Source organism: Dipodomys merriami, unplaced genomic scaffold, assembly GCF_024711535.1.
Source record: "Dipodomys merriami isolate MVZ:Mamm:240054 unplaced genomic scaffold, mDipMer1.0.p SCAF_16, whole genome shotgun sequence".
In the NCBI taxonomy this organism is placed as follows: domain Eukaryota; kingdom Metazoa; phylum Chordata; class Mammalia; order Rodentia; family Heteromyidae; genus Dipodomys; species Dipodomys merriami.
Genome location: NW_027202937.1, coordinates 6,616,135 through 6,859,927, shown reverse-complemented (window position 1 = coordinate 6,859,927; position 243,793 = coordinate 6,616,135). Strand labels below are relative to the sequence as shown.

At 42.8% G+C, this 243,793-nt stretch overlaps 2 protein-coding genes and 1 long non-coding RNA gene across 6 annotated transcripts; 1 reads left to right on the top strand and 2 right to left on the bottom strand.

Annotated features, from left to right (window-relative positions):
- Positions 1-8,379: 8,379 nt before the first annotated feature.
- Positions 8,380-21,238, bottom strand: Glo1 (glyoxalase I). 2 transcript variants are annotated; one of them, XM_070023844.1, is made up of 7 exons: positions 21,083-21,141; positions 20,589-20,896; positions 15,908-15,990; positions 13,515-13,655; positions 11,831-11,898; positions 10,932-11,021; positions 8,380-10,078 (listed from the first exon to the last, which is right to left on the bottom strand). In XM_070023844.1, exons 3-7 carry the CDS (start codon positions 15,967-15,969, stop codon positions 9,990-9,992), a joined length of 450 nt encoding a protein of 149 aa, XP_069879945.1. In that variant the 5' UTR covers positions 15,970-15,990; positions 20,589-20,896; positions 21,083-21,141; the 3' UTR covers positions 8,380-9,989. The 2 variants fall into 2 exon arrangements, with proteins under 2 accessions (XP_069879945.1, XP_069879943.1); XM_070023842.1 differs by lacking the exon at positions 20,589-20,896 and having other exon boundaries at positions 21,083-21,238.
- Positions 21,239-26,091: 4,853 nt separating this feature from the next.
- Dnah8 (dynein axonemal heavy chain 8) lies at positions 26,092-231,600 on the top strand. Of its 2 annotated transcripts, none has more exons than XM_070023840.1 (93): positions 26,092-26,144; positions 27,906-28,423; positions 28,750-28,884; positions 32,570-32,654; positions 36,694-36,845; positions 40,093-40,282; positions 41,584-41,747; positions 43,480-43,656; positions 45,177-45,290; positions 50,448-50,555; positions 52,119-52,220; positions 53,754-53,900; positions 55,584-55,781; positions 57,725-57,801; positions 59,028-59,127; positions 60,446-60,565; positions 62,340-62,475; positions 66,687-66,874; positions 70,281-70,361; positions 70,785-70,901; positions 72,809-72,928; positions 74,421-74,559; positions 76,317-76,429; positions 79,661-79,767; positions 81,694-81,769; positions 82,393-82,582; positions 85,100-85,296; positions 85,831-85,957; positions 86,883-87,118; positions 88,946-89,050; positions 89,154-89,267; positions 91,242-91,304; positions 91,803-91,903; positions 93,328-93,465; positions 93,895-94,135; positions 96,198-96,397; positions 98,323-98,476; positions 100,134-100,297; positions 101,889-101,991; positions 102,502-102,606; positions 103,200-103,361; positions 104,412-104,636; positions 107,489-107,661; positions 109,060-109,238; positions 112,499-112,686; positions 115,032-115,118; positions 115,215-115,322; positions 116,209-116,343; positions 117,340-117,501; positions 119,051-119,297; positions 119,417-119,658; positions 119,747-119,887; positions 121,861-122,098; positions 124,653-124,795; positions 125,225-125,359; positions 126,924-127,046; positions 127,890-128,103; positions 130,212-130,321; positions 131,539-131,702; positions 132,766-132,958; positions 134,856-134,978; positions 136,721-136,851; positions 138,294-138,447; positions 139,411-139,575; positions 140,243-140,469; positions 142,601-142,719; positions 144,318-144,421; positions 145,289-145,465; positions 146,743-146,910; positions 148,043-148,258; positions 151,034-151,171; positions 152,789-152,916; positions 154,007-154,178; positions 155,782-155,937; positions 157,283-157,438; positions 160,405-160,587; positions 163,721-163,826; positions 166,842-167,094; positions 167,210-167,400; positions 171,020-171,141; positions 173,357-173,475; positions 174,979-175,181; positions 180,318-180,391; positions 182,473-182,625; positions 183,440-183,595; positions 190,662-190,778; positions 193,069-193,170; positions 197,939-198,099; positions 211,946-212,102; positions 215,796-215,948; positions 216,044-216,233; positions 228,379-228,500; positions 231,217-231,600. In XM_070023840.1, exons 2-93 carry the CDS (start codon positions 27,950-27,952, stop codon positions 231,502-231,504), a joined length of 14,211 nt encoding a protein of 4,736 aa, XP_069879941.1. In that variant the 5' UTR covers positions 26,092-26,144; positions 27,906-27,949; the 3' UTR covers positions 231,505-231,600. The 2 variants fall into 2 exon arrangements, with proteins under 2 accessions (XP_069879941.1, XP_069879942.1); XM_070023841.1 differs by lacking the exon at positions 26,092-26,144 and adding an exon at positions 26,279-26,378.
- Positions 225,950-228,812, bottom strand: LOC138828100 (uncharacterized). Of its 2 annotated transcripts, none has more exons than XR_011372211.1 (4): positions 228,296-228,812; positions 227,529-227,635; positions 226,669-226,792; positions 225,950-226,071 (listed from the first exon to the last, which is right to left on the bottom strand). It is a non-coding gene; the product is annotated as an uncharacterized lncRNA (long non-coding RNA). The 2 variants fall into 2 exon arrangements; XR_011372210.1 differs by having other exon boundaries at positions 227,529-227,609.
- Positions 231,601-243,793: the final 12,193 nt, after the last annotated feature.

The following is a 243,793-nucleotide window of genomic DNA, read 5'->3' as shown; positions in this document are numbered from 1 at the left end:
TCCAGGGTGGCTTCAAACCTCCATCCTCAGATCTTGGCCTCCTAAGTAGCTAGGATTACAGGCAGCGTGAGCCACCATTTCATCTTTTCATCTGCTTAAATAGTTTTTATCACCTGGATGATAGTTAAACCTGTGAAAGTAGGTGATAACATCAAAGAAGGAAGAGATCATACCAAAAGAAAAGGCTAGCGGTAAGGACAAAATGTTGAAGTAATTATTTACATTCCTGGCACAGTTTACAAAATGTTTCACAGTCAGTTTCCCCTTGAAGGTAGCATTGACCCTATGAGGAAATGAGTACAGCTGGGTTGGTTCATACTGGAGAGAGAGAGTCAGCATTTCTCACTTTTATTTAAAGAGAAAAGGAAATGAAGATGAACGGAATAATCAGAAAAGTAGGATTAAGACAAGATGAAGCCAGGTACCCGTGGCTCATGCCTGTAATCCTAGCTACTTGGCAGTCTGAGATCTAAGGACAGTGGTTCCAAGCAGAAAGGTCTGTGAGACTCTTATCTCCAATAAACTACTTAGAAAAAAGCTGGAAGTGGTGCTGTGGCTCAAGTGGTATAGAACATTAGTTCTGAGCACAAAGAGGCTCAAGGACCATGCCCAGGCCTTGAGTTCAAGCCCCAGGACTGGCAAAAAAAAAAAAAAAAAAAAACTAGATGATTGATTACAGTTTCATGGTAGCAAAGGGAAGGCCATCTATGTGCTCCTTTCATTTAAAAACAATGAGCAGAGTGTGATCTGTATTTACTCTGCAGGGAGAGTTACCAACAAGATGGCCCAGGGAGGGCGTCCTTGGTCTTTGTGAGAACATACAAGGAATCCCTCTTGTCACTATTTCCTTGTTTGTGGTAGTTTCCTTAGAAACCAGAACTTCGGTTTATAATTCAAGCCTGATAAGTACAGTAAGGTACACATATCATACAGTTTGTTGGTTTTTTCACATAATGTACCCAGGTCAAGAAACAGGTCATTAGCATCTCCAAAATGTCCTATGCTTCCTCCCCAGTTACTGTCTTTCTCTCCTCCCCCAATGGGAGGACTTCTAATACAATTGGTGAATTGAAAGTGCCTGTGGTAAAGTGGCTAGATACATTTAGTTACGGCCAGAAAACCCACCAGTTGATGATGTCCCACAGGACAGACTGTAAGACAATAAAGACTGCGAATGAATGACACCACTGTCCACAAGAACTCAGTAGTGGCTCCATATCGGGTAGTTGGCGATTGTGCTAGAGAACTAAGCTGCCCTATCAGTAATGAGAATGAAAGGTCCCACAATAATAGAGGTCGTGCACTTAACCTTCAGAAACAGAGTGGTTGCAATTATCCCAATGAGCAGTAAGGTCAGGTGGCAATCAGCAAGGGAAGTGTCTCCTACGGAGAGAGAGCCATGGAGAAGGTTAATAGAATATGGTCTCTCCAAGGGAAAGTTGAGCGGCAGCCAACACAGGTATTGCTCAAATTATACCAAGAAAGAAAGAAGACAGACAGAAAGAAAGACAGAAAGACAGAAAGACAGAAAGAAAGAAAGAAAGAAAGAAAGAAAGAAAGAAAGAAAGAAAGAAAGAAAGAAAGAAAGAAAGAAAGAAAGAAAGGAAGAAAGAAAGAAAGGAAGGAAGGAAGGAAGGAAGGAAGGAAGAAAGGAAGAAAAAAAGAAAGAAAGAAAGAAAGGAAGAAGGAAAGAAAGAAAGGAAGGAAGGAAGAAGGAAGAATGGAAAGGCTGAAGGCCATTCAATATAAAAAGAATCACATTTTTTTTTCTCAATTTCCTGAAGTTGTATTCAGCCTCAGAACCCACTGGCTGAATGGCAGGCTGGGTTTTGGGTTGCCAAGGAGAATGAGCTGCTACACCACAGCAAGCATGTCAGTAAGGATTCTCCTGCACGTCCCCAGAGGGACGGAGTCATTTACTAGGGCAGCCATACTTGGTTCCAGGGAGCCACAAGGGCCTTTGGCACTTTCCCAACTTCCGGCTCTGCTCATCCACAGGTCCATGGAGAATGTTGATACTGTGGTTCTCAAAGTGGGTCCATGACTGATAGTGTCTGAGAACCTGGTAGAAATTGTAGAACCTATCCTAGATCTGCCAGACCTCAGTGGAGCCCAGACACCTATGCTCTGACAAACTCTCCAGGTGAACCAATGGATGATCAATGGTGAGAGACACAGACACAGATGTGAGCACTTGAAAATGGTCTGTCAGATGCTATCACTTACCACAAACAGCCCCCAGTAGGGTGGCTCATATTGCTTTTCAACCTTCTTGAGTCAGGGTGAGCTTTTGATTGTTATTGTTCTGTTTCATGCAGTTTGTCTGCATAGATTGGAACTTTTCTCAGGGTAGTATTCATCTATTTTCAGCCTCCTTGTTCTGCAAGGACATTTAACATGATTGTGTGTACACCCTCCATAAAGTCTTTTATATCCTATTATCTAAAGGCATTTAAAAGTGGTAACAGGCCTTCCTTCCTGTGTCTCCTTATAACTCACAACCTACCTCATTTCAGGCACCAAAGACACAGGGGTGCTATGAAAGAAAAGGGGCTGTTGACTTGCAATGAGCCCTTTAACCACAAAAAGCTCAAGTGGTTGATGTGCTACTAACAGGTGGAAGGCCCTGGTTCAAGTTTCAGCTCTTTGAATGAATGAGTGGATAGGTTCTGGACCAGTAAACATGAGATAAAGCCTGAAATTCTTGATTTTTTTCAACAGTTGCACTAATGCTGGTGCTGTTGGTACAGGGTCCAGCCTTGGACTAGTAATGCCATTGAAATACTGGTAAGATACACTGCTACAGTGGGTTATGAATTCAGAAGCTTTCACTTGCTATGCTGGTGTTTTACCACTTGAGCCACACTTCCAGCAGTTTTTCAGCAGTTATTTTTTAGGATAGGTTCTCATTTCCTATCTTGGCTGAAATCACATGTCAGCACTGTGTAACGCTTCTCTCCATGGTGACAAGGACTTTTCTGCCCAGGCTGTTTTGGCACTATAATCTTGCCAATCTCAGTCTCCCATGTGGGTGGAATTACAAGTGTGAGCCACATAATCCAGCCCCCTTCTGATCTTTAATGTTACCGTCTTGAAGTCTGGATATCATACAAAAACATGTGTTAAGATACTTCATTTTACAAAGCTTGTGTGCATCTGATCATCAAGATATTTATCAAAATGAACTCTAGGGAATGAAGACAAGTTTTTTTTCTTTTTCCTTTTCTTTCTTCTTCATCTTCTTTTTTTGCTATTTTCATTTTCTTTTCTTTTTGTTCTGTTTGTTCATTTATATCTTTGGGAATGTAAGGGCAGGCACAGAAATGGAGGGACAAAGGGTGAACAAATGCAGCAATGGTACTCACTGGACACTATGTTGAAAATGAACAATACAACTTGTGGGTGGGGATGGGAGGGAAAAACTGGGAGAGAGCAAGGGAAGGGGTGACATTGCCCAAAAATATGTACTCATTACCTGACTTATGTAACAGTAATACCTCTGTATATTAACAATTTAAAATTTTTAAGTACCTAATTTTACTCGAGGTGAAAAAAAGCAAACATGAACAAATCCTTACTCATTTTAGAGAATTTAGAAAACATAGAAAAATATACGGAACAAAATCATTACTAATGCCAGTAGTCAGGAATAATCAGTTTGGTTTGTTTCCTTCAGAGCATTTCTGACTGTGTATAGATTTTTTTTCTTTCTTTCTTCAACAAAATTGAAAACATAATTGAAGGGAAATGGAGTTAAGTCAGATTCCTCACTGTAACTTCTGGAAGGGCCTGAAGCCCAGGACTGTGATGAACATATCCACGTAACCTTGAGTCACATACTTGTGTACTACCTTCGGACCTTGAGGCCGTATCAAGCCAGATGTCACTTTTGTCTAATGGGAGTAGAATCAGGCAACCCTGCCGGGCTGTTGCGTTGTTGCTGGTGCTGCAGCTGCATCCGAGGGCAGAGAGCTCATGAATAAAACATAATCGCCATTCCTATTGTGCCTTGCCTTTTCTTTGGTCTGCCCAAATCCCGTTTCACACTAGCTGGAGCAGAGAAGAACCTGCAGCATTACCATGATGTACCTGAGTTTGCATCCTGCTTTCCCACTTACTTAGGCTCTCATGAGCATTTTCCTAGTTTTTTTTGAAAGCACAAAATGCATAGAGCTTTGAATTGTGCTTAAATGATGTTAGAATAGAAAACATTCCATTGTTGTATTACAAGAGTCAATTCCCCATTTGGGGTTTCTGTTTCTAAGCTTTTATTATTATAAAAAATAACACAAGCATCAAATTGTATGCAGTTTAGAAATTTAAATCTCAGATTATTTTCTAGGAAACAAAAATTCCCATATCACAGTAGTACCAATAAAAGAACCTCGTAGTTTTGTCGTTAAACTCTTGAAACCTATTGCAACATTAATGTATGGAGAGTTCAGATTCAGATGAAATTTCTATTTTATTACAACCATAGCAACCCTATGTATTGGTGTTAAAAAAAAAGATCTGTAATCTTTACTAATATTGCTAGGACTGAAGCCTATGCATTTACAGTAAATTTTTTATTTTATTTTATTTTATTATTTTTGGGTCCGGTCATGGGGCCTGAACTCTGAGCCTGGGTGCTGTCCCTCAGCTCTTCAGCTCAAGGCTAGCGCTCTACCACATGGGCCACAGCGCCACTTCTGTTTTTTTTTTTTTTTTTTTTTTTGCTTATGTGGTGCTGAGGAATCGAACCCAGGGCCTCATGCATGCAAGGCAAGCGCTCTACCACTGAGCCAACTTCCCAGCCCAAACAGTCAACATTTTTTTTTAACCAGTTTTTACTCGACCAATTATTCTATCAACTGAATTCACTATTTCCTCAATAAAGAACTGGTACTCTAGCCGGGCCTCAGTGGCTCACGCCTGTAATCCTAGCTACTCAGGAGGCTGAGATCTGAGGATCATGGTTCAAAGCAAGCCCAGGCAGGAAAGTCCATGAGACTCTTTTTTTTTTTTTTTTTTTTTTGCCAGTCATGGGGCCTGAACTCTGTCCCTCAGCTGTCCCTCAGCTCTTCAGCTCAAGGCTATTGCTAAGGCTCTACCACTGGAGCCACAGCGCCACTTCCGGCTTTTTCTGTTTATGTGGTGCTGAGGAATCGAACCCAGGGCCTCATGCTTGCAAGGCATGCACTCTACCAACCACTGAGCTACCTTCCCAGCCCCTCCATGAGACTCTTATCTCCAATAAACCACTCAGAAAACTGGAATTGGTGCTGTGGCTCAAATGGTAGAGCACTAGCCTTGAGCTGAAATGCTGAGGGACAGCGCCCAGGCTGAGTTCAAGCCCTACGACAGACAAAAAAAAAAAAAAAACTGGTACTCTGGCAGGCCAAGCAAATTATAACTAATTGTCACTCTCTGGAACATTGGTGCATTTCTGCTTCCCGGAAAAGTTACTTCTCAATTATGTCCATTACAAACATGTTCAAATCCGGTTACCTTGTAATTATAAGTATATAACTTAATACAGTATTGTGTAAAACAGAAAAGAGTTTATGTAAAAATGGAATGCTTTGAAGATCTCTTAATAGCCCTCATAAATGAGTGTTGAATTGGTCAAAGGTGTATGTAAATAAGCACAAATCTGTATTCTACTTATGTTGCTTTGTAAATGCTGTAAGTTCACATCTACTTTAAAGAAACTAGCAGTGGTACTCAGACAGCAATGGCTCTCAACAAGGCAGTGCTGACCCCTAGGGGTTTGTTGAGAAATTCGTGGGACGTATTTTCAGTTGGGTTCACCTGGCACTGAGTGGATGGGAAGCAGGCCCTGTCGTGGACTGCAACCATTGCAAATCCCACTGAGCAATCAGGTAAGTGCAACACCTGTTTTTCTCTTAAATAGAAACGCAACTCCCCAATACATGTGCACTTCAGAGTGACCTCCTCTGAAAAGGGGGTGGGCAGAGAACTTTCCATTAGAGGATAATGCTATGTTCATAGTATGTACTCCTCATATGCTATGTATTTTACCTCTGTGGTCTCTAATAAACCCATGACCTCAGTGTCTTCACCATCATCATCATCATCATCATCATCATCATCATCATCATCATCATCATCATCATCACCACCACCACCACCACCACCCCAACCACATGCACTCAGAAAATCCCAATTGAGAAATATTCTACAAACTAACCAGTACTCTTTAAAACGGCCAGGGTCATCTAAAGCAAAGAAAGTCTGAAAAACTATTCCAGTCTAGCAAAGTCTGAGACATGATAAGAATTCTGCTGAAGAACTCTGAAAAAGGTTTTCAGACCTTAAGTGAGGGCTGTTTTTTTTTTTTTTTTTACTTTCACTGCACATTGTTAAGGCTATAAGTGACACTTGAGATGATGTTATCTTTGATCAAAAGTATTGTTGAGGGGCTGGGAAGGTGGCTCAGTGGTAGAGCGATTGCCTCACATGCGTGAGGCCCTGGGTTCAATTCCTCAGCACCACATAAGCAAAAAGAAAAAAGCCGGAAGTGGCGCTATGGCTCAAGTGGTAGAGCGCTAGCCTTAAGCTGAAGAGCTGAGGGAGGGTGCCCAGGCCCAGAGTTCAGGCCCCAGGACCGGACCCAAAAAAAAAAAATATTGTTGAGGGGCTGGGAAGGTGGCTCAGTGGTAGAGTGCTTGCCTGGCACGCATGAGGCCCTGGGTTCAATTCCTCAGTACCCCATAAGCAGAAAAAGCCAGTAGCTCAAGTAGTAGAGCACTAGCCTTGAGCTGAAGAGCTGAGGGACAGTGCCCAGGCCCAGAGTTCAGGCCCCACAATCGACAAATAAAAAATTTAAAAAATATATTAATATAGTTGGCCCAAAGAGAAAACAAAACACTAGGCTGGGAACTCTAGAAGAACCTGGAGCTCTTGGCATCTTAGAACCACCTTACCTTCCCATACTAAATCCTGAAGTACTTGCTATGTCAGATGGTGGATTTTTTTTTCCCTTATTGCCAGAAGCAGACATTTTTACTGATATGACACTCCCCACAGGCAGCCATATTGCTGAGGGCTATTTATACCCGGAGTGGACTGCAGTTTGTATTGAGCCAATTCTTAACTGATAAGACTTCGGGGAAGCAAGTGGGTCATGAGGGTGGCACACTCCTGAATGAAATTAGAGATTTTACAAGAGACATGAAAGATGATTTCTTTTTGCTACATGAGGAAGTATGGTAAGAAGACACCTGTCTACAAGTCACGAAGAGGACCTTCACTGGGTCTGCTGATGCCTTCATCTTGGATATCTCAGACTCCCAAACCGAATTCATGGTGTTTGTTACAGAAGCCTGAACTACAGCAACATTACCCAGTCCTGTAGGGAAGCCACAGCTCTTGTTCAAACCACCCACATTATCTCAGCTGTGTAGGGCTGATGGGATTGACATCCTAGTGACCATAAGCTAGATTTCTGCTGCCTCATCATGAAAAATTAGGGAGCATCTTGTGCTCTAGCTCATCCCTTCTCATAAGTACTTCCTAGGCAAGTTTATTTAGAAGTGATTGCTCTAATCCTTAGCAAGATCTAAAAAATCACCATGCTTTTGGGCTGGGAAGGTGGCTCAGTGTAGAGTGCTTGCCTTGCATGCCTGAGGCCCTGGGTTCGATTCCTCAGCACCTTACATAAGCAAAAAAGAAAAAAGCCGGAAGTGGCGCTGTGGCTTAAGTGGTAGAGCGCTAGCCTTGAGCTGAAGAGCTGAGAGACAGCGCCCAGGCCCAGAGTTCAGGCCCCACAACCAGACCCAAAAAAAATTACCACGTTTTTGTTTTTGCCAGTCCTGGGGCTTGAACTCAGGGCCTGGGCAATGTCCTTCAGCCTCTCTGTGCTCAAGGCTAGTGTTCTACCTTTGAGCCACAGTGCTACTTCCAGCCTTTTCTGTTTATGTGCTACTGGGGAATTGAACCCACAGCTTCCTGCAAGCTAGGCAAGCACTCTACCACTAAGCCATATTCCCAGTCCTGAACCATATAATTTTTCAATGCATATAGATACGGATTTAAGGAACAAGGCCCATCTTAGCAAGTGGAAAGAAAGTTTGAATTATTGAACTTAAAAGCTGAATAGACCCCTTATTTGTTCATTCTAGTACTTGGAATGGGAAATTGGTCTTCCTAAAGTGCTGTAACCAAATTTTGGTATTTGGTCTTCTCTTATACCACAATCCTTTATTCCTTATCTCATTTCCTTTCCCATACATCCTTACCCAAAGAAATAGCTGGCTTCCCGCCTATACAGAATTACAACTATCTCTGGTTCAGAGTGAAATGCAAGTCCTTTCAGATTATTTCCCTAATAAGGGTCACCTTTAGTTAATAGATTGATGGACAAAAGTTTACAAATTAAAGTAATACTTAAAATTTTATTTCAGCTTATATGTACAATGTTTAAATTGCTGACATAAACCTGTTTAATCCAAAAAAGAAATGTGAAAAATGTGAAGTACTTCTACCAAAGAAAGAACAAGTTGGTATAGCCTATCCAAAAGTCTTCCACTAGTCTCTTCAGAAGATCTAACTGTAGTTCAAGCACAGGTTGGATGTCTTTATCCTTCAGGCTGTAAAAGATTTTCAGATTTAAATTTTTTATTTATTTTTTATTTTTTTGGTTGGTTGTGGGGCTTGAACTCTGGGCCTGAGCGCTGTCCCTGCGCTCTTCAGCTCAAGGCAAGCGCTCTACCACTAGTGCCACAATGCTACATCCGATTTTCTAGTGGTTTATTGGAGATAAGAGTCTCACAGACTTTCCTGCCCGGGCTGGCTTTGAACAGCAATCCTCAGATCTCAGCCTCCTGAGTAGCTAGGATTACAGGCGTGAGCCACCGGCGCCCAGCTTCAGATTTAAATTTCTGAAACTCATTGAACACTGCAGGGAAGACTGCTAAGCCTACTTCTACTATCTCATTTGTTGTTGGATATAATTGATCATAAATGGCTACTAGCATCAAGAAGACCTTCTGGAAGGAAGACTCTTCAAGAGCATCTCAAAGATCATAAGGATCATAAAGATGGGAACAGCCAGGTTTCCTGGAGGCACTCTTATTCTATCAACCTCTATACCATTTCGATCAAAATGATATTCAGGCCTAAGAGCCAAGAGCACAGTGCACAAACTCATGGAAGATTTTTACAAGAGACTAATACAAGAGGCATTATAAGGTATAAGAGTGAGGCATAATCTGAATTATTAAAATGATGAGAACTTGAGTGCTCAATTTATTCACATTATTCTATACATCCTGCTTTCTTTCTCATGGGATGATTAGTTAGTAATAAAGAGCATGTTACAGCCTGGTCCAGTAGCTGGGTATCCAGTAAAAACTGTGTCCTCCTTCCTCCCCACTCTCAGGTAAATGAGGTTAGTCCTTGAACTCTGAAATTCTTTTATAAAAGAAATGATACTCATTGTTCTATTAGAATCCTTGTCAGTATGATTCTGAATTGCTCTCAGGAATTCCTTCTCTTTTGTAAAACAAACACTTTGTATTGTTTGAAGTACATATGAAGTTTCATTTTTGTTCAGTGTTCTTTTTTTTGCATTGTGAAAAGTATTTCTGAGGAATGGAAACCCCAGAAGATAATGACCAAAAAAAAAAAAAAGTTAAGTAAAAAAAAAAAGATCCAAAGGCATACTGAAGAAAGCTAACTTGGGAGCCAGAAGGCAGCAAATGCAGCCTCTGAAGAGACTTGTTCTAATTATTACCTAAAAAGTAAAGTTATACAACTACATTCAAGGTCATTGATAAAGTACTACTTTAAAACTAGAAATAACTACACAGTTATGAAGGGCAGCGGAATTGCTGAAACAGGAAAGAAAAATGGACTTAAATAATTTGAATGAGGACACCATCCATCCATCGGTCCTAGATGCTCCAAGTATCTGAGTATCTCCAATTCACTGTTTACTTTCTCTTTCAGTCTTCACTGCACCTCACAGAAGTGTTCTCACACAACTACACAATAGTTGCTATACTGTTAGGATTCAAAATTTCAATCCAGTAGCCATCAGGATCTTGAATAAATGCCAGACCTTTCATTTTACCTGTAAAGTGAAAATGTTCGTTACTGACAAGTGAGCTCATAAGATGAAACATTTTTCTTAACTTGATTCTTAATTGGCACTTTCAGGAACCACATTATTTTATGTATGGTTTTACTGTTTCAAGTTCCATGTTGTCAGTGTTGCTTAAATGCACATTTTTCATAATGCCCCAAATGTTATCTTCCACACAAAAATGAAAAGCAGCTCTTCTAATGTCAACTGTGGGATGGCCTGCAACTGTCAGAGACCAATTATTTGCCTCATTTCCCTGTTACCATTTCTACCAAGTCAGGAGTCACTGGAATTTTTTTTTTTTTGGGTCCGGTTGTGGGGCCTGAACTCTGGGCCTGGGCCTGGGCGCTGTCCCTCAGCTCTTCAGCTCAAGGCTAGCGCTCTACCACTTGAGCCACAGTACCACTTCTGGCTTCTTTTTGCTTATGTGGTGCTGAGGAATCGAACCCAGGGCCTCATGCATGCAATGCAAGCACTCTACCACGGAGCCACCTTCCCAGCCCCTGGAAGTGTTTCAAAGAAAAAAACAAAGACTGGGAGGTTCTCAAGGGAGTGAACAGAATAGGTTACCTACACAGCCAAGTTACCCTCATGGTGGGTCTAGAAAATGGGAGGAGCCTAGATTTTGATGACTCCCTGGATCCTGGGTCCACTCTCTGGTGAAACTGCCTTCAGTGCTGTTCTCTGAGATGCCCAGGTATTCTACTTTTCCTAAGCTGGTTGAAGTAGAGTTCTGTCACTTACAACCCAAAGGGTTTTATTTCAACAGGACATTCTATACAGGTGCTTATAACATTATTTAATTAGGGAAAGGCATAACTACAGTAAGTAATAGTCTCACCATCATCAGGTTTCTTCACAAATTTGACTCCTAGCTCTTCAAATCTTTTACAAGCACCATGAACATCAGGAACAGCAATTCCAATGTGACCTTAGGTGACATACCCCCGAAACACACATACACACACAGAGAATAAAAAAGGTAATCACAACAGTGCCACAAGTGGCTTCCAAAATAATTTCAAAACAAAAGGCAATTGAAAACACACTGAGTCAGGTAGGTTCCAAATCTATATTAAAGAATGAATACAGTTATAACTAGCTGAGTATAATGGAATAAATAGTTGGTCTGAATTATAAGTTATTTAAAATAAACCAATACAGGCTCATATAGTTCAATCTGTTAAGAATAATCTATACCAATGTAGGACTTTAACCAGATCAAGGAGACAGTAAGAGAAGTTATTGTTAACTCATACTGAATAGGTTTACTGGTAGCAGTGACAATATATCAGCTTTTGCCTTGTGGACTTGAGTGATTTTTACATTAAGGCAGAAGTGTACACTACCAGAAAATTAAGATTGCTATTAGCAATAGATTTCTTTGGTTTTGTTTTGTTGTTTTAATTAAAAAGTGTTATGGAAGGAGCTGGGGAACTTAAGTGGTAGAGCAATTAAGTTCAAGCCCCACCACTGCAGAGTGAGACAGATTGACAATGTCTACTGAAAGTATAATACTAAGGCTTTAAAGTAAAATCATCATGAAAGAATAAACGCTATATTTAGGCCAAGACTCAAAAATTACATACTCCTAAATAAGATTATTTATGGAAAATAAAGATCACTATATCTCAATAAATTATTCTTAGTAATCATTACTGCTTTAGGTTTATTATAATACTAACATGTACACCATGTAACATCAATCCATACATATTCCATACAAATAGTAAAACATACCAAATCCCCGAGGGTCTGAATTGCCATTGTGGTAACTTTGGGTCTCATCATCTTCCGTGCCCCAATTGCTGCAAAAGAAGGGAAACTAGAACTCATACCTCTGTCCTGCAGAACAGATACCCAAAAAAGAAATCTCCATCTTAAAATCTTCTCCTGTGTACCATTTACAGAGCTGATCTAAACCTGCTGCTACACTATAAATTGTCAACTGTACACAGGACAAGAGGGAAAAGTATGGTTTTAACCAGATCAAGGATAGAGTAAAAATAGGCACTGGGATAAGCAGCAATACCAGCAACATCCTTTACTGTGCTAAATACATCATATTGGATTAAACTATAAAGTTGAACATTTCCATTTTATAGAAGAGATGTGTACAGAAAGATATAATTTGTCAGGGTCAGCCAATGTCTAGGACTGTTTCATTCTAAGATTTTGTTCTGAGTCAAGACACATTTTGCAACAAATGGTCTTTTAGTAATTAGTAAGGAGTACAAAGAAACAATGTAAAGATACTAAAACTGTAAACATAACAAAAAGGGAAAAAGGGAATTTTTACTTCCATTCTCTTAACTGTTGAAATTATAAAAATACTTTAATTATAACAAAATGGTTTGACTTCTTGTTTTCCCTTTCTCTTTTTCTTTCCAGTACTGGGGAATGAACCCAGGGCCTTGCACATGTTAGGCAAATGTTCTACCACTGAGCTACATCTCCAGCCTTCCCTAAACTGATTTAATAACTTTTTAAGAACTTATTTTATACACACACACACACACACACACACACACACACACACACACACACAAATACATATATATGTATGTATATACATTTATAACTTTTAGATTAAAAATGCAACAAAATAATTAAAGGACAAAAATTTGAATGATGTAAGATTTTAGAAATAGTATCTGCACATTAATTAATTACAGTTTTGATAAATACCTCATCACTACTTAAGGTTTTTATATTCTCTACCTAAAAGACAAATGTCTTACTGGCCCAAAGACCCGATTATTTTTCTGGGCGCTGTCTCTCAGATCTTTAGCTCAAGACAAACGCTCTACCACTTGAGCCACAGTGCCACTTGCAGTTTTCTAGTAGTTTATTGGAGATAAGATTCTCACAGACTTTCCTGCCTGGGCTGGCTTTGAACTTCAATCCTCAGATCTCAGCCTCTTGAGTAGCAAGGATTATAGGTGTGAGCCACCAGCGCCTGGCAGACCCAAAAATTTATATAAAAAGTTTGAAGTCAGTCTAGGCTAAACAGTGAGTTCAGGAATAGCTTAGGCTACATACTAAGCCTGGTCTCAAAAATCTATAAAAACATTCAAACTGTGACAAATTGAATTAAACTAGCAATCAGAAAAAGTGAATGAAGGGGCTGGGAAGGTGGCTCAGTGGTAGAGCGCTTGCCTTGCATGCCTGAGGCCCTGGGTTCGATTCCTCAACACCACATAAGCAAAAAGAAAAAAGCCAGAATTGGCGCTGTGGCTCAAGTGGTAGAGTGCTAGCCTTGAGCTGAAGAGCTGAGGGACAGCGCTCAAGCCCAGAGTTCAGGCCCCACGACTGGACCCCCCCCCCAAAAAAAAAAAAAAAAAGTGAATGAAGGAAGGAAGGAAGAAAGAAGGAGAAAGAGAGACTCTTAAAGATCTGAATATAGAAAATGATAAAAACTCACTGTGTCAACTCAAGTGTGGCTTTTCTGGAGAATGTCCATGCGATTCTTTCATTTTTCTCTTTGGGGATGTCATTTTTATCCTCATAAGCCAAGAAATAGAGTGAAAATTTCATAGAAGGAAAATCAAGTTTTTGGAGTAGGCTGAAATGAAAAACAAATGGGTAAATTCGTTAAGAGGAAAGACCAATTCATGTTAAAATCAATGTAACTTCAATTGAGTGAGACAAGGAAGAGGAAAATCAGTGGAAGAAAAAAAATCTTTTAAAAACAAAAGTGAGCCGGGCACCAGTGGCTCACGCTTGTAATCCTAGCTACTCAGGAGGCTGAGATCTGAGGATCGCGGTTCAAAGCCAGCCCGGGCAGGAAAGCCAGTGAGACTCCTATCTTCAATAAACCACTAGAAAACCGGAAGTGGGCGCTGTAGCTCAAGTGGTAGAGCACTCGCCTTGAGCTGAAGTGCTGAGGGACAGCGCCCAGGCCCAGAGTTCAGGCCCCATGACTGACAAAAAAAAAAGTGAAACATAAAAATAAAAGAAGCCAGGTGCCAGTGGTTCACACCTGTAACCCTGGCTTCCCAGGAAGCTGAGATCTGAAGACTGTGGTTCTACAGAAGCCTGGGAAAACAAATTGGTGAAATTCTCATCTGTAACCAGCAGAGAGCCGGAAGTGGAGGTGTACCTCAAGTGGTAGAGCCAGTCCCAGTTCTGGCACCAGGAAATAAAATACCTTTGTAATTCACTGATTCTTCTTACTTAATGGTATTTAGCTAGAATTACAGTATTTGTTTCTAAGTAGAAAAATGGTATCCTTTTAAAAGATTTTTATCAGCATAAATTATTTGCGTAAGGGGGTTTTCACTGTGACATGTCCATACTTGAATACAATGTACCCCACCCACCTTACTCCCCTCTGTCCCATATATCCCCTCTTACCCTCTTAAAACAATTTCAATAGGTTTCACCATTCTATTTTCACACACAAATATAAAGTTTACCTTTTTATTTTTTTGACCTTGTTTCTAATCAACAAGAACAAATGGTTGTGGTATTGCTAAGGGAACATTTCTCAAGGTTGACTCAAAATCTTTCAATTAATTATCCCTGCTATGCAATACGCTTCAGCCCACTGAGACCCTGGTACTGACTTACTATTGACTATAGTACCTCTGGCACCTACTAAATAAAGGCATAGACCTTACTGACGCATCTACTGTGACTTGCATTGAATAAATCCTCCACACTATTGCCAGGCTGCACCTATCTGTGAGTTCTTTAAAAATACAGTCAGGGACTGGGGACTTGAGGTGGTATAGTGCCTGCCTAGCAAATGTGAAGCCCTGAGTTAGGTAAAACCACAGTACTACCAAAAATACAAAAAAAGGTCAGCACTGGAGTCAGTGGGGCATGGATTCAAATTCCAGCTCTGATCTGTGCCAGCTGTGGGGTCTGGGCTCAGTAGCATCATCATGTTAAGGTTTGGAGGTTTTCTTATTTGCAAAATGGGAATCAGCCCCCCAATGACCTGCCGTGACTGAATGAAGTGACATGGAAAGTACACCACAAACAGGAAGTGTCCAGTAAGTTTCTTTTCTACCCTCTAAACATATAAATATACTTATTATTATAAAATTAATGTTATTATATATTGATTCTTTCTTCAAATATTTAAAAAAACCCATGCTGGTTTATGCTAAATAAATACATTATGCTAAATTCTGGACAGAATCACAAGAAACTATTAACAGCAGTAATCTAGAGAGAAGGGCTAGGAGAAGGAAACTATTGTTCTTCGTTTTCTATTGTTCCGACCTGATCAGATTTTCTTAATAGACAAACACTACTTGAGGTGTTCTCTTAAAGTCAATGGAGGTTATGTAGGCAGTCAATTAAATATCATTTAATTTTGTTCTTCATATTACCAAAAACAATTAAAAACTTCATGTTATTTGGGGAAACAAATCAAGAAAAGTAAAACTGCCAGTTATATCTGACAACAGGTAAGAGTGAAGATAAACAAACATATTAATCTTCCGTGGTTACCAGCTCAGTGGCCATTACCAGGCCAAGAATGAAAGTGCTGCCTACGAAGGGAACAGGCCCTTTGAGTAAACGCATTCATTTTCTGAGCAATAGGCCCTTATATTTATGTTTTCTGAAGTAAACATAAAGCCACAAACTGTCAGAACATTTAAAGAGATCTGAACAAATAAAGGACTTAGATGGAATTTGGTTGCTCATGGGCTTAGCTTGAATAGAGAAGGGAACTTAACCTGTCTACGCAGGCCCCCTTACAGAACCCTGGCAGAAAGAATATCTGTTACTTTTAAATGGGCCTAAAAACCTTCCCCGTATTCGCACTACGGAATAAACATCAAAGGCTAATACTTTACTTACGTCATTCCAAGAACTCTAGTATAAAAATCCAGTGACTTCTTAGGATCCTTAATTCGTAGCATGGTCTGCTGTAATAGAAAATCCTAAAAAGAAACAGTTACATTAAAAACATCTTTAAAAACATCTTTAACCTTCACTTGTGCTTCTTATAATAAGATACAAACAGACCACCATTGTTAACATTTGTGTGTGTGTTCCAGTCTTGAGGCTTGAACTCAGGTCCTGGACCCTGTTCTTGAGCACTCTGAGCCACAGCTCCACTTCCAGTTTTCTGGTGGCTAAGTGGAGTCTTCTCACAGACTTGCCACCTGGCTAGTTCTTACAACTTTCTTTTTTTTTTTTTGGTGGGGGGGGGGATCGGTCATGGGGCCTGAACTCTGGGCCTGGGGGCTGTCACTCAGCTCTTCAGCTCAAGGCTAGCGCTCTACCACTTGAGCCACAGCGCCACTTCTGCCTTTTTTTTTTTCTGGCTTATGTGGTGCTAAGGAAGCAAACCCAGGGCCTCAGGCATGCAAGGCAAGCACTCTACCATTGTGCCACCTTCCCAGCCCATAATTCTTACAAGTTTCTAACCATATGTAAGGCAGTTGGGCTTTGAGGCTCTAAGTTTCCAGAAGGCTTGAGGTACTTTTCTCAGTCTTGGAGCTGTCTTAAAGGTGTCCCTTTGGGCAAACAGGTGAGGAAAGGAAAAGTAGCTCCTGATATCCAGGTGCTAGCCTGGCACACACAGCTAGGCCTTAGTTCATCCATACTGAACAGAAAACCCCTACAGTCACTGTGATTGCTATGAAGGAAAACCTTTTTTTTTGGTCAGTCCTGGGGCTTGAACTCAGGGCATGGGCACTGTCCCTGGCCTTTTGCTCAAGGCTAGCACTCTACCACTTGAGCCACAGCACCTCTTCTGGCCTTTTCTATTTATGTGGTACCCAGTGCTTCATGCGTGCTAGACAAGCACTCTACCACTAAGGCACATTCCCGGCCCAACCCAATTTTTTTTTTGGGGGGGGGGGGGTCCGGTCGTGGGGCCTGAACTCTGGCTCTGGGTGCTGTCCCTCAGCTCTTCAGCTCAAGGCTAGCTCTCTACCACTTGAGCCACAGCACCACTTCCGGCTTTTTTCTTTTTGTTTATGTGGTGCTGAGGAATCGAACTCAGGGCCTCAGGCATGCAAGGCAAGCGCTCTACCACTGAGCCACCTTCCCAGCCCCCCAATTTTTTTTTTAATTTTAAAAGAAAATTATAAATAGTAGCAACACTGTTTGTCACGCTTGTCCAAGTACAGATTAAAACAAAATACTGAAAATGTGACAAAAACAGCAAGCAACTCTTCCTCTCTGGTAATGTGAGTGACCGGAGGCTTGCTTGTCAACCTCCATGTTTGCTTGGGGAGGCCAAGGCCTGGAAATCTTACTGTGCTCTGTCAGCAGACCACAGGCCATTTCCAAGGCAGCACTTGGCAGCCTCATGGGGGAAGCTGTTCTTGGTGCTCCGCCAATGCACTGCAGTCTCTGAGAAATTACAGGGAAAGACTAAATGCTAAGATGTCCCATATTATTTGAGCAAACACTAATTTATACTGCTCTGAGGGACTTTTACAGATAGAATTAAGGTTATTAATCAGTCAGCTTTAAAATACAGAGATTAGAGTGAGTTCAATGTAATCACACAAGGACCTTAAAAGCAGAAGAGAAAGGCAGGAAAGCCAGAAAGAACACAGAAGAAAGGTATGGCAAATAACGGAAGCAGGAAAAGCAGTCTCCCAGTACTAGTTATGAGGTATGGGAGCACAAGATACAAGGAGATGAGACAGATCTCCCTGCAACCATGAGCCAGCCAGGAAACCACAGAAAGGAAATGCCCAGTGGCTCACCCCAGTAATCCCAGCTACTCAGGAGTCTGAGATCTGAGGACTGCGGTTCCAAGCCAGCCTAAGCAGGAAAGTTTGTGAGAGTCTTTATTTCCAATAAACTACCAAAGAAAAGAGGAAAAAGCCTGAAGTGGAGCCCAGGCTCAAGTGGTAGAATGCAAGCCGTGAGCAAAAGAAGCTTAGGGGGGGCTGGGAAGGCGGCTCAGTGGTAGAGTGCTTGCCTTGCATGCATGAGGCCCTGCGTTCAATTCCTCAGCACCACATAAGCAAAAAGAAAAAAGACGGAAGTGGCGCTGTGGCTCAAGTGGTAGAGCGCTAGCCTTGAGCTGAAGAGCTGTGGGACAGCGTCCAGGACCAGAGTTCAGGCCCCATGACCGGACCCAAAAAAAAAAAGAAGCTTAGGAACAAGGGCCCAGGCCCAGTTCAAGCCCTAGGACTGGCACAAGGAAGGAAAAGAAAGGAAAGGAAAAGGAAGGGAAGAAAGAAGGGGGGGGGAAACTAAGAGGAATTGCATTCACACAACCAGATTTTGGAAGCAAACTGGTTTATTTGGGTTTTTTTCTTTTTCTTTTTTGTGCCAGTCCTGGGGCTTGAACGCTGAGACTGGGTGCTGTCCTGGAGCTTTTTTGCTCAATGTTTGTGCTCTACCACTTGGCTCCCACTTTCAGCTTTTTGGTGGTTAATTGGAGATAAGAGTCTCACAGGCTTTTCTGTCCAGTTTGGCTTTGAACTGAGATCTTAGTGTCTTGAGTAGCTAGGATTACAGGTATGAGCCACTGGCATCCCAGCTTAACATAAGTCCTGGTTTTAAACTTGGATTTTAAACCAATGGGACGCATGTCAGTCTTATAACCTAGTGGACGGTGAGCTTATGTACCCCTAACCAATCTACATCCCATAGTATTGGTCTTTTCTTCAGTCATGAGGCCTTTCATCTCTCAAGCACAGAGAGGAAAACATACAGATGTGAGAGAAATTATTTTTGAGACAATAGTGGTTCATATGCTGGATCTAAATCTGTGATCCTGAGTAAGTCATTACTTTTGTTGAGCCTCAACAAATATTACCTTGAAATACTACTTGAAGTTCTGTCACTCACATAGGTTAGAGAATGTAATATATCTCATGTCATTTTATTTATTCTTATAGCAGATCTCTGAGCTGTCTTTACTTTCACTGTACAAACTCGAGAGTCCTGCCAAGGTTACTGTAACCAATGAATGGAGGATACAAATGGAGGTCATCTGACTATAAATTCCATACATGCAATGTTTGAAAAATCTCTTTTTCCTGTTCTCCAAAGTGCTTTATAATGCCAATAGCTAATTAGTCCACCTCACATTAGAGCTGGTGTATCGGGTAGCCCATTTTGTTTATCTTAGTATTACCCAAAGTGTCAGTCATGTTTCTTTTTTTTTTAGTTTAATATATCGGTCATGGGGCTTTAACTCTGGGCTTGGGTACTGTCCTTGAGCTCTTCAGCTCAAGGGGAGCACTCTACCGCTTGAGCCACAGCGCCACTTCCGGTTTTCTGGTGATTTATCAGAGATAAGAGTCTCATGGACTTTCCTGTCTGAATTGGCATTGAACTGTGATCCTCAGATCTCAGCCTCCTGAGTAGCTAGGATTACAGGCATGAGCCACCAGGGCCCGGCTAGCCATGTTCTTTATAAATGTAGATAATCAGCAATCAAGCTGAATTTAGTTCATTGAGGATCCTTTTTTCTCTTCATGGCAAATTCCAAAATTACTGTTTTGAATCAGTATCCTAGAAGCAGACAAGGTGGAAGCCAGGTTCACCCTCTCTGGGTGAGTCAACACCTGTGTCTAAATCTCCTTATATGCCTATTAGAGTTGTGAGGATTAAATTAAGTAATTGACTTACAATGCCACACCTGGCCTGGCACACTGACTATACACCAGCTATTATACATTCCATTTTATGGCCCTACTCAGAACTTTTAGGACCCAACACTACTGATCTCAGAATATAACTCTTAATCAAATAAAGTTTAGATAAGTGTATCTATTTGTATTTCTAAGTATCTTCCTACAATTGTGTGTGTGTATGTGTGTGAGTGTGTATGCGCACTAGGGATTGAACCTAAGGTCTCTTGCATGTTTCAGTGTGTTCTCTACCACTGAACCACAGTTCCAAGAATCTTTTTTGTTTGAAACAGTCCAGGATATAAAACCCAGTTATCTGGGAAATTAACTCACACTACACAGTCCTGAAATCATTTTGTTTGTTTGAAATAGTCCAATACATAAAATCCTCAGTTATCTGTGAAACTAACATACTAAATGACTTAAATATACAATATGTAGGATGATTAAAGGATATCTAAGTTAACCAGAGGAATAATTCACATACATGTATAATCTAAAGACATAAATCTCCCTTTAATTTTGCAATGATTAACGTTTTTCCTAAGTACACATTAGGTGCTAGTCAAAATTGGAAGTTTCTGACTCTGCTCTGAAGACAAATCCCCTCTTGCCTTCCTCACGGGTCTGAGTAACTTAAGACCAACAGTGGATCTTCAAAGAATTTACAAAAGATGCAGTTAAGGTGAATCACAAGTAATTACAACAGATGTAATCCGCTGACACTGCTGACTCCACAGGTACAAGTCCCGAGGCGTCGGCGGGGCCTGGCCTTGGCACTGCAGTGAGGCACCGCACCTGAGCGAGTTACGGGCTTCAGTGCCGTCCCGGGAAGTAGTGAAAGCCTCACGGGCAACAGGTCCTTCCTCTGACTGGCTCGCAATCGTAAAACCCGAGGGTGAGCGGAGGAATTCCTACGATTCCCCTACCGTTCGAAGCCCGAAGATCTGTCTCTCCTTCAGGTCGGAGGGGTTGCCGTGGGCAAACAACAAAAAAAAGCCAAGCCAAAGGGGTTGAGCGCGGGGCGATCGCAGCGGTTGGGAGGGGTGAAGCCGGGGGCACAGCGACAAGAGCTTCGGGCCTGTGCCCAGGAGGTCTGGGCGGCTCGTGGCGTCCGACCCGGGAGCAGGGACAGCACGGCCCAGGAACCTGACCCGGGCTGGCCAGGCTTCCAGCCACGTCCCCAAATAGACAGGACCAGGAGAGCCGCAAGCAGATCCCACGTCCCCGAGCCAACCTAAAGACAAGAACCCGTGCATCCTCACAGGCCGCCCCCTTCCCCGGACTGGACCACATCCACCCTCTTCCCGGCCCGCTCCCGTCCGCCCGAGGCCGGCCGACCTGCAGCAAGAGGCCGCACCGAGTTAGAATTCCGCCCAGGACCGCGTCCTCTGAAGGCGGGAGTAGGGGATCGAGGGCCCACCTTGGTGCTGGGGTCCGCGTCGGAGCAGCAACTGAGAGCGGCCTCATCAGTGAGGCCCCCGGACGCGGGCTGTGATTCTGCCATGACTCAACTGCACAGTCAGGAACGGCTGCACCAAGGAGCAGAGACACCGCCGACAACCCTCCCAGCCTTAAACCCGCCTGCCCTCACGTCGGCCAACGCGACGGCGCCGCGGGGGCGGGCGGCAGCCACGTATAGCCAATCGCTGGGGGGAAAGGTATAGGCTCTCTGCTGATTGGATGCCTGGCCTCGGGTTCCCATGGTTGAAGACTACAACTCCCAGGATGCTTTGCGTAAAAATGAAGTAAGCGCTTTAAAAGAGAAAAAAAAAGTCTGCAGGCGGGAAAGTGAGTTTTTTGTGTGACTCATGACCTAGTTCTGTTGCCATTTAATTATTAAAGCTCAAGGGCTGGAGATGTGGCTCACTGGTACAGTACTTGCTTTATACCATAAAAAAAAATGAGAAGGGAAAAACTTTAAAACATATAGAATAAGCAGGACATAGTGGCAGAGATTGTCCGGAGCATGGACCAGGACAAAACGAGACCTTATCTCAACAAGTTGTAGAAAAATACGTGTAATACGAATGTTATTTTTGGAAAGTTTAGAAATACGAAAAACAAGGTCGTGTGTTGTGTATGGAACACTTATCTAATAATGACATCAGAAAATGCCCCAAAACAAACAATTCCTAACAGGAACATTTCTCCTGAGGAGCAGCCCAGGAAGCTGCCTCAGACTTCCAAATCAATGGAAAAAACAAACAAAAACACAACAAACAGCACAAAAAATGACAAAAGAGAAAAGGATCAGTTTATAAAAGAAGGAATACATTTTTGAGTATACAGAGAATCCTGTTTGATACCCTTGAGATGGAAAGAAGTTAAAAAGTATCTGTGAGGATCAAGGGTTGATGTGCATGAAGAGCAACTGAAATTCATATGCAATATTTGAAGGATTGACTCCCATTCTATTACCCCAGGTATGCCTGTATGTGCTTTGACACAGGCAGGAAAATCCAACCTGAACCTGGCTGTAAACATTCCATTCTGGACCTAGCCTGTAAGCTGAGGCCAAGCTGTGAGGCTAAGAAAGCGTTAAAGAGGTTGGAAGACAGAACTGGATCATGTGAGGGTCAACTGTCTAGACAAGACAGATGCAGAGCGGTTTGAACATTAAAAAGGCCTAAGACCTTAGAAAAGGAAATACCCTATTCTCGGCCTGCATCTACAGTCACCCTCTCCCCCACCCGTGCCCCTCCTTACACTAAACCCAAGTAACCTCTGTTTCCTTACTCAAACCCATAGAAGCCCCATTCTGGGCCCACCTCCTTGCACAAACCTCCTTTTCCGTGGGAAGGTTTGTTGCCCCTTGCTGCTGTACCTCAATAAACAGCCCTAGCCTGTTGACAAGGAAGTCTGGCTTTTTCCTTTTCCTTTCTCCTCCATTTTTCTTTCTTTCTTTTTTTTTTTTGGGGGGGGGGGTCCAGTCGTGGGGCCTGAACTCTGGGCCTGGGTGCTGTCCCTCAGCTCTTCAGCTCAAGGCTAGCACAATACCACTTGAGCCACAGCGCCACTTCTGCTTTTGTTCTTTTTGCTTATGTGGTGCTGAGGAATCGAACCCAGGGCCTCAGGCATGCAAGGCAAGCACTTTACCACTGAGCCACCTTCCCAGCCCCTCTCCTCCATTTTTCTAACATTATTGAGTCCTAGGAGTCCTGGGATTATAGGTGTGCATTTACTACACCATATAAAACATTATTATTTTGCTTAGTGAGTTGAGTTCCATTTTATGAGTTGCCTAGGTTCCTATTGTCAGATATTTGGGATTTCTGTATTGGTAGATTTGGGTTCCCCCCCCCCCAAGTACTAGGGTTTGAACTACATTTCTTGTAATTTCCAAGCAGTTGCTCTACAACTTGAGCTATAACCTCCCCTCCCAAAAGTTATAATAATATGAATAACTAAATATAAATGTGGGGGTATAAATAATCTTGGGGGTAAAAGTCTGAAGGAAATGGGCTGTGTATAGTTACTCAATATTTATTTAATATTTATTCCATGTTGAATAAATGGCTGGCTACTTAAATTCTTATCTGTAGTAAGATCATGTGGCTATGTTAGGACAATTACAAAATAACTAAAATTGACTATCTGAACAGTCCCCACAAATTTAGACAATTTACAGTCTGTTGTTTTGGCATTTTTATTTGTCAATGAAGGATTGGCCCCTACCCTATTACTCCAGGTATGCATGAATGTACTTGACGAAGCAGGAAAATCTGACTTGAGCCTGACTATAAACATTCCATTGTGGGCCTAGCCTGTAAGGCTCTGAGGCTGAGCTGGGAAGCCAGGAAAGGGTTTAAGAGGTTGGAAGACAGGGGCTGGGAAGGTGGCTCAGTGGTAGAGCGCTTGCCTTGCATGCTCAAGGCCCTGGGTTCGATTCCTCAGCACCACATAAGAAAAAAGAAAAAAGCCGGAAGTGGCACTGTGGCTCAAGTGGTAGAGTGCTAGCCTTGAGCTGAAGAGCTGAGGGACAGCGCCCAGGCCCAGAGTTCAGGCCCCACGACTGGACCCAAAAAAAAAAGAAAGAGGTTGGAAGACAGAACTGGATACTGCAAAGGTCAAACTGTGTAAGCAAGACAGATGTAGAGTTGTTTGAACATTAACAAAGCTAGAGACCTTGGATAAGGAAATACTCTATTCTTTGTCCAAATCTATAGTCATCCTCATACTAAATTCAAGTAACCCTTGTCCCCTTGCTTGGACTCTGTAAAACCTGACTCAAACCTCCCTTAGCTCAGCCTCCAAGCCCAGGGTAAGGCTGAGTTCCTCGCTGTTGTGTCTCAATAAATAGTCCTAGTCTGTTGAGAATGGAATCCGGCTTTTTCCTTTTCCTTTCTCTTCCGTTTTCCTAACAGTCAATAATATCTCTTCCTCTGTTGATGAAACTTGGAACAGACCACATCATGGAGTTACAGTTTTGGGGAACAGTACGGAAACTTAGAAGAGATTTCATTGTCTCCATTTCATTTTCTTTTTTTTTTTTTTTCTAATTGTGAAAATACTTACAGAGGGGTTACAATTACATGGGCAAGATAATGAGTACATTTCTTTTTTTTTTTTTTTTTTGGGTCCGGTTGTGGGCCTGAACTCTGGGCCTGGGCACTGTCACTCAGCTCTTCAGCTCAAGGCTAGCACACTACCACTTGAACCACAGCGCCACTTCCGGCTTTTTTCCTTTTGCTTATGTGGTGCTGAGGAATCGAACCCAGGGCCTCAAGCATGCAAGGCAAGCGCTCTACCACTGAGCCACCTTCCCAGCCCCAATGAGTACATTTCTTATCAAGCATTGTAGCCTCCTCCTTTGTTTCCCCTTCTCCATTTCATTTTCCAAATGAAGACACACACATAGGACAGCAGCATTGTACATTCAAGGTTATTCAGCTAGTTAGTTGATTTATTTCATTGGGGAGTACAATCTACACTGAACCTCGGGTTCCTGATTATCAATCCAGTATTTTTTCCAGTACATAGTACATTAGTACTAAGCTACTACTGCTAATATTGATTAAGCCATTTCTATGTGCTACTATGCTGTATTTTTTTAAATCTCATTATATTTTCATAGACATTTATGGTTTTATATATGTGTAACATGGTGTTTCTTTTCCATTAAGCTCCAGAAAACTCTGTGGAAGGTGTAGCTTCCTTATATATTAGACATTTTCAAGGGACTCCCACGTGAGAGTATCCCATGGACCTAGTTTTTTGCCAGAGTAAATGAAACTATTACATAGATCATGGTACTAAAAATTCAATATGGTGGGGCTGGGAAGGTGGCTCAGTGGTAGAGTGCTTGCCTTGCATGCATGAGGCCCTGGGTTCGATTCCTCAGCACCACATAAGCAGAGAAAGCTGGAAGTAGTGCTGTGGCTCAAGTGGTAGAGCACTAGCCTTGAGCTGAAGAGCTGAGGGACAGTGCCCAGGCCCAGAGTTCAGGCACCATGACTGGCAAAACAACAACAACAACAACAAATTCAATATGGCAACACACGCCTTTAGAACCAAAAGCTCTGTTTCTGTTTAGCATTATTTCTTTAGAATATATTTTCAAAAGAAGAATTTGTCAGTTGATGCATATGAGTATATTTAAGACACTTCAAGGGTTATGATATTCTGGAATTTGTTTCTTACTATATCAGAATATACAGAGGTACCTCTGCCTAGGTAAGATGACAAAGGATCAGATCTCCACAGATTTATAAATGCCAAAAGTGGACAAGGAGACCCAGTGAATAGAAGTGTGACATTTATTGCTCATAGCCCAACAAATGGCAAGAATATGGCATGCAAGACAAGTTTCCTTGCTTCCAACCCCCAGAGGACAGAATCATTGGTCAGAGACAGGTATTGATTGTGAGAAGGTTAAGGAATCCAGGGCTAAGTGGTCAGTGTTCTTTTGTAATGAGCAATGAACAAGGGGGTTCCTTTCACCTGGAAAGTGATGTCAAGTCAGGGAATTAGTTATAGGAAAAGCATCAATAAACCGGAAAGGGGAGGAGGTAGATCTTGAGGAGCTCCTTTTCTTCACCCATTTCTGTCTCACTAGTCGTAAGTTTCTGAGCACAGAGACTCAACAGAGAACTCAAATGCAACACTCCGGCAACAGAAAGGTCATAGGAAACACTGTCCGGTATTGACACAGCTCTATGCCAATACCCTCAGAGCATATCCTGCAATCCCCCCAAGGCCTTCAAACTTGGAGAATGAGTTCTCAAGGTTTGGGGGACATCATGTCATATGCGTCAGAGAGCACATCCATGTGTCACAAGCAGGAACCCCACGCCCTGCAATTTCCATGTGTAGATGGACGCCCTCCGTGCCCAGGCCTGTCCCCCCACGCGCAGATGACCCACGCGCCTGGGCCCGCGCCCCATCCCACCCCCACTGCCCTCTGAGTGCGGCGCCCCGCGGAGCCGCGAGGTAACCCCAGAGGAGAGAACCCGTTTCAGACTTCCAACGGCCGTGGTGGTGGGGTGAGTGAGTGATCGGTCCGAGGTCAGCTTCAGCCAGCCCGGCGCCCTCCTCCTCTAGCATCCCACCTGGAAGAGGAAATTCTGCCCTCCCCCTCCCCCCCGCCTCTTTGTCTAAACCAGTGACCCAGCTCCAGGATGGAAAAACCCAACGAAGTCACTGCCCCCCTCCTCAATCCCAGGCTCTTCCTTGGACCCCACACCCTACTCCTTTAAAAAAAAAAACAACAATCAAAAGTAAGAGGCTAGGGATATAGCTCAGTGGCGGAGTGCTTAGCTAGTTAGCAGGTACCAGGTATTGGAAGCTCAGCCCAGGCACCAAATGGCAGTAATTGAGAGTCCTAGATACGTAATTTTATTGTAAATTTAAACTATAAGAATTATCCATACTTTTTTTTAGTTTTCTTCATCACAGTAGTGATTAGCATCTGCTTATTAGTTGTCAATGTCCACAGATTCTTTAGATTGATCGAATAGGGTCTGATCCTATTCTCAGCCTGAAATACATAAAATTAAGCATTCAATTACTAGAACCCACATGGAACTCTTTACATAGAATACTCTGTGAGGCATACTTTCCTAAAGTTTCAGATGCTTTTTTCCCCCACCTTAAAATTGAGAATGTGAGGTAAGAAGATATACAGAATGGAAAACATGTTGTGTGTTCCATGTAAGCATGTTTACCTGCATGGAGGCTTTAGATTTTGTTGACTAGACTGCTAAATGAGCAAAGCAGCTCACAATGAACTCACTCTCAGCATTAAACTTGACCAGTGATAAACCTAACCAGTTCTTCACTGAGACATTGAAAAAAAAAATCACCTTGGAACTCAAGCTGAAAAAGTAGAATTGAACTTGTACCCAGTTAACTTAAGAGTTTCTACTTGTATATAAACTACACTTATTATTGATATATTTTAAGTGACTCTGAATACTTATTTGGAGTCTTTGGAAGAATGAATACAATATGAAATAGTTCTATACTACTTTTCCAGCTACATTTTTCTTTCTTCTGTTGTATTCATGGCTTGACCTCAGGGCTTTGGACTGTTGTTTGGCTTTTTTGCTCAAGACTGGCCCTCTAACACTTGAACCAAGCCTCTACTTCCAGCTTTTTTGTCTGCTGGTTAATTGGAGAAAGGAGTCTCAGCATCCTGAATAGCTAGGATTAGAAACTTAAGCCTCCTGAGCTAGGCTTCTCCAAGTCACCAATTTCTCTTTCCTTTTTCTTGCTTCCTCTCCCCAAACTACCTCTTTTTTTTACCACTTCCGGCTTTTTTCTTTTTGCTTATGTGGTGCTGAGGAATCGAACCCAGGGCCTCAGGCTTTCAAAGCAAGCACTCTACCACTGAGCCACCTTCCCAGCCCACCCCAAACTACCTCTTAAGTGTAGTTGGATCCAGGGCTTTGTGTTTTTTATTCGGACAATCTTGTTGGTGCTCATAATTCATGTAGACCAAGGTCAGCAAATGAAGAGCCTCCCTCTTTTGTCACCCCAGTACACTTTCTCTCTTTCTTCCTTCTCTCTCTTCTTTCTTTCTTTCTTTCTTTCTTTCTTTCTTTCTTTCTTTCTTTCTTTCTTTCTTTCTTTCTTTCTTTCCTCTCTTTCTTAAAGAAACAAGCTAATCTCCTCTCTAGGCCTGTAAGGAAAAAAAAAGGATGACTTTTGTTACCTGTTTAGTTTTGAGAAGAGGACTAAAACTCCTCATGGTCAATAGAGTCAATATATTGCATAATATAGAAGAAAACATTTTGTAATCCCAGGTTTTGACCTTTGAGATAGTCGGCAGGACTAAAGGGCTGAAGGTATGAACCCTGACGACGCTTCTGGAGAAAACGCTCCGCCCTCGGAGGAAGCGGCAGCCCCGCCCCCTCCGGCAAGCGACGCCACGCCCACCACCGAGGAGGAAGCCCCGCCCACATCCGGAGACGAGGCCCCGATCACCACCGGAGAGTTGACCCCGCCCACTACCGGAGACGAGGCCCGTTCCATCACCGGGGAGGCCTTCTCGGAAGCAGAGGTCACCGAAGGGGTCACGCCGGAGGGCTCCGCCCCGCTTTCCGCAGAGGCTTCTTCGGTGGCTGATTACCGGACTCTCATCCCGTCGGAGGATGAGGAGGATGAGGCCTCTCAGACTAGAATCCGGCCTCGGCTGGCCCCGCGCCCGGTGCAGTCCACGCTCGGGGACGCGCTGGCGTCCCAGGCCTCCAGGCGTCAGTCCAAGTTCCGCCGCAGCATGAGCGGCATCCCTAACCTCCAGGAGACCCTGAAGGAGAGGCAGGTGTGCATCCCCGAGGGGCCGGCTTGTGTTGGGTGCCAGGGCCCCGGCGCAGCCCCTGAACTTTTTGTGCTCGAGGCTGGGGCTCTACCACCTGAGCCACAGCGCCACTTCCGGCTTTTGGGTGGTTCATTGGAGATGAGTCTCAGGGACTTTCCTACCCTGGCTGACTTCAAACTGCGATCCTCAAATCTCAGCCTCTTGAGTAGCTAGGATGACAGGAATGAGTCACTAGCAGACTGGCAAAAAATACGTACATTTTTCAGTGACGTTATTTGGCAGCGTGGTCCTTCTTAATCACGATTTGCATGCATGGTTTCATTCTTTAGGCACGGTTTAGAGATGCAAGGGAAAACCGAAGGATGAAGATCGAGTCAGCATTTAAGTATATCTTTGAAGTTGTAGCGGAAAAGCTTGGCCTGGACATAGTAACAGTTGAAGAATTAATTTTGGATTGCCTTTCCGTAAGTTGAAGTCCTATTATTGTTGTTATTAGTAGTAGTAGTAATATTTGGTGCTAGGACTGAACATAGCTACAACCCCCACAGCCCCTTCCATATTTTTTTTTTTTTTTTGTCGGTCATGGGGCTTGAACTCTGGGCCTGGGCGCTGTCCCTCAGCTCCTCAGCTCTTCAGCTCAAGGCGAGCGCTCTACCACTTGAGCCACAGCACCACTTCCGGTTTTCTGGTGGTTTATTGGAGATAGGAGTCTCACGGTCTCTCCTGCCCGGGCTGGCTTTGAACCGCGATCCTCAGATCTCAGCCTCCTGAGTAGCTAGGATTACAGGCATGAGCCACCAGCGCCCGGCCCCCTTCCATATTTTTTTAACTCGTCTCTGAGAAACTTACTGCATGTTTTGAAAAACAGGTAAGAAAGAGAAGGCTGGAATCTCATGGAGTAGAAAAGCAGCTTTATAGCCAGCTGAGTGACATTTCTGGTCAAGCCTGTAGAGGGAAAATTAGCTACTAGATTGGGCAAAATTCTAACTCGCAGGTGATTTGAGAAGTCAGAGGGACTGTCAAGCAGAGGGAGATTAAGAATTTGTTTACAAAGCCAGGCTCTGGTGGCTCACGCCTGTAATCCTAGCTACTCAGGAGGCTGAGATCTGAGGATCGCAGTTCAAAGCCAGCCCTGGCAGGAGAGACCGTGAGACTCCTATCTCCAATAAACCACCAGAAAACCGGAAGTGGCGATGTGGCTCAAGTGGTAGAGCACTCGCCTTGAGCTGAAGAGCTGAGGGACAGCGCCCAGGCCCAGAGTTCAAGCCCCACGACCGACCAAAAAGAAGAATTTGTTTACAAGTAAGGTTTTATAAACTATATCCAGGAAACGTGACAGCAGGAACATAAGGTCAGTCTCAGTGACTCTCCTATGTACAAATATGAGATGATCACTAGTCAAATTACCACATGTCTGTGTGGCTGGGGCAGTTCTGGGTCATGCCTGTTTTCCAGGCACAGTTTTCATACTGTGCCTCCTTCCACCCCTAAAAGCAAGCCAGTTTGGGATGACAAATTTATGTGGTCACCCTCATGATTGTAATAGATGGCAAATGTGTATTAAAGCTTTCTTCCTGATAGTTCTGGGTCTCAGTTTTCAGCAGAACTCTCACTAGTGCTTGAGTTGGGAGGTGGAGTTGTGTTGAGATTGTTGCCACTGTTGGGAGAGTGATACCCCTGATTTTACAGTGAACTTGGGCAGAAGTCTTTTGTTCGAGGAACCAGGATTAAAATAGCTTCTCCCTAATGGGAGGAAGGGAATGAGAGGGAAAGAGGGAACTGTTAACACTAAGCATCAGGAAAGAAATGAACATATCACCCAACTTGGAAGAAATAGTTGTAGTGACAAAGCTTATAGAAATAGAATTCACAGACTTTATAGACCAAGATAATGACAGTTTGCCTCATGAAGGTTAAAATGTATGACTTTAAGTATCACTATCCTACAATACTGTGAAATTTGTGAAATTTATGTACTCTCAATCTCAATAAAAAATTATTAAAAAAAAAAAAAAGCATCTCCCTTGCTGGATGCAGTGTTGCCTCGGGTTGCATGAGTTCTGCCGTGCACTTCTAGAATCTTTGCAAAAATTGCTTTCTGGTGACCCCTGCAGTATGAGTGACATTGTTCCCTTTTCCTGCTCCTTTAGAGTGTGATTGTAACCATGAGATGGGAGGGTGGTTGACATGGGGCAAAGACATCAAGAGCTTTATTTTAATGACCAAGCATGAGATCATGTGGAGATGTGGGAAATGTGTTCAGGTATAGCAAGCAAACGCACCAGCACTGTGGTCAGGGCTGGCTTCATGGGCTTATGCTACTATCCAGAAATTCATATGAGTGTATTGCTAGGAATTGAACCCAGGGACTGCTCTGTAGCTGAATTGCATCTTTACCAATCTGACAGCCAGACATTTCTGTTGTCTTTGTGTGTGTGTGAGTGCACATGTACACATGTTTATAGCTGTACGTTTAAGATTTGTATATGCCTCTCCCCGTTTTGGTGCCAGAACTGGTGCTTTTCACTGTCTCGACTTTTTGGAGAGGGGCTATTGCTCTATCACTTAAGCCACAGCTCTGCTTCTGTCATTTTGAGTCTCACAGAGTTTCCTGCTTGGGGCTGGCTTTGAACCTGGGACCTCAGATCTCAGCCTCATGAGTAGCTAGGATTATTGGCTTGAGCCACACTTGCCCAGCTTTGCTTTGCTTTCCCTTTTCCTTTCCTTTCCTTTCCTATCCTATCCTATCTTATCCTCTCATATCCTATCATATTCATGTCTCAGACTTCAACAAAGTCTTACACTTCAAAGCAAGGAAATGCTAATGAAACTTGTGTCCTTTAAGTTGTAAGTATATGAGACAGTCATCCCTGTGGGAGATGGAAGAGTAGTGAGTGAAAGGACAGAGTTAGGCACATCCTGGGCTCTGCTTTATGTCCTTGGATGTTGTTTCTCAAGTGTGGTCGCAGAGCCAGCAGCAGCAGTACCACCTGGAACTTGTTACAGAAGCAAATTCTTAGACCCAACTTGTTGGCTCTTTAAAAACCCATTGTGTGATTGTATAATGTATACAAAGATTCTTGCCCTAAGAGAAGTGGCATGAGCACTCCTGGGGTACTTCCCCCAAGCGGAGAGAAGCTCACTGCGCAAGAGAGATTCCTGTTTGGAGCCAGTTGGGCTAGAAGAGGGTTGTTCACTTGGGATGTGGGGGGACTTTTGCTTACCCGAGCTGTTAAGTTTTCTGCTCACTAAGATTTTACACTGACTCCTCAGTAATTGAATATAAACTTCATGCTCATAAATATGAAAGAAACTCATTATAATAATCAGTTTTTATATTAGTTGGGCTACAAAGTGGGTCAAATTACAATTGCTGAAAGCATCATTGCTTAAGTAATCAAACAAAACTCTTAATTGGAAGATTAGTTTTCTGATCTCCCAGTTAGGTTTTAAGAACAGTTTCTTTTAATAATGATTCCTTCCATTTATCTCCAGTTGCATTCACCTTTCTATTCCTGTGACATTTTGTGAGGCAAGGTCCAAGGTCAAAGGAAGTGGGTGCAGTAATGTAGGTTCGAATATAGAATTCATTACTTGAGCTTCATGGGTCGTTATAGTCACAGTTACTCAAGGGGCTGGGCAGGAGAATGAGGTCAACTTGGGCATCACAGAAGATCTCTCCCTCTTTCTCTCTCTCTTTCTCTGTCTCTCTGCCTTTTTTCCTCCACTTCCTTTTTTTTTTTTTTTTTGAGACTTTTTCTGTGTGTAGTAACAGCCTGGTTTTGAACTCATGATTTTCCAGCCTCAAGGTCCTCTTCCTCGAGCTGTGCACCATCCCACCTAGCTGAGAAACCTTGTCTCTTCAAATACAGAACTACAGCAAAATAAAACAAAAGCCCACATACAACAAAAACAACAACAAACCATAAAGACAAACAATCTTGCTCTTCATGGAAGTGTTGGGAGTTAAATTGTTGTAGACTCTAACCTGGCCTCAGAGAGCCTGTGTCTGTGTAACTTCAATAAAGTCTTCATTACAAAAGGAGGATGATTAAGTAACATGTGTGAAGATGCCTCACTGGGGGGGGGTTGGTTCCTTTTATTGTCATTCCCTAGTTACTGATCACCATTTTCTCTTTTATTTCATAGCTGGATCCATTTGTCCACTTTTTTGAGAAAGATGGCTGTAAGACTTTGAAAATTTTGTATCAGGAAGGAGATGTTCCTAGTCTTGGTAAGGATGCTTTTGTAAGGTCACTAGGAAATAATGAATTTTAAACTGGAACAGTTTTTTTTTTCCTCTTATACATAGTCAGTTTCCTATTTTACATTAAATACATTTTACCAGAAGCTCATGTGGGGGAAAAAAAGTAGTGTCTTAAGAATAGCACATTTTTAAAGCCCAAATATGTTACTTCAGACATTGCTTTAATGATGGAAGGAGAAACGTGCTTACAGAAATCATTGACCTCTGCTGGAGAAGACACATTTCCATTAAACTTAATTGCAGTTCTCTGGGACAGGTGGAGCTATTTGGTCCATATGTTTTCCAATGAGTAGAATTAGCCCTGAGGCCACTCCAGAGCACGGCAGCTGCCCCTTGTGGCCCTGGCTCAGCATCTTATGACTGGTCCAGCTGTCACTTGCAATATCTGGTTCTCCCAGCTGTTCTTACTATGCCTAAAATAATTAGCCAGGCAACCAGGCTGTGAAACCTTTGTTTCAGTGACTAGGTAACATGCACCAGCCTTTTGGTCTTAGACCATGCCATCTTCTGAGTCCTGTGGATTTACCTTCAGTGTGTCCCTCCGCCTAATTCACTTTCTTCCTCTGCTGCCTTAGGCAAGGATCATGTCTCACGTCTGTCCCACTATTCTCAATAAAAAAATTGTGACATCTCTATTGTTACCATATTCCCTCTCTGACATTTTTTCTTTTTTTTTTGACATTAAAAAAAACATATGTGCTCATCCTGGGGCTCGAACTCAGGGCCTGGGTACTGTTCCTGAGCTTCTTTTGCTCAAGGCTTAACACTCTACCACTTGAGCCACAGCTCTACTTCTGGCTTTTTCTGAGTAGTTTGTTAGAGATAAGAGTCTCATGGACTTCCTGCCAGGGCTGGCTTTGAACCATAATCCTCAATACTCAGATCTCAGTCTCTTGAGTGAACCACCAGCACCTGGCCCTCTCTGACATTTAAATGACTGATTCCTGCCAAGTAAATCTTTGATTGTCCCCCCTTTTTCTAGATTGGCTCCAAATCCCCCATTATCCAAAGGCTGCCACCATCAGGATGCACAGTACTTGTCTTGCATGATCTTCTCTTTTCTAGATGTGAATCTGTGCTCCCCTTTATGCCCACCCTTCACTATTCATGGCAGAGTCACATTTCTGTCTCTGTGCACTCTCTAGAGTGATTGCCTGTCTTCTCCCTGGTCCTTGTGCTTTTTTTTTTCTTTTGTCGGTCATCAGGCTTGAACTTGGCTTGGGTGCTGTCCCTCAGCTCTTCAGCTCAAGGTGAGCACTCTACCACTTGAGCCACAGCATCACTTCCAGTTTTCTAGTGGTTTTATTGGAGTGTCATGGACTTTCCTGCCCTGGCTGGCTTTGAACTGTGATCCTCAGCTCTCAGCCTCCTGAGTAGCTAGGATTATAGGCGTGAGTCACCAGAGCCCAGCTCTCATGCATTTTTCTCCTCAGAGCCCTCTCAATGTGCCAGTCTAGACACTGCTCTCTAGACTCTTGTTCCATTGAAGGGTTGCATTGGAAATGCAGCACTCAGCATGTTCTGCTTTCCTCCTAATTGTTTAATGTATACACAGTCAGCCCACTGTATCTATGGATTCTTCATCAGGGGTTCACTCCACCAACTAAGACTGGAAAGTATTGGGAAAAATCACATGTGTACTAAACACTTAGAGATTTTTCTCCTTGTCAGTATCTCCTAAATGATATACTCTGGCAGTTATTTACCTTGTGCCTGTCTGGTGCTTGAACTAGGCCTGGGTGTTGTTCCTGTGCTTCTTTTAGCTCAAGGCTAGTGGTCTACCACTCAAACCACAGCTCCAGTTCTGGAGATAGAGTCTTATGGAGTTTCCTGCCACGGTTAGCTTTATTTCTAGTCCTCAGATCTTAGCCTCCTGAGTAGCTAGGATCACAGGCATGAGCCACCTGTGCTGAGCAATACAATTATAGTTTATATAAAGGACTTGGCCATGCATGGACTTTGGAGTCCCTGGGGACCCTGGAACCAACTTCCCTCATGTATCCAGAGTTATTTCTGCAACAAGATATGTAAACTCAAAATTAGTGACTGAGTCTACCCTGGATTTTCTATTTCTCATAACTCTTATCCTGGGGGAATTATTGTGTAAGCTCATATTTTTACAACTGGTTAAAAATCACAAGGCTAGCTGGAAATTATAGAAAAATATGGAAATATCTATAATTAGGAGAAAAATAGCCATGTGCAATTCCATTTTGTTGGGAAAAGTATTAGTTCTTTGATAAATACCCCTCATAACTGCTTTGGTATTGACACATATTTTATGAAAAAAAATAGGATCCAACTCTATTGTGTTATTCCACAGTGGCTTTTAAAGTTTGACAATATTGTCTTCTCCATGCTAATAAAAACTTGTTCTACAATTAAAATTTTAACAGCTGTGTTGTATTTCATTAGGGTGATAGAACTATAATTTTCAGAACAGATCTCCTATGATGATTTAGGTTGTTTATAGCTCCCTGAAACAATGACTGTTATTATCACTGAAGTCAACTCCCTGCGGATTAAGGAAGAAATCCGAGGAAGAATGTTCAGAGCCCAATTTGCCTAAACAAAGGGGAAATTGTGTTTGAGCCTGTAAAAATAATACACGTGATCAGTTTGTTAAATATTTCTCTGTGTCTTTGTCATATGCATATGCTAACATATAAATGCACATCATTTTTTAAGTGGATCACAGTAACACATTTAATTTAATTTATTTTTTGTGAGTCCTGAAGCTTGAACTTAGGGCCTGGGCACTGAACTTGAGTTACTTTTGCTCAAGGCTAGCACTCTACCACTTGAGCCACAGCACCATTTCTCACTTTTTCTGTTTATGTGGTATTGAGGAATAGAATCCAGGGCATCATGCATGCTAAGCAAATACTCTACCACTAAGCCACATTCCCAGACCACACATTTTATTCTTGACTTGCTTTTTTTTCGTATACCCTAGACATTTTTCCTATGGCATTACATATTTCCTTCATTTAAAAAATTCTACTTGGGGGCTGGGAAGGTGGCTCAGTGGTAGAGCGCTTGCCTTGCATGCCTGAGGCCCTGGGTTCGATTCCTCAGCACCACATGAGCAAAAAGAAAAAATCCGGAAGTGGTACTGTGGCTCAAGTGGTAGAACGATAGCCTTGAGCTGAAGAGCTGAAGGCCAGCACCCAGGCCTAGAGTTCAGGCCCCATGACCGGACCCAAAACAAAAACAAAAACAAAAAATTCTACTTGGAAAAAAAATTATATTTGGCTGGACACTGTTGCTCATGGCTATAATCCTAGCTACCTAGGAGGTTGAAATCGGGATTGTAGTTCAAAGACAGCTGGGTCAGGAAGGTCTGTGCGACACTTTTGTCTCCAGTTAACCACCAAAAAACTGCAAGTGGAACTGTGGTTCAAGTGGTAGAGCACTAGTCTTGAGCAAAAAAAGCTCAGGGACAGAACCAAGGGCCTGAGCCACACACACAAAAAATTCGATATAGTATCCATTGTGCCGTTGGTGGTCATGTCTTCCTCCTTTATCAGGAGGAACTATGTCATGTGGCTGCTCCAGGGGGTAAAGAGGTAGGAAAAGCTGTTTTCTCTCTAGGGATGAGCCCATTGCCAATGGGACAAAAATAGGGGTTTTAGCAAGGAAAATTAGGGAGGATGTAAGTATAGGTGCCATCTCCATGGGTAAGTATTTGGGTTTTTCTATTGTTAATAGGCCATGAATCAGGATTCTTTGGTTGTAAGCAACAGAAACAGACCGGCTGTGTAAGCAAAAGCAACTTTGGGGGAGGAGCGGATCACAAAACTCAACAGTTACGCAGCAGGATTAAAAAAGTATCAGAAGCTACAATTTCAGAATTGCAATCATGCATTTCTTTTGATAGACAAAAGGTTATTTCATGATAATATTTGAAAATTTCTTACAACAGGAGTAAAATGAGAACCACAATAATTTATCACATTGGATCAGCCATGGAATCCTGGGCTAAGTTGCTGGTTTTTGTTTTCAGAATGTGGTCGAACTCTTCCTGGAGCAGGCAAAGGGGCAAAAATGATGAGATTGTTTATAGACAGCACAGCTCCCGACAAACTGAAAGGGATGTGTCTCTTTTTCGTTCGCCTTCGTAATGACATTGCCTTGAATGCTAAAAGTGTTCATGAGGTATGTTTAATTTTCCTCCCAAAGATACAAACATTGATGTGTTTTCATAGTCATATTTGTGCTTTCCTCTGCTCTTTTTCTATATATAGGACTGAATTGAGTTCCAAGAAAATAATGTATTCATATATTCAAAGAAACTAAAAGATTGGCTATAATGTAGCTTAGTTATATTTATCCTTTAGATACTGCTTCTTAAAATTCATGAAAATTCCATTTTTTTCTAGATGGTATACAAATAATTTCCATTTCTTTCCTATTCACTAGGAATACATTCAGTTCTGTATATGGAATTTTTCATTTCTTTCTCTTTTTTACCTTCCTTCCTTCCTTGGTTCCTTCCTTCTTTCCTTGGTTCCTTCCTTCCTTCCTTCCTTCTTCCCTTCCTCCCTTCCTCCCTCCCTCCCTCCCTCTCTTCCTCTCTTCTTCCCTCTCTCCCTCTCTCCCTCCCTCTCTCTTTCCTTTCTTTCTTTCTTTCTTTCTTTCTTTCTTTCTTTCTTTCTTTCTTTCTTTCTTTCTTTCTTCCTTTCTTCCTTTCTTTCTTTGTTCTTTCTTTCTTTCTTTCTTTCTTTCTTTCTTTCTTTCTTTCTTTCTTTCTTTCTTTCTTTCTTTTCCCTCCCTCCCTCCCTCCCTTCCTTCCTCCCTCCCTTCCTTCCTCCCTCCCTTCCTTCTTTTCTTCTTTCATTCCTTCCTTCCTTCCTTCCTTGCTTGCTTGCTTGCTTGCTTCCTTCCTTTCTTTCTTTTTTTGTGCCAGTTCTGGGGCTTGCTTGAATCTGGATGCTGTCCTTGAGTTTTGTTTTGTTTTTTTCCTCAAGGCCAGTGTTCTACCACTTGAGCCACAGCTCCACTTTTTGGCTTTGGGGTGGTTAATTGAAGATTAGAATGTCATGGACTTCATTGCCCAGCTGGCTTTGAACTACAATCTCCAGATCTCAGTCCTGAGTAGCGAGGATTACAGTTGTAGCCACTGAGATCTGGCAAAATTTACATAAAGTCTTAAGTATTAGTTATATTACTTAACCTTTGCTTCACTCATTAACTCATTAGTAATTTTAGAAGAAAGAAATTGATATATTGCTAAATGGAGTTCTGGGAAGGTAGAATGGCTGAATGGAATAAAACAAGCAAGTAATTTAGCCTTACAAACCCAAATTTGCTTCCTGGTTCTCCACTGACTAGCAGCATGTCCTCCAGCAAGGTGTTCACCCTTTCTTAGATTTTGGACACCCTTAAATTGGAAAGAATAGCACCCTACTTTCAGAATTATGATGGTACCTTTAAATGATAATATAAGCAATTAATATATTGTAAACAAGTATAATTAATACAATTAATGTAAGCAGTTCCTGTTATATTGCCTGACATACTGTAGGCACTCAGCAAATAATAATTCTCTTTATTATTCTTAATATCTCTTTTTTTTTTTGGTCGTTCATGGGGCTTGAACTCTGGGCTTGGGCGCTGTCCCTGCACTCTTCAGCTCAAGGCAAGTGCTCTACCTCTTGAGCCACAGCGCCACTTCCGGTTTTCTAGTGGTTTATTGGAGATAAGAGTCTCATGAACTTTCCTGCCTGGGCTGGCTTTGAACCATGATCCTCAGATCTCAGCCTCCTGAGTAGCTAGGATTACAGGCATGAGCCACCAGTGCCCGGCTTCTTAATACTTCTTATATCAGGAAAGGTAACAGAAACCCAATCTAATTGTCCTTTTTCTGCTTATAACAGAAAAGATTGCTGAAAGATTGTTCAGGTTGGCAATAGGACTCCTTATAGCTAGTTGATTGCCTTCTCTCCCCCCCCCCCCATATTCATCTTATCTAATCTATCATCTATCCCATCTACTGTCTATCCAGTACTATTATCTAGCATCTATCTATCATCTATCTAACTTATCTATCATCTGTCTATCTAATCTATCTCTTCTGGCTGATGAGACACCCCTCCCACCTTGGTATCCTATTCAAAAGAAATTTGTCTCCTGTTTTCTTTCTTCTTTGTCTTTTGATGTCTATATGTGTATAAAATTTGTTTACTCTAGCTTCAATCCTAGTCATTTCTCTTCAGTTTAGTCCATTATTTAAGCTAGTCTTTTCATAGTTTAGGTGTTTATTCTACCCATCCCCTTCCCTACTACTGGGGATTGAACCTAGGACCTCACACATGCTAGGAAATGTTTATATTTTTAAAAAGGATGTTGCTATGTTTGGCCAAGTTGACCCTAAACTCCCGGGTTCAAGGGATCATACTACCTTAGTATGGGTTGGAGTACAGGCATGAGTCACCACACTGGGCTTATGTTCTAGGGGTTTTTTTTGTTGTTGTTGTTATGGTTAGATGTGCACATAGTTAAAAGAGGTGGGCATTCTTTAAGGCTTGTTATGCAAAAGCTGAGCAATCATATCTTGACATGTTGACCAAGAAGTAGAGAGAAAGAGAGAGACAGACAGAAACAGAGAGAGAGAGAGAGAGAGAGAGAGAGAGAGAGAGAGAGAGAGAGAGAGAGAGAGAGAGAGAGAGAGAGAGGCAGATAGATACAGATGGACAGAGGTGGGGGGGGTCCCAAAATCCCTTTCAATGTCATGACTGTAACTGAAGAACTTCCCACTAGGTCTCACTTTGCCCAGTTTCACTTCTCAGTAGAACCATTCTGATGGACCCAGCTCTTCATATATGGACCTTTGTGGGATGTAACCCATATTCAAACCATACCATCCAAACATTCACAGCTGAACAGCAAGCAACCAGTTCTCAGTAGTTCATAATTAACTTTTCCTCTTAATTAGTTGGTTTGGTAGTTCTACCCTACTTAAGTTGTATTACTTGAAAGGCCACACTATGTATGGATGGTGGAATTTTGGTTTCTAGGCTTTTGGGTCCTTCTGCCTCATCATTCTTTATCCACAATTTTGGCTCCAGGGTTAATTTCTTTGCTCTTTTGCTCACTGGTATGTCTTATGGTTGGGACAGTGATATACTTAAGACTTCTATATGTGGGGGGCTGGGTTACATCTCTCTTACAACAGCAGAATTTAAAGCAGTGGAAGAAAGATCTCTGTCGTGAGCTGACAGGTACATGGTCAAAATGGAGAATATAAAGTTTGTTGGTTTCAGAGCTCTAACACTCATAATTACTTAAGTTTACCTGATACTTTACAAAACATATGAATTGTCCATTTCTTGCAATGAAAAATAGCTTATTTTTCATCCTTTCATGGAATCAGTTTATAAAACAATGAATGCCCCCCTTTCAGGATGTGATGTTTACTGTTTTGGATGCATCGAAAGGACTCTTAGAAGGAATCAGGAAGATGCTGTCAAAGCTATTTCTCCCAGCTATTCTTGCCACAAGCAACTGGGGTGCTTTAAACCAGTCCAAGCAGGGAGAATCTGAAAAGCATATTTTCATTGAGACAATTAACAGATACCTTTCATTTTTAGATGGTAAGTATAATGTTTAGGGTTTAAAAAAACACTAAAAATGAGCATATTAATGAAATGGTGTAGTCATTAGAGAGCTGGGTATAGTGGTTCATGACTGTAATCTCAACTACTTGGGGGAGGTGGAGATCAGGAGGATATTACTTCAAGGCTAGCCCAGGTGCCTCCTCCCCCCACCAAAAAAATGATCAAGCCTGCTTCTCATCCAATTAGGCTGAATGTGATGGCAGATGTCTGTGACCCCAGCTATTCTAGAAGCATAGGTAGACGGGGAACCAGTAGTTTATGTTACAATACTAGCTACTCAGGAAATTGACAGCTGAGGATTGTAGTTCAAAGCTAGCCTGGACAGACAAATGTGAGACTCTTATTACCAATTAACTAGTAAAAAGCTAGAAGCAGAGGTGTGGTTCAAGTACTAGAGCACCTGCTGTAAGCCAAAAAGCAGTATAAGAGTGTGAGGCCTAGATTTCTAGCACTGGTAAAGACATGAGGGAGGAAGGGAGAGGGAGGGGGAAAGAGTGAGGACAGAGAGAGGTAAGAAAGGAGAGAGAGAGGCGAGAAAGAGCGGAAAGGGGCACATATGTAGAGGAGGGTTGTTTGAGATTGGCCCCACATAGATATATGAGGCCCCACCTCAAAACAGAGAGGGCTGGGGATTGTAGTTCAAACAGAATGCCTGGCTAGTAAGCATGAGGCTCTGAGTTCAAACTCAAGTACTGGCTGAGGAAAAAAAATAGAAAATTTCCATCTTAGATGATGTTTAAATAATTATGAGACGTAGAGATAAGATATGAAAGATGAGGGCCCCTGGTTTCTAGGGATCTTTGCAGGGACAAGGTATGTTTTCTTTTGCATTATGAAAGGATGGCTCTCTTCATTTATGTGTGTGTGTGTGGGGTGTGTGTGTGTGTGTGTGTGTGTGTGTGTGTGTGTGTGTGTGTGTGTGTGTGTGTGTGTGTGTTGGTGCACTGGAATTTGAACTCAGGGCCTCATGCTTGCTAGGCAGGCATTCTATCACTGAGCCACTCTGTCAGTCTTCTTCCTATATCCTTAATTAAAAATTTGCGTAGCCATATTTAAAAATATAAAACCTTTAAACGTCTAATCAGCCAATATTATAAAAAACACACAATTTTATTAGTAAATTGAGTCACACTCTAATGACCAATGTAGAATCTTATTTCTGTACAGCATTAGGTCTTGGATGTTTGTTTCAGTGATTATGACTTAGAAGCATGTATTGACAGTCAACACACTGACATGAAAAAATTCTCGTTTTCATATTATTTTTCCCCTTTAAGGTGCTAGAATAAGTATCGAGGGAACTGTGATGTTAAAGAAGATAGACAATATTGATTTTTCTAGACTGCTCACCTTTAAAGAAGTGACAAGTGCAGCAAGCAATTCAGAAACTGTTCACCAGCTGGAGGAGGTATTGATGGTGTGGTACAAGCAGATTGAACAGGTGCGACCACTCAGATCTCTTCACCTCGAATCCTAGTTCTCATGTGTATTCAGCCATCTTAGTTAGACCCTAAAAGTCAAGGGAAGGAGAATCTTTGATTCTCTGCTAGAAACTGTTTTATTTTATTTTATTTTTTGTTTTTGTTTTTGGGTCCGGTCGTGGGGCTTGAACTCTGGGCCTGGGCGTTGTCCCTCAGCTCTTCAGCTCAAGGCTAGCGCTCTACCACTTGACCCGCAGCGCCACTTCCAGCTTTTTTTTTCTGCTTATGTGGTGCTGAGGAATCGAACCCAGGGCCTCATGCATGCAAGGTTTGCACTCTACCACTGAGCTACCTTCCCAGCCCAAGATTGTTGTTTTTTATGCATCACTTAAGATCAATTATAAAAAGCCAGATGTCAGTGGCTTATTATGCTTGTAATCCTTGCTATTCAGGAGGCTGAGATCTGAGAATTGTTGTTGGAAGTCCACCCAAGGCTGAAAGGTCTGTGAAACTTAGCTGCAATTAGCCACCAAAAGCTAGAAGGGGAGCTGTGGCTTAAGTGGTAGAGTGCCAGCCTTGAGCAAAGAAGCCAAGCAAGAGCATGAAGCCCTGAGTTCAAGCAGCCTTCGATTCAAGACCCAGAACCAGCAAAGAACAACAACAAAAAAGCAATGATTTCTTTTTTTTTTTTCCTTTTTTTGGGGGGCCAGTCCTGAGGCTTGAACTCAGGGTCTGACCCTGTCCCTAAGCTTCTTTTTGCTTAAGACTAGCATTCTACCATGTGAGCCACAACACCACTTCCTGCTTTTTCTGTGGTACGGAGGAATGGAACCAGGCTTCATGCATGCTAGCCAAGCACTCTACCACTAAGCTGTCTTCTCAGCCACAAAAGCAATGATTTCTGCTTGAGTGTGACTGGTGTGGCTCCAGTGGTATTTTCTAACATTTTACCCGTAAGTATAATATTTGTTGTGAGTTTCATGGAGATACCTGTCATTTGAAAAATCTCTATTGCTCCTTTTTAGTCAGAGAGTTTTTAAACATTATTCAGTGTAGAATATGATTCCACTTTGTAGTCTCTTTTGAGAATATGCTGTGAGATTTTTAACAAATAAGAATATGCCAAACCAGGCGCTGGTGGCTCACATCTGTAATCCTAGCTACTCAGGAGGCTGAGATCTGAGGCTAGCCTTGGGCAGGGAAGTCCGTGAGTCTCACAGACTTTCCTGCCTGGGCTGGCTTTGAACTGTGATCCTCAGATCTCAGCCTCCTAAGTAGCTAGGATAACAGGCGTGAGCCACCAGTGCCTGGCATCTGTGAGACTCTTATCTCCAATAAACCACTAGAAAACCAGAAGTAGTGCTGTGGCTCAAGTGATAGAACGCTCGCCTTAAGCTGAAGAGCAAAAGGACAGCGCCCAAGCCCAGAGTTCAAGCCCCATGACCAACCAAAAAAAAAAAAAAGAAAGAAAAGAAAAGAATGTGCCATTTCCATAATCAATGATGCTTTCTTTGCAGGTACTTACTGAGATCTATGTTGTTGTTGTTGTTGTTTTTGTTTTGTCGGTCATGGGACCTGAACTCTGGGCCTGGGCAGCTCAAGGCTAACGTTCTACCAATTGGGCCACAGCGCCACTTCCAGCTTTTTCTACTTATGTGGTGCTGAGGACTCAAACCCAGGGCCTCATGCATGCAAGGCAAGCGCTCTACCACTGAGCCACCTTCCAAGCCCTGTTGTTATTTTTAATTGCAGGTACTTATTGAGAGCGAACAGATGAGAAAAGAAGCTGATGATTCCGGTCCCCTCACTGAGCTAGAACATTGGAAGCGGATGTCAGCCAAGTTCAACTTCATCATCGAGCAGATCAAAGGACCAAGCTGTAAGGCTGTTATTAATGTCCTCAACGTTGCGCATTCCAAACTGTTGAAGGTAAAAGGCCTTACTTAATTTTAAAGCTTGGCATATTCTACAGGACTCTTCTAGGCATTTTGAAACACGGCATAGATTGTTGAAATCAGTAGTTTACCAGTGAGTTGTGATTAACTTTTGTTTTTCATGTAAAATTTAGTAGCAATAATGATAATAGTAGTTAACAGCTACCATGTGTGACCATGTGTGAACCACCATGCTAAATACCTTACCTGTAACATCTTATCTGATCCCTGTACCAATTCTGTCTGATGGTGCTATTTGTTACCATCCTTATTTAGTTCATGGACCCCCCAAAGACTAAGTTTCTTGTTCAAGGTCACAGTGCTAGTAAGAGAGGAAGCAAGCTATCAGGCCAGACTCAAATTTGTTTTTGTCTAAGACTTGGTGGATAATAAGGTAAATGTCTTCAAATGTTTGAAGGGGTGCTGTACATTCTCTGATGTTGCATTAGGCAGAACTGTACTAGTGAGTGGAGACAACAAGAGGACAAAAATCTTTTTTCTAGTCCATTTTGCATTGCTCTAACAGAATAACAGCTTTTAGGTGACTTATGAAGCAAAGAGGTTTTTGTAGCTCCCAGTTTGGAGGCTATAAGTCTAAGATCAGGTGACTCTTTATTCAGCCTTGTGTGGCCTGTTTGACAATGACATCATGGTGGGAGCATGGGGAAGAGTGGGAGCAGCGCATGTGTGCCAGACACACTTTAAACATCCCCACGAGAGCTGAAAATCATCTCCCACAGACCCCAGCACCTCCACATTGTGGTCCTGAGGAATGCAGGCTCAGCATGGTGACAAAACCACATTCAAACCATAGTAGATTTCTTCTCAGAATAAAGAAGACCTTTCTCATAATTGCACTTAGTCGAGCAGAGAATATTTGATGATCACTTGCAAGGAAATTTTGATTTCAGATTGGAGTCGCTTCATATTAAAGGTTTATTTTTACAGTGAAGTTCTGCATTGATATCTTGGCCCATTCTTGAAGACCTAGAGCCATATAGTATCAAAGAACTAACCCAGAAAAGTCACTTTATTTTACTTGAATTTTAATTTTTTGTGCTTGAACTCAGGGCCCCTGTGCTCTTTTTTTTAGCTTTTTCTCTCAAGGTCAGTGCTCTACCACTTGAGTCAAACCTCCACTTCATGGTGTTTTGCTGGCTAATTGCAGATAAGACTCTTTCAGATGTGTCTGCTGAAGCTGGCTCGGAACCCAGGATCTTCAGATCGCAGCCACCAATACTTGGCCTTGGAAAGGTCACTTTAGATGAAAGCCAGTCTATTTCAAGGCTACAAATAGGATATTAATTGCAAAAGGAGTGACCCTTGAGTTTTAGTAAATCATTGAAGATGTTTATAATAACATTTAAAAACTATAAAAAGATATGTTAATAACTCTTAGACGTCTACAATTTCAATATATATTTGATTCAGGAAGACAGTAAACTGGGTAAACTCAGTAAACTGTAACACACTGACTTAGTGGATTTGCAATGGAATTCTGCCATTTCTCCTTAGAACTGGCGTGATCTGGATGCCAGAATCACAGATACAGCAAATGAATCAAAAGATAATGTTAGATATTTGTACACTTTGGAAAAAGTCTGCCAACCTCTCTATAACTATGATCTGGTAAGTGCACTTTAATTTAAATTTAATTTATTTATGTTCCTTTGTAAGTAGTTTTTTTTTTTTTTTTTTTTTTTTTTTGTCGGTTGTGGGGCTTGAACTCTGGGCCTGGGAACTGGCCCTCAGCTCTTCAGCTCAAGGCTAGCGCTTTACCACTTGAGCTACAGCGCCAGTTCAGGCTTTTTAGTGGTCAGAGTCTCACAGACTTTCCTGTCTGGGCTGTCTTTGAACCATGATCCTCAGATCTCAGCCTCCTGAGTAGCTAGGATTACAGGCATGAACCACCTGCGGTCGGCTTATAAGTAGATTTTTAAAAGAATAGTTTTAAAAATTAACTTGTGTACTTAATTTTGAAATTACAAATAATTACAGTAAATTATATAACTAATGCAGTTAAAAATAAAGAAATATATATACGAATATACATGTAAATGTCTGCATATATACATATACAAGTGAAAAGCACTTTTATTTAAATAATATGTCAACATTTATTTAAATAATATGTTTTCCTTTCATGTATTTATAATGAATTAAGAAGTGCATTTAATATGTTAACCCAGTTTAAATATTTGGCATTACTGTAAGCATGACTTTTATTTGTGAATTAAATAAGATGAGCATATTATCCATTACTATATAACAAATTACCCTGGGACTGAGTAACTTAAAATGATGAGCATTTATTATGTCACAGCTTTTGTTGGGTCAGGAGTCCAAGTGCTGAATGGCTTAGTGCTTCTGCTCTGAAGTTTCACATGTAGTTGCAACATGTTGTGAACTGGGGCTACTGTGGTATCTTTGTAAGGGAAAGCTGGCTGGCAGGGTCCACCTCTAAGCTCACTTACATGGGCCTTTCCATACAAGGACTGGCTTAACCCAGGGGAGGGAACCCAGGTAGGAGTCAGAGCAGGCTAGTTGGAAGTTGCTGTCTTTGTATTATATGTGTGTTTGGCAAGAAGGGAAGGTGGTATATGTGAGGAAGTACTAGGGCTTGAACTAGGGCCTAGTGCTCTTACTTGGCTTTTTCACTCAAGGCTGCACCTGGCCGCTTGAGCCAAACCTCTACTTGCAGCTTTTTGATGGTTAATTGAAAATAAGGAGTCTCCTGGATTTATCTGCCTGGCCTGATTTCAGACAGAGATCCTCAGCTCTCTGCCTCCTTAGATGTGAGGATCATAAGCCTATACCTCCTGGTGCTGGACATCTATTCTGGCCCAGCATCTCTTTGTGTTTTTTTGTTTTGTTTTGTTTTGTTTTTGTTGGTCATGGGGCTTGAACTCTAGGCCTGAGTGCTGTCCCTCAACTCTTCAGCTCAAGGCGAGTGCTCTACCACTTGAGCCACAGTGCCACTTCGGTGTTCTGGTGGTTAATTGTAGATAAGAGTCTCACAGACTTTCCTGCCCAGGCTGGCTTCGAATCTCAATCCTCAGATCTCAGCCTCCTGAGTAGCGAGGATGACAGGTATGAGCCACAGCTGATCTCTTGTGATTTTTGAAGAGATGGTCACATCTTTCACTCAGGTGGCAGTGCTGGCCATATGGTTTGGTTGTCCAACCTCCTTGGGTAATGCTGGCTCATACTAGAGGCAGGGAGAGGAGAAGAGGCTATGACCTCGGTCACTTAGGTCTGCAGGGGAAGGAGTTCCAGGAGTCGGTCCCTCTATCTTAGAGGGCATTGATTGCCAAGAAGTTTGATATGGGAAGAGGGAAGAATGTGGGTTGAGCGCTCTGGGCAGATGCAGTTCCTACTCTCACATGGGAATCCATCGTCTATTAGGGAACACTATGAGAGGGCATCAGAAGACTGGTCAGAGGCAGATTCTGTGCAGATGGTGGGCTTTATTTAAAACTAGGACTATTTGTGTGTTGTTTGCAAGGAATTATGACTTTGTCAGACTCCATTCCTGCTCATTTCTATCTATAGCACCAGCAACTAGAGTTCTGTAGGGAGCCCTTTTACAATTAGTTTATGTAATAACAGAGCTGTCACTTCTTGGGTCTTTCTGCATATATAAGCATGAGTAAAGAAAACTGAATTGTGTAATGCTAGAGAAATAGGGCCATTGCTTGATTCACTCAGGGGCTTGATCCCCTGACTTTATAAGAGGAGCAATTAAAATTTATGTCAGAGAAAAATGAGAATTAGTAGATGTCATAAAGCATTTGAGGTTAACTCATGGGAGTGGAAGGTATAATTATAAAATATCTAGGAATATCTGCAAGTAGCTCTTGCTGTAAAAAAATGGGTATATGAATATTGCAAAATGTTAGCATTTATCAAGTCCAGTGATGGGTATGGGTGGTCATTATACACTGTACATTTCTATATATTTAATGCTTCTCATTGTAAAAACTAAACTTGGAAGAAAAATACAGTGTCTTTTATTGTTGGCAGAACTGTGGATATTAAACTCTACTGATTTCAACTACTTTATTCAAAAGATGTGCTTCAATTCATATCATTTAAAACTCATTTACTTCTGGTGTTTTGTTTTAGTCTAGTAATTTTAAACAGAAACTTCTGTTCAACTGATCTAGGTAGGAAAGTGCTTTCTTCTTATTTTGCTGCTGTTGAGCCTTTCTTAGCCTGTGGTAGAGGAAGCTTTTATGCATTACCTTTGGAAGGACGAAAGTACCAATTGCAGAGAGCCATGTAACTGCTCTTACGCATATACCCACTGCTTCTGTGGCTCAGAAACTCTTGTTTACTTTATTATCATTAAATGTAACCAGCAGTTACTGCTTAGCTTATTACTGTCTCATGGGTGGAAGAATACAAAAGATTCATGTTTGGATTTTTAGTTCATAAATCTTGTGTATGCTCTTCTTCATTGTACTTTAGAGAGATTTACTGTTACGTATTTCACATATAAACATCCAAGCACTCTATATGAATAGGTAAGTCCTGTGAACTCAAGGAGCTGTTATAAATGATGGTTAAAATTTGGATGAAAGACTTGATTTATGTCACCACAGAGGTCTCTTTATTGCTTTATAGTGCTTTGTAGGTTTGGTTTAGCAAGGGTAAGATTTTTATTGTTGTTCTGGTACTGGAGTATGAACTCACATTCTCACTTGGCTCAAGACTGGTTTTTAGCTACTTGAACCACAACTTCACTTCTGGCTTTTTGCTGGTTAATTGGAAATATGCGCCTCACAGATTTTTCTGCCCAAGCTGGCTAGGAACTGTGATCCTTTTATTTCAGCCTCCTGAGTAGCAAGGATTACAGGTGTAAAGCATCAGAATCTGGTGCTAAGTAGGATTTTTTTTTACCTACATATAGAATATGGAGTCTGACATACAAGGTTAATTCTCATGGAATAGTGTTGATTTTCATAAATCACATAAAATTGACTTAGTTATTTTGTAGTTATATTTCACACCTAGCACATATATTAATCAGTTTTTTTCTTGGCTTTATTTATTTCATCACCATTAAAAGGTCTTTTTGTACCTTTGATCTTAACCTAGTAAGTAAAAAGGAAGGTAATCCTTCTCTGTTCTTCCATGGTGATTTGCATTTGGATAGGGAGCCTGGTCTCATAACTTGGGGATGGGACCTTGAGCAAGGTGTTTTGCTCCATATGTCTCTTGTGTTCTCATTTGCACAATGAGATAATACTTAATGCATATTTTAACATCTCAGGATGCCCTTTGCAGAGAGCCAAGTATTATGAATCTTTGTGGGTGGAGCTTGATGACAGTTTAAATAATTAGTTCTCTTTGGGAAGATGGGGTTTTTTGTTTGTTTGTTTTGCTTTGAGTACTATTACTGTGAATTTTGATGTCAACTAAATACCAGTTTGTAGTACAAATTCTCAAGGGAATTTGTCTCCCCACCCCTTCTCCCACCCCCAGACAGTAGGACCAAGACAAGCAAGTTTTGCTCTGCCTTTTTCCCCAGTGGTGGTTTTATTTTATCGTTATCTGAACATGAGAGAATGCAGTCTGTGGCCAGCTACACAACTTCCTTTTTTTTTTTTTGCCTGTTATGGGGCCTGAACTGTGGGCCTGGGCGCTGTCCCTCAGCTCTTCAGCTCAAGGCTAGCACACTACCACTTGAGCCACAGCACCACTTCTGGCTTTTTTTTTTTCTGCTTATGTGGTGCTGAGGAATTGAACCCAGGGCCTCATGCATGCAAGGCAAGCGCTCTACCACTGAGCCACCTTCCCAGCCCCTGGACTTCTACTCTTATCTCTGTTTTAATAAGTCACTCTGTTTAAATAAGTCACTTCATCCCTCATCTTTTTTTTTTTTTTTTTTGTCGGTCGTGGGCTTGAACTCTGGGCCTGGGCGCTGTCCCTCAGCTCTTCAGCTCAAGGCGAGCACTCTACCACTTGAGCCACAGTGCCACTTCCGGTTTTCTAGTGGTTTATTGGAGATAAGAGTCTCACAGACTTTCCTGCCTGGGCTGGCTTTGAACCGTGATCCTCAGATCTCAGCCTCCTGAGTAGCTAGGATTACAGGCGTGAGCCGCCGGCGCCCGGCTCCTCCCTCATCTTTAAAGTCACTTTCACCTGTGAATGTCTTTTTTTTTTTCTGCAGTGCTGAAGATCAACCATTGTACATACTAAGTTGGTGTTCTACCCTTGGCTACCCTTCCTCTGCTAATTCTAACTATCTATCTATCTATCTATCTATCTATCTATCTATTGCAGACCTGTGGTTCAAACCCAGGTCCTCATGTATGCTGGGCAAACACTCTACGAGTGAGCTACATCCCTAACTGAAAATGTTATTATTAAATAAACTTTTAAGTTCAAATTTACAGAAAGATTATAACAATAAGATGATCTCAAACTACTCAAACAAGTCTGAAAAAAAAAAAAAAAGATGATCTCTTTCTCCAGCTTTTCCTGGGAACACCTTACATTAGCTTAGCACAGTTGATATAACTAATGCCCTTCTATCCTTTTTTGGTGGTAGTGAAATTTGAACTCAGGGCCTCAGGTACTCTATTCCTTGAGCCACACCTCCTACTAATGTCCTCTTCCCCCAGCCTCCTCTCCAGGATCCAGTTTAGAATATCATATGCATTTGATGTAATGATGAAAATGTTATTCTATGTTATGTATATTTAGAGTTCTGGCTGTTGCAGGCAGTGACTGTTAATTGATATACCTAGGATAAATTCACTTAATATATTTCAATTTTAGGTTTCCATGGCCCACGGAATACAAAACCTGATTAATGCCATCAGAATGATTCACAGTGTGTCACGGTATTACAACACCTCAGAGAGAATGACTTCTTTGTTTATCAAGGTGAGTTTCTTCTCTCATTTCTTTTTCCTTTCCCCCTCCCTCCCTCCCTCCTCCTTTTTTTGTACGCAGGGTGTCACTGTGTAGCCTAGATAGACCTGAACTCTCAAGTATCTGGCTTCCAGGATAAAAGGTGTGAGCTGCCACACCCACCTGAGAACATTCTTAGTTTCATTTAACTTTTTTTTTCCAATAATGAATCAGACAAATTCTGACCAAAATAAAAGTATTGTAAGTTTCTTTGATCCCCCTTGTCTTGTGATTTTTCCCTACATCTTTCTTCTTTGATTCCTTATTTTTTTGCTGAAAAAAAATGCTTGAGCTTATTTTTTCAGAGAAGGTACACGAGGGAACTTCCTGACCTCCCCTTTAAGTGTCTTTATCTCTTCCTCTCCTCCTTCCTTCCTTCCTTCCTTCCTTCTTTTTTTTTTTTTTTGTTGGTCATGGGACTTGAACTCAGGGCCTGAATGCTGTCCCTCAACTCTTCAGCTCAAGGCTAGCATTCTACCACTTGAGCCACGGCACCTGTTCCAGTTTTTTGAGTGGTTTATTGGAGATAAGAGTCTCATGGACTTTCTTGCCTGGGCTGGCTTTGAAGCTCAATCCTTAGATCTCAGCCACCTGAGTAGCTAGGATTACAGGTGTGAGCCACTGGCACCAGCTTCCCTTTTGTGTGTGTGTGTGTGGGGGGTATTGGGGCTTGAACTCAGGGCCTCAGCACTTTAGCTTTTTCACTCAAGACTAAACTCTACTACTTGAACCATATCTCCACTTTCAGCTTTTTGCTGGTTAACTGGATATAAGTCTCAGATTTGTTTGACTAGGCTGACTTTGAACTGTGATCCTCAGTTCTTAGTCTCCTGAGTAACTAAGATTATAAGTATGAGCTATCAGCACCCTGCTGGAAGCTTCTGTTCATTTGGTTTTATTATCATTATTATTTTTTCCCCCCAGTACTGGGGCTTGAACTCAGGGCCTGGGTACTATCCTTGAGCTGCTTTTGCTCAAGGCTCTACCATTTAAGCCACAGGGCCAATTCTGACTTTTCCTGAGTAGTTTATTGCAGATAAGAGTCTTATGGGACTTTTCTGCCCAGAATAGCTAGGGTTGTAGGCACCAGCCACCGGCACCCAGCCCTCATCATTCTCTCTCTCTCTCTCTCTCTCTCTCTCTCTCTCTCTCTCTCTCTCTCTCTCTCTCTCTCTCCTCTCTCTCTCTCCTCTTTCTCTCTCTCTCTCTCTCTCTCCCTCTCCCCCCCCTCTCTCTCTCTCTTTCTCTCTCTTTTGCTGGTGCTTGTTTCAGACTATATGCTCCCTCACAGCTAGCACCTACCATGTCGGCTTATTGATTAAGGTTGGGTTTTACTAACTTTTTGCTTGGATGATCTTGAATCACAGTCCTCCTGATCTTTGCATGGGATTGGGTTTTCTTTATATTGAAATTTGTATTCCCCACCCCCTCTTTTTTAAATTCCATGATTCTATTCACTCTATAAGTTGAGTACTTAATCATATATGTAAGTTTGTGCACAGATTTTTTTATAGCATTTATCTACATGTATTTTAGGTAACGAATCAAATGGTGACGGCATGTAAAGCATACATTACAGATGGAGGAATAAATCATGTATGGGATCAGGAAACTCCAATAGTACTGAAGAAAATTCAGGTTGGTAAAAGTAGTTTATTTTCACAGTAAATCCTTACAGCTTACTGTTATTTACTTTGTTTATACAGAAAACATTTAACTCTGTGAGAATCACATACAGACTAGCATGAGAATACACACACACACACACACACACACACACACACACACACACACACACACACACACACACACACACACACACACACACACACACACACACACACACACACACACACACACACACACACACACACACACACACACACACACACACACACGTCATTTCTAAATCTCACTGGCCTTGAGAGGAGGACCAGGTTAAAATACGATGCACAGAGGCTGGGAAGGTGACTCAGTGGTAGAGTGTTTGTCTTACATGCACAAGACCCTGGGTTTGATTCCTCAGCACCATATAAGCAGAAAAAGCTGCAAGTGGCACTGTGGCTTAAGTGATAAAGTGCTAGCCTTGAGCTGAAGAGCTGAGGGACAGCGCCCAGGCCCAGAGTTCAGGCCCCACCACCGACAAAAAAAAAAAGATGCACAGAATGGGAACATTTTGAGAGGCTTACACTTCCCTCATCTGAGGAAACATTAGGAGTGAGGCAAAAAAAAAAAAAAAAGCCCAGAAGTAAATGAGCCAGGAGAAAGTGGAACTTGAGGCTTGCGTTGAAAAGCATGTAAGAGGGTGGAGAAATCAATCATAGGTCTGGCAGTGAGAATTGGTCAGAAGAGGATCCGTGTGAAGTGACTCCAGCTGGGAGCCCCTTCCTCCTGGCAGGCATTCAGGATGGAAAGTTATTGCCAATTATATGAACATCCATCCTCCTGGAGTCGAGAGAATTTACTGACAAAGAAAAAGAACCTTTGAGAAGTGAGTCCTCATCAGAAAGCTGTCAAGAAGACTGTCAATAATTTTAAAAAGAATCTGGAGTAGCACCTCGAGTTGATAATACAACACCCTCAGGATGCTGTGGAAGCTGGTGAATAGATTTCACCTTTTTGATGATAGAACAGAAGCTTTTGGAACAAGCTTTGAAAATGTATACAGCATAAACACACACACACACACAGACACACACACAGACACACACACACACACAGACACACACACAGACACACACACACACACAGACACACACACACACACACACACACACACACACACACACACACACGGGAAAGCTACAGAGCAGTGCCTAACAGACCAGCAGTAGCAACAACAAAAGGACTGCAAGAAACAATAGAAGGAACATGTCAGATGGGAAAGGCAACTTTGCTGAGTGCAATTTTATGGGCAATAAGGAGCAAGAGGTGAAAATAGAATATATATATAAAATATAAGATATATAAGATATATATCTCTCTATATAAAGCTGTGTTGATTTGCATAGACCTTAACTATGTAGGCAGACAACTTGAATTTTATTAGCAGCAACAGCCCCTGTGTGAGGGGCTGATGTGATCAGTTCTATGGCAGGATGGGATTTGTGACTTCCTGACTCCAGAGCAAATGTCTCATTGCCCTCTCCTCTTCTTTTCATCCTCTACTAGGATTGCATTTTTTTATTCAAGGAATATCAGGCATCTTTCCACAAAACAAGGAAACAGATTTTAGAGTCCTCAGGGGAAAAATCTTTTGAGGTTTCAGAAATGTATATTTTTGGAAAATTTGAAGCTTTTTGTAAAAGATTAGAGAAAGTAAGTATTCCACATACCCTGCCCTCAAATCATACTATTTTGATTATTTCAGGCTTTCTGTAGTACCTTTGAGAATTACCACTGGGGCGTTCTCCTTTCAGTATTGATCCAACTCATATTATTAAATGGCTCACAGATTCCTGCACTTATTGCGATTGACTTTTCTATCCCTAGTTTTTGCCTTCTCCTAGCTATGGCAAACTTCCCCATCTCTCGGGATGTCAGTTCTGCTTCTGTCTCTGGGTCTGGAACGTACAAGCTTCTGCTCTTGACCACTGCATTAGGCTGAGATGAAGTGCTATGGTAACGGACAGACCCAGGAGCTGTGGGCATGTGTGGAGGCTGGTGTCTGTGCTTCTGGACCAGTGTGTATGGTGTGCTCTTTGGCTTTGTTTTATTTTGTTTTTAGTAGACAGGGTCTTACTCTGTAAATTACTAGCCTGGAAATTGCTATGTGTCTGATGGTGGCCTTGAACTCCTGATCCTTCTGACCGAGCTACCTGAGAATTATAGGAATACACCACCACAATCTGCTTGTTACTTTTGCTTTTAGTGCCTTGCCTAAGAAACTGACATATGAAGAAGGGATATATTTTTAATTAGAAAGATACTGTTATGGTTCAAATTCATAAATAGGCTCATTGGTCAGAGCCCATTCCACAAAGATGTTTATGTTTCACAAGAGCATTACTTTGAGCTGGGTTCTAATCCCCCCTGCCTCCCCAGGAACTAGAAACCTTACCAATTTACAAGTGGATGTACTTTGATCATGGTAGAGTTTTAGAGCTGGATCTTAATTGTCTGTTGGCAGTAAAGCTCTTTGGTGGCATGTCTAACTCTAGACATTTGGAGTCCCAGACAATCCATTGATGCTAGAGGGATGGGGTAGTAATGCCTGGATGCATGAACTGTGCTTTGTCTCTTGAGAGTTCAAAATAAAGTCACAAGAGTTCTGAAGCAGACAAATGCAGCAATCTCTAGAGGTGCAGAGACCTCACCGGATTGCTGGGTTATCCCCTGGGACCACCTATCTTGCAGATGTATTTTTGGTAGGGCTGATAACCTTGCCTTATTATTGTCAGGATTTTCCCATAGTTCACTAGCAATGGTTACTAAGCTGCCTGGATGGGCTTTCCCAAATGAGCAAGGCACAGAATGGGCCCCTGTTAGATTAACCCTGTGAATTCTTTAGTAGTTAAAGAGAGAGTCAGAAGGGCAAAGTCAGATTCTATGAAGGAAAGCTGAGATTCTAAGTGCCAATAAGCAAATGGCAAAGTCAAAGGACAGATAGGGTTGAGGTTGGGGCTGAAAAGCTGATATGGTTCTAGGCCCTATTGCTTGCTTTTTTTTTTTTTTTTTGGTCATGGGGCTTGAACTCTAGGCCTGGGTACTGTCCCTTAGCTCTTCAGTTCAAGGCAAGTGCTCTACCACTTGAGCCAAAGCGTCACTTCTTGTTTTCTGGTGGTTAATTGGAGGTAAGAGTCTCACAAACTTTCCTGCCCAGACTTTGAACCGTGATTCTCAGATATCAGCCTCCCGAATAGCAAGAATTACAGGTATGAGCCACCAGTGTCTGGCTATTGCTTGCTTTTTTGGTCAATGATTCTTCAAGAGTTTGTTAAGAACTAGTTCTAAAGGAGGGTCCTAATATTTTAAAATGACATTTTTCTTTTTTTTTTCAAGATTACAGAAATGATAACAATTGTACAAACATATTCAGCCTTGAATAATTCTACAATAGAAGGCATAGATATTATGGCAATAAAATTCAAAAATATTTATCAAGGGGTTAAGAAAAAGCAATATGACATTCTGGATCCACGAAGGACAGAATTTGACACAGATTTCTTAGAATTTATGGCAAAAATCAGTGGTTTAGAGGTAAGAAGTTATATAAACTTGTACTCAGGAAAGCTGATGAGTGGCCAGTAGTACTGTCCAGTACTGTAATGACAAATGTTCATATATATTAATGTTTGCATACTTCTTATTTTAAAGTCTGGTTACAAACTGATTGAATATATTTGCAGTGTAGATAATTTTTTAAAGTAGCCCACAAAATATTTTCCATCTTGTTGAGCACTGGTGGCTCATGCCTGTAATTCTGGCTACTCAGGAGGCAGAGATCTGAGCATCACTGTTCAAAGCCTGGGCAAGAAAGTCTGTGAGACTCTCACCTCCAATTAACCTCCAGAAGTGGAGCTCTAGCTCAAGGTGGTAAGTGCTAGCATTGAGCAAAAAAGCTCAGGGATAGCACCCAAGCCCTGAGTTCAAGCCTTAGGACCAGCACAAAATACAAACAAAAGAAAAATGGTATTTGATTTTTGTTGTGCCAAGGAATCAGGGGTTCAATAGAGAGTTAGGGAACATAGATGGCCAAGTAAAATGGCTTGGATATTGATAAAACAAATCACATCTTGTTTAACTGATGTGAGGTAGAACAACTTGAGACACACAGGTGGGTCTGGTTGAGACACAGACCTCACTGCCATGATCTAAGGATCCAAGGCAATAAACTGCCTGGCAGTGGGCGGAGTTGATGCTTCAACTGACTTGTTTTCTGATACAAAGCTCTCACCTTCTGCAGGTTTCCTTCCATCTTACTGTATAGTAAGTGGTTGCTCTCCCTCAATGACTGCTTCTTTGCACTCTGGAGTTTAACTACCTCCATCAGTTCAGACCCCTGATTGTAACTAGCTTCTGACCCTTCCTGGCCCTAGAGGAAGAAGGTCCACCAGGGCTTGCTGTGGGTGAACAGATAGCTCCTGCAGCTGTGGCCCACAGAGCTGGCATGGCATCTCTATATGCCTTCTTTATTTATTGAATTTAAAAGTAGCCAGATGCCAGTAGCTCATACTTGTAATCCTAGCTCCTTAGGAGGCTGAGATCTGAGGCTCAAGGTTCAAAGCCAGCCCAGGCAGATAGATCTGAGAGGTTCTTATAACCAGTTAACCAAAAAGCTGGAAGTGGAACTGTGGCTCAACTGGTAGAGTGTTAGCCCTGAGCACAAAAGCTCAGGGACAGGTCCTGTGTTCAAACCTGGCACAAACAAAAACATTATTGAGATATTTTAATTTATCTTTTTTTGCATTAAGTCTTTGAGATCCAGCATGTATTTTTGTTTATTTTTATTATTTTTATTTGGGGGGGGGGTCTGGTCATGGGGCCTAAACTCTGGGCCTGGGCGCTGTCCCTCAGTTCTTTAGCTCAAGGCTAGCACTCTACCACTTGAGCCACAACGCCACTTCCGGCTTTTTTCTTTTTGCTTGTGTGGTGCTGAGGAATCGAACCCAGGGCCTCATGCATGCAAGGCAAGTGCTCTACCACTGAGCCACCTTCCCAGCCCCCCAGCATGTATTTTTATACATCCAGACATTGCACTTTTTTTTCTTTTTGGTCAGTCGTGGGTCTGGAACTCTGGGCTTGGGCGCTGTCCCTCAGCTCTTCAGCTCAAGGCAAGTGCTCTCTCACTTGAGCCATGTCGTCACTTCTGGTTTTCTGGTGGTTCATTGGAGATAAGAGTCTCATGAACTTTCCTGCCTGGGCTAGCTTTGAACTGTGATCCTCAGATCTCAGCCTCCTGTGTAGCTAGGATTACAAGTGTAAGCCACTGGCACCCAGCTCAGACATTTCACTTCTAAGTAGTGACCTGTCAGGTACACAGTAGTGATGCATGGCTTGGTTTCTGCCATGTTGGCTGAGCCTTAGGTAGTATGTCTGTTTGAGGCTATTTTGATTCTGTAAGGAACTCATTACCTTGTTCAACAAAGCTAATCTCTTCCTTGACATTGAACATTACTCAAGTTATTAATGTTTTATTTTAGTTACAAATACAAGGATTTATGAACACTACTTTTGGAAAAATCTTATCATCTCAGCAGGCTCTTCAGCTACTTCAAAGGTATGTATAGTGCTTCTAAGCAGGGTCTTGTCTAGGTAGGATAACTTTCTATCCAAAAATACAAATTTTTTTGAAATCTTTCCTGTATAAACTGTCAAAGTTATAAATATTAGTTTGTTTTCAATGATTACTACATAGACTGGCAAAATGGGGGAGTCCTGTGTCAGAGGCCCTTTTGGATCAATCTCTTTTCCCTCCTTCCTTCCTTCCTTCCTGCCTTCCTTTCTTTCTTTTTTTTTTGTTGGTCGGTCATGTGGCTTGAACTTAGGGGCTGGGTGTTTCCCCTGAGCTCTTTTGCTCAAGGCTACCAGTCTACTACAGGACTTTGAGCCACAGCTCTACGACTAGTTTTTGAGTGGTTAATTGGAAATAGGAGTCTCACAGGGACTTTTTGCCCAGGCTGGCTTCAAACTGTGATCCTCAGATCTCAGCCTTCCGAACCACTGGCACCCAATTTCTTTTCTGAGAGCCAGCAGATCTGTCTTTGGATCTGGCTTGGCCATTGCCCTATACTGTATAGTTGTTCTACCTTGACAGACCATCACAAGATTAAAAGTAGACATGAAATGATTTTGAGATTGACAGAAGTACCATATTTTCTCCTCCCCCCTCTATTCCTTTCTTTACCTATAATATGCTGTTGTCAATTCATTTCTCTTACCAAAACATTATGGCAACACTTCCTGTACATGAGTTAGTGTGCAGTGGAAGTGATGTTTGGCTGACAGTCGGTATTGTGACTGTAGATGTTTGTAACTCTGGAACCATGGATGTTGGCAGTGGTAGTCAGTATGCTTCCCACCATCTCTGCTATATCAACTTCCCATACATCCTTTTAGTATTCATTTAAATGCCACTTTTCCAGGAAAGTCTTTCTTCATTACTCAGCTCCTCAGACTGGCTAAGTTTCCCATTATATGCATTTCCAGTACCCTTCCATCTTTTCATTGTATAGCAAGTGGTTGTCTGCCGTAGTCCCTGCTCCTTTGCAGTCAGGAGTTTGGCCACCACCACCAACCCAGTCCCTGAATCTCTTGACTGTCATCTGTGATGGAAGGGTCTAGGAGAGCCAGGAACATGCCTTGTTTATCATTGTATAACCCAGGATAATGCATGAGGCCTAGCACAACTGTTTGTCAAATGCATGAATAAGCCTTTAGTACTCCAGTAATTCTTAGTATATTTCTCATTTCCCTTTTTAATCACTCATCACGAATTCCTTTCAGATTTCAGAAGCTGAACATTCCCTGTCTGCAGTTAGAAATCAATCGTACAATTGAGCGAATTCTTCAGTATTATGTGGCTGAACTTGAAGCTACTAAGAAGGTAATTGTCAATTTATAAGTAGAATAACACATTAATACCAAAGGGGGAAAAATCGTGTGTGTGTGTGTGTGTGTGTGTGTGTGAGAGAGAGAGAGAGAGAGAGAGAGAGAGACAGAGACAGAGACAGAGAGACAGAGAGAGAGAGAGAGAGAGAGAGAGAGAGAGAGAGAGAGAGAGAGAGAGAGAGAGAGAGAGAGAGAGAGAGAAACTGGGACTTGTCAGGGCCTTGGAGCTCTTGGCTTTTTCACTCACTTCTTTTAGCTGGCTAATTAGAGATAAGAGTGTCATGGACGTTCCTACTCGGGCTGGCTTTTAATTGCAATCCAAAAATCTCAGCCTCTTGAGTAGCTGGGATTACTGGTGTGAGTTACCAGTGCCAGTCCTGGCCTTGAACTCAGGGTCTGGGCATTGTCCCCGAGCTTTTTGCTCAATACTAGCACTGTACCACCACTTCTGGCTTTTTCTGTTTATGTGGTACTGAGGAATTGAACCCAGGACTTCATGCATGCTAGGCAAGCACTCTACCACTAAGCCACATTCCCAGCCCAAAAAATTCTTAAAAGTATCTGCCAAGGTTTTCAGAACCATTCTTTTATGTGAAGGACAGGGAGGCACCTCAGTAATGTGGGAAGGAACTGACAGCATACTGCTGGACATCTAGCACCACACTTCTTTGCTCATAAGAACTATCTTCTTAAGCCAGTACCATGGCTCACACCTGTAATCCTAGCTACTCAGGAGGCTGAGCTCTGAGGATCTCAGTTGAAAGCCAGCCCGGGCAGGAAAGTCTATAAGACTCTTAACTTCAATTAATACCAGAAAACCAGAAGTAGTGCTGTGGTTCAAGTGGTAGAGTGCTAGCCTTGAGCTGGAGAGCTATAGGACAGTACCTAGGCCCAGAGTTCAAGCCCCAGGAATGAAGGGCGGGGTAGGGTGGGGTGGGGAGAAACCCAACTGTCTTCTTTTGCCATAGTAGTCATTTGTGTATACAGGTGCGCATTTAGGTTCACCATTTTTTTCATACTGGTTCTGGAGAGAATTACAGTGGATACTGCAAAGCTCTTCTTTTGAATACCTCTTTAAGATTTGAGATAAGGGCAGAAGAAAATGTAATAGGAAACAAAGGTTAAAAGAAGATTAAGTATCACATGTTATAAATACTGTTTTTGATCTATGGGTTATCTTCTCTGAAATATATTTACATATTTATTAAGTATCTCTTGTATATATAACATGTAATAATGGTGTGAATATAGCTGTGCTTTTTTTCTTTTTTCCATTGTATTGAGTTTAAACATTAGCATATTTTTAATTACAGCTTTATCATTCTCAAAAAGAAGACCCCCCTCTTGCTCGCAATATGCCCCCTATAGCAGGAAAAATCCTCTGGGTGAGACAGCTCTATCGGCGGATAAATGAGCCCATCAACTATTTTTTTGTAAGCTAAACCATTAATTAAATTTATAATATGCAAATTCTGGTGGTTGGGATGCAAGATTACATTACAAATGCATTGTATCCTGTCCTGCTTGTGCTCAACAAAGCAGTTGGAATCAGTGCTTCTACCGAGCAAAGGAAATTTAGCTTATAAACGTACTGGAGAGAGACAAGGCCAGGGCTTTTCCGTTCAGCTGATAAGCCAGTTCAATTACAGTTATCTCTACATTGGAGAGTTTTATATTGCTATGTCTTTTAACAACACAAGGCACTTGATAAAGGCTTTTAAATACAACTGCTTTGCAAACACAATAAAGTGCTAGCCTGCCACTGAAGCTTGCATTCCGTGGGGACTGATAGGTCACTGATGTGTATGTAATGTAAGAGACTGTGGGTGTGCTTACATGAGGAACTGAGCCCTGGATGGGGAATGGCAGAGTGCACGCATGCCCTGCACTCTTGAGATGATTACACTTCTGAAAAACATCCATTGACTTGTGGAGCTGCCACTTTGTCCTTTTGTCCTTTTGTGGTTTTTTTTTGTTTTGTTTTTAGTTTCGTTCTTATTTAAGAGACAACGTAGCTGAAATAGAGTTGATTTGTTTGATGCTTATATCTACATACAGAACAGAATTGCTACAAATGATAGTCTTGCGAGTAACTTTGTTTAAAGGACATTACTAAATATGTTTCTGCTATTTCTCTTTAGCTGCCATCATTTATGGGGAATATTAAAAATTAAAATTCTGGCCTTAGATCAGAAACCACCCTGGCCTCTTTTTGAAACTTCATCCCTTCCATTTGTATTTGTATTTTTATTTTTGTAAGTTTTAAAATTTGTTTTTGTCAGTTGTAGGGCTTGAATTCAGGGTCTGGGTGCTGTCCCAGAGCTTTTTTGCCCAAGGTTAGTGCTCTACTACTTTGAACCACAGCGCCACTTCCAGTTTTCTGGGGGCTAGTTGGAGAGAGGAGTCTCACAGCTTTTCCTGCCTGGGCTGACTTTGAACTGCAATCCTCAGATCTCAGTTACCTGCGTAGCTAGGATTACAGGCGTGAGCCACCAGTGCTCCCTCATTCCTTCAATCTTCAGCAAAAGGGAATTTGTTTTTTTATCCTTTCGTAGATGGCTACTGTTTTTTTAAATTGTTTTATTGTTATTATAGAGGTGATGTACAGAGGAGTTATGCTTTTAGGAAAGTACCCTCATGTTCACAGTTCAAGGAAACCCAGACAGAAAAGTGGGGATGGGGTTAGAAAATTGGAGGTGGGGCTGGGAAGGTGACTCAGTGGTAGAGTGCTTGCCTTGCATGCATGAGGTACTGGGTTCGATTCCTCAGCACCACATACACAAAAAGACAAAAACTGGAAGTGGCGCTGTGGCTCAAGTGGTAGAACGCTAGCCTTGAGCTGAAGAGCTGAGGGACAGCGCCCAGGCCCAGAGTTCAGGCTCCACAACCAGACCCCCCCGCAAAAAAAAAAAAAAAAAAGAGAAAAAGAATTGGAGGTAGAAATAACTAATGTCTGAATCTGGCTATGGGTGGTAAATAATCTCCTTTATGTCTTCATCTTTCCAGTGTTCTCTTTCTACTGATAAGGCTTACCCTCTCCTGATTCTAGCTTCTCTTGCCTTTCCTACCTCCATCTTTTTCTGAGGCCAAATCTAAATTGCTAGCACAATTATATGATGCCTTTAAAGTATCAACAATTTATGAAAAAGAATCTGCAGCCTCTTAAAATGCACCTCTTTTGCTTTTGTCCCTTAAAAAAATAAACAGAAAAACTCAGACATTTTATCAAGTAATGAAGGGAAAGCTGTGATCCGACAGTACAACAAAATCTCCTATGTCCTAGTGGAATTCGAGGTGGTGTACCACACGGCCTGGGTCAAAGAGATTTCACAGTTACACTACGGTGAGTAGCAGACCGGGGCTTGCTACTTCTGAATGAGTTCCTGACGCCAGAGAATTTTTTTTTATGAATGTGAGGCTATTCAAAGTTTAGATTTAAGGATGTACAATGGTTTATTTGTTTATAGTTGTTAAGATTCTGGCATTTCAAGCAAAAGTTGTCATGACCTTTAAAAGTGATAAACTAAGTTATGACTTTCTTTGGAAAACAGTATTTAAATGTGAACATATCTCTGGAGATATCTCATAGACTTAGGTTTTACTAGTCATTTTCTTCTTCTTGTTACAGATTCAAAGGTTAGTCCCATGTCAGAGGAGAAAAATAAATTTGTAGCCTCTTCTCTCTGTGTCTTCTGTCTCTGTCTGTCTCTCCCCTGCCCCCTTTTCGCGTTCCTTCTTGTTTTCTTTTCCTATTGCTAAATTCATTTCAGTTTTAAGCTCTAGCATTTTAAAAGTGTTGGGGTTTGGGCTTTGGATAGAGTTGAATTCAGGATTAGGCATAACTCTTTCCTTTCGCCTTCCTGGCATTGTGTAGGATATGGATCCTGTGTGGACTCAATTATTGGTCAGCTAATCTGCCCATTTTGTCCTTCCTTAATCTTGACCTCTTAATCATAACTTGAACTCTAAGCCCTTGCCCGTGACTTTGGTGGAACTATATGGTGTACTGTAATTGTTCTCACTCTTCAGTCCGATCACCTCTGAGCAGGGATGGAACTGCAGGGACAGGTGGGACAAATTTTTCTGTCACTCCCAGTAGGGAGATGGGGCGCAGGGCCATTCCTATTTCTACTTCTTGGTTTCAGTGCTCATATTGTTTAGCTCTGGGGACAGAGGTGCTGTCCACAGGCCACTGATTCCCTGCTAAGCAAATCCTAGACCCCAGGGACCCTACCCTGCAGGTGCCATCCGTAACTAGCACCATAGTTAAACTTGCAGTAAGCACTTTTTCAGGCCAGTTCTTGGGGGTAACTGCTATATGTGGGATCTATGGATCATAATGCAAACCTCTAACTATACCACTACTTTCAAAGGAGTACCAAGGTAAGTTTAAACTGGGTGCCAGTGGCTTATTCCTGTAATCCTAGCTACCCAGGAAGCTGAGTTCCGAGGATAGAGGTTCGAAGCCAGTCTGGGGCAGATAAATTCAAGAGACCTTTATCTCCACTAACCAACAAAAAACTGCAAGTAGACATGTGGCACTAGTGGTAGAATACCAGCCTTGAACCAAAAAAGCTAAGCGAGAGGATGAGGCCTTGGGTTTAAGCTCCAGTACACACACACACACACACACACACACACACACACACACACACACACACACACACACACACACACACACACACACACACACACACACACACACACACACACACACACACACACACACACACACACACACACACACACACACACACACAGCTCCAGTACACACACACACACACACACACACACCCTCCCTTATTTGCCTTTTTCCATAGTTTAAGTGTTAAACTTTGTGTTTGTGAGTGTGTGTATGCATGTGAGTGTGTGTATGCATATGCGTGTGTGTGTGTGCCAGTACTGGGTTTTAAGTCAGATTATGAGTTCAGTGCATCTTGATCAATGTCACTTCTTCTAAATAGAATTTTTAAGAATGGAGGGCTGGGAAGGTAGCTCAGTGGTAGAGCGCTTGCCTTGCATGCCTGAGGCCCTGGGTTCGATTCCTCAGCACCACATAAGCAAAAAGAAAAAAGCTGGCAGTGGCGCTGTGGCTCAAGTGGTAGAGCGTTAGCCTTGAGCTGAAGAGCTGAGGGACAGCGCCCAGGCCCAGAGTTCAGGCCCCACGACCGGACCCCAAAAAAAAAAAAAAAAAAAAGAATGGAAGCATGGAGTATGTACTTTTTGCTTCTGCAATGCCCCCACTTTTCTTCTTCTTCTTTCTTCTTCTTCTTCTTCTTCTTCTTCTTCTTCTTCTTCTTCTTCTTCTTCTTCTTCTTCTTCTTCTTCTTCTTCTTCTTCTTCTTTCTTCTTCTTTCTTCTTCTTCTTTCTTCTTCTTCTTTCTTCTTCTTCTTTCTTCTTCCTCCTCCTCCTCCTTCTTATTTTTTTTTTCTGTAATAGGAATTGAACCCCCAGGCTTCCTTATGCTAGGCAAGTACTCTGCCACTTGACCTACATACCCAGCTATCTACATATTTTTTGTCCTACTAGTTTTTTTTGTTTGTTTGTTTGCATCATCCCTGAGCTTTTGTTCAAGGCTGGCACTTGAGCCACAGCACCATTTCTGGCTTTTTCTGTTTATGTAGTACTGAGGGATCAAAACCAGGGCTTCATGCATGCTAGACAAGCACTCTACCACTAAGCCACATTCCCAGTCCCTGTCCTACTAGTTTTTATGTACACATACCTTCCTTTATTTGAACACATTCAAAACAAGCTCAACATATACTTGTTCCATGAAAGCCCTTTCTTAATCTTCCTTGGAACAAAATAATGCCTCGCTCCTCCAGAGTCTTTTTTTTTGGGGGGGGGGGTCCGGTCGTGGGGCCTGAACTCTGGGCTTGGGTGCTGTCCCTCAGCTCTTCAGCTCATGGCTAGCGCTCTACCACTTGAACCACAGTGCCACTTCTGGCTTTTTTCTTTTTGCTTATGTGGTGCTGAGGAATCGAACTCAGGGCCTCATGCATGCAAGGCAAGCGCTCTACCACTGAGCCACCTTCCCAGCCCTCCTCCAGAGTCTTTATACATCTGTCTTATCTGCTCTACACAGTCTTTTTTTTTTTTTGTTTGTTTGAACTCAGGGCCTGGGCTTTGTCCCTGAGCCTCTCGGTGTTCAGGGCTAGCACTCCACCACTTGAGCCACAGCACTATGTCCAGCTTTTTGTGTTTATGTGTACTGAGGAATCGAACCTAGGACTTCATGCATGCTAGGCAAGCACTCTACCACTAAGCCTTATTCCCAGCTTTGCTCTATACATTCTAAGACATGTTCTGTGTCTGTCATCTTGAATTCTTTAACTGTCAATGCTAACTTTTTACATTTTCTTTTTTCGCTTTTGGTACTAGTCATGGGGCTTGAATTTAGGGCCTGAGTGCTGGTCACTGAGCTTTTATGCTAAAGGCTAGCACTCATCCACTTAAGCCAAAGCTCCACTTCTGGCTTTTGGAAGGTTAATTGGAGATAAGAGTGTCACTAACTTTTCTGCCTGGACTGGCTTCCTACCATGATCCTCAGCTGTCAGCTTCCTGAGTAGTTAGTATTGCAAGCATGAGCCACCTGTCCCCAGCTCAACATGGAGATTTAATTTAGGGAAACTTCAAGCCCCTTTAGGATCCAGGCAGAAAAAAGTTTGAAGTCTATGGTGTGTATCATCTTTTGTAGTTCTGTTCCTCTTACCATTCTTTTTTAGGGGTTAAGTCATAACACACAATATAAGCTATATGTGGGATCTAGACCTTAAAAATAAATGACAGAAGTAAATAATGGGGATTATTTTGGAGTGGAAACTAGTGGCGGGTGAAAGGAGAGGATGAATATGATTGAAATATTTTATACACACGTATGAAGATAGAATAATGAGTGATAGGATAGGAATGAATAAGAAATAGAAGGGGAGAATTTGATCAGGTTACACCATGTGCATGTATGGAAATACCAAAATGAGGACTTTTGTATAATTATCATATGTTAATAAAAAATAAGCAGCAGGTATCTTCGATCTACTCAGTAAAGTGTTGCAGGCCACAGGACAATGTCTTGGTCAAATACGATTTATCTGTGATATCGTACAGATACTGTACTTGCATTTCTCTGAGTCCTGAGTGCTAGCTATGTGCCAGCTACTGTGCCTTAGCACTGGAGCCTCCAGAATTATCGTATTACCTTTAAGAAAGAAGTGAACCAGTCAGGTGCCGGTGGCTCATGCCTGTAATCCTAGCTACATAGGAGGCTGAAATCTGGGGATCTCGTTTCAAAGCCAGTCCAGGCAGGAAAGTCCATGAGACTCTTATCTCTGATAAATCACCAGAAAACCAGAAGAGGCACTGTGGCTCAAGTGGTAGAGTGCTCTCCTTGAGCTGAAGAGCTGAGGGACAGCACCCAGGCCCAGAGTTCAGGCCCCACGACCAGAAAAAAAAAAGGAAGTGAACCATTCAGTGGCAAAAGCCATGTCATGTACGTACCCTTAAGCAGGAAGGAAGTCAGAGTGAGCAGTGTCCCTACTCATCCTCCACAGCCTTACAAGCCACGCTTTTCGTGCGACATCCAGAAACAGGAAAGCTGCTGGTCAATTTTGATCCCAAAATTTTGGAAGTTGTTCGGGAAACCAAGTGTATGATCAAGATGAAGTTGGATGTTCCCGAACAGGCAAAGAGATTGTTAAAATTGGAAAGTAAATTGAAAGCAGACAAACTATATTTGCAGGTAAGATAGATAGATGGAGTTTTCTGATTATTTTTTGAAAGAGGATTTTGTTGTTGTTGTTGTGTGTATCCCTACAGGTATGCTGACATGAAGAGGAAGTTTGTCATGATGTTGATTCTTTTTTATGTTATGGGGCTTGAACTCAGGGCCTGGGCACTATCCCTGAGCCTCTTTGTGCACAAGGCTAGCACTGTACCACTTGAGCCACAGTACCACTAAGATGTTGATTCTTGACAGACGTAAAATGCTGACTTTCAGACACAGGAAAGACTAGAGGTGGAAAGTAGGAAGGGAGAAGAGCATTAGACTTACTCTTAGACTTCTGGACAATAAATGAGAGGATAGTGATTTTGAAAAAGGTGTTCATAATTTTAAGGACTAAGTAGATTAAATTTAATAATGTATTTAATACTTGAGTACTAATAAGATAAAAGTTAAGAAAGAGGCTGGGTGCTGGTGGCTCGTACCTGTAATCCTAGCTACTCAGGAGGCTGAGATCTGAGGATTGGCAGTCTGTGCAGGAAAAGTCCATGAGACTCTTACCTCCAATAAACCACCATAAAACCAGAAGTGGTGCTGTGGCTCAAGTGGTAGCATGCTAGCCTTCAGCTAAAGCGCTGAGGACGACAGTGCCCAGGCCTGGAGTTTAAGCCCCGGGACTGACAAAACAAACAAACAACAAAGCATGCATGGAAAGCATTCTTCAACATTGTGGAATAGGGGGATATTCCCAGGCCAGTTTACTGGTGGCCAGACTAAAATTCAAAGAAAAAACAACAGAGAAAATGGTTTTAAAAAAAAAAGTGACATTCAAGCCAGGTGCAGGTGGCTCACACCTGTCATCCTAGCTACTCAGGAAGTTGAGAGCTGAGGCTTGAAGTTCAAAGCCAGCCCAGGCAGGAAACTCCAATTAACCACCAGAAAACTGGAAGTGGCACTGTGGCTCAAGTGGTAGAGCAGTAGCCTTGAGCTGAATTGCTTAGGGACAGCGCCCAGACCCAGAGTTCAAGACACATGACCGACAAAAAAAAAAAAAAAAAAAGAAAGAAAAAAGTGACATTGTAGAAGATGAATCAAAATATATTCAAATCCTAACACACAGTTTCTATGAAGAGAGTGTAAGTACAACTAGGATTCTTTAGAATAGCAGTTCAAACATAAGATGTAGTGCATCACAGGTGGCTCAGGCCTGTAATCCTAGCTACCCAGGAGGCAGAACTCTTGAGGATTGTGGTTCAAAGCCACCCTGGACAGACAAATCCATGACTTTTATTTATGTATTTAAGTTAATTAATTAGTTAATTAATTTTTTCAGTCATGGGGCTTAAACTCTGGGCCTGGGCGCTCTTCCTCAGCTTTTCAGCTCAAGGCTAGCGCTCTACCACTTGAGCCATAACACCACTTCTGGTTTTTTGGCAGTTAATTGGAGATAAGAGTCTCATGGACTGCCCCAGCTGGCTTTGAACTTTGATCCTTAGATATCAGCTTCCTGAGTAGCTAGGATACAGGTGTGAGCCAGCGGTGCTTACCTCCAATTAAACAGCAAAAAGCCAGAAGTGGAGGTGTGGCTAAAGTGATAGCACACTAGCTTTGAGCGGAAAAGCCAAGTGAGAAAGTTATACCCTCTGTTTAAGCCCCAGTACTGACACAAAAGTAAAAGCAACAAACTCTACTAATCTCAGCATTCTTTGGGTTCTTCAGGATGGCTGTCGACATATAGTTGGGATGTATAGGAAAACATCTAAGTACAAGAATGTTCTTTCCAGCATTACTGGCAACAGTAAAAGATGAATCTGAATCCAACAGTAGAGATTGATTAAATATGGGTCATGGAATAAATACAGAACAGTTAATAGAACTGCTGATTACTCAATGAGAAAGATTTCTGTTTGCTCTGATGCAAAGTGGGTTAACTATTTTCATAATCAGTCCTGACATAAGTAAATACAGACTTCTTGTTTCTGGCCAGAAGGAATAATATCTGACATTTTCAATATGTCACTGTATTTAAGACTCTTGGTTTAATTAAAATCCATGTCTGGGTATAAGGGTAAACAGATAATGAGGGAGTCCTTTTGGAATCAAACACAAATCAAAGACGATTTCAAAATTTTGTCCCATTAGAAATTATAATTTAAAATTAGAGTTATATGTGAAACTAAGGATCACTAAGGCTAAGAATATTAGAATAGTGATTCCCCCCCCCCAAACAGTTCTTTCAGAGTAACAGCTATATTGAAATATAATTCACAAGGCATGCAATTTATCCTCCAAATATATAATTAAATGGTTTTGTATATCCACAAAGCTTCACATTCAATTTTAGAACATTTTCATCTCCCCTCCCCCAAAGAAATGCCATTTCCACTAGAGTTTGTTTGCCATTTTCCTTCTGTTCTCCCCAAACTCAGCCCTGGAAACTACCCAGGCCCATTGTCTCTGAGGATTTGCCTGTTCTGGACATTCATACACATGGAATTAGGTCATATGTGGTCCTTTTCTTGGATTTTTTTTTTCACAGTTGCTTATTCTACTGTGGATGTAAAGGACTAGCTAATTTATTTAGTTTCGAGAAGCAATTGTGACCTTAGAGATGAGTAAGTTTTAATGTGTTAGAAGATAATAAAGAGAAGGGGAAAATGTATAAGATTCACAAACAGGTAATTATCCCCACAATTTAAAATAAATATGACACCCACCAAGAGAAATAATCAATATGAAAAATGAAAATCCAAGTAGTGCCATTAACTTGTTGTTTAAAGAGAGACTGCTCAGAGAGCCAGGCAACTGGCTGAGATCTGAAGACCACAGTTCAAAGCCAGTCTGGGCAAGAAATTCCATGAGATTCTTATCTCCAGTTAACCAGCAAAAAGCCAGAAGTAGCTGGGTGGCTTAAGTGGTAGAGCTCCAGCCTTGAGTGAAAAAGCCAAGCAAAAGTGAGAGACTATGAGTTCAAGCCCCAGTGTTGCATGAAAAAAAAAAAAAAAGAATGCACAGGTAATTTAGAGGTGATAAAAAATATAGTCAATTGGTATAAATTTAAATTAGCATCTCTCTCTTCATGATAGCAAGACTTGAGACAACAGGTCTGGTCTGAATAAAAATGTGACTACTGCTGGGCACTAGTAATCCTACCTACTCCGAAGGCTGAGATCTGAGAATTGAGGTTCAAAGCCAGTCCTGTCAGGAAAGTCCTGTGAGACTCTTATCTCCAAATAATCACCAGAAAACTGCAAGTGGTACAGTGGCTCAAGTGGTAGAGTACTTGCTGAAGAGCTGAGAGACAGTGCCCAGGCCCAGAGTTCAAGCCCCACAACCGACAAAAAAAAAAAAAAAAAAAAAAAAAAGTGACTACTGCCTTTAAGTGAATTAAGGTAATATATACTATTCTACTTTTTTTAAACAGGGTCTTCTGCAGTATTATGATGACCTATGTCAGGAAGTGCCTTCTGTATTTGTTAATCTGATGGCTCCTAAAACAAAACAGGTTGGGAATGTTGAAGATTTTTTTAAATTTTCCTGTTATTTAAAATTAGACTCCTGATATATATATATATATTATATGGATTTTGGACCACATAGTCTTGCTTATCCTCTGTCTTTCTAGTTAAACTTCATAGCTCTCATTTTTACCCCTATAGAACAATTTCTTGTCTAAGTTTTGTTGCCTTTGAAAAATAACTTAATCTAAAAAAATCACAAGCAGTTTCTGAAAATCCACAGTTGGCTTCCAGGACAGCCAATGATGATTTCAAACAAAAAGTCACTTTTTTTATTAGGCGTGTGGGAAAACACAGTTAAGGAAAATTAGTTTGTAAAATTTGTAGCAAATAAGATAAATCCTTTTTTATAAACACAGATGCTCTCATTAACAGGGAAGCTGTTATGTTTTACCTCTTTTGTTCCCCAGGTGGAGTTTGTGTTGAGGCAGGGTCTCACAGTCCTAACATGGTCATCTTTAACTCTGGAACGCTTCTTTCATGAAGTTGAGTCTGTTTTGGATATGTTTAATCAACTTTTAAAGAAGGTAAATTGATACACATTAAAAATCTGAATACAGGGCTGGGAAGGTGGCTCAGTGGTAGAGCGCTTGCCTTGCATGCTCAAGGCCCTGGGTTCGATTCCTCAGCACCACATAAGCAAAAAGAAAAAAGCCGGAAGTGGCGCTGTGGCTCAAGTGGTAGAGCACTAGCCTTGAGCTGAAGAGCTGAGGGACAGTGCCCAGGCCCAGAGTTCAGGCCCCACGACCGGACCCCAAAAAAAAAAAAAAAATCTGAATACAGTCATATTCAGACTATAAGTATTGATTTGATTAAGGATCGAAGTTTTTTAATGAGTATGATTTATTTAAACAAATATCCATTAGTTAAAAAGTAATGTTTTTGGCTTCTTTTGCTGATTTTAGTCTATCTTTTTCTCTGCGGGGGCGGCAAGGAAAGCATGTATCCTTGGGCTTGAACTCAGGGCCTTGTGCTCTTGCTTGATTTTTTTCACTCAAGTCTAATGCTCTACCCCTTGAACCACAGCCTTGTGCTCAGCTTTTTTTTTAAACTTCTGGCTTTTAGTTGGTTAATTAGAGATAAGAATCTCAAAGGCTTTTCTACCCTGATTGGCTTTGAACTGTGATATTCAGATCTTAGCCTCCTGAGTAGTTAAGAATTACAAGTGTGAGCCACCAGTGTGCAGCCACTGATTTGGGTCTATTTCATCTACGTTGTCTTGTGCTTACTCCTGAATTACTACCTCTGCCTTCAATATGCTAAAATGATGGCTCAGTTCCAACCCAGGGTGTTGAAGGCGGAAAAGTGGAGTGTTTAAATATTATTATGAAGGCACTTAATGTTAAGTAGGTGAGGTGTTAGTGTAATGGGAGATACTGTCTATTATTTTCTGATATGTTTGCTGCATAGACTGTGCATTTTTTTTTTTTTTGTCAGTCATATGGCTTGAACTCTAGGCTTGGGCACTGTCCCTCAGCTCTTCAGCTCAAGGCCAGCGCTCTACCACTTGAGCCACAGCGCCACTTCTGGTTTTTTTCTTTTTGCTTATGTGGTGCTAAGGAATCAAACCCAGGGCCTCATGCATGCAAGGCAAGCACTCTACCACTGAGCCACCTTCCCAGCCCCCCACTTCTGGTTTTCTAGTGGTTTTACTGGAGATAAGAGTCTCACAGACTTTCCTGCCCAGGCTGGCTTTGAACCGTGATCCTCAGATCTCAGCCTCCTGAATAGGATTGCAGGCGTGAGCCACTGGCACCCAGCTCGTGCATATGTTTTTATTTATTTTATTTTATTTTATTTTTTGGTTCTGATCGTGGGGCCTGAACTCTGGGCCTGGGCCCTGTCCCTCAGCTCTTCAGCTCAAGGCTAGCGCTCTACCACTTGAGCCACAGCGCCACTTCCGGCTTTTTTCTTTTTGCTTATGTGGTGCTAAGGAATCGAGGGCCTCATGCATGCAAGGCAAGTGCTCTACCACTGAGCCACCTTCCCAGACCGTGCATATGTTTTTAAATGCACTCATCTGTCTGTCATTGTATCAGCATGTTATAGACAAACTCAGAATCAGATAAACCCACAGAGGATCTGCCTTTCCTAGCTATGTGTTCCTCTGTAGGTTACTTGACTTCTCTGAGCCCTGGTGTCTTTCTTTACAAAGCCAGGTTATTGATGCTTCCTTTTCTGGAAGGAGGATCAGAGGATCACATGCAGGAATACAGTATGAGGTGATTGGCGTGTGGCTGCTCAAGGAAACATATGTTGCATGCCAAGCGTTCTTGATACACGTATTCCAAAAACTTGACCAAATTATGCTTGACTCAAGATACAACTTCCCAGATCTAGTCTCCTACATCAATTTATTCTTCTTCTATGTTTTGGGTGCAAAGCTAGTGCTAAAGGATAAAAGGATTATTGATTTGGATTTTGTTGTTGGTAGGTCAGTGACTTGTGTGAAATGCATATTGATACAGTTCTCAAGGAGATAGCCAAAACTGTGTTGATATCTTTGCCTGAAACTGGTGCTACCAGAGTAGAAGATATGCTGACCCTCAATGAGGTATGCAATATAATCATATTGTAATCACAGAAGTACTAAGCTACAAAATGAAATGTGAATTATTTATTTTTAATTTATTTGTTTTTATTTATTTTTTTGTCAGTCATGGGGCTTGAACTCTGGGCCTGGTGGCTGTCCCTGAGCTCTTTTTTGCTCAATGCTAGTACTCTACCACTTTGAGCCATAACACTACTTTTGGTGGCTAATTGGAGATGAGCATCTCATGGACTTCCCTGCCCAGGGTTGGCTTTGAACCAGATCTTAGCCACCCACTCTGCTGGTTTGAGTCACCATGCTGGGTCTTTTTTGATAGGTCTGAAGATGGCTCCTTTCCCAGCGGTGCAGTCTGGTTGCATCCATTTCATTTCTTTTGGCCCATTCATAACAAAATCATTTTCTTGTGGTGTGTATTTATAACTGTGTTGACAATACAAATTGCTAGGAGAGGAAGTCTACACTACAGGAGAGAACTTGTATTGATTACAAATGAACAAAGGTAATTATATGCATAGAAAGATTAACAGACACACAAAGAAGGAAATTGGGATAAAGTGTGACTGGGTGGGAATGTGGCATTTTTATCGATGGCACAAGAAAAAAACCCCACATGATTATTATTGGTAAGTCAGGATTGGGGACACAGGTGTTTATGTGTGTGGGGGGGGGAAGGTTATTGTTGTTTGTTTTAGTTCTAGTTTTTTTCCTACCACAACCCAGCCTCTTGTTCTTGTTTGGTTTTTTACTCAAGGCTGGTGCTCTAACACTGGAGACACAGCTCCACTCCCAGGTTTCTGCTGGTTAATGGATAAGATCTTCATGGACTTTCTTGCCCAAGTTGGCTGTGCACAGCCATCCTCAGATTCTCCCCGATTAGCTAGGATTATGGATTTGAGTCACTAGCGCCTCCTGTGGCAGAATTTTGCAGAGCACCTTTGTTCCATTCATTTCCCCTGAGTGACCTAAGAATTAGGTCTGTCTTCCCACAAATTTACCATCAGATGGTTCATTGTAGTGAGTGCAAGCTTCCTGTGATGCAGAGAAAGGCAGAGGAGAGAAAATGGGGTGGCATGAATCGGAGAATGACACCTTAGAAGTGTCTGACAAAGTGGCCTCAAGGGGGAGAGGCAAGGATTGTCTATAAGTTTCTAAATTAAAGTTATGGAAATGCTTTTCACAGTTATCTTGTTCACTGCTCCCGCCCTCTATTTTCCTTCCTTCTGCTTCCATGGATGAGGTGTCCCATTTTGTATCTGAAACATTACGCCCCTGGCAACGATTTTCATTAATTTACTCATTAATTCATGTATTGATGGGCTGGGGATGGAGCTCCGGGCCTGGAGCAGCGGGGTAAGTGCGCTACCGCGGATCTGTCTCAGCCCCTCTAGTTATTTTCAGGTGAAATTAATTAGAGTTTTATAAATTAAAGTCTGTTTGATAATTTCCTAGAGTTTTTAGGTATCTGAAAGTTAAGTCACATTCGTTTGTTTAATAGACACACACAAAAGAATGGGCTGATATTCTAAACCACAAAAGTCGGCACGTGGAAGAAGCTGTCAGAGAGCTTATATTAATATTTGAGCAACTTTATGAAGTTAAATACACGGGGAAAGGAGTAATAAAAAAGTTACCAGGTAATTTCACTAATTAATGTGTAAGTCACACGAGCTACAGATAGGTCCTCATGTAGATGCCCTCAGCTTTAGCAGATGACAGAATTGCAGATTCACAGGAAGAAAAGGGCTGGTTAGCATAAACTACTTTGCTGTTGGTACTAATTGCTCAGAGAGCACTTTTCATCAACTGCAGCATAGTGAGGACCCTTCTGAAAGCCTAGTGCCTCATTGCCAACAGGAGACAATCCCCATTTCTATGGATAGCAGTTTCAGCTTGCTCTGCCTCCCTGCCTCCCTGCCTCCCTGCCTCCCTGCCTCCCTGCCTCCCTGCCTCCCTCCCTCCCTCCCTTCCTTTTCCTTTCCTTCTTTCCTTTCCTCCCTTCCCTTCCTTTCGTTTCTGTCCTCAGCATTCTAATCCCAACCCTTTGACTGTGTGATTGATTTTACTTTTTTTTTTCTTTTTCCATAATACTGGGGTTTGAACCCAGGACCTTGTGCTTGCTATGTAAGTGGCTCTCCCATTGAGTCCACACCCCCAGGCAATTTCATTCTTTTTCCCCCCTCAAACTAGCCAGGCATGAGTAAAATCTATAATTGTCACAAATCTAGAAAGTTTAATTTGGGTGAAACTATCTTTTAAAAATACCTCTAGATTTTTCTCTGAATGAAATGACCTGTACATCCCTACTTAGAACAGTTTTGAGGTTCGGGGTATAGGTAAATAAGTGGGGCCTAGGGAAGCAAAGATCTCAGCACATGCGGCACTCCATTTGGGAGATTCCCAGGGGGAATGAATGAAGAATATCCTAAAAAGTGTTTTGTCTTCCCTTTTGACTACCTTACCACCCTAGTTCAGTTTAACTGGAAGAAATGTCCACATTTCTGTTGAAGCAAATCTGTATCACAGAGTACCTGGATTGTTTAAAGACAAGGGGTCATTTCCACCTTTCTGCATTTCCTGTTCTCCCCACCTCAGAATCTCACTTTTCCACCTAAGAAAGTCCTAGATTCCTATCATTTTAGTAAATACATGTAATAAGCACAAGAGATAAGCTGCTGAATTTGAACTCTCAGTATCAGGGGTGGGGAATTTGAAGAAAATATTTCTCTAGCAGGGGAATTGTTTTGTTTCCCTGTGTCCTAGATTAGGGTTTTGAATGTGAAACTTTTCATTTTGTTCAGATGGTCCTACTCTTAGAATTTTTTGGCCAAATTTGAAGAAGACTTGTTTGGAATCAAATATTGAAATATGTTTTCAAGCTCTAAAGCAGAGCCAATTAAGTAAATATTTATAGTTGAAGGTTTTCCATGTTATTATAAGAGGATGTGTCTGTCAGTCAGAAGCCCTGCTTGCCCAAATATGGGCTTTCCTACTATCCCCTGCCCAGGGACAGTGTGAGGTGGCACCTGACTGGATTCTGTGTTAGAGGGGTTTCCAAGGACATGAGAGAGGACTTGGCTTTGCTACCTGCAAACGTGAGGGCACCTGTTGAGAGCTAGCTTTCGTAGTGAGATGAGAACATTTCAGTCAAGCAGATATCCCATGAAAGTGACATTGTAAGAAGAGAGAGAGAGACAGAGAGGGGGAGAGAGAGAGGAAGAGAAGGGTATCTGTGCCTTGAAAAGTATTTCTCAGTGTGGCAGGAAGGACAGTTGGTGGCAATATTTGGGGACATTTTTTAACGTGAGCTTCCTAATAAGAAGAATTAGCCATATAAAATAAAACAATCCTAAAAAATGAATCAAGTGTCACTATTTTGGTCTTCTGTTTGTAGAACAACGGAAACGTGTTGTTTTTGGAAATGACACAGAAGAGGCGGACAACAACGAGTACGATGAGATGGTGAAGGAAGTGGATAGCAACGACAAAGAAGATGAATTTAAGAAGGTCATTCTTTTAGATGGGACACCCATGTGCAATTTTGCGGAGTTATGACTCAAAGGGGGCTTTTCTTAAAAAGAATTTTAAAAATTGTTATTATAAAGGTGATGTACAGAAGGGTTACAGTTACATAGGTCAGGTAATGAGTACATTTCTTTCTTTCTTTTTTTAAATCTTTTTTTGGTTGGTCTCGTGGCTTGAACTCTGGGCTTGGGCGCTGTCCCTGCGCTCTTCAGCTCAAGGTGAGCACTCTGCCGCTTGAGCCATAGCGCTACTTCTGGTTTTCTAGTGGTTTATTGGAGATAAGAGTCTCACGGACTTTCCTGCCCAGGCTGGCTTTGAACCTCGACCCTCAGATCTTAGCCTCCGAGTAGCTAGGATTACAGGCGTGAGCTACTGGCGCCCGACTATAGTACATTTCTTTTTGGACAATGTCACCCCTTCCCTTCCCTTGCTCTCAGTTTTTCCGTCCCATCCCTGCCGACAAGTTACATAGTACCTTTTCCATATAGTGTCCAGTGCTTACTGCTGCTACATTTTTCACCCTTTGTTTCTCCATTCCTGTGTCCCTCCTCCCCCCCTTACCTCTCCAAAGACAGATAAATGAACAAACAAGAAAAAAAGAAACTCTTGTTTCCATTTCTTGGAATTCATTTCGGTAAATAGAATTTTATACGATCAGAGGCACAGAGGCATTGCGCCTTTGTGTTCCTCAGGGGGGCTGTGTGTAGGCAGGCGTGTAACCAGTCCCTGTCTCATTTAGAGCAGAAGCCAGAGAATTACATGTTTCCGCTTTACACTGCAGGACGGGCAGAATCCAGCAGTCTTTGCAGGTTTCCTATAGCGTGGACTTGAGACATGATTCTGCCCATTGTGGATTACACAATCTTCCCTTGTGACTCACCTTGCTCTATCAGTCAATCAATCAATCTGTCTGTCTCTCTGTCTGTTTCTGCTGGTCCTGGAGCTTGAACTCAGGCCTGGGTACTGTCTCTGAGTTTTAGTGTTCAAGGCTTGCACTCTACCTCTTGAGCTACAGCTCCACTTCCAGACTTTCCTGCCTGGACTGGCTTTGAACCCTGATCCTCAGTTCTTAGTCTTCTGAGTAGCTAGATTTACAGGCATGAGCCACAAATGCTTGGCTTATTACCACGTATAAAGGAGTTTTCTATACCACAGTCCTAGTTCTTAGTTTCTTTGGGCCCAGGCTCTACATTTGTAGCTAGCCCTGTGGGAAGTCTGTGGCCAGACAGACCCTGGACAGGCAGAACTTTGTATTGTCTTGTAGAGACTTGAGCCTGACTATTGAGAAGGAGGTGCTGGTTTCTCTCCTCTGGTCATGGATCAACTATGAATGACATTTTTCTTTTCTTTTTTTTTGTCGGTCGTGGGGCTTGAACTCTGGGCCTGAGCGCTGCCCCCAGCTCTTCAGGCTCAAGGCTATCGCTCTACCACTGAGCCACAGCGCCACTTCCGGTTTTCTGGTGGTTTATTAGAGATAAGAGTTTCACGGACTTTCCTGCCTGGGCTGGCTTTGAACCTCAGATCTCAGCCTCCTGAGTAGCTAGGATTACAGGCGTGAGCCACTGGCGCCCGGCTTCCATTTTTCTTTTTCTTTCTTGGAAGTACTAGGGTTCCGATTCTTGTACTTGCTAACTAAGCAGCACTCTGCACTTGAGTTATGGCCCAGTTCTTCTGCTTTTTTTTTTTAAGCTTTCCCCCCTTCTCAGTAGAGTCTCATGAGTTTTGCTACATACAGGCTGGTCTTGGGCCAAAAAACTCTGCCTCCCAAGTAGCTGGGACCACAGGTGTGTGTCACCACACCCAGCTTCCTCCTCTCAGTTTTCATCTATTAGACTCACTTTTCCTTCTTTTCTCTGTTCTACTCACTTTTTGCATATTCTTCTAGGGTTTTGGAAATAAAGACTACACATGCGTTCTCTTTTTGCCTTGTTGCACACAGAGGACTGGGAGCCACTGTTTCGCAGATTAGCCCTAGACTCCATTCCACACCCTGACCGCCCTGGGGGCTGCCTGGGGAGGAAGTGCTCTTCCACTCAGCAGTCCCTCTCTTGCTATTGCTTCTTCTTTGGGTAGTGCTGGGCTCCGTAGAGCAAGACCCAGAGCCAGGGAGCCTCTCTCACTGGGGCAGTCACTTGGCGCTGCATCAGGGCAGTTCCAGGTGCCTGTTTAATCCAGCTCCTACGTTTTATTGCCAGAATGGTCTCTCTCTCTCTGACATTACAATCCAATTGAGATTGTGCTTTAGCTCCCTAATCCCTCTGCCCTGACCAAATTGACAAGCTCAACCTGATTCTCCTGCCAACCTTAAGGGGCCAGTAGTGTGGCCCTGGGGAGTGAGCGGCAGGGCCTGGGGTGGCAGTGCAGTGCAGGTGGCTGCTTGGCAGTGCAGCGCTTACCTAGCAAGTGGAAGGCCCTGGGTTTCATCCCTACCGCCTTCCCCATACACAAGAGAAAGACTGGAGTTCATCCATACCTACCAGCCTCAGTGTCTCTTCTGTGCTCTTGATCCTCCTAAGAGAAAGAAGGGTCTGGAAAGAAGGTCAAAGTACGGTCCCCAAAATGTATTTAGGTCTTGTGTGTTTTTCTTTTTTGTGGTTCTGGGGAATGAGGCCAGGGCCTTGCACATACTAAACAAGTGTACTGTCACTTGACTGTATCCCAGATTTTTTTTTTTGGTTTGGTTTCTGAGACAGAGTCTCACAACATTTTCCAGAGCTGTCTTTGAGCTTGAGATCTTCCTGCCTCAGGAGTCAGAGTTGCTGAGATTGCAGGCATGTGCTCCTATACTGTGCTTTGTGTCTATTATCTTAAAATAAGTTTCCCTACCAGGCCTGCCTTCTTGGGGATGGGGACTCATCAGCCTCCTATGTCCATACCCCCATATTTGAAATGTCTCAATTTGGGGATGTCTTTGTGTGAATTACTGAGTGTTGAGCAAAACAGGATTATTTAGAACATACTATTTTTGAATTTCTGCCCTTGATTAAGTCCTCTTGTTTTGCTAGGCTGTTCAGGCAAGCACACATTTCATATGTTGCTGTTTAAAGAAATCCACACAAGTAGTTTAGTATTAAATTTTGTTCTACAGTGTCACTGTGAGTGTATAGTTTGTTATTTCTTCCATTTCCCATGTCACTTTGAATGTGAGGTTACTGCTTTGGAAAGGATAGAGATTTATTTCTGGGAAGCAAATCTAATGATTTCTCATTACAGGAATGCAAAGAGGTCTTTGCTTTTTTCTCTCATCAATTACTGGACAGTCTTCAAAAAGCGACACGTTTGTCTTTGGATACAATGAAAAGGAGAATATTTGTTTCAAGGCAAGTTGAAAATATGCTAAGTCTATCTGGTAATGCTGCCTGAAATAATACAGTTACAATAGTGTGTCTTATTGTAATTAATTTATTGAGTTTTAGTGACTTAGAATGTTCATCAAAAAGCTGTGTGGGAAAACATTGTTTAATACTACAAGAGCAGAGATCAGCTGGGTGCAGTGTTTCACACATGTAATCTCAGCTATGTGAGCCGTAGAGATGGGAAGATTTCAGTTTGAGGCTAGCTTGGGTTAAGGGGTGACAAAGTGAGACCTCATCTCAATCAACAAGCATATGTGTTAGTGTGCATCTTATGATCCCAGCTATGTGAGCGGCATAGATAGAAGAAATGCAGTCCAAGACTGGCCTGGGCAAAAATATAAGCCTCTACTTGAAAAATAATGGAAACCAAAAATGGCTGGGTATTGCTAAGTAGGTAGGGAGCCTGTCTAACAAGCATGAGGCCCTGAGTTTAAATCCCAGTACTGTGAGAAAAAAGAAGGAAAAGAAGGTCCAGAAACCAAACCAAAACAAAGAACAGTGATGAAATGAATAGCCATATTCTTTTTTTTTTTTTTTGTCGGTCGTGGGGCTTGAACTCTGGGCCTGGGCGCTGTCCCTCAGCTCTTCAGCTCAAGGCAAGCGCTCTACCACTTGAGCTACAGTGCCCCTTCCGGTTTTCTGGTGGTTTATTGGAGATAGGAGTCTCACGGTCTCTCCTGCCTGGGCTGGCTTTGAACCGCGATCCTCAGATCTCAGCCTCCTGAGTAGCTAGGATTACAGGCGTGAGCCACCAGCGCCCGGCCGAATAGCCATATTCTTAGCATCCAGGCCAAGATGAAGAAGACTCTTGACTAGGCCCCTGCTCACCTGAGTGTCGAGCCATTTGGATGTTTATGACATCATTCTCTTTAAAATTTATTTATTTTTTACCGGTATAGACAGACATCCATGGCATCTGGTGAGAATCACACATAACTGTCTCATCAGACACCAAATGATTTTGAGGGTCTTGTGTGGCAGGCGACCCCACCCCTGTAACATTCTTACGTACATCATATCCTGTCCGTGGTTGTGATGTGTTTGGAAGAGTGGGTTTGTGTTGATTTACAAGTTCTACAGGACTTAAAGTGGTTTCTGGAAAGGGGTCCACGGGGATGATCCTCAAAATCCTCGCCTGTCTAAAACGTGTTTCTCTTACCTTCATGCACAAATACCAGGTCGGTCTTCTTGTATCACAATCCCTGTCTCTCACACTCACAAATGCAGGTCCATTAGCTTCCTCCCTTTGTTTCCCTACTCAGCTGAGAGTTCTGCCTCTGATCCAGTTTGCCTTTCTGAGTAGCTATTTGCATGATTATTTTGATGCTTATAGAATTTTTGCTTGATTCTTTTTATTTTTCGCGGGGAGGGATGGGGTCTGGTCTCAGGGTTTTAACTCAGGGCCTGGTGATGTTCCTTAGCTTTTTTTTTTTTGCTCAAAGCTGGTGTTCTACCACTTGAGCTACAGCTTCAGTTTCAGGTTTTGCTGGTTAACTGGAGATAAGAGTCTTTTTGGTCTTCCTTTACTCAGGCTGGTTTTGAGCCACAGTCCTCAGTTTGCTGAATAACTAGGGTTATAGGCATGAACCATCAGTGCCTGACAGAAGTGTATGTTTTTTGTTGTCAGTATCCTCCATTGTATTATAAGGTTGAGAGCAAAGAATGTTAGAAAGTCACTATTGAGAGAACAATATTTAAATACTATGTGTGACTGATGTTTAACTTCCAAGACTGTTAAGTTGTCATGTTTTCTTAGTTGTGTGCAATTTGTGGTTCTATTGTAAACACTCTTTTGGTTGGCATGTTGAAGAAGGATTATTGTTGGGAAGCTTGTAAACTGTTAAATTTCAGGATAGGTTCATCCTCAGCTGCATGTTTTTCTTGTTACAGCTCGTATGGACGAAGACGGTCAGAGGACATTATTTCCTTTATAAAATCAGAAGTGCATCTTGCAATCCCTAATGTGGTAAGTATTATTAAAATGAGTGCCTTGGGGCTGGGAAGGTGGCTCAGTGGTAGAGCGCTTGCCTTGCATGCCTGAGGCCCTGGGTTCGATTCCTTAGTACCACATAAGCAAAATGAAAAAAGCCAGAAGTGGCGCTGTGGCTCAAGTGGTAGAGCGCTAGCCTTGAGCTGAAGAGCTGAGGGACAGCGCACAGACCCAGAGTTCAGACCCCATGACCGGACTAAAAAAATAAAAAAATAAAAAAAAAATGAGTGCCTTGTTGGTAATGTATTTAAAGAGTATAATATTAGGTAGAGCCCTGGCCTAGCATGAACCCTGGGTTCTATCCCTAGCACTGCAGATAAGTAAAGAAAAACAAAGACTAGTGCATAGCTCATGATCTACATCATCTACTGAAACCTGGCAACAGGTAAGCACCTATCCTGCAAGTACAGTACAAATCACCTTACTGTTCTCTTAGTTCAGATCACAACAATCCCTCCTCACCCATTCATCTCCTAACTCAGCCTTCTCATGGACCAGCCCAAGGTTGGCCCGCTCACTCAGTGGAAGGGGGATGGAGAGAGGTGGAGGTATAGGTCACATGTACTGGCAGATTATACCCTGGCTGTTTGTTTCCACAGGTGATGGTTCCTAGTCTAGATGACATTCAACAAGCCATTAACCGCATGATCCAGTTAACCCTGGAGGTCAGCAGGGGAGTGGCACACTGGGGACAGCAGCAGTCCCGCCCAATCAAATCCGTTATTACCAGTAGCTCCCGCCCCGAAGACCAGAATCACCCAAGCACAGGAAAACAGAAGAAAGAAGAAAGTAAGAGCTCTAAAACATCTGGCTTCAATCCCCAGCTTGGGGGGGAGGGTAGGGTGGGGTGGGGTTGTGGTGGCAGGGAAGTAGGAGGGACTAGGGAGTTAAAACACAACCTTAGAACTGTAATAGTAAATGGTTTTCATAGAGTTTCTTGGGTTTGACAGTGTATAGATTTTTGTATGTGCTGCCATATATATTTTTCATATTTTATATGTTGACTTGTTAACATTTTTAATTAAAAGCACCAGTAGTCCATTCTTTTCATCTAAACCCAATATGTAGATAGTTCTTATTTTTCAGTCATAGATTTCTGTGTATGTGTGGCTTGAACTAGGGCTTGAACTCAGAGTTTAGGTGATGTCCTGAAGCTTTTGTGCTCAAGGCTAGCACTCTACCACTTGAGCCATACCTGCATTTCTGGCTTTATGGTGGTTAATTGGAGATTAGGGTCTCATGGACTTTTCCTGCCTGGTCTGGCTTTGAACCATGATTCTCAGATCTCAGACTCCTGAGTAGGTAGGATTATAGGCATGAATCACAAATACCTAGCAAGTGGTTTTGTTGTTGTTGTTTGTTTTTTCTAGGTTGTGGGGCTGAAACTCAGGGCCTGGGAGCTGTCCCTGAACTTTTCTGCTAAAGGCTAGTGCTCTACCACTTTAGGCCATAGCTCCACTTTCAGTTTTCTGATAGTTAGTTGGAGAGAAGAGGCTCCTGGACTTTCTAATCCAGGCGGCTTTGAACCACAGTCCTCAGATCTCAGCCTCCTGAGTACCTAAGATAATAGACATGAGCCACCAGCACCTGGCAAGTTTTTTTTTTTGTTTGTTTTATTTTTTTAAATCATTATAGTAACCTTGAAAGATAAAACTTCAACTTTAGCTCCGATTTTCTTTTCAGCATGATACTCAATCTGGGAAACTTGTCTCATTTTTTTTGTAGCTGAATTATTAGTAACATTCCCAAACTGCTAACCAAACAAATGCCTACAATTAATGAATAGATAAACAAATGAGGTATATCAGTATGTGGAATTCTTCTCAGTGATTGGAACTGAGAATTGAATTGCCACGGCATGCTGTGTCATTATTTAATTAAATTAAAGGACTAGGCATATAGTGTAAGTATAAAGTATATTAACTAAATTATTTCAATATCTTTTTTTTGCTCTAATTTTTTTTTTGTTGGTCATGAGCTTGAACTCTGGCCCTGGGTGCTATCTTTGTGACTCTTCAGCTCAGTGCTAGTGCTCTACAACTTGAGCCACAGTGCCACTTCCAGTTTTTTTGTGATTTTCTTAGAGCTAAGAGTGTCACAGACTTTGATGCTGGCTTTGAACTGTGATCCTCAGATCTCAGCCTCCTGAGTAGCTAGGATTACAGGTGTGAGCCACTGGCACCCAGCTTTTTGCTTAGATATACAAAGTCATAGAGAAAGGCTTAAAGCAGACTGTGGTAAATTTAAAAGAACTAGTCAGCTTCAGCCAGTTAACTGCTCCTGTGTGGGAATGCCTCAGCCACCGGATTATACCACCTTAAACGGAGAAACCGGGCATCTGGAATTGGATGTGAAATTTCATCATTTTCAGTTGTTATCCACTTAACAAAAGTTAAAGGTATGGCTGGGTGCCAGTGGCTCATGCCTATAATTCTAGAGACGTGGAGGCTAAGATTAGGGGCATGGAGGTTCAAGTCCAACGGTGGCAGAAATGTTCATAAGACTCCTTCTCAATTGATTGCTGGGCCCAGTGGCACACACCTGATCATCCTATCCAGGACAAGAAGCCTGACATAGGCACATGGTGATAGGAAGCAAAATACATTCTCAAATTTGACTAGCAAAAATTAGGGAAGGAGGCATAACTCAGCAGGAAGAGCACATGCTTACGAAACTCAAAACTCTGAGTTCTAGTGCCAATGGTTAATGATTGTTCAGTCTTTATTCCATTGTGAATTCTCTCATATGGGCCAAACAAAAGTATCTGTATGATCTCTGTTTAATGAGACAAGAGTTTTCAGTCAACACAGTGACATGAGCAGATTTGTGTTTTGGCCAAAGCTTTTGTAGTAGTGGTGTAGTTATTGCCTGATCTCTGTGTGCCAGACGCTGAGTAGAAGACAGCCATGGGATGTCTCATGTCCCCTGGAGGTCAGCCATGACAACTGGAGGTCATTTGGGTGATAGATGTGATCTTTTTCCATTGACTGTCTATACTGTTCCAGAGGACCCCGTTTCAACTCTTTTAACCTTTCATTAAGGGACTTTATAAAACTCAGGGGCTTTAACCAGTGCCTCATACTTCTTCCTTTCTTACAACCCATTTTCTCCTGATGAGAGAAAGCCAGACCTCAAAATCTTAACTCAATATTTTCTTATGTGAAGTCGGCAGCTTCTAACTCTTAATTATTTGGAGGGAGTGCCTTTAAGAAAACCCATTAAATAGGAACAGTATGGCTATGGATATTGATGACATTTAAAGCTAAGTATAGACATTATATGTGGTGTGCGAACATCTGTCTTCAGGATCTTTTGAGGAAGTTATTCCTGCAAGAAAGCTGAAGAACTTTTACCCCGGGGTGGCAGAGCACAAGGATATTTCCAAGCTGGTCCTTCTCCTTTCCTCCTCCGTGAATTCTCTAAGAAAGGCGGCCAATGAAGCCCTGCAGGACTTTCAAAAGTACAAGTCTCTCTGGACGGAGGACCGAGATGTGAAAGTGAAGGTATCCCTCCACCACGCGTCATGTTCTTTAGATTTCAGTTGTTTGTGTCTAACTCTTGGGTGGGGGGAAATCATGAAGATTTCAGGGAGAATGACAGGAACTCATAAACAGGCTACAGATCCATGGGTGCCAAGCACTACACGCATGTATGGACAGTCTCAATGATTATGGGCTCTGCCAATTTTCATGTAATTCCCTGAAACATCAGGTACAGCCTGGGTGACCAGTCCTGTTCAGAGGCCAGGGTCTACCACACGTCTATAGACCCAGCTGTACTTCTGTTTAGTCGAGAAGCTTTAGAACTCTTCCAGTAAACTGGAAGATCTCCTGTCCAGCCTTTCATCTTCTCTCAAGATTTTTGGGATATCCATTCTTTTCCAAGCCATTGGCCCATGGTACATCAAGGGAAAAAGTGTGTAAGAAAGTACAAATTTCTTCATTTAACTATTGTAAGTGTGTAATAGGTTAAAAGTCTTTATACTTAAGAGTATTAATAATGAATAAGAAAAAATACGAATTGTTGCCTTACTATAGGAGTTTTTGGCCAACAACCCTTCCCTGACTGAGATCAGATCCGAGATTCTCCACTATGCTACTTTTGAACAGGAGATTGATGAGTTGAAGCCCATCATTATTGTAGGGGCTCTTGAATTGCACACAGGTAACTAAAAAATATTTATTATGTAACGTATCTATATTTTCACCTGAAATGGTATTTTATTCATTTTACTTTTCTGTGACACTGGGGATTCAACTCAGGGGCTTTAACTTAGCACCTTGCACTCTCATTTGGCTTTCTTGATTATGATTCTTTTTTGCTTTCTTGATCATGATTCTTTTTTTTTTTGGTCCGGTCATGGGGCCTGAACTCTGGGCCTGGGCGCTGTCCCTCAGCTCTTCAGCTCCAGGCTAGTGCTCTACCACTTGAGCCACAGCACCACTTCCGGCTTTTTTTTTTCTGCTTATGTGGTGCTGAGGAATCGAACCCAGGGCCTCATGCATGCAAGGCAAGCACTCTACCACTGAGCCACCTTCCCAGCCCTTGATTATGATTCTTGCTCTACCACTTGAGCCATGCCTTCAGTCTGGCATTTTGCTGGTAAATTGGAGATGGAGTCTCATCATTTTCTGTGTCTCATTTTCTGTCTAAGCTGACTTTGAACTGAGATGCTCTGGATTCAGCCTCCTAAGTAGGAAAATAACAAGAAAATTAGGGCTGAGGTCTGACAGGGGAAGCCATAAATTTCACTCCATTGAAAGAGGTTTCTTTGAGGATAATAGGGGGCTGTTAATGAAATGACCAAGTTTGGAGCAGTGACTTCATCTCACACATCTCACCTGTAGGCTGTAGTGTCTTCTTGAGTATGGATGAACATACCATGAAGAGAGGATATGCATTTTCAACATGTGGCAAGCATATAGCACATCCAGTCAGAGCAGCCACGTTTCAGGTGCTCAGTAGCCATGCGTGATTGATGAGCACTGAATCCTACAATCTGTTTGTGTCTGATTCTCAGATTACATGTACAGTGAATTTCTCTTGAATGCTGACTGTATGCCATTTTAATCTTTCTTGTCTTCATCAGAGCCCATGAAGTTAGCTTTATCAATTGAGGCGAAGGCCTGGAAGATGTTGCTCTGTCGATATTTGAATGAAGAATACAAAAAGAAAATGTTAGACATGATAGCATTTATCAATGAATACTTGAAAAAGTTGTCCAGACCCATCCGTGATTTAGATGATGTCAGATTTGCAATGGAAGCCTTGTCCTGTATTCGTGATAATGAAATCCAGATGGACATGACTTTGGGGCCAATTGAAGTAAGATTCTTTCCTTAGGTTAGAAAAAATACTGAAAAGTGATGCTGTTTGCATATTTTTAAATCTGTTATATGGTAAATCTACTTTCTGATATTGGGAGAATTTTATAAGTTGTTTCGAGTTAACAATATAGAGAGCATTTTAGGGATCTTGTACAGGCCTAGGTAGTGTTGAGTTTTTGATGGGGACACTATTGTTTCACAGAGAAGACAGGTTGCACCCTCTCTTGGAATTCCTGATATGTTAGGCAAGTCTTTGTTTTCTGTAGAAACCACATGTAACCACAGACAAGCCGTGGGCATTCCAAAGGCAGTAGAGCCTAGCCAGCCAGAAATTGCTGGAGTCGATATCAGCAAAAGACAATGTTAGTGGAAAGTGGGGTATTCGTTTCCTATTGCAGCAATAACAAGTTAACGAGAACGTAAATTTGAAATGGCTTAGTACATGTTTAATGTTTGTAAAACAACACAAACTTACTTTCTAGTCCTAGCCATCAGAAGGAAATAATGGGTCTTATAGGGCTAAAATTGATCAAGATTTCAGCAGGACTGTTATTTTTGGAGCATATATCTGTAAAATATACAAACACATACATACATGTGCACTTATGTATATATATATATATATATATATATATATATATATATATATATATATATATATATATATATATATATATATATATATATATATATATATATGAAGTTTGTAACACTAATCCAGGGGAGAATCCATTCCTAGTCTTTCTCTAGCTTGTATAGGCTGCCCACATTCCTTATAATGGCCTACTACCAGCAATGGTCTCATTCCTACCCCTTCTTCTGTCATTAGATCTTCTCTGACCAACTATTCTGTCTCCCTTTTCCTTTATAAAGAACTTTGTGATTAGATTAAACCCACCTGTGTACTCTGGCATACTTCTTCACTGAAATCTCCTTAATTGAGTTAGAGTTTCAATGTCCCTTTTGTCATATAGCATATTCATAGGCTTTGGGGAACCCAGACTATTGACAACATTGGAGAAGCCTTTATTTTGTTTGTCACAAGTATTTTCTGACTCATGATGAAAATAAAAACCAGGCTCCTCATTTTATGATTATTTCTTAAGTTTTACCTGCAGTATTTGAGGAGTTGACACTTCCCCTTCCTCCCCTTGATACCGTGTTGAGAGCTATTTTATGCTTTCTTCAACACATATAGAGTTTATACTCTGATAGCTGATGGATTTTATACTTTTAAAATAAAGTCTTAAAATAAAGTTTTTGGAGTTTTGGATGTGATCATCCCTTCCTCAAGATGTAATAAATTATTTTATTTTTCCCCTGAATATGGAAGCTTAATGCTTTGGTGTACCTTAGTTTGGTAAATTCAGTTGCCAGCCATTCCTTGAACCATTCAAGATTCTTTGCTTCAGACTATCGTGCCCATCATCATTTCATTCCACTCCTTATATGGCCAACTCCAGTTTAATACAGTATGAGAAATTATTCTGCATGGCATTGGCACAAGAACAAAGAGGAGAAAGAGAGAGAGAGACTGAAAATAACTCTAGGAGTATTTTTCTAAGGTAATGTTTCTTCATGCAATCTGCTTATACCTCCACCAGAATCACCTAGGTGCTTGTCCAATGCAGATTTCTAAGCCTAACTTCTGCAGACAATACGTGGAAGTCAGTAAAATGCCAAAGATACTTTCTCTGTAGCTTTACTTTTGGAAACCATTCTTGTAGAATCTGCTGTGTTTGAAGACAGAACCTGTCTAGAAGGCATGTGAGTCCTTTGGCAGTTGCTTCCCGGGATATTTCTGAACTCCATCTCCTCTTTATAGGAAGCCTATGGTATTTTAAACAGATTCGAAGTTGAAGTAACCAAAGAAGAATCTGAAGCGGTTGATACCTTGAGATACTCATTCAATAAACTGCAAAGCAAAGCTGTAAGTATTTTTTTTTGTTAAATCACTATTTCTAGAAAGATTTATTCCATAATTTTTGACAATTTAATTGTCATTTATGACATACAATCCATGTATATTCCAGGTTTCTGTACAAGATGAACTAGTTCAAGTGCAGCCAAAGTTTAAGAGCAATCTCCTTGAGGCTGTTGAAGTTTTTCGCGAGGATGTCACAAACTTTGCAGAAGCCTATGAGAAGGTAATTGACATGTTAGCACACTAGGTGGTACAAGGTCCTGTGATAGTTCATATGAAATGAATAGTAAACCTGGAGACATACATTGTCTGTAAGCAGCCTATTGTATTTGATGTGATTGGTAAAGGAGCAACGACTTCTGAGCTTGTGTAGGAAATGAACTGCCTGGTTTTAACCTGTCTCAGAGCCAGAATTCTCAAAGGGTTTCTGGTGGAGAATATAATAGATCTGTTCAAAAGGTACACAAAACACACCTAGTACTTAGGCTAACATGCAACTCATTTTTCATTGTCACTGACTCTTAAGAGAACCAAAAGGATTGTTGAAAATGAATAATACACATCATGCTGGATTAGTGCTACAAACTTCCTATATATATATATATATGTATATACATAAGTGCACATGTATGTGTTTGTATATTTTACAGATATATGTGTATATATATATATATATATATATATATATATATCTTACACATACATGTATACATTTTTTTGAGACAGGGTCTTGCTATATAGCCCACACTGTCTTGAACTCACGATTCTCCTGCCTCACCCTCCCAGAGAGTCACTACACATGACTAATGCGTTATTTTTAATTTTTTAACTGGTATTAAGCTTATTTCTTTTGCTTGAATTAACTAATATTGGTTTGCCCTTTTAGTTTATTGTTGAAGTTAAAATGGAGTTGATGGGGCTGGGAAGGTGGCTCAGTGGTAGAGCGCTTGCCTTGCATGCATGAGGCCCTGGGTTTGATTCCCCAGCACCACATAAGCAAAAAGGAAAAAAGCCAGAAGTGGTGCTGTGGCTCAAGTGGTAGAGTGCTAGCCTTGAGCTGAAGAACTGAGGTACAGCGCCCAGGCCCAGAGTTCAGGCCCACAACCAGACTCCCCCCCAAAATAAATGGAGTTGAGATTTAAAGAAACCCTGAGCAGACAGAGCAGTTTGGGCACCAGAAAATGACATTAAACTTGCTCGATTCACAAACAAAAGCAAAACTTAACCCAAGTTGTTTATAAATGTCTTTTCCTTATTAGGAAAAGCTGAACTTAATTGAAACAAATGAGAAACAGCAGACAACCTGGCCATTAGAATACCTGGGGCTTTTCAGCAGGACGAGTAGAGAAGGCAGAGCAATAACTGTGACCAGTCACATGTTTTCTCTGTATTTGTTCCATGTGTATCTCATAAAACCCATTCCTTACAGCAGTGGATGGAGCCCTGAGCCACTTCTGGTTTGGATCAGTCTGATTCTTGAATCACTGTGTGCTCAAACTCTTCCATATGTTATCATGCCTCAGTTTACCTTTTACACATGATGTGATCATCTTCATGATTGTACAGCACTTGTTAAGATCATTAATACTCGTCATTTCCTACTGGGAACAGACTTTGTTCTTTTGATTTGTTACTGTGTAGGATGTTCTTTCATTCCTTTGTTTTGGGGGGTGGTTATTTTTGGGGGGATTGCTGTGCAAATGTGTTTGCACCATGAGAGACTGACTGCTGCTTCCACATACCCAACTTAATGTGTGTCTCTGTTTTCATGCTGGCCTGAACAATTAGCACAAACAGGCCATTTTCATTATTTTAATCACAGCCACGGCATCATCCTTCATAATCCTGAGCAAAATTCAGCCCAGCTCTTCACATGGGATGTGGTTTGGGCACAGTCTTTATTAGCTGTGTCAGGTCCTTTAAAAATGAATGGAGGCTGACATGATGGAAATAGTTCAAGGTGATTGTGGTCATGGTTGCCCAGCTTTGAAAATAGTAAAAGCCACTGAATTGTGCACTTTTAGTGGGTAGATTGTAGAGCATGTAAATTAGATCTCAGTAGAGCTGTTACAGGAAATAAATGAGAGTGCAGAATTTTACCATTTAAATGAAAAAAATGTGTATCTAACAGGAAATACTAGATACTGATAATAAGTCTGATTAAGAATGAAAATGGAGATTATATTTTTCCTTACAGGAAGGACCTATGGTTCCAAACATACCACCCCAAGAAGCCAGCAACAGGCTACAGATATTTCAGGTAAGAACCCCACTTTTTTTGTTGGTTACATTGATATACATACAGCCTTTTGAAATATAGTCTTCTAGAGTCTACTTAATAAAGAAGTAATTTAGTTGTGCACTACTATAATGAATCCCAGATAACTGAGAAGCAGGGAGAGAGGGAAGATTGTGAGTTCGAGGCCAGTGTGGGCAAAGTTATCAAGACCCTATCTCAAAAACAGAAATCAAACAAAAAGGACTGAGGTGTAGCTTAACAGCTGTGCATCTAGTATGAAAGAGGCCCTGGGTTCAATTCCCAGTGCCACAAAAGAGAAAAAAAGGAATTTTATATAAAAAACAATTTTATATAAAACGAATAATTTTAGAATGTGTGAAAGTAAGCTTTCCTAAGTGCTTAACTTCCCTATGCTATATAGATAGGTATACACATAAATTTGCTAAATAAACTGCAACTTTTATTATGATGAATTCTACATTAATAGGATCTGATACAATTTAAAAATCTTTGTTGCAGGCCAACTTTGATGATCTCTGGAGGAAATTTGTTACCTATTCATCTGGTGAACAGCTTTTTGGATTGCCCGTAACCGACTATGAGGTTTTACACAAAACTAGGTAAGTTTACAAAATTCCCAAAGAGTTGCCTGTAGAGAATTACTGTTGCAGTAGAAGATTCTGGTCATTGTCAGATCCTTCTTTCATGCAGGAAAGCACAAAGTGTAGAGACTTCTACTATTCTCCTTATTCCTGCCACTTTAGACACTGACTTTATATATAAAAGGAAGCTTTTAGGGAAGTAGAAAATACTCTGCAAAAACTCTGGATATTTATGACCAAAAGTTAACTTGTAGCCAAACACCAGTGGCCCATGCCTATAATCTATTTTTAAAAACAGCTACTCAGGAGGCTGAGATCTGAGGAACATGTTTCAAAGCCAGCCCAGGCAGGAAAAGTTCAAGAGACTCTTATCTCCAATTAACCACCAAAAAGCTGGAAATGGAGATGTGGTTCAAGTGATAAGAGTGCTAGCTATGAGCAAAAAAGCTCAGGGACAGCAGCAGGTCCTGAGTTCAAGCAGCAGGATGGCATACACACAAAAAGTTAGCTTGTACTTTACATTTTCTTTCACTAGTTTTGAATATGTCACAGATAGCTGCACTATTTTATCATATATACATGTATTACCTACTTCTGGTCCTTGTTCATGTGTGAAATGTACCAAACAAACCTTGGTTAAACAATTGTAAATAATAAAAACACAGGGTTACTTGTCTATCTCAGAAAATTCTTATTACACAATTTTGCCCAATGGGGCCATTGGTTCTCCTGAAATATATGTATTCAAATCTCTTATATACTTATACAGTTGAATAAAACTCACCTAGGCAATGATCTGGAGACTCATATAGGATCTTTAGTGTGAAGTGCCATCGGCTACTGAGGAAAGAGATTCTTTTATCCATTTTCTTCTCTGCTGTGTTAGGAAGAAAGTGAAAATTTCAGCTGTAGTAAGTGGAACATTATAGACATGTCTCCAAATTTCTGTCCTGGTGCTTTTCTTGAGAGATGGTATATTGTTTCCAGAAACACAGGAAGCAACTGGAAAGACGATTTTTGTACTGTGTATTAGCCTTTAGGAGATGGTTTTCCTTCTTTTTTATTATTCTCGTCATACTTGGCTCAGGTGGGAATATCCAGTAGGGATAATGGAATCAAGAATCAGAAAAATACAATAACTCAGAGTATAGTACATTTGTCTTAGATTTATGAGAAGATCTAGTTCTTTCCTTTTCACAAGGAAAGAGGGAGTTACAGTACAATTAATATCGAGTTATAGTACCATTTGGAGTGTTGAGGAACTTGATCTTATTGGTAGAGTTTTAACAGAGTCTTCATATGAGAAGCCATGGTCTTATGACTAGGAGACACAATACACATAATTGTGAGATACTGATTGAATGTATGTGTCCTGTCCTGTCTACTAGTGGAATACATTCTTAAAAACAGACTTGTGATGACTTAATTGTTTTATTCTCCAGGAAAGAACTGAATTTGCTGCAGAAACTGTATGGCCTTTATGACACTGTCATGGGCAGTATTAGCGGGTACTATGAAATTCTCTGGGGTGATGTAGATATTGAGAAAATCAATGCAGAATTACTAGAATTTCAGAACAGGTGAGTTTCCACTGTGTTAATTTGTCTTTTTATACTGCTTATCTTTTTTTTAGTATCCTATTGGTTTTTCACAAGGTAATACTGATATAATATTCTACATATTATATAGAAATAGATTCCCTACCATCTTTTTTTTTTGTCAGTCCTGGGACTTGAACTGGCCTAGGCACTGTCCCTGAGCTTTTGCTCAAGGCTAGCACTCTTATCACTTGAACCACAGCACTACTTCCATTTTTGGGGTTTTTTTTTTTTAGTAGTTTATTGGAGATACAGATTTTCCTGCCTGGGCTGGCTTTGAATCATGATCCTCAAATCTCAGCCCGCTGAGTTGCTAGGATTACAGGTATGAGCAACTGATACCCAGCTTCCTACTACCACCTTTAACAACATGCAAAGATAATGAGTTTTTTTTCTCTTTATCTCTGAAAGATGTCGTAAACTTCCTAAGGGGCTTAAAGATTGGCAAGCTTTTTTGGATCTAAAGAAAAGAATTGATGACTTCAGTGAGTCTTGTCCGCTACTAGAAATGATGACCAATAAGGCAATGAAACAGAGGCACTGGGATCGAATCTCTGAGTTAACTGGAACCCCATTCGATGTGGAATCGGATTCTTTTTGCCTTAGAAATATCATGGAAGCTCCACTCCTTAAAAACAAGGATGATATCGAGGTGTGCAGGTGGATGGGGTCTATCAATGGTTCATCCAGACTATCACTTTTGTCTTTTCTGAGTAATGTACAAATCAACGATTTGCATTTTTCCCTCAGTGTGACTTAGCTTTTCCTCTCCCACTGCCCACCTCTCCCTCAGCCCCAGGCCAAGAACCTACTGCAGTAGCAGTAGTATCTCCCTGTTGTGCTTTGATAGATGGATCTCGACTCTGGGTGGTGTGGTCAAGATACTGGCATCACATCCTTCAGGCCCACAGCATCTTCTCATCACATAGCTAGATGGCACCTGGAAACCTCGGCCCTGCAGCTCCTCTTAGGCCAGTTCTAGTTGCTTATTTTACAGGAATCAGAGACCTGGTCCCCACTTACCGTGGTCCATACACCTGAGCTTCTGTGCTACCCTGTGGTTTGCATCTTTCTCACTTCTTACTCACGGTCTTTATTTTTAATGTGTCTTTGTGCTTTGTGTGTGTGTGTGCATGTGCACATGCGTGCGCTTGCATATAAAGTTTACACACCTATGATCCCATCTATTTGGGACACAAAGATAGGAGGATGGAGGTTGTCTCCAATTAGTTCCCTTCCCTTCCTTCTCCCTTCCCCCCCAAGGAAAAGCCAAAAGTGGTAGAACATAAGCCAGGCACTGGTGGCTCACACCTATAATTCTAGCTACTCAGGGGACTGAGATTAAGGATTGTGGTTCAAAGCCAGGCCAGGCAAAAAATCTGTGAGACTCTTTATCTTCAATTAACCACCAAAAGGCCAGAATTGGAGCTGTGACTCAAGTGGTAAAGTGCCAGCCTTGAGCAAGAGAGTTTAGGGACCTGAGTTCAAGCTCCAGGACCAGCATAATAAAAACAAAACAAAAAAGCCCGGCAAGGATGCAAGGTTCTGAGTTCAAGCTCCAGTGCTGGTATAAAACAAAACAAAACAAAAATTTTAAGTAATTCTAGGGGTCAGTGATCAGCACTTGGTACCCTGAAAAGCATCCTGTTGGTTCACACACAAGCCCTACTGTTAGCCCACTGGATTCCATAAGTTACTGGGTTCCCTGCCACTGCAGGAAGTATTTTCCTTCACTTTCCCTGGCCATCTTCTGCTCGCCACAAGACCTTTCCTACACAGAGCAGCGGCAAATCGGCACATCAACTCTCCTCCCTCCCCACTCGCACAGGGCACAGCGCAAGACATCACTGCACACTAATTTGTACTATATTTAATTGTGGAAATTCCTTGTAAATCCCTTTCCTTCTCTGTGATTCTATGACTTGTGTATGAAGTCAGTTGAGGTATGATAGGGAAAATACATTATTACCTTTATTTTCCTTTGTGACACTTTTATATCAAGGATTATATAAAAAAAACAAACCCACAAAACTGCGGGGAAACCCATGAGAAAAAAGTAGTGTTAACTTGTGAACAAATGAGTTATTAGGGCCAGAACAGGCAAGAATATGGTAATAGTTGTATGCCTTGCAAACATTCAGTACTATCCATCTTGATCAATGTCATTCCTTTCATCTATGTTTGCAAAACACTCCAGTTAGAGCTGGGCCACACGTGTAATCCTAGCTACTCAGGAGGCTGAGGTCTGAGGATCACAGTTCAAAGCCAGCCCAGGCAGGAAAGTCTGTGAGACTCTTATCTCTAATAAACCACTAAGAAAACCGGAAGTAATGTTGTGGCTCAGGGAGTGGAGTGCTCGCCTTGAGCTGAAGAGCTGAGGGACAGCGCCTAGGCCCAAAGTTCAAGCCCCATGACTGACCAAAAAAGCCCCAAACCCTCCAGTTAGAAACATAATAATAATAAAAAGACAGGTTCCCTTGCTCCTGTGTTACAAGAAAATAATGAGTAGTTAGTGCGTCCCATGGGTCTAGACTGAACCTGCAACACAGGGGATTCTTCTCTCAGTCACAAAACCACTCACTCAACCGGGTGACTTCTGGATCCCTTCCAAGTACACGTCCTGCGATTTCATGATACACTTAATTGATTTTATGATACACTTAATTATATGTAGTTAGGGACATCCTGACATGTTCTTTGATCTTTCTCTGAAGGATATTTGCATATCTGCCAGTAAGGAAAAGGATATTGAAGCCAAGCTGGGTCTAGTGGTTGATAATTGGACCAATCAGAACCTGAGTTTTGCAACATTTAAAGGGAAAGGAGAACTCCTGCTCAAAGGAACTGAATCCGCAGAAATTATCACTTTGATGGAGGATAGCTTAATGGTCTTAAGTTCCTTGCTAAGCAACAGGTAATTTTTTTTAACTTGGGGGAGAGGTTTCGATTTGATATTTATGATTATAAAACACTAGCAAAAGCCCAGCTTTTCATTAAGAGTCTGCCCTACATGGCTAGTTCTTGTCTGTTGTAGATGAAGTGCCTGTTTTCTCTAAAAATCATGACTCTACCTCTTATTTAATGGCACTCATCTCACCTTCCGTATTTTTCCGGAGTGTGCCCTCATAATTATCCCCGCTCCCCAAGTTGATAACTTATCCTCTGAACATTGTAGTTCCCCACAGAGGCAACCGCTTCATTTTATCTTCTTTCTCTTTTGTTCCTCCGATTTGTCACCATTTCTCTTGTTGGCTAACACTGTTCAAGAAGTCATCCAATGCAATCCATTCTCAAAGGAAAGATTGACATTTTTTTCTAAGGCTGAAAAGCGGCTATTTCTGTTTTGGCTCCACGGTGTCTTGAACGAGGCTTCCAGTCATCACTGAACCACGGGACCAGCTCAGAGGTGCATGTGGTCTCAAGTACAGAAAATTCCAGTGGGACTCAGAGCTTAGTCTGGATATTTGCAACCTCCTGTCTCCTTGCTGAACTGCAGTAGTTCTTGACTATTCCTTCCCCTAGTATGCCTAAGGAATGTGTCACCAGCCCCATCATTCACAGAGATCCAAGTCTGAGGAACATACTAATTCTAATCCAATTGGATATGAAGTTACAAGGGGAGTTGCACATAAAATGATTCCAAGGACATAAGGAACCCAGTTGTCTGGGTCATAAGGCATTTTTCTTTACAACATTGCTTCCAGAGAAGTTACAGGTCACACAGCCACGCATCAGATAGTACCAGCAAAAATTCCGTTCTGTGGGTGGGTACCTTCAGGTCTGCATCAGGAAAAGTTTGAAGGCCCTAGACAACAGGGTCCTTCTCCCCAGGAAAGGCTGCCATGCCGCTTTACAGATGTTTCGCTTTGCTACAAACTGAAGGCAGCCTCTTGCTAAAGGAAGTTAGAACTGTAGGTATGTGGTGTCTACACCTAGTGGCTGCCCATGACCACATCCATGAATGGCATCTGGCTCTGTTTCTTGTCTTTCTCCATTGTATGCAGCTTGATTTCTCACAAACACTTCAACTATCTCTGGTGACCAAAAAAAAAAAAAAAAAAGGACCTGTGCTATTTGGGGATAGCTCTCCTGAATCCCTCTCTGGTTTTTAACTCTTAATTTTCTTTTTTTCTTTTTTTTTTTTTTTGGTTTGTTTCTTTTGTGTGTGCTAGTATTGGGGCTTGAACTCATGGCCTTGTATTCTTGCTTAGCATTTTGCTCAAGGCTGGAGCCTAACCACCTGAGCCATGCCTCCAGTCCTCTCCTGAATCTCTAGCACTGCAGAACCTAGCTACAGCTCTTGGAATTCTCCGTGTGGGGGTGGGAAAGGGAAACCTGCATATGGTCATGAGGTTTCAAGCTTGATGCCAGTATTGGAGCAGTCCTCTCTCCAAATGACCTGGCAATGCCTCTTTTCTGATCTTAGAGGTCAGATTTGTTCTGTTCCTTTCCAGATGATCTTGGGGATGAACCCAGATTCAGAAATTCCAGAGGCATATGGCAAACTGTCTTTGGTGCTGCTCTGACAGCAGACATAGAAGTCTGGGAAAGCATCTTACTTATTCCTAATTATTCTGTTCCTCTCAGGAGCACCCAGAGCACTATTCCCTTTTAGGATCTTTGCCCTCAAAGTAGGTCTAACTTCCTATCTATGATTGACAACACAGGCCAATATGTAAAATACCTGTAATTATATGCATTCACAATTCATTAGCTGTGTGATTCTTATTAAGGATTATCTCTTTCACTTACAATGAATAGTTCTCTGGCAATTTGCTTTGTGAGGCTGTACTGTTTTCTAATCTTCTTGAAACATAATTTGTTGTTTTCACTCTTTAGATATAATGCTCCATTTAAAAAAAGTATCCAGAACTGGGTGTTTAAACTGTCTACTTCCTCGGACATCATTGAAGAGTGGCTGGTGGTGCAAAACCTTTGGGTCTACCTTGAAGCCGTCTTCGTGGGGGGAGATATTGCCAAACAGCTGCCTCAGGTGAACACAGCCTTTGTAATTCCTGAGGAGCCCATCCTGTGTGGATTACCTCTATGTCTGACAAAGTCTTCTCAATGGTATCAGGGATTGGCCCACTTAGCTGTTTATTTAAAGTTTTATGAGGGGGCACGTACACACACGTGGTATTGACTTCTGATTTGTATTAGTAGAAAGAAGAAATTCACATATTTTCAAACAATGAGAAATCATGAGATGTAGTGCATTTTCTAATTCAGTACCATGAAATTATAGTAGGTCATCTTTTCCAAGAAGTTCATCTTTTTCTTTTTTTTTTTTTCCATTCCTGGGGCTTGAACTCTGGGCCTGGGCACTCTTCCTCAGTTCTTCAGCTCAAGGGAAGCACTCTACCACTTGAGCCACAGTGCCACTTCCAAGAAACTCATCTGAACATTACAATAATCCTTAGAGAATATTAGAATTAACCTGAGGGCTGTTGGAAGCATGGCTCAAAGTGATAGGGCACCTACCTGGAATTGATCTGTATTCTATAAACATATATTCTTAGTAAATCTACTAATAGCAAAACATACTGGCCAGAAAGGCAGCCTTAACTGTCTGTAATAAAACTATAAAAATGGCTTAAAGAAGCAGTGGCTCACTCCTTCCTATAATCTTAGCTGACATCTGAAGATCACAATTCAAAGCTAGGTTGGGCAGGAAAGTCTGTGAGACTCTCATTGTCAGTTAACCACACAAAAAATCAGTAAGCTGTGGCTCAAATGGTAGAGCGCTAGCCTTAAGCACAAAAGCTCAGGGATGGTGCCTAGCCTCTGACTTCAAGCCTCAGGACCAGCATAGAAAAAAAAAGTTTCTATTAAGCACTATTGAAGTCTTTAAAATAAATGTCAGTAAATAACTGACACTTTTATACTAGGAAGGTAACTTTCCTCATAAAATTAAACTAGCTCTTCCTAAATTTCTCTATCTATAAACAGGATCTATATAGATTATAAATCAAGGACAAAAGGTATTGGAAAATGACACATTCTCCTTCGTAACCTATTTTTGGAGCATAAAACTAAGATATGTTGTTTTTATTTGAATTAGAAAGTTGCATTTTTAAAAGAGACATGTTTATGCTAATTTCTGGTGGCATTTTTGCAATGGAATGGAAAGCCTAGAGCCACCCATAGTAAACAGGACATTTTTATTTACAATATTGTAAATGAAGCTTTGTTTTGGGTTTTCTATGTGTTGCCTCCCCTCCTCCCCTCCCTACCTCTGCCCCCAGGGACTATTGAACTGTAATTATTCCAAGGACCCTCAGATAAAATTATTTTCATGCTTCTTTGGTTTGTTCATCAAACCAAAACACCTGGGGTGCAGAAATACTAGATTTGAACTTGGAGTTGATAGCTCTGCGAATTAATCATGTGGCACTTCAAAAATACATTCAATGCGAAGAAACAGAAATAAGTGATAAACCCTATTGTGGTAGAGCAGTATTGCATTAAGCAGCTTTATGAAGTCTGAAGCTTAGGGCTTCAGAATTAATTCAGATGGAAATAATTGTCTAAATTCTGTAGCCTGGGATGCATAGAAGCTGGTTTGAAGAACTGTAAGAAATTCCAAAGTGAAGCCTTTGCTTCTTAATTATCCAGATGCTAATCTTTAGTGGCTGTGCATTTGTTTCTAGGAAGCAAAACGTTTTCAGAATATTGACAAGTCGTGGGTAAAAATCATGCAGCGAGCTCACGAGAACCCCAATGTGATCAGTTGTTGTGTTGGAGATGAGACCATGGGACAGCTTTTGCCTCATTTACACGAACAGCTGGAAGTGTGTCAGAAGTCACTTTCAGGGTAGGAACTGCATTTTAAAATTACAAATCAAATAATATGCAACGGTGGTTGGCTTTTGTTGTTGTTTTTGTCAGTGTGGGGCTTAACTCAGGGTCTGGCTGTGCCTGAGCTTTTTTGGTAAAGGCTAGTGTTCTACCACTTTGAGCCACAGGGCTACTTCTGGTTTTCTAGTAGTTAATTAGAGATAAGAAGCTCACAGATTTCCTTCCCTGGCTGGCTTTAAACTACAATCTTCAGATCTCAGCCTCTTGAGGAGATAGGATTATAGGCACTAGGCACCAGCTCTCAGCCTGCAATGGTATTCTATCTCCACCCAATTACTAACACTGACTGCAAGTCTGTGAGGTTTTTTGTTTGTTTTAGTGATGGCTAAACTAGGACTAGGAATTTCAAATTCACATAAAGCTAATTTTTCTGTAAGAAAAGATATCTTTTTCTTCGTGTGGGTGAGTGAAGGCATTGTAATAGTTTCCTATGGCTGTGGTGACAAATCATCATCACCTAGGGGACATTTGTTCACTCACATGAGTAGTATTACTGTATCACATAGACTTCTAGAAAGCCAAGGCCAAGGGTCCGTTCCCTCTGAAGCTTGCCTTTCAGTTTGTGGGGGCTCTAGGAATTGCCATAACTCTCATTTCTGTCTTTGTCTTCCCATGGCCTTCTCTTTTTCCTCTGTTTCCCCAGGATAACACTTGCCACTGGATTTAGTGCTTACCTAGTTGCTAAAGGAGAGAGTCTTCTGATCCCACACTTCCTTACATCTGCAGAGACCTCCTTCCAATAAGGTCGCCTGTGCAGATTCCAGGAAACAGAAGACAGACCTAACTTTTGCAGAGGTCTTTCCCTTCAGTCCATTGCTGAAACTAGAGGCATTTATGGAAGATAGTTTACCAGGCATATTCACAGATAATTAAATTCCTAAAACGATTTTTTTCCCTTAAAATTGATTTTGTCACAATTTGTATAAGGTGGTGATATATCCTGATTTGTCCACATTTATGCCCCTGTCCTAGTTTCATGGGGAGTTGTTCTACATTCTACTCTCTATGTCCTGGTTTGGAGATAAAATGGTGGTCTCGACCTGGGTTTAAGCCATAAGGTTCCCAAACTTGCACAAAAGCCCCAGGAGTCACAGCTCACATCTAGTCCTAGCTATTCAAGAGGCTGAAATCTGACGATCACGTTTCAAAGCTAGCCCAGGCAGGAAAGTCCCTGAGAAACTCTTATCTCTAATTAACCACTCAAAACCTGGAAGTGATACTCTGGGTCGAAGTAGTAGAGTACTAGCCTTGAGCAATAGAGCTCAGGTTCAGTGCCCAGGCCCTGACTTTAAGCCCCAAGACCTAGAAGCGTGGGAGTACTATGATGAGATAGGAGGTGATGCTGGATGAGAGGAGGCTTTGTTCTGAATCATTTCCCCAAAGTGTCCTCCAAGGCAGAGTGTGGACTTTGTTCTCACCAAGCATTCCAGAAGAAAGCAGGGAAATCCCAATAGGAGTTTGCTGTTATCTTACTGAAGATGTTAGTGATTAAAAAATGAATAATGCAGTAAAAATCATCTGGTAACTAGCTGTCACTTTACTTGAAGGTATTTGGAGAAGAAACGACTATTGTTTCCAAGATTCTTCTTTGTATCTGATCCAGTTCTTCTGGAAATCCTTGGACAAGCCAGTGATTCGCATACCATACAGGTATGTTATAGGTAACAATGATTTAGATGATTTTTTCACTTATGCATAATCATAAAATAAAATTTACAAAACTAGATGCCTGTAATCCCAGAGGCATTGGGAAGCAGAGATGGTTGGGATCATTGAAGCCAGCCCAAGCAGAAAAAAAAGTTTCAGAGATTCCTTCTCACTGGAGAGCCGAACGTGTTTGTCATCCTAGCTATGGGAAATCTCTTGTGCAGGTGCATGCCTGAGCTGGAAGTGAGATCTTATCCCAAAAATAATGAGCAAAATTCAGAGCTGGAGTTGTGGCTCAGTGGTAAGAGTGCCAGCTTAACAAGAATGGGGCCCTTAAGTCAGCCAAGGCAGAGTTGGTTTGTGTTTCATTTTGTTGTTATTGTTAAGAGACAAAGGAGTCAATTCTTTTATATTTTATGAAGACACAAGGTACTGAGGTTTTTCAGAGTGGCTCAATGTCTGTGTGTTCAGCCTCAGGTGTAATTTGTTGTCACCAACCTGTGTTTCTTACAGCCTCATCTCCCTGCAGTGTCTGACAACATAAACGAGGTAACATTTCATTCAAAAGACTACGATCGGATGATGGCCGTTATATCAAGAGAAGGAGAAAAGATTGTTGTAATTTACTTTCATTAAATTCTGTTACCAGCATTTCTTTTAAAATTTAGGTTAAGGATATACAGTGCTCTTATGAATAGTAAAGTGATGGTGAGGAGGGGGGGCTAGCAGCCTTGGGTTCTAATTCTATAGCTCTGGTTTTGTTATGAACATAGATAAATCACCTCACTTCTCTGCATTTCATTTTATTTCTTATAAAATGAGATTTTACACTGGATGACCTCTATAGTTCCTTCTAATTCTAGTTAAGCAATTTTACCCATGTTTCAAATACTCTGTTGAGGGCTGGGAAGCTCAGTGGTAGAGTGCTTGCCTTGCATGCATGAGGCCCTGGGTTCGATTCCTTGGCACCACATAAGCAGAAAAAGCAGAAGTGGCACTATGGCTCAAGTGGTAGAGCGCTAGCCTTGGGCTGAGGAGCTGAGGGACAGGCCTAGAGTTCAGGCCTCATGACAGACCAAAAAAAAATACATAAAACAAATTGCCTTGCATTGAGGTATTGTGATTATTAAGAGTGTGACATTTGTTAAAAAAAAAAAAAAGCAAAAACAAATTCCTGTCTATTTGTAATGCATGTGTGTTATGTATTTTAGTTGGACACTCCTGTCATGGCCAAAGGTCCGGTGGAGATTTGGCTTCTGGACTTGTTAAAAGTGCAGATGTCATCATTGCATAATATAATTCGATCTGCATTCTATCAGATCAGCGATTCGGGATTTCAACTCTTACCTTTCCTCCAGCACTTTCCAGCACAGGTGAGAAGACTATTAGCAATAAGAAATGAAAGTTGAGGGGCTGGGAAGGTAGCTCAGTGGTAGAGTGCTTGCCTTGCATGCATGAGGCCCTGGGTTCGATCCCTCAGCACCACATAAGCAGAAAAAGCCAGAAGTGGGGTTGAGGCTCAGGTGGTAGACTGCTGGTCTACAGCTGAAGAGCTGGGGGACAGCGCCCATGCCCAGAGTTCAGGCCCCACAACTGACAAAAAAAAAAAAAAAAAGAAAGAAAGAAAGAAATGAAAGTTGAAAGCAGAGAGAGAGGGCAGGAAGCCTAGAAGATGATTGGTCTGGTGGTGTGGAGACTGTTTAGCTTTGAACTTCTTGGAGTGGCTATTGACCCTCACTTAACCACAACTTCCAACTCCCTGTCAGCCAACACCATCCTGGGCCAATACAGCCCATTCCCCAGAAGAGGACTTGCCTCCTCCTCCAGACTTAAACCACTGATATCTTTAGTGGGATACCAAGGACAAGCTTTTCCCATTCTCACTATCTCTTCAGTAGGTAAATATATAGATAGAGAAGTTGACATAAGGACATGGTAATTACATGTGGAGATCAAGAACTGTGATGGGCAGAATAGTGTTTAAAAGCTGTGAAGAAACCTTTTGAAAGTGCTGCTAAAGAAAACAAACAAACAAACACAACCAAAAGTCTGTCTGGGGTTCTGTTCTTGTGAATGGATGAATGCCATTATCATGGGAGTAACCTATCACGAGATTCATTTTGTTATGAAAGCAATTTCTGTGTGGCACTAGCTCACACACACGTGTCTTGTTCTTCTGCCTAGTCTATGGTATTCTGTTATAGCACCACATGATGGACTCAGAAACAGTTTTCATTAAAGACTCGCCATTATCTTATTTATCTGTTTACATTGAAACAAAAAGTGATGGAACTTTAGAAGGTATTTTCCCCCTTTTGAAGTAGAGAAATGCATGTCTTTTTCAGTTTAAAATGCGACAAATCCTATATGCCTTCAAAGTATTTAAATACTTGAAAAACAATGTAAATATCTGCCTATTATAGGTTGGGCTCCTGGGAATTCAGATGTTATGGACGCATGATTCAGAAGAGGCTTTAAACAATGCAAAAGATGACAGGAAAATCATGCAATTGACTAATCAGAAATTTTTGGACATCTTAAATACACTTATTAGTCAGACAACACATGACCTGACCAAGTTTGACAGAGTGAAGTTTGAAACTCTAATTACCATCCATGTGCATCAAAGAGATATTTTTGATGACTTGGTAAAGTATCCTTTTTTATCTTTATTAAAGTAATTTAGTATAATCATTAATAATGACTAGTAAAGATCTATATCTATATATATTCTAATTTTTATGGACTTTTGATCTATTTGGTCCTTTTTGCCTCCTCCATCTCTATGTGTACCATGTCAATAGTTACCTGCCTGTTTTGGGAAGTATTTTCATTGGGTACTCTTTGACAGTGTGGAACCAATTGATATAATATAAACCTAGACAGATGCCCAGGAACATGATGTAATTGAGGCAGAATGGGTCATGATGTTTTGGTGGGTAGCTGGGAAAGGAGAAAGTCAAGGTGAATGGAACTGGGCTTCAGGGACCTCTCCTGGCTGGCTCATTGACAGCATCTAAGTGGGTTCATTTAGGAAGAGGGTGGTTGTAAAAGGAGAAGTGTTTGAATTCCTCTTGGATAGAACTCTAGCCAGTGCATTGGACCAGGTGAACTCCTAGAGATCCTGAGATCTCCTGAGATCCATGTGCTCTGTGACAGGAGGGCTCCCACATGGTTTTAATATATCACAAAAGTCTCTTTGTCTCACTTTAATTTGTCTTAAAAGCAGCTCTGTCCTTAATTACACACATAATCTATACAACTCAGGCCCTCTTTCAGAGATGATCATCACAGGCTATGCACTTTAAACTTTTACCAAAAGTGCTGATCAGGTAAGTTCTGTTTATTAAAGATCATGTGAAAGATATGCAGCCAGTCCATCTATTTTCCCTTGCACTTTTCAAAATGTGACATGTATTGACCTCACTTGATAGCTTGTTAGAAAGGCAGACTCTTTGGGCTTCTCCCCTGACCTCTGACCTACTAGATCAGAAGCTACATTTTAACATGATTCCTAGGTGAATCCTATGCATGGTGAAGTTTGAGAGAAACTGCTGCGAGGTTTTCTCTGGATCAAAGTAATCATTAGAAAGCTGTGTACTTAGACAGATTGCTTTGGCCTTTATTGAATTGCAATTGCTATTCTACCTGGATTTCCATTTTAGTCCACCTCAACAACCCCTGCTGTGGAATCCATTATCATGTCTATACTGTGACAGTGCAGTCCGTACACTAAAGCTGAGGTTCCATAGGAGACATTTCTTTTATAATAGAGTGTTAAGCAAAGCTAACTGTGCAAAGCATCAACAGGTACAACGACCATGCTATGCAGTGACAATTAGAAAACTCTTCTCTTGGGGCTGGGAAGGTGGCTCAGTGGTAGAACACTTGCCTTGCATGCCTGAGGCCCTGGGTTCGATTCCTCAGCACCACATAAGCAAAAAGAAAAAAGCCAGAAGTGGCGCTGTGGCTCAAGTGGTAGAGTGCTAGCCTTGAGCTGAAGAGCTGAGGGACAGCGCCCAGGCCCAGAGTATAGGCCCCATGACCGGACCCCTCCCCCCCAAAAAAAAAGAAAGAAAAGAAAACTCTTCTCTTTGCATTAGTCAGTACAGACCTTACCCCAACTAAAATAATACCTCATGGTCAGAATATATGCCTTTTCCCTGCGTAATGCTTCCAACAGTATAATACTTAGACAACCAGACTCAATAAATACATTGGGCATTGTTACATTCTTTCTTATCCACCACCTCCTTACATCTTAGTGCATTTTTGCAAACACCTTGCAGACCATATCTCCATAGTTGTGGGTTTCTTAATGTAGGAGAGCAGGGCCTCGAGGCCAGTCTCTTATTAGAGCCGGGCATTGGTGGTTCACCTGTAATCCTAGCTACTTAGGACTGAGATCTCAGGATTGTGGTTCAAAGCCAGCCTGGCAGGAAAGTCCATGAGATTCTTATCTTCAATAAACCACTAGAAGTGGCACTGTGATTCAAGTGATAGAGCACTAGCCTTGAGCTGAAGAGCTGAGGGACAGCATCCATGCCCAGAGTTCAAGCCCCATGACTAACAACAACAAAAAATGATCAGTAAAAACTGCTTGGAAGGCAGGAGAACTAGATTCCTTATTATTTTTTAACTGGAGGGGCATCATGGTCATAACAATACTACAAACAACAGTCTACTAAAAAGCAAGAGTGTTTGCTGCTTTTTTTTCTTGATTGCCTGGAGTGAACAGGACTAAGGAATCTTCAGGTTAACATGAAGCATCTAAGATGTGGTTGTGGTAGGATGGAGCTCCTAAGAATGCTTCCCTGGGTAGATTTCTTCTAGTGGACTAAGTGTTAGAGCATGCATCCTTGATGATGGATCCTAGTCCTTTGCTCTCAGGTATTTGCTGATGACAAGGGAGGTTGGCTGGCCTGGCCCTACTGCTGGTGTAGGAAGATGTCTATGATATATAACCACATATTTCTTTGCCCAATACCTTCAGGTCTTCCAGGTGCCATGATGATAATTCCCCAGGGAGGATAATTTTCCCATGGTCCTATAAAGCTTCTGACTCACATCTTCTCTCTAGAGTCCTGGGGCTTCAGTTGTACTAAACTTGCTAGGTCTGTGGCCTTTGGCTTTTACATTCCTGGCTTTACTTCTCCTATGTATCTTAATATTTCTTCTCTGAGTGCTCGTCTCTCACCCCCCTAGACTAGGTTAGGAAAATTCACAAATCCTGAATTTCTTTGGTGGTATTTTTCATCATTTGTTGAAATGCCTTTTTCACTGTTTGTCCTCCCCTCCCCACAGCGTTTTGTTTGGGAAGTTCCAGGGGACACAGCCATGTCTGTCTGTGTCCACCCAGTTTAGTATCCTGATCGAAGAAGGGGATCAATGACTGTTTGTTAATGAAGGAAAATCAGTTCACAAATGAGTGACAGTGTCATTCATTGAAGACTATGTCATTGGAATTCAGTATGTAACTCTCGTATTTCATGTCTTTCAGGTAAAAATGCACATCAAGTCTGCCACTGATTTTGAATGGCTAAAACAGAGTCGATTTTATTTTAAGGAAGATTTGGATCAGACAGTGGTGTCTATTACTGATGTTGATTTTGTTTACCAAAATGAATTTCTGGGGTGCACCGATCGCCTCGTTATCACTCCATTAACCGATAGGTAGGAAACCAAGTATTTGTGATTCCACTTTGTCAGTAAATAATGAACTTGAAATTGCTTTAGGATTACATTTGAAATATTCACAAAACCATATTGCTGTCACTTTGGATCTTGGCTAGTTCATCAGTTAGTCTAACAATGAAATAACCTTCGGCTGTTACTTAAATGAACATGTACATGAAATTTTTATGAAGCCAAGAAAGATAAAGGATGAAAGCAAGCTTGAATATTGACTTTGAGTAATTTAATAATGAATTTTAGATTACAAGATGGAAAAAATACCCTCAGGATCATAAGAGAAGTTTTTAGAACTGCAAAGAAAGAAGCTATGGTGGATATCATTGAGTTTTAGTCTCTTGGTCTTTTACTTGTGAAAATGGATATCTAAAGTAAACATTCTTGGCCCCAGTCAATCAATCAATGACAGGTCCCCTCACAGTTCTGTCCAGCATAGGACTCTAGCAAGAACTGGTTGGTGGTGGTATTGGTTTTTTTTTTTTTCATCTTCATATCTCCCACACCACCAGTTCAATATGCTGCACAAGGAAGGTACTCAATAAATGTCTGTAGAATTGATTTAAATTGGATTTTACAATATTTAGTTGTGCTATGTCTTTAGGTCTGCTCCCGTGTAAAATTATGGCCCAATCAAAGTGCAACTTGGGCCCTGCCTTACTTTCCCCAACCTCTCCTCTCCCTTCTGCATGGCCAGGGCTGGGGCAGCAGGAATTTGTTGATGTGCTTTCCCTTTTCACTGATTTTACACATTGTGCTTCATGTCTGAGGATGCTTTACTAAGGCCTTGGCTAAATTTTACTTAGATATGGAACAGATATAACACAAGCTGGCTCATAGAAACAGGATGATTTATTATATTAGTTATTTATACTTCTTGAAATCATAATGCAACAACTTATGTGCAGTGTGCTGTGCTGACTTGTATCTGCCAGTGAGAGCCAACTATCCATACTTTCTCCCACTTGCGTGGTTTCCACATGCCACAGGCCATGGTGAAGTGCTTCTACCACAGAAAATGGCAGGCAGAGAACAAAGCAGGTGTATTCCCCGCTCTCCCTGGAGGGCCAGTTGTTAAAACATCTGTTAGCACATCACTGTTGATTCAGTGCTTGCTTATAGTGAGCAACAGGAAGAGGGCTGGAGCACTTAAGGTTGATGGGTTTAGAAGCTTGTTTCAAGAAGTGTCTAGGTCTAGTGTACTGCTTGTAATGAATATCAAACAGTTCAACCTTGTCTGGTGGCTGCTTTTACATGGGCTGCACAAACACTAACCCAGGCTTGAAATCACTTGGACATTTGAGCATTAGATTTCACGTCCTATGTTTCCTGTAATGTGTGTTATCCCCTATTCACAGAGCTTCTCCTGAATAACTCTTGCAGATGCTATATCACGCTAGCGCAGGCGTTGGGAATGAACATGGGAGGTGCCCCGGCTGGCCCTGCAGGCACTGGCAAAACAGAAACCACAAAAGACATGGGCCGGTGTCTTGGAAAGTATGTGGTGGTATTTAACTGCTCAGATCAGATGGACTTCAGAGGCCTAGGAAGGATTTTCAAAGGCAAGTGTCAAATAATGTTCAATTATGTTTTTGCCAAGTTTAGGGTTTTTTTAAATGGCCCATTAACATTATTTTTGGATATAAAATAATGTTATCCCACATAACCAGTATTAGTATAGGTTGATCTATATGATTTGCCTCTTTTTCTGGATCCAAAAAGGTGACTAGTTATCATCAGTTTCATATTAATACTGTTAATATTAATATCAATACATATTAATACTCAATGCTATTTCATGGTGCTACAGTCTACATTCTACTGAATGTGTATTGGATTATAAAACACAGTGTATCGTGGTCTGAAGCAGTACTGGGACAGGGGCTGAGGTCAAGGTGATGGGTGAATGACATGGCTTTCCTTTCTTTATTAAATTCACCGAAATGAAAAGTTTTTAAAAAGCATAGAGACCTTGAAAAACAAGAGGGAGTGTCCGTCAGCAGTTGGGGAATTTTGAGGAAGTCTTGGAAGGTTGGAAGGAGATGATTTCAGATAGACAGAACAACGAGGGAAAATATTCAAGAGCCTTTCTGTTTTAAAGCTCAGTCCTTGGCTTTCTTGTTTGTTGTTGTTGGTGGTGGTTTTTTTCTTTTGTGGGTCATGGGGCCTGAACTCTGGGCCTGGGCGCTGTCCCTCAGCTTTTCTGTTCAAGGCTAGTGCTCTACCACTGGAGCCACAGCCACTTCTGGCTTTTTCTGCTTATATGGTGTTAAGGAATCAAACCCAGGGCCTCATGCATGCAAGGCAAACACTCTACTATTGAGCCACCTTCCCAGCCCCTGTTTGTTTGTTTGTTTTTAAAAATCCATATGCATTCTTTTGGTGAGTTCACAAAAACACTAGCATTAAATACCATTTATACAATGACTCCCAAATTTATATCTCTAGACCAGTCTTCTTCTTGAAACTCTGCCTCCACGTATACACTAATGTCTACATGAAACCTCCACTTAAATGTTCCTTAGGGGCAAGTTCACTATATTCAAATCAAACTCCTGATCTCCCTCTACAGACCTACTTCTGCCTCAGCTTTCTCAATCTTCCATTTCTCCATCCTTCTGATTTCTCAGACAAAACAAACAAGCAAACAAACTGACCTATCCTTCATGATTACATTCTGCAAATAGTACTCATTGTCAGCAAGTACTATTAGTTTCACCCTAAAGATTCACCCCCATATCCACCCCACTGCTGTCAACCTGGCTGTCCAACACCTCTTACCTGGGCCATTTCAGTCAGCCTCCTAGCTGGTCTTTTGTTGTCTAACCTTCCCCTCCATGCTAGTCTCAAAGTCACAGCACCACCCTCTGTTCACATGGTGGTCAGATCTCAGCAGCCCCTGCCGAAAGCTGTCCTAGTGGTTTCACTCAAAGCCAGTGTTTTTACAATGGTCCTATATTCTCTCATAGGAGGACACCAGTCCTTCCAACATCCCCAGTGCACTGCCCGCCCTCTGAGCTCATCTCCTAATTCTTTATCCTAATTTGTTCACTTTCTTCGACAGCCATATGCACTCTCCTGATATTTCTCAAACCTCTACTCGGCCCCCAGAGCCTTCACATTTGCTATACCCTGAGCTACCCCATGACACCCCTCCTCATGGCCCATTTGAGAAAGGGCATCTGCTGAAAACCCATCTTTGAGATGACACTTCTTCCTATTCATTTACTGCTTCTTTGCTGGTGTGTTGGAACATCTCCAGTCCAAAAGAACCATGTTCTAATGGAAGAGATGGGCTCTTGTTAACCTGAGAATTGGGGATGGTTGAGAGACACAGAATACAGAGTAACAACATAAAATGCCAAAATTATATAGTAGAAGGGTAGAGAAAAAGGAAAGGTATTTTTCCTCTCTGTAAAAGGAGTAGTAAAGCTCTGTGAAGTGGATGTTCTTGTCAGAGGTCAACATGAGGCTATGCCAGGGAGGCAGGGCCCAGGAACTGGGGCAGATAGCAAGTACCAAGCCCAGAGCAGAAACTCTTCTGCGTTTGCCATCTCTTCCTGCAAAGCAGTAGAGGCAGGCATAACCCTGAAAACAGGAATTTGCATTTGGAGTGAGAGTAAATACGCTCAAAACCATTATGCAGAGATAACAGAGTCTTACACAATATTGGAAAAACTGAAGAAAGCACCCAACAACAGTAGACCTACTGATGGCTAAACTGAATTACAGAGGAAACAAGAAAACTCAAAAGTAAGTAACAATAATAGCATCAGAGAGATTTAAGAATTAATCACATTCAGCCTATTAAGGAAAAACAAGTTGATGTGAGAAAGTAACAATTGGGTTTCTTACAAATTGAAAGTGCAAATCTCTCTTTTTTTAAAAAGCTCTTGAATTAGAACATCAAGTCAAGAGAAAAGATTGCAAAAAGAGAAAGTTTGACAAAAATTTAAAGGTCAAAGACACACATAGACACACAGACACAGACACACAGACAGACAAAGACACACACACACACAGACACACAGACACAGACACACAACACAGACACAAAACACAGACACACAGACACACACACACACACACGCGCGCGCGCGCACACACACACACACACACACACACACACACACACACACACACACACACACACACACACACACACACACACACACACACAGCTGACATCCATAGAATAGAAGTTCCCAAGAGAAAGGGAGAGAGAAGAAAGATGAGGTGGGTAATAATAAAAGAAATAAGAGCATTTCATATAGCTGCAGGTAATGAAGGTTTTCTTCCTTGGAGAATACACAGGAGCGGTGGTCATGAGAGCCCAGGTCTAGGTTTTGTAAGAAATAAATAAAAATCCCTTTGGCCATTCCCTTTCTTAACCTGCATCCTGACATTTCTATCACATTGCAATAAAAAAAAGAAAAAGAACAGAGCGATCTGAACCTGAGGAGACAGGCCTCATTTTGTGGATTTCCCCAGACACTTGTGTCTCTTCTGCCCTCCTCCCCACTGAAGGCAGCACCCCCAGATTCACCTGGAGTCTATCACCCATCAGCATCCTTGGATTGAATCAGAAGTTTGTGCTTTAATTATGATAGTCTATTATTTTATTGTTTTTGGTAATCTTATCAAATAATCAAATCATCGTCTTCTCACAGGCACTAAATGTCTTTATAAATTGCCAGATAGGAAACTTTACATAATTGGCATTTAAAATTATAATCGTTGGGGAGCACTTTGGAAAAATGATTGCTATCAAGAACATGGATTATTGATGAAAACTTTACAAATGAGATGTTTTTCATGCCAGGTCTTGCACAGTCTGGTTCCTGGGGCTGTTTTGATGAGTTTAACAGAATTGAATTGCCTGTGTTATCAGTGGCGGCCCAACAGATTTATATTGTTTTGACAGCGAGAAAAGAGAGGAAAAAACAGTTCATTTTTTCTGATGGTGATTGTGTTGATTTAAACCCAGAATTTGGAATCTTCTTAACAATGGTGAGAACATGGGCTTTAATTACAATTTGGTTAGTTTAATAGTTACAGACTTTAAAAAACCTGAATATTAATGGATAATAACTGATAACTATATTCTTATGGTATATTAATGGGTATTAATGGGTACTATGCTCTTAGGGTATATTAATGGGCAACATTATGGTATATTAATGACTAAATAAATGATAGCATACTCTTTTTGAATAGTAAAAGTAGCCCATCTGGAAGGTGAAATAGTAATAGGTTAATACCAGCTACAAATATTTGTTGAGTACTGGTCTAAACATTTCATATTACTGAATTATCATGACTCAGGCAGTGACAAACAAACCTTACTTGCTTTAAGTCAGAAAGCTTTAGTTCTCCTTTGTGCCATGTGTCTATTGTAGGTTGACTAGCACAGAAGTGGGAAAGCTAGAGTCTGCTATGTACATCCATACTCTACTACTAGGCTACTAAGGTAGCCACTATTTCAGTAGTTGCTCAGAATTGTGCTCTGGCTCAGTTTCTAGAAGTGATACAGGTCACAAGTCTTACTGGCCAAAGCAATAGACATGGCAGTGGGGATGGGGAAGGACTATCCTATTATGTACCTAGAAGGAGAAGGGACCTGAAAGATTTTGGTCAGTAGCCCTAATGACCCATATGTGCACCTTATTTTGCTCTACAGCTGTGATGGCTCTTGGAGCTGGATATTTTCTTAACTGAGGAACCCTAAGCTCAGAGAAACAGAAAATCCTGCTAAAGTCCCATGAGCAGGAGAAATGAGCTATTGTTGTGTTTCTAACATCCACATTTGACTGCTTCATCTCTACACTTAGTTTTTCCCTAACTCTTAAAGTAGCAAATGACTTAAAAAGTTTGAAGTAATTTGACATGTTCCAAGCCCAAAGAATTGTCATGTAGTATTTAGTTAGCATATGGTTATGGGAAGAACACTGACATGTATTATTTTAAAGATTGAAAGCCAGAGGTGTGAATAAACAGGAATTCTGCATTTGGGAAAGGAAGTTAATGTGAACCACTTTCAATGTTTATATGTATATATTATCTTTAAAGTTAAAGTCTCTAAGAGTTGTAATATAACATGAAAGTCTCTGTTTGAAATGTCCCAGCAGATAAAGATAAATTATAGATAGCAAGAAAAATTTCTGATAAGGCTTTTTGCAAAAATACAGTAAAGCAGTTAGGGGAAAATAGCCGTAATCCAAAGTTATGGGATTTAACTCATGGGATGAAGAAATTAACTCAGTGTGGAAGAATTTATAAGAAGCTTAACATTCTCGTGAATTAATTATAATAGAAATATCAATTAGATATTGTATTAAGCTATGAAAAACTAAGACAAAAACTCTCAATAGCTTAACATGTAAGAATTTATTCTCTTCAGATCTTTCTGTGTTGCTATTCAATCACAGTTTCCCTCTTGAAGGTCACTTTATGACCCAAAGGCACAGAAAGCAAGTCTGTTTCATTAGATAATAGACTGACTCAACTCCCTCCAGATAAACATCTATTTCCTACTGTGCCTCACTTTGCTTCCTACTATATAGAATCTAAGCATGACAGTTGCAAGGCAGACTGGGAAATGTAGTTTTAAAAAGACTCCTGGGTGGTGGTGATATATCCAGCTTGGAAGTGGGGTTCTGTGATTAAAGAAGGAGGAGTTCTGAGAGGCAATCAAAAATCCTTGTGTTTCTAGCACCTAGCAAGGCATCTGTTATTAGCACCAGTGTTCAGGGGCTGAAGGTTTCTTAATGAACTGTCCTAAATAACCACGATCGGCCTCTCTTGTATTGGAACCCTCAGCCTTTCCTTTGGGACTTAGAAGGCTTGAACTCACAGCCTTCACTTGCTGGGGAAGCCTTCTACCACTGGAGCCACACCTCTTGCTATCAAAGTGCTTTTAAACAATGCCCACAAAGAATAAGTGAAGAGATTAACTAAAATTACCTAGTAAGCTTCTTAGTACAAAATCCTGGTTTTTCTCCCCTTTCAAGGACATATTTTAGGCCATAATTATTCTGTTATTTTGTTCAGTTTTCTATTCTTTTTCTAGCTTTTAAACTACTACACAGATAACTTCCTTTATGCTATGTGAACTTGTGTGTGTGACTAATAATATGAAGAAAATGGATATATACATACATGTAGGAATGACTAGAACATAATTAGATATGAATGATACAATATACATTTTGAGAAAGCAAGAGTCTTTTATGAATCTAATATTTTTCCAATGCTGCCTCAGAATCTGAACTAGAGGATCTGAAGTGTATTTATAGTCAGAAAAGGAAAATTGCATCAGTAATGGGAAATTAAGAATATATGTTTTCAACTCTTAGAACCCTGGATATGCTGGGCGCCAGGAGCTGCCAGAAAACTTGAAAATCCAGTTCAGAACTGTTGCTATGATGGTCCCTGACCGACAGGTACTCAGCGGCGTTTAAAGCACCAGTGATGGACTTTCTCTGTTTTCTCTTAATTGCTGGGGGTGGGAGAAAAAAATCTCATTGCCTCCATTTCAGATCATTATGCGGGTTAAACTTGCAAGCTGTGGCTTTCTGGAAAATGTGATCTTGGCTCAGAAGTTTTATGTGCTTTACAAACTCTGTGAAGAGCAACTTACTAAGCAGGTAACTGTATGGTTAGTTTTTCACTTTGCTATTTATTTATTTATATTCATTTTCTTTTGATGAAAGTCTTGCTATGTACCCCCAGGCTGGCCTGGACTCACTATCTGGCCCAGGTCGGCCTCCAAGCTGCAGTCTCCCTCTCCTCAGCCTCCTCATAGTTGCTGTGGTACAAGCGGGCACCACCACATCTGGTGTTTATTTTGTGAGTTTACCTTGACATATGCTAGCTATTTAAAATAATTCTCACTGATTCCTCCCCAAATATGCTCATAGTAATCATAGTTTTTGATTATGTATGCTTAAAACCTGTTTCTTTAGAAATAACTGCAGATTCACAGGAAATTGCAAGCCACAACAGGACCTTTTCTAATACTGACATCTTGTAACTGTGGTACCATATAGTTCCAGAAATTGATAGTGTACTATCCACAGAGTGCATTAAGGGTTCACCATTTACACATGCACTTGTGTACATAAAATTCATGTAGCCACGACCACCACAATCAATGTGTGAAGCAGCTCCGTCCCTGTAGGGGTCCCTCGTGTCTCTCCTTTCTCCCGAGTCCTGAGTGCTTTGTAGCTACTGATCTTTCTTCCATCTGTAATTTTATTTCAAATTTTATTTGTAAATGGAATTGTGTAATATGTAACTTGTTACCTATGCATTTAAAACCAATTTTTGTCTTTCAAATGGTATCAGGCTGTGTAATTTTTCAAAAGATTTAAGGTATGTGCAAACATTCTAACAAAGGAGAAGAATTAAACATCTGGTTCATGGCTGCACAACAGCTATCTGTGTTTGCATGGGTCTACCCATTCAAAGGTTTTTTGTTGTTGTTGTTGTTGTTTTGGTTAAATAACCTGTCCCCCTCCGCCCCCATCTTAGGTCCATTATGACTTCGGCTTGAGAAATATTCTATCTGTATTGAGGACACTTGGAGCACAAAAGAGAGCCAGACCAGAAGATAGTGAATTAAGCACAGTCATGAGAGGACTGAGAGATATGAACCTTTCTAAATTGGTATATTTCTTCCCTCAACTCACTTCTCTTCCAAGACGCTGACCTGGTTTCTTTGTGTTCATCTGATGAGTGAGAGGGCTGGTTGATTCGGTCCTGTGAGCACTGAAATTACAGGAACGATGGAGCTTTCAGGAGAAGGCCTCCTAGTACCCTCTCCTATTACTCTCTATGGCCAAGTGCCCGTGTGTGGGCATGGACCATTGAGGGTTTGGGTGGCTCCAGATTTTCAGCCCAGTCCTTTTCCATTATTCATAGCATAACACAAATTGAAACTTAAAAATCTTTGTATTCAAGGAACCAGGAGAACTTTTTACCCTGTATTATAAATAGCTTAATCTCAGATGTGCCTCTGACAACCCCATTCATACTTTGCAAGAAACCTACTGTTCTCGGTGGGAATTATGTGGGGGGAGGGCGTTTCACTGCTTTCCTGCTTGTCACGGTAATGACTGGATGTTCAGTTTTGTTTTGTTTTTATACTGATACGAGGACTTGAATTCAGGGCCTGGGTGCTGCCCCTTCGTTTTTTTCTCTCTCTCAAGGTTAGCACTCTAGCACTTGAGCCATAGATCTACATCCAGCTTTTTGGTGGTTAACTGGAAATAAGAGTCTCTTGAATTTGTCTTCTAGGGCTGGCTTTGAACTGTAGTATTCAGATTTCAGCCTTCTGAGCAGCTAGGATTTTAGGAGTGAGTCACCACTGTCCACCTTACATTGCATATTTTTCAGGTTAATGTGACCATCCCGCTGGGAGGGGCAGATAGATCATTCATGTAACGAGACAATGAGCTCACACTTTGGAGCAGTAGGTAGAGGCTAGATTGTAGACTGCCAAGGAAATTTGGGTGCAACGTGGACTCAGGAGAAAGCACTAGAGGCCACAGTATGAATAGGAGAGCAATAAATGACTTTCAGACATGAAGTGATGAGTGTGGCCAAACTACCCCAGTAACGTTTGTTGACTGACTACTTGTATTTTAACCTCTGCTTGCCCAGGTGGATGAAGATGAGCCCTTGTTCCTCAGCTTAATCAATGACCTGTTTCCAGGATTACAGCTGGACAGTAATACATATGTGGAACTGCAAGCTGCTGTGGACAACCAGGTTCAGCTAGAAGGACTGATTAACCATCCGCCCTGGAACCTCAAACTTGTGCAGGTGAGAAATTTTTTTTTTGAGATAGTAGTAAGGACCTTGTACTTTCACTTGGCTTTTTCACTCAGGCTGATGTTCTACCACTTTAGCCATAGCTCTACTTCTACTGGATATAGGAGCCTCATGGACTTTCCAGTCTAGGCTGACTTTGAACCTTTTTTTTTTTTTTTTCCAGTCATGGGGGTTGAACTCTGGGCCTGGGCGCTGTCCCTCAGCTCTTCAGCTCAAGGCTAGCACCCTACCACTTAAGCCACCTTCAGTTTTCTGGTGGTTTATAGAAGAGTCTCACTGACTTTCTTGCCCCGGCTGGCTTTGAACCGTGATCCTCAGATCTCAGTCTTTTTGACTCTATGGGCAGTACAGCAGCCAGTGTGTGTTGTTGGAAATCTCCATGTGACTGCTTGATCTTGGTTTTCCTTAATGGTAGTAGTGAAGGTAAATGAGAATGTTATGTGGACACGATTGTAAGAGTACTCAGGGCAGGTGTTCATCTGAGGGCAAGTATGGGTTGAGCCTGACTCGCAGTATACAAGATCATAAGCAGGGTGGTGACCTGAGCAACCTCAAGGACATTCGTGATGTAAATGCATCAACCCAGCTGGCCTCTTGTTCTAATATTGCAGTATTGCCTGCAACGGGGCCTTTGTTGGGCCCAGAGCCTGGAGGTTCTGAGTGTGCTGTTTTCCTGCTTTGTGTGTGTGTGTGTGTGTGTATGTGTGAGAGTAAGTGTGTTATCTCTGGTTCATATATTTCATCCTTGTGGCAGGCAGGAGGTTGTAACATACAGTATTTCCTTAGATCCTGGTCCCTCTCCAGCTTCTGTGTGTTTTTGTTCCTAGTAACTAACTAAGGACTGAAGCCACTTTGTGGGTGGGCACAAAGAGCAGACAGTACCAGAGAGCTTCTTCCCCCGCTCCCAAGCCAGCCTCTCCTTGCACAAAGACGGATGGATGATGGAATAGAAGTCACGTTCCCCTTCCTGATGGACAAACCCCTCAGTGTTAACTCCCGCTGGAGAGGCTCCCATCCTTGTCCTTTTCTCCCATTCCTTCCTCCATTTCTCCTGGGAGCAGTCCATAAATAAAGCACCTGCACTCAAAGGTGTGCTGGGGGAGGGGGGGGAAGGAGGGGGGCCACCAGTGCTGGGCTTCACTGCTATGCTTGGCGTTGCTGCTTTCTACCACCAGGGGGCATTATCATCACACTGGATGCAGATAAAGTTTGCTTGTGGAAAACGACTTCTAGTTCAGCAAACCCAAATCACAAATAGTTGTTTGAGAAGCAGAAACTAGATTGTGAATTAATTATGTCCAAAATGTAATTCAAATCCCCCCCATTTTCATTACTTTATCACTTAATGTCCTTTTTAATGTGACGCTCATTTGCTCTCCCCATCTAGTAAAACAAAGAACATTTTTTACATCCTTTAAATACTGAACAAGTTGCTTTAATAAAGAGCTTATTTCAAGCCCTTTAAATTTCAGCTAACTACTATGAATGTCAGCCAGAGACTCATCAGCTACATTTTTCAATTTATTGTTTAATTGTGCAGTTATATGAGACATCTCTGGTACGGCACGGCTTGATGACTCTTGGGCCCAGTGGTTCTGGGAAGACAGCGGTTATAACAATTCTGATGAAGGCGCTGACAGAATGTGGAAGACCCCACAGGGAAATGCGAATGAACCCCAAAGCCATTACTGCACCCCAGATGTTTGGCAGACTGGATACTGCTACCAATGACTGGACCGATGGGATTTTTTCTACTCTGTGGAGAAAAACATTAAAGGCTAAAAAAGGTATACACAGGCTTGCCTTATCAGTCACCCTTTACCCGCGCCAGGTCATCCATCATGATCAATATCAGTATTAATTGTTTGTGGATGGAGAGTGATTTTCCTGTTTGAATATTTTGCAGGTGAAAACATTTTCCTCATTTTAGATGGTCCCGTGGACGCCATTTGGATTGAGAATTTAAACTCTGTGTTGGACGACAACAAGACCCTCACGTTAGCTAATGGGGATCGCATTCCTATGGCCCCCAGTTGTAAGCTTCTGTTTGAGGTCCACAATATTGAGAACGCATCTCCGGCCACCGTGTCTCGCATGGGCATGGTCTACATCAGCAGCTCCGCTCTCAGCTGGAGGCCGATATTACAGGTAGGATCAAGAAGCTCCCAGCAGTCCTGTTCACTTTGTGCCATTTCCAACTTGCTAGATAAACAGAGATCCTGTTCCTCCACTGCAGGCATGGTTGAAGAAGCGTACTGTTCAGGAAGCCACCACATTCCTGAGTCTGTATGACAAAGCATTTGAAGATGCTTATACATACATGAAACTAAACCTCAGTCCCAAGATGCAGCTCTTAGAGTGCAACTATATTGTGCAAGTAAGAATTTGAGGGGTTTATTTTTGTTAATACAGTTTATAGAAGAAACCTTAGAACGTGGTTGTTAAGCTCTGAGAGGCTTGCTTCCTATTTTAAAGAACTTGTGCTGGTTGCTGGTGGCAAACACCTTTAATCTAGCTATTAAGAAGGCTGAGATCTGAGGATCAAGGCTCAGAGCCAGCCTGGGCAGGAAAATCTGTCAGACTCTTATCTCCAGTTAACCAGCAAAAAGTCAATTTAAGCCCTAGGAATGGCCTGTACATGTACATGTGCGCATGCGTGCATGTGTGCGCACACGTGCGTGCACTCATACACACATATAAAAAAGCTTTTGCAGATGATCTTACTGTCTGCCATTTCTTTATCATTGTCTCTTTGGAGGGTTGTCAGGGAAGAGGGATGGACTTTCTTCCCCAATATCAGCATTAGGAACTTGTTCCAGGGATTGTGTACAAATAATGAGGGGAGATAAAATAAGCCAAATAAGGCTTGGTACAAAGATGAAGGGGAAAAAAAGGAGCTTGTAGTAATCAGGAAATCTTGGTGCTAATCTTATCTTATCCTGTATATTTAGTATAAATCAGATAGAGAAAAAGTTTAAGCAAAAACTGAGTAGTAGTTTTCCTCTTAGTTCTATTTTTTGGATTAGCCTTTGAGAAACCCCAGAAATAGTCATAGATTGTGTGTGTGTGTGTGTGTGTGTGTGTGTGTGTGTGTGTGTGTGTGTGTGTGTGTGTGTGTGTGTGTGTGTGTGTGCGCGTGTGTGTGTGTGTGTGTGTGTGTGTGTGTGTGTGTGTATCTCTGAGAGAGAGAGTGGTTTTTTTCATATCACAAAGATGAAACTTTTTGTTTTTATTTCCTGGAATAAATATTATGTGTATCATCAGATGCATATAGGCATTACAGCTTTGCATTCTTCTCCTGAGAGTCTCCTCCTTTGGTCTTATGTAAGCACAGTTTTAAGGACCCTCTTAATTCTGGTCTGTTGGTGGTCATGATCCATTCCAGTGCTTTGATTTTCAGTGTCATGGCTGGTGTATAACTCAGAGAGGCTAGGTAGGCTGGAAATAATACCTAAGGTCCACATCAATGACTTATTTAGTAATGATATTTTAGAAGTATAAGATAAAATTTTATCTCAAAATAATTATATTTTCTTAGCTGGGCACCGGTGGCTCACACCTGTAATCCTAGCTACTCAGGAGGCTGAGATCTGAGGATCGTGGTTCAAAGCCAGCCCAGGCAGGAAAGTCCATGAAATTCTTATCTCCAATAAACTACCAGAAAACCAAAAGTGGTGCTGTAGCTCAAGTGGTAGAGTGCTAGCCTTGAGCTGAAGAGCTGAGGGACAGCGCCCAGGCCCATAGTTCAAGGCCCACGACTGACCAAAAAAAAAAATTACATTTTTTTAAAGGATCAGGTAGTAAATATTTTAGTCTTCCCACAACTTTGCCCTACCCATTCTGTACTGCTATTATAGCATGAAAGCTGCTGGAGACAGAGATGGAAATGTCTGGATGTGAATTTCCCAATAAAACTTTATTGATCTCGCTTCTCATTTCCTGCCACACCCCCCCCCCCAGCCCAGACCACAGTTTTCTGAGTTCTGAAGAATATTACAAAGAAATAAAACTTTTGATCTAGAAAGTTGGATAATCAAACAACTTTAGAGAACATCTAGACCAGGCTTTTCAACTTTAATCAGATTAGGAAAATAATACCCAGAGAGATTAGTGACTTCACAAGCTGAGAAGAAGCCAGGCCTTCAGCTTGCCAGCCCAGGATCTTTTCTGCTAGGCCTCCCAGCCTAGCGGAGGTAGACTGGTCTTTTCTCCTAAATGCTGGGACTATAGGACACTAATAAAAAAATAACTTGAGTTAAGACTCTATTTGTTTTCTCCTCCTGCTTTTAGTCTTGTTTTATCTGGAAAATTTTTATTTAAAAAATTTCTCTTATTTAACCCATTTTTCAGTCTCTCAATCTCCTGGAAGGTTTAATTCCCTCCAAAGAAGAAGGTGGCGTCTCGTCCGTTGATCACCTCCATAAATTGTTTGTCTTTGGTCTAATGTGGAGTTTAGGAGCCCTTTTGGAACTAGATAACAGGGAAAAACTTGAACTCTTTTTACGAAATCACGGAAGCAATTTAGACTTGCCCAAAATACCTAAAGGCACAAATCAGACCATGTATGAGTTTTTTGTTACTGATTATGGTAAGTGCAACAGATTATACCTTAAATGAAATAACTTTTTTAATGAGAAAAATATAAACTTCCATCACCTCTTTTTGAGAGGAGATAGCTAATTACGAGTAAAATAATCATGTATACCATTTCAATATCAATTCAGCATGTTAACATATGAGTATAGTGCATCTTGGTCTTTGTCACCCCTTCTATCATTCTTCACCCATCTATCCCAGCTCCACACATCCAAGTAACCTGGTTCCATTTTCATATGTGTACATTGAGTGATACCTTTCTTGGGAGGGGGTATGGTGGAACAGGGTCTCTTGTTTGCTAAGGCACGCCCCCTACTTGAGCCACATGCCCAACCTTGTCAATCCTGGGCAAAAAAGGAAAAGAAAAAGAAAAAATAGCAGTGCCAAAAGTAATTACAATTTCAGACTTCAAACTTTACTACAGAGCTATAGTAACAAAAACATGGTAGTACTGGCACAAAGATAGGTCCAAAGACCAATGGGACAGTCTAAAAGTCCCAGAAATAAACTCATATACCTACAGCCTTGACAAGGGAACCATAGATATAGGTTGGGGAATAAAAAGACAGTTTCTTCAACTAATGGTGTTGGGAGTACCAGATATCTATATGCAAAAACTTCTCTTGCCCATTTGCTGAGTCCCTGCAACTCTACCCAGGAAGTTCCCGTTTATGCCAGTAAGTTCTCATGTTTCTCCTATGACTTCCTGTAGTAGTGGTAGAGTCCAGGTTTCTGGCTCACTGAGGTCTTTGATCCATTAGTACAGCATGACAGATAGGGACCTGTTTGAGTTCATTGTCTCTTCATAGATCTTTTATAGGTTACCTTTTTTTTTTTGGCATGAATATGAACACTTTTAGAAAGACTTTATTCCTAGACTTAAAGTCAAATATGGAAATATCTGTTTCTAGGCAAGGTGGAGGTAATAGAAACTGGGTTTAGTTACTGACAATAGAAATCTAGGAAGTTGGACAAAATGTATGGCACTGTTTTTCAGACTTTGGATAAGAGACAATGAAAATAATGGAGTGAAGTGAAATCAGGTGACTGGGTCAGGTCACTGAAGGAAGTTTCCAGAAGCAGCTCAGGGAGGGGAAACCCAAACCAAAAAGATGAGGCAGAGATAGACTTTGGGGAGAGACCAAGTGGCTAGAGCTTGTGGGACAGGGCCCATAGAGAAGTGGGCACAGAGAAGGGATAGAGCAGCAGAAACAGACAGGCAAGCTCACAGCCACTGAAGAGGTGTCACAACTCTTAGCAACGGATAGCACAGACAAAGTATATGGAAGAGTTGAACAACCCAGCTGACCCCTTTTACCTAGTGGACCCAGTTTAGAACAGTGTACTCGAAGACAGAAGAATATACATTCTTTTCAACAGTACAGAAGATATTTACCAAAATAATCTGGGTATCTAACATTTCTCGAGAGCAGAGCTTGGGAATGCATGCTTGTAACCCCATCTGCTCTTCAGGTGGAAGAAGGAGAATGGTGAGTTCTAGACCAACCAGGGAAACATTAATAAGACTCTGCCTTAAAAAATGGGGTGGGGTGGGGTGGGAGTCGTGTCATGGCCCAAGTGGTAGATGGCTTGCCCAGTAAGCAGGAGGCCTTCAGTTCAATCTGTAGTATAGCCAAAACCCACCAATCAGCTACCCAAATTACCAACAAAACAAAACCGGTGAAAACCTCCACAGCATGCTTTGTGTCTATATTACAAAAAGAATATGAAGGTTGCCATTAAGCCCCAAAGAAAGCAGAAGAAAGAAATAATGATTAAAACATAAATCGATGAAAGAGAAAATAGAGTAATAGAGAAAAATATCAAGGAATCCAAAAGGCGATTCTTTGAACATATCAATAAAATCAATAAATCTCTAGCTAGAGATTTCAAGTTAAAAAAAGATATAAATTACTTTTACCAAGAATGAAAGCAGTGGGAGGGAACAGATGGGATGAGGAGAATGATGGAAGAGGTGGATTAGAATAGAATGAATGGTGGGGGGGAGGAGGGGAGGTGGGGTGGGGGGGTTGGGGGAGGGTGGGAAGGGATGGGAAGGGGAAACAAAGGAGGAGGCAACAATGCTTGATAAGAAATGTACTCATTACCTTGCCCATGTAATTATAACCCCTCTGTACAGTATTTTCACAATAAAAAAAAAGAATAGAATGAAAGGGCTGGGAATATGGCTCAGTGGTAGAGTGTTTGCCTAGCATGCATGAAGCACTGGGTTGGATTCCTCAGTAACACATAAACAGAAAAAGCCAGAAGTGGTACTGTGACTGAAGTGGTAGAGTGCTATCCTTGAATAAAAGAAGTTCAGGGACAGTGCCCAGGCCCTAAGTTCAAGCCCCAGGACTGGCAAAAAAAAAAAAAAAAAAAGTGAAAAAGGAGGCATTAGATAAGTAGATTTGTGAGCGTGTTTTAGGTTAAGTACTTTAAATGTTTATATTGATGCAACTGATTGCTTATGCAAGTTTTACTTTTGTTGCTGACATACTTTTTGAGTGCATGTTTATTGAGATGAAATTTCACTGATTGCCTAGGTGATTGGGAGCATTGGAATAAGAAACTTCAGCCATATTATTATCCAACTGACAGTATTCCAGAATATTCATCAATTTTGGTTCCGAATGTTGACAATATTAGAACAAGTTTTCTGATGGAGACCATTGCAAAACAATTTAAAGTAAGTTTCATAGATGGATTCTTAGGTGATTATAAACCATGGAAGGAACACATCTGCTCTCACATTCAATGATAGAAAAATTGAACTCTTAACACCAGGGGGTCTGGAGGTAGAGTCACCAGACAGAGACACTTTGCCAGATGAAGCCCCAGGTCCCAACTCATATCCTTTGAGCTGCAGAGAATCTGGATTTTAAAAACCTCTTCCTCCTTCTCAGGTCATGTGACTAGGTGGCCTTACAGAGCACTGTATGCATTTACATTCAAATGTTCATCTCAATTTGGATTTACTTGGATGTAGGTATAATTCAAAAAAATGCAATTTAAAAAAAAGTCCTTGTGGTAGTTTGTCAGAGTAGCCAGCGTAGTCATAAGATAGTGGGTCCTAAGTGGGTTGCAATACCACTCAACACAACCTTCACAATTGCAGGCTGTTCTGCTCACGGGAGAGCAGGGAACTGCAAAGACTGTGATGATAAAGGCCTATCTGAAAAAATATGATCCTGAAGTCCAGCTATCCAAATCCCTCAACTTTTCATCTGCCACAGAACCAATGATGTTTCAGGTAAAAGGCATCATTTTCTGTAGTAATAAACATTAAAAATCTTAAGTGGGGTTGGAGGCCTGGCTCAACTGGTAGATCATCTGCCTACCAAATGCAAAGCCCTGAGTTCAAACTTCAGTAATGTCTAAAAAAATGACTACAGTATAATGTATATTCCACCTATATATGTATACATTTCCACATATATATAAATCAAAAGAGATAGGACCATACTGTTAACCAACTAGTTAGCCTTATGGTTGAAGTAAAACTCAAATAGCATACTTTGGCCTAATGTTGATGTTGAAGCTGAATTTTGTTGGTGGTGGTGGTGATGGTGGTGGTGAGGGCCTGGGCATTGTCATTGATCTCTTTTTTCGCTCAGGGTTAGTGCACTACCACTTTGAGCCACAGTGCCACTTCCAGTTGTTTTTTTTTGTTGTTTTTTTGTTTTTTTTGGGTCCGGTTGTGGGGCCTGAACTCTGGGCCTGGGCGCTGTCCCTCAGCTCTTCAGCTCAAGGCTAGCGCTCTACCACTTGAGCCACAATGCCACTTCCGGCTTTTTTTCTTTTTGCTTATGTGGTGCTGAGGAATCGAACCCAGAGCCTCAGGCATGCAAGGCAAGCACTCTACCACTGAGCCACCTTCTCAGCCCCCTGGACTGGCTTTGAATTGTGATCCTCAGATCTCAGCTCCCTGAGTAGCTAGGCGTGAGCTAGTAGCTAGTAGCTCACAGGCGTGAGCCACCAGTGACTAGCTGTGATGCTGAATTTTTGAGTAATCTATTTTGATATAAATTAATGGTTAATATCACTTATTTAAAATATTTAAATATGTATTTCTTCTTTGTGTGTGTGTACGCGCATGTATGTGTTGGTACTGAGGCTTGAACTCAGAATTTTATGTTCTCACTTGGCTTTTTTACTCAAGGCTAGTGCTTTACTGCTTGAGACACACCTCTTGATTTTTTGCTAGTTAATTGGAGATAAGAGTCTCACTGAGGGGCTGGGAAGGTGGCTCAGTGGCAGAGTGCTTGCCTTGCATGCATGAGGCCCTGGGTTCCATTCCTCAGTACCACATAAGCAGAAAAAGCCCAAAGTGGTGCTGTGGCTCAAGTGGTAGAGTGCTGGCCTTGAGCTGAAGAGCTGAGGGACAGCGCCCAGGCCCAGGGTTCAGGCCCCATGTCCAACAAAAAAAAAAAAAAAAGGAAGAAAAGAGTCTCACTGATTTGTTTTCTGAGATTAGCTTTGAATCTTGAATCTCAGATCTCAGCCAGGGTTATTGATGTTAGCCCCCCAGTGCTCAGCTATAATATATGAAAGTGTTCATTGTCTTTAGAAGTATCTTTTTTTTTTTTTTTTTTTTTTTTTGCTGGTCCTAGGGCTTGAACGCTAGGCTAGGCTCTACCACTTCCAGCTTTTTCTGTGGTTAATTGGAAATCAGATTTTCCTGCCTGGGCTGGCTTTGAACCATGACCCTCAGATCTCAGCCTCCTGAGTAGCTAGGACTACAGGCGTGAGCCACTGATGCCCTGCTGAAACATCTAAAATTTAATGCATAAAACAAACCATTTCCTTTTCTCTAGAGAACAATTGAGAGCTACGTGGATAAGCGAATGGGAAGCACATATGGGCCCCCAGGAGGGAGAAAAATGACTGTCTTTATTGATGACATTAATATGCCTGTTATTAATGAGTGGGGAGATCAGGTATGACTAAATTATATCATATAGATGACGCTTCATCAGTATTCTTAGCTCTGTCAGTCGCCTGGATGTTTTCAACTATACTAATTAGTTCAGTGTTTTTTTTTTATTGTAAAGATATTATACAAAGGGTTACAGTTACAAGAGTGAGGTAATGAGTACACTTCCTCTTGAACATTGTTACCCCCTCCATTGTTTTCCCCCTACCATCCCCTCCCTCCCTCCCTTCCCCGAGGCTCTTTTTTTTTTGATTGTGATTAAGTGATTACATAATTTCTGAAATTTCACAGTATTGTGGAGTAATGATGCTCATTTAAAGTTACAAGTTCATTCTAACTTTCCTGGAGCAAATTGTCTATCACAGTCAGTTTAGTGTTTTTTTGACTTCTCTCTCATTCCCTTGTGACTCTGGCAACTTTGACTTCAGTATCTTTTTGGGTCCTTTCTTGCTTCTACTTTCCTTCAGGTTTGTCCTTGAATTCACTACTCCATTCCCCTCCCCATCCTCCCCCCTCCCTTCCTTTCCACTCCAGATTAATTTGGGAGTGCTGTTACCATTGAACCAAATATCTCATAATCATTCATGTAAATGTATTTGGTAGCTAGTTTTATCATTATAGGGAAGGGCGTTTCTTTGACCATCCTCTGCACACCTGTGATGGTGGTGAGATCACAGGTGGCATAGCTTAGGTCAGATTGTCCTGAAGGTCATCATCAATGTCAATAAGCACTTCCCTGGTTATGGAGGTGAATGTTTTCTGCTCCTCTCATCTCTATTACTTTACAGAAGCTCTGGGAAAAAATGAGAGTGATACGTTACAAAAATATTGTTGTGTGACCTTGCAGATCACTAACGAGATTGTGCGGCAGATGATGGAGATGGAAGGGATGTACAGTTTAGACAAACCCGGAGACTTCACCACCATCGTGGATGTCCAGATCATCGCAGCCATGATTCACCCCGGAGGGGGTCGGAACGACATTCCGCAGCGGTTAAAGCGACAGTTCACTGTCTTCAATTGTACACTGCCATCCAATACTTCAATAGACAAGATTTTTGGTATGAATATTCTTGGGGGCAGAAGCCATACAGAACTTGTTCTTTAAGAATTAAAAAATCTCTGTCTAAAATAGGGGTCAAGGTTGGTGACAGCAAAACCTTGAAAAAAAAAACCCTCATGTATTTATTATCAGTAAAACTGTTTGAGTAAACTATGGCAAAGAAGCATGGTGTTACAGAATAGAGCTTGGCAGGAAAATAGCCCCAGAGAGATTGAATGGAAACCCCAAACCAGGGAGCAAAGTGCAATTCTATTCCATTCCATTCAAGTTGAAGTTCCAAAACACCAGTGAGCTCTAAAGAAAAAGAGGGACATTGATCAAGATGCATTATACTCATAACCTGACATCTTTGTAAAACTAAAGGTCATTAAGAAATTAGAAATAAAGCAAAGCAATTATTGCTTCTTGCCAAGTTGGTTAGTGACTCTGGCTGGAGGGGGAAGAAGGCACATGAAGCAACACAGAGGGACTTCCAGTATCCTGGGCCCTGTCATGCCTTCATGATCTGTATGTGAGTGTTTACTGCTCAACACGTTCTTTGGAATGATTGATGTATTTCAGTAACTGCTCAGTGAAGATCATTTCACTAGTGCCTGGCATGGTGCTAATCTCTACTTCCTGACCAGGCCCAATGGTTCTTACACACACACACACACACACACACACACACTCACTCACACACACACACACACACACACACACACACACACACACACACACACACACACACACTCACTCGTCCCAGGAAGGAAGACCTCCCAAGTATAGGACTTGAGCCAGGCAGGGGGCATGATAGGCAGCTAGCAGAACCAACCAGGACGTTAGAGGGTGGTTCCATGTTTCCCCAGGGCAACTCCTGTACAGTACATCTTCAGTATGCCCTGCTTTCATAAGCCTGCTTTTATCTCCGAGCAGATAATCATATTCATAGTCCTAGGAAAATGCCATGTTCACAGCTGAACACACAACTCAATATGTAGTCTCACTGGAGTCTTTTAGAGTAGTCTATACACCTACTTACCCAGCCTTGCCCAGGGAAATGGTATCTATCATATTGTCTCTGTGCTAGCATTCCTAGGAAGGGCTACTTGCCCATCTCAGGTCAAAGTACTGACTCACTGTGAGTCAAGTGATGTGGGTATCTATGTGTGTCTCAACCAGCAATCCATGTGACCCAGAGCGATTTCCTTTGTCCGAGCTTGGTCTTTTTCTCTGTAGGATGAGTCCAACTTGCAGGTGCTTTGGTATAGTTCTGGTTTACAGATTCCAGAGCCAGGCTACCTGGTTTCAGAGCTCAGGTTCACCCACAGGTGAAATCTGTGCCTATGAAACAAGGTACTGAGCTCGTGTTAAAATGGGAATGATGTTGATGATGACAGTCACCTCAAATCCTTTCTCATGGAGTGTCAGGAGGATTAAATGAGTTAAAACATGACTCATTTATTAATAAACTTGGCTAGTCACTTCCCTTCTTAGCTAATCCCTTAAGAGAAGTCTTTAACATCACTTGGTTTGTTAGCTGGATATACACTTGGATAAACATATACCTTGTAATCTTTATATATATAAACTATATGTAAAATATATGTAGATGGATTATATATATATATATATATATATAATCTTTAGTTGTACAAAAGAGTTGCCCTTCAACAAAGTAGTGTCTTGATCAATGTCACCCCTTTAAACATTCTTACCCATCCCTCCCAACCCCACCCCTTTCCTCATTTTTTTTTTTTTTTTTTTGGTCAGTCGTGGGGCTTGAACTCTGGGCCTGGGTGCTATCCCTGAGCTCTTCAGCTCAAGGCTAGAGCTCTACCACTTGAGCCACAGTGCCACTTCCAGTTTTCTGGTGGTTATTGGAGATAAGAGTCTCACGGACTTTCCTACCTGGCCTGGCTTTGAACCGTGATCATCAGATCTCAGCCTCCTGAGTAGCTAGGATGACAGGTGTGAGCCACCAGCGCCCAGCTCCATTCTTCACTTCTAAAAATGTTGTAGGATATCCATTGAATTCTTGACTGCATTCTCCCCTACTGTCTTCCCTTCATCCGCCTACCCCTCTCTTCTAGTAAGCTTGTGTCTTCACGCTTGTTTGTCTTGTAGGAGTGATTGGCTGCGGATACTTTGATCCTTGTAGAAAGTTCAAGCCTCAAATATGTGAGATGATTGGGAATTTGGTCTCAGTGGGCAGAGTGCTGTGGCAGTGGACAAAGGTACGGCAGAATGATTTCTCCACGGTCACCTGTCTTTAGCCTTGCTTTCACCTTGTGGTTCAATAAGTAATAATAACATCACATTAAGTAGTGTTCGTTGGAAGAGACAAATGAGGTGCTGAGATAGATTTATATCACCTTTTCCTTCCAAGGAACAAATTTTCTAACCAAATGATGCTTTTCATATGTGTGAGATATTACTATCAAGCACACATGATGTCCAAGACAAGGCACAATTTTGCTGAAATGAGAATACCGTTCTTGCACTTGAGTCTCGGGTTTGTAGCTTTGTACGTCTGTTACCCCCCTACCAAACCGTATCAGGCACACAAATACTTACCAGCTGAGTCGATGCGTGGCTTTCCAGATCTTGGCAGCCTATGACTTGATGTAACATATATTTCTTGGCAATGGAGCATGGATGTTAGTATCTGTTCTTAACAAAAGAGGCTACATTTTGGGACACAAATCAGTTCCCTAAAAAGAAACCCAGGAAACTTGTAGCTGTCAGCAGATAACTGAAGGATGTACTCAAAAGTGTAGATATGGGATTACAAGGCAGACATAATTTGCCAAAAAGTGGTGAAGGATATAAGGAACAGCTGTCTCATTCACTATGCATTTATTCAGCCAACTGCCCACATCTAGGAACTTGGAGTACTTGTGGCCTGGGAGAATTCTAGCTACAGAATTATCAGGAGAAACATTGGATATTTCCTAAAGAATGTTCTTTTTTTACTTCTTCATTATTTAGAGAATACTTTGTTAGTTTCTATAATCAAACAAGAATGTTCTTAAATAGGATGTTCTTCCAGGATTTGCATTGTGATTAACACCCACAGCAATTATTTAAGACAAAACACTGGTCACCACTGGGTACTACTAGGTACCACTGACTACCTCTGGGAACCCCTTTTTAATTTCCCTGTCTTATAACTTTCCATCTCCAACAACAAGTCTCAGTGATCTCACCTGTAAACACTTTCCAAAGCCTTAAAAAGAAAAGTCCCCTCTTAATCATGGATCTTCCTAGGAACAGAAATTGGCTAAATTTATGTTGTGTTTTTTGTGACAAGAATATGAACTTAATTCATTTGTTCAGTTTATTTTATTGAAAATAGAATTTGTAAGATGCAAATAGTTCTTTTAAAAAAACTCAGCCCAATTCTTAGTTTTATCTGGAAACTTAATTAAGAGTATTTTTTTTTAATCTTTAGGTGAAGATGTTGCCAACACCTTCTAAATTTCATTATATTTTCAATCTTCGAGACCTTTCCAGAATTTGGCAAGGAATGCTAACTATAAGAGCAGAGGAGTGTGACTCTCTTGCTATTCTCCTGTCACTTTTCAAACATGAGTGTAACAGAGTGATTGCAGACAGGTGTGTATTAAATGTACAACCTAAAAGTTTGTACTGCTATGTTCCGACAGCATCTACTCAGATCAGTGAAATAAGGACACTCTCTCAGATTTTTATGAGGCTTAATGAGGTTTAATGGATGACATTTCCTGTCCACTAGTCACCTTAAGGACATACTCTTATCACCTGAGCACAGTGGCTTAAACCTGTAATCCCAGCTCCCTGGGACCTGGAGATCAAAGGATCTCTGTTAGATGCCAGCTGAGGCATAAAGGGAGCCCCTGCCTTAGAGTAAGCAAGGCAAAATGGTATTAGAGGTCTGGTTCAAGTAACAGAGCACCTGTCTAGTGATCATGAGTTCAATCCCCAGTCTTTAAAAACAAAACAAAACAAAAAACCACAATAAAAAAAACTCAAAATGCTCTGCCAATTTACTGAAGCAATACTGTAAGAATATACATTTTTAACAATCACCCTATCATCAGAATTGACAGAACTTAGCAGTAAATTTTAGTTGTGTATGTTTTATGAACATAGTGAACTCCATGTGTAGATTCTGCATGGTTGAAAGCTGGTTTTTATCCCATTAAAGTTAAATCCCGTCGTCTTTCTCAGCCCCAGTTTCCTCTTCTGTCATACTTGTATGACAGCATTAGTCGCACAAAATAGCAAGGTGTGCAGCACTCCACATCATATTTCAACAGTCCTCCTCACATGAGTTCCCCCTTCTTCCCTCTTCCCTTTGTGACATTGTAAGTATGCAAAGGACCCTCATGCCTGGTGTTCACAAATCCCGAGAGAGGACTGACATCTGCTTGGTCTTGACCCCCATGTCTGTACTTCCATTGCCAATTTTAGGCATCACAGACTTCCCCTGGGGGATTCACATCTATTTTCTATAAGCAGTAACTGCCTTGGATAGGGTATAACCATCTTATTTAGATGGAGAGCTTATGGTTCCCCTGCCCTGTGGTGTGGTTAGGGGCGTTGAGTGGGGCCAGAGAGGAAGGGGGAGGCCGAGCTCCTGTGCAGGCAGAAGAGATGTGTTCCTTGTTTGCATTCTTATGGGTGTGTCTTCCTTCAGATTTATAACTCCAGAAGACGAGTATTGGTTTAACACACAGCTTGCCCGTGCAATTGAAGAGACCATTGGCTCGGAGGTAGTGTCGTACATTCACCCGGAACCATATTTTGTGGATTTTCTCCGTGACATGCCTGAACCAACTGGCGACGAACCTGAAGACTCTGTATTCGAAGTGCCCAAAGTCTATGAATTGGTATTTATCTTCAGCTCTTATAAGAGTTTTCCAGGTCACCCAGCTCCCTGGCCATTTTGCTCTATACTTGAGTCCCATAGAGTTGCTATGCCTTCTAAATTGCTTCTGTGTTGTAATTCATAGCCATCACTCACCAAGTAAGTAAGTCCCATCAAGGAGATGCAGAAACAATCCTATTAAGTCATATACAAAACATATATGTCACCCTACTGTCACCTCTTATAGAATTACTTTGAAAGCTCCAAACTAAATGCACCGTAATGACAAAAATAGGTACTACTAATCAGATAAGGAACCCATCCAAAAAATGTTTCGGTAGGAGATATGATTACCTAATTATATAATCCAAGAGAATTTTAAATCTGTTTTAACTAATAAGAATTTCAATGAGATAAGCAAGGATTTTATAAATATGAAACACAGGAATTCTCCTCCCTAAAAGGAGCTGGCAAATTAGACCACAGGTCATACCACCTGGTGCCTGTTTGGAAGGAGCTTCTTACTTATTTTTTTTGTCGGTCGTGGGGCCTGAACTCTGGTCCTGGGTGCTGTCCCTCAGCTCTTCAGCTGTAGACTAGCGCTCTATCACTTGAGTCTCAGCCCCACTTCCGGCTTTGTCTGCTTATGTGGTGCTGAGGAATCGAACCGAGGGCCTCATGCATGCAAGGCAAGTACTCTACCACTGAGCCACCTTCCCAGCCCCGAGCTTCTTCCATTTTTAATGGTTAGGAAACAGTCAAAAGGAGAATATTGAGTGATGTGTCATCTATATAGAATTCAAATTTCAGTCTTCCTGAGTAAAGTTTGATTGGAATGCAGCCCAACTCAGGTGGTGGAAGCTTTTGTGTTGCCAAAGTATGGAGTATTTGCATTAGAGCCTGTACCAGCCACAAAGCCTACAGTATTCATTATCTTCTCTTTCCAGAAAGTTTTGCCATCCCTGACCAACAAACAAAAGATTGAAAGGAGAATATAGAACTATTCCACTCATCAGCAACAATATGTAGAACTTAGCAGGATAAAACTTCTTTGGAAATGAGAGCATAGAAGTTTTCCTAAATGAATATATTGGCTTAATGGAATTAATATCTAGGTTGGAAGCAAGATTCCAAAGGCCTCTTTTAAAAAAAAAATCACAAGATTACATAACAAAGTAATTTAAGTGCATGGACAGCTAACAAACAGGAACAAGTAGCAAAACAAAGTCGGGGGATTTGACTACATACACAATGTAAAACTTGTGAATGTTAAAGCCATAAACAGAATTAAAAAGCAGACCCAAACTAAGAAAATTACTTGTCACATTTCACCATTAATTGCATGACAGGAATCAGTGCTGGGCCTCTTGAAGGGAAAGATCAAACATGATGTCTCACTGGAAATCCATTCATGTTATTAAGTTTCAAGGCTCTAAAAAATGGAAATAACTAAAAGTAGACTAACGCATATAAACACCCATAAAGTTTACAAAAGCTTTCTCTATAGAACTGAGGTTAGGAATCAGAGCTTCGTGCTGGTTAGACATATGGTTCAGCCCTTTTTTCTTTAGTTTTTGGATATTGTCCTGAGCTTTTGCCCGGGACTGGCCTTGACCTCAGTCTCCTCCCTCTGCTATTCCACATCTGAGATTACAGCTAGGTACCACTCTGCCCCACTTTTTTGTTGAGATAGGTTTTTGCTAACTTATTGCAAGGTAGCCTTGAACCAAGATCCTTCCAGTCTCTACCTCTTGAGTAGCTAGGATTACAGGCATGAACCACAGAGCTTTGGTTTTTTTTTGGTGGTTTGTTTGTTTTCTTTTCTTTTTAGCAAGAGTTTCTTTTGAGAGTCTTTACAACTGTGGCTTAAAATTTAGGGATATTAAATATTATCTCTCTATGTCTCTCTTTCTCTACAGATACCATCGTATGAATTTCTGGCTGAAAAACTGCAATTCTACCAAAGGCAGTTCAATGAAATCATTCGAGGAACTTCTCTTGATCTGGTGTTTTTTAAAGATGCAATGACTCATCTTGTTAAGGTTCTAATTTACAATTTCCTGATACAAATATATGTATCCAAGCTTAGTAAATTTCACAGACAAAACCTGTGGTGAAAGAATAAATGTGTCCCTCCAGATAACACTGGAGTGAATATTCTAGGTCAGGTCTTGGTCAGAAAACAAAGACTTCCTTAGAAACCCCATATCTGCATCCATGCATTGTGGCAAAATGCTTTTCCACAGCAAATTGATGGTTTCTGTGTGCAGAGCTTTTGGCCATGCCAAGTCAAAGAGCTTTACCTTTCTCATAAGGAAGCCAGAGGACCGGTAAAGTATCCCCTCCCAGAATTACACTGTTGATGTCCCTTGAATTTTGCTCCCCAGGGAGGAAAAAGATGATGCTTCCCAAAAGCCCAATGAGCGGCTTGTATGAAGAAACACGCCGGTGGGGGGGGAGGGCTGGTCCGGTGTTCAGGCCTGATGATCCAGCAGAGTCTACTTGGTTAGAGGGTCCCAAATGGGTCCCTGGTTTGATTGAAACTTGAAGAGTTACAGAAAGCAGTTTATTAACTTAGAGGATTGGTTGATTGAAAAGGACTTCTTCCCGGAACTGATGGCATGGACTATTAGGCAAGTTTCATAAAGAGGAATTAGCCTGAGATGATGAAATTCCAGATAGCTAAGGTTCCTACCTTTAGCATTCAACAAGTAATTCAACCAGTCCTGCATGGCTACATCATGAGGAGCCCGAGACGCTGGATTTAGGTGCAAAACCACACAAGTGATGAATGTACTTGATACAAAAAAAAAAAAGAAAAAAAATTGAATTAACACTGGGCACTGGTGGCTCCTGCCTGTAATCTTAGCTTCTCAGGAGGATAGACCTAAGGATTGTGGTTTGAAGCCAGCCTGGGCAGGGAAGTCTGTGATATGTAAAAGAGAGCTTTTTAGCATTGCCTGCAGTTGTCCTGAATAAGATTTGAACCTCCATTCGAGCCTTCTCCTTACCAAGGTAATCAACCATAGAAAAGCAACACAAGGCTGAAGGCCACCTCTCTATAAGTCTTTTGTGTATCCATTTACCCAGGGCTGTCTGTAAATAGAATTTTGGCACTTTTTTAGAGCTGTGACAGAGGCAGTATTTGTTGTAGATAGGTGCCTACATGACTCCATGTTGGCTAATAATTCCACCCCTCCTTGCATCTCCTACAGCTTGAGAAGAGGGGCTTCATCAGCAAGTCTAATAAGAATTAAATCACACACACACACACACACACACACACAGCAGGAGTACACACAGGAGCTGGGTACCCGTGGCTCACGCCTATAATCCTAGTAACTCAGGAAGCTGAGATCTGAGGATCGGGCTTGAAGCCAGCAAGTCTGTGAGACTCTCATCTCTAACTAACCACCCAAAATCCAGAAGTGGAGCTATAGTTCAAATAGTAGAGCACTAGCCCTGAGCGAAAAAGCTAAGGGAGTTAACAAATGGAGTTCAAGCCCCAGTACTGGCACATGTACACAAAAAAGAATACTCACAGGAGAGAATAGGTCATTTGTTCTGTTTTTCATGACATAAGTGTACATGGATAAAGAAGGAATTTGAGTAAATGAACATGAGGCTATTATAAAAAAAAAAAAAAGATTAACTGTGACAAGGAAAAAGTCAAATGTAACCTAGTAATAGATGGTCAAGCCTTGGATGCCTTTAGTGCAAAAAAAAAAAAAAAGTGACAATTTGCATCCTCGTTTCTAATAGTCACATGTTAATTTCAAAACAGATTTCCCGAATCATTCGAACCTCCTGTGGAAATGCGTTGCTGGTGGGTGTTGGTGGTTCAGGAAAACAGAGCCTTTCAAGATTGGCTTCTTTCATTGCTGGATATCAGATATTTCAAATAACATTAACCAGGTAGAACAAAATGAAACATGATCATATGTTTTTCTATAGTTAATTTCTTTTGAATTTGTCCTTAAGTTGTACTCTTGTGTACTTATTTTTAAGAAAGCAACCATTTGGTTTTTTAGTATATTTTTAATTTAAGAATTATCATATATGTCATATATAAGCATATGTATTTTCATTTAAGAACTATATTTTTTATTTGAGATGTATCACGTATGTCACATCTATCTATCTCTCTGTCTATATGAATGTGAGCCATGCTGTTCCTACAGGGGCACATTAAGACTTTTATTGTAGCATGACCAGAGGCAGGCTCACGGTTCTAGTTGAAGGCCACGTATAAAACAAGTTATTTATTCATTTAAATGCTCTATCAGTTTTAATGCCTACAACAAGCTTCACAGCTAGGAGTCCTCTTCAGTTTGTAGATGAGGACATGATGGTTGAGAAGTGTGAGGGAACTTTTCTAAAGCTGCCAAGAAGCCACTTGAACCCAGGTCTTTTAGGTGCTGTTAGACCCCGTGGTTTACACGAAGCTCAACATGCCTTGTTCAGTGGCGCCTCTGTCAGGTGGGCCTCCTTCACAGTGGGCCTCCCCCCAGCTCACCCATGAGCACTTTTATACAGCACTCCAGAAAAAGTCTGCTTTGTTTTTATTTTTATTTTTATCTTATTTTATTGTAAAGATGCTGAACAGAGCAGTTACAGTTACATGAGTTAAGGAAATGAGTACATTTCTTGTCAAACATCATTATCCACTTGTTTGTTTTCCCCCCACTATCCCTTCCTTCCCAGCTCCTCATCCTCCCCCTCCAAATTGGAAAATTCACTTCTGACGTAGTTTCTCACAGCTGGTAGCTGATACCTAGCAGGACACAGAGTAAACCGAAAAACAAAGGCCAGGGTCTTTTCGTGATCTGTAAGCACCTTATGACAGTATTTCTGTCATCTGTATGCCAGAAATTGTATCTACTTCTGTAGGCTTTCTCTAGAATTAAACATGTAGCCATGTAAGCAACTACTCTGTATAATCTATCACTGATTTTATCCAGTTAGATGCATCCAAACTGGAGATTTGTTTTAGGGATCTGACACACATTCACTTGAGCAAAGTCTGTTGCTGGCAGGTGGCAGGGTGGAAAGTTCATTTCCTGTCCCCACAACTCTTCCCGGGTCACTTCTGGTCAAGTCTGCACCTCACAATTCCCAAGACAGATACAGCACACTTACTTTGGAGGGGAGCACATAGCGCTCTAGTTTTAATCCCCAGGTTTCTGATGGCTCCTATTTCTTAATACTCAACAAAGTTGGTGCAGACCATGCTCTAATTGCATGACTTACGACTGTTTTGAAATAAATGACTATACATATGTAATTACATTTTGTAAGCACTTCATTCCAATTGAGCTCATGAACAATTCAGAATCCCCTCCCACGTCTCCCTCTAGGTCTTACAACATGAATAATCTCATCGATGACTTAAAATTTCTGTATAGAGTTGCGGGCGGCGAGGGAAAGGGCATTACCTTTATCTTCACTGACAACGAGATCAAAGATGAGGCATTTCTAGAGTACCTGAACAACCTGCTGTCCTCGGGGGAGGTAGGTCTCCCAAGGGGAAACACCTGTCTTGCATTTCTTTTGGAAACACAGAAACCCTGAGTTTCTGTTAAGGAAGTCTGTGTGGGATCCAGCGTCCAATGATCTCATTCAGAACTGGTTGCTCCCTGCCTAGCCACACCCACCATAATTGCAGACCCAGGGAAGAAAAGTAGGATTCCTGGTAGAACACAGTGCTTGTGGGGGCAGCTGAACAACCTTTGCGATGAGTAAAGGGGGAGGTGTTCCCAAAGCCCCGTTCCCAGACGCCGGCCAAGCACCAGCTTCCCAAACTCAGCCTTCTCAAGATTAGGCTTGTCCTTATCTTTGCCCCATCCAGGGGTGCCACAGATGCGTAATGGTGCACAAACGTGTTACAGTCTAAGCTGCATTCTGGCACCAGAGTTGACAAAACTTACTATCATATCAGTCACCAGACACTTAAAAAAACAAGACTTGATGAAAGGCTTAATGAAGATTGTGTGTGTGTGTGTGTGTGTGTGTGTGTGTGTGTGTGTGTGTGTGTGTATGAGAGAGAGAGAGAGAGAGAGAGAGAAAGAGAGAGAGAGAGAGAGAGAGAGAGAGAGAAAGAGCTACTTAAACATTAGGAAACATGATTTGCTGCTCAATAAAACAAGGCACTCTTGTGGGGCGCTGGTGGCTCATACCTGTAATCTTAGCTACGCAGGAGGCCAAGATCTGAGGATCACAGTTTGAAGCTAGTCCAGGCAGGAAAGTCCATGAGACTTTTTTCCACAATGAACCACAAAAAAAAGTGCCAAAAGTAGAGCTGTGGCTCAAGCTGCAGAGCACCACCCTTGATGGACAACATTCAGCCCAGAGTCTAAGCTCTAGTACTGGCGCTCGTATGCGTGTGTGGGGAGAAATGGGAAGACCACACTTTTGGCTATAGTTGGCTGTGGGGAACTGTTCACTCTCAAGACATTTCTTGTCTGTTGCTTAAAGATCTCCAGTTTGTTTGCACGAGACGAGCTAGATGAGATCACCCAAGGTCTGATATCTGTGATGAAAAAGGAGTTGCCTCGCCATCCTCCTACCTTCGATAACCTGTACGAATACTTCATTTCCAGGTCCAGGAGGAACCTGCACGTGGTTCTCTGCTTCTCCCCTGTGAGTCTCTGTTGTTTTGAGCATGGTAGGAGGAATTACTTATGGAAACGGGTTTATATGGGTTACTTCCTCCGGTAAGATGTTTGCCAAGAAATGAATCTTTGTCTGGTGGAATTAAAATTAATGAATACTTCTACCTTCCATCTCCACTGTCCAAAATCTTGATATCAATGTGGTAACAACATATCCATGCTATCAGGACATAAATTAGAAATTATTGTATGGCTGGGTGCCAGTGGCTCATACCTGTAATCCTAGCTACTCAGAAGCCAACCCAGACAGGAAAGCCCCATGAGACTCTTCACATGTGCGCAAACACGTGGAGCTGAGCTGTGTCTCATGTGGTAGAGCACAAGCCTCAAATAAAAAGGAAAGGGAATGCCCAGGCCCTGAGTACACACACACACACACACACACACACACACACACACACACACACACACACACACACCACACACCACACACGCCCTGAGCGCGCGCGTGCGCGCGCGCACACACACACACACACACACACACACACACACACACACACACACACACACACACACACACACACACACACACACACACACACACACACACACACACACACACACACTATGTAGCCAGACTCTCTAGCTGATGGGTCCTTTTGATTTCTAATGCTTTTTGACTTTGCTGTTAATAGGTTGGTGAGAAGTTTCGAGCTCGTTCTCTGAAATTCCCTGGCTTGATATCGGGTTGTACAATGGACTGGTTCAGCCGCTGGCCGAAGGAGGCTCTGGTGGCCGTGTCCTCCTACTTCCTGATGGAATATAATATCGTCTGTTCTCTTGAAACTAAAAAGCAAGTTGTAGAAACAATGGGCCTCTTTCATGACTTGGTTTCTGAGAGCTGTGAAAATTATTTCCAAAGGTACGTGATCATATATATATAAGCCCTGAGCTGCTGGAGCCACCAAGTTCCCTCCAAAGAGAAATTAAAACGTAATATCCAGTAAAAGGCTCTTCTTATTGGCTGAGCTGCAAGCTCAGCTGCATTTCGATTTGTCTTGCATTGATTTGCTAGTGATTATATATTGAAAAGATGGCAAATAATTGAGATTTAAAAATTAAGTAGTGTCCACACTTAAATACCTCTTCATCCTCCAGGCCTGCAAGTAACAGATGCTTAATGCATCTCCCTCTTCCACTCCCTTAATTTTGTTTTGAAAATGACTTAACTAATGCATTATAAACAGTTCAAAATTAGTTTCTTATTCTGATGCATTATTTATTTTGATTAAAGAAGTCCAGTGTTTTTAACTTTCTTTATTGCCTTATGTTAAGGGAACATTTAGGTTTTGTATTTGCATAACTTAGTCTTACCAATGTTTTTATGCCAAATAATTATGAAACAAAAATCTTGATTGACTGTAGGAAAACTGCTCATGAAGAGCAGTGTTGGTGTGTTCATTCTGTGAAAGCTGCTGCCAACACTCCAAAAATACAGAGCTTTCACTTAAAAATGCAGTGGCTCAGGCCTGTAATCCAAGCTACTGGGGAGGATAAAATTGGGAGGATCCTAGTTTGAGGTCAGTCCAACCATACAGGCAAGACCACATTCTTAACCAAAAGCTGAGCATGTGTACTCTGATCATCCCATCTATGATGGGAAGCTTAAAATAGGTGAATCAGTGGGAAGTAAGAGCCTATTTCAAAAATAAACGAGTGCAAAGAAGGACTAGTATGGCTTAGTAGTAGAGCACCTGTCTAGCAGGGATAAAGCCCTGCTTTCAAACCTCAGTACTACCAAAGCTGAAGTCACTGAGTAAGACTGACAGATGTAGATGAAGATGGATCCATTAGTGCCTCCAGAGGAGCGAACTCCTCTTCAGGGGCTAACAGGCTTCAGAACCTCCCGTAAAAGCTATGCCTACCCTTCTGCCTAAGGCCTAGATAATTCTTCAATTCATTTTCAAGGGATAACCCTACCTTGAAAAGTTTAGTTAGGCCAGAAGCTGGTAGCTTAGGCCTGTAATCCTCACTACTTAGGAAAAATCTGAGGATCCCCATTCAAAGCCAGGAAGGAAGGTCTGTGAGACTCCAATCTCCAATTAGCCACCAAAAAACATATGGAAGTGGAGGTGTGGCTTAAGTGGTAGAGAGTTAGTCATGAGCAAAAAAGCTCAGGGACAGTGCCTAGGCCCTGAGTTAAAGCCCAGGACCAGCACACATACACAAAAGTTTATGGGAAGTCTAAGCTGAACTTAGACCTTTCTCTTTACTTAGAACCATACTAAAAGAATTCCTTTTTAAAATAATTCTAGATACTCTCTCTTATTCTCCTGAGAGTTGGTGTATATTACTTCTCACTGTTAGGAAGATTCTCCTCCTAGTTGACTTAACTTCCTTCTGCTTCTATTAACTGTGAATGCCAGAGGTCAACAATTACTACACATAGTAGGCAGAAAGTACTTCTGTGACTTGAGTTTCTTCTCTGTAGAATCCTTTCCTTTTATTTATCTCTGTTGTTGAATGTAATTACTGTGATAAAGCCATAACAACTTGAACACTTAAACCAAATGTGTCTCATTGTCTGGATTTCAAAGCTAATTCAGCAAATCAGGGGAGAAGATTGGGTTTTGCTTTGTTAGCTTACCCACCCAGGATCTAGCAGCAAATTGGATCTATAACAAATAGCAGTTCAGTGAAAGCAGATAATAACACAAGTTCATTAAAAAAAATTTGTCTAATATCTATGCAGAACGACAAAATTGTCCAAGTTTATCCACATGCCCTGTTTTATTGGATCTTTACAAGTTCTGGGAGGGGCCAGGACTCACATTCTTCTCTTGGGGTTTCCTGATATGGAAATAGTCACTCACAAAGGGGAGTGTAAGGGGACAAAGTCAAGTGTAAGGCCCCTCTGGGTCAGACCGCGAGAGACACTGCTCATTTACCTTCAAGGGGACCACTCCAACTTCTCAGTGGATGAGGATAGGAAGGGACTTTGGATGGATGAACACCAGGATGACAGAGGTGGCCATTTCTACATTCTCTTTCAGGTACCGCCGACGAGCGCATGTGACTCCCAAATCTTACCTTTCGTTTATAAATGGCTATAAAAACATTTACACCGAGAAGGTGAAATATATCAATGAACAAGCTGACCGCATGAATATTGGTAAGAGGAAATGGAATCTTGGCCTTTTAATTTTTTTAGGATGCATCTGATAGCAACATCATTTTATTGAATATTTTAAAGTAAAATACTAACTCAACTCTAAATAGCAAAGATGTTTAAAGAATGCTCTTTAAAAATCTTGTGAGCTGTCAAGAAACTGGGCAGAGACGGTATAAACAGAAGTGGCCTGTGTTCTTTCCACACCCACCGCTTCCAGGTCTCTTGGCTCTGCTCTTCATGTGGCAAGCAGCCCCGCAGGCCCCAAGCCGCCGCTTGCCAACAGGGAGAAGGCAGAACTTGAGAAACGACTACTACACTTTCAGTCTTTGGTTTTGATGTGATTTGACTTGATGCATATCAATTCTGCCATGTTGAGGCCTCTCAGATCTCTCACATACAGGAAAAAAGCAAAGCAAATACAAACAAAAATGCAAAGGAAAGGTAGTTTACCGGAGTATGGACTTTCTGAGTGAGCATCTGCCTTGGTATAGCATAAGGAGGAAAGTGTTCAGTGGAACCGATTGCTTGTCCAGAAAGTATGGGGCCGGCTATGAGTTCTGTGAAGAAATTTGTGTGGTTTCTCTGATAACATCACTACTCACTGCTTTTCTGCAGGATGTTTTAGAATCCAGGATATGCTGAAGCCAGGATATGCTGAAGCCAACTCACTCTGGTCATGAGAGCTGACTGGCAAATTTCAGCAATTTTACAATCTGATTTTTAAACACAATCAAGTCATATATAATTACCTTTAAGTAAATCCCATTAAAATTAAGAATATTTAATACTCAAAACTCATCACTTTTTTAAAAACTATTTTACTACTATTTAATGTTTTGAGGAAATTGATTTCTGTTTTGTTTATACTGTGGAGATAGACAGTGTTATGCTCCCAAGGGTCTCTTGGAAGCTTGAAATCAATCATGGTGGGGGTGTTTGCAACAGCAGATTGGAAAAGAAACAATGAGTACTTCCCTGCCGCTAGAGACATTTATTTCCCTCACACCACTATCTGTTTGCAGTGTGAAGAAGTCACTCTGATTCACAGTCCTGAAAGTTACAGGGTCAGTCATGTAACTTTTAGCAATTACCTTCAGGTTTATTTATACCAGAAATGTTAAGGTGGATTCTAGTTCTTTTACTACCTCAACTATGGTATGCTACAGAGGCAGAAATGATTGGTATGAAATATGAACAGAGCCAAAGTGAGCTTAAGCCAGCCAAGCAGATTTCCTGGGCCAAACTAATCTTATTGGATAGGACATGGTGACTTTCCCTTAAATGTAGCTAAATAATCTTCTCTGATTATTATCATTATTTTTTAAAATTATTATTATTTTGTGGTACCAGGTGAGGGTGTTAAGTAGATGATATTCTTTAGTCAGAGCTGTTTTCTTTCCCTTGTTGAAAGTCTTAGAAACGTGGCCAGAGTTTTTGTTCCTAAGATAGGTGTATTTTTTTTAAAGCTTTTGTTCATAATTAATTATCGGGTGCTTGTTATATTACATATACAGTGCCATATAAATAGTAAGTACTGAGTAAATATTTGAGGGAGGGAATACGCATGGCTCAGCAAGAGTATGTCTGTGTTTGTCAAGGTCTCGATAAGCTCATGGAAGCAAGTGAGTCAGTTGCTAAACTCTCCCAGGACCTTGCCATCAAGGAGAAGGAGTTAGCCGTGGCTTCTGTGAAAGCAGATGAAGTGAGTTTGCATTTGCATTGATTCTGTCACTAATGATAAGGCACATTTTTCATATTAAAAAGTATTATTTTTAAGTGCCATTAAAAAATACAATCTAAAGCCAGATGCTGGTGGCTCAGATACTCAGGAGGCTGAAATCTGAGAATCATGGTTCAAAACCAGCCTGGGCAAGAGAGTCCGCGAGACTCTTATAGCCAATTAACCACCAGAAAACTGGAAGTGGTAGAACACTAGCCTTGAGCAAAAAAGCTCAGGGACAGCACCCAGTCCCTCAAGCCCCAGGACCAAAAAAAAAGTACATTTTACATGTGTGTGTGTGTGTGTGTGTGTGTGTGTGTGTATAATATACATACATATAATATACATATGTATACACACATAGGGTATAGACCTACAGATTTGTTCTCTCTCTCTGTTTCTCCCTCTCTCTCTTTGTCCCTCTCTCATCTGTCTATGACTATCTGCTTTGACTGTGACCTACTTTTAGTCTTTAAGATTCTTCATGGCCCAGTTTTCTAGGATGGCCCAAATCTCATCAAATTTTTGTTGAAGAGAGAGAAGGGTAGCAGGAAAAACTGGTAAAAATTAAAGCAATGAAAGACCATCCGCACCCCCCTGGTAGAAGGGTAGATGTACACATGGTGTTCCAGCCACTGCTTCAGGCTTTCAGCACCACCAAGAGTCAGTTAAAAGTGGAGACTTAAGCTTGGCCCTTAGGCAGCTGCTGCGGTGAATGAGCGGCCCTCTGACTGAGGGCAGCCGTACATTTGCTCTTATTCACATGTTTTTATAGTCTGTTGAATGAATATTCCCTCATCTATGGCCATCTTTTCCTCTTTGCTTCCATCTGTTTTCTCTGTTGAGCAGGTGTTGGCGGAAGTCACGATAAGTGCTCAGGCTTCAGCCAAAGTGAAAAATGAAGTGCAGGAGGTGAAAGACAAAGCCCAGAAGATCGTGGACGAAATTGATTCTGAGAAAGTCAAAGCAGAGTCAAAACTGGAGGCGGCAAAACCTGCCCTGGAAGAAGCAGAGGCCGCCCTGAATGTGAGTGAGCAGCACGTGGTTAACCTCCCAGCACAGGGCCGAGCAGGCGCCATGTTCCATGCCACACAACTGGAATCTTGCAATCAAGAGAAGCGAACCCAGTCCTTACTACGATTTGAAATCTTGCCAGGATTGGTTCAGGGTTTTGAAGTTACACTTGTTTAAAGTTGTCACTTCTGCTTATCTATTTTTATCCCCAAAAATCACCCTTGCAGGGGAACTGGGGAATAACCCTGGTGAACGATCACCTAAACCACAGCATGAATGAATCAGGTGACAGTTACAGAACCTCATGGTCCCCACAGCGTCCTCTCCAAATATCACTACTCCACCTGTCTTGTGATACAGTTCCAAGCTAGTTATCCACAGCCATGATGACTCCTTCCTTTCCTTTCTTTACTTCTAAAAAAAAAAACCAAGAAAACACACTAGAGACATTCTTTGTTTTTGTTTTTGTTTTATCTGCTAATATTGAGATTTGAACTTAGAGCCTCCAAATTTGCTAGGCAAACACTCCTCCACTTTAGCCACATGCCCAATCCTCCTCCTTCCTTCCTTTCTTGTCTCCCTGTCCCTTCTCTTCCCACTCCTCCTTGTATAACCAAAATGTAAGCTAATGAGAGAGAGAGAGACAGAGGCAGAGACAGAAAACAATGTCATCATTGAACCAAGAGAATCTTGGAGTAATTGATTAATTATACAGTCTCCCAGTCTTTCCTGGCTTGAATATTAGGATCAGGCAATGTTTGAACCCCAAACTAGTTCACTGAGCTCTCAAAAAACATTTTCATGAGCTATATTTTTGTAATAACTTCTCTTATTTCCTTTTAATCCCAACTGTCTTCCCTACACAAGACAGCCTTCTAAGTGAAGACTGCAAGTGAGATTTCTGAGATCCAGGGCTTTGTCACCTCCTCCACATCCACATGGCTGTGGATTCTTTGCTTTGAAGATGCAGGTTATTGAAAGTTACACATCAATAAGACTCATTAACACATGTCTGGGGTGCTGGCAACGAATGGTAGTGATGTATTTTAAGTCAATTAATTGGGGCAGCAGGGAAAAGGGAATTTAAAGCAAACAAGAAATCAACTGAAAAATCTGTAAAGAACGAGAGATGCCTTATGTGAAAATCTTGGAATTCAAACCTTTCAGGAGATAATGGCAGGAACTGGTGATTAAATATGTTTTAAAGGTTTTGGTCTTAATTTATTAGTTCTCCACATAGGTGACAACACCACTCCACACAAATGTTGATTCCTGTTCCCAAATTACAGACTATCAAACCAAATGATATTGCCACGGTCAGGAAGCTGGCAAAACCCCCGCATCTTATTATGAGGATCATGGACTGTGTATTGTTACTGTTTCAAAAGAAAATTGACCCTGTTACTATGGATCCAGAGAAACCGTGCTGCAAGCCATCCTGGGGGGAATCATTAAAGGCAAGCACACTTTATCTTTGTGAAGTCTTAGTGGGGCATGTGGCCCCCAGGTGAGGACACTACCTATAGGCCAGCTGACAGTGACTGACTGGTGTGTATGGAAGAGTTGATCGTAAACTACATGTGTTACTCAGTGTTCCATTGCTGTAACAGAATACTCGAGATAATCAATGTATAAAAGAGGTTTAATCTGGGCACTGGTGGCTCATGCCTGTAATCCTAGTTACTCAGAAGGCTAGGATCTGATGATCTTTGTTCAAAGTCAGCTCTGGCAGAGAAATCTGAGAGACTCTTATCTCCAACTAGCCAGCAAAATACTGAGAGTGCATGTGGCTCAAGCAGTAGAGCACACCAGCCTTGAGCAAAAAAAGTCAAGTGAAGGTGCAAGTCTCTGAGTTTAAGTGAGTTTAAGCCCCTAATTCTGGCCATATACACACACAGTTACACACACACACACACACACACACACACTATAATGTAGGGGCAGACTTGAAGCTAATTGTTTTGATGAGATCTGCACACACACACACACACACACACACACACACACACACACACACACACACACACACACACACACACACACACACACACACACACACACACACACACACACACACACACACACACACACACACACACACACACACACACACACCCATAATGTAGGGGCAGACTTGAAGCTAATTGTTTTGATGAGATCTGTCCACACACACACAAACACACACACCCATAATGTAGGGGCAGACTTGAAACTAATTGTTTTGATGAGATCTGTCCAGAACCAATGGCTTGGCTTGGTTCTGTAGTCTCAGGGGCAGCCCTGCCCCATCTGTAAAAGAAGGCCTGCGTGGCCAGTGGTATGGCCTGCGTGGCCAGTGGTACATAGACACACTTAGTGGATTGGAAAAAGATACTTTTCTTCTTCTTCTTTTGCCATGGAAACTGGGAGACAAATTTTCAACATACACATCTAGGTTGAGTATTGCCAGTAGTGGTAGGTGGCATTCTTAGAGCAAATTGACTTGTTACATCTTTGGAAAAGAAAAAGTCTATTTAGGAGTCTACACTGGTGCAGGAGGAAAATATCTCTTTTCTCCCAGGCCTGAGAGGTTGTGATACTGTTTTTCAGCTGATGAGTGCGACAGGATTCCTGTGGAGCCTTCAGCAGTTCCCAAAGGACACAATCAACGAAGAAACAGTTGAGTTGTTGCAGCCCTATTTCAATATGGAGGATTACACCTTTGAAAGTGCCAAAAAAGTCTGCGGGAACGTGGCTGGTCTGCTGTCTTGGACACTTGCTATGGCAATATTTTATGGCATCAACAGGGAAGTGTTGCCTCTGAAGGTAAATCTTCCTTCTCCCAGGAAATCATGTTTCATAAAGTTAACCGTCACTCTTCTGCTATTAGCAGAAGCCAGCCTGGGGAAGAAAATTCCACAAAATTTCATCTCCAATTCATCACAGACATGCTGGACCAGAGGCATGGTTCAAATAGTAGAGCTCCAGCAGTGAGCATGAAAGCCAAAAGAGCATAAGGGCCTGAGTTCAAATCCTGAAACCAGCACATTAAAAAAACAAAGCTCTGTGAAAGAAAGAAAATAGTATCTGGTTATGATTACATAACACATGAGCATCTTAAGTGGAAATGAACAAAAACAATTTCATAACTTGAAATTGTTGGTGACATACACAGTCTGTCCTCCACAGAGCTGGTGGTCAGAGGGCCATCCTTGCAAGTGTGCACACAGGATGCATGTGTGGAAGAGCCTGAGCTAGTGTACTGCTCTTCTTAAGAATATTTTAAGAGAGGGCTGGGAAGGTGGCTCAGTGGTAGAGCGCTTGCCTTGCATGCAGGAGGCCCTGGGTTCGATTCCTCAGCACCACATAAGCAAAAAAGAATATTTTAAGAGGGGCTAGGAAGATGGCTCAGTGGTAGAGTGCTTGCCTTGCATGCCTGAGGTCCTGGGTTCGATTCCTCAGCACCACATAAACAGAAAAAAAAAAAAAAGCTGGAAGTGGTGCTGTGGCTCCAGTGGTAGAGCGCTAGCCTTGAGCTGAAGAGCTGAGGGACAGCGCCCAGGACCAAAGTTCAGGCCCTACGACCGGACCCAAAAACAAAAAAAAACAAAAAAAAATATTTTAAGAAAGAGTGTCCTACATTTTCATTTGCATCAGAATTGTTCTGCCAGTTCTGGGAGGGGTGTAAATTAATAGCCATATAGAAATTTCACACACGATTTTTGTTTTGGCAGTACTGGGGTTTGAACTCAGGGCTTCAAACTTGCTAGGCAGGTGCTTTATCACTTGAACCATACCCCTAGCCCTTTTAGTTTTTAGATATTTTCAAGCAGGATATTGTGGTTGTGCCCAGGCTGACCTGGAATGCAGTCCTCCTATTCAAACTTCATGAGTAGCTGGGGTGCCAGTTACGTGCCACCACCCCCATCCTTATAAATTGAGATGGGGAGAGGTCTTGATACTTTTTTTGCTTGGGCTGGTCTAGAACCACAATTCTTCCGATCTCCCTCTCCGAGTAGCTGAGATTACAAGCATGAGTCACCATACTCAGAATCACACACTGATCTTTTTCAGTTGATGAACTACATTGCACTTTCTTCAATATAAGCAAATAATACTAAATTATATCTCACTGACAAAAATTAATTGTATTCATGAAGTCCTTGAGTAAATTCCCCAAGGCAGTAATTCCTGGGGTCACATGCAATAAAATTAGAAAATTTATATATTTTTTAAAAAGTACCAGTTACTTCTATATAGGGAATTACAGGAAAAAAAAAGTGTTGAAATATAGCTGAAATGGTTCATTCTTAGCCTTTAAGTGCATCAGAGAAACTAGACTTTCTACTGAAGAGTTAAAGTACATACTCAAACACACATACATACTACGTGTAAAGAAAACACAACAGAGCTAATAAAAGTAATATTAAAATCGAGAGGGGAGAAAAGCAGTAGAATTAATGAGCAAATCTAAGAACTGGTGCTTGGCAAAGATAAATAGTCAAGAGCTACGCTCCTGGAAAATCTAATCAAGAAGAAAATATACAAAAATAAATGAGCAGAGAAAGAGAAACCCATATAATCATAGATGTGTGGGTTTCAATAATTAAAGAACCAAGGTTTCTAAAATTACATGTAAATTCATCTGGTAATCTTAGTGAATGGAAAGTTTTCTTCAGGAAAAAAAGAAGAGCTGAACTAAAGTAAGTCAAACATTGAGAAAGAAAAGAAGACAGTTATTACAGAAGCTGTACCCAAAAGAGCTCCAGGCCTAGATTACTGGTTCATTATTTTAATTGTACAAGACACAGAAAATTATGGTGTTATAAGACTCAGAAAAAAAGGTCAAAATAGATTGTTTGTAACTATGTAAATAGAACAAGAAAACATAATGAAAACTGTTTTGGGAAGGGGGAGATGATGGGGGAAAGAAGAATATTAGAGGGGACAAGATTGATTGGGATACACTGTAAACATACCTAGAGAGGTAACAGTGAAATCCTTCTCTTCTGTGTAACTAATGTAAGCTAATAACTAAACAGAGAAAAAGATGAAATGCTGCTGCTGCAGTAATTTCATTTCAGAGAATCCTTACAAAAGGAACAATGCAAAATGTTTAAATATCCAATAGAATTTACTGCCATATTACATGAATTACAAATGGAGGGAGGGGCAGACATGCATAAAAGCAGTGAAGAGCCTAAGTTATGAGGTATTCGCCTCGTGCATGCTTCCATATCACTGAAGTTCTTCAAAATGTTTGAGGATGTGGAAAAATGATTCAGGCTACATTAAACAACACCAACACCTCCCTTTCCTCAAAATACCACCTGCCTACATTTGCAAATAATGTATTAGGAAAATCAAGGGTGGTAATTTTTCTGCTTCCTAGCCATTGCTATATTTTTCTATTTTTTTCATATTGAACATTAATAAAAGGGAAAAAATTTGAAATACTGCTAAGACCTTCTCTTCCCACACTGTGAATGCACAAGCCACTGCAAAAATCGATCCTTTCTGCTATCATTTGCCAGTTTAAATCACACATGCTTCATAGAACTGTTAACTGCTCTTTGCACACCACCTGCTCCTGTGTTTCAGGCGAACCTGGCCAAGCAGGAAGGCCGCTTAGCCGTGGCTAATGCTGAGCTAGGGAAAGCCCAGGCACTGCTGGACGAGAAGCAAGCCGAGCTGGATAAAGTACAAGCGAAATTTGATGCAGCAATGAATGAGAAAATGGTGAGATTAAACATACTAAATGATACAACCTGAGGATGTATTGTATTGGGAATATTAGGCCAATATTCATGGTGAAAGTGCTCACCAGAATGTCCTTATTCACCAGCTGTGTCTTCTTAGTTTGAGTTGTTGGTTCTCAAGTTCTTTTTGTGTTTTTCATCATCCTAAAAATGTAGATCAAATCAAGAACACTATCTTTTTTTTCAAGTTAGAACACTGATCTAGGGCTCTTGTACTTATTAACTGTGCAGATTGGGCCCATTGACCTAGCTTTAGCTGATAATGGGTTCCAATATGACTGACCTCTTGAGACAAGCTGTAGGCTATACTGTAAGTGCTGGAGTTGCATCATGGGGAGAGACATTTGATAGGAAGGGTTTATTGATTTCTGGGTGTGATTGCTTCCTCCACTGCCTGTGTTGAACTACCAGTGTGACCCATAGCATATATTTGGGGGGAAAATGCACAGCAGACAACTTTATATGCTATTTCTACCCAACTTAAATAAAGCTAGGCTCAGGCCTGTAATTTCAGCTTCCTGTTAGTCTGAGAGTTGAGGACTGGGGTTCAAGGTTTGAAGTCAAATCTGAGGGACGCTTGCCGCCAGTTCACTCACAAAAAGGCAGAAAACTAGGAAGTGTGGCTCAATTGGTAGAGTGATAGTCTTGATCAATAAAAGCCAAATGAGAGCATGAGGCCCGGAGTTTGAGCTTCAGTACTGGCACAGACCAAAAAATGAACTTGAATAAATTTAAGAGTATGGATAACATTAAAATGTAAATACTGAACTTTTTTTCATTATGCATTACCTTTGCTTTAAATATAATTTAGTTGTAAGTTTTTGTAATTTAGTTTTTAAGAGTGGCTGTGTTTAATACCAGCGCAAAACAGTCTGAAACTTGAACAGTATAGACTGCCTGCAATATACAATCTTTTGTGTGGAAAAACTTGATAGAGAATTTTATTATTAAATACAAGACTTTTAAGGTGCTGTTCTTTACTGGTCTAACATCTTAAAAATATTTTTTTTTCTGTTGGTCTTGGGGCTTGAACTCTGGGCCTTGGTGCTGCCCCTGAGCTCTCAGAGACCTGCAACTCAAGGCTAGTGCTCTACCACTTGAGCCACAGCGCCCCTTCTGGTTTTCTGGTGGTTCATTGGAGATGAAAGTCTCACAGACTTTACTGCCGGGGCTGGTTTTGAACTGCAATCCTCAGATCTCAGTCTCCTGAGTTACTAGGATTACAGGTGTGAGCCACCAGCATCTGGCAAACTCATACATTAAAAACAGATCATTAGAATTGGAGGTGTGGCTCAGATGGTAGAGCACCAGCTTTAAGCAAAAATGCTAATAGACAGCGCTCAGGCCCTATGTTCAAGTCTCCCCAGCACAAAAACAAACCACAAACAGGTTCTTCAAATGCTTGGGGAACCACATGATGTGGTTTGTGTACATGACTTGAGTTCTCTCCTACAAAATTTGCTTTTCTTGACTGAATGATCAGAACCTAATATGTGATGTCTGTCAGTGTTCTCCATGTGGCATTACGTGTGTTTTGTAGACAATCCATCAAGCACTTCAGCAAGTTCTCTGGAATGTTCTTTCTTTACATATGCAGGATCTGCTCAATGACGCGGACATGTGCCGGAAGAAGATGCAGGCTGCCTCTGCCCTCATCGATGGGCTGAGCGGAGAGAAAGTCCGGTGGACCCAGCAAAGTAAAGAGTTCAAAGCTCAGATTAATCGGTATGGGTTTCGGACTTTGTTTATATTCCCCCTCTTCTTTCGCTGATTGCTCCAAATCTACCTCTTTGTCCATGGACAAGTGCTTTTCCCCTTCTCTTTCATCTTGGAATCCCATCACTTAAAAAAGTATGAACAGCTGGAAACATGCATCCAGGAGACAGGGGAGGAGAGTGGTGAAGCTTTTTTTACCACAGTGGTGACTGGGCAGTGCGGGCTTGCAGGTGAGGCCCATCTGGTGGTGGTGGTATTTGTCTGGGCGGTCTAGATCCTCATTCAGTTCTTGACTCTTGATGGCAGTGATCTTGAAAGTGTGGATCCACAGTTCTAGATTCAAAGGTTTTGTTTGGTGCTGATATCTAATAGAAATTCTTGGAAAACTTAAAGGAAGGAAATAAAAAAGAAATAGGAGCCAGGTGCTGGTGGCTCACGCGTGTAATCCTAGCTACTCAGGAGGCTGAGCTCTGAGGATCACGGTTCAAAGCCAGCCCAGGCAGGAAACTCCATGAGACTCTTATCTCCAGTAAACCACTAGAAAATCAAAAGTAGTACCGTGACTCAAGCAGTAGAGCGCTCGCCTTGAACTGAAGAACTCAGGCCCAGAGTTTAAGCCCCACGACCAACCAAAAAAGAGAGAGAGAGAGAGAGAGAGAAGGAGAGACATCGAGACAGAGAGACAGAGAGAGAGAGAGGGTGAGAGAGAGAGAGAGAAGAATAGGAGCTAGGCATCAGTGGCTCACATTGGTAATCCTAGCACTTCAGGAGGCTGAGATCTGAAGATTGACATTCTGAGCCAGCCTGGGCTGGCTGAAAAAGAAAAAAGGGAAGAAAAGCTAGTTGAGTGGGACTCTGGTTGTGGTATGTGTTTCATCGGAGCCTAGCTCTGTACCTGTGGCTTCAGGAGGGAAGTTTCTTGTTCCTTGGCCTGCTCCTTTGACCTCTTTAGATTTGGGGGTTTCATGCAGGTCTCTGAGTGCTTGGCGGCAGTAAAGATGGGTCTCACAGGACCAAACCACACTGTGATCTTCCCAGCTACTCAGGGGAAAAGCTTGAGACGCATGAGGTGACGGACTTTGGTGTTCTTCCCCAACAGACTGGTGGGTGATGTGCTGCTCTGCACTGGCTTCCTCTCCTACCTTGGGCCTTTCAATCAGATATTTAGGAACTATTTGCTGAAAGAGCAATGGGAGTTGGAGTTGAGATCCCGGAAGATTCCTTTCACAGAAAACCTGAATCTGATTGCGATGTTGGTAGATCCTCCAACCGTGAGTCTTACTTTTCTATCATATTTGCATTTTAGTCTCATCTTAGTTCTTAACAAACAAATGATTGCCCACCTATTGTTCTCCAGCCCCCTCCACCATTTCCCTTTCATTGAAAAGATTGTTTTTAAAAAGCTGAAGGATGAAAAAAGAGAAGAATTTTCTTTTGGTATAGGAGTTCCTTTGCATATTTGGAATCTTGCTTTCCAGTGAAAACCAATGGCACTGTTGGAAACTGAAAGATCATTTGTGAATTCCATGCTTTCACACACGGAGCTGTTCTCATGTCTTTGCTATTTATATAAACTAATCCTGCTGTCAGCCAGGTACCAGTGGCGCACGCCTGTAATCCTAGCTACTCAGGAGGCTGAGGATATGAGGATCATGGTTTGAGGCCAGCCCAGGCAGGAAAGTCCGTGAGATGTATCCCTAATAAACTGCCCGAAAAAAGCCAGAAGTGGTGCCATGGCTCACATGCTAAAATGCTAGCCTTGAACACAAAGTAGCTTAGGGATAACACCCAGGCCCTGAGTTCAGGACTGGCATACACACGCAAAATATATTCCTGTTGTCCTACTGTCTTCCAAACATTTAAGGCAAATGTAGGCACTGCAGTGCTGGCATTAACCTTTTTAAAATCACTTACCATCTTGTGATGTCTAATGGCATTCTCTGGGATCCTCAGAGTCATATGGCCCCATTCTTAGCCCTCCTCTCTGGAGTTCAGTGCCAGGCCCCATTGGTTTCCAGCACAACTTTCAGAGCTCTAGTGGAAATACATGCTTTCCAGGCAATTTGTATTTATGAGTTTCATTCCCAATTTGCAAGTATACTCTCCAGTTGCCACTTCCTTAGGAGATGTAATGCCATTAATTTTTGGTTGACTGTTTAAAAATTGGTCTTCTTCAATTCTAAGAACATTGAGCATATTTCCTTATAGGGAACTGATTATGCGTGGGTGGAACATGGGGCTCTCTCGAAGCAAGGTGGGCCAAGGTATTCCTTATTCATTATGGTCCTTGCAGGACCAGGGTGATAATTTCACAAAGGTGGAGGCTGGCTGCATGGCAGGATCTCCAGTAATTTTACTGACCTCATGGACAGAGGCTTGTGATTCTCCCACATTTGGGGCAGGAAATGTCATAAGCATCAGCAGTAAACTCCTACAAGAGTATATCTCAGCTAATGCTTCTCCTGATGTATGATCACCTACACAGGTGGCCAGAACCCAAGGGCCGGAAGAAGTGTAGTGGGCCTCTCCGTGGGGCCTCTCTTCTTCTCTGCCATCTCATTTCCTTCGTGGTCTGCTCTATCTTCCAACCTGGTCTGATAGGCCTTAAGATTCCCCTGAGAATGAAAATACAGCAGCAGAAAGGCTGGATCACTAGTGAAAGGACTCAGTTGCTTTTTTATAAGTTTATGTTATTTGGTTCATATTTGCAAGTGTTTTTTTTTCTTTTAATTCTTAATACCACATGCATAGTCTCCAAGAAAAAGAAATAGGTCCATATTTGAACTTTGTTTTTTACATTATGTAAACTCTTAACCATTAATGAAAGCATCCCTGTTCTTACTTGAATGGTCCTTCTTTCTTCCTGTTAACCAGATTGGCGAGTGGGGGTTGCAAGGATTGCCAGGAGATGACCTCTCAATTCAGAATGGCATTATTGTGACAAAGGCCACCAGATACCCACTCCTCATAGATCCACAAACTCAGGGCAAAACTTGGATTAAGTCAAAGGAAAAAGAAAATGATTTGCAGGTATGTAACAGTTTGGTGTGTGTGAAATTATAATTTTTCCCCCAAACTTTCAATCCAATTTGCCAGTCATGAGGTTGTCACCCTTGTCAGCTTCCCATGAACGTACCAGATGCCTGAGCGAATCAGCTTAGAATACAAAAGGGTTATTTTGGCTCACTGGTTTGGGGATTGTGTTTGGACCTGGGACAAGTCTAGGCGGCAGATGTATAAAAAGAAGTTCACTGTGAAGCCTGTATGTTGGTTATTTTTGTGTGACTCTGACAAAATACCTCACACAGAACAGCTTAAAGGAGGAAGGACCTGGCTGCTCAGATTCAGAGAGCTCTGTCACGTGGTTACTTGGCCCTGGGCAGTTGGGTGGAACTTCATGGAGGTGTGGGACCTTATGGTGAGAGAGCCTGGGGTAAGAAACAGCCACTGAGGACACACACACACACACACACACACACACACAAGGACCCACTTCCTTCAGTGAGGCCTCACCTCTTTAGACTTCACCTCCCAAAATAAACCTTAAATGCACAAACCTGTTGGAGGGGAAAAAAAGAGAGGAAGGAAAAGGCTGGGGTTCCATTATCTCCTTCAAAGTCATCTTTGTCATGACCTAACGACCCCTACTAGGCTTCACCTCTTCAGATATCTATTGAGCCTTTGGAACCCATGAGGACATCCCAGATCCAAACTCTCTGACAGATGCTCACCAATTCTCTTAACTTGGGTAGCAGCCATGTGGGGCAACAGCTCTGGTTATATTTGTTATTTTGCATTTTCTCCTGACATCCCTCTCCCTCATCTTGCTCATTCCCCATCTCTGTTGTTGCCTTTGCCAATGTTGAATATGGGGGATTTGAAAATTTGTATTTATGGGAAAGCAGCAAAGATAGTGATCTCAGGCAGAGGCCATTTAGGCACTACAGAGCAGGCCCAAGTTCATTGTTGGCCTTGAAGTCATACAGGGTTACATTTGAAGTGTGGGTAGAGCTGAGCAGGATCGTCCTGTAGTTTAATAGGGTGAATCCTCACAGCTCCCTCCATTGTCAGAGGCAGAGCTCTGTCTTCGGGAAGCCAGTGGTGTCTCCCCTGCAGATCAAGGAAGAGACGCATTGTCTGTCAGGACATCCAAAATTCAGGACCCTACCAAGTTCTGAAATGAATTTCGCTTGTAGCTTCTACTTACTTATTACTATTATATATATATATATATATATTTTTTTTTTTTTAATAAAGAAGGCTTCCTGTGTCGCCTTTAATGTTGCTAGTCCCCTGTCCAACAGCCTCTGGTTCTCCCTTGGGAACAGGGACATTCCTCACAACATTTGCAAACCAATGCCTGTATTGTTTTTAGGTGACAACTCTGAACCACAAATACTTCCGCACCCATCTGGAAGACTGCCTGTCCTTGGGGCGGCCCCTTCTCATTGAGGACATTCGGGAAGAACTGGATCCCGCCTTGGATAATGTGTTAGAAAAGAATTTCATTAAATCAGGCACCAGTTTCAAGGTGAGCTTTCATTTGTGAGAGAGCAAGAGAGGCGCAATGGTGACATCTACTTACCTTTGTGAGCATAGCAGTGCAAGCGGGGGGGGGCGTGGAGGCTGCAGCCGTACCGGCACACTTTGAGGGTTTGTTTTTTTAATCAGGCATAAAAGTTGTTCTCGTTTGTTCTCTTTCAAAGTAGCAGCTGTCACTTGGTTTTTCATTAACTGGGAGCTAACAGTTATACAGATTTAGAGGGTACAATGTATTGTACATTTCAAAATTGCTAAAAGTTTTTAAAAATTAAATTTCCTTTTTTTGGTGACATTGGGATTTAAACTCAGGGCCTTGTGCTCTACTGCTTGAGCCACACCTCTAGCCCTTTTTGTCTGATGTTTTTACCTGGGACTGGCGTCAGCCTATAAACTTTCTTCTTATGCCCAAGGAGCAGCTGAGATTACAGGTTTATACCATCATGCTTGGCTTGTTGGTTGAGATGGGACTTTCATTAGACATTTTTCCCAGACTGGCCTTGAACCATAGCTCTCCTGACCATCTAAATTTACTTTTTAAACTGATATATTAAAACATAAGAATTTTCATATTAATTGGTACAATATGATATTTCAATAACTTATTTTATGAAAATATAGAATGTATAAAAATTTATACAAATTTTAATTTATAAAACACAGAGGAGAGCAGTAGCTTGGTAAGAGTGGCCATTTAGTTAAAACTAAATGACATTTTAAGGAAATAGACTTCTAGTCTTAGTAACATGATGTTAGCATTACACAGGGAAAAAATACTTTGTGGCAATTCTGAGAACATTGGTTTTTTTTTTTTATTAAGTCATGTGCATGTTTTTAAAGAAAATCTGGATTTCCCCACTGGAGCAAATAGCATTTTAATAAATGGGTATTGATTTGTCCATTGCTCTCATTATTAACTTTCAGTCTAAACTTACCAGCTTTGCTAGAAGCTATGGAATATTCTTTCTGATTGTTGATAGTAATATGAATTGTTTTCCGAGTTTCTCTTTTAATTACAATTAGTATCTCCTTTTAGCTTTCTTTGGTTTTATTTCCAACTAAATTTTTTTCTACCTTATTCTCCATATTGTGCCCAAGTATCAATGAATAAGTAAAGAATGCACATGTTCTCTTTAAAATTCTACTCATAATGTGAATTATTTTATATGCCATTTTGGTTTATGGAGCCTCTGGTGTATCCTTAAGCTTGCAGACATTTGTGGGGGAAATTGAATGAAACTCAGTCAATGTTGTGAAGAATCGGTGTAGTTTCTCCTCTGAGCTTTGGAAGCAGAATTTGTCTGTTTCAGATAAGGGAGCTGAGAACAAAATCTAAGTGATTTGTTTAGCTACTGTGGGCTCGTGCACATTTTTTAAAATGGCACTGAACTGTTGCATTGACAGCGATTTCATATATGTGAAATACCTGATGTAATATTTTGATGTAGTGATGTGTTATGTAATGGTAACCACAATCTAGTTAATTAATCCACTACTACCTAGGTAGTGCCTTAGACCCAGGGAACTTGTCCATCGTACAGATGGATGTCTGTGCCCTTTGACCAACATCTTCCATTTCCACCTCCAGACCCAGGTGACCTTGGTTGCCTCCTCTGCTTCCAGGAGTTTGACTTTCTGAAGCTCTTGCACATAAGTGAGATCATATACAGCATTTGTCTGCATCTGGCTTATATTTATATGTTCTTTAACATACCAAAGGAGTTTACAGAAACTCTGTTCTGAAGGTCCTTTTTTTTTTTTTTAGAACCAGGCATGATTGATTCATGCCTTTAATCCTAGCTACTCAGGAGGCTGAAGTCTGGAGGATCAAGTTTTGAAACCAGGAAAAACTCCATTTCCAAAATAACCAGAGAAAAGCAGGGCTGAAGGTGTGCTCAAGTAGGAGAGTAAACTAGCAAACCTAGGCTCAAATCCTAGTGCTCAGCTCAAATTCTGGTTCCCTACCCCCCCCCCCCATCCAAAGAAGCCTCTAGATTCTTGCCTTTGGTGTGAAGGTCTGATGCTTGGGACGCAACCTTGGTCTTAGGTTTTTCTCATGCACAGGATTGAGATTAGCCAGAAATCCAAGACACTGTAAAACTGTAACTTCCACCTGAGATTTTGATTGCAAAAAATCCCAAAACATTGTCTTCCAAAGTACTGCAAATAGCAACATTTAAGAAATTAATCATCACTCAATTATCAGTTAATTATCAATTAATTAGCAATTAAATTAACACTCTGGGGAAAAAGGTTTTTTTCTTAGAAAATTATAAACTTTTTCTGTTGTCAGATATGTTTGAGACAGGGCTATGGAAGATAAGGTAAGACTTACTATAAACACAATGAAGTTTCATAATAGGAAACAACTTCCCTATCCAGAAAAGAATGATTGTAGCTTCTGTGCTATATAGAGCAATGAGAATGATAATTAATCACTAAATTTTTGCAGTCAAGTCTTAGGTGTGTCCACATTTTCCTTTATTCACCATTTGTTTGAGATAATTCTTCCAGTTGAGTTGCTTAATATTATGGCTTAAAACATTTTCAGCAGAGCTGGGTGCTGGTGGCTCACGCCTGTAATCCTAGCTATTCAGAAGGCTGAGATCTGAGGATCCAGATTCAAAGCCAGCATGGGGCAGGAAAGTCCATGAGACTGTTATCTCCAGTTAATCAGCAAGAAGCCCCAAGTGGGGCTGTGGCACAAGTGGTAATGCACCAGCCTTGAGCAAAATAGCCAAGCAAGAGCCCCTGAGCCGGCATCTTTGGCAGGACCACAGATCGAAATCACTTGCAAATGATCTGGCTTTATTTTTTAAGACCAGTGATTAAATGTTCACAGCTTCCCTTTGAGTTCATTAAAGCTTCACAGCCTGGCTTGCGGTAAACGCGCTGCCACACGGGGCCAGATTCCTGGTGCTATGGTGAGCGGCCACTAAGGTGCACTGGTCTGTGCAGGTGAAGGTGGGCGACAAGGAGTGCGACATCATGGACACCTTCAAGCTGTACATCACCACCAAGCTGCCCAACCCGGCCTTCACGCCCGAGATCAACGCCAAGACCTCCGTCATCGACTTCACCGTCACCATGAAGGGGCTGGAGAACCAGCTGCTGCGGAGGGTCATCCTCACTGAGAAGCAGGTCCATGGGCAGGGGAGAGGGGAGAGCTCAGAGGGCAAAGGTGACCTGCACTGAGAAGCAGGTGCATAGGGCAGGCGCTGGGGTGAGGGCAGAGGGCAGAGAGCATGCCCCGGACACACACCGTACACACATGCATACTGCATACACACACCATACACATAAGCATACCACGTACCATACACACGCATACTATACACAACATACACACATACCATACACACACCCTGTACACACAGATATGCATGCTTGTGTGTAGGCCTTGGCATGTGTGGGGGTGTAGATGGATGGTGTGCAGGCAGGTGGGCTGGCAGCCACGGGGGCTCTCTGGGCACGGGGGCCTCCGAGGGGCACTGGCAGGCAGAGCCGAAGCTCCCAGGAAATAAGGAACTGATGAGCCCTGGAAGAGTCTGAGAGATAGATTTAAGATTAAGTTAATTTTGGAGGTAATGCTCAGAACACATTAAATGTTATGCATAAACTATATTTGCATACATTAAAAATATTTGCATAGAGCACAAGAAAGTTGATGTTTGCTTAAATATAATTGATTTTAGTATTCAAGGAAAAGACAAGGTTAGAAATCATAACAGAGAGGCGTGCGGAGCGGGAGGGAGGGCAGGAGAAGACGAGGAGCAGACAGGAAGGGAGGAGGACACACACACCCAGGGAGAAGGAAAGGAGAAATGGCAGGGCTCCCTGAGAGGCGCTCCTGCCCTTGCACACACAACCCCCCCCCCCCGTATCAGGTGTCTCACTCTGGGGCTGGCCCTGGGACCGGGCTGGCCTGGTGGGGTGGACAGGGCACTGTCCCTCTTGTCATAGTTGTTGGCTCTCAGTTTCCAGCAAACCCGGGGCTTCTGCAAGGCAGGCAGGGCCTGGAACTCCCTCCCCCCTCCCCGACAGAGCTGGTCTGCAGCTCCCAGCTCCCGGCCCCCTCAGGACCATGGTGTGAGCTTGGAAACCAGTCCCCGGGTCGACCTGGCACTGCTGGTCTATTTCCACGTTTCTCTGGTCCACCTCCCCCATGAGGCCGTCCTGTCTAATGGGAGCACTTTCCTTTTTTTCCAGTACTGAAGTAGAGCCTCACATTTGCTAGGCAAGTACTCTGTCACCTGAGCCACACACCCCAACTTCCCCTACTTTTTTGCTTTAGTTATTTTTCAGGTAAGGTCTCATACTTAAACAAAACAAAACAAAAACTGGAGCCACCCTCAGACGGAGATCCTCCTGATCTCTGCCTCCTGAGTCGCTGGGATTATAGGCATGCACCACCATACCCAGCCCAGAATGCACACTTGATATGCAGGAGGGTGACCCTCCTCACAATTCTGCTGTTATACTCCCACATTTTTTGTACAAATGAGCCAATGGAGACCAGTGAGGAAAGGGTCTTACCCTATCAGAACACGTGGATTTCCTACCCTGCCGGGCCTCTCAGATGAAACTTGGCCAGCTGTTAGGACACCTGGTGGGCCACATCATTTTTGAAAAGGAAGTATACATGATTTCATTTTGTCTGGGACTCCTGTACTACCACATAGGAGCAATCCCTTTATTGAAGATGATTCAGGAGCTTTCCCCTTCAAGCACAGATACAGCCCACATCACCCAGAAGATACTACCCCCCCATCAGACACTGGTCTTGAGCAAGGGCATTCGCCTGTCTCAGCCAATAGGTGTGTGTTCTATTGTGATGCTAGCCATGTTGCTGGTGCCCCATTTCCCCAGGCAAAGGAGTCCAACCCATTTCAACTTCACAACTACGTAGAGGGTCAGTTCCTTTCTCTGCAAAGCTTCATGATACAGAAACACGCTTGTCTGCCCCCGGCGGGGTCACGTGCGGGCAGACTGGACCACAGCAGGGCTGGTGGCAGGTAAAGGCTGTGACGAGGTCGGGAAGGCTTTGGAGAGTGGTGGAATTCCTGAAGTAAGTGTGCTCAAAGGAATAGTTAGAATTTACCTTTCAACAGAATCCCACGGGGAACACGTGACTGGCTAGGATGAGAGCAAATTGCACCAGAGGGTGTACGTATTAAGAGGAACTGTGTTGGTGTTAAACTTTCTGGATTTGGACACTGGGCTCTGGTGATGTGAGAGGGTGCTACCCTTAAGGGATTTGTTAACAGGTTTGAGGGTAAAGATCATGACACTGCAAGAGGAGAGTCTGCAATAACTCCATCACCAGCTGTAAGAACAGGGGGAGAGAAGAGTAAGGCAGAGTTGTTTGGGGATCCAAGTAAAGGGTGCAGGGATGTTCACTGCATCATCTTAGAAACTTAGAAACCTGTGGAATGATTCCCAGGCAAAATTTTGTTGTTGTTGGCCATGGGGCTTGAACTCAGGACCTGGTCATTGTCCTTGAGCTCTTTTGTACAAGAATAGTGCTCTATCACTTTGAGTCGCAGCTCCACTTCCAGTTTTCTGGTGGTTAACTGGAGATAAGAGTCTCATGAACTTTCCTGCCCAGGCTGGCTTTGAACCATAATCCTAAAATCTCAGGCTCCTGAGTAGTTAGGATTACAGCCCAGACATAAGTTTTAAGATGTGTCATTTCCGTAGGACGGAAGCCTTTCATAACCCCGCTGGCAGCGGAGTAGCCTGTCAGTGGCAAATGAATTTGCACTGGCGAGTTCTCACACCACAGCTGGTCCTGGTACTTGGACAGGTGGGACTCATGCCAAGAGCTCACGGTTGGCCTCAGTGTCCCCCTTGGTTTCTTGCTATCTGCCTGGGTATCTCCAAGGCCTCTCTCTTTCTGTGGATAGAGTTCGTGTTTCTCAGAGGGGCAGGGTGAGAGGAGGGAAGAGAGAATGGTACACTCTTCTGCACAGAGCTGGAGAAGAGACATTGGGGTGGGGGGCAGTGGGGTGGGGGGCAGTATTGGTGCTGAGTTATCTCATGCATGCCAGTATAAGTACTATGGAAGCTGAACATCTGTGGATGTAGACTTAATTATTCAGAGAAACAAAAATACAGCTAGAGTTGACTGATGGTAGTCACTGCTTCCATCTTTGGAAAGACACAGTGGTTAAACCTTTCAACTTGGTAATAAACACTAACATGTTGGGTTTGCCCAGCTGGTAACTACCATTCTGATGTTGTTATTATTTACTGTTTTGCTTTTCAATAATAGGAGCTAGAGTCTGAGAGGGTTAAACTTATGGAGGATGTTACTTTTAATAAGCGGAAGATGAAAGAACTTGAAGATAACCTGCTGTTTAAATTAAGCACCACTAAAGGTATCGTGTTATGAAGAAGTAAGCGAATAATGGATCATGAGGATGCATTTCTCTGACACCCTTTGCCGTGACTGCAGGTGTCAGGAAAATAGGCCAGTTGCAAAGGGGAAAAAAGCCAGGCAGCTTCTAGATAGCTGTTAAGAAGGACTGCAGAGAATCTGCCTTTGGAATTAGCAGCTAGACACTGACCACCTGAGAAATAACAGTTTCCTTGATATAATTGATCTCTCCTGAGAAAAATAAGCATCCCAATAGAGCTAGGAAACCCCTAATAGGCTCATTTGCTCACCCACAGGAAACTAATGTGCCCAATCTATTCTTTTCCTGCATTGATTCTTTCATTTGGCATTGAAATGCAGCCAGCAACATGGTAGATTAGGACTTGTGAAGCCCAATAAGGAGAGCCTGGCTACCAGTGTAGCCCAACTCATCTCGACTTGACTTCTCTCACAGAATCAAGGGCAGGCCTCTCTCTGGGCAGCCAAAATTGCCATAGCACACCCCCTTTGGGGATGAAATCTCTGCACAAGATAGGAGAAGAAAGTTTTATTCTAAAAAATAATAATCACATCAATAAATCTCATATTGTTTTATTGTAGGCAAATCATAGCGACCTAATTAAATTCTGTGATTTGTTAGAATCTAATCATCAATACTTCTACTGCCACTTTAATCTCTGGATTAAAAGCAGGAAAGAAAAACTTTACCTCTTAAAACTATGCCTCAAAGATGAGGTCAAGGCTGGGTGCAGTAGCTCATACCTGTAACCCCAGCTGTTTGGGAACCCGAGGCAGAAGGATTGCAAAGTCAAGGCCAGCCTGATCTGCATTGTTTCAGAATGAATTTCTTTGTTGTTGTTGTCGGTCGTGGGGCCTGCACTCTGGGCCTGGGCCTGGACTCTGGGCCTGGGCGCTGTCCCTCAGCTCTTCAGCTCAAGGCTAGCGCTCTACCACCTGAGCCACAGTGCCACTTCTGGCTTTTTTCTGCATATGTGATGCTGAGGAATCGAACGTAGGGCCTCATGCATGCCAGGCAAGCAAGCACTCTACCACTGAGCCACCTTCCCAGTCCCCAGAATGAAATTTTTAAAAGTGGGTATGGGCATAGCATGTGTGAGGCCCTGGGTTTAATCCTCGGGACCAAAATGAAAAAGATATTTTTTTTAAATGTGCTCAGTGAAGTGTTTTTATCTACCCTAGTTGAATTGCCTGGGTTGGTAAGCTGTCTGTCTTTGTGCCCGTGACTTCTCCCACCCATCCTCCATGTCAGCAGGGAAAACCAAGAGCTGGCCTTCATTCAGCTAAGAGTGAACCAAGGTCAACATCTCTGCTGGGACATGAGTCATAGGCTGAGAGTAACTCAGAACTTGCTGTAGCACCCAACTGACTTCCAGAACTCCAGCATAAGCCACAGTGCTCCCGTTTATAGATACGGTGATTCTGAGCTTAGCGTATCAAAGTATCTTTCCATATTTTAAATTGACTTCATTGCCCTATGCATGTGTTTCCTCCTTTCCCCTTCCCTCTCTCCCCCCTTCCCTCCCTCCTTCTCTCTCTCCCTTCCTTCCTCTTATCCACGCTTTGCTGGTGCTGGGGCTTGAACTCAGGCCCAAGTCCCTCAGGGCTAGTGCTTTATCACTTGAGCCGCAGCTCCATTTCCTGCTTTTTTGGTTAACTGGAGATAAGAGTCTCATGGACTTTCCAGCCTGGTCTGGCTTTAACCTTGATCCTCAGATCTCAGCCTCCAAGTAGCTAGGATTACAGGCATAAACCACTGGCCCTCAGCATCATGTGTCATTTCTATTAAAAACAAAGAGGGGGCAACTAAAAATAAGCACAGGGGGTGTCTTGTTCTGGTAAGGCATGTCCGCTGTCCCCCAGGTCATTCTGGCCAGCGATGATCATCAGCTAGGACTCTTGGCAATGAAGACCACTCCACTGGGGCAGAGGAGGGACAGAGCAACAGAATGGCTGTGCCCCTGCCAGCTTGCCAGCTTCAAGTTCAGTGTGTGCTCCTGCCCATACGCCGGGCAGGCTGGGGACACTCAGAAGAGCAGCCGGGGGGGGGGGGGGTGATGCGGGGAGGGGGAACCTCTGGATCTGTGACCACCATCACCATCCCAGACAGGAAGATCTAGCCAGTGAATCTTTTTTTTTTTTTTTTTGTCAGTCGTAGGGCTTGAACTCTGGGCTTGGGCGCTGTCCCTGTGCACTTCAGCTCAAGGCGAGCACTCTACCGCTTGAGCCACAGTGCCACTTCCAGTTTTCTAGTGGTTTATTGGAGATAAGAATCTTAGGGACTTTCCTGCCTGGGCTGGCTTTGAACCGTGATCCTCAGATGTCAACTTCCTGAGTAGCTAGGATTATAGGCATGAGCCACCGGCGCCTGACTTCCAGTGAATCTTTTGTCTTTTGATGCAGACAGTTAGGCAGAGTAGGGGACTGGCCCTCGACTGGAAGGCTTAGAAAGGTCTGGATCTTGGTCCCAGTTGGACCAGAAGCCCTTGAGGTTTTAAGATTCTAGTTTCCTAATATTCTGTGGACTTTGGGATCAAATTGGATCATACTCATGTATACACACGCATACACATACGTGTGTATATACAAATAACACACATGTAAATGCACGTGTGTGTATGTGTATGTTTGTGTGTGGGGGTGTATGTGTGTGTGTGTGGTACTGGGGTTTCAACTCAGGGCCTTGCCCCCAGCCCTGTTTCTTCCTGGTTATTATTGAGATGAATGCTTTTCCTGGGTGCTTGCCTGAGCTGATAGCTGGGATGACAGGCCCACCCCAATACATCTGTGGAGATGGAGTCCTGCAAACTGCCCCCACCCCCACCTTGGGCTAGCCTAGAATCCTGATCCTCCCATTCTCAATCCCCCACGTAGCTTGGATTATAGGTATGAGCCCCCAGCACCTAGCTTCAAGTTGGAAATCATCATTTCCTAAGTGATGCATGTTGATTTCCCTCCATTCTCTCTGTGCCCACAGCTTTCCTGTTTTGACTTTCAGGTTCCTTGGTAGATGATGAGTCTCTCATTGGCGTCCTGAGAACCACCAAGCTGACGGCTGCGGAGGTCAGTGAAAAACTGCACGTAGCAGCAGAAACAGAGATCAAGATTAACACAGCCCAGGAGGAGTTCAGGCCAGCAGCCACCCGTGGGAGCATCCTCTACTTTCTCATCACAGAGATGAGCATGGTCAACATCATGTACCAGACATCGCTGGCCCAGTTCCTCAAGTTATTCGACCAGTCCATGGCCAAGTGAGCTCACCGCCCCCTCCCAGGGGCTCTGAACTGGGAATGGCCAAGGTTTGGTGGTATTTCCAATTGTTCAGAATCAGCTCTTAACCTCTTTGACTCTTAAAATCCCACACAGATCTGAAAAGTCTCCATTACCTCAAAAGAGAATTGTCAATATTATCGAGTATCTGACATACGAAGTTTTTACGTACTCTGTCAGGGGCCTGTATGAAAACCACAAATTCCTCTTTGTCCTCCTCATGACCCTGAAGATTGATCTTCAGAGGGGGACAGTTAAGCACCGGGAGTTCCACGCTCTCATTAAAGGTAAGAAGTTTGAAACAAGGATGTGGAAAAGGATATTCTTGTGATACACTAGGGAATTGTGCTCCCGTTAAGGTGGTGTTCTTATTATGTCTTTGCTTTCTTTTTCTCTCTCTCTTTCCTTCTTCCTTCCTTCCTTCCTTCCTTCCTTCCTTCCTTCCTTCTCTTTCTCCTTCCCTCTCACCTTCTCTCCCTCTCTGTCTGTCTCTGTCTGTTTCTGTGTCTCTGTCTGTCTGTCTGTCTGTCTCTCCTGAGGAAGGGCTGGTAAAGCATCTGAGACTTCCAGTCTGTGTGCTTTGGGTCTGGTTGATTGACAGAGAAGCTGGTTTGAGACTGTTGGAATGGGATTTGGGGACCTCCTTTCAGTCAGAGTAGGCCAGGTTTTGCCACCACAAAATTCCAGTGACTTAACACTACAAAGGTGAACTTCTTGTTCATGAGTTCTCCAGCATGCTCATTCTTAGTCTTGCTTCTGTAATTATTGGCGCAGAAGAATGCGAATGTGTGCTGGCTCTAAAAAGTGACATGTTATGTATTCCCATATTTTCTTGACCAAAGCAAGACACATATCCATGTCTAACTCAAAGAGACCAGAGAACACAACCCATATCTCCTTCTTAGAATACAGGGAAACCTAATGTTGGTGAATAGCCCAGTGACAATTCAGACTTTGTGAATTTGAGAGACCCAAGCTCTCCCTGGGACTTTGGGCTATATCCCCAGGGGTTGGGGGGCAGTGGAGCCAGAGGCCTTGAATCCTGTGGGAATCTTGGAAGCAGTAACATCCAAAGAGCTTGGGTCTAGAGACTCACCCTGGTGATGTGGTCACAAGGAAATGAGAGGATAATGACAGGTCTCAAGCATCCTCCCTCCCAAGGAAGAACCCGTCTTGTCTCCCCACTCTCTACTGGATAAAGCCAGCCAGGCTAGAGCTTTTACCTAAAGAAGAGGAAGCCTCTTTGAGAGAAGATAAACCAGTAGAGATTGAGACCTATGATAATACAGATGAGAGGGAATTCCTCAGGAGAATTAGGTTTATCCCAGGAAAATAAAGATGGCTGCCACCTCTGAGCTATGTGGGTGACCCCATTTCAGAAAACTTGTAGAGTCAGGAACAAACCAGCTTGTAAAAGGCCAAGAGTTCGGGGTACATTCAGTGGAGAACAGGGAGCCATCAGCTATTTTTATGGGGAGGGATCTTGCATGAACAGAGCAGTACTTTAAAGAGATTGATTTGGAATTAGGTGATAGGTTGATTGACAGAAGTATAATCAGTTCAGCACTAAGAAGAGTGGGTTGTTTGAAACTAGTTCGTTATACCATCTGTTTTAGTTTTGAACTGGTTAATTTTTTGACATTTTTTTAAAGAGGTGGTACAACTTGGTTTTTAGTATTTTTACACAAATATAAAATATGGCTCTTAGTTCATAGTCTTTTTTACAGTCATTGTGAGTGTAATACTTAAGGGAGGAAGACAGTTTATTTACTGTAGCAGCAATATTTGATTTCCCAAAAGCGAGTTTTTGTGTGTCAATTACTCCTTGTTTTTCTGAAACGTGTCTAAGGTGCCTTTGACTTTCTTCTTCAGTGAAGAATGTCAGAGCACTTTGAAAAATGAAATGGATACCAGGGGCAATTCTGTACTAGAGAGAATTTCATCTCCTTGTTTCCACAGCCTGGTTATTTTAGAAAAATTTCTTATTTTTGTATATACCCTAATAAAAAAAAAGATACTTTGACAATCTGTTTTTATCTTCCAGTTGGGACTGGACCTGGGACTTCTACAGGTGGCATGTACATGTTATGTACATGTATGTGTATGTGTGATATTAGTGTTAAAATTCTAATAATGCTAATGATTTTATAGCTCTTCCTGTGGCCTAAGACCATTCTGGCTTTCTATACTCACAGCTAGTAGACTGTGAGATTCAGTCTACCACACTGACAGTTAATGTGGTAGATTCTGTGGTTGCACCCATTTGACAGATGAGGAAACAGAGAGATTAGAGTTCCTGCCCAAGTTAATGCAGCTGGTAAGCAGCATAGCCAGGATCCTCGGGGCAGCTGGATCAGCAGTAATGACTGTAAGTTAGTTCCAGGGTGCCATGTGTTTGAAAACACCAAGGCAGGATTGATGTCTTCCAATGCCTCTAAGCGCCTAGGGCTGCATGCATTTTTCTGCATGTGTGTGGTGAAGCAGCGCCTGGCAGCCTGCAGGTGACGCTCTCCCATGGTAGCTTTGCCTGCCATTAACTCCCACCAGCAGGGGCGGGGCAGGGAGGGGACAGTTCCCACGATGCTCTGCTGATGAGGTGGTAGAACACAGGTATACATGCAAATGTTCCCCACTCCCTACATCCTCTCAGGAAGACATTAGGTTAGGTGAGCAGAGACCTGTAGTCTACCCCCTTCCCACAACTGCTTGCTTGTTTTATATATGTGAAGTGGAAGGATGTGAGGAATTCTTTTTTTTTTTTTTTTTGTCAGTCGTGGGGCTTGAACTCTGGGCCTGGGCGCTGTCCCTCAGCTCTTCAGCTCAAGGCGAGCGCTCTACCACTTGAGCTACAGCGCCACTTCCGGTTTTCTGGTGGTTTATTGGAGATAGGAGTCTCACGGTCTCTCCTGCCCGGGCTGGCTTTGAACCGCGATCCTCAGATCTCAGCCTCCTGAGTAGCTAGGATTACAGGCGTGAGCCACCAGCGCCCGGCTGATGTGAGGAATTCTTAAGAAAGGCCAGGATATTTAAAGTTCTAGCATCTCTGTCTCCCATATATCTGAATTAAGTAACAATGGAGCTGAAATTAGGAGAGTTTTAGAGGATTTTTAGAATTGAAATATAACTGTATTTCATTAGAAATATCTACCCCTTGAGTACGTTCCTTTGAGTTGTGATTTGCTTCAAAGTAGGATCTGATGTAGGAGCTGACATTCTCCATTGGCCTATAAGCTTGCTGAGAGCAGATTTGGTTTTTTGTTTTTTTTTTTTTTCATTTTTTTTTCTACTAAATCCCCAGCGCTTATATCATGCAGATACATGGAGGGCACTCAGTAAATATTTGTAGAATAAATGAATAAATGATTTGACCAGCAGTCATTCCCTAAAGATGTATGATATTCTTTCCTCCTTCCCTCCCTCCCTTTGCTCCTCCCTCCCGCTGTTCCTTTCTTTCCCTTCCTTCTTTCCTCTTTGCCTCGCCATCAATTTAACTAGGCAAGGAATAAATGTTGAATATCACTCCTCTGACTATGAAGTGATTATAAAAATCATATGTGAAAAAACCAAACCCATTTATTGATATAAAAATGATAGATTTAGTATAGTTAAGACAAATAAAAAAGGCAAACAACCATAGCCACCTGAGAAAAATTCTTTGCAGGGAAAGATGACAAAGAGTCACTGTTGTCTTTGATAAGATGGCATAAATCAGTAACAAAAGCACCAGGACTTGGAGGAAATGTGCCCCAAAGTAAAAGATAACCACATTTTCTGTAATATGACAATTTTTTCCAATTTTCCCATGTTTTATGGAACATGGTTACCTTGCTTTTATTATTTGGGAAATAAATTTCTCAAAATGAAGTCTGAGCTGACCTGATTCTTGAGTCTGACGTGTGTCCCCAGGGGGTGCTGCGCTGGATCTGAAAGCCTGCCCGCCCAAGCCCTTTCGCTGGATCCTTGATATGACGTGGCTGAACCTTGTGGAGCTGAGCAAACTTCCTCAATTTGCAGAAATTATGAACCAGGTAACAAAGGGCTATCTAAAAGGCCAGATCCGTTAACGCAAACCCATCCAGGCCACTTTAACTGAGGTCCCCTGCTGACAATTGCTTCCTCCAAAGGATTCAATACAAGAGTTTGAATTTATGTGGGTGAGGTGGTTGCCCATCTATAATCCCTTTACTGAGGATCGGGCAGGAGGATTGTGAGTTCAAGACCAACCCAGGTTATATAGCAAGTTTCTTTCACATTTGAAGTGGATTCGGCTATCATTGGAAATGAATCGGGCAATACATAACAAAGACAGTTGTTCATTTCTGGTGCTTCTGATTTACCACTGCCCACCGCTGATAGTGCCTGCAGCTCGCAGTGTCCAGAGCTGATAATCCTCTTTTGTGTGGTTGTCTGTGAGTGATAAAGGACCCATATTGGATGGCAGGTTGGTAGAGCCTAAGTGGGGACTACACTAGCTGGATTTTCAGTGCTGTTTCTGAAACATTGTGTAGACTCTTTGTGTTCAACTGTGCTTGGGTCCGAGTGAATTGGGGGAAGCCCAGGGTTCCAGCTGCAAATAGGCATTGGGCTTCCTTTCATATTTATTATTGTCTGCCTTTCCCAACTGGATGTTAAGTGCCCCTGGTGCAGACTGGTGGCTGTTTCTTACTATATGATAGGTTCTTCGCAATCACCTTCATGGGAGGTAGCCATCCTTCTTGACAGATGAGAAAACAGAGCTTCAGAGAGGTTAATTGCTTGCCCAAGGCCAGTAGCCAATAAATGGTCACGCTGTAGCTTAGCATTGTCATTGTGAGTTATGTCTCTCCCACTCCTCTTACGCCATCACTGGACCAGAAGCAGAGACGCCATTCCCAGGAAGACTGCCGGAGTTCAACAGGGACCTGCCATCGTGTGGCTGCCAATTGTCTGGCCTGTCTGTCAGACGGAGGGAAGAAGCAGAGCAGTCTCCCAGCCCTGTGGAGATGAGGGGTTGAAGCAAAACCACCTCACCCAGTGGCTGTCCTGGCCTTGGCATTCCAGGCTGTGATGTGTAGTGCCCAGAAGTACTCTGTGCCAGTAGTTGAGAGCAGGGAAATGAGGTGGTGTTAAGGGGCTGCGTGTCATCCTATTGCCTTCCCATTCTGGTGGTCACAGTTAGCAGGTGGAAAGCCAGTAGGTGGAGGATACGCCACTGCTTTCTCCTTGTGCATCCTTCTCTTGGGCCTCTGTGTGGCCTGCAGGGGGCGCTGTGGACAGCATTTCACCAGTACATGGAGGTGGGGTCGGGTTGACAGCAGGCAGGCAGGCAGATTCTGTGATGGCAGCCACACTGGGAGAGTGAGTACAATCTCCAGGAGGTACATGACGCTGTGAAACAGCGATGCATGTCAGAAAAACCCGCTCCATGCCCTAGCACCCCAGGCAAAGTTGAAGCAACTGAATCTCAGAGTAACTGTTTCATTCATGGTTTGCATCCCGGTTCCATCCTGTGTGATAAAGCAAACACTATGTGTAACTGTGGGTACTTTTTAACCCCTCTCTGCCCGCATAAAAAGTAAAACCCCAATCCATACGTCTGGCCTGGAGCAGCTGCAGGATGAGCATTCACTGGTTCCTGTTCGGGCTTATCAGGAAGTTTAAAAAGTGCTAAAAGCAGGGTGCTCGTGGCTCACACTTACAATTCTAGCTGCTCAGGAGGCTGAGATCTGAGGATCGCAGTCTGAAGCCAGCCTGGGCAGGAAAGTCCCTGTGGGGCTCTTATCTCTAACCACTCGAAAACTGGAAGTGGCGCTGTGTGGCTCAAAGTAGTAGAGTGCTACCCTTGAACACAAAGAGGCTCAAGTATAGCACATAGGCCATGAGTTCAAGCTCCACAACAAGGCTATCTACAGTTCTGTAATTAGTCTTGACAGCACTTGGGCTGTAGAGGGCAACTTTTAATAGAGGAGTCCCCTCCATGCCTCTCGGAGGGCAGTGAGCAGCTCTTGAAGGGACTTCTGCCATACTCAAGTTTTAAAGTCTCATGGTGGAGGGTTATGAGGAAAAAGTTTTGACCTTGTTGCCTATTGATATTTTTAAATAGATATTCAGAGATTTGGTCCTCAAGGATGGTCAGTATTATGAGTCTGGAATGAAGGTAGTTTTGCAATATGGGGGGTAATGCCACCCTTAGGTTCCTCAGAATTTCTAGTACCTTCCTACCGCATATCATCTTACATCTGCTTCTTGGCTTGTTGCTCTTAGATATCACGGAATGAGAAGGGGTGGAAAAGCTGGTTTGATAAAGATGCTCCGGAGGAGGAGATAATACCCGACGGGTACAATGATTCACTGGACACCTGCCACAAACTCTTACTTATCAGGTGAGAATAAGGATTATCAGCCCATTATTGGCAGCCCATCATTAAATTACAGGTCTGACCTTCAGTAAGTTGACTTTATATGTCTCCATAACTATTGTAAGAAATGGGTGTGCTACTAAACTAGGAATTTCGAAGGTGATTCTTGAAAGCAAAATATATTGGCAGTAGTATCAGGGAGTGGTAGACTTTGATGATGTGTGAATGATAATAGCTTGTGGCCAGAGCCAAAACATGAAAAATATGTTTAAAAAATTTACCTTGTTCATTTGCTTTTGAGTGAATCGTCCATTATGAAGTCTGCTCCCTTAAAAAAAACAGAAGTCCCAAAGTATCAAGGCAATTAGTTTATAAACTGAGGATTCATTTGAGGGGAAGCCCTAAGAATATTGTACCATTGGAATGTATATAGACACTTCTGGCTATTGAAGTGAAAGCATGGGTCTGAAGCTGAGGGTAAGAGCATTGAGCTTCTCATTTTCCACATGTCTTCAATATCTAGTAGCTCAGTAGCACCTGGTAAACTGGAACAATCCATGTATGTGGGGAGGGGGAGAAGGAAGAGGAGAAGAGGAGGAGGAGCAAGAGGAATTGGAAGAGGCAGAGAGGAAGAGAGAAAGGAAGGGGAAAAAGAAGAGCAGTTGAAGAGGAAAAGGAGAAGAGGAGGAGGAGGAGGAGAGGAAGAGGAGAATAATAGTGAGAAGGAAGGGAGAGAGGGAAGAGGAGGCAGACTGGGGGTTAAGTGGAATGATGATGGTACATGGGCAATGAAACCATCAAGTGGGTAACAAGAGAATATTGGGTCATTCTGTAGCAGTCTCATCCTTCCTAATCTTGTATCCTGACCTTGTACTTAGGAAATAAAGGCTGTTCCCTGAAGATTGTTACTCTTTAAGATGGATCAGGGCAGCGGGGATGGTGACCTCATAGTCTCGCTTGTCAAAGGCTACCTCTTATTACTGAAATGAATGTGTTTGTCTTTTATTTGTTACTCTAAGAATAGATCTGGGTTGAATGACTAATCTGCTAGAAAATAAGAACCTGGAGAACTTGACTGAGATCTAAAATATGCAATGTCAGATGACATTTATTTAATGTGTCTAGGTGTATAGAACTGAGTATGGCATATAGCATATAAATAATATGACATAAATGCTTACTGATTAGCTCACCTTTGACCTCTTGGACTTGTCAGTCTGCTGCAGGGTGAGGACCATGGGGCTTCAGAGCATGGGGCAGAGGGGACCCTACTGTGTATTGGAGCTGGCAGAGGATACGCTGTGGGTTTGGCTCTGCTCTACTAATCTAATGTCTAATGACAAAACCACATGATGAAATTTGTGCTCATCCAAGGCCAGAAAATCTTCCCAACCTTTATGCACAGACAGAACTGCAGAATGTGAGATTAGCTTGTTAATTAAGTGCATGCCCTTTATGGGCTCAGAATGAGGCAGAATAAAAAATAAATGTACTAATTTACTTCCTTTAACTTGTATTCATGCCTAGGTCTTGGTGCCCAGACCGCACTGTTTTCCAAGCAAGAAAGTATATTGCCGACTCTTTGGAGGAGAAGTACACAGAGCCGGTCATCTTAAACCTGGAGAAAACATGGGAGGAGAGTGACTCCCGGACGCCGCTCATCTGTTTCCTGTCCATGGGATCTGATCCCACCATTCAAATCGACGCACTGGCCAAGAAACTGAAGCTGGGTAGGATTGGCAAGTCTAGGAAATGTAGCTAAACATCCATGCTTTTGTCCTAAATTTTCTGTTTCATAATTTAATGACTGATTCTTAGAAATATTCTGTAAAACTGAGGTAGAAAAAAATCCATAAAGCTCCCTTTTTCATCCCTTCATATCCTAGAGTGAAAAGGTAATGTAGGTGTCTTTGTACAGAGAGGAGCTCAGTCATCTACCATGTACTGTTGGTTTTTTTTTTTAAACTGTGCTTTTATCTCCTCTTCCTCCTCCTCCTCTCCCCCCTCCTCCTCTTCCTCCTCTTCCTCCTACTCTTCTTCTTCCTCTTCCTCTTCTTTCTTTTTCCACTGTTACCAGATGGCTATGCCTCATGGATAGTAGATTAGCAAGGTTGAACATACAGGAGCAATAGCCCACATTATTGCCATGTTTACATAAAGTGACAACAAAGTGTATGTTGTGACAAATCAAAAAACTATAGCCGTTATTGTAATGCATAGTAATTAGGGATTTGTTCCTTCATAAATTATTTCTAGTAGTGTAAGGAGGTCTCATTATGTTTGTTACCAAAGGTAGCTGTTTAAAAAAAAAAGCTATTGGGCAAACAATAACATATTAATCTAATCTCAACGAGTGGATAATGGATAACCAACCTCGCAGTGCTCAAGGTGAAGGAGACTGGAAGTCTGGAAAGCCAGCTGTCTTATTTTACAGCTGGGGAAACCAGGAAGAGAGGAGGAATGGCCCCAGAGCAAGTTGCAGACAGATCTGATTGAGAGCTTAGCTCCAGGCCTCTGAACCTCACTTCCGTGGTCTCATTACTGAGTGGTCTCATTAGCTTTTATCAGGTGGATTAACCTGTTGCCCTGACTCACTGGAGTAGGGGACGGGAACAAAGAGGAAAAGGAAAATGTCTGCTCATGGATGTTCTCTGATGTTGCTGGCCAGGCCCTACAATGAGAGACTGAATAGACAGGCTCATGGTGCTGAGTACGGGACAAAAGAGAGAGCAGGAGGAGGAGCAGGATGGTGGAGCAGGAGTGCCATATTAGGGACCTGGTGAGAAAGGAGGAGGAGGGTGTGAAAACAATCCAAGTACAGCTGAGAAGGAGACAAAATTCAAGAGTCTAGAAATGCAGATTTGCAATGAGAAGGGAGCAGAACCCCATGTGCAGGCAAAATAACGTGAGAATGGTGTATTGTTCTCATAGTAAGTTAGAAAATCTCATTCAAGTTGACCAGTGTGTAGAAAAATACAAGTGTGTTCAAACTTTCTCAGAAAAGAGAAAAATTTAAATAGACTCATAATCAAAAGTGAGAGAAATTAGAAGAGGTTTTGTTTTTGTTTTTGTTTCTGGTATATGTGTGTGTATGAGTTGGTACTGAGGCTTGAACTCAGGGCGTGGGTGCTGTCCTCTAGCTTTTTCACTCAAGGCTGGGGCTCTACCGCTTGAACTACAGCTCCACTCTAACTTTTTGGTGGTTGATTGGAGAGAAGAGTCGCACAGACTTTCCTCCCAAGCTGGCTAAAAACCATGATCCTCAGCTCTCAGCCTCCTGAGTAGCTAGGACTATAGATGTGAGCCACTAGCTCACTTTCTTCTGGTAAATCCTCTAAAATGTTCAAGGGATTTCACACAGGCTACATTTGGTTCTAAAACACAGACGAAACACGGGATATATTTTTCTCTTTGTTAGCATTAATTATCCTGCTATCAAACACTAATCAAGATAGTAACTGCCTAAGAGAAAGAAAACCACCAATTTATATGATCAGTCTAAGTATAAACATCTTGGCCAAAACATAAGCCAGAAGAATATAGTGGGACACTAAAAATGACAATCCAACAGTCATGAATTTGAGGAGGGAATATACATATGAATACAGAAAGCTGTTCTAATAAGTTTCATCATTTGCACTTAGCTAACATACTGGGCTCTATTGGCTTGAAGACATCTCTTCAGCAAGCAGAAGACTTGTCCTTAAACCCTTGCATTGTGACATGATAGATGCTTTTAAAAGCATCTCCATTTGACATTGGAAAGGTAGGAACAGAAGAACAGTTTAGGAATGTGGTATTGGTACAGCAGGCCACCCACCCCAGACTTGTTGGTGAGTGAGTTGGGACGCCTGTGGAAGCCAAGCATAGACAAAGATGCCTTCTCTTAGTATTGTGGTAGAAGATACGGCTAAAGCATTGTGAGGATCATAAATAATGGATTTAACTACTGGAAAGGAGAGACGAAGATCATCGTTACTCTCAGAAAAGGTAATTGTTTAACTAAAAAAAACACATATGAATCAACAGAAAAACTATTAGATAGTTCAGGAAAGTGAATAGTCACAAAACAAATAGATATTTTTTTTTAAAAATCGATGGTGCTTTCTTGTAAAATGAGATGTAAAAAAAATCCCATTAACTATGGCAATAAAAACAAAACTCAGGAACAATTTAAAACTGTTTGAAGGAAACTGGGAATGTTTTCTTAGCGACAGAAATCTTCAAATAAATGAAGAGTTAAACCCCATTCCCAATGTAGATTCAATATTGTCAGAATGACAAGATTCTCGAGATTAATCTATAAATCAAATGCAAGTATAATTGAAATTCAAACAGTGTTTCTCCTGTCATTGAGTAGGATGGCCATCTTAGTTTATCTAGAACTATAGCTCAACAAGAATAACTAAGAGAATTGGAAAAGAAAAAGAAAAGAAAGAACAGACAGCACTGGACATTAAAATGTCACTGAATGGCAGTGATTTAGAGAGTGGGTAGACAAATCAAGGGAGGCCCCCAAATTAGAGTCTAGAGTATGAGCTTTGCATATGATCAGATTCACATTTCAAATTGGAGGAGAAAAAGGGACTAGCCAAAGTGAGGGCCGAGACAGCAGGTTAATATTAGAAACAGGAATGGCATCACCCCTGATGAAACTGTTGAGTGGGATACTGAGTGCTTTAGATTAAGCTGTAAAAGAAGAAAACTATTGCGCTAGGTTTTTACGAATGAATAGCGAAGATTTCCCTGATCCCAACACCAGAGTCTAAGACCCAAGGTAGGTAACATGCCATAGAGATGATGTGAGACTGGATGGGGTTTTGAAGGCACCAGAAGACAATAAAAACCCCAACACGGAGCGGAGTGGGGGCTGGAGCCACAGCATCCCGTTTAAGCGGGAGCCACCGCATCCCGTTTAAGCGGGAGCCACCGCATCCCGTTTAAGCGGGAGTCACTCGTAGCCCTCTTTATATGCACATCAGGAATCTTTATAATACTTTTGTATTTTGTTTAAACTATTCTGCATGCCTGAATGGCTCCTAAGAACATATGGAGAGTATGCATGAAGGTTTACACAAAGCCATGTTTCATCTGGTAAAATTGAGGATTCAGAAGGTCCTCTATATATAATGAACAAAGATGTGTCATCAAGATGAGATTTTAGTTCTGGTACTAAAAATCATTTACTAATAATATGGGATGTCAGTAAGATCATCACAACATACTGTTTAATAGTAAAGATATGAAATATGTATAAAATACATGAGAATATATACATTACTTAGTTAAAACTTACATTAATGTGTGTTACATTTGAAATTTCCACAGTCTCTTATTCAAAACCCTTGGAGTTAGATATGATTCAGTATATAGAAATTTCCACCTTTTAATATTCTGACTGAGCATAGTGGTTTGTGACTATAATCTCAGGAGAGGGAAATCAAGAGGATCATGGCTTGAAGACAGCCTGGGCAAAAAGTTAGTGAGACCCTCATCTCAACAAACCAACCAGGTGTAATGGTGTGTGTCTGTAGTTAAGGCCAGTGTCTGGCAAACACGAAAGACCCCTATCTGAAAAATAAAAAACTGGAGGTGTGGCTCATGTGGCAGAGCATCTGCATAGCAAATGCAGGGTCCTGAGTTGAACTTCCAGTACTGCTGTTGTGTGGACATACAGTCACGTTTTGTTTACCCACTCGTCTGTTCATGGAGACTTGGATTACTTCCATTTTTGGCCAGTGACTACTCCTACTTGAACACTACAAGATTTTTCCTCATCTATAGACTTAGGAATGGATTTGCTGGGTCTTGTGGTAACCCTATCTTTAACCTTTTGAGGAGCTATCAGACCTTTTACTCTATAAAGCAGCTGCAGTGGCACTGTAGAAAGATTCTAGACTAGCCAGGAGCTGGTGGCTCACACCTGTCATCCTAGCTACTCAGGAGGCTGAGATCTGAGGATCACAGTTTGAAGCCAGCCAGGGCAGGAAAGGCCGTTAGACTCTTTTTTTTTTTTTTGGTCGGTCCTGGGGCTTGAACTCTGGGCCTGAGTGCTATCCCTCAGCTCTTCAGCTCAAGGCTAGCACTCTACCACTTGAGCTACAGCGCCACTTTTGGTTTTCTGGTAGTTTATTGGAGATAAGAATTTCATGGACTTTCCTGCCTGGGCTGGCTTTGAACTGTGATCCTCAGATCTCAGCCTCCTGAGTAGCTAGGAATACAGGCATGAGCCACCAGCCCGGCTTTGTGAGACTCTTTTAAAATTTTTTTTCTTTTTTTTTAATTGTGAAAATACTGTACAGAGGGGTTACAATTACATAGGCAAGATAATGAATACATTTCTTATCAAACATTGTAGCCTCCTACTTTGTTTCCCCTTCCCATCCCTTCCTTCCTCCCCCCCCTCCCCAATCCTCCTCCCCTTCATGAGACTCTTATCTCCAATTAACCACCAGTAAACTGGAAGTGGCACTGTGGCTTGGTGCTTGGTGTGGTAGAGCACTAACCTTGAGTCAGAGAGCTCAGGGACAGCACCCAGGCCCTGAATTCCAACCCTGTGACCAACAATAATAACAAAGATTCTAGACCTTCTACCTCTTGCTCACTCTTGCTGTGGGCCCCCCCACCCGAAGCCACACTGTGCCCTTTGCTGTGGGTCCCAGCCCCACCCTTCCAGGCAGTGTCTCCAAGACTCTGATGAACACTACCAGAGGCCAGACCTACTGAACAGCACAGGCTGCGACGAGGCCATGAAGGGAGGGTGTGACAGTTCAGAAATTATGAGTCCACCACCCCTCTCCCCCACATCCCCGGCCCGGTTAGGAAAAGTTCCATTATCTCATCACAGACCTTCTCCTCCATTACAGAATGTAGAACTATCTCCATGGGACAGGGTCAAGAAGTGCATGCTCGGAAACTCATTCAGATGTCAATGCAGCAGGTGGGTGACTGGCCACTCCTCCAGTGCAACCTTGTCTCTTGCATTCCTCCATCCATCTGGTCGACCCCAGACCCCAGACCCCCTTCCTCACAGGCCCTAGTCCAGACTCCCATATCCATTAATGAGTATACAGTCAACCTAAGAATTTAAAACACTAATTTCTCCTCCTGACAGCCTCATGTTGTAGTAATACAACTCATGTTGTACTAATAAGCTCCATTTTATTATTATTTATTTACAATTTGGAAGGCATGCCTTCTGATTCCTAAGGGTGCGGCTTCAACTGTCTTAGAATGGCATGATCAATATTAATTGAATCATCCCTATGAAGTGACAGATTGGGATCATTAGATTCAATTTTTGGTTACAGGCAAGCTTTTGTTTTTCACTAATGGGTAGTTTCAGGCAAATAAGAAATATTTGAGGATTTTGTGTTTAAGTATTTGTGTGTGTGTTTTAATATTGATAGTGATTTTTTTATTGAGAAGTGTAATTTGAATGGGATGTTGAGAAATCATTTCTATTACACCTAATAAATACCCAAGATATTAATTTCCTAGATATGCTCTAGAGACAGCCATCTCATCCACAATAAGAAATTGCATCACTTATAAAAATAAAATAAGAGCTTGGTTTATTTTTAAGCATTTGATCTCATCACATGCAAAGTAACTGACAGTCCCTGGAACTTAATGGCTAGATGGGTTAATGAGCTAAAACGCTACTTGAGTCATCAAAATTTGAAGCCAGCCATTAATTCTCGAGTGCCCTAAGCCTTAATCTTTATCACTTAATTAAATTCAATAATAAATTATATTTAACTTAAATATATCAGGGCAATGATATATAATAATTTTGACTTGGATCAGCTTGTTCACTCTATTGAGTGATTTGGCAGTTTAACCTGGGGCTTAACTCATTTCATTGTGTCTATGAATGAGAAACTTTTTCATTTAAGTGCTATATTCACATTAACCTCTTTTGGAATACTGGGGTGTTTTTTTTGTGGGGGGGTGGTGGGTAACTTTCATGGTCTGTTTCTTACCAGGAGGTACATATTGATAATAATGGCATTATCAGAGAAAATAAAAATGAACAGGTACAACCAACTTAAGGGATACCAGATTCAGGATACAGCTGGCACAGTTGAATGCCCAGTGAAGGCCCAGAAGAACACTGGGTCCACCATATCCACACCACTCCAGAATTCCCTCCTGTGTGTTCCCTTCGCCACTGAAGCCAGCCGAGTCATGTTTTCTCTGATGGTTGAAAACATGATATGTATATCTTATGATAGAGTTATTACACTCAATATATTATATAAGAGCATTGAAATGTGAATTATAAAAAAAAAAGAAAACATTGATTTGCCAGGCATGGTGGTGCATGCCTGTTATCCCAGCACTTGGAAGGCCGATAGGAGGATCTTAAATTTGAGGCCTGCCTGCACAGTGAGCCTGTGCCTCAAAACAAGCAAACAGACAAGCAGCTGTTCTCATATGGCCGTTATGGCTATGTGACATATCATGAGAGGTAGTTTGATCAAGTACTTACCGAGTGCTTTATAAGTTACATGGTTTCGCAGATGTTCAGGAAGAATGCTGAAACAGTGAGCGAGATGTAGTGACCCTTGCAACAAGGGTCACTAAAAGTATCATCACCAAGAAAGATACTGTGCATCTTTGCAGCTCTGGAGACACCGGGTGGGTTTCGTTGGTTTTAGAGCTTGTCGGTTCTGCCTCAGCTCCGGAAGGACAGTTCACATTCCCGTTCTCACCATTAGGTGGTGCACACGCTGTACATTCCCAGGGCTGGCCTCCGTTCTCCCCGCTGTTCCTTTCTGAGCCACCCTGGCAGGACGCCAGCACTCTGGACCCAAGTGCTTCCAAGTCTCTTGTACCAGTCACTGATGTGGTTGTGTGGAAATAGTTTTTTTTTTTTTGAATCTCTACTCAAAACAAACATATCTCTAAGCAAAGCCTTTTTTTAAAAGAAAAAAAAAAACAAATGTGCATTAAAAAAAAATTTAAATCCTAACAAAAAGTTTCAAGCAATCAACATGTACTCATTTTTGGATACAGGGCGGTTGGGTCTTACTGCAGAATTGTCACCTTGGCCTGGAATTCATGGAGGAATTACTAGAGACACTGATAACCACGGAAGCCAATGATGATTCTTTCCGAGTGTGGATCACCACGGAACCTCATGACCGATTTCCAATCACATTGCTTCAGGTTTGTTAAGTAGACTGCCCTTCCATTGAGATATGGGTCAATTAATGGCATAATTGATGTGTATGTACCAGTCCTAGGACTTGATCTCAGGGCTTAGATACTATCCCTGAGCTCTTTTGCTCAAGGCTTGTTCTACTACTTGAGACACAGCTCATTTCCAGATTTTTGGTGGTTAATTGGAATAAGAGACTCATGCACTTTCCTGCCCAAACTCCAATTCATAGATCTCAGCCTTCTGAGCAGCTAGGAGGCATGAGCCACTGGCACCCAACAACATTATTGAAAAATAGAAACATAGCAGAACTTTTTTGGCCCAATAGAATCTGAACTGCAAAATTTTGTCATTATCAAAACAATAATTTTTGACTGTCCCTGAGCTGCTTCATTGCTCAAGGCTGGTGCTCCACCACTTGTGTCACAGCTCCACTTCCAGGGCTTTTTTGTTGTTGTTTGGGGCTGGGGGGGTGCAGTTAATTGGAGATAAAAGTCTCCTAGACGTTTCTGCCTGGGCTGGCTTTGAACCATGATTCTCAGATTTCAGCCTCCTGAGTAGCTAGGATTATAGGTGTGAGCCACCAGTGCCCAGCCATTATCAAAAACTATAGCCATAAAGGTCAGATAGTATTTTCACAGGAGAGTTAGAAGATGCGATATGAATGCATTGCGTTTCATCAGTGTAAGCAGATTACCCTGCTCTGAATCCCTGCCTGCATTCAGGATGTCAGAAGCAGATTGCTGCCTGATGTGTCGTGATTTCTCTTACCCCTTTATAGTCACTTAGAGCAATAAGACAACTGTTTCCTCTTTGTGACAGACTTCTCTCAAATTCACGAATGAGCCTCCCCAAGGGGTGCGCGCGGGTCTAAAAAGAACATTCGCCGGGATCAATCAAGACCTTCTGGACATCAGCAATTTACCCATGTGGAAACCCATGCTCTACACAGTCGCGTTTTTACACTCCACTGTGCAGGTAACCAGGGAGGCAGCGTCCCCTCCATGGGGTGCCGTGAGAGGAGGAGTTTCTTCATGGGGGGAACCTTCTGGGAGGCACTGCCTCTGCCTCCACTCTGTCCTTAGCCTCTGGTGTTTGCTTGCTTCTGCTTTCCTGTGTCTGGCCTAGCGTGATAGCTACAGATGTCACCTGTGTCCCCCACCAGGCTGATGGAGGATTCCCAAGGGCAGAAACTCTGCCTTTTTTTTGTTACTGTCCATGTCTGCCTGCCTGCCTGTCTGTCTGTCTGTCTGTCTGTCTGTCTATCTATCTATCTATCTATAATAGATGGTCACTTTGACAAATACGTGAGCGATACAGTTGAAAGGAGGAAAGCTTTATTTGGGCTCATGGCTTCATGTGATGGTCATCTGATTCCATTTCTGTAGGCCTGAAGAGAGGCAGAAACACTTCCAAAGTAGGCGTGTATGGCAGAGCCCACTCACCTCATGGTGGCCAGGAAGCAGCTCGTGAAGGCAGGGAGAGATCAGGGACCAGAGGCACCCACAGGGTGACACACCCTCCCTCCAACCATGCCCGTACCTTCTACAGTTCCTCCAGCTCCCCAGAGAGAGCCACACGCCAGGGACCAAGACTACTCGGGATGTTTCATATTCACACCATAACTCGAGCTCAATAAATACTTGAGGAATGAGTGAACAGGTTATTAAGAAAGGAGCCTGGTCTCGAAAGTGCCTGTACGAGCCACGAATTTTATGTACACCATCTTACATAATAACAACCACCACATTTCAAAACAGGATTAATCACTGCGCTAATAATAAGGCCATTGAGACCGGGAGAGGTTAAGTACACATCATCGGCAGCGGTGGATCTGGCTCTGGCTGAAGTTCGGGGTGGCTCCGGTTATTACCAGGCAGTGAAAGTGATGGCTGGGCTGGGGGAGGAAGGGTGACAGTGACGGCTTGCTTGCTCCCGCAGGCCATTCGTTGGCTGTTGGCTTTTACATGCTAATTACTTATATAGTGATTTGTCATCTTAGGGTGATCAAGCCACTTATCTGTTGGATTTTTAAAAATTCATTATTGCACTGTCCTCTATTTGAGTTTTATAGGTTGTTGGGTACTGGAAAACTGCATAACTATAATTCACTTGGTTCACTCCTTGGTTTCATAAAGAGGTGAAGAGTCTCCTTTAACTGCTTGCCACAATACTCCTTTCCTGGGACTGGGGAAAAAGGATAGACTGAGCCACTGTTGTGTCCCAGGAGCCACAGACACTCAGCTGTGCCCAAGGGTTGTTCAGACTTTCCCAAAGATGGCGGCAAATTGTTCCCACTCTGTGTTGACCCCACCCTGCCACCAGAGGGAGCTGAAGTGTTTCTCTGTCTTCTCAGCTCTGGGAGAGGGACCATGCTTTCTTTGCTGGTGATGCTTTTTTGCTGATTTCTATCATGGCCTCTGGATTGTAAACTTCAGCCTCCAAGTCACTGAAATCTACTTCACACGCTCTTCTCTGAGAATTGTTCCTTCTGCTAGAGCTTATCATGTTCTAATCCAAATATTGCTTCAAATACTGCATTTGGTTCCCAGTAGTGGTGATTCAACCCTTCCTCCGTGCTTGAGGACTGGGGCTTCTCTATGTGGTCAAGGTGGTGACCTAGGCTATCCAGGATACCTAATCAGGAAGAAAGCAAGGGGATGGCAGTCCATTCATGAGGCAAAGTGTGAACCACACTTAGATCAAAACAGAGAAGAAATCTCACTTCTGCTGGGGCTGGGCATCTAATAGTGGAGCGACTGTATATTAGCCAAAGACCGAATACCTCTTAAAATCAACTAGTAGTGTGCTAGGAACAGCACTTCCTTTGCTGGGCAGTTAACCAGGTGAGGTTGCTTAGTTAGGCCTTTCCCCAAAGGCCTCTCTTCCCTCTCTATGAAGTTTTCTCATTTCTGAAATTTGGCCATCCATTTCTACGCCTTTTCCCCCCATTCATGTTCAACGTTCCATTTCTTAGTATCTTTTGTGCATTCCATGTGTGTATACATGTGTGTGTATATGTGTGTGTGTGCTGGTATTGGCATTTGAACTCAGAGCCTAGGTGCTGTCCCTTAGTGTTTTTGCTCACAGCTAGTGCCCTACCACTTGAACCACAGCTCCATTTCTGGCCTTTTTGTGGTAGTTAATTGGAGATAAGAGTCTCAAAGACTTTTCTGCCCAGATTGGCTTTGAACTACAATCCTCAGATCTCAGCCTCCTGAGTAGCTAGGATTACAACAGTGAACTAATAGCACCCAAAATGGTCTTAAAGTAAAAGTTTATCATGTGGGATTCTAAAAATGAAACTAGTAACAGTCTGTGTAATAAACATCTTAAGCTCAGCCAGCCCTTGGGCCTTGGACCTGAAGGCTCAGTCTTTTTAAGAACTTCCCAGGTGATTTTAATATACAACAAGAATTAAGAATGCTGGGACAGCACAGAGCTGTAGTTAAGGGGGATAGTTAAACCATCATTACATCTTTCTCACGCCTGCACTTTGATCTGCCCACTTTGAGGGTCCATCTGGGACTTTTAACAGCATAGACGCAGCTCTTTGCTGTGGTGGTTTGGCTGAAGTCATTTTGCTGCCAGCGCAGGATAGCAAGTCCCTAAGGATTTCTGGATTTAAAGTCTCTGAGGGCCTGCAGTAGCAGCTGCAACTGTGCAAGTTTTATCATGGCTCTTAAAAATAATTTAAATATTAAATAAAAATGGCTATATCACCAGAGCCCTGGAAATTGCTCCATGAATACTTCCTCATTCAGAAAGTGTTTGCTTCCCTTACATTTTGTTTTATTCTGCTCAAGCCCTGTCCAACACTTGTTCCAACTTTAAAAGTGAATGTGAAGGTCTTGCTTTGGGGCAAGGTGCCTATCAAAATTTTAGCTTCAATGTTTTTGAATAATTACAATATCAGGGCATGGGTTTAACATTTGCACTGTGATGGAGGATGATCCCCAGAAGTTTTGGTTTTGTTCATTATTTTTCACCTATTCAAATCCCTCTAATGTTATTAGTATGGGTTGTATTTCTTCTTTGTATATCAGCACCAGTTATTGGAGTCTGGCAGTTAACTGCAGTTGTCTCATTTGAGGATGGAGTGGATTGATTCTGTAGAAGGAGAGTCTACCATAAGGTTGGAAATAGCTCTGCCATCTTTGAAATAATGAGTTCACTGAGCAAATCTCATCAGTGGTCTAAGGAGTTTCCCGTATTACCACGTTTCCCAGATTACATTAGTAGTTCTGGAATAAAAAGAAGAAACTGGATTGTTCAGCCTAAGGGGGAAGTGGACTGATACCATACTTGAGCTTCACACTGTGGAATACTTTATGCTGAATAAAGGTGTGTGTGTGTGTGTGTGTGTGTGTGTGTGTGTGTGTGTGTGTGTGTGTGCATGTGTGTGTGCGTGTGTGTGTGCGTGTGTGTGTGTGTGTGTGTGTGTGTGTGTGTGTGTTGGTACTATGGCTTGAACTCAGTGCCTTGTACTCTTGTCTCTTAGATGATTTTTCACTCAAGGCTGGTGCTCTACCACTTGAGCCACACCCCCACTTCTGGCTTTTTGCTGGTTAATTGGAAATAAGAGTCTCAGAGACTTTTCTGCCCAGCTGACTTGGAACCCTCAATCCTCAGACCCCAGCCTCCTCAGCAGCTAGGATTACAGCAGTGAGTCACCAATGCCTGGCTGACTGGATAAAGTTTTTATGTTCAAATCTGTCTACCTTCCTCCATTGAAGAAGCTGAACCTGTTAGTTCCTGCTTGGAACAGCACCGCCTTGAACGGGAAGCCCACGACTCTGTGTTCATCTCTCTGCTTGTAGCCTTTGCTGGTTCTCAAACATCAGCCCCAGTTTCATTCTGAACCTGAAGCCTCTGAATGAATGTGCTTTTCAGGCTGACATGTGTTAAATTTTGACAGTTAATTCCAGTCACATTCACATTCTCTCTTTCTTGTTTCTAAGACCTATTTTCTCACCTGGATCCAAATGTCTTGACAACACCTGTATGTTAATGTTCTGCTGTTGTGCTCATTCGTGACTTCCAAAATACTAATTGGACTGAAGAGATCCAATATTGTATCCAACTGAGAAAAATTCCTTGCTTTTCAACCTCCAAATGAGCTCTTAGGCTCCAGTGGTTTGAATTTATGCCAAGGTGATAATTCAGGCTTCTCTGTCCTTTATTGTCACCAAGAGAGACCAGTGGGCACCAAAAAAAAAAAAAAAGCAAATGAAATGATTTCCTTTATGAAACAAAAAGACAACCGCCAAGACAGAGTAGAGTCTTTTTCCCCTTAAGACAAGCTCAGCAGACTCTGACTTTCATGAACCAACTTTAACAGTGAATGTTCCAGATGAAAACAGATAGGAAATGACATAAATGGGAGGCAAATTTTAGCATTGGGGCAATTTTCAGAGATCACATTTAAAGAGCAACTAAATTGCAATTGCTCAATGCATATAAATGGGAGTGTTTCTGTAGAGCCAATTTGAATAGCTTCAGTAATTGGAAAGAAAGAATTGGTTCTCGTTCTAGTCTCTGTCTAATTGAACCTTAAATTTTAAAAATTAAGTCAAACATATAGATAAAACTAGCTGATTTTGATTCTCGTTCTCTCTTTTGGAAAATGGGAAACATTCCCATTTCATTAAGTATTTAACATTCTTGTCTTTGAAGACCTCACAATGGAAGAAATCCTAGACACCAAAGGATTTGCTGAACCCTTTAATATTTTAATATATTATAGACTCTTAGTCCATCCTTGTTCTTGGAATAACTTAGAAGAAACTCATCTATATGAGTCTGAAAACATTCAACTCTAGTCACTGAAAACTCTGGCTAGCCAGCCATGAGTCTCTCCCAGTAGCTCAACAGGCAGTAACTAGGGAAACCAAACTAAGGTAACCAAAAGACTGAGGCAAGGAAGCCATCCAGAGAAACCGACAGTCTGACAGGCCATGGCCTCCGTGCTCACACCCAGGGCCACCATCTCTCCTCTGTCAACACTTGCCCTCTGTCCCTGTCACCTCCTCCAGGCACAGGTGGAAGATGGTACAGCCCAAGGCTGAGTTTGTAGGTCCTCAGCATAAACTCCCAGCTCCAAGGAGGAAGAGATTGGGAGACTCCTAGTCTAGTGGTCCACTCTGATCCGGTCAGTGCATGAGGGTTGGGAGTCACATTGTGTAAGTCTCAGGAAACACAGGTCAAGAGATAAGAGTTTGGGTATTCCCCACCCCCTTTTTGTTCTCCCTCTTATTTCCCAGGGTCAGAACATCTGGATCCAAATTAATGTTAATGGTTTCCTTAATATGTTAAAAGCACACCCTGAAAATCCAGTCAATTAAAACCTTCTTGCATCCTGAATTTCTTCTCTGACCTGTGCATGATTTTTTAGCCAAGCTCATGTTCATTTAGATTTCTTTAAAAATTTTATTGTGTGTGGTACCGGGAATGGAGCCCAGGGCCTCACACTTGAGCTATCCTACCACTCCAGATTTTCTGTTCTTATTTTGAGGTAGGGCCTTGTATGTTTTACCCACGCTGGCTTGAAACTCACAATCCTCCTGCCTATGTCTCCCTAGAAACTGAAATTCTAGATGTGCAACCAATATGCCCAGTAGATACCTCTAAGCAGTGAGGACATTCAGAGTGTGAGCTGCCGTGAGGATGGAATAGCTTGTGGAAACAATGTGTGTGTGTGTGTGTGAGAGAGAGAGAGAGAGAGAGAGAGAGAGAGAGAGAGAGAGAGAGAGAGAGAGAGAGAAACATGCACATACATTTGGATGTTAGATGGGGGAAGGTGGAAAGAGGAAGAAAAATTAGTACATCTTTAGAGAAGTAGACTTCAATCTTCCCATAATGCACAAGCATTCCACTCTCCACGTAGGTCCTCACTTCAGATAGCTGTGCCTGTCTGTGTGGCTTGCTGGGTCCTCAAAGTCCAGAGGTGTCCGTTCTATCGTTTGCATACCTATGAAATATAGTGTCTGCAGAACTTCAAAGCCACTGGATCATTTGGACTGAGTTGAGTTTAGTTAGCTGTAGGTACTTTGGTGATTCTAAAGTTTGCGACCATATGAGAGGAGTCTGGAAAGCTTTGATGTTAGAATGGAAGTTTTAAGACAGGTACATCTTGTGTGCAATGGAAATTTGTAATTTTCAAAATCTGAAGTGACAAGATTACACAGTAAACAGCAGGAGGCTTAAATGCTCTGGAATGCTGGCATTATTCAGCTTGAAAGATACATACCCTTACATTTAACATTTCCCAACTTTCAAGGGTCTGATTTAGAATAACAACTCAGAAGGTGTTTATTGAATACCGCTAAGACCTAGACAATTTTTTTAAAACCTAAGAATTCCAAATTATCATATGGAGATTTGCTACTTCATGTTTTTATGAGCTTCCAGAGGACCATTACACAGACGATTTCATTGTTACATTTCCACGCGTTTGCATGTTTACAATCAGCCTCACCCTATCACTCTCCCTTCCTCCCTTCAAAGATTTGCTTATGCAAACCATTTGACTATAATGTCATGAAATAATATTTCTGTGTATGTGTGTGTGTGTGTGTGCGCGTGCGCGTGTGTGCTGATACCAGGGTTTGAACTTAGAGCCTCACACTCACTCTGCCTGGCTTGCTCTTGGCTGGCTCTCTACCACTGCAGCCAGGCCTCCAGACCAGTATTTTGCTGATTAATTGGATATGGGGTCAGGGGGGAGTCTCTTGGACTTTTCTGTCTGGGATGGCTTCAAATTGTGATCCTCCAGATTTCAGCCTCCTGAGTAGCTAGGATTACAGGTGTGAGCCACCAGTGTCCCCACATGAAAGAATATGACTAACCATTAATATATCCAAAATTATACATAATATTCTTTTACAACAGTGTCAACTTGCCTTGATAACATACCTTTAATTTTATGATAGCTCATTTTAACAGTCACAAAAAAGGAATCAGCTATGTACAATTTTTTAAACCCACTTTACTTTAAAAAAAAAAAAAAGCTTGCTCAATACTTACTTTTCTTTCTTGTTTTAAGGAAAGACGAAAATTTGGTCCCCTAGGATGGAATATTCCCTATGAATTCAATTCTGCTGACTTTTCAGCCAGTGTTCAGTTTATTCAGAATCACCTGGATGAATGTGATATTAAAAAGGTAAGAGAAATGGTCTCTTTTTTCTATTTTCTATTTTATTCTGGGTCTTAGTTGGGTTTGAACTTGGGGCTTTGTACTTGTTAAGTAGGTACTCTTCCACTTGGGTCATACCATCAGTCCTCTTTTGGCTATGGTTATTTTTTCCAATGAGTTCTTAAGTTTATGCCCTAGTCAGCTGGGACCATGGCCTTCCTATTTACATTTCCCATTTGCTGGGATGATAGGAATACTCCACAATGCTCAGTTTTTATTGGTTGAGATGGAGGGGGTCTCTTGAACTTTTTGCCAGGGATGGCCTTGAGCAATGATCCTTCCAATCTCTGCCTTCCAAGTAAATAGGATTTTGGACATAAGCCAGCCACCAAGCCTCATCACTCTGCTTTTCTGTTTTTATTGCTACCTGTGACATAGCATGAACTTGACCAAGTCTCCCCTTTTGAAGGGGACTGGTCAGTCTAATCAGTTGATTGGTCCAGTGTCTCCTTCCTCCTCCCCACACCACCACATTTGCACACACCAGGCTTGCCTCTCAGCACAAGGATGGAGCAATGTGCTACAAAATACCACCGTCACCTCATATCACACCCAAGTGCCAAGGAGGATGTGTCCAGATGGCCTGTCTTCTCTGGTTCCATCAAAGAGAACATGGTAGCTGCCAGCACACAAGGAAATTCTTTTTCACTTTTTTCATTTCTGGTGGCTTGGTATAGAACCATGGTTGGTACATGCTAGGTAAGGGCTCTGCCACTGAGCCATACCCCAGCCCTATCAGTCTTTTTATTTGTTTATTTGTACTGTACTATAGCTTGAAATAAGAACCTCACACTCTTGCTTGGCATGTTTTTTACTCAAGACTAGCACTCTACACTTGAGCCCATAGCTCCATTTTCAGCTTTTTGCTGGTTAAGAGAAGAGATAAGAGTCTCCTGGACTTTCCTGCCCTGTCTGGCTTTTACTCTCAATCCTCAGATCCCAACCTCCTGAGTAGCTAGGATGACGGTGCGAGTCACTAGTGCCTGGCTCTGGTGGTCATGTCTAACAGTGGTCATTGCTCATTCCTGTGTAGTGCTTTCTACTTACTAAAGTGTGCACATTTGCAGGAGACAGGCACAGAATGCACTGCTGGTATCCCCATTGTACTGATAAAGACCAGATTTGAGGGTTGGAGGGGAGACTTCAAGGTCACTGAGCTCGGAGTGCAAGCTGAGCTGTCACTTACTCCCACGTCATGGCTTTGTATAGCCCTAGGCGAGTTAATGAGCCTCCGAGCCTATTTCCTGTTTCCAGGTGGCCATAGAGTGTGTGAGGAATACAGATGTTAGGTATTTGTGAAAGCTTAGTACATGGCGCATAATAAGAGCACAATAAATCCCACTTGTACCGCGCACCTGCTCTTCCTTCTCCTTGTAGGTCCCTTGCAGCACCGGCCTGGTGACACTGAGCCAGGATAGATGTCCTCTCACTCAGGGAAGAGCTCTAGAACCAAACTATCATTTTCCCCGAAATGACAAAGGGATATTAAATTAAGAGTATGACGGTTTGGTGAAAAATGGTATTGTGTGAGTTCATATTCCGTAGTTATTTATCACGTCTCTGTACATAAATAATAGTTACCTTGAAATCATTGCTTTGAAAGGCAACCTAGCTGAAAAAATAAAAAAAAAAATTAACCCAGAAAAAGTAAATAAGAGTGGTGCATTCTCACATATCTTTATCCCATGTGGACTGAGGAATTGTTTTAAGGGAAATAGCCGTTAATATCTGAAGTGCATTGCTAGCAGGAGATTGCTATAGAAATTAATGAATCGTCACTCGAGTGTTGGCTCACAGAATACAGTGGGAAGGATGGCATCATAAGACAGTCTTGTGAACACATACATCTTTTTTTCCTATTTGTTCTTCGAACTGATTCTCAAAAATACATTGCTAGGAAAACACATTGAAACATTGATTACTTGATTGTTCTCCTTTTTTCACTAAAACACAACTTTTTTCTCTCTAACAGCTTGACATGACTGTAATGAGTATTACAGATGATTACAACCCAGAGTGAAAAATACTCCACCCTCCCATTTAAACCTACCCACTAGCACTTACGATGGTAGATTTCACCCCCTCCTTGGAAGAAAATCCCCCAGCCGGAGTCATGCAAGCTACTCACATAAGATAATGACTCATTTTTTAATCAGTCTCGCAAGCCATTGCTTTTTCAGGCCTGTCCCCATAGAGAAAGACCCCAAATGTTTGTTTGGATTGACAGTGAATAACCCGTCTTTGTGTTTTAATACAGGGTGTTTCGTGGAGTACGGTTCGGTACATGATTGGAGAAGTACAATATGGAGGCAGAGTGACAGATGACTTTGACAAACGTCTGCTTAATTGCTTTGCTAGAGTAAGTCAATTTAGGGGGGAAATGCATAAAGCGGAGACATATTGCTAAGAAACTCCCCTCCCCACCACACAGCCCCCAGCCAACACCTGACCTCAGAGTTCTATGGAGCCTCCTCTCATGAGCAAAATGCACATGCCCAGGCCGCCCTGGCACCACAAGGAAAGTGATGGCCCCTTTAAGCCCAAGACTCACAGTATCTTCAAGTCCCAAATAAGTGATGGGGGAACTTGCCATAATTTAGGTTTTCTCATTTATTCTATTAGAACAGATCATTGAAAACAGATAAAACGTTCATTCCTTTCTCTGTACCTAATAAAATTCACATAGAGCATGTTGGTAAACCACTTCTAGAGAATGTTATTCCTTAGCAATTACAGCTTTCACAACATCGAGGATGTACATTATAAACAACATCTATTGGACACAAACTCTTTCTAAATCTTGGTTCATGTTAAAGAAGCAATGTACATTGCCTAATAGGTTAATATTTTATAGTTACTGAGTTCTTTGTAGTAGGATCTCTGTTGGTAAGTCGCTGTTCAATAACTTTATTTCCTTTCTCTCTCCTTCCTCCCTCCCTCTCTTTTTTCCTTCCTCTCATCTTTTACTGAACAAAATTAAAACTTCAACAAATACACACACAAAAGCTACTGGGGCATATAGGTAAACTAGGGGTTAATCAGAAATCTGGATTTTCTTTTAACCCTGAGATCCTCTGTGTGTGTGTGTGTGTGTGTGTGTGTGTGTGTGTGTGTGTGTGTGTGTGTGTGTGTGTGTGTGTGTGTGTGTGTGTGTGTGTGTGTGTGTGTGTGTGTGTGTGTGAAACCATATGTGGAGAATGATGGAAAATAATAAGTGTTGGTAAGAATGTATAGAATCAGGACCCTAGTGCTTCAAGGCTACTTTGGGTGCCTCCTAAAAGCCATCTGGAGGGCTGGGAAGGTGGCTCAGTGGTAGCGTGCTTGCCTTGCATGCATGAGGCTCTGGGTTCGATTCCTCAGCACCACATAAGCAAAAAGAAAAAAGCCAGAAGTGGCGCTGTGGCTCAAGTGGTAGAGCGCTAGCCTTGAGCTGAAGAGCTGAGGGACAGACAGCGCCCAGGCCCAGAGTTCAGGCCCCATGACCGGACTCAAAAAAAACAAAAACAAAAAAAAAAAAAAAAAAACTAAAAGCCATCTGGAGATGTAGAGGTACACACTGAAGTCAAAAATCTCAGGTAGGGGCTGGAAAGGTGGCTCAGTGGTAGAGTGCTTGCCTAGCATGCATGAATCCCTAGGCTTGATTCCTCAGTACCACATAAGCAGAAAAAGCCAGAAGTGGTGCTTTGGCTCAAGTGGTAGAGCGGTAACCTTGAGCAAAAGATGATCAGGGACAGTGCCCAGGTCCTGAGTTCTAGCCCCAGGACTGGCAAAAAAAAAATCTCAGGCAGGTATATTTCCAAACACGTTCAAGAGAAGTCCACACATGAGTGTGTCCAACATGGTTTATGGAGCCCAAGACAGTCATCACAGGATGTTTTCCCTGGGATGGAGAGCTGAACAGGAGTGTCCCCAAGGCACTTTCCCCCAGGTCATGACAGTGGCTGAGGAATTTCACTTCTGGGAAGACAGGGCAGTGTCTGGCAAGCAGCAAGGCTGCCTGGCCAAATACTTGAGCCAGCTTCAGTGAATGTCCGGCCCTGAAGAAGAAAGACCAGGTGGTGTCTTGTAGCATCCAACACCACAGCCCTGGCATTCTAAACGGGAAAGATGCAGTGGCAAACGCAGTGGTGTGCCATCGCTCAGCCTGGCGCGTAGGAGGGGAGCTGTGTGGTGCGACTGCATCCCGCACCGGAGGTGTGGCCTAGAGGAATTCCCACAGCGGACAAAGACGCCGGTAGCCTCGTCTGTGGTGGGACTTGGAGGCCGTGTCACCACCTGGGAAGATGTACCAAAGATCACCCAGAACACAGCGGGCTCGGGACAAAACTTGGTCAAGGTGCTTCTATTGACAGCAGCTGGCAGCACAGGCCCGGTGTGGCCAATTGTTATCTAAAGGTGTAAGGCCTCTAGAGAACCTTCCATTCGAGTCATCCACATGGCTAAAAAAGAATAAAAAAGAGGAAATCTCATCTCTCTGAGTAATGGCTCTGCTCTTAGCACTGTTCTCTTTAGTAGCACTCAGCTGCTCCCCATTCTTGTTTTTTTTTGGGGGGGGAGGTCCTGTCATGGGGCCTGAACTCTGGGCCTGGGTGCTGTCCCTCAGCAATTCAGCTCAAGGCTAGCGCTCTACCACTTGAGCCACAGCGCCACTTCCGGCTTTTTTTTCTTTTTTGCTTATGTGGTGCTGAGGAATGGAACCCAGGGCCTCAGGCATGCAAGGCAAGCGCTCTACCACTGAGCCACCTTTCCAGCCCCGTGCTCCCCATTCTTAAATTAATCATTGTCACCATCCTGACATGTACAGCCAGCCCTACCTCACCTTTCCTCTGGAGGTGTCTCTTCCAGCTCTATTATATTTACCCTAGACTTCATTACTTTCTGTCACCTGCCTAACATTTGTTTTGTATCCTTTATTCCATGCCTTTGCTTGCATGGCTTCCCCAACCCCAAATTCTCCTGACAGAATCCTTACTTTCAGGGCTTCTCTCCCTCTTTAATAAAGCCTTACCTGACATCCACTTGGCCACTCTTTCCTCCCGCTTTAAGTACCCATAGTGTTTGGCTTATTTTTTCCTGTTCTGGCTCTTCCCTGAGCGTGCTTTGTATTGTGGTTGATAGATTAATTCTCTTGTCCCGCTACTGGGCCACAGCCTCCTTGAATGAAAGGACTGCGAGTCGTCTCATCCTTGCATTCTGTTCTAGTTCTCAGCTCAGTGCCTTGAGCACAGGAGTTGAATAGGATAGAACTACAGAAAATGAAGCTTTTGGGACACCAGGTATTTCTGAGCAATCGCTGGACCTAAAAAGAGCTGCAAGAAAGCCATAGAGGGAAACTTGCAGAGATGGTGAGACTGACAAGAGAGACAGCAGAGTCCTTTCCACCTCAGCCCTCTGAGTGACCCAGACATTATGCCTTTCCATTATTTCTCTCCCTGCTGGGAAAATCACTTGGAGAAACATGAAGTCGTTGCCTCAAACAGGCTAATAGGCATTCAGCATCATTTTCCCCTGTCTTCAAAATAAGTCTGTTCACGTCAAGTGTACATTTCTTCTCGCACTGTTTTGTTACAGATAATCAATCAATTCATATGGAATGAAAAAAAGGATATCTTAAGGGGAACAAGGCGGCAGGATGCATTTGCTTCTTGTGGACAGGGACAGGACATAATTAACAGGGGATGTTCTCAGCCTCGAGATGATGGCAGGGAGAGGTTTAGAAGCTCTTCTGACCTTGTGCAGGTGCTCTGGGTCATTGCAAGCAAATTGCACGTGCCCAGCCCCCCTGGCGGGACCCTCCCCCCCCACATACCGTGGGGGAGACAGAGGGCAGTGAAGATACCCAGAGGCCCTCTGTAGAGGTGCTGCCTTGTGGACTCTGAGTATGTCCCCCTCTGCAGGAGTGGAAGTGAGGGTTGTCTGTCGCATTCCTCTAGCAGGGCTTGTGCCTAACCCCCACTCCTGCCTCTCGGCCACACCTCCCGTTCAGCTCTGGTCCCAGGGCTCTGGGCATGTCTCCATCTCTGGTGCTAAAAGAGGGCTCATAAATGGTTTTGTGTTGTGGCATCTCTCTTTTCTTCATGCGTGTGCTAATTATTCTCTCAGTGATTTTGTTGGGACGCATTCAAAACCATATGAAAATGGAATTCAGGTGACCCTTCCCCCAGAGTAGCAGTTTTCATTTGATGCTCAACATATCCTTCCTACCCTCCCTCCCTCCCTTCCTTCTTTTTCTTTCTCCCTTTCTCCTTTCCTCCCTCCTTCCCTCCCTCCCTCTCTCTCTCCTTCCTTCCTTCCTTCCTTTCTTTCTCTCCTTCCTTCCTTTCCTTTTTTGTTTCTCCTTCCCTCCTTTTCTCCCTCTCCCTCCCTCATTCTCCCTTTTTTTCCTTCCCTCCCTTCCTCCCTTTCTCCCTTCTCCCTTCCTCTCTTTCTCCCTTCCTCTCTTTCTCCCTTCCTTCTGCCCTTTCTCTTTCTCTCCTTCTGTTTTGCCTTATTTCTTTCTCCTTCCCTCCTTTTCCTCTCTCCCCCTTTCTCTTTCTCCCTCTTTCTCCCTCCCTCCCTCTGTTTCTCCTCTCCTTTCTTTCTCTCTTTATTCCCTTTCTTTCTTTCTTCTTTCTTTCTTTCTTTCTTTCTTTCTTTCTTTCTTTCTTTCTTTCTTTCTTCCTTCCTTCCTTCCTTCCTTCTTTCCTTCCTTCCTTTCTCTTTCTTTTTCTTTCTCTTTCTTTCTTTCCCTCCCTCCCTCCCTCCCTCCCTCCCTCCCTCCCTCCCTCCCTCCCTCCCTCCCTCCCTCCCTTCCTTCCTTCCTTCCTTCCTTCCTTCCTTCCTTCCTTCCTTCCTTCCTTCCTTCCTTCCTTCCTTCCTTCCTTCCTTCCTGTATGTACTGGGGCTTGAACTCTCAGGACTTGGGCAATATCCCGTAGCTCTTTTTTGCTGAAAGCTGGCACTCTACCAGTTGAGCTATAGCTTCATTTCTAGCCTTTTGATGGTTAGTTGGAAATAAGTCTCACAGACTTTCCTGGCTGGTTTCAACCTGCAATCCTCAGATCTCAGCCTCCTCAATAGATAGGATTACAGGTATGAGACACCAGCGCCCGGCCTCAATTTCCTTGCATTTCTTCTCTCACTTACAGGTCTGGTTCAGCGAGAAGATGTTTGAACCTACCTTCTGTTTTTATACTGGCTATAAAATCCCCGTATGCAAAACCTTGGACCAGTATTTTGAGTACATCCAGTCCCTGCCGTCCTTAGATAACCCTGAAGTCTTTGGGCTTCACCCCAATGCTGATATCACGTAAGTTCGCCACAGTTTTTTAATTTGAAGGGCTCATTTGTAACTCAGCCTGGCAAAGACTGTGCATTTCATTTTCTCTCTTAATCTTTCTTCTTTCCCCTCTTTTTATGTTACTGTGAAAAATAATGTCTTTTCCTGTCTCCCAATTACAACTTTGTCACATCTTGGCCTGCTCTCTTCTCACTAAATCCTGATGCCCTGGTGTTTATGACAACCTCAAAGTTCTAATTTATGCATTGATTATTTCTCCTCTGTCATGTCATAAAACCAGTTGGTGTTATTGGTATTGATGTTCTCCATTGATAGGACAGTAGTCTGGAAGCTCGTTATCTCTTTCTCCTAAAATCTATGACAAACACAATGCTCATTAATGCAGCCTAAAAAGGCGCAGTATACAGACAGAAGTGGAATTCCTGCCTGACCCTCTTGGATGGCCTCCCTCCTCACCCTTGCCCGCCTGGCTCCTTCCATCAGGAGCTGCCCCCTGCGCAGACCCAGCCCAGAAGAGACAAGAAGCGCCTTTTTGTTCCAAACCCTGTGGATGAGATCTCCCTGACTCTCCTCTCTGTAAAGATCCCGGCCCTGAACTCCAGACCAGACCACCAGACTCCATGGGGAAGCCCGAGGGACCCCATCCGAGCTCCCTGCCTGCTCTTCTGCGTGGGCATCGCCTCTGTGGCCCACCCTACCCCACAGACATCTTAGTCCTCATGTCAGTCCCACCTCTTCCATGCCCTCTAATCTGGCTCACAATGATTTTCATCTCCAAAACATGGCATGAACAGAGACACTGTGCCAGGAAGCACTTTGTCGTTGCCTCTAGCTATGAACTTGGAGAAACTATACGAAGTTAGCTGGGAAGAGGAAAGGGGCAGCAGAATAAAAGGAATGTTTGGGGATCCACTTGAAATATACTTGCCCTGGAAGATAGACACAGTGAAGTAAGTGGTCTTACTCTGAGGTTAAGACTGTAGCCGACTGATTGAGGGCCTGTCTCTGTGTGTCTCACACACAGACCTTCAAGGTCCAATAACACCATGGTCCTCCCCACCTCACCCCCAGACCTCAGCTCCCCTGGTCCTCCCCCACTTGTCCCCCCTTAGCTTCCTGTTAGTCGAGCCACAGGCCCCCAACCACAGAGTAATTGCACTTCCTGGAACATAACCTCTCCCCTGAAATACTGCAGCACATCTTCCACATTGCTTAAATGTCACCTTGTTAATGACACCTTCCCTGGCTACCCTGAATACAAACTGCAACCTACTCCCCTACCCCTTACCCTAAGCCCTGACCTCCTGGCCTATAGTTGTTGGTTTTCTTCTGTAGTGTGTATCACCAACTCATATACTACTTTATTCATATGTGATCATATATCACCACTACTGAAATATAAATTCCATTGCATCCGGAACATCTGTCCATTTCCGGTGCTGTGTCTTTAGATACTCAGAAGTAGATACTGATTTGCCGGTTGATATTGATTCTGTTGATACTGAATCAATGATACTAAATTCTCCAAGACTGAGAAGAATCTGACCAATGGGATCACCTATAAAACAGTCTTCACATAAGTGGACAGAAAAATGCAGGCAAATCTCCATGTACTTGTAAATTTGTGATTTAAAAAAATGCCCACTTATTGGCTGGGTTTGATTCCCCAGCACTGAATGAAAGTGTTCACCTTTGAGAGCTCTGAGCTTTGATTCCATTTTGGCAAGAGCCTGAAGAGTCACAGTTGCAGTTGAAGAGCATGGAAAACCACATTGAGACGGTTTCTCCTTGGCCTAAAAAGGTCAGCGATCCTCTGCTGTGATTTACTGTAGCAAGTTTGTCCACTAGCTTTCAAGAAAGATGAAGCAGCTAGACAAGGTCCAGAGACACAGAACCACAGAGCAAGTGGGGTCGAAGGCTTCCCTTGGCTTTATTGTGAACTGTTAGAAACCATCAATAAAGAATCAGTGAGGGCTGGGAAGGTGGTTCAGTGGTCGAGTGCTTGCCTTGCATGCATGAGGCCCTGGGTTCGATTCCTTAGCACCACATAAGCAGATTTTAAAAGCCAGAAGTGGCACTGTGGCTCAAGTGGTAGAGACTAGCCTTGAGCTGAAGAGCTGACGGATAGTGCCCAGGCCTAGAGTTCAGGCCTCACGACTAAAAAAAAAAAAAGAAGAATCAGTGAACATCCATGCACCCTCCTACCCTGAAGCCCACCATCATTCATTTTATTCACTTGCCTATTCCCTTTCTGTAGCTCTGTATATTTATACACCTGTCGCTATATCCATACAACCACATTGCCTCCTCCTTTTTCTCCCCCTGCTCGCTCTCTCCTTGTAGGCCTTCCTAGTGACTACATCTAATGCTAATAACTCACCTGTGTGTGTGTGTGTGTGTGTGTGTGTGTGTGTGTGTGTGTGTGTGTATCAGAGTCTTTCCTCTTATTCTACCCTGATATATTTTCTCTTGCACACTGAGTGTCCTGGTTCCCTATGACTTCACTGTATTTCTCATTTGCTTAGAATTTATGCACTGATTCCACTCCCAGCAGCAGAGCTGAGCCCTAGAGGTCAAGATGTCTCTGCAATCCTTTGTCCTCAGAATATATCCCATGGAGAGGACATAGAGTACTGTGTTCAAAAGTCGCTCAAGCATGTTTGCATCTCTGTCATGCTGCAGTCACTGAGTGCTATGTGTATGGGCTTTAGTTATTGATTTGACGCTGTAAAATCTGCACATGGTTCAAAGACCACAACTAGATAATAAAGTGTTCTCAGGGAACGCCTTTACCCTTTCCAGGTAGCACTGTGGTCTGGGACATCCCATGTTTTTATTTTTTCATTTTTTTTCATTTTCCAAATTTTTATTAGGACCCATTACTTTGACAAGCATTGTTGTTCCATATTCACATGTGCACATGAAGTATTTTAGCTAGATTCACCCTCCCTCTCCCTTTGTGTTTGCCCTCTCCCCCTCCCACGAGGACCACCCCCAGGACAGAACCTGCTTTGTATGCATGTCATTCATGTCTTTAGTGCATGCTAATTGTTCACAGGTGTTTCACTTTAGTATTTTATACATCCACATAAAGAATTTTAATCAGCTCCACTCCCACATTTACTCTTACCTTCCCCATTCAGTTGTTTTAGTTGTTTTAGTTTGCTCTCTTTATTCACATTGTATTTAAAACATGCCTCTCCTTTTTAAAAAGTCTTTCCTTTGCCTGCCTGCCTCTCAGTCCCCTGCCTCTGCTCTGCTCGAATCCTTCCGCCAGGCTCTCCTGAGGGGAGCTTATCTGTCCCAATGAACTTTAGAAGAGCTGTACACAAGTCTATGCTGTCCAGACCACGCCTCTTAAGTGACTTCAATGAAGTATCTACTTGGGTGTCTTTCAGACAGCTCCACCTTCAAGAACTCCCCACTGAGCCCATGATTCCCCCACTTCTTTTTTTTTAATTTAATTTAATTTTATTTGTGAACATACTGTACAGAGGAGTTACAATTACATGGGCAGGACAATGCGTACATTTCTTACCAAGCATTGCAGCCTCCTCCTTTGTTTACCCTTCACATCCCTTCCCAGCCTCCCCCCTCCCCCCCAATCTCAATCTTTCTTCCCCCACTTCTTCTCCATCAAAATAGCACTTGGAATAAAAGACAAGCTCCCCCACCATCCCCAACCAGGCCCACCCCTCCAACCTCATTTAGAGCCCCGTGGTGACTCAAGGAGCAATCTTACAGACCCTGTGCATAAATCAGCCTAGATTGGAGATGATGATGGGGCCGATGGAGGGACAGGACCAGTGTAAACTGGAGCTGATGGGCTTTGGTGAGCAGGGTGATGGTCGAGAACCTTCTTCTCTAGTTGGTGTCCATCCACTGACACTAGCAAGTGGTAGAAAGGGGACAGGACCCACCTTTGTGCAAGGCTGTCTTCACACCTCTGTCCACAGGCCCACACTCATCACTGGTACTCACGCTGTAGGTTACCACAGTGAGCAATCTTTTCTCACATTGAGTGAGGTCAGGTAGAAAGCCATCTGCCTCAAATGGAGGGGACAACTGGCTGGCCTTCGAGACTTGCAGCATCCTGCCTCTGGTCTGTTTCCATTCAAGTCCCATTTGCCCCTGCTCCCCCTCTCACCTACCCATCGCAGGGCACCCTTTCTCCAGCACATCTCAGCCCATTTTCAGATCCTTGCTCAGGTAGTTGGCCATGTTCTGCAGCTCTGTGGTCATCTGTTTGGGGTCTCTTCATTCTAGATTGAATTCTTCTTTCTTCTGGGCATCCTCCCCAAAATGATCCTGACTTTTTGAATGGCTTCTTCGCTCTACTTCCTTGCTGTTCCCCCAGCAGCCACCAGGAGACAGTAAGCAATAAGGGACTCGGCTTCCAAGCTAAAACCTGCCCCGTGTCACTCTGGAAGATGGAACTCTTGAATACGAGTTCTATATGAAATCAAGGAAAGACTTCAAGATGTCCCTCCTGTATCTGGCCTGGGGAAAGGAATGGTGGAGGATTGGATTTACTGGTCTACACATGAGAGGAGTTTAAGTCCCATTTGAGGTGTGTTAAGGTGGGAAAGATGGAGAATTACGTCTGAATGGGATGAGAAATATAGGCACAAGCCCAAGTGGGAGACAGGAAAGACACCATGTGATATGCTCAATAATAGCTAAGTCTGTGCGAATGCCAGAAGAATCCTTAATTTACATAATTACCCTCACCACTAATCCTGCTTCTAGATAAGCTCGTGGGCTATACTGGGCCATGATAAAGAACTCCATGTCTCTGTTCATCAGAATGTGTCCTCTGAAGTTCACATTCATAATTTTTGAGCGGGACAGAGATTTGGAAAAAAAGAGCCACATGTCTCTCCCCTCCTTAGTCTTTGCTTCAAAATGCAGAATCTTGGAGTGGGGATATGGATACCAAGCTGAATAAATACTTTAAAATAAGTAAAAAATCTCTCCCAAGGGGGCAGACATCATGGTGACAGAAACTATAAAAATGCACAGCGTATTCACATTTTATTATCTAGATTTATAAGGTTCTAACACTGCAGATTCAACGATCCCAATGTCAAAAGCAAGTTATTTATTTGGGCTCTTTTTTTTCTCATTAGTGGTTATGCATATTTTTCTACTGAAATTTATCAAATCTTATTATAACTTTTCTATTCATTTCTGTGCAGGACAAATTTAAATGTGTGCCATTAGTATTAGCTGATGCTTCTGAAATTTTCTTTTTTTTTTTTTGGTATATGCTTACTGAATTTCCTGTGCAAAGGTATACATGAATCCAGTCTGATTTGGATACGCCTGTGCACTAATATCTCATTAGAAGGCTAATTGTTTATTTTCTAGGTAGTTCTGGGTCTGAACTGCTTTGCATTTTTATTGCCCATGACCCTGACTTCTCAAAAAAATCATCAAGCCACACAGATTGAACTTCTTCCCGTATTTCTTCAGAGAAATTTTCTTCAAGAAGTAACTCAGGCCCCAAATTCATGGAATATTACAATTCTCAGTCTCCACCTCAGAGCCTTTATGGAACCTGTTTTCCTGAAACCCCCCTGGGCGTTTGAAGCATATAGAGATATTTGCAATTCTCCATTATATTATAGCCAGCTGACTAGGCTTCTGCCTTTCACATCTTTGCAGACATAAAAATCACATTGTGGAAAAGGAAATCTAAGTTGGATCGCTGTGGAATACTAGACAATTGCATTCTGTGCTTAATCAAATGTGTATTGGGGGAGGGGGTTGGGGGCTCAGTGGGGGGGGGAGGGGGGAGGGGAGATCTGCATAGCTGGTCCCACCCTCATTCAGAAGGAATCCTCTCTTCACACTCCTTCCCAACTGGTATGTTTTGAGGACTCTTTTCAGATAGCCTCATAAAAGAATTTAAAAACCCATAAAAGTGGGCTGGGAAGGTGGCTCAGTGGTAGAGCACTTGCCTTGCATGCATGAGGCCCTGAGTTCGATTCCTCAGCACCACATAAGCAGGGGGAAAAAAGCCGGAAGTGGCGCTGTGGTTCAAGTGGTAGAGTGCTAGCCTTGAGCTGAAGAGCTGAGGGACAGAGCCCCCCCCCCAATAAAACACCATAAAACTGACTTCTTAGGTAAGAGGTAGCAGCAACTGTAGCCTCCCCATCAGCCTCTCCCCAGAGTGCCTGGGAACTTAGTCAGAGCCAACGGAAACAAGATGGCGGCCCCCACGAAGGCCTGTGCCATTGCTCCCGCCACAGGCACAGAGCACTTCTGCAGAGGGGAAGCAAGCTGGGGGCGAGCCCAGTGAGCGCCTGAGATCCCTACTGGGGTCCTGCTCTTTTTTCTTTGTAGTGAAGGCGGGCTTGAAGAATGATTTTGTGCGCATGAGTGGAAATTTACAGCAGTTTTCCTTTTTACCTTTGAAGACCCATGTTGATAAAAATAATAATAATTGTCAAGCAGGCTCTCCTCTTTCTGATTCTCCTGTTTTGAGGGGAAAGGCATCTGCAAGCCATCCTTGAACTTTTTTTTTCTTTGTTGGTTTTGGGGCCTGAACTCTGGGCCTGGGCGCTGTCCCTCAGCTCTTCAGCTCAAGGCTAGCGCTCTACCACTTGAGCCACAGGGCCACTTCTGGCTTTTTTCTTATGTGGTGCTGAGGAATCGAACCCAGGACCTCATGCATGCAAGGCATGAGCCACCTTCCCAGCCCCCATCCTTAAATTTTTTTTATTTTTTATTTTATTTTATTTTTTTTGTCGGTCGTGGGGCTTGAACTCTGGGCCTGGACGCTGTCTCTCAGCTCTTCAGCTCAAGGCGAGCGCTCTACCACTTGAGCTACAGCGCCACTTCCCCATCCTTAAATTTTTAACAGCGGCAACAGTCCCAGCATTTAAAAGTAATTGGGAAAAAATAGAAGGAAAATACCAGTAACCCCGAGGGAAGAAAAGTCACTGAAAATAGCCTATGAAAACAACAAAATTAAGTTATCAGAAGTCAAGGATGCAATATTATATCTATATATCTACATAGATATATGTCCCTTTGTAAGGTAGAGATGTGGCAAGAAAAGAAAAATAGCAATATTCGTGTGCTAAATTTTTACCATAAGAAGGAACAGATAATTAAATTTTCATGCCCTTTAAATATTGGAGAATTGCTTTCTGTTGTATTTGAAGTTTAATACAATTCCAGCCAACTGGCTTTAATTCAACAAACAAACATTTATTGAGAACTTGCTGTCTGGCTAACTTGGAGATGCAAAGATGAGTAAGATGCTGTCCCTGCCCTTGGAGCTCATCCTCTCCTGGGGAAAAATGAATGAATGGCAAATACTTATGTAATGTATTCTGATAAACTCAAAAATCAGGGTCCTGAGAAATTGCTGTGGTGTATATGGGCAATACATATGAAGGAACAATACATTCCAACTTTGGGATCAAAGAAAAGTAGTGTGGGATGTCACATTTAAGTTATGCCTTAAAGGATGCATGGTTCTCATGTTAGAAATGAGGTGTGCAGCAGGGACCGAGTACAAGGAAGAGAAACGTGGGTGGAAAAGACCACACCATAGACGAAGAAATAGTCAAGATGACTGGGGAAAGGGCATGAAGAAGGAACAGTGTAGTGGGTAGCTGGGAACCAAGCACAGCTTTCTCGGATGGGGTAGGGGAAGACAGAGCTCACACAGATGTGAAGGACAGACGCAGTGTGGTTTGTGCAGATTGGGGGTGTTGTGGTAAGGAATCTGGGACCGTTGTGCAGGTGGTAGGGCTGGTAATAAGGCTGAGTACAAGAAAGGATGTGGGGATGGGACGTAGAAAAGCAAGAGAGCCCGGGGAGGGATGGTTCAGAGGCCCCATCTCTGAAGATTCCAGTTGGGCAACTGGGAGAAGACCGCCGTTCAGAGAGATGGGATGAGAAAGCGTTCAAGAAGGGATAAGAAATCACGAGACTAGTTTCAGATTTGTATGGGGTAAGACGCAAAGGGCTGGAGGAGTCCAGGGAAATGTGGCTGGAGGAGTTTGTGGGGGAGTCAGAGACTGGGTGTTACTCAGCCTGGCCTGGTGTTTCTGGTTCTGTGTTAGTCATCACCGTGGGTAGCAACACCTCCATTGTCCCTAGGAGCAACTTGCCAGCATGTTCTGTCTCCACAGAATCTAAAGCTAGATGGAGCCCAGGGGATACTATGAATCACACACAAGTTTAAGTTTCTGGGAAAAAAAAAAGTGAGGGCTGGGAAGGTGGCTCAGTGGTCAAGTGCTTGCCTTGCAAGCATGAGGCCCTGGGTTCGATTCCTCAGCAGCACATAAGCAGAAAAAGCTGGAAGGGGTGCTATGGCTCAAGTGGTAGAGCGCTAGCCTTCAGTTGAAGAGCTGAGGGACAGCGCCAGGCCCAGAGTTCAGACCCCACGACTGACAGGAAAAAGAAAAAAAAAAAAAAAAGGTGAATGACAACCTGTGAATCCACCACCTGTAATGATTTCATTTTGTTGTCAGATATTGTTGTAAGACTTCTCCTTTAGAGTTTACTTGCATTTTGCCACTACTACCTATGCACTTTGTTTAAAACCTAGGATTGTGTGATACACAATTATTATATATCAAGTAAACATTTTTTTTGGGGGGTCCGGTCATGGGGCCTGAACTCTGGGCCTGGGCACTGTCCCTCAGCTCTTCAGCCCAAGGCTAGCACTCTACCAATTGAGCCACAGCGCCACTTCCGCCTGCTTATGTGGTGCTGAGGAATCGAACTCAGGGCCTCATGCATACAAGGCAAGTGCTCTACCACTGAGTCACCTCCCCAGCCCACTCAAATAAACATTTCTTAAAACACAAAACTCCAAAGTTCAGAAATGGGCTGCGAGTATCTTTTGTGCCATTTTACTGAAATACTTTGCTCTCTGTTCACATTTTCAAGGGTGTGAATGTTCGAAGTACTCATCTTTCCATCTTTAAAATGAGTGTCTTCTTGCATCTTCTAAGAGCCCAATATCTGAGTAGGAGTTGCCCACAAAATAAAGTAATTTTACAGTTTAAAAATTATACATGACTGGGCTGGGAATGTGGCTTAGTGGTAGAGTGCTTGTCTAATATGCATGAAGTCCTGGGTTCAATTCCTCAGTACTACATAAATAAACAAAAATTATACATGACATATATAATGCAAACTCAATTCTGATTCATTAAAAGCAACTTCTATGTAATGAGCCCTTCTGTGAAATTCACATATGTAAAGGTAATATGGAAGCAATAACCTGACTCTGTATTTTGTGTTCTTTTTGTTGTGGGGCTTGAACTCAGGGCCTGGGTGTTGTGCCTAAGCTGTTTTTTACTCAAGGCTAGCACTCTACCACTTTGAGCCACAGCTCCACTTCTGGGTTTTTTTTGGTGGTTAATTAGAGATAAGAAGCTCATGGACTTTCTTGCCCAGGCTGGTTTTGAACTTTGATCCTCAGATCTCAGTTTCCTGAGTTGCTAGGATTACAGGCATGAGCCACCAGCACCTGGCCAGTGACCTAACTCTGGATGGGGAGATAAGCATTCACTAAGTCTGATGTGAGGACTGCCCTAATCACTGTATTGACTAGGAGTCCAGTATGTAAAGCATGGTGCCATGTGCATTTACCTGGCTGAGACCCTTGGATGGGAGACAGCTGGATACAATGTCTGGGTTCACACGTACTATTCGACCTGCTCATCAGACAGACGTCCTTTGGGGAAGTATGTCCCCCCTTCCTCTGCTTCATTCCTGAGGGGTTGCAAAGGCCAGCTGCTTAGGTTCCCTCTGTTCCCACAAAAGTGCAAAGAGCCAGGATAACTTTTATCAGTGAGTAGCTGCTTAGAATTCTGACAGTGCAGCAAGTTCCACAAAAGCTTGTTTAATTCACACCTAGGAATAATGAGAGAAAAGGGTGTGAGTTTCTCTTCCCATACACTAATGAGAAAAGTGAGAGGAGAGTCTTTCTGGGGGTGGGGGAAGGGAGGGAGGCTGGCAACACACACACACACACACACACACACACACACACACGGGTGAGGTGTGTTTCTGTGAGGGGGGGGGAACACACCTCAGACAAGATATATGTACAAGACTTTATAACAGTAAGTCTTTATAACCGTAAGTCTTGATAAGGCTCTCTGAAACTCTGTAGAGTCGACAGAAGAGGTGCTGGACTGTGTATTCACTGCTGAGGTGAGGCATCATTCAGAGGCTGCAGAATAACCTCACGGGGAACAATAGTCAGTTATGGTCTCATTTTTGTGTATCATATTCTGGGTTCAGGTATTAAATTCTAGAAAGCCATTCTGACTGAGATTTCTGTATGATAGGTTATTTTTTTAAGTCATCCTTTTTGCTTTATGTTTTTCTGTATTATGTTCTCAGTTTAAAAAAAAAGTGTGATTTTCATAATAGAATATTAAAACCACTTCCATTCTGAAAAACAGAGAAAGGCAATCTTCCACTGGCGAAGCTGCCTCAAGGTCAACAAACCAACAGAAGCAAGTCAGCGACAAATGCTCCAGGTTCACAGAAACATACCGCACTCATGCATGTCCCCCCACACACACACCAAAACATACCTCACACTTTCTTTTAAAAACTACTTTATCAAATACTGAGTAAATGTACAAGAGTAAACCCATGGTTAAATAGAGTATAAAACATTGCCTTTTGTATACTATTTCTATATTACGTTTCTTTCTCCTCCTCCCTCTTCTTCCTCCACCTCCTCTACTTCCTCCTCCTCTTGTTCTTCTTTCTCCTTCTCCTTCTCTTTCTCCTCCTCCTTCCTTTTGGTGAGTAAGTTTTTCCCATTCCATTTCCCCCTTTCTCTAGTTTACAGCACCCATAGAAATCATAATACCCATTCTGAACTAAGTCTAAAATGAATGTATTCATCATTCAGAATCTCTTAGTTCTAAAGCTCTCTGCTGAGAGTCCCATGCTTTAATTCTATCTTGTTTGGGTTTTTTTCCCCTCCCAGTCCCACAGTTAGATCTGCAGTTGTTTTTACACTATAATGCTTATTTAGATTTACACATCAGTTCTTTTCTATACCTCACACTTTCATTAGAATCATTTTTCTCCTTTCTCATGTATATTCTTTGGATTTCCTCCAGTGAAGGCTTGGTGGTGGTTCAGTCTTTTCCTCTTTTCTGATATGTCTTATTTTTGCCTTCCTTACTTGAAAACTACTTGTTTTAGTTTTCGTTTTTGCAATGCTGGGGAAGGAACCCAGGGCTTTGAGCTTGTGAGCAAGTGCTCTACCACTGAGCAACATCCCCAACCCTGGAAAATAGTTTTAATGAGGCATAATGTGCTTCTATAAATCCCTTCCTGTCAGGTGGATATGAAGATGATTTTTAATGTTTGTGGGCCATGTAACAACCACTGCAGTCTAATTTTTGAACATTTCCATCATCCCCAAATAATGTCTTGTTCTCATCTGGAGTTAATCTCAACTGCAACCCATCCTCAGCCCAGCATCAGGCAACTAATAATCTGTTTTCTGTCTTTCCTGAATATTACTTGCAAGTATAGTATAGTATAATATGTAAATATGTATATATATATATATATATATATATATGTATAGCCTTTTGTGTCTGGAGCCTTGAATTAAGCGTTTTTGAAGTTCATATATATTGTAGCATGGGCCAGTCAATATTGTATTTCACTGTCTTTTATTATCCAGTAGTGTCCCTGTGGATGGCCACATTTTGTAGATAGACATTCAACCACAAGTGGATAGGCATTAAATGACTAGGGAGGAAATTATTGGGTCATACGGTTGATTTTTTTTGTTGTTTTGTTGTTGTTGGTTGTGGAGCTTGAACTCTGGGCCTGGACGCTGTCTCTGAGCTCTTTAGCTCAAGGCTAGCACTCTACCACTTGAGCCACAGCTCCACTTCTGGCTTTTTCTGCTTATGAGGTGCTAAGGAATCGAACCCAGGGCCCCATGTATGCGAGGCAAGCACTCTACCACTAAGCCACCTTCCCAGCCCAGTTGATGTATTCTTAACATGTCAAGAACCTGCCCAACTATTTTCCAAAGTTGACTGCACCAGTTTACCTACAATGGATACTAGATAGAATACTCTTTTCCATCATTGTAGATTTTGTTGCTGCTGTTAAGAAACTGACTGGGTCAGTATGTTATTTTTTCCTAAATAGTCTGGTTTATGAATCTCTGGCTGCTTTTTAAGTACTCTGGTATTCCTGTCTTACTGTGTTGCATCTGCATACGATTCTTACTTGTTTGTGCATTCTATGTAAGGTTCATCTTCCTCGGAGTCATTATTTCATTTATTTTCTCTGTTTTATTGTCAGTCTTCTATCTCTCCAAAACTTTACTGAGCTGTCCATTAGAGTTTATCCCTGTGGCCTACATGTCTCTTAGCTTTTCTCTCATCATTTTCTACTTATTTTCTCCTGTGCAGATTCTACGTAATATCAGATCTATTTTCCATTTCTTTTTCTTTCTTTCTTTTTTGGTCATGGGGCTTGAACTCTGAGCCTGGGTGCTGTCCCTCAGCTCTTCAGCTCAAGGCTTGTACTCTACCACTTGAGCCACAGCACCACTTCCAGTTTCCTGGCAGTTTATTGGAGATAAAAGTCTCACCGACTTTGAACTAGCTTTGAACTGTGATCCTCAGATCTCAGCATCCTGAGTAGCTAGGATTACAGTCATGAGCCACTGGTGCCTGGCTGCTTTCTACTTCTAAAGTTCTCTCTTCATCTGTATCCAATATGCTATTGAATCCATTATGTACTAGCTGTTATGGCAGGCAGAATAATATCAGTATTATATTCTCCAGAAGCTGGAGACAGGTGTCAACCTTATATGACAAAAGACATGTAGGTCTGAGACAAAGCGACATTAAAATAGGGATGTTGTTCTGGGTTATCCTAGCAGGCCCAATCTAATAACAAGAGCTCTTAAAGAGGGAAACAGAGTTGAAGTGGCAGAAGGAGGAGATTCAGATGATTAAAGGCACTTAATCTGTCCTTTCTGCCTTGGAAGGGGTAGGAGAAGGTCACCAGGAATGCTTCTAGAAACTCTGGAGGACCCTCAGCTGATAGCTAGCAAGGAATTGGGGATCTCAGTCCTACAACCAAAAATAAATGAGTTCTGCCAGTAATATATCGAGCAAGGAAATAAATCTTTCCCAACCACTTACAAGAAATCTAGCCCTGCCAACACCTTGATTTTAGCCCAGTGAGATCTGTGTCATAGTTGACTCACCAAGCTATAAGATAGTAAATTTGTGGTGTTTTAAGCTGCAGACTTAGTGGTAGTTTGTTATAGCAGTGAAAAACACTAATATAGGTTCTAAGTTTTAGAACCTATCTTTTTTTTTCCCAGATGTTCTGGTTTGTTCTTTTTTAAGTATGCTATTCATGTGTATAGTTTTCTATTTCATCCTCATAGCTAGATAGAATGAAGTATCACAGGCAGACTCTTTCTACATCACCCATTTCCTGAGGGCACAGCCCCAGTCGGTCTCAGATTTAGATTTAGATTTGAACATCAGGGTCAGTTGATGTCCCCAGAGTACAGTCTGACTTAACACCTCTGGATTCCAGTTTTCACTCTGCGTTTTGTTGACTTGGAGGATTTTTTTTTAATTTAATGTCTTTTATTGTAAGGTAATTGTACTTATCTCTTCGAATCTTACCTATGTTTTCCGTTGTCTTTAGAAAGGTTGTTCATGAAAGCAGTCGCATCATCTTGTTCAGATGGGTGTCTCACCCTTTCCTTAAGGTGACTGTGCAGAGGTGTAACTGCTCTATTTGCAGGATGCAGATGTACAACTTCAGTAATATCACCATATCTCACTTCGTTCCTTACTGCCAGCTATCAGAGCAACACCGCTTCCGACGTTCTTGAAACAATCACCAACATTCAGCCCAAAGAGAGCGGAGGAGGAGTGGGGGAGACCCGCGAGGCCATCGTGTACAGGCTGTCTGAAGACATGTTGAGCAAGCTGCCCCCGGATTACATTCCCCATGAGGTGAGCCCCTCCCCTGCCCAATGGTGCCCGGGCTCCACCCAGCTGAGCACAGGCCTGGGTGGTATGGGTCAGTCACTCCTGCTCTCTGCCATTCCCCCTTCATTTTCAACATGCATTTTACCCTTTGTTCTTCTCTTCCTTACCCTCCCTCAAGCATCGTCTGAATTATGACTGCCATTCATTCTGACCCCTTTCCCCATTGTCTTTCATGCCTTGAACCAGGAACTTCCAACCTCTGATACTTGGGTAGCTGGGACCACAGGCATGTACTGCAACACCCAGTGTTCTCCATTTGTGTGTGTGTGTGTGTGTGTGTGTGTGCGTGCGCGTGCATGCATGCTCCAGTCCTAGGGCTTGAATTCAGGGCCTAGACACTGTCCCTAAACTTTTCCACTCAAGGCTATAGGGCTCTACCATTTGAGCCACACCTCCATTTCAGACTTTTTGGTAGTTAATTAGAAATTAAAAGTCTCATGGACCTTCCTGCATGGGTAGCCTTCGAACCACAATCCTCAGAGATCAGCTTCCTGAGTAGCTAGGATATAGGCATGAGCCACCAATGGCTGGCTCAATTTCTGTCTGTGTGTGTGTGTGTGTGTGTTTAACCTCAAAACACCTTTACAACGTAATCTATCATTCAAAAATATTTTCTATTTGACAAATATAATAACATTTTAATATTTAAAGTACTATACATGTTTATTGATATTTTAAAATATTAAATTATTTTAAAAGAATGGTAATAAACCCAATTTATATGTTAACATAAATGACACTTTGTTTTTTAAGATAACTGTTTTCAGAGGCAAAAATTTTATGAAGATGTGTGTGGATTATCCAGGTCTATAATCTCAGGTACTCTTAAGTCAGAGATAGGGAGGTGTGCATTGGAAAAAGTTAGAAGATGAGATCATCTCAACAAATAATGAGTGGGTGTGGTAGAGCACACGTAGTCCCAACTACTTGGGAAGTTATAGTCTAAATCACATAGCCTCTGATGAACCCCACTCACTGCAAACTCCTGAGGGAATGAAAGAGTCAACTAATATGTTTCTGGTATTATAAAAGCAATCCACTCTAGATTCATACTTATTTATGATAGAATGTCAGACTGCTTTTAAAATTCAGGAACGCTTCAACTCAGCCTCCTTCACGCAAGTGGGAAGGGTTGTGTTTTCTGTCCAGCCTAAGCCTCCTCTTTCCTGTTCTTCCATTGCTGGACATAGCTTTGCCTGAATCCTAGACTGGCCTGGGTCAGATTTAACATCTTGATGGACAGGTCAGCGGCTAATGGCTTCACCATTCTGGGGCACCTGGCAGCCAGGAGCCCTGAGGTTGCCTGGACTCCAGGCCTCCTGCCTGCCACTGGTTATTGTTTGGAGCCTGCACTTCTTTTGAGGCTTATCATCTAGCTCTCCTGCTGCCATTTTTCTTCCTAGAGTTGACCATAGAGTTGTTGGATTTCTCCTAGAGTTGACATGTTGCATTTGGCTGGGTCAGTGAAACTCCACTCTGATTATTTACCCGTACATCTGAACAGAAGCTGTTTACCATGGAAACAGTAACTTACCTGCCCTAGAATGCCTGGCAGATGGCCTGTCTAGCAAATTTCCATCAACTACATTACTAAACTCTCATGTTCATTTAGCTTAGCCATTTTTCAAAACTTCAAAACAAAAAATAAGTTATTCTCTCTTTTTTGGGGGGGGAGGGGTCCGGTTGTGGGGCCTGAACTCTGGGCCTGGGCGCTGTCCCTCAGCTCTTCAGCTCAAGGCTAGCGTTCTACCACTTGAGCCACAGCACCACTTCCAGCTTCTTTTTTTTTGCTTATGTGGTGCTGAGGAATCGAACCCAGGCCCTCATGCCTGCAAGGCAAGTGCTGTACCACTGAGCCACCTTCCCAGCCCCTATTCTCTCTTTTTTAACACATTATTTTCTATTAGGCTTTTCTGTTATTCCCTTTTTAATATTCTTTTTTTTTAAATTTAATTTAATTTTATTTGTGAACATACTGTACAGAGGAGTTACAATTACATGGGCAGGATAATGCGTACATTTCTTACCAAGCATTGCAGCCTCCTTCTGTGTTTGCCCTTCACATCCCTTCCCAGCCTCCCCCCTCCCCCCCAATCCCAATCCTTCTCCTTCCCCCACCTTCCCCCCCCCCCCCACCGACGTTGTAAAGCTCGTTTTGGACATGACAACTTGTACTTCTCATTGTTGCAACAGGTCTACCTGTATCCTTAAACAACTGGTTTTTCCCCATCTCCTCCACAAGTTATACTGACATCAAATATAGTGAAAGCAGGGGTTATACTGTGGGGGAGGGATCCCTTTTTAATATTCTTTTAATCCCTAAGTGCCTTATACACGTGATAACTCTTACTTCTCAAGAGAGCACCAGCAGAACCAAGCTAAGGGGTAGAGCAAGAATTTGAGCAAACATGATCTGGCTCCAGAAACTCTTAACCAGTTCTCCAACAATACAAGCCGTCTTAAAGATTTTTTGGGTTTCTGCTACATGGATGGCACCAAGGCATTTGGTTAAGATTTTGAAATAAATGGCTTCCTGTAGAAACAAAGATTTTGAAAGCTCCCCTGTGAGGGGCTGAGAATGTTGGAACACTCGCTTAGCACGCATAAGACTCAGGATTACACCTGGAGTGCCAGGAAGGTGTCTGCTGCCAAGACCCCTTCTGCCCCATGCAGAGGCCTGGTCTGTAAAGTGGGAAGGAAGGTCTGCGGACCGGGAAGTGCTCACATCCCGTACCTCAGGAAGGGGGCGTGGACTTCTCCAGCACAGAATCCTACAATCGCTGGCTTGCTGGTGATTGGACTGACACAACCACATTAAATTCTCTCCCATTGCCTGTGTCCATCCTCAGCCTCCTAATCCAGCATGTCTTGGGCCATGGCCAGCAGGAAGTTCAAGGCCTCTTCATGAGCTCCTGCCAGTATTTTCAGTCAGTCTTTTCTTGGCATATATCACCACATTAAAATGTGAATGTGTATAGGTTTAGTTTTCAATCATTATTTTTGTTTATTGTTCCCACCAACCAGAGGCTTTTGTATTGATCTCTTTAAAGTCGTCAGTGAATGATATATGCCCAAAGGAAGAAATGACAAGTGCTCAGCAGCTCTCTTACAGAGTCAGATCTTTTCACTGATTAGCTCAGGCGAGACACTCTTGTAGCCACCGTAGCCGTAGCCCTCACCATCTTAGGAAACTACAGTTAATGCTATTCACTGGCGGTCGCTCAGTAAAGATTTTGTCTATGTTAACTTTTTGTGACATTCTAATAACTCTGCATGCATAATGATAAGAAACCCCACAGTGCTCTCATAAAGGTTAGATTGTGAAAGAATATCTAACTGACACTTAGTACTTAATCATTTGAAAGGGGAAATAGGTACAATTTTCTTTCAGCTTTTTAAAGTACATTTGCAATTATCAACGAAGTACAATCAGTAGGAAATAAAAATCATTTCAGTTGAACAGTGGTTTTTTAAGCTCAGAAAAAAATGGGTGATTTAATGGCAAATTCAGTTCTGCAAGAGCTATTTTAGAGTCTGTTTGGTCAGCTAGAGATCTAGTGAGAAGAAGAAAAAGTATTAGGATTGGAGAGGTCACGGGGTGGGAATGACAGATGACTTTAGCCGGCTCTTTTAGGCATGTGGTAATCTTTCTTTTAGGTGAAAGCTCGCTTGGTAAAGATGGGGCATCTTAATTCAATGAACATATTTCTCAGACAAGAAATTGACAGGATGCAAAGGGTCATCTCAATACTTCGCAGCAGCCTGAGTGACCTCAAGTTGGCCATTGAAGGTACCATCATCATGAGCGAGGTGAGCCGTTCCTCTGTCGGCGGTCTGCTCTCCCCTTCCTCCTTCTTTTTGTTGCTCTTTCTGAATTCACCTGTTTGGAACTTTCCCTTCTCCAGAACCTGAGAGACGCCCTGGACAACATGTATGACGCTCGAATCCCTCAGCTCTGGAAGAGGGTGTCCTGGGATTCCTCCACCCTGGGCTTCTGGTTTACCGAACTTTTGGAAAGGAACGCTCAGTTTTCTACCTGGATCTTCGATGGGAGGCCTAATGTGTTCTGGATGACTGGTTTCTTTAATCCCCAAGGTAGGCAGGTGCCCTCAGGTTAGGCAGACTTTCGAGATGGAATGTGTAGTGGGTAAAGCAATAAGGTGGTGGAAGTGCTGGACACGCCCTTTCTAAAGCTGGAAAACACAGGTGATTCTTCTCCATTGGTGTAGCGCGTGCAGTCCGAGATTCTTCCTCTGTGTCTTCGTGTTCGTGTGCCTCAGCAAACCATCAGTCTGTCAAAACACATACAAGAGTGAAAACAAATTCTCTCCAACGTTAGCTTAAAAAAAAAAAAAAAGCTAAAAGATGCACTGAAAATTGTAGAGATTGGGAGATCAGACTGACTTTTCAAACCATCCATCATGAGACAAAAAGTATGCAGAGAGTTTGCGGGCCTCCCCCTCCCCTGGGGTGCCCTGTAACCCTGCCTCCTCGCGCATTTGCTCTAAACATGTGTGCTGAGGAATTGCCAGCTATATGCCATAAGATAGGTAGTTGTACTTGGAGTGACTCTCCGCTGGAAGGAAGAGATTTGGATGCCTTATGCCTCGGCACCTGATGGCTCCGTTTGTAATGCAAGTGAAGAAACACTCGCTTATTGATTTAAGATGAATTATTGCTACTCAAGACAGCATTGGTAGATCTCATCAAATAATGTTGAAGACAGGCAGCCAAGCAGAAAACTGTGTCCTGTGTAATCATTTATTCGAAGGGCAGGCGCTGATGCAGTGGATCTGCAGTGTTAAAAAGTAAGAATCGCCGGGCGCTGGTGGCTCACGCCTGTAATCCTAGCTACTCTGGAGGCTGAGATCTGAGGATTGCAGTTCAAAGCCAGCCCGGGCAGGAGAGACCCCGAGACTCCTATCTCCAATAAAACACCAGAAAACCGGAAGTGGCGCTGTAGCTCAAGTGGTAGAGCGCTCGCCTTGAGCTGAAGAGCTGAGGGACAGCGCCCAGGCCCAGAGTTCAAGCCCCACGACCGACAAAAAAAAAAAAAAGTAAGAATCCCGTGCTAGAGGCATGACTCAAGTGGCAGAGTACCTTCTTAGCCAACATGAGTTTAAACCCCAGAAAAGTAATAAGTTAAAAAAAATCAGGGTTGCCAAGTGCCAGTGGTTCACACCTGTCATCATAGCTACTCAGGGGGCTGAGATCTGAGGATTGCAGTGAAGACAGCCCAGGCAGGAAAATTTGTGAGACTCTTATCTCCAGTGAACCACCAAAAATGCTGGAAGTGGAGGTGTAGCTCAAATGGTAGAGAGCTAGCCTTGAGCAAAAGAAGCTCAGGGACTGTGCCCAGAGTTTAAGCACTAGGACTGGGGGAGGTGGGGAGAGACAGGGAGGGAGGAGGAGAGAGAGGATGGGAGAGAGAGGGAGGAAAGGAAAGAAGGGGAGGGAGGGAGGGGGAGAGGGGGAAGAAGACAAGGTGGAAGGGATTAGGAGGGATGGAGAGAAGGAGAAAGGGAGAGAAAGAAAGAAAAAGGAAGAGAGAGGGAAAGATAGAGAAAAAGAAAGGAAGGGAGAGAGAATTGAGAGAGAGAGAAATAAAAAGAAAGAAAGAAAGAAAGAAAGAAAGAAAGAAAGAAAGAAAGAAAGAAAGAAAGAAAGAAAGGAAAGAAAAGAAAGAAAAAGAAAGAGAGAGAGAAATCAGGTTTGTGGTTGTCCTGGGAGTCTGGCAGGCAGTGCTTAGACAAAGCATACACCACCCTCTCTGACCTGGACACTGGTTTCATGCCTGTATTCCCTTGATGAAAATCCACTGAGCTTCTGTTTAAGATCTGTGCATTTATCTCATATCAATAATACTTCAGTAATGATTATACTTTAAAGAGTAAGCATTTAGCTGTTCTCTGTGGATGTACATTCATTTGCCTCATGCATTTTCTACTGCCTTAAAATTTTCTAAATCTGTAGCACTCACCATGGTGATTTCTACAAGCAACCAAATTACCCATAGTAATTTACCGTGTCTGCGGCTTTTAGATTTGCAGGGAGGACAGCTGCCAGATCCCACTGGTCTGTTTTGCTCCCAGAACTTCCATTGACTGTGTGTGTGTTGGGGGGTGGGGGGAGAAATCGTTGTTGCTGCTGTTATTCTTAGATTTCATGTATCTGTCTGTATGTCTGTATGTGCCAGCCAGCCATTTGAGTAAGTTGTCACTAAGGTAATTCATGGCTGGGGCACTTGAAGAAATAACATGTAACTCAATAAGGATGGTGTAACTACCTCCCATTCACCAGCCCCTCTGCTAGGTGCTATCAAGAGAGAGATATTTAAGACCCTGATCCTGCCCTAAAGGAGATCATAATCTGGTTGTAAGTCAGACCCACCAAGAGCATTAGTGGGATGTGGGTAAGCCATTCAGCCTTGGGAGAATGAGTGCTACAGGGGCCCAGAGGGCAGAGAGAGAGAGAGACAGACAGACAGACAGACAGACAGACAGACAGACAGACCAAGCCTGCCCAGGCAGCCCTGGACAAAGAGCTTGACCTAGGAAGCAGTGAGTAAGCTTGGGGATGGCAAGGGTACAGCAAAGGGCGTTGCAGGCTGCAGGTCTGAGCAAAGACAAGGACAAGGTCTGAGCAAAGACGCTCAGGAAGCGAGCGTGGATGGTGACTGAAGCTGGAAGACAGCAGGAATCATCCGAGATCAGAACACAGCCCCAGGAGACGGTAGAGGGTGGGCAGGAACGTGGAGACTCAGCACCAGGGTCAACAGAAGCAGGGGCTCAGTGCAAGGTGCAGAGGAAGGGACAGGTCTGCTGAGAGAGCAGGTGGGGACAACAGCTTGCTTAGGTTAAAGGGCGAGTAAGGTCTGGAGGCCAGGGAAGAGGGGGCAGGGATGCAAAGAAGGAGCCCTGGACTTGTCAGTTCATGCATCAGGGGTGGGGCGGGCTCCACACCTGGAGCGGAGCAGAGGCATCTTAAGAACAGTAAGGTGGTTTTAACATTTTTTTTTTTTTAGTATTCAGCAACCGAAGTTTGGTTCCTCTTGGCTTTCCAAACATACTAAATACATCATTCATGACCCACAAAGTCTTTCAATATGCTCTTTTCCTTTTTTACTTAAAATAGCAAATTAACCTTTAACACTTGGAACTAATCTTCAATTCTTATGAACTAATTTAATTAGTATGAACTAATTTGGGGGGGGTGTACAAGACTTGAACTAAAGTCCTTACCTCTGGCCTGGCTCTTTTGCTCACAGCAGGCACCCTACCGCTTGCTCCATGCCTCCTCTACTGGGGTTTGGTAGTTAACTGAAGATGAGTCTCATAGACTGGCTTCAAACCATGATCCTCAGATCTCAGCTTCTTGAGTAGCTAAGATAACAGATGTGAGTTGTGAGCTAATTTTCTAGTTTATATTTGTTACGAAGGTTTTTTAATGTATGCTGGTACTGGGGCTTGAACTCAGAGTCTGGGCACTGTCCCTGAGCTGCTGCTGCTGCTGCTGCTTTCTTCTCCTCCTCCTCTTCCTTCTTTTTTTTTTTTTTTGGTCAGTGTGGGAGCTGAACTCTGGGCCTGGGCACTGTCCTTCACCTCTTCAGCTCAATGCTAGCGCTTTACCACTTGAGCCACAGCGCCACTTCTGGCTTTTTTCTCCTTATGTGGTGCCAAGGAATCCAACCCAGGGCCTCATGCATGTGAGGCAAGCACTCTACCACTGAGCCACCTTCCCAGCCCCTCTTCTTCTCCTCCTCCTCCTCCTTCTCCTCTTCCTCCTCCTCCTCCTCCTCCTCCTTCTTCTCCTTCTTCTCCTCCTCCTCCTCCTCTTCCTCCTCCTTCTCTTCCTCCTCCTCCTCTTTTTTCTTCTTCTTTCTTCCTTCTTGAGAGTTAAGACTCTACCATTTGAGCCACAGCTCTACTTCCAGCTTTTTGTGGGAGCAGGAGTGATTAATTGAAGATAAGAATCTCATGGATTTTCCAGCCAGGCTTGGCTTTGAACCACAATTCTCAGATCTCAGCCTCCTGAGTAGCTAGGACTTACAGGCATAAGCCACCATTGCTGGCTGTTGTGAAAAATAAAATAAAATAAAATTAGCAAATTAATTTGAGCATCATTTTAGTTTTTTCAGTTGGTTTTTTAATTAATTTATTTTTGTTGTTATTATAAAGGTGATGGACAGAGGGGTTACAGTTACCTAAGTCAGGCAAAGAATACATTTCTTTTTGGATAATGTCAGAAATATTTTTTAAATGCAAATGCAGGTACATATTTCAATTAACGTCTTACTTGCCATCTTCTGTTAATAGCATTCATCTTTTCTCTTTACTTTAACTTCACTTTTCAAGTTACAGTTCAGCTCTTCCTCTTGTCGTCACTTTCAAAACCAGGACTTATTCAAGCGAGCACTTTCCTCATTCCGGCACACACACCCTTATCTCTCTGCTACTTGCTCTAAACTGAGGTCAGATCTTCCTTTCCCTCCTCTTGACATGAGGGACAAAATGCTTTCTGTTCCACATCACTTGGCCAGATCTAGAAAACAGATTATGGTAACTGCACGCATGTTCGCAGGCAGATAACACCCACACTTTCTGGCTTCCATTTTGACATCAACAGTAGAATTCTTGATGAAGCTCCTCCCACAAGATTTCTTTAGTTCAAAACACTGAAGTGAATAACTTTAAAATTAACCCCACACTTTAAAGGAAAAGCACCAGGTTCTCTCTCTCTCTCTCTCTCTCTCTCTCTCTCTCTCTCTCTCTCTCTCTCTCTCTCTCTCTCTCTCTCTCTCTCTCTCTCTCTCTCTCTGTCTCTCTCTGTCTCTGTCTCTCTCTCTCTCTCTCTCTCTCTCTCTCACACACACACACACACACACACACACACACACAGAGTGGTACCTAGACTGGAAAGAAAGACTGTAACCCACGTGAAAATGCTTCGTTCATACATGACTTGCTTTTAGCTATCTTAGAATGCCATAGAACACCCCTACTGTGTATTTCCCATCATGCTCCTGGTCACTTCTCAGAGTTAAGAGATTTTAAGGCCCATGATACCATGATGGTAAGATGGGTACCATGTTTCATTTGTCCTCCATTGGCATCCAAGCTGGTGCTTTCACCACCTTGCTCCTTTACCTTCTGACTGACCTGATATTCTGTCACATTTGAAGTGGCTCAGCGAATCAGCCTCAGACATCATCTGATGCTTCCAGGCCCTTCCCCGAATGACTTCTGTAGCAGCTGTGCGGCAATTAGACTTCATTATTAAAATGGTCAAGCGCTCTGCATCTGTGACCCTGTGATGTTTGTTCAGTGACACAGCATTTGGGGGGAGTAGATCTGCCTCCCTGGGGGCCAGGAGAGCCTTAGTCTTTAGCTGGTTTTTCCAAGAAATCGTGGGTGCCTGTATCACATCCTGTTCAATATCTTGCCCTTTATGTTCTCAGAGGATTTGTTTTGGTCTTTTTTCCCACGGGTACACCTTTCTTAGGGTATCATGATTTCGATTGTATGTGTGTGTGTTTATGAGTACATGTGTGTGTGTGTGTGTGTGTTTGAGTGTGAGTGTGTGTGTGTGTGTGTGTGTGTGTGTGTGTGTGTATGCTGTATATGGGAATGTGCTTAATGGCTTTGAACACTAGGGCCTCGACTGCTCTGTGAAATCTTTTAATAGACAGCCATGTTTTGCCACATGATGCCAGTCATGACTCACAGGTGCTAATGGTGTGGAAGAGTGGAGGCTCACACCTCTGTTCCAGATCAAATCACGCAGTGTTATTATTTTCCAAATGTTTCACTCAGGGTGGAGCTTAATGCCACTTAGATGCCAAACTGCATTTGGGTTTTTTTCCCTTTAGTACTTTGACAGGCCATGTTAGTGTATTGTAGCAAATACCAATACTGACTTAGTATTCTTTCATATAAATTGAGATTGTTTTTTCACTTTAAGGGGGAATCTCACAATAGCAAGGAGATGGGTCACTTTTGTCCTGTTCCCTTGTGTTTCTGTAAAAAAGCATTGACACTCTGGTCAGTGTATTTGTTTTCAGGGAACATGGCATTGGCCAGCTGCAGTTCTGATTGCTTGTATGGCAGTAGCTCTAACAGCTGCTGTTGGTTGAGGTAGAAATGCATGCCGAGGCTTAAGGGAACATCAGAATTGGAAGGCAAATCTTAACACTCCCCAAACAAAGCGGCCCGTCATATCTGTGAGAATCTGAGCGAATGGAATTTGAATCACAGCACTAACTGCCCTGTCCCATGAGACTGGCTATGTCCGAAACGCCCCTGAGCCAGCAGCACCTCCTCCGCAAGGAGCTTTGAGGCACTGACCAGTCGCAACCAGAGCTCCAGTGACTCTAGCCTCGCACTTGGGTACTTTCCTCACACTTGGGCTGGCCATGCCCACTGCCCTCCCCAAGGCCCCAAGGCCCGCCATGCCCAGGTCTTCCCACTAAGTCCATTCCCTTGATTACAGTTGGATGCTGGTTGTGGAAACTCTTTGAACCCTTGATTTCCACTCATGCCCTTCCTTGGCACCTCTTCCTGCCTTCCAGGAGGCTGTTGCTTTAGCCCACTTTGGGGGCTTTTCTTAGGCCAGGTCTGCCCTTGGCCTCAGTCCTCTTGCTGACGACCTCAGCCATCCTCCAAGGTTCATCCATAGTCTCTACCTATGGCCGACTTACCCAGAATCCCAGTGTATGATTCTGATTCTTTTTTCCAACTGCCAATGCATTCCATCTTCCTATGACTACCCACATGAGAGCCATAATTGGGTCATCTTTCTCCCAGACCACCACCATTGGAATTTGGCTTTGTTTCCCTGGGTCCCACCCTCAAGACTATGAGGAATCTAGTGAATGCCCCCTGCCCACCCCCCACCCCCAGACAGGTTGGGAAAGGGAAGCCAGGAGAGCATAGGATACCAGCTAGGGGGTGAAAGAAGCAGGAGGGGGGGGATGCATGCCACAGAACTTGTGGGTGGAGGGACTCCAGGACCCCTCGCCCATTTCAGGAGGAAGGAAGAGGGAAGGGATGGCCATGCATGCTCAGAGTGGATAGGAAGAGTAGGCTTGGTGGCAGGAAGTAGGAGCTCCCACCTGCTGCTCTCATTTTCTGTTTGAAGAAAGTGGCAAGGTTGCCTTGAGAGCAAGAAGATGTTGGAGATTTCCAGGAGCACGGTGGGCCCTCAAGGATAAAGGCTAATGAGGAGTGTGGGAGGAGGTGCGGAGTGCCTTTGAGAACCCCCCCGAGGTTCCTGGGGGCTGTGTGGGTTTCCTGGCATCCTTTGGCAGCCGCTGTTGGTACACAAAGGGAGGTATTAAGATTCATCCAGTTTGGTTTTGTCTGGCAGGTGACGAGAAAGATGGCTTTACCCTAACCAGGAAAGGAAGCAAAGAAAAGGGGTGGAGTTGATAAGTTTTAAAATGGCAACGTCAAAGATGGGAGGGGCCTGAGGCTCTGAAAGACCCGCAAGTTGGGGGAGACGTGGTGGACGCCAGACCGTAGAGATCCGCCTAAGGGAACGAGGACCATCTGGGAAGGGAAAAGTCTGCAGGGCTGAGCCAGGTTTCAGCAAGGGCGAGAAGGTAGAGAGAAACGTGTGGTGAGGCAGAGGGGAGACGGGAGAGGTTTCGGATGAAGGGGAAATGTAGCATTGGAGGTCAATGGAGAGAGGCATAAAGCAGCACAAGGAGTCCAGGAGGGGATTTAAATCTCAGGACATGAGCACCACGCCAGCAGCAGGGCCCGACCCTTTCCCCAGCTCCTTCTGTGCTGTTGCCCGAGCCTGCCGTCTCCCGGGTCGGCGACTGTCGGCGACCTAGCTTGAGTTTTGTACTGAGCAGCTGTTCCTAGGCGTGCCTTCCTTCCGCCGCAGGCTTGCCCAGGGGTGCCTTTAATACATTCTCAATGTGTCGCACCTTCTTTCAAGGTGGTGCCCCGCTGTGCCTTCCTCGACAAGGGGAGCCACAGAGCATCTTTCTTCACAGGAACCCACCCCCCTTCCCCCCTCACCCCCCCCACCCCCGTCCCCAGGTGCCCGCGCTGGGTTTGAGGCTAGCAGGCCTATGTTATAGTTAGAACCGGCATCTCTCACCAGGGCCCTCCACGTTCCTTACCCTGTGAAGATGCCTTCGGTGTCTCCTTCCTCCCAGGGATTCTCATTCTGGTCTAGGAATCTGCAGCTTCCCCTGCCTTCTTTAGTCTCCCATGTCTGCCTTCCAACATCCAGCAAGGAGTCACAAAAGATGCCCAGTCCCTTGTTTTTATTCGTTCAACTGCGTTGACAACTCCATCTTTACTCGGTGATTTCCGACCTTTATTTAACTCACCAATGAGCTACATTTGCTTCTCATGTGGGGAAAAAACTGCCTGTCATAAACTGGTGGCAGGAACATCATTTCTCCTCATCTTCAAAGATGCTTCTGGAGGCTCGGTAACTGTTTAGACAGGAAATACTGCACAACCTAGGGCCCATTACACAAGGACCAGGTCATTCATTAGAGAAAAAAAAGCAAGTTGCCTTTGACTGGTACAGCCCTGTCACCACAGAATGCCAACCAGCTCCTTTTAAAGTTGAGACGAGCAACCTTCCTGAGTAGCTATTTCTTCTGCCTTGTCTAGGACCTTGTAGGAAATAGCACTTAAAGCACACCACCACTTTCTTTAAGCCAACTGATCGCACACATCAGGCAGCAGTAATTAAGTTACTGAGATGTGTGATTACCAGCATCATGGGCTTCCAAAGTATAATCCTAGCTCAAAAGTGATACTTGAATAAGCTGAACCAATGTTTTAAGAACTCATTTTGGTGTTTTGGGTTTTTTTTTTTTTTTTTTTGGTCCAGTCATGGGGCCTGAACTCTGGGCCTGCGCGCTGTCTCTCCGCTCTTCAGCTCAAGGCTAGCACTCTACCACTTGAGCCACAGCGCCACTTCCAGCTTTTTTCTTTTTGCTTATGTGGTACTGAAGAATCGAACCCAGAGCCTCAGGCATACAAGGCAAGCACTCCACCACTGAGCCGCCTTCCCAGCCCCAGAACTCATTTTGTTTTATGAACTTGAAGGGAAAGTTTTCCTTTTTAAGCATCTCATTTAGACCACATGCAACTTAGATGTTTAAATACTCAAAGCATTTTAAATACATCACCCATTTCATGTGGGCGATTAACTCTCATGAAGAATAGGTTATTATTGTTGCAGACTTTCACCAACTTTTGGGGTTTTTTCTTTCCCTTCAAATTATGAACATATAAATTGCTTTTCCATCTGTCAAAATGATTAAAAACTAAATTTACACCAAAAACATAAGTTACTTAATCTTAAGGCTCTTACAAAGAAAACTGTAACAATAGTCCTCAAAAGTGATGTAGTCTTTAGAAAGGACAGCTCTTGATTAGAATTGACCTCCATCCCTAAGAAAGATGGCCACTCATTGTTTTTTGTTTCTTTGGGTTTTTTTGGGGGGGGGGTCCGGTCGTGGGGCCTGAACTCTGGGCCTGGACGCTGTCCCTCAGCTCTTCAGCTCAAGGCTAGCACTCTACCACTTGAGCCACAGCGCCACTTACGGCTTTTTCTTTCCTGCTTATGTGGTGCTGAGGAATCGAACCCAGGGCCTCAAGCAAGCTAGGCAAGCGCTCTACCAATGAGCCACCTTCCCAGCACCCACTCATTGTTTTAATTCAACCCTGAACCCTTCAGCAGAGTCACTAGCCACCAAATGCCCCAAGATCACATTCTTTTTCAGAAACTCGAGACTTGAACCATTAAGACTTGAAAAACAGCATGTTATTTTCTCCAGGTTGTGGGAGGTGGAATGATCCATCGGACAGCTCTCTCCCTTCCGCTCACGTACATTTATTTCACATTTTCCTCTCTTAATCATTGAAGCCGACATGCACTCCAGATTCTGTCTGTTGGCATACTAAAAAAAAAAAAAAAAAAAAAAAAAAATGCCCGTAAGCATCAGGAAACCGACTGGAGAAGATGGGAAATGCTCCCTGGAGCCATGGCCATGGCTGAAACCCACGCAGCAGGCTGCTAGGTTAGAGAGAACCCAGCTCATTCGTCATCCGACACCTCTGCCACTGCCCAGAGAGCAATATAGAGTGAGGTCAATTTTGCACTTTAGTTGGATGTTAAAAAATCTTGACAAGAAAAAAAAATTAAATGACTCAACTTGTGCAGATAGGTGGTTAAGACCAGGCTGGATGTCTTGCACAGTATGACCTCACGGACTCATACATCAGTGGTGGGTTTTAAACTATCGTAAAATAGGGTCAATTTAATTCTACATGCTCTACTCAAGATATACAGGGTCTTCTACATCACATGGATGAACACATAATGTTGACTGATGAAAATGACTTTTTCACGGAGGGACTGAAAAATTGAATTTTATTGTTGTGGATCTATCTATCATACCGCTGGTTGGTGAACATACAAAGTGCTGTATTATTAAAATATGGGAGTCTTCGTATTTTACATGGAAGTCAGCAAAATCACATGCTGCCTCGCTCACCTCTCGGCTCTGCAGAGAGCTCACGCCGTGCTCAGCACCCGGCACGAGGCATTCTTCTCTGCTGGATGATTGATGAACTTTTCTCCTGGATATGTGCAAAGGCCTTGCTTTTCCACTCCAAATCCTGAGGAAGAGGTTACTTTGAGGAATAAGCTTTCAACGACGCAGCCTGTCCACATCACCACCCAGCCACAGCCTGTGAGCTGTGCTTGCTGCCCTCTGCCTTGGTTCTGACTGTAGCCGGCACCCTTGAGTCCCAGTAGCCTCACCACCCTGCCCTGCCACAGGTCTTCTAAGAGGCATTACCCCATCCAGCAGACTCCTATGCCCCTATCAACACTGACATCCAAGCTTCTCAATGAAGCTTTCCTGAAGTTGTCTTCCTGAGGACTCTTCAGACCTTCCTTCATAACCTGTCAGCATCCTATCTGTCTCCCTCCACGCACCCTCTAGACCGAGAGCCACGAATGCAGGTTCCACAGATGGCCTCCTCTTCAGCTTTTTGGTCAGTCACTCCTTTTTTTTTTTTTGTGCTTATGTGGGCCTCAGACATGCAAGGCAAGTGCTCTACCACTGAGCCACCTTCCCAACCCTGGTCAGTCACTCCATCCAGCATGGTGCTTGGTACACAGTGGCCACTGCAGAGGGAGCTGACCAGCGAATGAAAGGATGGCCCCGGGAGCTTCCCCTTCAAGTGCCGGCTGTCGTCATGGGGAGAAGTGGATCCTCTTGGTGAAACCAGGCTAGGAGCTCTTCTCTCCTTCAGCCCCAAGCTTTACTTGGTGCCTGTGACTGCACTTTGCCCCGTGCCTTCTTCTGACTTCCGTTCAAACCCAATGAAACACCACCATCGCGCTTACCTTTTGGTGTCGGAATGTACTGGGTTGGCTCTTGGACTTCACTAAGAGTGGCAGGGCATACACATTCCAGAACTTCATTTCCTGGAGAGATTCATGATTTTCAACATCTAACCGGTAGATAGCCCAAATACAATAGGTAAGTCACATAAAACACTGAAGGTTTTGAAGTCATTTTGAAACCGATATTTTCTTTCCTAACATCACATGCACGTCTCCAACAAAGACTTCTCTTATTGAATTGAATGGCCTGATTTGCAAATATTAAGTTTAAAGAAAGGCCATAAGATACGGACCCACGTATTATCCTAAAATAACTGTATTATGCACATTAAAATATGTAGTTTTCCTTTCCGGTGTGATTGCTTTGTTTGATCAAATTGAAAGTCAGGTTTCCTATTATAGCATTATGTCTTATTTCCTTAGACGAAATGAAATTGTTCCATTATAGCAAATAGAAGCCTGATAATGGTTTGATTTGAGTCTAATTGGAATACTGTTTCTCAGAATACTTTGCCATTCCCGTCACACGTTTGATATGTGTTCTCTGACAGACTATGAGTTGGATTGGGCTGTGACCCCCATCGGATCTGAGAGATTGAGATCCCAGGGGACTGTGGAACTGAGGCTCAGGCTGAGGCTGCAGCAAGGGTGCTGTTCAGCTGTCAACTGATGGGAAAGATTTAGAAATAAAACAGTGGGAGAATGGGCCCCACGGGATTCAGTGTCAGCTTCCTTGTGGGACGGCTGCAACAGTTTAGAGTGATTACCAGTAACACTCGCCATTGCCTCCACTGTGTTTCTCACACGGACTATACTAAGGCACCAAAGTCTTATCTGCTTTTTCCTGAAGGATTCCTCACGGCAATGAGGCAAGAAGTGACCCGTGCCCACAAAGGCTGGGCTCTGGACACGGTGACCATTCACAATGACGTGCTGCGGCAGACCAAGGAGGAAATCGTGTCGCCTCCTGCGGTAGGTGGAGCGGGCCCGTTCTAGGGCTGGGATGGAAGTTCAAGGTCTGACCCGCAGTGCTCGCTTGCATCAGCTTGCTTGGTTGTTCTGAAGGTTTTTCTTCCTTTGTGAGCAGAAGAGCTCTCTCTATCACTGCCTGTCTGGCAGGCCCCAGACCTCCAAGGCTGCCTTGCTTTCTAATTCTGGGTTTGAATAGAAGGATTTCCCTGTGATCTCCTGCCTGCTTTATGTGGGCTGCTCACAGCATGCCCTGTGGGCAGCGGAGCTGAAGGCAACAGAAACCAATGGACCTGGCATGCCGGAACCCTGGGAAGTGACTTTGAGATTGCAGAATAGAAGCATACCAGCCATGTCAGAATACCCCAGTTCTCAATTCCAAATACATTCCAAGGTTCCGAGATTCATGTGATCTTGAGAATGATACTTTTCATCTACCATACTTCTGACAATGATTTTTAGCTTCCTAAGATTATAAGGAACCTAGAGAACAGGACATTCACCATAGGATGGCTCCTACAATGTATTTTTTTTATTGTTGGTTATGGGACTTGAACTCAGGACCTAACCAGTGTCCCTGTGCTCTTTTTTGCTCAAGGCTAGTGCTCTGCCACTTTTTTTGGGGGGGGGGTCTGGTTGTGGGGCCTGAACTCTGGGCCTGGGCGCTGTCCCTTAGCTCTTCAGCTCAAGGCTAGCACTCTACCACTTGAGCCACAGCGCCACTTCCGGCTTTTTTCTTTTTGCTTATGTGGTGCTGAGGAATCGAACCCAGGGCCTCAGGCATGCAAGGCAAGCACTCTACCACTGAGCCACCTTCCCAGCACCTGGCTTATCTATTCTTTATACAGGTAACTGTCAACCACTAAGCTAATGAGAGGAAGACTAAGTCTTGATTTCTGGGTACTGTCTATGATTTTGCTATGTCTATGGTCATGTGCCTCAATTAGTGGCTCAAAAAATAAAGTGCACATGATAGCCTTGGCAGCACAGGTACTGGACTTGGGAAGATGCAGAAGAGATTAGCATGGCCGCTGTGCAGGGATGACTCACAACTCTGAAGTATTCCTTGTTTCCTTTTCTTAGCACATACTAAAAATAACAAAGGGCAACAATGTAAAACAGATCCTGTCTGGGGTGAGGGTTTTATGGGGGGCGGGGGAGCTATGGAGAGGTCGAAGGCAAGTGAATATGGCTAAAATACCTTGTATATACATGTGACAATGGAACCTTGAAGCTTGTGAATGCTGCTTTGGGATGAGAAGGGTGGAAGGTCTGAGTCTAATCAAAGCAGCTTGTGTGCGTATATGGACAGGTCAAAATGAAACCCATGCCGGGCACTGGTGCTCACACCTGTCACCCTAGCTACTCAAGAGGCTGAGATCTGAAGATCGCGGTTCAAAGACAGCCCGGGCAGGAAACTCCGTGAGACTCTTATCTCCAATAAACCACTAGAAAACCGGAAGTGGTTCAAGCGGTAGAGTGCTGTCCTTGAGCTGAAGAGCTGAGGGACAGCATCCAAGCCCAGAGTTCAAGCCTCACGACCGACCAAAAAAAAGAAAAAGAAAAAGAAAAAGAAACGCCATGTACAACTAATTGATGGCAATACATAAAAAGTTTTAAAAATTTATATAGTCCTCATTCTGTTAGCCAAGGGATTAAAATCACACTTCATAGTTAATCTCCCTGTCCTTTATTTTAACCTACATTTGCTTTTACCCGATTGTCACTGGAAATGGAAAAATGTTCACATCTTCTCCATAAATACCTACTTTACGAGCTCCCCAGTGATCCTTGAGCCTTTCTCTTCTTTTAAGAGGCTCCCTGGTGCCTGTAAGATAAAGTTCAGACCCTTCATCAGACTCCCATGCTCCAGCCCTAACTTATTTTATAACCATTGGACCCTCTCTACGCATCCTGCTCTGCTCTGTAGCACCGCTCCTGCCCAGAACGCCCGTCCTCTTTCCTCCATCTTTCCAAACACAGCCCACCTTTCAGGGCCAGGACCTCCACGAGAGTTCCTGAGCATCTCGGTCCCTGTGACCTCTCTCCTCGAAGTCACTGGGTTTACTTAGAACTGTTCACCAGGCAGCCTGCTGCTGTTCAACTCAGGCTTTTAATTCCCCCCCCCCGTACATGTGTGTCCCATCTCCCCAGTTATACAGGTGAGGACCAGAAAGGCAAGTCCTATTATATGAGAGAACCCTGGAACAACTCTCCCTCCCTTGCTTCCTATGCCCCCTGGCTGTACCACTCCTGGCCTGTGGGGGCGCTCTAACCTCACGTCATCTTATGTCGAGGTAGAATTTGAGAGAAGGGAGTTTGCTAGGCCGGCTGGCTCAGCCTGAGATCCCTTGTGACACTAGTTCCATACCCTGTTCTTTGCCCCCATTTTCCACCAACTCAAACAGCCCCTTTCAGAGACCTACACCTCCTGTGGAGGTGATTTGGTCCTTCCGTTGCCCAGGTGTGCCACCCACACGCCAGCAGCCACCACCCACATGCATGTCTGCATGGTTCTCTGGCCTAGATGCTGCAGGAAGAAGCGGGGCCCAGTGTTTCATAAATACGACGTACCCAGTATGTTTTCTTCATCTGATTTAAGACTAGCATATGTTTTCTTTCCAAGTGGACAAACCTTTATGACACTAATAGATACCCATCTTGCAGCACCTCTGATTTTTTTTTACATCTCCTATTCCTTCACGCTTGACTCTTCCAGGAAGGCGTGTATATTTATGGGTTGTACATGGATGGCGCAGGCTGGGACCGGAGGAACGGGAAGCTCACAGAATCCACCCCCAAGGTGCTCTTCACACAGCTGCCTGTGCTCCACATCTTTGCGATTAACTCCACGGCGCCCAAGGACCCCAAACTGTACGTGTGTCCCATTTACAAGAAACCCAGACGCACCGACCTGACTTTCATCACTGTGGTATATTTGCGAACAGTGTTGGCCCCGGATCACTGGATCCTGAGGGGCGTGGCCCTTTTGTGTGACGTCAAGTAACCTCGTTTCCACATGCCAGTGGCGCTGTGGGGAGACTCAGCCCTGTGTCTCTCCTCCCGACTGACTGCTCTCGTACTCTTTCTCAATTAAAAAGTTTCCAGCCTCCTGTTGCCTGGGTTATTTCTTCCTCTCATATCAGTATTCAAAATGATGACTTTTGAATTCATGCTTTCGATTCCAGGAAGTCTCGTTTTGTTATCATTACTTTTTAAATCTGAAGTCCTGTTTTCATGTTTGAACACTGGAAAGTTTAAATGTTAGAAAGCTAAAACAAGTCTTAAGCAGATATACCTTAAAAGGAGCCCAGGCTGAATGTTGGTGACTTGTGCCTATAATTCTAGGTATTTAGGAGGCTGAAATCCAGAGGATCAAGGCTTAAAGCTAACCAAGGCAGAAAAGTCTGAAAGACTCCATCTCAAGTAAACCAGTCAAATGTCAGACTGGAGATGTGACTCAAGTAGAACACCACAGTAAAACATGAGTCATGAGCAAGAAAGCTAAGAGAAAGCTCAAGGCCATGAGTTTAAACCCTAGTATTAGCACTTGAAAAGAGAGAGGGGGGTGGGTAAGGGAGGTAAAGAGGGAGAGAGAGAAAGAGAGAAAGTAGATAAAACTTTTCTTTGCAATCAGTGCTTTCCCTTGTATGAAATCTACCCATGCCTGGGTTTATGCTGATGTGTATCCTTGGCTCTTTTGAGTTTTCTCATTGCCCAGAGCTCATAAAATGGGACCTGGAGGTTCAGGCCAGAGCCCCACAAGTACTATAGCAAGGGGGTGGTGTGAGGTGTGGAGTGTTTACAACAGGAAGTCCATTGGGATTCCTTGTAATTTATTTTACATTTACTTACTATTTTATTTTTGTAGGACCTTTGAGGCCCAGGGAACTGGAGCTCCTTGCTCTCCCTCCCAGCCCGTTTCCCCAGGAGATAATGAAACACATTTCTAGGCAGCAACTGGAAAAGCAACAAAACAAACTCTGTCAACGTGAAATTAGGTTACAAGCTGAATGTCTTCAAAAGCAGAGTCTTTTAGAAGTGAAGCTATTTCTTACTCTGTAGTTGGTCTGAAACTCGGTTTGAACCTTTATTTCCTGCTAAAGGAAATTGTCAATTTGACAAAGCACACAGGATCTTCTCCCGAGCGCCCCGGCCCTTCAGGATAGCCAGGAAGCCCTGGATCCACGCTCTTCTCGCTCTTCTTGTCTGGGTTTTCACCTGCCCCCAGCTAAGCCCCAGGCTCCATTCTCTCCGCTCTGAAAGACAGGAAGTGTCCCAACATGCCCTGCTCTTCTCTCACCTTCTGTCATTCTGATCAGACATCAGACACTCTGTTGGTAAGTAAACTTTGATGGCCCACAAATAGCCCAGGGGAGACTCAAGAAGTCTTGTGTGTTTTCAAAACATTGAAAACAGGTATGAAATGCAAATGGTAGCCAGTCATGGCCTCTGGTATGCCCCCACTCAACATCAAAGCCGCACAACTAATAATAATAATAATAATGCCCACATGTTTTGACACTTCCCATAACCAATACATACACTGAGGCTCAAGTGGTATTCTCTGGGAAAGACTGCCCTCCTAAAATGGGGGCTAGAACTTGGAGTCACCTGCCTGTCTGCGTGGGTACATGGGAGCAAATCCACCTGGCATTAATAACAAACCAATTGGTTCCAAAATTAAATACATGCTTGTCTCTAAAGCAGTTGAAGGCAGTTCCATGGAGATTGGAGGTTGCAGGAGATTTTTAGAGAAGAGTAGCTGGGTTCCGTGTTCTCTAATGACTTGAACCTCTGAGGTGGGGACGGGGGAGGAAACGGGGAAGAAACAGTAAGAGATGAACCTAGCAAAGGTCGTTAATCAGTTTAAAACCACCTAAGTACCACTTCCTGGGAGCTCTGCTGTGACTGAGTATGTTACTCTGAGTCCACAGAGAGGGAGCCGAGCACCGAGGCCCAGCCCGGGTGGTCACCTGTCCCTGAGGCAGTGACCCCAAATGGGCTTCTTTTATGAGGTGTATTTCTCAGTGATCTGCCAGAGCTGGTGGGGTCCCAGCTCTGCTTTCTTCGGCTGGGTTTAGTAAATGGTTTCCTTACACATTTGGAGCCATTAAACTTCCATAAACACATAACCATTTTCTCTGCAAAATTGTTGCTGTCACTAACTACACAATTTGCTGCACTTGAGTGAGGGAGCCCCGGGCGGATCCAAGGACAGAGGCCGGGGAGGTCTCACCCCTGAGCTGGGAGGCGCATACGAGGTCTCGCCCCTGAGCCGGGAGGCGCACCGCATGTGCTCTTTTTCCTTTCTGGGCAGCCGTCCACATCTTCAAATTTTGATCTCTGCGAAATGAGCGATGAGATTTATTCCTTCATTGACTTCAAATGTTTCTTTACTTTGGACTTTATGTAAAAATAAGAAAAGTGCCTGGGGGACGGCCTCTCAAGTGGACTGGGCTTGGCAGTGTGGTGGAAACAAGCCATACTGTCTACTTGTGGAGACCTCAGGTGAACTGGAGATCGAACCCCATTAAGACTTGGTGACAAGATGGGGTATGACATGGAATGTCCAGACATGGAATCTTGAGGAAGTTTCTATCACCTGGGTTGGTCCAAAGATAAAACTGCCTGCCTGCCCTTTTGTCCTCATCCGTCTTTCCCAGTTGCTTTTCCCAGTAGGACTGTTTGTTATTCCTTGAATGCCACATGTACTTTTTACCCTTGTGCTATTGCCTTAATACACACAAAATCCCCTACTCGGGAGGCTGAGATCTGAGGATCATGGTTTGAAGCCTGCCTGGCAGAAAAGTCCTTGTGAGACTCCTTATCTCCAATTAATCACTCAAGAGCTGTAAGTGGCTCAAGTGGTAGGCCACTAGGCTAGCCTTGAGCACCGAGAGGCTTAGGGACAGCACCCAGGCCCTGAGTTCAAGCCCCATGACTGACAAAAAACAATCCCTCTTGTGTAGAACACCTGAAATCTCTGTATCTCACCAGAGGGTTTATTGGTTCTCCCAATAAGCTCTCTTCTGCCTGAACCGAGCCGTGGCCTCCTGGCAGCCCTTACAGGTAGCAGGAGCCCAACAGCATACGTCCATGCAAAGTTGTACATGGGAGTGATCGTAGGAGCTCTGTTTTCAGTGGCTGTTACCAACAGCCAGCAAGCTCAATGTCCATGCACCGGGGAGTGTGGTGTTCACCGACAGTAGGATAGAACTCGGTACAAGAAGAAACATTAAAGAAGTGTTAAAATGCACTGAACATGGGTGAATCACAAAATAATTAAGCTGAGGGAAAAATGTCAGACTCCCCATATGAAATTGTTTTTAAAAAAAGCAAAACAACCTATAGCAAGAGAAAGCAGCTCAGGGGTTTTCTGGGAAGAGGGAATAGGAGACAGTTACAAAGAAGCAGGCCGTGCAATGCTGCGGGGCAGGGCGGGGGGGGGGGGGTTCATTCTCTTGATGCTGAGAAAAGAGGAGGAAGAAGAGGAAGAGGAAGAAAGAGAAAGGGAAGAGGAAAGAAAAAGTGAAATTGTAGCCAGATGCCAAGTCTGTAATCCTAGCTGCTGAGGAGGCTGAGATCTAAAATGAATACGTTCATTTGCAAGGGCTTTGTTCAGCCATAGACGCCCGGGGGAGGGGAGCACCGAGTCCATCTTTGGCATTACTCATGCCAACCGCTGCACAAGTACCCTGGATGCTGTGGAGTCAAGAGTTGCCACCAGGACTCAGGTGAGAAGGGAAACCTGAGCTTCCTCAAGCAGCGGCGCCAGACACTCAGGGAACTCCTGAAACAGACACGAGCCTCAACCAACCTTCCGTTAACCTCTGACACAGTCTTCAGCGCTGAGGCTTTTGACAGCTGAAAGAGAAAATTTGTCAGCCCGGAGGCATTTGCTGTAGACAAGGTTCTGCCGTGATACCGACTCCCAAATTTATCTCTTGCCCTCTTGCTTGAATGTCAGGCTTGTATATCCAGCTGTTTGTGGAACATCTGAACTGATCGCTCGAATGCAAGATAACCGGAGCGTCCTTGTTGCCTTAAGACCGGCTCTGTTGGTTGTCATCTCCATCCAGCGAATGTCTATGGTACAACTCAAACTGCCTACTTATACTTAATGAAGAGACTTCCTGGGTTAGGAACTGTTATTTTAGTTTGTTTAGTGTTTTGGTTTTGTCTTTTCCTGTTAATTCATCTGTAAGTATCTGACATGCTGTCTTCCCTGAAAGTCTCCCAAGAAATGGAAGCAAAAGGAGGCCTGGAAATTTGGATTTTGTTTGGTCCGGAAAGCAGATTGTTAATCACCTGCAATAGCCTGGCTTTGAGTCCCAGTTCCACCATTTACTACTATGCAACTAAGCCACTTACTTGGTTTCTAGAAGATTCAGGTCTGTGCAGAAAAAATAATGGTTTTATCAGTATCCATCTAAGAGGAAGGGCATAAGGCAGAATAAATGTAGTCATTGGTATTGAGTAATCACTCAACAGACTACTGGCCATTCCTCTTTATCTCAGGATTTCTTTTTTTTTTAACTGTATTTTTTTTGTCTTTTCTTTTTTGGTACTGGGGATCGAACCCAGGACGTTGCACTTGCTAGGCAAGCGCTTTGCCACTGAGCTACATCCCAGCCCTATCTCAGGATTTCTTGAGTTAAGAAGGCGGCAAAAACATGGGGCCTGAGGTATGGCTCAAATGCTAGAGCACCAGCCAAGCAAGCAAGCTGAGTGAGTTTGAGGTCCTGAGTTCAAACCCCAATATCACCAAATAAAGAGATAAGTTAAAAATTGAAATTGTAGCTGGGCGCCAGCCTAGAATCCTAGCTACTCAGGAGGCTGAGATCTGAGGATCACAGTTCAAAGCCAGCCCAGGCAGGAAAGTCCATGAAACTCTTACCTCCAATAAACCACCAGAAAACCGGAAGTGGTGCTATGGCTCAAGTGGCAGAGTGCTAGCCTTGAGCTGAAGAGCTGAGAGGCAGCGCCCAGAGTTCAAGCCTACACCCAACGAAGAAGAAGAAGAAGAAGAAGAAGAAGAAGAAGAAGAAGAAGAAGAAGAAGAAGAAGAAGAAGAAGAAGAAGAAGAAGAAGAAGAAGAAGAAGGAGAAGAAGAAGAAGAAGAAGAAGAAAAGAAGAAGAAGAAAAGAAGAAGAAGAAGAAGAAGAATTGTGGGCTGGGAATGTGGCTTGAGTGTTTGCATGAAGCTCTGAGTTCAATTCCTCAGTACCACATAAACAGAAAAAGTCAGAAGTGGTGCTGTGGCTCAAGTGGTAGAGTGCTAGCCTTGAGCAAAAAAAAGCTCAGGGACAGTGCCTAGGCCCTGAGTTCAAGCCTCAGGATTAGCAAAACAACAACAAATTGATTTGGCCAAAGAAATTCTGAAATTCACAAAGAGAAATATATAAAATATTCACTGAAGAACTGAAATGGAAAATGGTTATTGTTTCATAAATTGGAGCCACACTTCCTAATTCTTGCTTAATTCTTCCATTAATTCAACATGTACTAACTGGGCAAGTGCTATATGACAAGCAATGTTCTAAATGCTGGGGGAAGACATCAACAAAACAGAAGTACCTGTCCTGCAGCCAGCCTAATTGTGGGCTAGGTGTTAAACAAATTATACTTCAGGTTAGAGAGGAGATGATTTGTATGAGGGTTTTTTTTTTAATTTTTGTTTTTTGTGTGGTTTTGTGTGTGTGTGTGTGTGTGTGTGGTGTGTGTGTGTTTGTGTGTGTGTGTGTGTGTGTGTGTGTGTGTGTGTGTGTGTGTGTGTATGCTGGTCCTGGAGCTTGAACTAAGGGCCTGGGCACTGTCCCTGAGCTTTTTTGCTCAAGGTTGGTACTCTACCACTTGAGCCATAGCTCCACTTCCAGCTTTTTGCTGGTTAATTGGAATTAAGAGTCTTACCAACTTTTCTGTGTGACCTGGCTTCAAACTACAATCCAGTAGCTTGAATAAAAAAGCTAAGGGACAGGGCCCAGGTCCTGAGTTCAAGCCCTAGTAATAACCAAAACCAAAAATAAAAACAACCCCCCCCTCAAGAAAACAAAAACCAATACAACACAGAAACAATGAACCAAAGCCCTGGAAGCTCAGTAATACCTTTGCCTCCAGATGTGACTGCTTGAGAATGGAGGAAGCCACGGCTGCCTTGGGTTAACCACAGGAACTGTCACACAAATAGCCTTCTGCTGCTGTTCTCTAAGGCCATTTGGACCCATTCGCTAGAGATGTGGCCACATCCCACTGTGGTCTGTACTTGAAGGAGCCCTCACGCACTACATACAGACCACACACAAGTGGGGCTGAAGAAAAGTGTATTTATTTTATTTCGTTAAAGCGAGAGGAAGTTTCCATTTTATTTTATTCTATCTTATTTTATTCTGTTCCTTATTTTAGTCTATTAAAATGTGAAGAGGTTCCCATTTTATTTGTATCTATTAATTTTTCCCCCATGCTAAGAATTGAACCCAGGACCTTGTACATGCTCGGCAAGCACTCTGTCTCTAAACTCATGCTTAGCCTCCTATACCCATTTTAGATTGAACTCCAGAGGAAAAATAGCAATCAGGATGTGTGAATCAGGAAAACCAGATTTCTTATCTGAGCTTCCTTGGTTAATGTTATATGGGAATTGGATTGTGAGATACAAAGAAGCCACATATTGAAGGGTTCAATTGGGAGTCTTCATTACAAAGCCGGCCACTGTGAGTGGACTCATGTTCCTCCAAAACTTGCAGCCTCGAATGCACGCAATACTGTTAGGAAACTGAGACATGAGGGTGGTAAAGAAAGAGCAGAAAAACAACCTCAGTAAACCAGATCGACATTATTGGAGAGCGGAAGAGGGACACCGTGGTGACCTGAGGAAGTCAGGAGACATGACGCAAGACACAAAATGGCAGCCAAGGTCCGGGGGTCTAAACAGGGTTATGGTCAGGGGGTGGGGAGTTCAAAGTCAACAGTAAGGGTCTGACAAGTCCAAGTCCCCACCCAGCTTCTTGGAATTCAGGCACACCCATCACCTGAGGGTGGGGGTTTCAGAAAGTCCCTATCATCTGCCAAGATGCCAAGATGGCACCAGCATCCATATTACACCTACCTAGCCTTAAGCAGACCACTACATATATTTGAGCCTCAGTTTCCTTTCCTGTAAAATGGGGAAAATGTTAGGGCCCGTCATGGGGTCGGTCATTGTAAAGGTCTAATTAGACAATGACCTGGCATATGGAAAGCGCTCAACACACACTCCTTTTCAATGATTATTTTCATCTAGACAAATACAAACGAGGATGAACGATTAAATATTCCCACTGTAGAACTCTGCCTCCTTCAGAATGGTCATTAAATTTGTCCCTTCCCAACCTCTGTCACTACACACCTGACCCCAGAATCCTGCCTTTTATTCCTGCCAGTCCTGGAGTCCCACAATTGGCCCCACTCTTCTTGGTGCCTCTCAACACTGTAGATGTCTTTGTTCCTCTGTCCACTCATCTCCCAGCGAGGGGCCAGTCAGCTTCATGTAAACTATGTTCATGCCAAGTTTGCAGATGTAGAAATGGATCGGCTACAAGGGTCCAGATGGACAAAAAGTGCCGTCATACAGTTGTTATACCGGAATTTGATCAGCAAGAGAGAGAAGCCACACTTTAAGAATTCCAGTTGGGGGCTGGGAAGGTGGCTCAGTGGTAGAGCGCTTGCCTTGCATGCATGAGGCTCTGGGTTCGATTTCTCAGCACCACATAAGCAAAAAAGAAAAAAAGCCAGAAGTGGTGCTGTGGCTCAAGTGGTAGAGCGCTAACCTTGAGCTGAAGAGCTGAGGGACAGAGTCCAGGCCCAGAGTTCAGGCCCCACGACCAGACAAAAAAAAAGAAAAAAAGAATTCCACGTGCAGATCACGTGATCCAAATGCCCTGTCCACGTGCTGATCACGTGATCAAAGTGCCCTGTCCACGTGCCTAAAAAGCCCTGCCCACGTGCTGATCAAGTGATCCAAATGCCGTGTCCACGTGTCGATCACGTGATCAAAGTGCTCTGTCCACGTGCTGATCACGTGATCAAAGTGCCTTGTCCATGTGACGATCACGTGATCAAAATGCCATGTCCACTTGGCGATCATGTGATCAAAGTGACCTGTCCACGTGGCGATCATGTGATCAAAGTGACCTGTCCACGTGGTGATCACGTGATCAAAGTGCCCTGTCCACGTTCTGATAACGTGATGCAAATACCCTGTCCACCTGGAGAACACATGATCAAAGTGCCCTGTCCACGTGCCTAAAAAAGCCCTGTCCACGTGCTGATCACGAGATCCAAATGCCCTGTCCAGGTGCTGATCACGTGATCAAAATGCCCTGTCCACGTGCCTAAAAAGCCCTGTCCACGTGCTGATCACATGATCAAAGTGCCCTGTCCATGTGCATAAAAAGCCCTGTCCACGTGATGATCACGTGGTCAAAATGCCCTGTCCATGTGATGATCACGTGATCAAAGTGCCCTGTCCACGTGCCTAAAAAGCCCTGCTCACGTGCTGATCACATGACCCAAATTCCCTGTCCACGTGACGATCACATGAACAAAGTGCCCTGTCCACGTGCCTATAAACTCTTGCCCATATGCTGATCACATGATCCAAATGCCCTGTCCACGTGCTGATCACGTGATCAAAGTGCCCTGTCCACGTGCTGATCACATGACCCAAATGCCCTATCCACATGCTGAACACGTGATCCAAATGCCCTGTCCATGTGCTGATAACATGACCCAAATATCCTGTCCACGTGGCGATCACGTGATCAAAGTGCCCTGTCCACGTGCCTAAAAAGCCCTGTCCGCGTGCTGATCACGTGACCCAAATGCCCTGTCCACGTGGCAATCACGTGATCAAAGTGCCCTGTCCATGTGCTGATCACGTGATCCAAATGCCCTGTCCACGTGGCGATCACGTGATCAAAGTGCTCTGTCCACATGCTGATCACGTGATCAAAGTGCCCTGTCCACGTGGCGATCATGTGATCAAAGTGCCCTGCCCACGTGCCTAGAAAGCCCTATCTATGTGCTGATCACATGATCTAAATGCCCTGTCCACGTGCTGATCACGTGATCCAAATGCCCTGTCCACGTGCTGATAACGTGACCCAAACACCCTGTCCACGTGGCAATCATGTGATCAAAATGCCCTGTCCACGTGCCTAAAAAGCCCTGTCTGCATTCTGATCATGTGACCCAAATGCCCTGTCCACGTGCTGATCACGTGATCAAAGTGCCCTGTCCACGTGCTAAAAGCCCTGTCCACGTGGCGATCACGTCAACAATGTGCCTTGTCCAAGTGGTGATCACGTGATCAAAGTGCCCTGTCCACGTGCCTAAAAAGCCCTGTCCACGTGCTGATCTTGTGATCCAAATGCCCTGTCCACGTGCTGATAATGTGACCCAAATGCCCTGTCCACATGGTGATCACATGATCAAAATGCTCTGTCCACGTGGTGATCACGTGATCAAAATGCCCTGTCCAAGTGCCTAAAAAGCCCTGTCCACGTGCTGATCACGTGATCAAAATGCCCTGTCCACGTGGCAATCATGTGAACAAAGTGCCCTGTCCACGTGGTGATCATGTGATCAAAGTGCCCTGTCCACGTGCCTAAATGGCCCTAGCACATGCTGATCACGTTACCCAAATGCCATGTCCACGTGATGATCATGTGATCAAAATGCCCTGTCCATGTGCTGATAACATGACCCAAAGACCCTGTCCACCTGGTGAACACGTGATCAAAGTGCCCTGTCCACGTGCCTAAAAAACCCTGTCCATGTGCTGATCACTAGATCCAAATGCTCTGTCTGCGTGCTGATCATGTGATCAAAATGCTCTGTCCGCGTGCTGATCACGTGACCCAAATGCCCTGTCCATGTGGCGATCACATGATCAAAGTGCCCAAATGCCCTGTCCACGTGGGGATCACGTGATCAAAGTGCCCTGTCCACGTGGCGATCACATGATCAAAGTGCTCTGTCCATGTGCCTAAAAAGCCTTGTCCAGGTGGTGATCACGTGACTCAAATGCCCTGTCCACGTGGCGACCACGTGATCAAAAGCCCTGTCTACGTGGTGATCACGTGATCAAAGTGCATTGTCCACGTGACTAAAAAGTCCTGCCCACGTGTTGATCACGTGATCCAAATGCCCTGTCCACGTGGCAATCACATGATCAAAGTGCCCTGTCCACCTGGTGATCACGTGACCTAAATGCCCTGTCCACGTGGCGATCACATGATCAAAGTGCCCTGTCCACGTGCCTAAAATGCCCTGTCCTCCAGTTGATCTGTTGCCCAGATTGCCTTGTCCATGAGGTGATGACTTGATCAAATTGAGGTTTCCATGTGATCAAAGTGCCGTGTGCCTGTCATGTTTACATGACCTTAGAACATCAGTCCTCATGCATGTGAAATTTAAGTTTTACGTTCAGGCCAGTGCAGTGGCTCTTGTCTGTAATTCCAGCTACTAGGAATTTGGAGACCAGAAGAGGACAGTTTAAGACCACCTGGCCATAGAGCTAATGAGATTGGTTGAGATTCCCCATCTCAACAAATACCCTGGGCGCAGGGGTGCACACCTGTCATCTCAGCTACAGAGGGGGATAAACAGGAGCATTGTAATCCTGGCCTGCCCAAACAAAAACATATGTCCACACTTGACCATTAAAGTCGCTGAACATTCCCCTTCCTTCCTGTCTTAGCTGTCTAGAAACAGATAGAGAGATAGGGATTTGTGTGTAGGATTCCTGGAAGGAGCCCTTGGCTGTGGCTTCTGTGGGAGGGGGAGGTGGCAGTCAAGACAGGGAAGAGGCTGGGAGCGAGCTGTGGGTGACAACGGTCCTGCCGAGAGCCCATGGGGGGGGGGAGAGGGAATCTTGTATGGAACACCCTCTTGTCTTCCTTTCTCCCTATGTTCCTTTGCTTGCGCTTTTATATCCTTCTCAGAGATCCTTAACAACTTAATTGAGAATTATTTGTGGAAGTGGTGCTGTGGCTTGCCTTGAGCTGAAGAGCACAGAGATAGCGCCCAGGCCCAGAGTTCAAGCCCCATGACCCACAAAAGAGAGAGAGAGAGAGAGAGAGAGAGAGAGAGAGAGAGAGAGAGAGAGAGAGAGAGAGAGAGAGAGAGAGAGAGAGAATTATTTGTGACATCTGTTTACAGACTCCATATTTCTGAAATGCAGGGAACTTTCCAGAATGCCTGAAGTGACAAAAAAGAGGTCTGAGGGACATGTGAATTCTGTCTCTACTGAGAGGCTAGAAAGGGAAGTCTCTGCTCGAGGGAGACCCCGGACTGAGCTGAGTTACAGGAATAAATTTTTGTTGTTGGTGGCAGTGGCGGTGGTGGTTGTGGGGCTTGAACTCTGGGCTTGGGCGCTGACCCTCAGCTCTTCAGCTCAAGTGCTCTACCACTTGAGCCAGCGGGCCACTTCCAGGCATCCACAAAGACAACTAAAATCTGGAAGCCTCCGTTCTTGACTGCTAAATCACTTCTGAATTTTGGAACGGGAGAGCTGCGCTTCACCTTAGGAGAAATCACCTGTGCACCGGGAGAAAGCTGCTCGCTTACCTCTGTCCTCCGGCATCGGCCCCGCCCTGCAGCACCCTGTCTCAGCTGACATCATTGTCTTCCGTGATGACTGTCAACCCTTTGGAGTAGGGTTCAAGGAAAGAAAAGCTTCTTCATCTACTCCCAAATCAAAATGAATTCCTTCCAGAATCTGTTGGTTTACAGATTACCTTAGGACCATTTCATTCTCCCTGAAAGTTGCCCGGGAGGCAGGGAGGGGCTCCGGCTCCCGTCCTTCTAGGACCAGTGAGATCCCCTGGGCTGGTGTGTGAGGGGGTGGGGGTGGGGGGTCCACTGGGTTTTATGGAACAGGTGTCCTCAGGCCCCAGGGCAGCGGCTGCCTGGCTGCTGCACCCATTCTCTCGTGGAATGGGACTGATGAATGAATGAATTGATTTCCAGCCAAGAATCCTCATTTGACCTGGTGCCCAACATTCAATGCTTGAACCTCTACTTTCCTGGCCCCTTCTAGGCTTTTCTTCAGCCTTGTGTCTGTAAAAGAGGATGGGGGGCTTTCTTCCTGTCTCCCAGTGTGAGTCCACGGGCATTTCTGTCTCTGGCAGCCCAGCATTTTCTGACAGGTGACCAGGGAAAAGGGCACCCATCATTTGTGGTTTCCATGAATGTCTTCCGGATTATGCAAGCCCGCTCTTCCCTATTATTCATCTCCTATTGTCCCCCGAATG

Bases quoted from the DNA above. Each gene is read 5' to 3' on its own strand.
- Glo1 (XM_070023842.1), bottom strand. From the start codon at position 21,166: ATGGCAGAATCACAGCCCGCGTCCGGGGGCCTCACTGATGAGGCCGCT. The intron at 15,991-21,082 runs GTGGGCCCTCGA...GTTTCTTTTTAG, and splicing joins ACGCGGACCCCAGCACCAAG to GATTTTCTATTACAGCAGAC. The intron at 11,022-11,830 runs GTATGTTTTACT...ATGTCACCTAAG, and splicing joins TTCAGACCCTCGGGGATTTG to GTCACATTGGAATTGCTGTT.
- Dnah8 (XM_070023840.1), top strand. From the start codon at position 27,950: ATGAACCCTGACGACGCTTCTGGAGAAAACGCTCCGCCCTCGGAGGAA. The intron at 125,360-126,923 runs GTAAAAGGCATC...CCTTTTCTCTAG, and splicing joins CAGAACCAATGATGTTTCAG to AGAACAATTGAGAGCTACGT. The intron at 145,466-146,742 runs GTGAGTGAGCAG...CCCAAATTACAG, and splicing joins AAGCAGAGGCCGCCCTGAAT to ACTATCAAACCAAATGATAT.